A 285,126-nucleotide genomic window follows, 5' to 3' on the forward strand; every position below is an offset into this window, starting at 1 on the left:
TCACTTTGTTAAGCTTTGGAAGAAAATAGAAGTGGCACTTCCATATATGATCTCAATCTCCCTGCCAGCTCCTGGGGAGGAATGATCATCCTACTTTACAGATAAAGAAACTGAACCCCGGAGAGGTCCCTTGACCCGCCCAAGGTCACTATGCCAGATGTGGGACGTGCCCTCCTCCTTCTTTCACTCGGACAGCCTCTGGCTGTGACTCAGTGGTCGACCGATCCAGCGGCACAGAGAGAGCTGCTTTCCCGCCCGGAGCACTTGGAGAAGAGACACGGAACAGAAGAAGCAGGCAGGAGAAGGCCTTTGGCAGCCTGGCCAGGGCTATGTACGGGCTGGTTCCCGCCCGGAGTTTGGGCTGACGGTTAAAGCCCGGGCTTCCTGGGCACAGCAACCTGATTCGAGTGCGGATCCTGCCCTGGGCTAACCTGTGACGTTGTCCCGCCTCGGGGGTCACGCTGGGCACCCAGCCCACACCGGACACCTGTTACCGTCCCCTTGGACGGTCTTCGGGACTCCAGGACAGTGGCTTTGGAACCCTCAGGTTCCTGGAACCCGCAGACAGCCGGGCCCCATCCCTGGAGTTTCTGATTCGGTAGGTCTGGGGCGGGACTTGGAGCGGCTGCCTTTCCAGCAGTTTCCAGGGGCTGCTGCTGCTGCTCGGACCGGGGAACCCCACTCTGAGAAACGTAATCCTATTCTGCCCTAACCCCCAAGGCCCGCAGCTTCCTGCACAATCCTGCCAGGGGGTGCCCCTGGCCCCGGGAGGTGAATGGCAGTGTCCAGCTGTTCGGAGGGAAGGCCCTGCCCGGACTTGGCAGGCAATGAGGAAACTCGGGATTGTGTTCCAGTTCTGCCTCCACAATGTGGGGACAGCAATGGGTCGGCCTCCGTGTCGGCCCATGCCTCACCTCTCCCTGTCCCCATCCCGGCCTTGGTGACACAGCAGAGACATGGGTCTGCTTTTCTTCTCTCTCGGCCCCGCTGGCCAAGGGCTTCTGGAGGGAGAGCCTGGGTTCCATTCAAGCGCAGGGCCTGGAAGATACTGGATACCTGGCAATGTTTGAACGAATGAATGAATGAATGAACTGAGGCTTTTCCCAAAAGTCAGCTCAAAGTGCCTTTCTACCTGTAAGTTCTTTGGTTTCAATCCCCCTGCTGGTGTCTCGGAAGGACAACGCTAACCACAAGCCCCACTCGAAATGGTGACCTCCGGGCCAGCCCGGGGAGGCAGGTGAGTTGGAGGTTACTGTCCCCGTTCTGCAAATGAAGACACGGGCGCTGGAGGGCGGGGGGTGAAGCCACCCGCTCAGGTGCTGGCAGGAACCAGCACCCCTCTGGGCGCCTGGTCTTCCAGCCTGGACGGAGCCATCGTCAGAGGTGACTGATGTCAGCGATGCTGAAATCCAATCAGCTACAGGGGGGCAGTGACCCTCTCTGCTCTGGAGCTGAGTCGGGAAGCACGAAAGGCCTCTCGTCCACAGGTCGGTGTGGCGAGGGCGTCCCTGGCCGGGGGCACAGCCCGTACAAAGGGGCAGTGGCAGGAGCAGCTGCTCCGGGAAGGACGGTGAGTTCAGTTTTGTCGTGTTGCATCTGAGGTGTGACTTCTCTGGGGACAGCCCAGGGGCACCTGTGAACCTGGATGTCAGGGGAGCCGGCTGGGCTGGTGGGGCGGGGATTTGGTGGCTCTGATTGTCCTGGGAGTGGTGAGAACGACGAGAAGAAGTAAGAGGGCTGGAAGGAGCCCCGCGACAGTCTGGGACTGGCCAGCGTGGAGGGAGAACGCCCTCGGGTGACGAAGCGGGGCCAGGGGAGAGGCCTTGGGGAGGGACGGTGTCGAGGCCTCAGACCCTGCAGGGGTCCACGAAGACAAGGGCTGACATCCCTGCAATGTGGGACTCTGGGAGGAGAGGCCAGAGGGACCAGGGGGGACAGCAAACATATATACCATTCTCTCAGGAAGTTTGAATGCAGAAAGGAGACAAGGGATGGTCAGGAACCAGAGGGCGAGGAACAAGGTTTCGGGTTTTTTTAGTGATTTAGTGATTCAACAACTCTACACATTACTCAGTGCTCCTAATGACAAGTGTCCTGTTCACCCCCCTCCCCCGTTTTCCCCCCCCCCCCCCCCACCTCCCCTCTGGTAACCATCAGTGTGTTCTCCGTAGCTAAGAGTCTGTATCTGGGTTTGTCTCTCTCCTTTTTTCCTTTGCTCGTTTGTTCTGTTTATTAAATTCCACATATGAGTGAGATCACGTGATGTTTGTCCTTCTCTGACTGCCTCATTTCACTTAGCACAATACTCTCTAGCTCTATCCATGTCGTTGCAAATGGCAAGATTTCATTCTTTTTTATGGCTGAGTAATATTCCACTCAGTAATATGGCTGAGTAATATTCCACATATATATATATATATATATATATATCTTTTTTTTTCCAAAAATTTTTTAACATTTATTTATTTTTGAGAGACAGCGAGAGGCAGAGCAGGAGTGGGGGAGGGGCAGAGAGAGAGAGGGAGACACAGAACCCGAAGCAGGCGCCAGGCTCTGAGCTGTCAGCACAGAGCCCGACGCGGGGCTCGAATTCATGGACCATGAGATCATGACCTGGGCCGAAGTCGGACACTCAACCGACTGAGCCACCCAGGCGCCCCTGTACCACATCTTCTTTATCCATTCATCAGTTGATGGACACTTGGGTTGCTTACATATTTTGGTTATTATAAATAATGTGACTATAAACATCAGGTGCATGTATGCCTTTGAATTTTTTGTATCCTTTGGGTAAATTCCCAGTAGTGCAATTACTGGATCGTAAAGTGGCCCTATTTTTAATTTTTTGCAGAACCCCCATATCGTTTTCCACAGTGGCTGCACCAGTTTGCATCCCCACCAACAGTGCACGAGGGTTCCTTTTCCTCCACATCCTCGCCAACACCTGTTGTTTCTGGTGTTGTTGATTTTAGCCATTCTGACAGGTGTGAGGTGATATCTATCTCATTGTGGCTTTGATTTGCATTTCCCTGATGATGAGTGATGGGGAGCGTCTTTTCATGTGTCTGTTGGCCATCTGGATGTCTTCTGTGGAGAAATGTCTGTTCGTGTCTTCTGCCCATTTTTTTAATTGGATCATTTGGGTTTGCGGTGTTGAATTGTATATGTTCTTTGTATATTATGGATACTAACCCTTTATCAGAGACGTCATTTGCAAATATCTTCTCCCATCCAGGAGGTTGCCTTTTAGTTTTGTTAATTGTTTCCTTTGCTGCGCCCAGGTTTTCACGTTGATATATTCCTAGCAAGGTTTTTTATTTGCTTCTTTTGTTTTAGGGTAGGGAGGCCTTGAGTCAGCAACCCAACTCACTCATTTAGGCACAAAGGGGATTCAGGGGCCAGGAGCATCTGTGAAGGACTCCAAACTGTTGGGGAAGGAAAACTTCCTGCTCCCCTCAGATTCCGTGGTTGGCCTAAGAATTAGCTGACTTGAGGCAGGTTAGCAGGAGAGAAACGTACAAGTTTATATAATGTTTCTGTCTGTACACAGGAGTCTTTGGAAGAAACAGAAGGATCTAAGAGGCCCTTAGGCCCCAGAGCTTGGGGCAGTAGCTTGTGGGACAGTCACTAGGAAAAATATGGGGAGACACAGAGCCTTGTTTTAGTAGCTTTGTACACATCCGACTCCGCACCGACCCCCAGCCTCTGTGATAAGAACGTTCTCTTCCTGCTGCAGGGAGGGCACCTTTCTCTCTGGGGAAATGTTAGGACTGGCTTTTGGGTAGAAAGGGGAGGGCAGAGGGCCTTGTTCTGTCTGCTTCTTCTCAAGCACCTTTGAAAGAGAGCTCCGGGGGCGCCTGGTGGCTCAGTCAGTTGAGCCTCTGACTCTTGATTTTGGCTCAGGTCACGATCCTGAGGTCTTGGGATCGAGCCCTGCATCGGGCTCGGCACTGACAGTGCAGAGCCTGCTTGGGAGTCTCTCTCACCCTCTTTCTCTGCCCTTCCCCCTGCCCTATGCCGTGCTATCTAAAAAAAATTTTTTTTAATTTCAAAGGAAAAGGGGGAGTTGCCTGAGGGGCTCAGTCAGTTGAGCGTCTGGCTTCCGCTCAGGTCGTGATCTCTCGGTTCGTGAGTTCAAGCCCGCGTCGGGCTCTGCGCTGACGGCTCGGAGCCTGGAGCCCGCTTCGGATTCTGTGTCTCCTCTCTCTCTGCCCCTCCCCCACTCACACTCTGTCTCTCAAAAATTGAACAAACGTTAAAAAAATTTTCTTAAAAATCTCCAAAAAACCCCAAAAAAACAAAAAACAAAAGAAGGCTTCACCTACCTCCATTTTCACCTCAAACTTTCCAGTTGATTGAGTTCTTCTTTCCAGTGTATCTCTTAACTTGGGCAAAAGGCTGGCGGGTAAAGCATCTGCGACAAAAACGAAAGTCCCCCCTCAAGCAGTAGGGACTGCCTGAGCTAGCATGTGATTGACCCCGTGGCAGTGACCGACCTGACCTGTCCAGCCCACCTGCACGCACCCACCGACCTTTATCCCACACTCTCCCTCTACAAACCTGGAAGTAGGTTCAGCTCCTTAGAGCCAGTCTTTGGGACATTAGTCCTCTGTCTTCCCCGGTGTCAGCCTCACTGAAAAACACTCCTTTCTTGTTTTCCCACGGTTTGTTTCTCGGCCTTTGGATTTCGTCAGCAGCAGTGGCCGAACCTGGCCTGTTGGGGACCCCAGAGCCAGGCGCTCTCACGCCCCTGGCCCCGGCTACACCTTCAGCTCAGAAGTAAGCCATATGCGAAGCGGTGTATTTTGGGATGGTATGTTCTGAACTCCTTCAAAACCAAATCTTGGGGCACGTGGAAACCCCCCCGAGCGTGGGGCCTTGACTGCCCCCCCCCCCCCCCCAGTCAGGATAAAACAGAGCTCCTGTGTCTTTTCTCTCCCTGGGTGACATTATCTCACGTGGGGTCCGGCTTCTTCTACGTGGTCAAAAAAACACTCCCAGAGGCTTCCAGCTTCCATCAGTGACATTCTCCGCCACCGGGAAAAATTAAAATCTCGTCCCCAGCTCCGTGTGCGCAGCCCTGGGTCTGGGCTCTGATCGGCCTGCAGCTGGGATGCGGTTCCCGTGGGACCAAGGTGCCTCGCGGGGCCCTGAGGCCGGTTCCCCGTCTGCGCCTCTGGGCCAGCGCACCCGTGATCTGGACACTCTGGGGCCTCTCCGAACAGCCTCCTCTCCCGCTGGGAAGGCCCTGCGGGCCCAGGCGTGGTGACTTGGTGTGGCAGGACGCCCAGGCGTCTGTGAGGGTCTGGGGCGGGGACGCTCAGACTGAGGGGTGGGGGGCAGAGTGTCCTGTGTCCTGGGCTGCCCTGCTGACTCTCAGATCACCCTCCAGGGGCTTTCACCCCTGCCCCCTGACCCTATTCTTCTCCCCCTGGACATCTGTTCCCCAGGGAACAGAGAGGGCATCTGGGGCCCCATTGAAGTACGTCCTCCCTGGGGCTCGGGGCAGGAAGCCCCTGATGGTGGGAGGGGACCCGGCGTTTGGAGCCAGGTTCAGGCTCAGGCTCAGCCCTGGGGACGCCCTGGCAGGGGGCCTGCTTGGCCTCCCCCTCTTGGGACCTCTGTTCTTTCCATTGTTTGGCCTCTGTTTGCCCCCGGTTTCCTAGGAAATTTGCTTTAGGGGAGATTCCAGCTGGTCTCAGCTGAACCGAGAGATCCATACTCCCATCTGTGCATCTCTCGGGCCTGGGGGGGTGGGGCGGGGGGGGGGTGTGCTGGGAGCATCCCTGGAGGCTGGGTGGGGCCCTGGCTGGGTCCGGAGAGCACAGGGGAGCCACGAGGGGGAGAGGGGGCCGGGCAGTGTGAGAGATGGGACGAGTGGGAGAGAGACGGGAGGCGGGAAGAAATGCCTCTAAAGAGACACAGAGGCCCAGAGATGGGGGGAGAGCGAGGGTGCACAGGGAAAGGGTCAGATGCCAGGCCCACAGGGAGGGGGCCCCAGAGACGGACTCGGCCCCCCAGTGTACCCCAGGTAAGAGCAGGCTGAGGACTTTCGCTGACCCTGAAGATCCGTGGGTGCCTCTCCTGGTCCCCAGAGCCCAGAAGGAAGGGAGGTTGAGAGTGGTAACTCGGGTTCAGGCCTCCTGGGATAGACACGTGTGGGAGCCACGCTCCCAGGGCGTTGCCACCTGATGGGAACACACGAGTTCCTGGACAGAGCCAGGCTGCACATCACATGGGCCATGACCACAGCACTCCCAGGCATTGGCTACCGGCTCCGCGGCTCCCTCAGGGTGACAGGGCACTCAGGAGCTGCCGAAGGGAGGCTTGGGGCCACAGGACGAGGCATTCGGTGGGTGGCAGCACAAGGTACGATCATTAGCAGACTCACTCATTCCTTCAGCAAATCCTCTGAGCAGGCCCTGTACTGCCTCTTGGGGACCAGGCACACCAGAGTGAGGGGGACAGGCCAATCAACAGACAGGGGCGGCGGGGTGTGTCCAGGGGACACAGAAGACCAGAGGAGATGGCTGATGCAGCGAGGCATGTTGGGGAAGGCTTTCTGGTGAGAAAGAAGAGGCTGGAACATGCGATCCGGGCAAAGGCCCAGAGGCGGGAAACAGCAAAGTACGTGCGGGACACAATTGCCGGTCGGGATTCTCAAGTTAGGAGAGGAGCCAAGGCCGGAGCCAGGCACGGAACAGGATACAGTGGAGAGTGAGTGCGGAGGGACGGGAGAACACCTGGGAGAAACCTTGGGCCTTGAGCCACAGGGTGTGAAAGAAGCAAGGCGGCCCCATCCCCCACAGGAAGCGCAGATCTTCCAAGGGCTCTAGACTCCCAAGTGAGTAAGGACCCAGGCTCCCGGCCCCTGGCAGAAACAAGAGCAAACTTTCTCTGCGGGAAAGCAAGCCTGGTTTGGGCCCCTGTGGATTCCCAGATTAAGTTCAACAACATAGTTTACAAAACACGCACACGCACGCGCACAGAAGGCATTACAAATGTCAGTGGAAGTAAAACAGACTGGGAATTTAGACATAACTCTCCGCCCCCACCAAGGACTACAGATAGGCGACATCAGGTACAGAATATAAAACAACCAAGTTCCAGATACTTAGAAGTAGAAAAGATGAAATAAAATAGTGATCAGGGAACAAGGGACCGGGGTGGTTTAAAATTAAGCCAAATAGGGGCGCCTGGGTGGCTCAGTCGGTTGAGCGTCCGACTTCGGCTCGGGTCATGATCTCACGGTACGTAAGTTCGAGCCCCGCGTGGGGCTCTGTGCTGACAGCTCAGAGCCTGGAGCCTGCTTCGGATTCTGTGTCTCCCTCTGTCTCTGCCCCTCCCTCGCTTGCACTGTCTCTCTCTCGCTGTCAAAAATAAATAAAGATTAAAAAACTTTAAGTTAAATTAAACCAAATAGAACTGGTAGGTATTAAAAATATAATTTTTAAAATGAAATTCTCAGCGGAGAGGGTCTCCACGGCCACCAGAACGCGATGAAGAATGGGCTGGAAGGCAGAGATGAACAAACACGGGGAGAAGGAGATCGAATGAGTAAAGGAGGCTGAGACACCGAGAAGAGTAAGGTGAAGCAGAGGCCAGCCCGAGTCCCAGAAGGCAGGGTTGGAAGAGGGGTGGCAAATGAGGAGATAATGGCTGAGAATTTTCTAGAAATGGTGCAAGTCATGAATCTACAAATAAAGGATTCACGACATATATTGAGCAGAGTAACTAAGAATTGTCTAAACCTGCATATGTTTTCACAAAGCCGGGAGGGTCAGAGCTCTGCTCCGGGCTCCGGTGGCCCTGTGCACCCACATGTAGCTCCCCGTGGCTTCAGAGCCTGGCGGCATGCAGGGATAGGGACCCGCGGGGACCACTCTGCTGCCCCCCCCACCCCATCCTCTCCTGAGACCTGCCTGTGTGACCTCCCCAGCCCTGTGGGCCCGGTGGCTGGCTCTTACCGCCAGCATCCCCTTGCATCACTGTCGGGCCCCATGGCCTGCTGGGCCTACTCTGTCCTCAACCCCAGGGGGCTTGGGTCCAAGTCCTGCTCCTGATCCTGTGTGGTCCTGGCCAAGCCCACTGCCTTCTCTGGACCTTAGCTTTCTCCTCTTGAGGATACAGTTTGGCTCCCCAGCTTCCTGCCTGCTAGAAAGGCCAGGGGAGGATGAACCTGGGACGGTCGTGGGGTTCCGCCCAGCCCGGAGGGAGGTTGGGATTCTTTGATGGAGAAGGAGGGAGGAGCTTGGAGCGCTGACCTTGAGCCCTCCCTTAGAGTTTAAAATGAGTCCTTCCAGCCCCGGGGGTCTCAGGTCAGCTGGGGCGGCACAGGGAGAGGAATGTTCTGCCCGGGCTCTTCCCACGGGGCCGGCCCTCCACTGTGGGACCTCGGCCATCCCTTCACCTCTGCAAGCAGAAATAAGTTCAGCGGCTGCCATCCAGCACGTTCTGCGTGTGCGGGCGGCTCCTGGCCTGGGGTAGGAGCTCAGTACGCGAAGCTGGCGCCCGGCTTCCTCACGGTAGGGTCTCCGAGGCCTCCTAGTGCCGCTCTTCAGATCAAATGGGAGCTCCTCGCAAAGTTCAGGTGCGGTGGCGTTGGGCCGTGGGGGCTGCAGGAGCGTCCGCACGGTCACGGTCTCGGGGCCCCGGGACGGAGGTGGCGTGGGCTCGAGAGCACTGAGTGTCCTGGGCACCGACGCTCCTGCCCGCGCACCATCCAGCCCCCTCCTCTCTCTTTGGAATGACGGTGTCTCCCCCAGCGTGTCCGTCACGCTGGGTGGTCTCTCCAGGTGCCTGGCTGCCTCTGTCCAAGGCCGGGCACAGACCCAGCCAGGCCTCTTGCGGGTGAAAGCACGCAGCCGGCCAATGACCTACGGCCTCCGCCTGGCGCCCGGAGAGCTGGTCCATCATCACTATAAACTATAATGTCATGAGTCCTGCTCTCCCGTCGGCCAGAGCTCTGGCTCCCGCCGTTCATTTATGGCTCTCGGCCAGGGAGCATCTGCTGGGGGGCTGGCTTGGCTCCAGTGTCTTCTGGGCATCTGTTCATCAAAAGGATGACTCTCCGGGAGGGGAAACCACGAGCACACACGGGAGGGAGCATGACAGCCAGGTCGCTTTGCCCCTCGCCACAGGCTTGCAAGGTGGGAGGGGACAACTGTCCCTTTCGCAGATGAGGGACAGAGACCCAGGTTGCAGCCAACGAGGGACCAGGCGCCAGGACCCCAGGGCTCAGTGAGAAAGCCAAGGGCCAGGCTTTTTTTCTCAACGCTGGGTTTGCGCAGGTGCGCCCGGACCCAGCAGGAAGCAGCAGGAGCCCCCCCCACGCCCCTCCCATGGCCAACATTTTACATTAGGCTATCCCTCCCAGGAAGTAGAGGCCTCCTCCACCCCAAAACAAGGGGGAAGGCCAGGGTGAGTGGAGAGTGGGGGGCCTGCCGGCCTCGCCCACCAACCCCCATCAGTCCCCCTCAGCAGGGCTGTGGCCATCTCCCACCAATTGGCAGAGTGAAGCCGGCCCCCTGGGTGGTATGTGACTTTCTCCCGGAAGGCCCTAGTCCAAGCTGCTTTGACCTTGTATGTGAAACAAAACAATCAGGAGATAGGAATGTCCCCTAATCAACTTAAGAATTGTTCCCCAGGAAAGGAGGACAAAGGACAACCCTGCCCAGGGTGCATCAGTCATTTGGGAACCAAATTGTTTCCTGAGTCACGGACACACGTGGGAGGAGGTGACAGGCACCTCCCATATGCCGTCAGGCAGCACTGAGAGACCGGACTCCCGGCACTTGACTCTGTCCCTGGGTCTCCTCCTGGGGGACAGCGAGAGACAGGAGGGGCAGAAACGCCAGGGCCGCTCAGTCCCTCTAGGCTGGAGGAGGAAGTAGGGGGGAAGGCGCTGGAGGCCAGACTCCCCCCACCCCCCCACCCCATGGTCTTCCCCGCCTTGGGTATGCCTGGCTGCTCATCCTCCAGGAGACAACGGCCATTCCCAGCCTCAGTTTCCTCATCCGAGAACCAGGAAGGATGCCCATCCTTCCTTCGCAGGCTCAGCGTGCAGCGCTGGTTACCTGGGGGGCCTGTCCAGGGGGCACCATGGCGGCGGACAGGGAGGCCCCGTCAGCCACGAGGACTTGTGGTTCTGTAGCCGGTGGCCTCCCTCCCTGGGCCCTCCCAGGACACCTGTCAGGCTGTCTGTCCGCACAGCTTCGGCCCTAACCGAATTATCTGGGCCTCTGGCTTCAGACCTGGCAGATTCCCTTGCTGCTCTGCCCCTCTCCAAACGGATGAGACAAGCAGATTAAATACCAATTATGTCCCCGTGACCCATGGCTGGGTTTTCCTGGCCCGAGGTGGGATTTTTCTAAGGAGAGGATGAAATCGAAGAGGCAGACTCCTGCCCTTTCCAAAGTGCCTTCGGTGTTCTGGGCGACCACGTTCCAGGAAGACTCATCCCGCAAGCCCCGTCCACGCCTCCTCCAGGACCCCCCCCCCCCCCCCCCGGCCCGAGATGTCACAGCTTCAATCAGCGGGAGCGTGTGCCCTACTCCGGTGGGTCCACCTCCCGCTTTGGGCCCTGAGCTCCTATCTTCTTGGCCAGGGCCAGCCAGGGCCGGCGCACCAGAGCCACAGGGGACTTTCTGGACTTTCTGGAGTGCTCTGAGAACTGCAACCTCCCCCCACAGGCACAGGCTCATCGTGATCATCCTCCTTCACAGCCGCCCTGGAGCTGCCGAGTACTGGCTGTGCGCCTTGGGCAAGTGGACGGACTTCGGAGGCTCAGTCTTCCTCCCCTGCAGAATGGGGATGGTGACGGACAGCAGGCAGGGTGAGCTGTTAACGGGAAGGTGAGTGCAACGGGCTCAGCAGAGGGCTGGTCTCAGTGGTATCAGCTGCCCTGCTTGTCAATCCAGGGCACTGTGGCCCTTCAGTGGTAAGCCAAAAACAAAACAATTTTTTTTTTTGAGAGAGAGAGAGTACACGCATCCACAGGGGAGAGGGGGTCAGGGGCAGAGGGAGAGAGAGAGAGAGAGAGAGAGAAGGAGGGACAGTCTTAAGCAGGCTCCATGTTCAGCCTGGAGCCCGACACTGGGCTCAATCCCGCGACCCCGGGATCGTGACCTGAGCCGAAATCACCAGCGGCACGCCCAACTGACGGAGCCACCCAGGCGCCCCAGTGTTAAGTAAGTTTTTAAGAAGACTCACAATTGTTGAGATAAAAGAAATAAAGCATAAGGGTTCAAAAACAAACGATAGCAACAGTAACACATAGGTTTAATAAATGGTGTTGAGTCAATGGGATAAGCCGTAGGGACAGAAGTGAGTTTCCACACGCGTCCCCACACCATACGTAAAAATTAATTCCCAGTGGATTGAGAATCAACTCAAATGAGAAAGGCGGGGGCGCCTGGGTGGCTCCGTCGGTTGAGAGTCCGACTTCGGCTCAGATCGTGATCTCGCGGTCCGTGAGTTCGAGCCCCGAGTCGGGCTCTGTGCTGACGGCTCGGAGCCTGGAGCCTGCTTTGGATTCTGTGTCTCCTCTCTCTGCCCCTCCCCTGCTCACGTTCTGTCTCTCTCTCAAAAGTAAATAAAGATGTGTAAAAAATTTCCAAAAAATAAAATAAACTAAAGGCACCACACTCGGGTCATAGTGCCACACAACCACCAGCTGGGTTCAGGAGAAGAACAGCCCCCGTGGACCCTTGTGAGTGTGGGGAGTGACGGCAACACCCACACACTGCTGGTGAGTGCGCACTGGTTACTTCTGGAAGATTCACCAAAGACACACGCCCGCTGCCCTAGCCTATCCCGCTCCCGGGTACGTGCGACAGAAAGCGCACTGGCGTTGCCCCCCAATCTCGGACCTGATAGTTCACAGCAGCTTCATTCCTAACGACCCCGAATCGGAAACACCCAAAATGGGTGCACAAATTGTGGTCCGTTCACACCATGGAACCACGAACAACACTTAGGGGGAGCAAGCCACAGTGACCCAGCAACGGGGCGGACAAACAAAATAGTGAGAAAAGCCAGGCACGCGCAAAGGGCAAAGCAGATAGTGCTGATGGGGGTCTGAGGGGCCCATGGGGGGAGATGGTGACCGAGGGGCCCATGGGGGGGGGGTTCCTGGAGCCGCTCACGGGGCACTTGTGAAAATTCATCCTGTGGCTGTTGTTGTAGTCACGGAATACTTTAATTCAAAAACTTACTTTAAAAGAGGAACGGTGGGGCGCCCGGGCGGCTCAGCCAGTGAAGCGTCCGACTTTGGCTCGGGTGTTCGAGCCCCGCATCGGGCTCTCTGCTGTCAGCACAGAGCCCGCTTCAGATCTTCTGTCCCCTTCTCTCTCTGCCCCTCCCTCGCTTGCACTCTCTGTGTCTCTCAAAATAAATAAATAAACTTAAAAAAATAAAAAATACGATTTTTGGAAAACAACTTCAAATCCTTGTCCCCCGGTGAGGCGAGGTGGGGGGGGGGGCGGGGGGGCGGGCGGAGCTGACGGGGTGGACAGTCTTGTCCGAAATGCATCTGTATCGTCTGTAGGCTGCATGTTAAGTCTTACTTAGATCATATTATTCCCAGAATCTTGGAAAATCCCCCTAACCTGGAAAATCCCATAGGCCCTTGGGGTTGACTTGTGGCCTGTGATAGTCAGTTTTACGTCAACGTGGCAGGACTATTGTCCCAGTTATTTAATTAAACACTAATGCACCTGTTGCTGGGAAGGTAGTTTGTAGATGTGATTAACGCCAGCAATCAGTTGGCTTTATGTAAAGGAGATTATCCTGGATGAAGTGGGGATTCTTGATTCTATCAACTGAGAGGTCTTTTTTTTTTTTAATTTTTTTTAATGTTTATTCATTTTTGAGAGACAGAGAGAGACAGAGCATGAGCGGGGAAGGGGCAGAGAGAGAGGGAGACACAGAATCCGAAGCCGGCTCCAGGCTCCGAGCTGTCAGCACACAGCCCGACGTGGGGCTCGAACTCACAAACGGTGAGATCATGACCTGAGCGGAAGTCGGATGCTTAACCAACTGAGCCACCCAGGCGCCCCTCAACTGAGAGGTCTTAAGAACCAAAGTAAGGTTCCAGAAGGAAGAAGAAACCAGCGCACGAGGGCTCCTGCTCGCCCTTCCTGGGGGCCTGCCCTATGGGTTCCAGACCTTGACTCACACGGGGCCCTCTGGGGGTTCAGGTCACATCTGGGCTCAGAAGCTGGGGACGGTTCCCCAGGAGACTGCCTGCGGTGTGGCCCCAGATGCTATACTGACCACACGTCACCCGCCTGGCCTGTGGGTGTTTCGGGCCCGCAGACTCCTAAGTCTCTCTGGTGGGTTTCTTCACGCTCTGCCACAGTATTTAGATATAGCTAATAATTTGCATGGTTGATGTAATCCTCGGCCTGGTAAACAAAACAAAGGGTAGCGGTCATGTGGCCAGAAGTAGAGGGCCGGTGCTTCCGGAGTCCCGGCTTCACAGCCGTGTGACTGTGGGCAAGTCACTTGACCTCATCTGGGACTCTGGATAAAACGCCACCCCGAACACTCATTCTAAGCATCCCACGAGTCTGAACATATAAGGCGCTTAAAATAATGCACGACACACAGGAGTTGAGTCCCTGCCAAACGCTAGCGAAAATCATCATGATTTTGGTTGGATTGTAACAGATTATTCGGGAAAGAGCCAGACTGTCAGCGACCGAGCTGTTCGTACCACACTTCTATCTTCGAGACGTCTCCCTCGCTTGTCTTTCCGTGAAAATGGCGACACTTGGCCACAAAACAGACCCGTGCAAAACGACATACTATCAAGACACGCCATGCTCTCAAATCAGTTGGCATCAGGGAAATGGCTTTTTACTGGAATTAACTGTGTCGGGAAGAAAAAAAGGAAAAAGGATCCCACCCCAAGTTCCCAGAGTTCCTGAGTGAGGCTCGCACCTGCCCGTGGAAATCCAGTTCTATAACAGGCGCCGTTTCAGCCTGCTAAAAAGACGCATCATGGCCGGCTACCGTTTGGTTCCTTGTGTTTCGCCACCTCCCTCCCCACCGAAGCAAGGGGAGGAGGGCACCGTTGAGCCCCCAGAGGCCTCTGCGAGACCTGGAAACACGGAAAGACGTTTGTGCACAACCTCTCATTCCACGTGTGTTTGGTGCTTCCTCAAAGCTGGTGTTAATGAGGCTTTTCCTCTTTTGAAGCCGAGGGGGCAGTTCACACACACACACACACACACACACACCCCATCTCTTTTCCTGAGCCTGGGTTCTCAGTGACACACAGAAGCACCAAGCACTTCTCACTCATCTACAAACTGTCGGACAAAGGCCGAAAATGGAGACGTCGGTGGTTTTGCCCAAACGACAAAAATGTCTACTAGACCCCTCGCGTGGTCTTTCTTATCATCCCCCCCAGGATGTAGCTGATATTCTGTGACCTCCAACCATGTGGATCAGGGAATTCGTTCTTGCAGAACGGAATACCTGAGTCTGTCTTGGGCAGTGTACTTGTGTCCTGGGGCCGCCGTCACAGCACCACAGGCTGGGCACTTAAGCACCAGAAATTCATGCTCTTCCGGTTCTGGAGGCCAGAAGCCCGACATCAGGGTAGGTTTCTTCTGATGGCTTTGGCTTGTAGACGGCCATCTTCTCCCTGACCTCTGTGTGTGTCTGTGCCCTGATGTCTTCTAACGTCCCCAGTCATACTGATTAAGGCCCACCCCCCACTGACCTTGTTTTAACGTGATTACCTCTTTGAAGACCCTATCTCCAAATACAATCGCCTTCTGAGGATTCCAACTTGTGAATCTGGGTGGAGGGGTCACAATTTAGCCCCAAGGTTTTCCTACCCTCTCAGATCTGTTTCTGGTGGAATATGCTGGAACGTGCGATGGTGCCTCTATAGTTTGGATATCTCTTCTGCTTTTAGCCATCAAAATTGATCCGTTCTGAAGTGGAAAGAATGATTTTTCTGCTAGTTCCAGAAATAGCACCCGGGGTGTACCTGGAGAAGCCATGGTGCCGTCTTCAAAAAACGAGCTGCCACCCGTCCTGGCAAAGCTTCATCAGCCACTGCGCTGGGAGGCAGGACCGGAAGCATCCAAGAAAATTGGCGTCTACTCCCCATTGTCAGCCCATCAGCCTCTGCCTTTTCCAGATGCTTTGTGGAAGCATCACACCTGCGGATTTGCTGCCCAGAACCTGCAGACGACTGGGTTTGCACGGTTCTGCTCCCGTGTTTACAGTTACCTCATCACTCGGAGTTCTAGAATTTATATGTCTCATTGCACCCCCACGGTTAGGCCCGAGTGAGTCACTTTGAGCCATGGATTCCAGCTCTGAGCTGGAGGGATATAATGCAATACTATAGTAATAAAGAAAATGCAAACTTAACACATGTAAACTCTAACAGGCAAATAATATGCAAATACATCAGGCTGAGGTGAACGGGCCAGGACAGTCCTTGTCGCTCACCTGCAGCCTTTAGGACAATGATTTTTTTTTTTTTTTAACGTTTTATTTTTGAGACAGGGAGAGACAGAGCATGAACAGGGGAGGGGCAGAGAGAGAGGGAGACACAGAATCTGAAACAGGCTCCAGGCTCTGAGCCGTCAGCACAGAGCCCGACGCGGGGCTCGAACTCACAGACCGCGAGATCATGACCTGAGCCAAAGTCGGATGCCCAACCGACTGAGCCACCCAGGCGCCCCGAGGACAATGATTATTAAGAGCACCGGGGAGATTTCTGCAAAATCATCATTATCAGCCTTGCATCACACATTGTTGAAATTTATGTCACCAAATGTGTGCTGTTCTTTTCTCTACCGGCGCAAACTCCTCGGGGTCTCAGACAGACATCTGGGTATCTGCCCAGACTCAACTTGCAGAAACGCCTTGCCCTGGGGATGGGAGAAGCGATCCAGTGTGGTCTCCGCCTCCGAGGCCTTACCATCTCGCAAAAAGGCTTGCGGCTCTGCACAAGAGAGTTTGTAAAGACAAAGGAGAGGCGCCACAGGGCCAGCCAGGCTTTGGCATGCGGGGACCGGGGCTCTGATCCCGGCTCCACCATTTACCGGCTATGCCATCCCATACCCGGTGCAAGCCTTGGTTTCTGCATCTGCGAATTGACGGTGAGAATATTTTATGGGGGTTAAAGTCTCTGCACAAAGTAGACGCTCAGGCAATGTGCCCCCTCCCTCAGGAGGGCACCCCCCAATCTGCTGTCCCGAACCCTCCCCCTTCTTCCCAAGGCACCCCTACCCACCCAACTGTGTGGTTCCCACAGCGCCCCAGTCCTTATAGTACACCACCCTCCGACCACTCCTGATTGGTCGGGGGGCGGGTCCTGGCTGGAGCAAAGCCAATCAGAGCCCTTTCTTGGGAGTCTGCACCAGCCTGGAGCCAGTAGGGCTCCTGGCCGAGGCGGAGGCCGGAAGTCACGTCCAAGAGCTGCTGGCCCTGCTGCTCTTGCCGCTGCGGGCAACGGTCTGCAGTGAGGGAACTAGGCCGGGCGCCCTTGCTGGTGCTCCTGCTTCCCGCCGTCTCTGAGGCCAGGTGCATCTCCGTCCTCCACCAGCATCGGATTCACTCCCCAACCCCTCCATCGGGTCCGCTGGAACCCCCATGGCAGCCTCTGTTCTCATGCACCTCCACCTCCCAGGCCACCCTCGGCACCTGTCAGTCTTCCTCCCCCAAGCTTTGCTGAATAATGGTTTTCCAGGAGATTCACCAGGTGAGGTGCCTCCCGTGCACGGTCTCCTGTTTGATCTTCCCTGTCTTTCCAGACCCTACCCCTGCCCCTGCCCACACACACCCGGGCTCTCCCCCCACCACGTCTAGACCCTCCTCTTTTTAAATTTTAATTTATTTTATTTTAGAGAGAGCGAGTGCGCACCACTGGGGAGAGGGGCAGAGAGAGACAGGGAGAGAGAGAGAGAGAGAGAGAGAGATCCTAAGCAGGCCCCATGTCGTGCAGAGCCCGACATAGGGCTGGATCCCACCACCCTGCGATCGTGACCTGAGCTGAAATTAAGAGTCAGGCACTCTAGGGGCGCCTGGGTGGCGCAGTCGGTTAAGCGTCCGACTTCAGCCAGGTCACGATCTCGCGGTCCGTGAGTTCGAGCCCCGCGTCGGGCTCTGGGCTGATGGCTCGGAGCCTGGAGCCTGTTTCCGATTCTGTGTCTCCCTCTCTCTCTGCCCCTCCCCCGTTCATGCTCTGTCTCTGTCCCAAAAATAAATAAACGTTGAAAAAAAAAAATTAAAAAAAAAAAAAAGAGTCAGGCACTCAACCAGCTGAGCCACCCAGGCACCCCCAGACCCTCCTCTTTGCACGTCTGCAAGCAGGAATCCAGCTGCACAAATACTGAAACCAGGCTGAGTTCCCCCCGACGGTGACCGCCTGTGGCCTTGCAAACAGGAACCTGGCTTCTCTCTTCACCAGATGCCCCACCCTGGAGGAATTTGGGACTCTCCACCCAGAGAGACCGTGCGGTGTGCTTGCGGGCACCAGAAACTTCTCTGATCTGAGGCCCAGCCCGCACCCACCTCCCCCCCACCCCCCCGCCCCCCAATAGCTGGGGCTGTGCTTTCTGCTGAACCTGTCTGGGCAGGTTGGTGGCAGGAAGGGGCCCAGCCTGGCAGCCCAGTCTCTGGGGAACCTCTAGGGACTGTGGCATTTGTTTCTGTTGGGGCCAGTCTCCCCGGAGTCTTTGACCCCCACGCTCTGGACCCTTGGGCCCTCCCTTGGCTCCTGAAAGGCAGGTCGCAGGGTGAGGCCTCGTACGTCATGCCCAGCCTTGCACGATGAATGGACTAAGTCAGCGTGCCCTCCTCCAAGGCCTGGGAAGCCCTCTTTGTCCCTGAATTTGTCTTCCGCCTGCCAGGGCCCCGGAGCACTCGGCTGGTGGTGCCTGGGTGGGCCGTGGCCAAGCCTGCCCACGGGAAGAAGCTCAGGTTGAGAGTTCTGACGGCGGGGGCCAGTCCGCAGGGCCCGCCTCACTGCCACCCGGGGACCGCTCCCACCACACCCCTGAAATGTGGGCTTGTTCTCACACAATAGCCCACTGCGTCTTGCTCCTTTTCCTAAGTTAGCCTCACTGACAAGGGAAGTTAGAAGGTGGGTAGTCTCCGGGTCTCTGAAAAAGTCCCCGGTTTCCTAGGGACATTTCTCTCTAAACTGCTGTCCCCTGGCCACCTCCTCCCAGGGCCGATTCTCCACCCTGGCCCCCCACCCCCATCACACTTTGGGGCTAGCTGCAGCTTTCTCTGGTCTCAGAGAAATTCATGATTCTCAGCAATCGCCCCAACACCGGCCTGTCCCTATTGAGAACTGTTGGGCATTGGGCCCCTGGGACGTGACTTCCTGACTTTGAGCCCCCAGTCCTTCCTGGTGATCTGTCACCAGTGTACCTCTGGGCCCTGTCATGTGGGGACATTTGGGGGGCTTAGTTCTAAAGGTGACCGAGGCCTCCCCTCCTCGCTCTGTTCGGCCTCTGAGACCCGCCTGAGGGCCAGTCAGAGGCTCCGAGGCTCAGCCGGGTGGGGCTGCCTTTCAGGGGCCTCGGTGAGGGCCTGAGTCATCGACCCAAGCATGTCTCCTGTCCACCTATCTACAGTCTGCCAGAGTTTGACTTAAGACGTGTGGTTATTCTGGCTTAAACTCAGCCCACGATTTTACAGGAAAGTTCCTTGAACTTCCTTGACCAAGTGATTTCACACAGCGCTGGGCCAGAGGAGCAATTATGCAAAATCCACGAAACTTGAACCTTGTGACCAAGCCCTCGGAGGTGCCCCGAGAAGGCACGCACAACAATTCTTTTGTAAAATTTGAGGAAGTGACACATTCCTGTTGCAAGTGGTTCCGACCGCCATGTTTTTCCACCCTGACTGACCCCACGCCCTTCCCCATCTCTCCCTGGGTGTGGGCACCGGGCTGGCTTTGGTGTGGGCACAGTGTTTTGATAGTCCAGCTACAGAGAAGTTGAGTCCAGGGTGTATAACGGTTTGGGTCGAGTGGAATACTTTCATGGGGTTTGCACTCGTCACTCTGTCCCCGCCACCCAAATAGTGTCCTCTGGGCAATAGGATGGTGTCCCCCAGGCCGAGCCCAGAGGACATACGGGTAACGGGGGGAAATGTACAACTGTCAGCAACATGCGACGTGCGGTGTTCAGCAAAGGTTGAAATGTACAGAGTCAGAAGCTAGTTGCCGGAACATTCTCCCAAACGCCAGGCAGGTCAAAGTGTATGCAGGGAATTAAGTTGTCACCAATGCCTGGTCAAAACTATCTATAACTTATAAAGTCTTCTATTTATTGTTTAATATTTATCTTTGAAAGAGAGGGAGGGACAGCGTGGGCAAGGGAGGGGCAGAGAGAGAGGGAGACACAGAATCCGAAGCAGGCTCCGGGCTCCGAGCTGTCGGCACAGAGCCCGACGCAGAGCTCAGACTCACGGATCGAGAGATCAAGACCTGAGCCGAAGTCGGACACTTACTTGACTGAGCCACCCAGGGGCCCCAATACCTCATTTTATAGTCACAGCTTTGCATCTTTTTTTCTCATAAAGAGGCATCCGAACAGTCCCCTTCCTGTCCCGCTGCCCCCCTTCCTGCAGGGCACTGCCGGTCTGGAGTAGCTGTCACCGTTGCCCTAGAGATGCAAGGGTGTGTGGGACCCTCCAGGGTCACGGGGGGGGGGGGGTCTCTGCCCATCTTGTTGACGGTCACAGGGCGGGTCTGCTTTTGGCTCACCGCCAAGGGGCTTGATTTAATGCACGATCCAGCCGAGCACTGCCCGGGAGCTCAGGAGCCCCAAGGAGCCCCTGAATGTAACCAGGCTTAACGAGGCCCAGGGTGGGCAACCTCACCCTCCGCCCTCCCCTGGCTTCCCCCCCCCCCCACCCGGCTGCATGACTCACTTCCTGCCAGAGACGCAGGGTGGGGACGTGGCGGGTAAGGCCCCGAATCACACTCCACGACTTGCCAGCGGCCTGGCCCGGGCACCTGCCTCCCCGTGCCTCAGTTTCCCTGTGTATAAAGGCAGGTGGTACTGTGCCTGCCACGCAGACCTCTAGAGGAGGGGCTGAATTAATAGTGTCTGGTGCCCGGCAAGCCCTGTCAAAGCTCGACGGAAAGTCCTGGACGCCTGCCAGCCACTCTTCCCGGCTCCTCCCTGAGAGCACGCGTGCGCCGCGGTGGGACTTCTGGGCAGATGCGGGGACGGGGCCTCCTGTCACACACCACCCTGCCAGGCCCTCCGGGTCTCTCTGCCCACCCCGATCTCCTGTGAAGCCTGTGGCCTGCCTTCCTCTCCCGCCTTCGCTCACGTTCTTCCTCGGTTTCCCTCTGAAGGCCGTTCTTGCCCCCACCCCCACTCTCTGACCGGGGGCTCAGGCCCCCAGGGGCCCTGCCGCTGTCACATACAAGGAATCCAAGTTCCAGTCCTGCATTTCATGCCCCCGCCCCCCACCCCCCAGCCCCATGATCTGACCTAGCCACACAGCTGCTCGGCCGTGAGAGGCCACGGAAAACAGAAGTTTTCCTCGGAAAAACCGGGAGACCCGTGTTCAAGTCTTAAGCCTGGATGAGGCCTTGTTCTGTAGGCTTCCTTTTGGTTTGTGGAACAAGATGGGGTGGGGGCGGGGGAGACACACATTTCTCCTGGGTCCTGACGGGTGGCGGGAGGGCGAACCTGGACAGGGTGGGAGGCTTTGAGGCACCTGCTGTCTTGTTTCAGGCGTGGGTTCGGCCCAGTTATGGGAGGAAGCCCAGGGCACGATGGGTCCCGTCTAGGAGCCAGCGAGGCCGAGCCCGGTGCCCGGCAAGTGACCAGGAGGGGCAGGGAGGCCTCGGGGGCTCTGGCTGGGTCAAGGAGGAGGTCTGGGCACAGCGTGACTGAGCAAGCCCCTTCCTTAATATCTCTGAACCTCGGTCTCCTCCTCTATTAGACGCAAACGTCAACCCTGCCTCTTCTGAAGGACTGAGGTTAAACCCCCTGATTCTGTGCGCAGAGCGTTGACACTGGGGCAGAGTTGTGTTGTTGGGTACCTCGTGTCCCTGTCCATGTCCTTTTTTTCTTGGAAATGCCCTTGAATCGTTTCTGTGATGATTTCCTTCCCTCTGTTCTCTCTGTTCTCTCTTTCTGAACCCGCTTATTCGGAGGTCAGCCCCCGGCATGTTCCCTGATGTCCCGAGCTTCTTTAAAAAAATTTAAAAAAAATTTTTTTTCAATGTTTATTATTTTTGAGAGACAGAGAGCAAGCAGGGAAGGGGCTGAGAGAGAGGGAGACACAGAATCCGAAGCAGGCTCCAGGCTCTGAGCTGTCAGCTCAGAGCTCAGGGCTCGAACTCACGCGTCGCGAGATCACGACCTGAGCCGAAGTCAGTCGCCTAACCAACTGAGCCACCCAGGCACCCCTCACCAGTCTGCTTTTACGGCATCCCAGCCAGAGAGCCTAGGAGGGTAGAAGGAAAAAGAACTTCCTTCCCTCCACTTACTACACCGGAGCCAGAGAGGAGGTCTCTGGGCCATGCTTGGGCCTCTCAGACCTGCCCCTCAAAAGCCTGAGGAACGTGAGGGTGTGAGCAGGACAGAGGTCCGAATGGTGAATGCACTCGGGGGACAGAATCGGGCCCTGGGAGCCTGCTGGACCAACTATTGGTCACATGCTCTGAGGGCTCCTTCCTGGTGGAGGTGACAACCGCGGAAAGGCCCGGAGGAGACCCAGAGCCTGGCTGCCCCGGGACTGTGAGAGGCACGGGGGCCGAGACCCACGGTCCCTGGACAACACCGAGGAGTATAGGACTCAGAGGGGAAAAGAGCGCCGGGTGGTCTTGGGTGGGAAGACGGGAGCCCTGAGTTGTTACAGGGCCAAGAGGGGGGTGGCTGGGGGCCGGCCGGAGGAGGGGCCCTTGGGCTGTGCAGTGCTCCTGGCCAGAGACAGCAGGAGCTCCTGTCAAGTGGTCAAGCGGAGGCCATGGGGCTGGGGACACTCAGGAAGTAGGCTCCACAGACCCACGGGCTGCTGGCACAAAGTGGGAGCAGCGGGCAGGTGCAGGCAGGTGCGGGCAGGTGCTGCCTGTCACGGGTGTCCTTGGAGGACCAGGTGGGGGGGAGGTGAGGGAGGAGGCTGCCTGCATTGTTGGGGCTCGAGGGAGGGGTGCCATAAGTACATCCAGAGCCAAACTGGAATGCCTCAGTATCGGCCTAAACTCAGACTGAGCCCCGGGTTGCCGAGCAAACGCACGCCCTCCCCTCCCTCAGCAGTGCCCCGGGCCGTCTGCACCTGCTGGGGCACAGCCCCGGGGGACACGCCAGCACTCACACCCACTGTGTGTGCTGCAGACAAGGGTGCAGCTAACTGGGCGACGGTAAGGTCAGAGGGTGACAGGGAGGAACTGAGGGCGTAGGCGCCTGAGGTGGTGTCCCGTGGGGAGGAGGTAGAATCAGGGCCTCGGGACACAGCTGGCAAACTCAGCAGGGCTCACCTCCGCCCCAAACCCAGGTTCGGGGCAGGGGGCGGGGGTGGACAGGCGCAGGAGAGGGAGAAGCACAGACAGGGGGAGGGAGATCAGGCGCCGGAAGCCTGTTTGCAAAACCAGCAAGTCCCTGGCGTCTGCTCCCTCGCCGTCCCTGTCTCCGTCCGTCTGTCCATCCATCTGTCCGTGCCAGGCCTACGGCCGGTGTTCCTGCCACGGTGCTCTTGTTTCAGGTGAGACAAATGACCCGGACAAGCAGAATGATAAGAACTACAAACAGGAAAATGGACCGGGAGTGGAAAGAAAGGGAGGAAGCCTGTGTGTGCCTTTGTAAACCGATCACAGGACGCAGAGCAAACACGGGTACCTGAGCCTCGTAGCCACAGAGATGCGCAGTTTGCAGGGGGTGGGGGAGGGGGAGGAAGGCCGGTGACCCCACATCCCAAGGGCCGGAGTAGCTGGTTGGGGGGGGGGGAGGCGGGTCCTCAGTGTCTGACCCTGGAGGTCACAGTCCCCGGGGTCCCAGACCTGATTCCTCATCTGGCCTCAACGCCACTGGCCACCATGCATTCTGGGGGTTTTGTCACCCCTCCGCACCTTAGCAGCTGGGCTCCTGGCGCTCTCTGCGGGCCTTGGGAGCCGGGTGTGGGCAGGGAAAGGGCTGGGAACAAACCAGAATGGGTGACGGCGGAAGAGATGGCCTAACACAGTAGTGCCAGGGGTTAAAGGGCAGCCTGTCACCCCCCCCTGGGGGTGGGGCTGGCAGGACAAAATTCCCCCATTCAAATTGTGCGAGAGACACCGTTCTAGGCACCAGGGAATCAGCGAGCAGGCCCTCAGCAACCTGCCCTCAGGACGCTGATGTTTCTACAGAGCTAGGAAGGCAAATGGGCAGGAAACACACAGCAGAGGAGGGAGTGGCAAGAAGGCAAACCTTCCGGGAAGGAGCAGAAAGCAGGATGGGGGATAAGAAGTGCCCGGGCTTGGGCTGCAGTTTTCAAATGGGAGATCAGGGTCATGGAGAAGGTGACTTTTGAGCACAGACTGCACTTGGGGTAAGAGATCTAGGGGTAAGGTCTTGGGGCGGGAGAAAGGGGCACAGTGGGTTGGCAGGGGGAGCGCAGGGAGGGGCCAGGGGAGAGGACCCGGGCTTGTGCTCTGGGATGGGCGGACGACCAGCGAGCAGACCCGGCCCGCAGCGCGTCAGGCTCTAGGTGCGCCCTGGGGGTGGGGCCGCGGAATTCCGGGCGGGAGGTCACCTCTGACCGCCGGCTTTGCAGGCTGAGCGCCTAGAAGGGCGAGGAGGACACGGCGGGCAGGGCAGGGGTGCCGAGCTCACTCGTGCGGGCGGGGGTTGGTGGAAGCCGAGCGGCCGAGGCCGGGCTCCCGGGCCCAGCAGGTGGAGCTCCGCGCCCGGCGCCTCCTCGCCCTCCCGGGAGCCCGTGGGTCTCCGCCCCGCGGGGGAGGGAAACCAATCGGGGCCCAATCGGGGCCGCACCCACAGCTCGGTTCACATCTAGTTCCCAGCCGCTCTCCAGGGTGATTAAATAATTCTGCATTTCCAAGGAGAATTTGTTCTGGTAAACGCTTTGTAAAAACTAGCCCCGCCCCCTGGCTTTCTCAATTTCTCAGAAATATCATCCGGTCCTTACCGGCTTTGCTCCCAAGAATGAAAGCGCAATAAACCCCTTTTCCAGAGCACCACGGCTTAACCCCCCAGCCCAGGCTGGGCCGGTTTCCACCAGACCCTTGGATTGGCCTATTTCCATTTTCTTTTTTAATCCATAGGTCCAAAACATGTTTTGTTAGAACAGTTATTAACAACATCCTTACTATATACGAAGCACTCACACTGATAATGAAACAAAACAAACACCGAGGCCCAAGGATAAACGGGCCAGGAACACAAACAAAACCCCCCACGTTGCAGCAGGAGGCACACCTGCACACGCACGATTCACACTCACACATGCTGGGGAAGGTGTCAGGCACTGAGATGTTTTCTCTGAATACCTGGACAGGGGGTCCAGAAGGCCCTGAAAGGTACCAAGCCAGGCTGGGGGGGTGGGGCTGCAGAGGCCCTTCCTTGTGAGGAAGTTCAAGGAAAAAGCCACTTTCAGAGCTAGAGCAAGCGAACCACCTTGGGCAGGAATCCAGGAGGATTTCCTGGATGTGGAATGAGCCCAGGCCCCAGCTGGCTGGAGCAGGGCTAACCCAGTGTGGAAATTTCTTACAGACACTGTTAGGGACGGAATTGTGTCTTCCTGAAATTCGTGTGTGTAGGCCCTAACTCCCAATGTGACTCTACGTGGAGATGGGCCTTTAAGGAGATAGTTAAGGTTAAGTGTGAGCATAGAAGGGTGGGGCCCAGATCCCACAGGAATGGTGCCCTTGTAAGGAGAGGAACAGAGCCCAGCCTCTGTATGAGGGCAGAGAAGAGAAGGTGGCCTTCCACATGCCAGGGGGAGAGTTCTCTCCAGAAATCACCCCTGATGGCACCTTGGTCTTGGACTTCTGGTCTCCAGAGCCGTTAAGCCCCCGGACTGTAGTATCTTGTTACAGTAACACATTGGGCTCGGGACATGCCACTGTGCACATCCTCACTTTCAGCAAGGACACCCCACCTGCCACTGCCCTGGGGACAACACCTCAGTTAATGACAGCTGCACATCAGGCCCCAAATGTACATGAAAAACAGATCCATCTCTAATTATATCATAGTTCAAATGCATGTCAATGTTATATCATGAGCCCTGATTTACAAGATTCATTACAAAGGCTTTTGCAAAAAAAAAAAAAAAATAGGCAACACGATCTGCTGCAAGGGTTTATTATATTTAGAAGTCTACAAATTTGATCTTTAAGAAAAATTCACAAATATTCAGTTGAAACCACATTTCTGGTTCATCAGATTTCAAATATATTTTACTGTGCTGAACAATATATTCTAACGCTGTCTAAAACACAGCCAAATTATTTTTCTTTATTCATTTATACACATTCTGTAATTTTTTGAAAACCAAGATTAAGATAAAAAATATTAACAAAACTACCCAGTTACAACTACTGTTCTCCCATGTACTGAGATATTTCCTGTGGGTCTGTCTTCTTACCTTTTTCATTTAAATTCTGTCCACTATGTCGGTTCGTAAACACACTCAGGAGATTCTCAGCTGACATCTCCCATAAATTCAAACAGCAACACCGTGTCAGAAGATTAATTCCCTTGGCAATGCAGAAGCTTAGCCTTGTTAAAAGTGCTCACTGTAAATTATTTTTGAATTTATAGATCATACAAAGGGACAGACGGCTTTAAACATTATTTTGAAATCACTGTAACATGTGGAAATACAAATGAAGCAACCTGCCAAATTAGACATTTTTGGTCTGTTGTTTTTATTCTTTGCTCCCTTTTGAATGAAACGTGTGTTGGTGAATTTGGTTTCCCCGGGCCTCTGGAGCATCACCGCTTGGGGTAGCCCTTAGCCCACAGGTCACACGGCACTGAGACCCCCCCTCCCCCAGTCCCGGAACGAAGGCTCTCAGCCCCCAGAGGTGGGAGAAGCCCTTGTCTCCAGACCCCCAGCTGCTGGAACCAGATTCCACACAAATAAAGCAAGGCTACACATAGCTATGCCCAAAGGAGCGCATGGGCAGGAAGGAACACAAAACAGAAATTACAATAAAGCTTCTACTACATCAAAAATGAGAATTTCTCAAAGGAAATATTAGAAATCAGAAATGCATGTATACCATGTGAAAAAGCAGCAGAAAAATCTGCAAAACTGTCCGGTCTTCACTGCGGTCTGCGACGTGCTCACTGGTTCACGTCAAGAGGCCTTTCTGGAAACGCACGACCCCGCGTGGGTGCTAAGAACCGTAGCGATCCTGGCGAGAGAGAAGCAAGACGCACGTTTGCTCGCGCTCAGCACCGGTTTCTCCCTCTCACGCGCACCGAACGCTCAGCGTTCCCAAACTGACATCGCAGTGAACACAGAACACCGACTGTCTGGCATCTGGAACGTACGCCCCCCCCCCCCCCCCCATCCCCTCAAAGAGCCCAGTAACTGGAAGGGGCGTGGCCACAGCCGGGGCTTCCTGATGCCGAGGTCAGTGTGGGCCGTGGACAGGAGGACATCCTGTCCCCGAGCCCCGCGGCCACCTGCGGCTCCCGCGCTGTGGGAGGGTCTGTGGGGAGGGGCGCAAAGCATCTGGTGGGGGTGGGGAGCCAAGTGGGGAGCCTCTCTCTGGGAGGCAGGTGTAACACAAGTGGAGTCTGGACCCTGAAATTCTGGCTCAGCTGAGCGATCCTGCAGAAGCAACTTAACCTCCGTACCTCCGATTCTGCATCTATAAAATAAAGGGGGATGACCTTCCCTAAAATGTGGATGTCACCTACGTGGAAGGACTGATGTGGGCTCAGCTGACCTCAGGGACATGACCAAAGGTTGTTCTCAACAGCCAAAACAGCAGGAACCTCTGGGCGGAGGGGGTTCTCTTCAGGGGGGGCCGCCCCACCCCCTCCCCAAGCGGGGAAGCCCCTTCAGAGGCACCAGAGGCCGCACTGATTAGGTCCTACCGCCCGTGGCCACGTTTTCGCATTAGTGGCAGCATCCTAGAACAACAGGACGTACGCCAGAAGGTTCACGAAATAAGCCTTAAGAGATGGCCTTCCGCCGTGGTACGCGAGGATGCCCCATCCTTGCCTTATTTCCGAGACCGAAATAGCACGTAAATCCCCAAATTAGGGAAGAGGTAAATAAATGTTCTGCATTTTCGCTCGACAGAAGGTAGCTTCTGAAGAATTACACAGAAATGCTCACAGCAGAGCACCACGAGAATGTCAAATCATCTGTACAACCGGATCCTTTTGAGTTCTAAGAAGATGTGCATAGAAATCAAGAACTAAAATAAAATATGCCGAAAGAGTAACAGAAGCTGTCCTTGGGATCATGGGCAGTTTTTTATTTTCTTCTTCCTATTTCTCCGTTCCAACACAGGAAAGAAGCGCAGCATACGATCAATTCCTGTAACAAATCCCTCTAGAGTCATCAACGAGAACATTAAGCAAAAATAAAAGCCCAGTTTCTGGTTTTCATGACGCCCCGGGTTACACCGTAGCAAACATATAAATCAACGACAGGAAATCGAATTTGCCAGCAGGTGAAGAGCGGTCCAAGTTGCGTTTTCCACGCCGGAGCCGCCACCCCCACTCCGTTCCTGTCACCCCCGGGGCACTGACCTGAATGGAAGTCATGACGCCGTTAGCGAAGACCGAGAGCTTTCCAGCAACGGATCGCACTCCCTGCTTAAACTGGGCCATGTCAGGCGCAGTGGGCAGCACGCTCGTGAGGTTGTAGCTTCCTGCACACAGAACAGATGCCGCTTGTCACCGGACCGTGGCGACAGGCGGCACAACCGGTGCCCAGGGCACTCCGTGACCTTAGAGGGCACGGAATCCCCTCCCCTCCCGCTTCCCGCTTCCCGCGAGCAGCAGCTGGGGGGAAGGGAGAAGAACCTTGCGGTGGGGTCAGGACCCTTTTCAGTGCAGCCCCACCCTGAACTAGCTGTAAGACCCCGTACGAGAGCAGATGTCGTATTGGGTCTTGGGACCACCAGGGTTCAAATACTGGCACTGTCTCTTCTAAGCTGTGTGTCTTTGGAGAGCTTTCTCACCCTCTCTGGGCTCCTGGTTCCTCCTCTGAACACAAGATCTGACAGGTAAATACTCAGTAAATGGCAGATGGGCGGACATCTCTAGGTTTTGAGTGCTCGACATCCCCCCCCCCCCCGCGCTTTTGGTACAAGCCCTCCTCCCTTCTCTTGGGGAGCCCCGTGGACTCCATCCAGAGGGGTGGGCGTGTGACCCAGGCCTGGCCGATCAGAGCCTTCCTGGGACTCCTGTATCTCTCAGGGAGAGGAGCCTTTGCTTGCTCTGGGGCTGCCGGGTGGGATAAGGCACCTCAGCGGCCGCTGTCTCTGTCACCCGCCACTCAGGGCAGGGGAAGCCTGCAGGACAGGAGAACGAGGTTCACTAGGGAGGGGAGCCAAACGCACAGGTGTCTCTCTGAGGCTTTTCTGACTCTGAGCCGGAGCCAAGCTCACCCCCCACCTTGCTTCCTGAGGCCAGAACCAGTGGGATTTCTTTGCTTCGGCTTTGGCGGCCGGCAGAAACATCAGCCTATTTCCACCAGTGCAAGTGAAGCGCATCGGCGGTATCGCACCTGAGCGGCGGCAGCTCCGGAGCAGACAGCCAGGGTTTCGGGCTGAGGCTCCGTCCCAGAGGTGTGACAGAAAGCTGGAGGGGCCCCGTGACGGTGAGCGAGCCCAAACCCTGCAGGCCCTAGGGTGCCAAGCCAGCCACCCCCGCACGACCCAGCCGCACCCACCTGCCCCTTAAGCAACAGAAGCCAGTTCCCTTTCCAAGAAAAAACGGAATGGACGTGTTTATCTTTCCACACGGACGCCGCCCAGAAGGGACAGTGTGGATCCCCAGCACGGCTCCCGTGCCCACCATGCAGGGAGGGGCCGCCGGTGCGGGTTCCTCCCCTCTCTGCCTCCAGCTGACTTGTTATTCATTTTTAATTTTGTTTTTATTTCTTTCAAACATTTTATTTTTGAGAGACAGAGCGTGAGCAGGGGAGGGGCAGAGAAAGAAGGAGACACAGAAGCTGAAGCGGGCTCCAGGCTCCGAGCCGTCAGCACAGAGCCCGACGCGGGGCTCGAACCCATGAGCTGAGACGATGACCTGAGCCGAAGTCGGATGCTCAACCGACTGAGCCACCCAGGCACCCCTCCAGCTGACTTTTTAAAGTTTTGCAGGCCTTGGCCAATAAAAGAGTGGAGGCCCAGCCTGGACGCTGGATCTGGGTTCAAATCCTAGCACAGCCGCTCACCAGTGTTGCTACTGGCCTGCAGATGGGTCTTCAGAGCAAACAGGAAGCTAGTATGAGATCCTGAGTGTGCAGAGGCAGGGTCACGGCTGCGCCACTACCTGGAGAGGTCCACAGTGGCTGGGTAGGTCTGGACCAGAGGTCACAGGAGGGACCTTAGCAGAAGCACCTCCACTTACAAGTTTCCAACTTGGGAAATTTTTTAAATTTTTTTTAATGTTTATTTAGTTTTGAGAAGCAGAGAGAGACAGCATGAGCAGGGGAGGGGCAGAGAAAGAGAGAGACACAGAATCTGACACAGGAGTCAGGCTGTGAGCTGTCAGCACAGAGCCCGACACGGGGCTCGAACCCACGAACCGCAAGATCGTGACCTGAGCCGGAGCTGGACGCTGAACCGACAAAGCCACCCTGGCGCCCCTCCAACTTGAGAAGCACTTAAAGAAGAGAGCACAGCTGAGGCGGGACAGCTCTGGGACCATGATCTCTCACCGACTAGGTACAGTCCCCAGGTGCCCTGAGATGGCGGCCCATCCCCTAGAGTCCTTCCTCTCCTCTCCTCCCCTTCTCTGTACAGAGCTCCCAAATTCTAACCCTTGCAACAAGGTGTGTTCAGGTGACAGGGTTCTGGCCAATGGGATGTAAGCCGAAGTGCCATCCAGGGCTGAGGCCTGCCCTTTTCCCTGCCTCTTCCCACTAGCCGGGATGCAGACGGGATGGCTAGGGCTGGAGCAACCATATTGGGCATGAGGTGAAGTATGGAGAGGAGATCATGAGCAACAGAGGAGAAGGGCCTAGGTCCTTGGCATCTGGGAACATAGCACATGTCCTGAACTGCCTCCCCAGAGTCCCATGTAAGAGGGAAACGAACTCAGATCTGATTTAGCCTCTGTTATCGTGCACCTTTACTCCTTACTTAATCCTCACTATCCATCTAAGTCCTGGGAGTGTAAGCAGCCTGCCAACTCCGGAACAGGTGTCAGGTCTCTGGCAGGGAGGTGGCTTCCCGCCCTCTGGCCTATAGGTCTGCTGCCTGCAAACCTGTGAAAGCTGATTGAAGGTCTCCCGGGTCTGTGAGGTCTCCCTCCTCCTCTCGTATCTGGGTGCCGTGTCTCCTTTGAGGGCCACCCAGGGCAGCAGAGCCCCAGTGCGCTCACACTACACAATGGGCTCCAGGAAATGACGGCTCAAGCTGCTTCCTCAGGAAGAGGCTCCCTGACCTATGGTCTAGGTCAGGTGCCCGGTCTCCCTGCTATCTATCTGTCCCCATTACACCCCCGGCGGGCTTGGTGCTGAGGACATCATCACAAACCTGCTTTTCCAGAGCTTACTGCCTACTGGGGAAGGCAGACAATCAACCGATAACAGCACCGGGAGAGCTCGGCCAGCAGTTAGAGGCCACCGAGGCCGTCCAGGCACGAGTGGCTGCGGCCGAGCCGAAGCCGGTGGCAGTGGGGTGGGTGAGTCTGAGTGTCTCGAGGAGGCTTAGGGACCAACTGGCAGCGGGGGGCTGGGAAAGAGAGAAATTAAGGCTGATTCCCAGGTTTCTGGCTCAAGCAACCAAAAAGGTGGCAAGACAGAGACAGAGGCCCCGGAGTGTCCAGGCCGGGGGACGGGGCCAGCCGAGCCACGCCGCGTTACGTGGTTGGTGTGGAGGCCCTGTATCAGTCAGGAAGGCCAAGTGACACCGTGCTAGCACCTCACTGTGCCCGCCACGGGCCGGCAGGGGGTCCGCTTTGCACAGTCACCCGAGATGGGGACCCATGGGGCCGTCTCTCGGTGGAGCCTCGGAGGCCACCTCCGCACAGAGGAACCACGGCAATGTGCACACGGCGCCCGGCACTGGCCACGTGACATCACAGCCGGGGCAGGGGACGTTCCTGTTTGTGCTGGAAGGGGCACGAGCACAGTGAGGACCGTGGCTCCTGCGCTCAGCTGGCTGAGGGACCCGCTGACCGGCACCCCTGCTTCCAGGGCTCCGTCATTACCTGTCCATTCGTTCACTCAAAAGACGCATCCTGAGGGCTTTCCCCGTGCCAGGCATGCCAGCTGCCAGGGGACGGAGATGAAAACGGACAGGTCCTGTCCCCGAAGGGCTTAGGGTCCAGTCCGGGGGGGGGGGGGGTCATCAGATGGCCTCTACCCTGGTGACAGCAGAGGATGCCCGGAGCGTGCACCCAGGGCTGGAGCAGGAAAACGCTGGGAACTGAGCCTGGAAAGGCCCATAGGAGCTGAGAGCCAAGCGCAGGGAGCAAGGGCAGGATGTGAAACCTGGGCCGACCAGAGACTTCTGGGTAGAATCAGCCCGGAGAAGGGAGAAGGGGTAGCTGCAGGAGGTGGGAGGGTCGCTCTGCGGAAGCCCGAGGAGCCCAGGACGGTGCCCCGGCTCCTCAAACAATCGATTTTCAGTAGACGATCATGTACCCGTTTCCCTGAAATGGGGACGAAGGGAGAGAAGAAAGGGTTTCCAACATGACAGGAGTGACGAGTTTAATAACGAACAGATCACGGCAGTGACCTCTCTGCCACCCCGCACAGCAGCCCTGTGCCCAAGTGACGAGACTCCGGCCGGCGGCCGACTCCGGGTCGGCGACGCCACGGCGCGGCTGTGACAAACACATTCACTGCCTGACCAAACGAAATCACGTGGCTGCGGACTGAGGCCAGTGCTTGGAGATCTGCAGGCCCCGAAGAGGTCGCATGCTGGACCGCGGGCCTGAGTAAGGAGGAAAGAAGAGAGCAGCCAAGGTGCCCTAAGGGGACAAAGCAAACAGGTGCAACGAGCAAACGAGCGAGTGGGGCCTAGGAGAGAAGGGTCTCAGCGTCTCTGGCCCTCCCGGTGGACGCGCTCAGATTCAAATAACCAGAGGTCATTTTCTCAAAAGAAAAACCCCGAGGGGACAGACTGGGCTTGGAGCTTCTGCTCTCCCAAAGCTGCCTCTGTTCTGTCATTCAGTACCCTGAGTGGCTGCCTCCTGACACAGGACCCAGGTGATGGCAGTCCCACCTCCCCCAGCTGACCCTGCTCTGGGAGGGTGGCCACAGGGACCGGCGCTATGCCAGGCTGGCGGCGGGTGCCTATGTGTGTTTTTCATCTGGTCCTTCCGGTATCCTGAAAGGGAAGGGCCCTTGACAAATGTCCAGGCTGCTGGATTAAACACATCCCCAGGAAGCATTTTGTTTCACCAGGAGGCATTTCGAATCTGGAGTCATTCCCCAGTCCCCCCACCACAATGAAATTATAAAGTATACCATGATCTCCTCAATGACTGAGATTTCACAGATGGGAAAGCTTCTAAGATAAGAAACCCAGAAGAGTCTCTTAACCAGCTTTTGCTGTTTGCCGAAATGCACTCTTGACAAAAAGTAAATATTTAATAAGAGTTGTTCAATGCACTTACACTTATGGTCGTTACCGAAGGCAACTTTTATGACGCGCTTGATGGAAGATGCCGAACGCGGGTGACCACGGTCTGAGCCGTGGGCTTGGATGGAGGAGGGAGCATGAAGGCCGGCGGGGGGGGGGGGGGGGCACCCTTTCTGTGACCCTGAGTTGGGACCCACACAGGGCCCAAACAATTAAAGAACCTTGTTCTCTGAAAGGGGACAGGAAAGCATACATGGGCCGGCCACAATTTTCCTTCAACAATTGGAAAGAGTTTTCATTTGATCTCCAAATGTTTTTTTTTCCTTTTTTAAACAAACAGGGGTTCAGAGTGAAAACTTCCAACAACCTGAATTACAAAATCACACACAGCTGGTTGCGGGGGGGACGACTTTCAACACCTGAGGTTCTGAGGGGCTGACCTGATACCCTTTTGGGTGGGGGAGGCGGGGCTGTGGGAATGCTCCCCTGCTCCCCTCCGAAGGGCGCAGGGCCAGCACCCCTCCACCTGGGAAGGCGGCCACAAGAGGAAGTCCCGACAAGAGATAAGAATACAAGTCCAGGAGCCACCCTGCCCCACCCGGACTCGGTGCAGAAGGCAGCCCAGAGAGCGGCCCGAGAGCCGCAGCCCCACCGAGCACCCCTGCCTGGTGGGCTCTCTGCAGCAGCTGAGGCCCTGGCCCCCACCTGCCCCTGGGGGCCCTGCATCCCCTGGGTGGAGAGCTCCTTCCCACGGCAGCAAGCAGCCTGGTGTGCTTACTGAACCTGAGGGCCACAGTGGATCTTCCAGCATCCCCCACACCCCAGCACTGAAGGTTCCAGGCACTCGGGTCTGTCCCACGACCTTCTCTCTTGAGGCTGTTCCTCGCTGTACTCAGAAAACAGTTGTTCTCTGCAGCTGCCCATGCTGGTCACCTGTGCCCAGGCCTGGCTCCTCCAGGTTTGGGGACGAGGGGGAGCAGGTGGTCCTGGGCCTGGAGCATTTGGCTCTGGAGGTCCCCTCCCCTGGGCTCTCCCCGCCGAGTGGGTTCCTGAAGTGACTTCAGAGGACACCGCTCCTTTAATGCGAGCTGTGACGAAGGAAGAACACACAGCCTTCCCGTCACCTTTGGCCAGGCTGAGGCCTGGGTAGGACTCAGTCATGGCTCAGGGACCCAGAGGCACAAGCAGAGACCGGCTCGGCTCTAGACGTCCAGGATGGGCCCATGCTCTGAGGTGCACTCCCTGGGGCTCCCCGACATCTCTCGTCCCTGGGTCTGCACCCTAAGAGGGCTGGGGAGACAGGAGATTCCTCTGCACCTGCCTGTTTCCACAGCCACATTCTGCCTTCCCTCGAAGACTGAGCCTGGTGAAGTCCCCTGTTCTACCTGCCTCTGTCTCCCCTGGGTGCCAGGCACCCAGGTGGCACTTCACACATAGCACCTCAAGCCTCAGTGCCACCTTGCGCGGGATGTAGTATCTACCCGCTTCACAGAGCAGGAGTGTGGGAAGACTGGAAAATGACATGAAACACTCAAGGTCTCAGGCAGGGAGCGGTCAGTGACAGCTAGGAGCCCAGGGCCGTCGACCCGCGGGGCTGTGATACCACACAAATCGGACACGGCCTTTGCACTGGACCAGGAAACACGTTCCAGGAAGATGACTTCTCTGGCAACCCGGGGACGTCGCTTAAATGTCCTGACCCGGTCTCCTCACACGCCAGGCCTGAACGGTAACTTCTGCTCTGTTCACAGAGGGGGTAAGAGCATCACGTGACGGTTGCGGATGATCTTGGAAAAGTAAAAAGTTCTATGCAGAGAAAACGTACTCACGCCGTAGACACGACGGGCACCAACTTTGTTGGCAGCCCCGCCCCCCATACCTGCCGTCTGCTTCCTCTGCTCATCAAACAGATCCGCTGAGCTTATGGAGGAACTCGCCGAAAGCCTCTCCAGCCGAGCCCTGGTTTCACACTAGAGAAGACAAGGAATAGGAAACATCAGCTCCAAAGGCTGTGAGCAATTCTGCAAAAAGGAATCAGCGAGGAGCTGTCACTTCACAGCTGCTCAGGGCAGGGGAACCAGAGAGCAGCAGGGCACCTCTGTCGCGGCGCTGTGCCCGCCAGCGGCCAGCAGAGGCCACTGCAACGGCTGCCCACATCGGCTCTGCTCCGTGACTTTCAAAGTAGACTTAAATGTTGCCAGCTTTAAAATAAGGCAGCTTTTAGGGGGTGGGAAGAGACAAGTGGTAACTCTAAGCTCCCGAAGTGCCGGGCAAAGCTCTGTTGCTACGAAACAGACTCAGTGCCTTTAGGAAGCAGCTCCCTGTGTCGCCCAAGAAACCTGGCAGTGACGCGCGCCTCCGAGAGCTTTGGCAAAAGCACACCAGCACCCCGACATCAGAAAAAACCTTAGGCCTCTCCATTGCCGTATGATCCTTCTGTGTAGCAGACTCCTCTAAGGCGAGAGGCAACAACCTGAAAATAAATATATATACCCTCCCCAAACATATCTATATACGCCATTTAACTTCATTAATATAATTAAAAAGTTAAGTAAATTACAGCTGTATCAAAAATCGCCTGAAATTTTTTCCAAACATATTAAATAGATGTGTGTTCACACACTGAGAAAGGAATCAGAGAAACATGAGACACGATCCTACCTTCTAGCCTCTTCTCCAACTGGGGCAATGAGGGGGAGGAGTCAGGAGGACCTGGGTTTCAGTCCCGACTCCACCACCTTGGCCCAGGGGCCTCTCACGGTCTGAGTCCCTCCCACTCTGCGCCTGTCACCTCCTCCCCTGGCTCCCAGGTCCCTGCTCGCTTCCTGCTCAATAGGGCTCACACACAAACTCTCTGGACACTTACATCAGCTTGGGCTTGTCTTCCAAGTACATATCTGATGAAATGGCTTTGACATTGCCAAACTTCTTCTGGGCTTCATCTGTGTTCTCAACTGGCTCATAGTCTGGCTTACGGCGGGCAGTAGGTCTATCATTAAAAACAGGCAGGACAGGAGTGACGTCAGCAAGGCGGTGAAGTAGGGAGTTTTCTACCATCGTCCCCCTATAGAACACTGATTTTGACGATTGTCCACAGACAGGACGCAGGGGGTGCAGCAGAGAGATTCCAACACACTGTTGGGAGTAAAATGATCCAAGACTGGGCACAAGAAAGAGGGTGAGAGGCACAGTTTCGCCTTCCCTGAGTCACCCCTCTCCGCGGGCGGCACAGCTCAGTACCAAGAGAGAGCCCCCTGGCCTGCAGTATCTCCCATGGGGGAAAGTGAGAGGCTGGTGAGTGGGAGCCCGACTTCCCCTGCCGGGTGGGACGCTGCAGAAAATGCCCCTTCTTTCCCACCCCATCCGGAGCACTGAGGTGATCTGCATGGCTTAGGGGCTGGGAGAGGCTGGGAGCACAGCAGCCAGGGCTCAGAACTCAAAGGCACGTAGGTCCCACCGACCATTTTGTGGACGCCACGAGGAAGCCTGCTCACAAGCAGCTGGGTACGCTTTGCCCGTGGAGCCCCCCGCTGGCCCATGGATGCCTTCCGATGCTCTGTGCACCTCACCCACACATCTCCCACCTTCACAGTCGGCTCCCTGCACAAGCCCCCACAGACGGTGAGGACAAGCCTTTGAGCGTGTGCAGAAAGCCAGGCCGCTCTGGGACTGGGAGGAAGTACACAAAAGAGCATTTCCGGGCACCAAGGGAGAGTACCCAGGAGGCTCGAGCACCTGGCCTGGCCTTGTGGGATTGAGAGACGGCATTCATCTTAAGAATCCAGCCCCCAAAGGGAACGAGTAGTATAGAGTGGTATTTCCATAGAAAAGGTCTGAGAAAGCTTCAGGATCCCTAGCAGGGCTGCTGGTGAAGGCATTTCTCACCCCAAGCCAGTCGGTAGAGACAGGAGGAGGTGACTCTTCTTCCAATGCGAAGACAGTAACACAAGACGCCAAGCAGCACGAAAAATCAAGGAAACGCGACACCACAAAGGGAACGCAGTAATTTTCCAATGTGGAACGCAGTAATTTTCCAATAACCGATCCCAAAGAATCGGCTGACAAAGATTTCAAAATAACTGTTCTAAAGAAGCTCAGCAACCTACGAGAACACGCACAACTCAACGAAGTCGGGAAAATAACACGCAAACAGAAGAAGAAGTTCAACACAGAGACGGAAATGACAAAAAAGAACCAAACAGAGACTGTGGAGCCGAAGAATACAACAGAGGACATCAACGGCAGACTGAGTCAAGCAGAAGGATTTGTGAACTCGAAGACAGGTCATTTCAAATCATCCTGTCAGAGGAAAAAAAAAGAAAAAAGAATAAAACAGAGCGAAGAAAGCCTACATGAATTATGGGACACCGTAAGTAACTAATTTACGCATTACAGGAGGCCCATCAAGAGAAGAGAGGGCAAAGGGGGCAAAAAGCTTATTGCAAGAAATAACAGCTAAAAACTTCCCAGATCTGGAGAGAGATATGGACATTCGGGTACACGAAGCTCAAAAGTCCTCAAAGAGATTCAACCCAAAGAGATCTTTACCAAGACACATTATAATAAAACTGTTAAAAATCAAAGACAAAAAGAGAGAAAGATAAATACCATACGATTCAACTCATAAAAGAAATCTTAAAAAAAAAACCATGAATAAACAAACAAAAAAGAGCAGATCAGAAGTATAATATAGACACAGACAAATGATGGTTGTCACACAAAAGGGGGGTGGGAGAATGAGCCAAATGGGTGAAGGGGAGAGGGAGATACAGGCCCCCAGTTATGAAATGAGTAAGTCATGGGAATAAAGGTAAAGCATAAGGGGGAAAAAAAAAGAATTTTTAAGTTTTTTTGTTTTTTGTTTTTGTTTTCTGAGGCAGGGGGTGGGGGGGCAGAGAGAGGGAGAGAGAGAGAATCCCAAGCAGGCTCCACACTGTCACATGGGGCTCGAACCCACAAACTGTGAGATCATGACCCAAGCCAAAATGAAGAGTCAGATGCTTAACTGACTAAGCCACTCAGGTGCCCCCCGAAAAAGAATTTTTAAAACAACAAGAGAAGAGAAACTCATCATGTACAGTGGAATCCCTGGGAGACCATCAGCAGATTTCTCAGCAGAAACCTAGCAGGGCCAGGAGACAGGGGAAGGATATATTCGAAGTGAAAAACAAACAAACAAGCAAACCCTGCCAACCAAGAGACTTGTGTCACCAAAATCCTAAAAGGAGTCTTGGAAGCTGAACTGATGAATGCTAATTAGTAACATAAAAACATGAAAGTATAAAACTCACTGATGGAGGTAAGTGTACAGTCAAATTCACAATACTTGAATGCTGCAATGGTGGTGTATAAATCACTTACCTCTGTATAAAAGTTAAAAAACAAAAATGGTAAAAATAACTACAGCTACATTAATTTATTACTTGATATACAATATAAGAAGGAGTAAATTACGACATCAAAAACATAAAATGTAAAGGGGGTAGAGTAAAAGGGTAGAATTCTTGTATGTAATCTAGGTTAAGTTGTTATCCACTTAAAATAGACTGTTATAGGGGCGCCTGGGTGGCTCAGTTAGTTGAGCATCCGACTTGAGCTCAGGTCACGATCTCGCAGTTCGTGAGTTTGAGCCCTGCGTCGGGCTCTGTGCTGACAGCTATAGGCTGTTTATAGACTGCTATAATCATAAGATGTTTTATGTAAGCCTCATGGTAATCATAAAGCAAAAATCTATAGTATACACACAAAAGAGAAGAGAAGAAATAATAACATACCACTATGAAAGTCATCAATTCACAAAGGAAGACAGCAAGAGAGGAAGAAAGGAACAAGGGAACCACCAAACAGCCAATGAACAATTACTAAGATGGCATTAGTAATCCTTACCTAGCGATTGTTGCTTTAAACTAAATGGACTAAATTCACCAACCAAAAGACACTGAGTGGCCAGATGGATTAAAAAACAAGGTCCAACGGCATGTTGCCTACAAGAGACTCTCTTCAGCTTGAAGAACACACATAGGCAGAAAGTAAAGGGACTGAAAAAGATACTCCACGCAAATGTAAACCAAGAGAGAACAGGGATAGCCACACTTATATCAGATGAAGTGCACTTTAAGCCAAAAACTGTAACAAGGAACAAAGGTCATTATATAACTATATAAATGTGTGTGTGTGTGTGTGTGTGTGTATGTGTGTGTGTGTGTGTGTGTATATATATATATATATATACGCACACATATATGATCAATTATAAATATATATGCACCCAACATTGGAGCACCTAAATATATGATATAAATATTAACAGATCAGAAGGGAGAAATAGTACTGTAATCACATAGGAGACTTCAGTATCCCACTTTCAATAATGGACAGATCATCCTGAAAGAAAATCAAGAAAAACTGGACTTCAACAGCATTTTAGACCAAATGGACAAACAGACACATTCAAGACACTCCATCCAATAGCAGTAGAACACACATTCTCAAGCACACATAGAACATTCTCCAGGACAAATAAATTTAAATCATACGTTATGTTTAAGAAGGTTGAAATCATATAAAGTGTCCTTTCCAACCATAATGGTTGCAAGTAGAAATCAGTGATTGGAGAGGACAACTGGAAAATTCACAAATATATGGAAATTAAACAACACATTCCTGAACAACCAGTGGGTCAATGAAGAGATCAAAAGGGAAATAAAAAAATATCTTGAAACAAATGAAAATGGAAACACAACACACCCAAACTCATGAAACACAGCAAAAGCAGTTCTAAAAAGGAAGTTTATGGCCACCAGGTATCTGAAAAGATGCTCAACATCACTCATCATCAGGGAAATGCAAGTCAAAACCACAATGAGATGTCACCTCACACCTGTTTGGATGGCAAGTACCAAAAGAGATAAGTATGGAGGAGAACTGGGGAAAAGGGAACCCCTGTATGCTGTTGGTGAGAACGCAAATTAGCAGAGCCATACAGAGAACAGTATGGAGGTCGGTCCCTCAAAAAATTAAGAATAGAGGGGTGCCTGGGTGGCTCAGTCGGTTAAGCGTCCGACTTCGGCTCAGGTCATGATCTCACGGTTCGTGGGTTCGAGCCCCACGTCGGGCTCTGTGCTGACAGCTCAGAGCCTGGAGCCTGCTTCGGATTCTGTGTCTCCCTCTCTGTCTGCCCTTCCCCCGCTCTGTCTCTCTCTCTCTCTCTCTCTCTCTCTCTCTCTCAAAAATAAACATTAAAAAAATAAAAAAAAAATAAAAATAAAAAATAGAACTACTATTTGATCAGCAGTCCCACTTCTGGATTTGTATCTGACACAAACAAATCAGTATCTCCAAGAAATCTCTGCCATGTTCACAGCAGCATTCTTCGCAATAGCCAAGATACATGTCTGTTGATGGATGAACGGATAAAGAAAATATATATACAGTGGAACATTATTCGGCCATTAAAAAAAGGAAATCCTGCCATTTGTGACAACACGGATGAACTTGGAGGACATCATGCCAAGTGAAGTAAACCAGACCAAGAAGAAAAATACCGCACGATTTGTTCCTATAGGTGGAATCTAAAATTAAAAAAAAAAAAAAGAAAAGTCAAACTCATAGCGTGGAATGGTGTTTCTTTGCCACAGCCTTCAAGGTAGGGGAAATGGGCAGATGTTCAGAGGGTACAAACTTCTATTTACAAGATGAGTAAGTTCTGGGATGTAAAGTAGGCAGAGTGACCAGAGAAAGTAATACCGTGTTATATACGTGAAATTCGCTAGGAGTACAGATCTTAAGTGTTGCCAGCACACAAAATGAAAACAAACAAACAAAAAAAAACCCCAGCCCAAATAGGTTAAACTAATTTGAGGTGAGGCAAATGCACTTCTCATTTATAATGTATACTAATGCCATTTTACTTTTTAAAAAGCTGACGGTAGTAATTTTGTAAAAGGATTTCAGGCCATTTTAAAAAGCCTGAAAATTCTAAAAAAACATGAGTAAATATCCAAAGCACCCGACAGTTGAAGGAATTTTCCTATTTAAACAGACCCAGCATTTGATCTTCAGCTCCCTGTGGAGGTAAGTTGGTGAATACTGAGGGCACTGTTTGCAATGCACGGAAGACACCGTTCCGTATCACGCAGGATACAAAATGAGTAGGCTGGCCACAGACTGCAGTCACCCAGCATAATCCCAGGCTGTGCCTGTTGTCCCAACGTATTACTAGGTCTCCCTGCACTTTTGTCTGGTTTGGACAGGAGATTGTAAAGTCTTTCATTCATAATCAACAACTGGAGGTAGTTGTTCGACAGGTGAACGGACAAACAACTCAACAACGAAGAGGAAGGAACATCATGACAAGCGTCTCACATGCACTACGAAAAGTCAAAGAAGCCGGTCTAAAAAGGCCAGTTGCCGTATGATTCCATTTATAGGACGTTCTGGGAAAGGCAAGATTGTAAGGTCAGGAAACAGACCAGGATGCAAAGAATATTCTTGAAACAGTAGAATAAAATCATTCGCTAGTCTTAGAGAATTTCCCTGGAGACCCATGGCCTCAGTATTTACAATCCCACTGTTCTCTGTTCATACCTGTCTGAATAGCCCGTGGGTTTCAGGACAGTATCCGTATCTTTGATGGTCCTCTTTTTTTCCAATAGGAATCTGAACTGTCATCCCAGCTAGAAAAAGAACTGCTCCTTAACTCCATCGGCTCGTCAAAGTACCTGTATGAAAAAGAGGGACATGGTGACTTGGGAGACCTTACTGATGTCCGCTCACATGGGGTGCACGGCGGCTACACTTCCTGGGCCTTGCAGTTGGAGTGGCCATGTGACGAAGCTGCCGAATGAAACAGAAGCAGGCGTGAGGAGAGTCATTTCCAAGGCCTTTAAAGTGCCTGTGCTCAAGTCTCCCAGTCCCTTTCTCCCTGTGCCACATGAAAGATAAGGTGGTTTTGGGGCGCCTGGGTGGCGCAGTCGGTTAAGCGTCCGACTTCAGCCAGGTCACGATCTCGCGGTCCGCGGGTTCGAGCCCCGCGTCGGGCTCTGGGCTGATGGCTCGGAGCCTGGAGCCTGTTTCCGATTCTGTGTCTCCCTCTCTCTCTGGCCCCTCCCCCCCCCGTTCATGCTCTGTCTCTCTCTGTCCCGAAAATAAATAAACGTTGAAAAAAAAAATAAAACTTTAAAAAAAAAAAAAAAAAAGAAAGATAAGGTGGTTTTCCAGGCGCTCCAGCCTCAGGCAGGAGAAGCTTCCATCCATCTGGAAGATCAAGGTGTTACCCAAAGGACAGGTAATCTGGACAATCACCTGTACCCTCAGCTGAACAAGAAACAAACCGTTGTTGTGTTAAGCTTTTAAGACGGGGTTGGGGGCCGGGGCGGGGGGGGGGGGGGGGGGGGTGGATACTTGTCAGTGCAGTATAACCTAGCCCATCCGGATAGCACACGATGCCTTTGAGCGTCTTTACTCACCACAGGTTACGTATTTTGCTTTCTCTGGGTCTAGTTCTGCCTAATCAGGTAGTCGCAACAAAAACCCCACTCGAGGAGCTCCCTGTTGGCGGTCCCTGCCAGGTAAGCCTGGCGACAGCCCTGACCACTTAATGTAAATGGTGCTAATTAGCCTCTTGGCGGAGTCAGATACAAAGCTATGGATGGCTGATGGCCGGACCTTTGTGCGGATGCTTTTCCAGCCTGGGGCTTGACGTGAACTTGATCTGTAGGCCTGTAGGTGGTTTACCTCTTTCACCAGCCGAGTACCCTGAGCCGGGCCCTGCTCAGAGAGCAAAGCTCCACGGCAGCTTCCTGTCCTGCACGGTGACAGAAAAATCTCTGACCACGAGCAGCAGGGTTCGCCTGGAACAGGACAGAGACTCAGAGGCGGGGTGGATGTGCCAGACCCTTAAGAAGCGACCACAACAGCTTAGGGTGGAAAAGAGCCCTGCCAGATACACACTCCTTTTATTTATTCATATTTGTAATGTTTATTTATTTATTTTGGAAGAGAGAGAGTGGGGGAGAGAGAGAATCCCAAGCAGGCTCTGTGCTGGCAGCACAGAGGGCCCACATAGGGCCCGATGTAACAAATGGTGAGATCATGAGCTGAGCCAAAATCAAGAATCAGATGCTTAACAGATTGAGCCACCCAGGCGCCCCCCACTCCTTCAATGTGGAGTTAAAGAAGTTCAGCAGAGGCAGATTCCAAGGCTTAGGTCTCGAGAAAGGAAGGATGATGGAAGATAATGTAGAGGCTTCCTTTCAAAAATGTCACCTGGCTTTCTGCAGAGTAAGAAGAGACGCGCATGGGATACATGGTGAACACCGAGCTCGGATGTCACAAGAAGTCGCACAAAGACGGAGAGCCTGGGCAGTCAGAGGGGCCTGTAACCAAAGATGAATAGAAGAGGGCAGCAAGAACCTGTAGGAAAAAATACGCCAAGGGCCCCTATGAGCTAAGAGTTGGGGGGTTGGAAATGCTAAGAACAAACATACTTTTTCTGGGTTAAAAAAAAAAAAAAAAGGCGAAAGGGATAAACCTGCTATTTGAAGGAGATGGTGTGGCTTTACGTGGATAATAGAGAGAAAGCAGAATTTCCAGAAGGGGCTCTGCCTTCTCTGGCGAGGAGGCCCTGAAGAACAAATCTCCTTCCGCTAGCCTTCTCTTCCGTGTAAGGAAGACACAGGTTCAGAGTAGATCCGTGTTTCAGCGAGAAACAGGCCAGGCTCTCTTGGTGGCTGATGGGCAGGTGGGCCCGAGCCCTGGCTCTGCCTGGAGGAGCAGGGACAAGCGGTCCCTGTGGAGGAGAGACCTGGACAAGCAGACTTTTAAGTGGCTCAGAGAAAGGGGGCTTGCCAGATGTGGGAGGCACACTGGCCTGAAAGTTATCTTCAATTATTCAAGAGATTTATTTGTAAAGGTCCAAGCGAGAGAGTTAAGACCAAGTCAATGAGGAATTTAGAAACGACTTAACAAGCATCTACGAGGAGGAGCCGGTGCTCTGCTAGATGGGGACACAGGGCAAGGAGACACATCCAGCCCCTGCTCTCACGGGCCTGGCTGATCTGAGCTCAGAAACCCAGCAAGGTACATAAGTAAAGGCATCATTCCTCACAGAGCTGCCCCAGGACAGAATGGCTGCCTGGAGGAGGAGGAGGAGGAGGAGTGGGGTGGGGAGAGGGGCAGCATGGTCCCCTGGAGGCTGCTCACCAAGAGGATGCTGGGGGCATGAGGGTGGGAAGGACCGGGCAGGGGGCGGTTGGAACTTCCAGGCTCTTCGCAACTCTGAGCTGCTGGGACTTAGGATTTTGCAGATTTAGTGTCACTCTAAGGAAATATTCTTCATTCTTATAAGTCCAAGTGCTCATCTTGGAATATAAGCGTGTCGGATTTTTTCAATGACTGGATTATTCAAAATCAGGAGGGAGATGGGCGCCTGGGTGACTCAGTCGGTTGGGCATCCGACTTTGGCTCAGGTCATGATCTCGCGGTCTGTGAGTTCGAGCCCCGCGTCGGGCTCCGTGCTGACAGCTCAGAGCCTGGAGCCTGCTTCAGATTCTGTGTCTCCCTCTCTCTCTGTTCCTCCCCTGCTCATGCTCTGTCTCTCTCTGTCTCAAAAATAAATTAAAAAAAAAAAACATTAAAAAACAAAAAAACAAAAATCAGGAGAGAGAAAGCCATTCTGCTCGGATCCTACTGGTCAGCAGGAGCACTGGGCAGCATTCTAAGTGTGGGGCAGGTGGGCTCTCTGTGCTCTGACAGATGTGGGAGGTGAGCAGCAGCCCTGGGGGTGCAGACAGCTGTCCCATCGGTTGGAAGGATGGGCTAACCGATGCCTGATGGCTGTGGGGCACTTGCCTGACCTTAGAAACACAGCAGGTCTTGATTCCACATTTTTCCTGACTTTTTTTTTTTAATGGTTATTTTTGAGAGACAGAGAGAGAGCGCAAGTTGGGGAGGGGCAGGGCAAGGGAGACACAGAATCCGAAGCAGGCTCCAGGCTCCGAGCTGTCATCACAGAGCCTGACACGGGGCTCGAACTCATAACCGTGAGATCGTGACCTGAGCTGAAGTCGGGAGGCTTAACCAACTGAGCCACCCAGGTGTCCCTTTACTGACTTTCTAATGTTCTGGTTTCTAGATCCTGGTTCTCAATGCTCTTCACTTGTATTTTTGCTCTCACTCTGTCTTCATCCAACCCTGAGGACATTCCTTGCAATCCCCTGGTACCCCAACAGTGCATATCTGATTTACAGCTGTAGACAACCGTCTGCCCAGTGAAGGCCACGCTGACTGCTTATACAAGGCTGAGCAAATCACTCTGGTCTCATTATTTTGTACTCCGTGTATAATTACACTGTTTATATCCTGAACATAATGGAATTCAATTTGAAAAATCCCAGATATGGTGGATTTTATTTTTCATAGAAACAGCACTGTTTCATAATTTATAACGTTCCAGTTCTAAAGGGCTGATGAATAATTCGGAAGCAGTGCGGGCTGCTCACGGAGCTAATAGGCTGGCTCTCCTGGAGGCTGAGTTTACGATCCGTCAGTCGCCAGAGTACTGACAGCTCCCTTGTTCTCTACCAGCAGTGGTCACAACCAAGGAGGCTAGGAAAGGCACTCATGGGGCACCTGGGTGGCTCAGTTAGTGTCCAATTTCAGCTCAGGTCACGATCTCGCAGTTTGTGAGTTCGAGCCCCGCGTCGGGCTCTGGGCTGATGGCTCGGAGCCTGGAGCCTGTTTCCGATTCTGTGCCTCCCTCTCTCTGCCCTCCCTTCCTTGCTCACGCTCTGTCTCTCACTCTCTTCTCTCTCAAAAATAAATAAACATTAAAAAATTAATGAAGAAATAAAGAGCAAATCAGAAATGATCTCACATGCATGCAGCTTTTAAATCAAGTTAGAAATTTAATTTTATCCTGTAGAAAATATATGTAAATTAAAAAAATTTTTTTTTTAACATTTATTTACTTTTGAGACAGAGCATGAACGGGGGAGGGGCAGAGAGTGAGGGAGACACAGAATCTGAAACAGGCTCCAGGCTCTGAGCTGTCAGCACAGAGCCTGACACGGGGCTCGAACTCACGGACCGCAAGACCATGAGCTGAGCCGAAGTCGGACGCTTAACCGACTGAGCCACCCAGGCGCCCCTATGTAGATATTTTTATGTGGTTTTTTTTGTTTAGTTTATTAATTTATTTTGAGAGAGAAGAGAGAAAGCACAAGTGGAGGAGGGTCAGAGAGAGGAGAGAGCGAGAATCCCAAGCAGGCTCTGTGCCGACAGCGCGGAGCCCGATGCGGGGCTTGAACCCACAAACCGCGAGATCCCAACCTGAGCCAAAGTCGAACATTCACCCGACTGAGCCACCCGGGCACCCCTAAATACTTTTGAAAGGCATGATTGGGGGGTTGCCTCTGTGTAAACCACACCTGGTGTGTTATACAAGTGACTCACAACAGGTGCAAAACCATCCCTGTAACTGACAGGGAACACCACTAACCTAGTAACTTTTTTTGGTAAAATATCCAGACTTGACGACAGAATGGGAAGCAGTGCGAGGAGAATTTTTTAGGCAGAGTACTAAGCTATGAGCTTTGGGAGGATGTGTGTCACAATCAGCTTCCAGTTAATAGTTAACATGTATGTGCATCTCGTATGTATATGAAACATATATCCCATGTAGATACGAAACCGCTTCAAGCCTGCGTAAGTAACCGTCAGACGACAGTAATGGCCTTCCAGACGTGAGCCACGGAGCCTCCTTCAACGCACCGCCCATGACTGATGGACACATTCGATTTTCCCGAGCTCCAAACTTGAAGGTGGCGCTCGGCGTAGTTAAGAATCTAACCACAGTAATTACACATTTAGACTGAGTCACGTCTCTTGAACTGAACTCCTATGTCATAAACGCAGCTAAACATCACACAAATAGTCAAGCGCTATTCTAAGTGCTCCATTTGCATCAACTCGTTTACCATCGCACAACACAGTGAGCAGACCCCAGCATCTCTAACTTACAGAGGCGGAAGCTGCAGCACAGAGAGGTTGAGCGACTTGGCCAAGGTCACACAGTCACTAAGTGGCCCAGCCAGGATTCAAATCCAGACCGTCTGAACCGGGGTCTACACTCTCACCCCTGTGTTCTCAGCTGGTGCTCACCTCCAGTTCACAGCCCAGGTTTACATGGTGCCTTTTTAGCAGGACTCTCCTGTACGGGTCAGGTTCTTGGAAGAACCTCACACGGTGAGTCAGTTCAAGTCTCAACTTGTTCTCCCTGCCCTTCGGGCCCCTGAACCTGAACCGTGGTACTTGCCACGGTTGCCTTCACACCGAAGTTAGGCAACTGGTCCCAATCTGATGGTGGAGGCTGAAGGACCGGCACCTAGCTGACCCTGAGAGCCTTCAGAGTGTACTAGTGTTTTCCATGAATTGATAACACACACACAAATAGTGTTTGCTATTTGTTCTGAAACAAAAGGATATGGACCTTTGGGCTCTTGCCTTGTTCTCCAATTTCACACTTAGATAAACACAATTCCTACTTCTTATTTTTTTTTAAGTTTATTTATTTTTGAGAGAGAGAGAGAAAGAGAGAGCACACGCAAGCAGGGGAAGGGCAAATGGGAGAAGGAGACAGACAATCCCGGGCGGGCTCTGTGCTAACCGACACAGGGCTTGAATTCAGGTTGTGACCTGAGCCAAAGTCAAGAACCAGATGCTCAACCAACTAAGCCACCCAGGCGCCCCGCAAGTTCCTACTCTATTTTCAACTCTTGGTCACTGATTTTATTATAAACATCTCGCAGGCATTGTCCACTTATGAATCTTTCCCCAATAATTTTCCAAAGGACACCCTTGACTCCAGCCAAAGCTTGTAAACGCAACGAAGTAAACTGATTTGTATTTGCTCTTAATGCAAATAAGCGAGTAGGTCCACATTAATGACCACTTTCTAAAACAACGCTTTAAGGCTGATTTGGGGCAGGTTACCTTGAGCTGGAAGTAAAATAAGGGTCACCGCTGTCATCGCTGTACTTCTTTCTTGATTTTGCTATGATCGGCGTCTCCTGCTCAATGGTCTGCATATCTGAAGTCACGGAATGTGAAATACCACTGGAGAAAACAGAGAATAAAATGGAGAGGAATTATATCAGTTCAGGAAGACACTTGTGCTCACCAAAGAATAAACGTTTTATACTTTCAACAAAAACGTTAGTGGGGTTAAAAACATGAGCAATAAAAACGGCATATATAGTTTTTGGCATAAGCATCGAAAAATACTGGGCCTTTGTGAGGACTGGAACTAATTACACAAGATGCAGTCACACATATTAGTTCTGTCTGCAGCATCCGCTTAACAATGAGTCAGGCCTATTTCCTTTTTGCTTTGACTCACTTTGGAACTTTTCATGCTAGGTTGAATACTAGAGAGGAGTAAAACAATTGAAGAAAGGAAGGAATCATGAGAAAATACTTTCCCAGTTGACACCAATAAGGAAATTCCATGCGCCATTAGCAACGTTTAAATTCTGGAAGCCACGTACCTCCTGCAGTTTCCGAACCCCATGCCGAGTCTCTCTGACTCTATCTTTTTTTTGCCACTCGTGTTCATCTTCTCGTCCTTCTTCATTTGAATCTCAAGATCCTTATAGGCTAATCGCAGTGATGAAACGCTGCCAGAAAACCAAAGGCTCCTTAATTTAGCTTTAATTCTGTGTTCTCAAGTTAAAACACTAAGTGAAATTAAACACGTCACTGATAATTTGAGCTTCGTGCTTCTTTCCATAATTAACAACTATGAAGGCAAATTGGCTTTTTTCTTCCCCTAAAGGTCTTTTTTGAGTAGATGTTCAAGAAAATTTGAATGAGTTTACACCTGCTTTTTGGTTGCTGCTGACCCTACCTTACTGTTCTAGTTCATATCACCTATCATCATATATTAATCATCACATCATCATATACTACCTGCCGCATAATAACGTAATATATGCTAAGATTAAGTCTACGTAGGACAGTAAAAAGCAAAATTTCTTACTTGAGCTAATATTTATACTTTTTGCATTACATAGCAAAAGTATGAGGTTAGGTGCATTGGTTTGCACATATATTTGACTTTACAAGTAGTTAAATTAAGGGGCACCTGGGTGGCTCAGTCGGTTTAAGTGTCTGATTTCAGCTCAGGTCATGATCTCACGGTCCGTGGGTTTGAGCCCCGCATCGGGCTCTGTGCTGACAGCTCGGAGGCTGGAGCCTGCTTCGGATTCTGTCTCCCTCTTTCTCTGTCCCTCCCCTGCTTGAGCTCTCTTTCTCTCTCTCTCTCTCAAATATAAATAAGCATTTTAAAAAACCAAATATATAAATTAAGACGGAGTTACTTAATTGCAAAAGATTCTTCAGAGGACCGCTATAGAATCAGGCTTCCAAGAGCACTCATTTCTTAGCCAACCTTCCTTCTGTGCTACTAGTCAGACACTAATCATCTGTTTATCAAATACCTGTTACGAATGATGTACCAAAGGGGTAAAAAGAGGTATCCAACACTGTCCCTTGCTCTCAGATTCCTAAAAACGTTACAAATACTTAATTTTTCATAAAGAAAACTATGCAATAACAAGAGTATTTTATATTAGTAAGACAGCAACAAAACTTGGGGCCCTGAAAGGTGATATACCCATGTTATCAGGAATTCTAAGCTATTATCTGTTTCATAAAATTGTGCAAAATCTCATGAATTTCTCATAAGAAAGGCACCGTGTAAATTCCATAATAATATAAATACATTTTCCTGTAGTAACAGGGAATGACAACTAAATTTCTTACTAGAAAAAAAAAAGAGTAAACAGAAAACAGAAAAAAAAAATAACACTGCTGCTGTTTCCTCCCTTAGTCAGGATTTGTTTTGTTTTAATCTGGTAGTTTTGTTTTCTTTACCATTATTCCTACAGAGCAGGGTCTGACCACATCCCCAGTTTTATCACTCAGAAAATAAGTGATACTCTTGCGTCAACTTTTTGGAGGAAGACCACAGATCTGCCGAAAACCACGAACAGATAAAACTGGAGCGGCAGATTCTTCTGGAGAAGATGAACGGCCGGGAAGAAAACGTTCCACTGGGAAGATGTGAGACGGGAGAACTTTCCTCCTCAGCATCTGGCTGGGACTGAGGCTACCGCCACCAACAGCACCTGCTCTCCGACCTGGGCTTCCCGTAACGCGGGGATGGCAACGCCCACAGGACCAAGGAATCAGGGCTCCGTGTTTCCCAGGCCCTGCTCAGGGGAGGCTCCCAAGCCACTCAGGCCAAGCAAGGGAAGGGGCTCCGGGGCGGCTCTCCTCTCCCTCATCTTCCCACCCACTGTGCACAGGCTCCTCTGAGGGTGGGCCCAGGAACCGCCAGCAGGTGAGGACTAGGACAGACAGCTAGGGTTTCACAGGCTGAAGACAGAGAAAAATGCCGTTCCTTGACAGTTTACTCAACTGAAAATAACTCTATTTACAGCCGTTAAAAAATTAACTTGCAGAAAAATAACGCTGTTGCGTCTTTAGGATAAGACACGTGTGCTTTCCCGGAGCTGGCGCAGCCCTGGCTTGGCGGGATGGGGCTGCGACGGGTCTGAGAGGGAGGACTGTGTCTTGGGCACAGTGGTGTGGCTGTCCTGAACACGGCCAGGAAGGCTGTCAAAGCAGGTCCCAAATCAAATTCATAAACACCCATGGCCCGCATCTTTGCGTATACGCTGTACTGAACCGTCCTAGTGAAAGATTCGAGTTAAGGCTGGTGTTGCCTCTAACAATACGCTAATCTCCATCCACCCCCCCTGCAGGGAGGGAGCAGGTGCTTCGTGTTCCGTGTCTTCTGTTCTGATCAGGCTCTAGATTGTACACGCTCCAGGAAAACCACGCATGAACAATCTGCACAGGGCCCACTCCCAAACACCAAGAGAAGCAGTCTAAACCTCAGGTTGGACCTTCCCCCCATTTTCAGGGTCAAGATCCCAGCTTAGAGAAATTACAGTGAAGTCTGTGACCACAGCTCAAAGCAAATTTTACATACAGCATTTCAAACCACATTTAGTCTAACTACAGTTTAGTGCTGCCCCCTATGTTCTAGGAGTTAAATGACAATGAGAAACAGCAACTTCCAATTCTCTGGGTTTACCAACTAGAACATCCCTTAGCAAGCTGCTAGCATGAATAACAAGAAATCACAGCGGGTTGAGCACTTACTCTGTACCAGGCACTTTAATAAACGTTAACTAAGTTAACCCTCAAAGCATTAAGCCTCATAAAATAAGCATTATTATTTTCTTCATTATGCCGTCCATAGTAACGCAAGCCATAATAATAATAATAAATAAATAAAATAAGTACACATAAGAACTAGGAACCCAAGCTGCCTTTCCTTTAGGTGTTGTGCTCACTCTGCTTTCTTCTCTCCTTATGATTTTTTTTATACCCAGCACATGCACTTTCCAGGCGGCCATACTGCTCCTCTGTTTCCAACACAAACAAAAACCTCTCAAGAGCCTGAAATGTCTACTTACAATTCTCTTGACTGGCTTCCTGGTTTCCAGATTCTGCCCTAGTCTGTCTGTCCTAATCTCATCACCAAACTCACTTTCCAAAATACACCCCCTTCATCAAAACGATTGGCCTGACTTCAAGGTACCCCACATTATCATTCCAATTTCACCAATCCAGGCAACTCCCCCCTCCCCAGCACCGAAAAAAATTAAATGGCATTTTGAAAGCAAATCTCAAGAGTTGTTTGATTAATAGCCTTATTCACTAAACACACGCTACTATAACTAAATCAAACTTACATTGATTCTTCCTTAGGTGCCGCGCTGGCCAGAAGGTCTTCCTGTTCCTTCATTTTATCTACAGCTTGGGCTTGTTTTTCAATTTCATTAAAGCATGTGTTCGCCAGTTTCTGGGCTCCCAAACTTCCTTTTTTGGCCCCAAGCTAGAAGATATAGAAGATTAGATTCGACCCACGCTGTTTGAAAGCTTCAGCTAACGGCTAACACTTCCTGAGGACTATTACCCACCAGGCACTGCAACCCACACTTCATATTTGTTCTCTCGCTTAGTCCTCACAACCCTGTGAAGTTGGCACTACTGTTATCCCCAGGTTAGATGAGGAACTCAAGTCTGGTGCAGGTTAACTGACTTGAACAAGATCACACAGCCAGTAAGATGACGGACATCAGGAATCACACCCTGGTGACAGCATCCCTTATTAGAAACGCAAACACGACAGAAACCCCCACAGGGCCTCTCCTGGTTTTTTAGAATTCTGTCATTAGCAAAAGAAATGCTGTCAAACACTCATTCTAGAAAATCCTCACTACGTATAACATTCACCTCATGGAACAAAACCTAGGTTTTTATCAAAGCCACATTTATGGGGCACCGGGGTGGCTCTTTCGGTTAAGGGTCTGACTCTTGACTTCGGATCGGGTCATGATCTCATAGTCCTGAGATCGAGCCTCTCGTTGGGCTCTGCACTGGGCATGGAGCCTGCTTGGGATTCTCTCTCTTCCTCTCCCTCTGCCCCTCCCCAGCTCGTGTGCATGCACTCTCTCTCTCTTTTTCCAAAAAAAAGTCACATTTATTATTACAATATGGCTCAAAATAAATTTTAAAAAAGTGACAGGGGCACCTGGGTGGCTCAGTCCGTTACAGTTCAGGTCGTGATCTCATGGTTCATGGGTTCAAGCCCCGTGTTGGGCTCTGTGATGACAGCTCAGAGCCTGGAGCGTGCTTTGAGCTCTGTGTCTCCCTCTCTCTCTGCCCCTCCCCCACTGATGCTCTGTCTCTCTTTCTCAAAAATAAATAAACATTTAAAAAACTTTTTTAACGACAAAGGTGGCTTTCTTGAGAACATAGGCTATTTTAAAGCCAAACTACCAGATATTTATATGCAATACTTACTCCTCTTTTAGCTTGATTTGGTTTCTTTTTTATGATAGAGGACACCTCTGTCAAAAAATAAAAAGTAGAAAGTCAGACCAATAGAAATATGCAATTTTTCTAATTCTAGCGTATTTTTTTTTTAATTCTAACATATTGTACATATTATGTAAGAGACTGTAACATTTTCCACCTTAGTTGGTCACCCAGAACATTCAAGCACATGAGTGTATTGCAGATTAAGAGAGCTTTGTTAAAATGGAGTTTCTCGGCACTTCTAAGTAGGATCCAAGCTCACAGAAAACATTTTGTGCACACCACACTAGAGAGAAATGAAGAGCCTGGCCTTGCCCACCCCACCCCACCCCACCCCACTCATTGCTTTCTTCAGAGCATTTCTTAAATACATTAGAACCAACTCTCCTCTTAAGCTCTGCTCTTCAAAAACTTTTAGAATTATTTTAAGATATAAAGTTAGCCAGGCATTATGCACACAACGGAAGCAGTGGTATGGTTTTTCACCCTGACTTGCATACAGATTTATCACATCAATCAATGAGAATTACAAAGCATTCCATTATTTGAGTAGCAAGGCTTTCTAAATTGCACAAAAACAGATGAGGCTTTAAGATAAAGTTTCTTAAAAATCGTTTTCTGGGTAAACTTTAATCATAGATTACACATTCTGTTTCTACAATTATGTTTAAGAGACCCAGTAAGAATAAAATTTTAACTTTTTTCTTACAAAGATGAGAATGTGCTTTAATAATAGAAAAGACAGCATAGGGGCGCCTGGGTGGCTCAGTCGGTTGAGCAACCAACTTTGGCTCAGGTCATGATCTCGCGGTCTGTGAGTTCAAGCCCCGCGTCGGGCTCTGTGCTGACAGCTCAGAGCCTGGAGCCTGCTTCGGATTCTGTGTCTCCCTCTCTCTCTGCCCCTCCCCCACTCATGCTCTGTCTCTGTCTCAGAAATAAACGTTAAAACATTTTTTTTTTTTAAATAAGAAAAGACAGCATAAAACCACACACAACTAAAGATTCAAATTTAGCCCTAACGAGAGAATAACATCATTACGTGCCAAGTATGAAAAAGATATCTATGGAAGTTTTTCTTTCCATCACTTTCTTTTGGATCCATGTTAAAGCACTCACATAATCTGCTCCCAACCTCCTACGAGGCTATTAACTCGGGATGAAAATATCTGGAACATTTCTAATAGTTCAGCTATTTTTTCACCAAAGTACTTGCTTTCCAATTAATGCCATGCAATGCGTGCTCATTTCAGAGTATAATTCCCTGATGATGAAAAATTAAAGATCCTGGTAAAATCAGAAAGAGAAGAACACTCTAGGAGACGTCGCTCTGCCCTCTGCTCATGCTGGGAACATAACCCAGTTCAACACAGATGAGCAAATCAATAGTTTCAGCAGCTCAGCCAGGGACCCCACACTGGTTGCTGCCACTCACGGGCCTCAGGCTGGTCCTAAAGGGGAACGGCATTTTTGCTCGATAAAAATCTTATTAATAGATTAGTAATCATGATGCCGGATTACTCTACACATTCTAGGCAGAATGGAAAGCCAGGATTCATCTTTCTCTCTTAACGAATCTCACTGTCTGAATCAGAATATGGAGTCGTAGGCACATTACCTAAAGCAGCCTTTGTTGGTGCGTTAAGACCTTCCACACTTGGTCCTTGCTCTGGTCCACCTGAAAGTTAAACATATTGATATCAATGCAGAAAATACACTCATTAAATGTGCTTTTGAATATACGACACATTCAACTTGCTCGGTACCACGTGTTACCCAAGTTTGTCGATTATTGGTTTTCTTTTTAGCTCCCTATTCTATTTTACAAGAATTTTTTTTTAATTTTTTTACATTTATTTATTTATGTTTGAGAGACAGAGAGAGACAGAGCACAAGCGGGGGATGGGCAGAGAGAGAAGGAGACACAGAATCCGAAGCAGGCTCCAGGCTCCGAGCTGTCAGCACAGAGCCCGACGCGGGGCTCGAACCCACGGACCGTGAGATCATGACCTGAGCCACAGTCGTGATGCTCAACCGACTGAGCCACCCAGGCGCCCCTATAAAATTTTTTTTAATGTTTATTTATGTACAGAGAGTAAGAGCATGCACCTGAGAGAGTCAGGGAGGGGCAGAGAGAGGGGGGTGGAGAGAGAAAGAATCCCAAGCAGGCTCCACGCTGTCAGCACAGAGCCTGACGCAGGGCTTGAACTCACAAACCTTGAGATCATGACCTGAGAGGAAATCAAGAGTCGATGCTTAACTGACTGAGCCACCCAGGCGCCCCCAAGGGGAGGTGGAATTCTAAACAACAAAACCTTTCGGAGAAACTCTGCGGCTAAGAAGCAGGGTTTAAAATATTTACAAGAACAGAATCTTGTTCTGCATGTAGTTATCTCAGTTTCCTGTTAGCAAATCAAATGGAGACACCTGGACTCCAGAGGTCACAGAGACACCTCCAGGGCCCCGTATGCTTCAACCTCCAAAGGCCTCTTATGCTAACTAGTTGTAACAGTAACAATATTCAAATCGCCATCGGTACTTTCAGAAGGTACAACGCTTGCCTTGTCTCTGTGTTAGTCAGGACAGTGTCGGGATTATTTTTTCTCCTCTGTCCTTCTGGACAATGACAAACCCGTCGATGGTTCAGGTAGATTCCTTCTCTTAAAAAACAATCCCCGGGGCGCCTGGGTGGCGCAGTCGGTTAAGCGTCCGACTTCAGCCAGGTCACGATCTCGCAGTCCGTGAGTTCGAGCCCCGCGTCGGGCTCTGGGCTGATGGCTCAGAGCCTGGAGCCTGTTTCCGGTTCTGTGTCTCCCTCTCTCTCTGCCCCTCCCCCATTCATGCTCTGTCTCTCTCTGTCCAAAAATAAATAAACGTTGAAAAAAAAATGCATTTAAAAAAAAAAAACAATCCCCCTCTGGAGGGGCTCACAGCCCAGGGAAGGGACACACACGGACGTGGTAATTCCCAGAACCAGGCCGAGCTGCGCTAAGAGGGAGACCACACATAAATGTGGTCGTGACTGGGAGTGTCCGTGGGGTGGACACAGCCTCTCTGAGGACAGGCGTTCGCGCAGAGACTCCAGGAAGGAGGCGGCAACATGACAACCGAGGACAGACTCCCACTGCAAGCAACAGGGCCGAAGGGCCAGTGCGGCTACAGGGCAGGGTGGGTCTAAGGAGTTGAATTGCTACGCGCCACTTAGAAAGGTGTCTGTCTTCTGGGAATGCAAGCTAATGCAGCCACTCTGGAAAACAGTATGGAGGTTCCTCAAAAAGCTAAAAACAGAACTACCCTACGACCCAGCAATGGCACTACTAGGCATTTATCCACGGGATACAGGGGTGCTGTTTCGAAGGGGCACATGCACCCCAATGTTTATAGCAACACTATCAACAACATCCAAAGGATGGAAAGAGCCCAAATGGCCATCGATGGATGAATGGAGAAAGAAGATGTGGTGTATACACACACACACACACACACACACACACACACACACACACACACACACAATGGAGTATTACTCGACTATCAAAAAGAATGAGATCTTGCCATTTGCAACTATGTGGATGGAACTGGAGGGTATTATGCTAAGCGAAATTAGTCAGAGAAAGACAAAAATCATATGACTTCACTCCTATGAGGACTTTAAGAGACAAAACAGATGAACGTAAGGGAAGGGAAACAAAAATAATATAAGAACAGGGAGGGGGACAAAACAGAAGAGACTCATAAATATGGAGAACAAACTGAGGGTTACGGGAGGTGTTGTGGGAGGGGGTAGGGGCTCAATGGGGAAGGGCACTAAGGAACCTACTCCTGAAATCATTGTTGCACTAGATGCTAACTAATTTGGATGTCAATTTTAAAAAATAAAAAATTAAATTAAAAAAAAAGAAAGGTGTCTGTCTTCTTACCAGACACTTAGGGTCACAGGCACAAAGAATGAAATGTGCCAAAACATCACAGACTGCAAATCATACAAAACCCAGCCATGCCAGCGTCCTTTGCATATGAAGGGAACAAGCTTTTTGTCTATATATGAATTGCAAAACGCTTATCACCTGTCTTTAAAGCATCTCTTCAGAACAGAAATGTTGCATTTGTGATAGATTCGTTAATCTCTTCCTTTCACGAGGCTTGAACATGCACAGAAGGCTTCCCCGGTTCCGAGAGGACAGAAAACCTCCACCTGTTTTCTTGCAGCACCTTTATACTTCCATGATTTATATTTAAATCCTTGACCCGCCTGCATTTTGTTTGATATAAAGAGTAAAGAAGGAATTCTACTTTACTGTAATATTTTATCCAAAATGCTAGACGCTTGTCCCAACTCATCCACTGTTCCCCAGAATGCAAAGGGTTCCCGTCCTGGTTCACTGACAGGTCTACTCCTAAGACAAGTAAAATGAAAAACCGGCATCCTAAAATCTGCAGTTTGCTGCAATCTCACACACTCCCATCCTTACACCTGCACTTCAGTGCAAACGAAGTGACTTTTCCTCACAGCAAGCTCCCTACCCCACTCACAGAGACCTGAGTGGCCACTCTCCCAGGACTCTCTTCTTGGTAAGTATCAGTCACTCTCTCCAACCCTCCAGCAAAACCCTCGCCAGGAAGTTTCTCGAGTAAGCATCTCAGTCATAAAGTTGGTGGAATGTTTGGTCTTTGCTACTTCACGAAGTTCTCTCAAGTTCCCCAAAGCAGCTCCGGGCTCGGCGTATGCGAGCCAGCCCTTCTGGCCACGCTCCAGGGTGCCCACGTAGCTGTCAAATGTCACCTTGTTGTTAATTTGCTCAAGCCTTCCCGCTAACAAAAGATGCTCAGTCTTAAACCAGAAAAGTTGACATCTTGATCCTTGTTATTCCTATCACATAAGTGATGTTTCTAAATGCGAGCAACGGACATAAGTACAGGTACAATAAATACAATCCTATAATAAAGTCACCAAAGGTAAATCATTAGATACCAACTATTCATAGAATTGGTTTTAAAATGGAAATCTTGTTTTCTGACCGTAGAAGTAACAGAGACACATTACAAAAGTTCAGTCACATCAAAACTATATCAAGTTGAAAGTAAAAGTAATTCATTCAGTAATTTTATTCTCTGGTTAACAATTTGGTATGTACCTTCCAGAATGTTTTCTGTGTGTATATGTTTTTGCTTCAGTGTTTTACAAAAATGAGATCATATTTCCTGTTTGGTAATATCGTCTCCCCCCACTATATAATGTACCATGGGCATCTTTCCTTCATGAAATACAAGGATCTTATTTTCTCTTTCCTTTTTTTTTTTAAAAAAGATTTTATTTTTAGGGGCACCTGGGTGGTTCAGTCAGTAGAGCGACCGACTTCGGCTCGGGTCATGATCTCGCGGCTCACGGGTTTGAGCCCCGCGTCAGGCTCCGTGCCAACAGCTCGGAGCCTGGAGCCCGCTTCGGATTCTGTGTCTCCCCCTCTCTCTGCCCCTAACCCGCTCACATTCTGTGTCTCTCTCAAAAATAAACATTTAAAAAAAATTTTTTTTAAAGATAAAAAATGATTTTATTTTTAACTAACGTCTACACCCAACGTGGGGCTCAAACTCACAACCCTGAGATCAAAAGTCACGTGCTCCACCAACTAAGCCAGCCGGGTGCCCCACAGGACCTTATTTTCTAATAGTTTCACAGCCATTGAACCAAAGGATAACATCACACGACAATTCTGAAGACTACCTTCATTATTAGCTGGAGTGGTCTCCACATTCCTTGGTGACGAAGAAGATGCTTCTGGCTGTGCTGATGTCCAGCCTGTCCCACTCACCTGAAGGTGAGAAAATTCACCAGTCAGCAAAGCAAGAAAAAAAAAAAAAAAGCAAAGCTAATAATGGAATGGTCACCTTCCAGGTACCTGGGTTAGCGGCAAGGAAAGATAATATTAAGACGTGTCTATTCTTTTTTCTTTTTTTTAATTGAAGTATAATTAACGTACAGTATCACATTAGTTTCAGGTATACAATATAAAGATTCAACAACTCCATACATTACTCAGGGTTCATCAAGATAAGTGTGCTCTTTGTCCCTCTTTACCTATTTCAACCCTTCCCCCACCCCCCCACACATGCTTCCTTCTGGCAACCACCAGTCTGTTCTCTGTATTTAAGAGTCTGTTGTTTTATGTGTCTCTTTGGTTGGTTTCTTAAATTCCACATGTGAGTGAAATTACATCGGATTTGTCTTTCTCTGTCTGATTTATTTCACTTAGCATTATAGCCTTTAGGTCCATCCATGTTGTTGCAAATGGCAAGAGCTCCTTCTTTTTCGTGGCTGAGTAATATTCCTGTGTGTGTGTGTGTGTGTGTGTGTGTGTGTGTGTGTGTGTGTGTGAGAGAGAGAGAGAGAGAGAGAGAGAGAGAGAGAGAGATCTTCTTTATCTATTCGTCTATGGTGGACATTTGGGCTGCTTCCAGAGTTTGGCTACTGTAAATAATACTGCAATAAACAGGGATATAGATCTTTTTGAATTAGTGTTTCCATTTTCTTGGGTAAATAGCCAGCAGTGGCATTACTGGATCATGTGGTAATTCTATTTTAAATTTTTTCAGGAACTTCCATTCTGTTTTCCACAGTGGCTGCACCAATTTGCATTCCTACCCATGGTACGTGAGGGTTCTTTTCTCCTCACATCCTGTCCAACACTTATTATTTCTTGTGATTTTGATTTTAGCCATTCTGACAGGTGTAAGGTGATCGCTCACTGTGGTTTTGATTTGTGTTTCCCTGATGATGAGTCATGTGGAGCATCTTTTCCTGTGTGTTTGCCATCTGGATGTCTTCTTTGGGAAAATGCTTATTCAGGCCCTCTACCCATTTAAAAAAAAAAAAAATTTTAATGTTTTTGAGAGAGAGAGAGAGAGAGAGAGAGAGAGAGAGAGAGCATGAGCAGGGAAGGGGCAGAGAGGGAGGGAGACACAGAATCCGAAGCAGGCTCCAGGCTCCAAGCTGTCAGCACAGAGCCCAACTTGGGGCTCGAACTCACGAACGGCAAGATCATGACCTGAGCCGAAGTCGGACGTTCAACCGACTGAGCCACCCAGGCGCCCCTGAAAGCAGCATCTTAATGGTCCCTTCTTGTTATTTGTGGTAGTTACGTTTTTGTTTTTTTTTTAATTTTTTTTTTTCAACATTTATTTATTTTTGGGACAGAGAGAGACAGAGCATGAACGGGGGAGGGGCAGAGAGAGAGGGAGACACAGAATCGGAAACAGGCTCCAGGCTCCGAGCCATCAGCCCAGAGCCCGACGCGGGGCTCGAACTCACGGACCGCGAGATCATGACCTGGCTGAAGTCGGACGCTTAACCGACTGCGCCACCCAGGCGCCCCATTTTTTTTTTTTTAATATTTATTTGTTTTTGAGACAGAGAGAGACAGAGCATGAGTGGGGGAGGGACAGAGAGAGGGAGACACAGAATCTGAAGCAGGTTCCAGGCTCTGAGCTGTCAGCCCAGAGCTCAATGCAGAGCTCAAACTCACAGACCGCAAGATCATGACCTGAGCCGAAGCCGGACACTCAACCGACTGAGCCACCCAGGCGCCCCTCCTGTGCCCATTTTTTAATCAGATTATTTACTGTTTTCAGTGTTGAGTTGTACAAGTTCTTTACGTATTTTGGACATTAACCCGTTATCAGACATATCATCTGCAAATATGTTCTCCCATTCGGTAGGTTGCCTTGTCCTTTTCTTGATGGTTTCCTTCGCAACGCAAAAGCTTTTTATTTTGGTGTTGTCCCAAGAGTTTGACTTTGCTTCTGTTCCCCTTGCCTGAGGAGGCATAGCTAGAAAAAGGTTTCCGTGGCTGATGTCACAGAAATTACTGCCTATGTTTTCTTTTAGGAATTTAATGGTTTCAGGTCTTGCATTTAGGTCTTTAATCTATTTTGAGTTGTTTCTTTCTGTGTAGGGTGTAAGAAGGTGGTCCAGTTTCACTCTTTTGCATGTCGCTGTCCAGTCTTCCCATCACCGTTTGTTGAAGAGACTTTTTCCTCATTGTAGAGTCTTACCTCTTTTGTTGTAGATTAACTGACCACGTAAGTGTGGGGTTATTTCTGGCTTCTCTATTCTTTCCATCGAACTGTGTGTCTATTTTTGCACCGATACCATACTGTTTTGATTACTACAGCTTTCTGGTATATCTCGAAATCTGAGATTGTGATGCCTCCAGCTCTGGTTTTCTTTGTCAAGATTACTTTGGCTATTCAAGGTCTTTTGTGGTTCCACACAGATTTTGGGACTTTTTTGTTTCAGTTCCTTGAAAAATGGTGTCGAAAACACGTATATTCTTAAGTCTCTGTTTTAAGGCTCCAATTCCTTATTTTTCCTCCACCAGATTTTTATTTTGTGATAACTTCAGACTTGCAAAAATGCTGCAAAGATAGTAGAGTTTCCATATACGCTTCACCCACCTTCCTCTGATGGTAAAGTACCCACGGCACGTCTGCCAAAACTAAGAATTATCACGGAGGGATCAATGATTTAGCTATCGTTATTAGCTAAACTCCAGACTTTATTCAGATTTCACCACTTTCCCACCCTCGTCTCTTTTCTGTTCCAGGATCCGTTCCAGGCTCCCATGCTGCATCGGTCGTGTCTCCCGAGTCTCCTCCGGTTTGTCACAGCTGCTCAGTCTTTCCTGGTTTTCCACGACCTTCGAGCTTCTGAAGGGTAGTGATCGGCTAGTTTGTAGAATATCCCTCAGTTCGGGTGTGTCCGATGTTTTCTCGTGCTTAGCCTCAGTTTGGGGGAAGAATGGCACAGGGCTGAGGTACCCTTCTCACTGCCACACGTCAGCTTCCCTGAATGTGGGCGATGCGGACCCTGATCCCTTGGTTAAGGTGGTGACTGCCAGGCTTTTCTCTGATAAAGTCACTGTTTTCCCCTTCCCATTCCCCAGTTTTGGGAACAAGTCACCAAGTCTGGCCTGCACTCAAGGGGAGAGGGGGTGGAGCTGCATCTGTGGAGGGGCAGACTATCTACAGATATGACTGAATTTTTCTCTAAGAAAAATCATCCCTTCTCTCCACTTATTTATCCAATCATCTCATCATTATTAGTGGGGACTCGTGGATGTTCGTTTCATTCTTTGGATTATAATCCGAACTGTCGTTATTTATTTTGTTGCTTGAATGATTCCAGTTTTGACCACTGGGACCTCTTTCCAGTTGGTTCCTGAGTCCTTTAGACATGCCCTCCCCTATCTGCCACCCGCTCTGCCCAGCACCTGCTTACTTTCCGACACTCCAGGGCACTCCAGGCTCCCCAGTGGCCCGGGCCCTAGAATCGGCCATTTCTCTGAAGGTAGCCCCGGGTCCTCCTGGCAATTAGAAACCAAGATGTGGGTGCTGGGTGTGCTTGTGTACCGGAGCGTCCCTGTCGCTGGGCCTCTTGGTGGACAGAGGCGGGTAATACACGTGTCTGTCTCTGCTGACCCATGTGTATCCACTACCTGTCATCGTGCTCCACAGAGTGTGTGCGTGCGTGAGTGTGCGTACAGAGACACGCTGAAACAAACGTGAGTTCACGTTAATGCTAATTCCACACGAATTCCCACACTAGGCACCAAACTGTTGTCTCCTCCTTCCAGCCTGTCACTTCTATTCCTAACACTTCTCGGCTACTAGTCCTGGACGTTCTAGATCTCGTTCTATATTAAACAAGAGGCACCGATCATGACAGAACACCTTATCTTTTCTTTTGTTTTCTGTTCTCTTCTTTTTTGAGAATTGTTTCTGGTAACTGTTAACTATGTCAATGAACGTGTATGTGCACATCATAATAACAACAACAACAAAATCAAGGCTTAGCAGTTTATACACCTTTCCACATTTTTACTTGGAAGTTGGTTACAGAACGGGTTAAGCAAACAATGCTCCCTCCCCAGTGGGGCTGGGAAGAGGCAGGGCAGTGAACAGACATCTGAGGCTCTGAGCCAGGGGTCCACCTACGTTTCCTCACAGGACAGCTCCGTAAATATTTTAGGCTTTGGAGGCCTCACGTTCCCTGACCTGAGAGATCTGGGGATTGTTCTTGGCTCCTGTCGGACCATAACGACAAAGATCATTATTCTGATAGCATTTACTGACGGTTCACCCTGTGCCAGCTCCTAACTCCTTGCATCTGTACTGACTTCATTCTTACAATAGCCTTGAGATACGGTATGCTCTATGGGCACGACTAAACAGGGACAATGAGGTTCAAACCCCTATTAAAATTTGGTTAAAAAATTGGGGCGCCTGGGTGGCGCAGTCGGTTAAGCGTCCGACTTCAGCCAGGTCACGATCTCGCGGTCCGGGAGTTCGAGCCCCGCGTCGGGCTCTGGGCTGATGGCTCGGAGCCTGGAGCCTGTTTCCGATTCTGTGTCTCCCTCTCTCTCTCTGCCCCTCCCCCGTTCATGCTCTGTCTCTCTCTGTCCCCAAAATAAATAAATGTTAAAAAAAAAAAAAATTTGGTTAAAAAAAAAAAAACCTGTCTTCGTTCTTGGTCAGTTCCATAGCTGTGACCTGAATCATGGCAGACCACCAGTAATAACAGCTCGGCCCCCTGGAGCCTGGGCATGGGCCTGTAACTAAATTCTGGCCACTGGGATATGAATGGAAGTGATGTGCACTGCCTCCAGATTATTTTAGTAAAAGGAGGGGGCACACGCTTCCCTAGAAGCTTCCCTTCCCATTGCTGTGAAAGGTCATGAGCTGGGGCAGACACTTTGGACTGTGAGATAGAAGTCAGTACGTGGAGAAGAGCAAAATAAATCCCTCGGTCAGTCCTGGACAGGCGACTTCCGAACTGCTGATGGAGATTCATTTCTATCTTGTGTAAAGTGATTTATTTCGGGGTTGTTTATCACAGCGGCTTAGCTTGGATCCTAAGTGAAACATTTCAATATATGCCCTTTATAACTGTAGGAGTAAGCATACTTTAAAATTATATAAAGCAGACTACATACCTCAGGAGAAGCATGAGAGGCAAAGAAGTCTTCCTCTTTTGGTGGAGAGGACAAAGGCGGAACCACACAGCTATCAAGCCACAGCTAGAGCAAAAACATAAAGTGTGTGCTGAGTCCTTCACCTGGCTTTAAAAGTTTTTCTTTAATACTCTCACTCCCTTTCTAGAGACCTGTTTGCTAATGATTGGTACTTTCCGCTATTATACAATCAGTTAACAGGCCTACACGGGGCCCCTGAGCACATTTTGGTTATGTATCAACCCAGTAACTTTTGCTTCCAAGCCTTGAGGATGTCAAGGACCAGATTCACAAGCCGTTTCTGAAAAGGAAAGACGGAGGGCTCAATATCCAAGTGCATATTGTATCTAGAGTATCATCAATCCTCATTTTTGGTGGATTCCATATTTGCAAATTCACCTACCTGCCACAATTTATCTGTAACCCCCAAGTCAGGACTTAAGACACTTCTGTGGTCCTTCATAGACATGTGTGGATCAGTAAAGAATGTAGGTCACCCCGAGGTGCACGTTCCCAGCTGAGGCTGAACAAGGTGATGCTCTGTCTCCTTGTTTCAGCTCAAACTGTAAGTAAGTGTCCTTTTTTGTGGTCGATTTAGCGACACATCTTTCACATTGCTGTGCTTTGCTGGTGATTTCATTGGTTAAAATGGCCCCCAAGCCCAGTGCCGAAGTCCCACCTTGTGTTCCTAAGCACAGGAAGGCTGTGATGTGCCTTATAGAGAAAACACAGAATGAGGTAAGCCCCACCCCCCACCCCCGGGCATGAGTTACAGTGCTGTGGACAGTGAGTTCAGTGTTAATGAGTCAATAACTATATATTAATGATATATTAAATATTATATACATATATAGATATAGATATATAGATATATATATCAATATACTATTAATTATTATATATTTAATTGCATATTAATAATATATTCAGCCTGGCTGGCTCGGCCTGCTTAAGCATCCTACTCTTGATTTCGGCTCGGGTCATGATCTCAAGGTTCGTGGGTTCGAGCCCTGCATCGAGCTCTGTGCTGACAGTGCGGAGCCTGCTTGGGATTTTCTCTCTCTCTCTCTCTCTCTCTCTCTCTCTCTCTCTCTCTGCCCCTCCTACTCCCTCTCTCTCTCAGAATAAATAAACTTAATTTTTTTTAATTTAAAAATTTAATAATATATTCAATAAGGTGTCCTTAAATAGTATCACATGTAAAATAAGGTTATGTACTGATCAGCTGATGGGAATGTTGTGACCAGACACTCACAGGAACCTAGCCCTCTCTCTCTCCTAGGAGTGATGTTTCGGCATTTACTCATTCAGTGCATCACTCCCATGAACCTCAAGAATCGACTACACATGGTTTCCTTGCAAGAGAATCCAGCTAGAAGGTTTTACTGTTTGGGATAGGTAACACCACTTTAAAAAAAAATTTTTTTTTTTTTTTTACTGCTTTTATTTATTTATGAGAGAGACAGAGTACGAGTGGGGGAGGGGCACAGAGAGAGAGAGAGAGAGAGAGAGAGAGAGAGAGAGACAGAATCTGAAGCAGACTCCAGGCCCTGAGATGTCAACTCAGAGCCCAATATGGGGCTTGAACCCATGAACCGCGAGATCATGACCAGAGCTGAAGTCGGACACTTAACCAACTGAGCCACCCAGGTGCCCCTAAATTCTCTTTTTTACATTTTTATTCACTTTTGAGAGACAGAGACAGAGTGCAAGCGGGGGAGGGGCAGAGAGAGGAAGACTCAGAATCCAAAGCAAGCTCCAGGCTCCGAGCCATCAGCACAGAGCCCGACGCGAGACCCGAACCCACGAACTGTCAGATCATGACCTGAGCCGAAGTCAGATGCTCAAATGACCGAGCCACACAGGAGCCCCCAAAACCACTTTTTGTACCGAAACGAATGTTTATCTGCTGGAGGCGATCCAACCCACCCGTGACTTACATCAGTGCCATGCTTCCGCGTTGCCTGGGAGGCCAGCGACTTGATTCTCTCCCGATAGAGCTGAGCAGCGCGACTGTTGTACTTGGCATTGGTGTCATTGGTGGCACAGCCGTGTTGATGGAAAAAGGAAGACTACAGAGGAAAATGCATGAATTAATAGCAATGCGGCATTAAATCTCACCTATGACTGAAAACATTACTTCATGTTATGAACGAGTTTTTGGGAAATACTAGTGAAAACAAAAGTAATCAAACCACATAATTTACAAAAAGAATTCGTACTACCTAATTTAAAGTCAACTCCTCCTTGTAAAAGGGAACGCTTTCCACACATTGAACATTGGTATTTTTTTGTAACCGGGCATGAGACTCACGGTACAAAATGACAAAGCTGTGGCCCTTCATTTCTCCATCAACCCACTTTGGTCATTCTGAATTATTCTGTTATTTGGGGGGACGCTTTCCACTCTGGACTACTTTTAGCTCATGAGAAATTCATTTCAGTTTGAATTCCTCTAACTTGGAATTTCTGACAAATTGGTTAACAGGGGCCACGCCAACCATCACCTTGTCTAGTGCTGTTTCTTCGTGAACAGAAACCACAGCATAAGCACGAGATAAGATAAATGTTTCAACAGTTAGAGGAAACTGTTTCCAACCACCTCATAAGGGTCGGAATCCATATCTCAATGAAAACGGGCATTCTAGAAACCTGTATGAGCAATCCTTGTATTGACCCAACTGGATTCATCAGATATACGGGGTTTGTAAATGAAGTTTAACATATTTGAGGCTCTTTATTTAGGTTTGTAAGGGAGGGTAAAGAGACCTGCTCTTTTAAAACTATAAGTTAATTGGACACTTGAGAAGTTATGTTTTACACAGAAGTTACTAAGAAAGGGGATCTCCTTTGTCTTGTTCGGCACTGTATCTCAGCACCCAGCCCAGAGCTTTGTGCTTACGAGGTATTTAAAAGATTTGGGGATAAACAAGTTACCAGGGCCATCCACTCCCAGGCCCGTCTGTCTTGTCTTAGCTACTCAATAGGGCCTCCCAAACTCATACATGCAAATACCCAACTTCCCTCCGGCTTATAGCGAGAAGGGAAACAGCAGGTCTGCGATGAACTTACTGCGTGAGCATTTCCTCCAACTTGCATGCATCGCAGCTGAAACCAAGACCAGTTCGAGTCCAGCTCAGTAGATCTAAATGGGGAGAATGTTCTCAAATGTTAACACGTTCTTCCCCAGAACAAAGCCACCAAAGTTTTGGAAGCAAGAGTTCCCTTGATTTTCAGCATCCTGAAGACTTCTAGGTCTGTGTTAACAGTGACAGGAGATGTGCTGGGCCTGCAGAGCCTGTAATAGTGATGCAGACAGCTCCCGGCCCCTCTCATCCTTCCTGGCAGCCATGTTTCCGATGGCCCAGCCACACGCTCCCTTCCACGCGTGACCACAGGTGGGCCGCCCCAGGCCAGGAGCACTTCCGCTGCTCCAGACAGCGCCTCATCTGGGGCTCAGGGACAAGACGAGCTTCCTGGGCCGTTGGAACAACTGTGACTCCTCGCCTCCCATTCTCAGTGGCTTATGATCTAAAAATCGGTAACGTCTCTCTGCTCAAAACAGATGTGCTCTTCTGATTTTTCAGATCAGCTACGCATTTGTCCAGTCCGACCTCTAACGGGAGCCTCGGGGACGCTCACAGTCTCATCAGCAAGCAGAAGGGACCTAACCAACACCACCGCCATCAGGGAGGGGAGAAAACTCAGGATTTAGTGCTCCTGACGTGAAAGCTGGAAGGGCCTTCTCCCCTACCACACCTCGTGCTCTACTTCTCTGCAACCTGAGACCAAATCCAGGCAAGGTAAAGGCAATAACCGTATTTCCCAACAATAACAATTCGCCGAGCGATCACTGTAAAGCAAGGTGTGATATTCCAACAATGTTAGAAGCCTTTACATTAAATCCGTAGGTAAGAGCAAAAGCAAGGCTGTCCCATATGCAACAGCTTGTCCCCCACTAACTGTAAAGGAACGTGGACATTTCTGAATGGGTGTAGGTAGAGTACCTGTACAAAATAGGAAGGTAAAAAGAAAAGACGCCTCTTTTCCTTTTATACTGCCCTCCCATTTGCCAATTTCTATGCCTATCTGTATTGCTTATTAGCCTTTGTAAACGTTAGAATGCTATTTTGAAGCCAATAGCTACCCTAAAATAATAACACTAATACATATCATTACTTGCACCTGTAACAAATCCACTCCGTGTCAATACATAAAAAGTAAAATTTAATCTACCCTTTATAAGCAGCAGGTTTCCCAAAGACAAAAATAAAATCTTTTAGAATTTGATGACCAGGCAATGTGACTAAATGATATACCTTGTTCTGAAATCCTTTTTCTGATGGATCCTAGCCACATGTTCACGACTCTGCATCAGACGGAGTCAGGTACCACCCCTATCCCACGCTGTCAGAGCATGGCAGGTAACAGCACAGCCTCTGGAGACAGACTGAGACAGAACAAAGCTCAACTCTGCCATGGCTAGCTGGATGACCTCGGAGAAGTTACTTAGCTTCTCTGTGCCCGCTTTCCTCATGTGCAAAGCAGTGATAATTATAGTATTATCTATCTCACTCTTGCAGAAATCAAACAAGCTAATATCTGGAAAGTGCCTGGCTCGCGGTAAATCCCATATGGCTAAAATTCTCACCATCGCCATCACCATGATCATGTTAACCCTGTCACGCTGTGTCAGGTCAGAAGCAGCGAGCTCCAGAGGACAGGAATGTCCCACGTTTTTCTGCCACACTCCTACAACAGGCACATAACAGGTACCTGAATTTGGGCTGACTTAATTAGGTCCTAAAACTGAGGCTGCAAGTACTTGGATTTGCTAATCAGCCTCAACTTTTGATCTTAAACTATCTTAAAAAACAAAAAAAACAAAAAATAGGGGCGGTTCCACCATCTAAGGGTCCAACTTCAGCTCAGGTCGTGATCTCACGGTTCGGTTCATGAGTTTGAGTCCCACACTGGGCTCTGTGCTGACAGCGTAGAGCCTGCTTCAGATCCTCTGTCTCCCTCTTTCTCGGCCCCTCTCCGGCTCGTGCTCGCTCGCTCTCTCTCTCTCTCTCCAAATATTACTCTATATATTCCTTAGAAAAAAAGATTAAAACGAATTGTTCCTGAACTGGGTTGTGGAGCCTGAAACTAGTCAACCTTTAGAGGAAACTTAATTGCTCACGAGTGCCCATTCCTACACGAGGAGCTGACTTCACTGTAGGTGATTTCTTCCCTTCAATGTAGACTGAGAGACACGAAAGGTAATTGACAGTCTGTGACAGCGCTAAGAAAAAAGTAAAGCAGAGGCAGTAAGAAAAGTGGAAGAATCAGTGACACTTTAACAAAGTGGCTCCTGTTAACAGCCAAGTCAATGAGAAAAGACGTTTCCCACAACCTCTATAACCCTTACATGAGTCCAGTATAACCTCCCCAAAACTGCATGAATTAGCTTCCCTAGTGGCTGCCAGAGTCAGTAAGCAGCACATTTAAATAGATTTTAGAAATCAGAAGGAATCTCACCAAATAAACATGACAAAGCTATCACGTAATCAAAAATTTTAAATGGAATTTCATCCATCCAGCACCGTTAATCTAGACTTTGGCTCACAGACAAGCCCGGGAACAGCTTCAGGAGCCGCCCGTTTCTAACTGGCTTGGCTGCTTGATTGAAGGCCACCACACAAGGCGTTGCCTTCCTACACGAACATCACAAACGTTTCTCCTCCGGCATCCGCTGGGCGGGCACACACATGACTCAGACCTGATCGCTGGCGGCATCTGCTGGGGACTCACCATGTGCCAGGCTTTATGTGGGTTCATCCGCTTTCTTCTCCCAAAGCCTCTACGGTGACTCCCCGGCTTCTCATCCCCACGTTCAAGGGAAGGAAACAGAGACACCGAGAGGGAAGCAGCACACCCAGAAACAGTCGGGGTGGTGCTGGGCTTCAGCCCCCAGCAGCCAGGCACAGTGCCCTCTCTCCTCACGCCTGCCCAGCACCGCCTGGCCAATGTCTGTGGGCACCTTCTGTGCCCGGGGCCCAGGTCGGCCTTCCTGCGTTCGCCCCTCAAGGTCTCAGCAGTTAAGTACAGGCTCTTGGCCTGGCAGTCAAGACCCTCCACAATGTCCCCCAAATCTTCCCCTTGAAATCCTATGTCTCTTCATTTTCCTCTGCCTAGACAAATTAGCTACTAGGGGCCCCCCGGGTGGCTCAGTCAGTTAAACACGCGACTCTTGGTTTCAGCTCAGGTCATGATCTCCAGGTTCGTGAGTTCAAGCCCTGCATCGGGCTCTGTGCTGACAACAAGGAACCTGCTTGGGATTCTCTCTCTCCCTCTCTCTAGTCCTCCTGCGCTCTCTCTCTCTCTCACAATAAATAAATTTTTTAAAAAAGTGGTTACTTGGGGCGCCTGGTGGCTCAGTCGGTTGGGCGTCCGACTTCCGCTCAGGTCATGATCTCACGGTCTGTGAGTTCGAGCCCCGCGTCAGGCTCTGTGCTGATGGCTCAGAGCCTGGAGCCTGTTTCCGATTCTGTGTCTCCCTCTCTCTCTGCCCCTCCCCCGTTCATGCTCTGTCTCTCTCTGTCCCAAAAATAAATAAACGTTGAAAAAAAAAAAAAACAACTGAGTAAATGTTTAAAAAAAAAAAAAAAAGTAGTTACTAAACAGTTCACTTTTTCCAGCCTCTATACTTTTTTAAATTATTTATTTATTTATTTATTTATTTATTTAGAGGGAGAGAGAGCATGCGCGCATGCGTAAGCCAGGGAGGGGCGGGGGGGGGGGGCCGGGGGCGGGGAAAGAATCCAAGCAGGGATGCTGGGTTCGATCTCACAGCCCTGAGATCATGACCTGAGCCAATATCAAGAGTCAGTAGCTCAACCGACTGAGCCACCCAGGCGCCCCATACCTTTTCTCAAAGCCTGACTGCTGACCTCCTTTCCCCTGCCTTGTTTCCATGATCAAAATCTCACCAAAACTTCTAAATTCATTGCAAATGTTACCACCTCGTGGTCAACTTGGACTGACTTTCCAACCGGAAGTAGAGGCAGTGCTGTTTTCATGTCCTATGGGGCACTTTACAGTCTATCTTTTTGTTTCTTTTTTTTTTTTATTTTACTTTTTTAGTGTTTATTTACTTTTGAAGGAGAGAGAAACAGAGTGTGAGCAGCGGACGGGCAGAGAGAGAGGGAGACACAGACTCCGTGGGGCTCGAACCCACAACCCGTGAGATTGTAACCTGAGTCGAAGTAGGATGCTTAACCAACTGAGCCACCCAGGCCCCTACAGTCTATCTTCTTATTCATGCTGTACTGAAGCCTGTCCCTACCCTCCTACTGGATTCCATTCACCTTTCATAAGCTCATGAAATACTTAACAGTGAACCTGAGAGGAAACAGAGCTGGAGGGAGAGGAGCACGGGGAGGCGCAGATGCCCCAGGAGGTGAGGCCCGGAGTTCAAGCCCCGGGAGGTGGTGGGCAGGGGCCAATACAGTTACATCCTCTGCAGTCAGCTCCAAGGCAGCTGGCCATTTCCGTGGATGCCTAACCCGCCTTCCCCTTTTTGGTTGGCAAAAGTTCATAGGTTTTTTCCTTTGTAAAATTGTTGACTTGAAATTCTACTTAAAAAAAAAAAAAACAAAAAAACCCCTCCATTTAAATAAACATTCCACCCATGCCAAATTGTTCATCTGTTCGTGACTGGGAGGTGGGACTGTTGGGGGGGTGGGGCGGTGCGTGCGTCTGGCAGGGGAAGAGGGTGTAGAGGGGCAAAGGATTCTAGAGGAAGGACTTTTCACTTACTTTATGAACTTTGGAACTGCTTGGATTTTTTTTTTCCCAATGACCTAGTGTTTGTAATTTCTTCCCACCAAGAAAAAATTTTAATGAGCAAACCTCCGCCTCTTAAAAACAAAAACCCTGCTGAGTACTCTCACCTTCCTTGACTTCCTCTTGCCCAAATCCTAGACTGCTGCCCTCCGGTTGTATAGGACTTTTTGACAATTGTTTCTGAATCATTTATAAACATTGCGATTCATAGTTCTATTTATCTGACTTTTAAAAGGCTAGTCATTAAACCTACAGCAGCCCAGACAGACCCTGGTGTCTAGCCTCATTATGATCTGGGTCAGTCCTCCCCTCACCAGGGAACACGTCAGAAGACCACCTGATTGCCTGGAATGGTTTATACTGGAGGTGTGCTTTGCTGGAGAGGCAAAGGGAGGGCCAGATTACAAGGGCGGGACTTGGCACAGAGGAAGAGGGACAGAACACAGTGAAGACAGAAAGGAAGACCAATGGAGTCCAGACTTCATGAGCTCTGGGCAGAGCAGCTCACCTTATGGTAACCAGTAACAACCAATCCGGGGGGTGGGGGGGTGGGGGGGGGAGGTGGAGAGGAGGGAAGTACCCTAAAAAGAAACCTGCCCGGGCAAGTAAATCCCTCAACATTTAAAGAAAAGGACAAGAACAGGACAGTGTATTCAAAATATTCTGGGAGCAGTATCTAAGACAAAAAGACCAGAAATGGATAGATACTCTGAAACCAGGAAGAACACAAAAGAATTCCCTTTTCTAAGTAATTGCCTACGGAGTTATGTGGCTATAAATATTTAGCCCATCAGCCTCTACAAACTGATTTCCGGAAAAAAGAACTCACGAAAGTACATCAGAATGTGTTTTTTTTTTTTTTTAAGTGAATATATTTTTAAAAGAAAATTATATTATTTTTACACAGTTTTTGTGCCATCATAGAAAATGTCTCATTACAAATAATAATCGATTTATCTTATAGGAACCAATGTTCTTCATAGTAATAGTATTATATCGATGTTCCTTAAGTCATAAGGAATGGAGGGGGGGTTGCTGACGAGCAAGCCTCGCTCAATTCCAAGTGCTGAGCCTGCCTGGGGATCCTTTTATTATTTCAGATTATTTTATTTCACACAAGGGCACTTCAGCCTCCCACCGGACTGTGGGGCTGTGTCCAAGGGGGCTACACGCAAAAGCCCCATCTAGGCTGCAACCAGACTGTCCAGAGTAGAAGATATGTACTCCCCAGAGGGAGCCAATGGCAGCCCACGTCTGCAGATTAAAGAAAAAAAGACTTTCTTTTTACAAGCACTTGAAATTGCCACTCAAACTCCCAACACAATTATTCACTCAGGCTTCGCGAGGTCAGTGGCCCTGGGAGCCAGAGCTGTAGGCCTGTGCTATAACGAGCCTTCTTGCCTTTTTCAATCTTTATATAATTTTTGAGAGAGAGAGAGAGACAGAGCATGAGTGGGGAGGGGCAGAGAGGGAGACACAGAACCGGAAGCAGGCTCCAGGCTCCGAGCTGTCAGCACAGAGCCCGACGCGGGGCTCGAACTCACAACCAGGAGATCATGACCTGAGCCGAAGTCAGAGGCTCAACCGACTGAGCCACCCAGGCACCCTGCTTCTCGCCCTTTGTATCAGCTCTCCTCCAGGCCCGCAGCACCCCAACCCCCTGCTGTCACTGATCTGCTGGTTATTAGAAGGTGATAAAAGGAAGGGAAGAGGGTCTCAGATCCTCCCTCCTGACTCTGTCTGCAGCACCACAGCCTCAAATCTCTGACACAGAGCTCTACGGAACAGTCACCGAACGGAAAATAAGTCATCTTCCAGGTTACCTAACTATAAAGATTTCGATCCCCGCGACTCCTCGCCGGCCTCTCATTCTACCTGACGGCAAAGCAAACGTAAAGCAGAAAAGGGGAAAAGAACCGCTCCCGCCCGTGACGAAAACAGACTCACTCACCTGATAAAGCTCAAGTGGACCCCGAGTGACCTGTGTGACCCTGAGCAGTCGATGCAAAGGAACACCCCGTAGGTTATACTCGCCCAGCTGGGGTTCTTGGCCCCACAGTCAAAACACACCTGGAAGACAATTTCAAAACTCAGTTATTAATTCATCCCTATCAGCTAAATGAGCCATCTTACAGGCTGCGATACATGATCGAGCTTGAAAGCTGCTTAACGTTCACAATTTGAAACGGGTTAGTACAAAATATCTCACCTGGTTTTTTTTAAAAAAAAAAAAAAACCTCAACATTTGGGGCGCCTGGGAGGCTCAGTTGGTGAAGCGTCCAACTCTTGGTTTTGACTCAGGTCGCGATCTCACAGTTTCGGGAGTTCGAGCCTCGCGTCAGGCTCTGTGGGGAACCTGCTTAGGATTCTCTCTCTCCCCCTCTCTCTGCCACTCCCTGACTCACCCTATCACTGTCTCTCTCAAAATAAATAAGTCAACTAAAAAAAATTTTTTTTAAAACCCTGAACTTTCAATTTCTTTATTATTATGTTACAGATAATTATGTATTAATTAGGCATCAGCAGGGCTCCCTACCAGTCACGCGAATGAACACTAACCAGGGACGGCCCCCTGGTGGGAACACTCAAGGCCTTGTGGCCTCGTGGCCTTCCAGCCAGTGGCTCTCCACTGGCCCCCAGCCAGCTGAGGTGGAGGGGACGGGAGCCACCCTCACTTGCGCGGGGTGACCTGTGACCAGTAAGAAGGCAGAAGTTTCCAAGATTAGATAATAAAAGACGCCGTGGCTTCCTTTCTGTCTCCTGCCACCTCTCTCCCCTGGAGCACTGGCTCTGGGGGAGGCTAGCTGGCAGGTCTGGGGGACACTCGAGCGGCCCAGGGGAGAGGCTCAAAGTGGTGAGGGACGGACGCCCCGAGTGCAACGAGCCGGTGAGGAGCAGGGGCCGGCGGAGCACCTCAGGACCGAGCTTGAGAGTGGGGAACCCCAGCCTGGAGAGACGGCAGCGCCAGCAGACGGCCTGACGGCACCCTTATGAGAGAGCCAGGGCCCTCCTCCCTCAACACTGACTGAGGTCAAACAGTCTTCATCTGAGAGCGTCTGGCAACAGGAGCATACAAACGACTTTAAAACATCCAGAGTTTGGGGCGCCTGGGTGGCGCAGTCGGTTAAGCTTCCGACTTCAGCCAGGTCACGATCTCGCGGTCCGTGAGTTCGAGCCCCGCGTCGGGCTCTGGGCTGATGGCTCAGAGCCTGGAGCCTGTTTCCGATTCTGTGTCTCCCTCTCTCTCTGCCCCTCCCCCGTTCATGCTGTGTCTCTCTCTGTCCCAAAAAAAATAAAAATAAACGTTGAAAAAAAAAATTAAAAAAAAAATATCCAGAGTTTGTCACGGAATTTAATATTTATAATTAATTAAAGTCAGAACAACAGAAGGGCACGGGGCGCCTGGGTGGTTCAGTCGGTTGAGCGTCCGACTTCGGCTCAGGTCGTGATCTCAACAGCTCATAAGTTCGAGCCCCGCGTCCGGCCCTGTGCTGACAGCTCAGAGCCTGGAGCCTGCTTCGGATTCTGTGTCTCCCTCTCTCTCTGCCCCTCCCCTGCTCATGCTGTCTCTCTCTGTCTCAAAAATAAAAATAAAAACATTTTTAAAAAATTAAAAAAAGAACAACAGAATGGCAAAAACTCCACTAATAAGAGAACATTTTTTTTTCTTCCAGAATAAGAGTCCCGGATTTTAAATACACTTGATAGACAGAGACGCCTATGGGAAGTTTGTCCCAACTACAGTCATCAAGAAAGATCTGGCTTCTGGCCTTCTGAGGGCAACGCAAGAGTGAAAACATGAGCGGATTTTCCAAAGGCCCTCAGCATGACAGGCTCACACGAAGTATGGGGTGACAGTGACAACTGACGTGGAAGGTGCCGGTCTGCTCCAGTGTTTACTGACTACCTGCTGTATGCCAGATACCATGGTAGGCACTAAGGTATTTGGGAACGGATTCCACAAACACCTGCTGGGTCCCTGTCCCCTGCCAGGCCACCTGTTGGCCTTTCTGGAGCTCACTGTGCAGGGGGAGGGTAGGACACAGAAATTAAGATGCCCCGTGGTAACAGCCAGTCAAGTAAGGAATCCCCTTCCGTGGGACCCCAAACAGTGTGACCAATTCTGCCAACGGCACTGTCCCTCTGCAAGAGGCCGCCCGTAGTCCCCCACTGACTCAACCGATAGTTGTGCACTTACTACCAAGTAAGGACCGGAAACACGGGAAGCAGACATCCGAAGGGGGTTCAGGAAGAGTCTGCTCGCGTGGAGCCCGCACATGCACCCACAGTCAGCAGGCAAGACAGTTAGTTATAGGCGGAATCTTAGTAAGCAAGGACAGGAGAGAAAAAGTTTCCTAGACAGCGCCCAAGAGGCAACTGGACTCTCAAGAACAGAATCTTAAGGCACAATAAGCGGCAACAGCCTGCGGAGGAGACGCCCCGCGAGGGAGGTGACAAGGGAGATGGTGCACGGCCCAGAACGGGCAAGACTGAGAATCTTCCCGATGTGGGCTTGTCGCGTGGCTGGGGAGAGCGCAGACTGGTTTCTAACAGGCTGGTCTCAGCACCCTCGTGACCAGCAGCTAAGATGAGAAATTGCCAGAACATAGCTCCGTGAGGGCAGGCGTCCTATCTTGTGCACCTGAGCTGAGCACGGAGCCTGGCACCAAGTGGGCACCTACTGAATGCAAACACAGGTTGTTGGACAGTGTGTAGGGGCGGTTGAGATCAGGTACTGCGGGGTGTGAGACCAGCAGGCAGTTAGCGATGCAAGTCTGGCTCTCACACATGCTGGAGCGGGAGGCGGCTTTGAGAGCGGGATTGCTCTTGGTTGTGATATGCAGTCCCACAGCAAAACTGAGATATGGTTTTCTTTTTCTTTTCCTTTCTTTTTTTTTTTTCTTTTTTTTTTTTTTAGTTTACTTATTTATTTCGGGAGAGAGAGAGAAAGAAAGAACGAGTGGGGGAAGGGCAGAGAGAGAGGGAGAGAGAATCTCAAGCAGGTCCCTCGCTGTCAGCACAGAGCCCAACTCGGGGCTCGATCTCACGAACCCCAACTGTGACATCATGAGCTGAGTGGAAATCAAGAGTTGGACGCTCAACCGACTGAGCCACCCAGGCGCCCTGAGATCCGGTTTTCTTTTTTAAATTTTTTTTTTTCAACGTTTATTTATTTTTGGGACAGAGAGAGACAGAGCATGAACGGGGGAGGGGCAGAGAGAGAGGGAGACACAGAATCGGAAACAGGCTCCAGGCTCTGAGCCATCAGCCCAGAGCCCGACGTGGGGCTCGAACTCCCGCACTGCGAGATCGTGACCTGGCTGAAGTCGGACGCTTAACCGACTGCGCCACCCAGGCGCCCCGAGATCCGGTTTTCTAAGCAGAATATCACTTCTCATGGTGATGGAAAGCAACTACCTCTAACAGTTGGCTTTGCCTACTGACGGGAGTAACTACTAGAGAAGTAACAGCTAACGCTGTGTTTATTCCACGTCAGGCATCGCTATTGGCCAACTGGACCATCATAACAACCCTACAAGAAGGCATTATTATTATCCCCATCGAGGCCAGCTTCTGGGCACACGTGTGACCTATACGGCTGCCCAGGGCCCCACGGCTGCTTAATGCTCTGCTGTCCCATCTTGAAATTCTCAACACTTTTAATTTTTTAATTTTTATTTTAGAGAGAGAGCGCGCGCGCACGAGCAGGCAAGAGGGCGGAGGAAGAAAGAAAGGGAGAATCTTAAGCAGGCTCCACGCTCAGCATAGACCCTGACACAGGGGCTCGATCCCACAACCCTGGGATCATGACCTGAGCCAAAATCGAGCCGGACGCTCAACCGACTGAGCCACCCAGGGGCCCTGAAATTTCCAACGCTTTTTAAACAAGGGCCCTGCATTTTCATTTTGCACATTTCGTATTCTCCGCAAAGCACTTGGTGTGGGTTTTCACCCCCATTTTAGAGAAAACTAAGGAATTACGAAGTGAAGTATCACAGCTGAGAAGCGGGATCTTGGGGACTCTACACCCCCAGCGGTCTGCCCCAGGGCTCACTCTTCACCCCTCACCACACTGCCCTCTCACAGGCCAGGCTGTCCTTTATCTGTCTTCCACCTGCCAGACTGGAAGCTTCCTGAGGGCAGGAGCCTGTCTCTGGATCCCTCAGTGTGCCCCACCGCTCTGTGGACCGCAGCTACCCAGCGGATACTTGTTGGCGGAACAACTCAAGCAATCGAGCAGTAAAACTCGAGCAGTAAAACACAGAGAGACCGGGAAGGACTTCTCAAACTAGAAAACAGACCCTTCTGAGTTAAAACCTTGATCCACGGTAAATATTCGTCACACACGAGCAGGAGACATCGGATAACGTATTCTTAAAGTAAACCACGTGGTTTCTTTTGAAGTACCTCTTCCGTCTGTATATCTTACAGCTCTCTCCGTTACAGCCCCTTCTTAAAAATGCTTACGGTTAGGGCGCCTGGATGGCTCAGTCGGTGAAGCGTCTGACTTCGGCTCAGGTCACGATCTCGCGATTCGTGAGTTCGAGCCCTGCATCGGGCTCTGTGCTGACAGCTCGGAGCCTGGAGCCTGTTTCAGATTCTGTGTCTCCCTCTCTCTCTGCCCCTCCCCTGCTCATGCTCTGTCTCTCTCTGTCTCAAAAATAAATAAAAACATTTAAAAAATTTTAAAGTGAAAGAAGCAGGTTTATAGGGGCACCTGGGCGACTTAGTAGGTTAAGCTCATAGCTGAGTAGGTTAAGTAAGTAGGCTCAGCTCATGAGTTCACGGTCCTTGAGTTCGAGCCCCGCATCGGGCTCTGCGCTGACAGCTCAGAGCCCGGAGCCTGTTTCAGATTCTGTGTCTCCCTCTCTCTCTGCCCCTCCCCCGCTCACGCTCTGTGTCTCTCTCTCTCTCAAAAATAAACATTAAAAAAAACTTTTTTAAATGCTTACTGTTCCCCAACTCTTCCACATCACTAAAACGAGTTTTCATCTTTGCTTACCTAACGGTTTCTTCCTAAGGATCAAGTGAAAAATTCTTCATCAAGAAAGGTAGCACAATGCTGCGGAACATTACCAGAAAATATTTTTGCTCCCCGCTTTTATTAATCCTGTTACAGGACATAACATTTTCCACGGGTGTGTGGGTTTGTGACAATAAACTAGCTGACACTAGTGGGGACCGGCACATGGAGGTACTGTTCCAACTGCTTTTCTTGGGTTTTCTCATTCAATCCTTTGCAATAACCCTCTGGGTTAGAGCCTGCTCGTGTCTCCATTTTCCGCTGAGGAAAATGATGTACAACGTGGCCAAGGAACCTGCCCAAGGTGACATAGTTATCAATAAGCCCACACATATCCCTCAAAGGGTCCTAAAGACGATGAGCTCTTCCTTAAAAGAAGGCACCTTCAGGGGCGCCTGGGTGGCGCCGTCGGTTAAGCGTCCGACTTCAGCCAGGTCACGATCTCGCGGTCCGTGAGTTCGAGCCCCGCATCAGGCTCTGGGCTGATGGCTCAGAGCCTGGAGCCTGTTTCCGATTCTGTGTCTCCCTCTCTCTCTGCCCCTCCCCCGTTCATGCTCTGTCTCTCTCTGTCCCAAAAATAAATAAAAACGTTGAAAAGAAAAAAAAAAAATTTTAAAAAAAAGAAGGCACCTTCGGGGCGCCTGGGTGGCTCAGTCGGTTAAGTGTCCGACTTGGGCTCAGGTCATGTTCTCACCGTCCGTGAGTTCGAGCCCCGCGTCGGGCTCTGTGCTGACAGCCCAGAGCCCAGAGCCTGGAGCCTGTTTCAAATTCTGTGTCTCCCTCTCTCTTGGACCCTCCTCTGTTCATACTCTGTCTCTCTCAAAAATAAATAAATGTTAAAAAAAAAAAATTAAAAAAAAAAAAAGAAGGCACCTTCCCTTCGATGAATTCAAAGAGAAGACACACTGTTTCGGAGATAGAGCAGACAAAAAGTGTTACTTCTACACTGCCAGGCACAGACCCTAACCTTGTCTAGCTCTAGGTCAACCACTCTTTGTAATAACAGATGAATCTAAATTTGAAAATCAAGAAAACGGCCAAGAAATGGGCATTCGAGAATTCCCAGAGCCTTTCTCCTCCTCCGACTTCCCTACATTCATCAGACAATCCCTCCAATAAGCCGTTTCCCTTCTCATCTTTAGTCTGTAAAAATACAGGCTCCCTTCCAAGGCTTAGGACAAAGACGTCTTAATTTTGCGAAACTCGGGATCTTTCCATGCTGGGACGCCCCAGGTCACGACCATGATCGTTAACAGCTGTTCACTTTGGAGGTGACAGTGGGGAGCCCGACAAACTGCTGCCACGGAAGGGGAGGGGAGAGTCCACGCTGACGCCCCGACAGCCCTTTGCACTCTCCAGGTTCCACGCTGACCTGTGATCCTCAGGGGAGGGTGTCATGTGAGCGCGATGTGTCATCACAACATCTCCAGCCGGTTGCGAAAAGTTGTAAAAGTCAGAGGAGAAAACCACCTCTGAGACCAAAAAAAAAAAAAAAAAGGAAAACCCCAATCTCCAAACTCTCCGAAGATTTTGGAGAGGCCCAAAGGGAAGAAAGAGAAGGGGGTGTATGGTGGGCCTTCTCAGCAAGAGAAAAGAGGCCATTGAACACACACCACTTGGCCGCTTTAGCAGAGAGGGAAACTGAGGCTGCCATCAAAACCCACGGGCAACCAAGCAGGCTCCAACAGGCACCCCAGGAACTTCAGCGGTCAGCTCCAGTGTGCGGGGCTGGGGTGGGGGGTGCGGGGTGGGGAGTGGGGTCGCACGAGCTTCCCCACGCGCCCAGCGCTGCCAGCTGGAGTTTCCGAGCCGGTGCATGAGTCCCAGCTGGGTCACAGGTGGCCTGCGGTGTCCGCCCCGCTCACAGGAGCCCCTGTGTATGCCCCCCAGCCCTCTCTCGGGGCCCCGAGCTCGCCCGCAGCTCTCTCCAGAACTCACGGGGTCCACTCCGCCACCCTGCCCCCCCGTGTGTGCTCCCCCGCTCCGTGTCAGGAACCACAAGGTCTGTGCCCCCCTCCCGGCCCCCGGGACCCCCAAGTGCCCGCCCCGCCCGGGGCCCCGGTGTGCGCCCCCTCCCCCCCTCCCTTGCTGAGGCTGGGGGCGGCGCGCGGCCCGGACTCAAGCGAGGCCCAGGCGCCGCCGCAAGTGCGACGTGTCACAGGCCGGGCCGGCCCCTCCTCCCGCGGCCGCGGCCACTGCCGCAGCAGGGGCCGCCCGCGGGGTTCGGCGCCGATGGCCAGCAAGCCTCAACACGCCCGGCAGCCGTTACCTTATTGGTGGGCACCGAGCGGAGGCGCTTGAAGATGGTCAGGATGTCTTGCTTGCTGGGGTCCCCCATGGTCACCACAGAAGCGAGGCGCCGCCGGCCCGGCCAACCGGGAAGGACCAAGCAGGAGCGGTTGCCGCCTCCGGGAGATAGACGGTGGCCGAGGGGGGCGGGGCTGAGCGTGACGGCTAGGCCCCGCCCCCAGGCCCCGCCCCCTGTCCCGCCCACAACCGGAGCTCACGCGCCGCTCTCTTCTCGCGGCCTCGCTCGGCAGCTCCGCTGGCTCCGCCCGCTCGGGCCCCGCCCCGGCGCTGCCCGCGCGTGCGCAGGAGTCTCGGGCGCCTTCTTCCGGCCGCCGTCTTCTCGGGGCCGTGCGAGGCGAAGCTGGGTGCGGATGAGTTTGGTTCCCGCGCGCTGGCTCTTGGGACCCGCCGCCACTCGGGCTGGTGGATCGCCACGTCGACCGACGGCCGACTGCGTGCTTGGCCGAGGTCTTCTCACCTCGTCCTCGTGAGGGCGCAGGACCAGTCCCTCCAGGTGGCAGAGGAGGAGACGTGAGGGCAAAGGGCCGACCCGCCACCTCCCGACGCCGATTGTCGCTTGTCACCTTCCTTCCTTTACAAAAAAATCTTTTTTTTATTAAGGTGAAGCCGACCCCTGGGGTGGGGAAGCTTTCATCGCCCGAAAATTGGTTTTCTTAGAGGATCTGTTTGGGTATCGGGTCAGCGAGAGAGGGCCGTTCTCTTGAGGCTCAGCCCCAACTGGTGAATAGACCAGAAAAGCAGCGCGACTCTCCCCAGCGCCCCGGGCTGCAGCCCACCCTTTGGCTGACGTTACAGAGGGTTTGAACTCGAGGAGGGGCGCCTGGGTGGCTCGGTCAGTTAAGCATCTGGGTTCGGCTCAGGTCACGATGTCACGGTTCATGGGATCGAGCCCGGGATCCGGCTCTGCACTAATGGCGAGGAGCCTGCTTGGGATGCTTTCCACCCCCCCCCCCAACTCCTCCCCCACTCTCTCAATAAATTAGTAAATTTTTAAAAATATAAATAAACTCGTGGAGAAAGGTGCCTCTTTCACCGTCTGGGTGTCGAGCCTCCGGGAAATTGTCACCTGAGGCTGGGGTGCACCTGGGTGGTGCATGCACGTGCAAGGAAAACGGGGCAACCTTAGCTCCAAGCCTGATTCAGCCCGCTACTTCCTCTTCTGTGGCCTTGGTCAGGTCGCCTTGACTCCTGGCTTGCTCATCTGTACAATGGGGCTGGAGATGAAGAATCAGGGCACCCCCGGAAGCAGCTTCCCCCCGGGATCCCTGGAAAAGCCTCTAGCAGTTCCTTTCTGCTTTTAGAAGCCAGGAGTGCTCACTCAACCTGTGTGGTTAGATGCCCTCAGGGGAAGTTGGCAGCTTGCTGGGATGTGGACTCAGATAAACCCAGGGTTGGAACTTTTCCTCAAGGAAGGAAAACATGACCTTCCAGAAGAGTGAGTTACTTTTGCAGATAGCTGTGACTGAAAGTTCTTCCTTCTATTGAGTCTAAGTAGATATCCCTGTACTCTGGGTCCCTTGGTGTTGATGCAGGCTGGCCCTTCAGAGGACCTGGAGGGAGTCCTGCAGGACCAGCCAAGAGGGCCCTTGGCTTTGCACAGGACAGAAATCCGACCTAGTGGGAGAGGAAGTGAGAGCAAAGGTTATTACATAGCGTAAGTGATACAACATAGCAGATGGAACGTCTGGGAGACTCAGAAAGGAGAGAAGAGAGTCTCTCCTTTGCTTGGGGTCTGGGTTGTTGTTGTTTTAATGTGGTGTTTTGTTTTTTTGTTTGTTTTTTTTTTTGTTTTTGTTTTTTTTTTTTGAGAGAGAGAGAAAGAGAGAGAGAATCCCAAGCAGGAGCCATGCTGTCAACACAGAGCCCAACAGACTCAATCCCACCAACCGTGAGATCATGACCTGAGCCCAAATCAAGAGCCAGACACTTAACCGCTTAACTGACCGAGCCACCTGGGCACCCGGAGGGTCTGGGGTTTTAATGGAGGGTCGTGGTCTGGTGTACATGACTTAGGCATCTCAGGACTGGTCAAAACAAGGACAGGGGCTCAGGCGTCCCCCAGAAGCCCTGGAGCCCGGGGTCTTGGCATCGAGGTATCTGGAGTCTGTGGTCTTGGAAAATGTACCTGATGATCCTGCTTGGTCACTCCTTGGATGTTTCTATCATGCTGGAAGGCTCTCAAGAAATCATTAAATCCTTGACCTTTACAAGGAGGATATACATGAAGGCATGCGCAAGACAGGGGTGCAGGTTCCCGTAGGAAAAGGAGCAGAGAAGCGTTTTTGTGCTTTGTGTTTTTCGTTTTAACGAGGTCCCTTCAGTTTCCCTGTCTCAATACCTGTTTGGCCCTACACACAACACCCGGCACGTTTATGAGGAACAGTCCTATCTTTTCTGATGGGACTGTTTACTCTGTGGAACTGAAATCTTACTTACCAAGTTACATATCAGACGCGGAGTATTATCTGCTCTACGGCACAGAGATCCCCGAGGAGAAGAAAAAGCCATTCAGTGAAGTGCGGTGTCTACGCTGGTAGGCAGGGGTATAAAGGGAGGAGAACCACCATTTGTACACGCATCATTCTCTTAGTCCTCATCTGCTTAAGTGTCCTTCATAGAACTTACTAGCACCTAACGCTACGGTCTGTAATACTACAGGTTGCCTCTCTTCGACTGCATATAAGTTTATGAAGATCAGATCTGTTTTGTCTCTGCCTCTGTCCCCCGCACCAAGGACGTGCCTGGCACATTGTGTACATTCACGAAAGATGTGCAGAACAGACTTCGAAGGTAGGAAGCTAAAAAGAGCGCCACTCCCAACACGATCATGAGAAAAGACTGGATAATCAACAAAAGCATACCTTTTCTCAAGCCAGTCAGATGGCTGAGGTTGCAAAGCCACCAAGTAAACTGAATTCCAAAGAGAAACGAGCTCCCCAAAGAGCAAAGGAACACAAGAACTCCTTCACCTTTGGCAAAGCGTAGGAGAAAGGTAGCCGCCATGCAAGTGGGCAAGGGGAACTCGGTTACAATTGTAATGAATTCTTAAAGGCCAAGTGTGGGCGGGCATGTCAGTTTGAAACACCCAGAGGCCTCAGATGCAAGGGGTTTGCGTTCACTCACAAGCTCTTGTCCATAAACCTCCATCAGAAACCTTTCTTCATAAGAAAGATGGAGGCAAAGAGACGTGAGAGCCACCCCTGGGTGAGTCAGGTTTCCAACTGTCCGGAGATGGGCGCAAAACCCCACCCGCATCCCTTCTGGAAAACAAAAGTGGCAGACAAGCACTCTCCCTCAGGGTTCAGGCGAAGACCCGCCGCTGCCAGGAGAGGAATAGAACCAAAGCCCAGTAATGCCAAATCCAAAAGAGGGTAAGAGAGCTTCTCGCTCTCAAGAGGGCAGGTAAAAATTCACTGCTCCAGATTTAAGAATAACAGAAAACAGAAGGAACCAGCCGACAGGCAGGTCCACGTGGCCTGCCGGGGACCGTCCTTGCTATTTACCGCTTACGAAGACATTCTGGTGTGGCTGTGGCCAAGTGAAATAATAGTTAGTTTATTCAGTTCATTCAGTTAGATAGGAGCTTGCTAAAAGCCAAGTGCCCCTCAACGGACAAAGTAGACTTGCCTAGACAGTCATCCGATGAATCACAAAGTGAGAACAGGCACAGACCTTGTCCCTTGCCCCTGGAGGACACCAGTGAACTTTGGTTAGCGCCGAAGAGGAAAAAAACATAGGAATGCTATCTCTTATGCCATTTCTGTGCCGGTCAGATACATCTGAAAATGAACTCAGGAAATCACGAGCAGCATTATCTGATTCCCACGAACGCCTATGATGCTCAGATAGTGCACACTTGTCAATTCACAAATGCCCCGCTTTAAAAGGTAATATATATAAATAACGATGTTTGTCATTGCCTTGATGTTACTGATTTTTACTTTTTATTTGTATTTTTTTTTAATGTTTATTTTTGAGAGAGAGAGAGAGAGAGAGAGACAGAGTGCGAGTGGGGGAGGGGCAGAGGGAGAGGGAGACACAGAATCCGAAGCAGGCTCTGGGCTCCGAGCTGTCAGCACAGAGCCCGGGCGTGGGACTCGAACTCACAGACGGCGAGATCACGACCTGAGCCGAAGGAGGATGCTTAATGGACTGAGATACCCAGGCACCCTGCTGATTGATTTTTAAAAAGAAATTTAAGCTGATGCCCTTAGCTCCTGTAATGGGATTAACAATTTGGGATATCCTCATTGCTATGATATTTGCACCATTAGCAAAAATAATTGGAAAGCGAAATGAAAACTATGTTTATACAAAACCTGCACCTGAATGTTTATAACAGATTTATTTACAATCATCAAAAACTGGAAACAAAAACAAAAATTGGGGGGGGGGGCGCCCAGGTGGCTCAGTCGGTTGAGCATCTTACTCTTGATTTCAGCTCAGGTCATGATCCCAGGGTTGTGGGATCGAATCCCACATTGGGCTCCATGCTGAGCTTAGAGCGTGCTTAAGATTCTTTCAAGGGGCGCCTGGGTGGCTCAGTCGGTTGGGCAACCCACTTCAGCTCAGGTCATGATCTCGCAGTCCTTGGGTTTGAGCCCCACATTAGGCTCTGTGCTGACAGCTCAGAGCCTGGAGCCTGCTTCGGATTCTGTCTCTCTCTCTCTCTCTCTCTCTCTCTCTCTCTCTCTCTCTCTCTGCCCCTCCCCTCCCCTCTCTCTCTCTCTCAAAAATAAATAGACATTAAAAAAAAAGTTCTCAGGGGCGCCTGGGTGGCGCAGTCGGTTAAGCGTCCGACTTCAGCCAGATCACGATCTCGCGGTCCGTGAGTTCGAGCCCCGCGTCGGGCTCTGGGCTGATGGCTCAGAGCCTGGAGCCTGTTTCCGATTCTGTGTCTCCCTCTCTCTCTGCCCCTCCCCCGTTCATGCTCTGTCTCTCTCTCTCCCAAAAAAAAAAAAAAAAAAAAAAAAAAGAAGTTGAAAAAAAAAAAAATTCTCTCTCTCTCCCGCTCTCCCCTGTTCATGCTCTCTTTCTCTCTTTAAAAACAAAAACAAAACTGGGAACGACACAAATGGATTAGCAAAACAGTGAATTCATTCATTGGAGAACCATCCACAGTAAGAAGGGACAAGCCACTGATAGTTAGAACCACATGGATGGATCTCTAATCATGTGAAGCAAAAGAAGATAAGACAAAGGCCAAAGGCCACATATCGATGTGGAAACGTTGGGGTTCGGAGCTGTCGGCCTACAAAGAATTCTTGAGACATCTTTGGTCCAAAAAGGTGGTTTTACTAAAGCACGAGGACCAGGCCCCTGGACAGGAAGAGCTTCTAGGACATTCTGGAAAAGGCAAAAGTGTACAAAGGGAAAACAGATGAGGGAGTTCCAAGGGGTGAGGCCATAAGGAAAGGTTGACTACAGAGCAGCCAGGAGAAATTTGGGCGGTGATGAGACACTTCCATTTCTCCATTGTGGTGGCGGTTACAGGACTATATGCATCTGTCAGAAGTTGACTGTACGTGAAATGGGGCGCATGTTACCGTATGTAAATTATACCTAAAACGTGAAAAAAGAAACAGGAAATGAAACAAAAGCTCAGGAATATGGGACTCAGGACCCATGGGATACCATGCAGCCATTAAATGTTCTATTTTGAGCGGAAGCATATTTAGGATCCTGAGAAAAGGCTCGTGGAACGTTAAGAGAATGAAGCAGGGTGGCAAACTACATTTGCGGAATGATCCCAATTTTGTAAGACGCGTGCGCACTGCTGGCAACGACGACACGATACGTGCGCTACACGCGTGCGCGTGTAGAAGAAAGACTAGATAAAAATACACGGGAATATGAGCAGTGCGGCGCATGGACAGCCGGACCACGGGTGACTTTGTCTTCTTTCTGAATACTTTTTGCCCGGTTTCCCAGGGTCCAGCTGAACCTTCGTTCCTTTTTACAACGAAGCGAGAAACATTAACCTTGTTATTTGCAAATATTATAAAGGGGCAGGAGCAGCCTGGCTGTCCTGACCTGGAAGTGGCGCGTTAGCTGCACCCAGTTTGTTTGCAGTCAGTTTTGCGTTGGCGCTTGAATGCCGTTGGGCTCCGGGCTATTTGTCTTGGTACCTCCCGGCCAGCCCGCCCTTCAGGTTTCTGCGGCCCGGCCATCTCTGCCACACTGGACCTGACCTCACAGTGCTACTTAACCTTTCCTCAAAGCGGTCAATGTTATTTACGTAGTTCTTCGTTCATCTGTTCCGATGAAGTTTTGGGGTGACGGTGGAGGGGTCTGGAGCCGACGGCCAAGATAGAATTCTTGAAGACGTCTTTGATGCAAAAAGGTGATTTTATTAAAGCCCGGGGACAGGACCCGTGGGCAGGAAGAGCTGCGCTGGGGTCGTGACGGGTAACTCATTACACGCCCCCCCCCCCCCCAGGTTGGCAGGGGGCAGGGATAGAGTAGATCTCTAAGGTATTTTGGAAGCAAGGTTTCCAGGACCTTGAGGGGCTGGCTCTGGCCAGGGGAACGTCATTTATTACTTAGTAAAACCCCTGCAGAAGGGAGAGGGGGGCCGTAAACTTGGATTAGGATTGCCAGCATATAACTGGGGGCAGTTGAGATAAGGAAGTACATTTACAGGATCCTCGGTGGGGATAATGTTAGGCTAAGATCCTCTTTTGCCCCCAGCAGAGTGTCATCATCGAGGCAGCTGAGCTCCTAGAGGGAGGTCACTCTTGGTTTCAAGGACTTGTCGATGGGCTGTAGGCAGCAAGGGAATTTAATTTTTCATTTGCCTGAGTTTCCCCGCAGCACCAGGGCAAGCACTTAAACCCCTTGCCTTTGTTCTTGGGGGGCCGGGGGTCTCCGAGGAATATTCTACCTGGGGGTGGGGGTGGGGGTGGGGGCGCTGTTAGCCTGTACTTTGTGATTAGGGAGCTTGCCCCACGCTCCCTAATCACGTTCCTCCCTTCCTTCATTTCCTAGTCCTTTCCACAAAGGAGTCAAAGAGGTCGAAAACACGAGAATCTGAATTTCACTGGATGGCCCAGAATGGATGTCATCTCATCTTTTCAGGTTAGCTCCGCGAGCGCCAGAGCGCTAGAGACAAGCTCTGGGGCTGGAAATAGGAAGGCTCAGTCCCCACACCAAGCGGCTTGCTCTTCGCGCCCGCAGTGACAGTGAGGTGGGGTGCTCCAGAGCACAGGGGAGGGCCTTCCGGTCGGGCAGCGATCTTCTGGGGAACTGGGTCCCGACGTGTCCTTTGCTGAGCGCCGCGGGGGGGCGGGCACCTCCTCGCCCTCACGGTCCAACAGCACAGCCTAGCGGGCATGGCTTGTACTGCACCCCCCGCGTCTGAACGCCCGCCTGGCCGGGTGGCTGCTGTGGCCCGTTGGGCAAGTTCCCCCAACCTCTCTGTGCCTCCAGCTCCTTACCTGTAAAACTAGGAATGATCTCATGCACGTAGTTCATGGGGCTGCTGTAGAATTCAGGAAGTTAACAGACGCTGAAGAGGTTAGAACAGGGTCTGGCACAGAGTGAAATACAAATGTGAACCACTATTCCCATTTTATCAATGAGCAAACCAAGGCTTAGAGAGACGAAGTATTTCAATCATGCTCACGTAGCTCATTAAGGTCACAGAGTTGGACCAAGTCTGAGCACAAGGACTGTTACCTCATAGTCCATGCTTTTTTTTTTTTTTTTTTTTTTTTTTACTTTGTAATGTTTATTTATTATTTTCTGAGAGACAGAGAGAGAGCAGGGAAGGGGCAGAGAGAGAAGGAGACGCAGAATCCGAAGCAGGCTCCGGGCTCCGAGCCGTCCGCACAGAGCCCGACGCGGGGCTCGAACTCACGGATGGTGAGATCATGACCTGAGCCGAAGTCGGACGCTCAACTGAGCCACCCAGGCGCCCCTCATAGTCCACGCTTTTAACCACTAGCTTCATTTTTATGCCTTTGTAAGACTGTTGTTAAGTTTCAGGGAAACAAAAATCTTTTCTCAGATTTTGGTGCAGAGAAAACCCAGCCTCCTTGCATACAGTTTCATATATGGATGCACACATGGGGTCTGGAGGAAGGACTGGTCGGGGAGGAATTGGACTCTCCATCTGAGATCTGCTTACCTTGGCAATTACCGGCTTGAGTCGGGATGACATTCGGGGCTAGACTGCCTCCGCAACAGTGTTCCCCAGATTTGTGTGTTTGTCAAGCACGTTCGCACTCTAGCCCCGCGTGATCATGAAAAAGAGAAGGTAGGAACCGGTTCCCCATTTTCCAGGTGAGGGGGAGGGGCTCACCTGAGGACCTGAAGCTCATTGGTTGACACGAGGTGCCCATCTGACCCCGGTGGGAGAGCTCTCCCTCCGCCAGGTGGCTGCCCCTTAACCTTCCCCGCCCCTCGCATGGGAATCATGGGAATAGCCAGGGATGGGATGGCACATTGGTCTGTGTCCCTTGCTCCCTGGGCTCTCTTTGGACATATTTTCCCCACCTCCTTGGGCCAGACCGTGGTCTATCAGTCTCTGGGTCCCCAGAGCCCAGCTTCCAGGCCCCGGAGCTGGGTTAGACGCATCCGCCGGTCATATGAACAAATCAAGGAGTACATGGAATCGCTGGTACTTTTGGCGGCTCTGACTTGCTGGTTGGACCAGCGGTTCTCAAAGTGTGGTCCTGGATCAGCACCGTGGGACTTGCTAGACAGGCAAACTCTGGGCCCCACCCCCAACCTCGTGACTCAGAAACTCCGGCACGTGGTCCAGGAAGCTGGGTTGTAACGAGTCCTCCGGGGGTTGGATAGCACCTGCTTTTTGGAGCTAGGCACTGGAGTTGAAACCCCAGCTCTGCCCCTCACCTGCTGTGTGGCCTCATGCAACTCAGTCAACCTCTCTGGTTCGTTTCCTCGTCTGCAAAATGGCGCTCAGACATAACGAGGAGGTTTGTATGACCCTTTGCCGAGAAAGGTGCTCAGGCCTGGACCCGACGTGTAGCTGATAAATGTTAAGCCCAAGGCTGGATGGAAACAGTGGGCTGAGAAACTGCCTGTCCCCTGCCCGTGCGGGCTCAGCCTGGCTCCTCGAACTCTGTGCTTGGCAGTGGCCCCACCTGGCGCAGGATGACCTTGTACCTCAACCGCAAGCCTGCCAGATTCCGTCTGGCCTGGGTCTGTCCTCCCTGGGGCAGCGGAGCGCCTCTCTCCCAGCCCCAGATCCCTCCACCAGTGGCCCACATCGGTGTACCGGGCGCTGTGGCCCGGGCCCTGCTGCTCACTCCCACCAGAGACCACAGAGGTCCAGCCCGGAAGTCGATGCCTGGCCTTCTAAGGGAAAACAGAGTCCAGAGAGGGGCACACACCTCCTGCAGGTGTCTGGGGAAGGGACGCAGCGGGCAAGGCACCGGTCCAACAAGGTCTCCTGCTTCCGGACACCCCCCAAGATCATTCCCATTTTATGGAGAGCGAGGCTCTGAGGTTTCAGGCACTTGCTCGGGCTTCAGGCCGCACAGGGGTGGGGGTCCTCCCCGGTCAGTCTGCAGTCCATCCCGACATCTTGCCAGGCAAGGGATGCTTCCCACCGGAAGTGGGGGCAACAGCTCAAGGACCCCAAGTACTGTGCCCCCAAGAGCCTTGGAGCTGGGTTGGGGCCCTGTTTGTCTGAATTTCCTGAGACTTACAGGGTGGCCTCCAGAGTCCACTAGGCACCCCCTCCTCCCGGGTGTCAGAATGACTCGGTCCCTCCCTGAGCTTCTGGAGTCCCCTCGAGGCAAACTTGTGTCCTTCCTCGCTTCTGTCCTGGCACCGCTTTAGCCTTGCATACAGTAGGTGCTCAAGAAATGCTCGGTGAGTGAATATCACCCAGGCAGAGGGCCAGCCGACTCCCCGCCAGGAGGGGCTACTCAGGGTCAGGCGCCGCTCAGTGCCCCCAAATCATTCACTCTGCGACCGCGGGAATTTCACTCCTGCCCCTGACGTGGCCCGTTTCCCCGTGAACAAGTGGGGGGGGTGGTCCCGTGGCCCACAGGGACCCTCCCCAACCTCCCCCATCAGTATGCTGACGGGTTGTAGGCAGCCGCCTCCAAGTCTGCCCCCAGTCACAGCCCAAGCCCACAGGTCACCCAGCAAACACCAGACCAGGCACGTAAAGGGTGGTAAAGGGTCCTGCCGCGAAGCCCAGGACACGGGCCCGCTCGGAACTCGGAAAACCTAGTGTTTTAGCTCAAGCTGCTGCAGAGCGGATCTCTGCCTGGGTCACTCAGCCGGGGCTTGCTGGCCCTCGGGGCATTCCTTGGGGCTTGGACGGGAGCTGAAATACCCTTTCCCACCCTCTGCTGAGGGGAAGGGACCGGGCAGGCAGCAGAGGGTCCCAGGGCCCCGTGAAGGTGGTGTGCGTGCAGCAGTGATCCCGGAGATGAGGCAGCTGGGACCCCGGCGGTTGCTATGGAGGGGGAAGGACAGAGGGACGAAGAGGACTCGGTGGCCCAGCACAGAAGGTGTGGGAGGGGCAGTCAAGGATGCCAGAAGGTTCTGGCTGGGGACCGGGGGGAGGGGGGGTGTCACTCATCACCACAGTAACAGCTACCACCTCCTGGGCCCCCGGGGCCTTGCACGCCTGCCTCTAACCCTCCAACAGGAAGGCGGGCACCACTTTGGCCTGGGCAAGCGAGGGGTGGGTTGGGATTCCCTGAGGGCCAGGACGGGAGGGGGCAGGTGGGCAGGGAGGGCCCTTCAGGATCTCTTGCAGGAGCTCTGAGAGGACAGGCTGCGAACAGGGCCTGGCTGAGCAGAGGGGGTTTCATCCTGACTTCTGAGGGTTCCTCCTGTTCACCCCCTGCTCTTTAGCCGCCGGTGGGGGCTGCGAGGAAGGGCCTGCCCTCGAGAACCCTGCAGTTCTGTCACGGGACCTCAGGCAAGTGGCAGAACTTGAGTTTCCAGACCTTCCGTGTCCTCTTCTGCAAAGCAGGGGGACTCCAGCCTCCCCTGAAGCTGTCATGACGCAAGCTCACCACGTGCCCAGGACTGGCAGGCTCGGGCCTCGGGGACGGGAGCCTGCTCCGACCCCTCCCTTCCGCCCTGTCCTACCTCGAGTCTCTGCAGCAGCCGGGGGCAGCTCCGGTGGGCTCCAACTCCTCATGAGCGGAGAGCAGGGGCCCCATCGCCCATCGGGTGACGAGGCTTGGTCTCCGCCTTCCTGAGCTGGGCAGAGCAGGGCTGCGGCGGCAGGCGCCCGCCTCGCTCCTCCGACTCCGAGGCCCAGTGCCCAGAACGGGCGCGTTTCTGGACGAGCCTTACCAGGGTTCGGTGTATGGGGCTGTGGCCGCCCTCGCAGCTCTTTCTCGCCTTGCCCTTTCGACTCAGGCCACCCCAGGGAGGGTGGAGGGCCCCACAGGGATTTTAGTGCCACAGGCCGGCTGGGACTCCTTTGGTAACTATGACTCTAGGAGCCTCCGTGTCCGCTGCAAAATGCAACGGGGAGCCTCATCCCGCTTGCGGGACGTCCGGAGAGGGGCATGTTATCTGCAGGCACCGTATGAGCAGAGCACAGGGCCCAGGAAGTGTGTTCACAGCAGCCCAGGTGATGGACGGTCGCTCATCTGGGTCCAGCCAGCCTGTCTGCACCGGGGAAGCCCAGGCCACAGCATGGCGGGTTTTGGGGAAAACCCTGAGGGGTTCAGGTGTCTCAAATCCCCAACCTCTTTCTTTTGCAGGGGACATAATAACCCTTTGGGCAGCAGTCCGGTGCCTGGGATCTCGCCCAGCTCCAGAGCTGGTAAATGCTGACGGAGACACGGTCGCACCGCTGACGGGAGCGTGAGGCACACACGGCTCTGAGACGGTCACACTCACGAGATCAACTGTTTATTGATTTTTTTCCTAAAATACTATACATTTAAAGAAACTCCTAACTGAAAAGACTTGACAATTTTTGGTAGATCTGTAGCAAAGGAATGAGGATTTCTGCTGGTAAGTTTTCATGACAAAACAGACACACACCCACTTTCCAAGCAAGACCTCAAGCTCACTGGAAACGTTGAGAAAATGCATAGCTTGTGATGGCGGCGGCCATTCCAACAATGTCTGAGTTACACAAAATAAAGGTTTTCCCTCCTTCCCTCCCTCCCCTGCCCTGTCATTACAGTGTGGCTCCTGCCCCAGCACGTCTGCTCCCGACGACCACGGCTGCTCAGAAGAGACCCCCGTGCTCTGGGGTGAGACCCAGCTTTCGTGCACTCACGAGGAATAAAGGAGGACTGTGGACCCTGCGGCTGCCGCAAAGACACGGGAGTTTGTACAGTGTTCTGCTACGGAAAGGACTAAGGCTAGTCAGAAGGTGGACCCACAGCTGGCCGGCGAGGACACGCTTCCCCACAGCTGTCTCCACTGCAGAGGCCCAGGGCCGCGTCCCGAGCCCAGAGGAGGCCTGGCCCACCGGCCAGGCCTGTGCCCGAATGTCACAGTCTTCAAGCAGTTCAGTTAAACCCACTGTCAAAAGCCGTTACGTCTCGTTAAAACAGTAGGCGAACTCTTTAGATTCTCTGAATATCAAATAATATATACAGATATACACCGAGAGAGGACAGTCTGATGTAAAGCATCTTCGGCTACAGATGCGTGTGCTTGAAAAGTTAGTCTTACTTTTTAACCTTCCAAATCACTGACAAAATCGTTAACCGGCAAGAGTAGAATCTTAAACACAAATAGGATGAAAATAGCTTTTAAATATGGCGACGCGGGGAGTACGACGTAAGGTTATCCCCGAAACTCATGGAGGACGCCCCGACGCGGACAGCATTCACGGCCGTGTCCAGCCTGATGCGCTCCTGCCTTCCCCCCGCTCTCTCTTGCCTCCCAGGCCGCCCGCCCCTCTTGATGAGCCGCGGCAGGACCTACCGGGCAGCACGGGAACAGACCCCCCCCCCCCCCCCGCAGGACTGGTGTATATCAATCTGTGCCATCGTTTAAGCATAAATGAGTGGAAGAACAGGCATGTAAAAAAAGCATCACTGTACACAGCCTTTAAACGAAGGACCTCAAAGTCCTCACTCGAGTGAAGCGTCCACTTGAGTTGCGGGTGAGGAGACTCGTCGGAGAAAGTCATCGGCGGAGCGAGGATCAGCGGAAGCCACTGCCGACTCGGAGGAGGAAAGGAGGAAAGACGAGGGCGAGACTACACAGATCTGTGAAAAGCCAGCACAGCACGCACAGCGGGCGGGACGGGGGCCGGGGCGCTTTCCGTCCTACTGTGGCTTCCTGCGCCCAGACCTCTCCGTCGGCACCGTGTGCGGGAAGGGTGCCGAGTCCCGGGTGAAATGACCGGCTCGTCCGCCTTCGAGAGACACCATGAAGCCAAGAGCAACGGAACCGTCAGCTTTTGCAGGGAAAGGAGCGGACGCTCACACGGCCGGCTGGTGCCGGGGGTGTCGCTGCCCGGGCCCGACGGCCAACGGTGCTCCCGGGACCGCTGCCTCCACCCTCCGCCAGCCAGCCGGCTGGCCCGTCACTGGATTGCCTCGACGTAATTCGCGGGGTACAGGCCGACCTGTCCGTTGTCCAAGCGTCCCTTGCACCAGCCCTGCTCATCCTCGTCCTCGATCTTGGTCAGCTCGTCCCCTTCAAGACAAGAAGGGAGCGGTCCTGGTGAGCGGGTGGGTGACAGGCTGACTGCCCGGTTAGAGTCGCCCTCGTGGCTCAGCCCCCACCCTGGGCCCACGGAGGGTCTCGGACCTGGGGGGAAGGGGCAGGCATTCTCTGGGGGACAAAGCGGGGCCTGCGGCCTGGTTATTTCTCTACTAGGTTGCATCTGAAGCCGTCCTTTCAGCCACAGGGGCCTCTGAGAGGTGTCATGGCTGCCATCTCTCAGTGACCCTAAAACAAGCAGCTCCCACAGACACTGCAGAATTAAATGCCACAGGCCCGTGCTTCCTGACTGTCCCAGGCCAGGTCAGAGGAATCCCTTCTGAGGGTCCACACCACCCCCCCTCCACCCTCTCCTGCTGTCCTCCCTCCCGGGTCCTGGCCCACTTGGTCTGGTATCTCCTCCAGCACTTACTGCCCTGCCTCATGCCTTCGTTTCATCTGTGTCCAGAGCAGGCTGTGGGAAGGGCAGGGACCCATCACTCGGTCCCCAGCGCCCAGCTCGGGGCATTTGTCCTCAACCCCCCTCCAAACACTGTGAAATGGAAGCCATTCGCCGCGTGTGTTAGTGTGGCTGATGCACGTCTGGTCTGTTCGGACACGGAGGAACCACGAGTTCAAGCCAGGCCCCAGGCAGTGGAGGAGATACACTCATGAGAGGGGACAGAGGGAGGCCCGGTCCTTCCAGGAGCCAGACCAGGGGGACGAAGACCAAAGGTGGGGTCGGGGCCGTGGTGGAGGAAGGTCCAGGCCTGGCGGCCAGAGGGGGCCAGAGCCAGGGGACGGGCGAGGAGCCACCTTGCGGAGACGCCGTGGGAACCCGCAGCCCAGACCTTCCCGGGAGCGGGGAGCCGGTGGGAGCCGGTCGGCCGGGCTAGGAGACCAGGCAAAGCGCCCTGCGCCTGGGCCCGGTTTCCTCATCTGCAGACCGGGTGCCGGGAGGATTAAGCGTCAGATCGGGGAAGGGCCGGGTGGTGGCCGATATGCACTGAGCAGCTGCCGTCACTCCCACGTGGGGGTGGGTTTTCCTGCAGCCGCTGCGCCCGAGATGGGCACCGGGGCCGCTCTGTTAGCACCGGCCCCCGCGCAACTCTGACTCGGCAACATCAGCAGCGAACACGGGGCAGAGGTGAGCGTCGCGAGCGGTAAACTCCATCTTCTCCTGTCCTTCCCGCCCCCCACTGTGGGCTCCTGGCAGGGCCGACGCTTCCACAACTGGCTTTTCCCTCATTCCGCCTCGTGTGCCGCCAGGCTCGCGGGTGCACGGCGAGACCAGCTCCGTGACACTCGCACGGGGTGGCAAGGGCGCCAGGGAGAGGCTCCGTGGGCACCTGAGCCCCCGAGGAGCAGCGAGCGCCAGCACAAGCTACAGACAGAAGGGAAGCGGTGGCAGCCGGGGGCAGACGTCACGTTACAAATAACACAGAAAACAGACACGGTGAAGAGGGCAGCTTTCAGGCTGTGAAACATGAATCGGTGATTAAAAGCATGGGTTTCAGTCAGTGTGCTTTTATCAATTCACTCGGAGCAGAAGAGGATGTTTGTATCTAAAAGCTGTTGGCAAATCCAATAGGTGGGACTCAGAAAGAATGAGGAATTAAAAATGATTAAATCGAGGGGGTGCCTGGGTAGCTCAGTCAGTTAAGAGTCTGACTTTGATTTTGGCTCAGGTCATGATCCCACTATTTGTAAATTTGAGGCCCACGATGGGCTCTGCACTGACAGCAAGGAGCCTGCTTGGGATATTCTCTCTCTCTCTCTGTACCTCACTCTTTCTCGCTTGCTCTCTCAAAATAAATAAATAAACTTAAAAGGAAAAAAAAAAGAATCAATGAACAGATGAAGTAAGGGGCTAATGACCACTAGATCTCAGAAACTGGGCAGAGATGCGTTATGGTGCTTAAGGACTCTCTACAAGCGGCCAGGGGCACCTGATGACCAACCCCGGGCTCGAGGGTGTGGGGCCAGCTTCCGGCCTGCCGAGCCCACAAGCTGGGCACGGGGGTCCGTCCCAGTGCACACTGCAGCCTGCGCTGGTTGAGCTCATCCACCTAGAGGGGTAGGTGCTGGATCTGGGGTGTCTGTGAGGAGGGAGCAAGGCAGAAGGAAGGAGCTTGGCTCTCTGTGGGCCCACGTCTGTGGGCCTCCTCTGAAAGGCTCTAAGATAGGCTCTTTCAAACTGAGGGTTGCAACCCATTTTGGCAAATTGCAACCAGCATTAAAAAACAAACAAACAGGGGCGCCTGGGTGGCGCAGTCGGTTAAGCGTCCGACTTCAGCCAGGTCACGATCTCGCGGTCCGTGAGTTCGAGCCCCGCGTCAGGCTCTGGGCTGATGGCTCGGAGCCTGGAGCCTGTTTCCGATTCTGTGTCTCCCTCTCTCTCTGCCCCTCCCCCGTTCATGCTCTGTCTCTCTCTGTCCCAAAAATAAATAAACGTTGAAAAAAAAAAATTAAAAAAACAAACAAACAAACAAACAAAAAAACAACAAAAGACAAAGGCTAGAAAATCTGCGGCACAGGGCTCCCGTAAAACAGAAGTTTCCGCTACTGGCAACAAAGGTGTGCTGGTGACAGAACGCATACGATGTGGCCGCAGGAGTAAGTTCAAAAGGCACTACCCTAAAACGGGACTCCAGGTGGCCCAGGGGCACACCGAGTGCTATTCTGGGGTCTGGGCCAGGAGGCTGGCTAAGGGCTCCTCTGCCAGCTGGGGGCGTCTCTGGAGAAAGGCTTCCCCTGGGGACCCCCAGGGCTGCTGGGAAAACTGGCTGGTGCTGGAGACCAGCATGTCCTGCCCAGTGCCCCGCTGTGCCCGGTCCTCGGTCCTGCAAGGGGTGGCGCCTCAGGCTAAGGCACCAGGGCACCTCATGCCTTCTAACGTGTGGCACTGAGCACCTGCTGCTTTTGAAATGTGGCGGGGAGGACCGGCAAACGAAACTTGGAGGAGTTTCCCAGACTTGGAAAAACAAAGACACCCCCTAAACCCTAAGCCCCTAGCAGGTCGGAAGCATCCGCCCCAGATGCCCGCCAGGGAGCCCACCTACCAGCCTTGAAGCTCAGCTCGTCATGCTCCTGCCCTTCATAGTCGTAGAGGGCCCGGACCCGCACTTCTGTCCCCGAGGTGGCGTCCTCGTCAAATGGGTTTGAGTCCCCGTTGGCGTCCGTGGACGAGAACGGGTTGTTGGACTCGTCATCTGACCAGTCAGTGGGGTAGCTCTGGGTCTTCTCGTAGCTGCTCACGCTGCAAGAAAGGAAGGGTTGACCCGGCGCCCCGAGCACGGGGCCGGCGGAGGCGCGAGGCCCTGCCTGGAGCCTCACCCCTGCCAGGGGAGGCCGCGGAGCCCTGGGGCCGGGCAGGGGGCTCCTTCGGCAGGAGAGGAGCCCCTCGGCACACCTCTCTCCCTGTGGTGGTGGCGCGAGGGCCTCGACGAGGGTTAGCAGAGTACAGAAAAGAAGCAAGCACGGATTATTAACGGGTGCCCCCCCGCCCAGCGAAAGAGGAGCCAGAGGCTGTCCACACCGGCAGCCGGGCACCTCCTGCAGGCCTCGTGCATTGCTCTGAGTGCCAAGGGGGCAGGAGCCTGGACAGAGAGAGACGAGAGACAGAGAGCGAGCAAGGTGGAAACTGGAGGGAAATGTCTGTTCACCAACTTTTTGGCCTTAACGTCCTCCTTCTCACTGACGGTGCTCCCCGTGTCGTCCTCGTCCTCGAAAGGGTTGTAGTTGGACAGTGACTGTGCTGACCGTGTGGGGTTGCTCGGGACACTAAGGTCACTACAGGGAGAGAGACAGCTTTCAGGGGACCCCAGCTCGGCACCCCGCCCGGGGCCTGCATGCTCCCAGCTGCAGGATCACAGGGCCAGGGTCTGAAAGGACACATCGGCCACCCCCGCCCCGGACAGGAGGATATGTTGTTTGAGTGGGAACATGGTCTTAGCAAAAACACTTAGTGATATTCTGGTGGCTAAACACACTTACGGCGTCTAAGAGAGAACGACACTGCCATTTCCCCTCCTTGCCTCTGGACACTGGCTATCCTGAACAGGAGCCCTGGGGTCGGGACAGGCTGCCGCTGGAGCACAAGTCATGTCTGGGCTTTCGGCTGCTCCCCACCGCCCCCCAACCTGGCCCCTGTTCCCGATGCTGTGAGCTGGCGGGCCAGCCTGGGAGGCTCAGAGCCCTGCTGCAGAGAGCAGGAGGGAGGCCCCTGGCCCTCGCCAGACCCCACAGCACAGCACTCTCCTCCTTCTGACTACAAAGGGTCCGGTGGCCTCCTCCCCACTTCTGGGGTTAGAGCTTCCAAAATTGGCACCAAAGCCTACTGAAGCCCTTTCCAAGAAGAAAGAAGGAGCCCTTTCGTGCTCCACAGAGAGAACATACATCTGCACAACTGTATCAGCCGCCTACTGGGTGCCAGGCCCAGAGGGGACAGACTGGAGAGAAATCTGACCCAAGCCGGGCCCGGGGGCCAACAGCCAGGACGCAGTGACTGTGGGCACAAGGCGCAGAACAGGATGGCCAAGAAACGAGACAGGCCCCTAAGAGCCCCGGCACCTGACTGTGGAATTAAGCTGCAGGGTGGGGCCTGTGGGGCCAGCACCGCCTCCTGCCGCCAAGTGGGGGACTGTGTGCGGTCGGCACCCACAGCGCTGGATGGATGGCCCAGACAGAGTGGGGGGGGGGGGGCAGGGCACAAATGCCACCAGTGACCCCAGGTGGCCAGCCACTGCCTCAGTGGCCTGGCGAGGGGCACCGGACCCAAGCCTGGGCTGTATGTCTGAGGCCAGCAGGCCCTCCTCCCTCCCTGGCACCTTTCTCTTTCCGTAGGAGGCTGGTGCTGGGCGGCCCCGGCTGCCTAGACCCTCCCACGCTCTCCTCCCGGACCCCTGGGGTGGTGTCTCACCCTCCACACCCCTGCGCCAGTCACACAGGTGCTGGCCTGATCCCTGGGACAGCTCGTACTGCTCTGGCCACTTCACCAAGTTCACCTGTCCAGACGGAGGCACAGCCATCTGAATGGTGACCCATCACGTCTGCCCAGGAAGCCCGGGTAGGAGCTTCAGTGCCCGGGGATGCAGAAAGGGCTCCGGAACCTTCACGGACCCTCCCAGGAGGCACAACCGTGAGGTCTATCATTACCGTTGTGGCAGGGAAGCCTCTGGGTGCGGAGCCTGTGCGGCAGGAGTGGCCTCTGGGAGGGGCAGCTCTGCAGAGGACAGCAACACCTGCCCGCCGGGACGCGGAGGCCCGGGGACAGGCCTCGTCCAGCACACGCTTTCCCAGAGGTTCCAATGACCTCAGCATCACCTCTTCTATCCAAACTAGGTTTCAGCAAACAGTGACGTGGGAAATAAAATAACCAACGCTCTCACCAAAGAGGTGACACGTGGGGGCCTGGGTGGCTCAGTCGGTTAAGCGTCCGACATCGTCTTGGGTCATGCTCGCGCTCCGTGGGTTCAAGCCCCACGTCAGGCTCTGTGCTGACAGCCTGGAGCCTGGAGTCTGCTTCAGGTTATTTGTCTCCCTCTCTCTCTGCCCCTCCCCCACTCACATTCTGTCTCTCTCGCTCTCAAAAAAAAAAAAGGGGGGGGGGTTGGGACACGTGACAATGCTGTCCTGTGCTGCCCCCCACTCCCAAATCAGGTCCCTGCACAGGGTACAGGGAAGCAACCCGGCCAGGATGCCCGGTCCCACCGGAGGGAGCCACGACAGCGACCTCCACCTGCCCGTGTGCCAGTGGAGATCCACAACGACCAGCCCCTGACATCAGCTCCCGCCCTCACTTGGGGCCAGAAGCATGTCTGTGGCAAAGGCTCCCTTCTCCGGGTCCTTCCACAGCTCTGGCACCAGGTGAGCTGATGATCCTTCCCAGGGATGCCCTTGGGCCACTACCCAGCAGAGCTCGGATGCCCTGGAAGCATCTGGAAAGACGTGTGTGTGGGGCTCCCTGCAAGGCTTCACTGGGGAGTGTCCGGCCCACGCAGAGGACCCAGGGGACCTATCCCAGGGGACGGAGGCTGCCCCAGTGCCCACCTGCTGGGCTTGCTCTGCAGAGCCTGATCGCCTGTCTGGTTGATGCCCGTCAGGGTGACCCCGTCAGTAGCCTTCTTCTTCTCTCTCCGGCTGAGAGTTCGATTCAGGTCTGCGGACCACTCCTGGGCAGCGCACCGAGGGAGAGAGACAGGGAAGTTCATTAGTTTGAGGCCACGTCAGTCTAACACACCGGCCAGCCAGCCAGCGGCCCGCCCTGCCTGCTTAGTGACACGTAGCCTCGCTGCCTCGATTTTGCCTTGTTTTCCAGCCGACCTCAGGTTCCTGGCACCTTCCTACTCCCCCCTCCTCACTGCTAAAGGTGGGGACTTGGGCCTGTGGTGGCCTGGTCTCGGGAGGAGAGTCTGGCCAGCCAGCACGCAGGTGTCCAGGGAGCCTCCCCATCCGGCCCCTGCCCACGTGGCACTAAGCCTCCGGCCACCTCAAGCCACCAGGGGTCGCCAGAGGCCTCGCCAGTTTCCTTGAGCCTTCCAAATTAGCTCTTTCAGCAAAGATCCTTCCCATTTATTCCCTAAAGTGTTTCTGGCTCCCAGGGGAACAGGAGGGCTGGCTACAGGACTCTGAGCAAGCCTGCAATGTGGGGACCGCACCACGGGGTGCAAACGCACAGGGCCTGGATGTCACATCACCAAAGGGGCAGATAAGCCGGCTCGACCTCGCAGGTCTCCGGGAGTGGCTCCCTCGCTGGTAGCACGTGCTGCGGGGCTAACCGAGCAAAGAGTCGACTCCCCAAAGGTTCCCTAGTTTCCCAGCACGTAAACAGCTTTTATCAACTGCACTGAGGGACGCTGGAAGCGGGGGAAAAGGAAGAAGGGCCGTCCCTAACACGTGTCCCTAACACAATCCTGCAGAAAGGCAGGTAACCCCACCCGTTACCAAACCACCTCCACTGAACTCACCCTTGGTGTGATCGAGGCCACAGCGTGGCCCACATGTACCTGTAGGGCCTCCAGGTTAGAAGGCATCTTAGAAACACCAAGTCTAACCTGCCAACTTGTCAGACGAGGAAACTGAGGCCCAGACAGAAAACGCGACCTTGGCCACACAGAGTTGGTGGCAGACTTGGGCCTGACTCCAGATCCTGGTCACCTATTTGTTGATAATTATCTTCTCAACCAAAATCAGCTGACTCAGAGAGACCCGTCCCGACCGGGTGGGCTCCCCAGGGCCCACGTAATCGACACCAGGCCGGCTGGGGAAGGAGGGCCGGCCGTTCACGAGGACAATGACCAGCACGGGCAGAACTGCTGCCTCAGCTCCTCTGCCGGCACTAGGCTGTGGAGCCCACACGCAGCCCACGCGGGCTGGACACACACGGCACAAGGTTTGGAATTCAAGACATTAGCCAAAGAACAGAAACTTACTTCATCCTGCGGCATGGAAAATAAAAACAAATAATTTCATTAGACCCTGTAATTTCATGACCCTGGAAGAACCGTTAAGCACGTGCCACATGGGGTGCTGCTTCCCGGCCTGCAGGATCCACAGACAGAAGGGCCACGGTGCGCTCCGGCCGGGACACCCACCCCAGTGGGACGGCCTGTCAAGTCTTCCTTCCCCGACCATTCCGTTCCCTAAGGGACTGGCGGGAGGGGACCTCCTGAGCCAGCTCCCGAGAGCAGCACGCGCCCCCTGCGGGGGGAAATCCCGGCTCTGTCCACAGGACACAGGTCAACTCGGTTCCTCCCCATGCACCGCCACTGGGGGGGGGGGGAGGGAGGGCAGGGAGGCTACGTGCTTTCTCCTGTAGGTCCGCTTCCACCCTGGAGGGCCCTGGGGCTCTGCTTTGTGCGGGTGCCTCAGAGGAAGGGGCCCAGTCTGCTCTCGGCCTCCTGCTGGGAGAGCTCCTGCAGACAGTGCGGGGGGCCCGCCCAGCTTTCTTCAGAAGCTCCAGAAGATGGAGGCACACGTATGAGGCCTGACACAACGGCCAGCACGGACCAGGTCACGACCCCCAGCTGCCCGAGGAGATGGGCGCCCGTGGTCCTCCCCATTTGATCCGTGGGAACAAATGACTCGCTCGGCGTCCCACAGCTGGTAAGTGGTGAGGCCAGACCTGAGCGTAGCCTGTACCCTGGCAGCTCTGGAGGCAGGGGAGGCCCCTCGGCCCTCGCGCGAGGCGTCCTTCCCAGAAAGCAGCACCCGCGGGCCCGCAAAGCCTTTCCCGGCCCCTGTTTCATCATAAGGCGCGGAGAATCCCTTCCCTCAGAGAAGGAGGGTGGCAGGACTCATGTGGGGCCCGATGGGGCCTGGCGACCGAGTCCTGTGTCTGGAAGAGACCCGAGGGCCTCAGGGCCTCCCGTTTTACATGTAAAGATACTGGAAGGCTCGGACCCAGGAAATCAGGAAAAGAGGAAAGTTAACCCTGAACCAAAATTGGCTGAATTTCCCGTCTGAAACAAGGCAAAGTGCCTCGTGTGAGGGGGAAGAAGAGCCCACTCTCCACCCCGTCCTGGACCGGAGGCCTGCCAAGCCCAGCTGCACGGTGGCTGCTCCCTTCTCAGCCGTCTGGCAGGGTGGGGCGGGGAACTGGGGCCCCCGCGTGACCTGTGGGTCCTGGCACTCACCACCAAGAAGAGAATGCCAGTGGTCACCGAGTGACCGTCCGAATTCTTAATGAGAAGGGTCTTTACTGAGATTCAGAAGGCCCTTCAGTAGTGCCCTGGGGACTCTGAACATGAAGCTGGTTTCTAGAATAGCCATGCTTAAAGGCTGCCCCACAAACAGGGCAAAGGCCAGCACAGAGTTGAATGAGAAAGTCAGCACGTGTCTCAACCTCACGGGCCCAGGCCCCTGCCGGACCAGCGGGGTCACGGGCACAGCCTCCTCTTACCTCAAACTGTGGCCAGTTCATGGACATGCCTGGCCCGTGGTTGGCTCTGAACCACCTCAGGTCCTCCACTGCGTCAGCGGCTTTGATGCTCTGTTCCAGGTCGCGGTAAATGTTCTTGTAGCTAAATCAGAAAGAGGAGACAGGACCGTCTTGGAAGGCAGGGAAGGCTACCGTTCATCCCAGCCAAGAGCCGGGCCACAGCAGGCACGTGGTCTCCAGCCACACTAGAATCAGCTTCACAGTATGGACCAGGAGGTGCTGCCTGGGTCGGCGGGATGGTCCCCTGGCCTCCGCGTGCACAGGAGACAAACAACGATCACGGTGCACGAGCCACACCTTTGGCTTCCCACAAATTGGCTTTTCGTCGTTGTTATTTTTTATTTTTTGGCGGGGAGGGGCAGAGAGAGAGAGGGGGGCACAGGGGGTCCGGAGTGGGCTCTGCACTGACAGCACGGAGCCCCACGCGGGGCTCGAACTCACGAAGCGTGGGATCGTGACCTGAGCCGAAGTCAGATGCTCAACCGAGCCACCCGGGGGACCCTTCCCACAAACTGGCTTTTAAACCAAACGGGCCGGGGCCTGGCAGCAGACTCACGGCCCGCTGAGAGCACCCTCTGCCCTAGAGCCTCAGAAGGAGCACGGCCCCGCGACACCTTCCCTTCAGACGTCCCACCTCCCAACCGTGAAAGAGTAAGTTTCTGCTGTCCTAAGCCACGGGTTTTTGGTATTCTGTCATGACAGCCCCCGGGGGCCACTCGCCATCTACTCCCCAGGGAGGCGAGCCCCCCCCCCCCCCCCCCCAACCCCCCAGCCAGCGGTGCAGCTCCTGGCAAGTCACGCTCCACAGCCGGCCTCCGTTTTCTCGCCAGTGAGATGGGAAATAGTGCCTCCCACTGTACCGACTCTCCTAAGGATTAATGAATGCCGGCAAGGTAGCCCCGCGAGGACTGTTTCTATTGTGTCACACAGGAGACAAAGAGAACGTAATTTCCTGCGAACGACGAGCCTTAACTTGCGAGTCCTTTCTGAACGGCTCTGCCAAATGGATGGCTGAAGTCCACGTCCACAGTTAGCCTGGACCTCTGTCCCAAAGGAGGCATCGCGGGACCAAGGACAAGGCGAGTGTGGAAGAAACACCGCGGCGTCCACGTCATGGTTCAGAGCTGAGTCTCTGAGGGCCCGTGCCGTCCAAGGGCCACTGAGAAGTCAAGGGCTGAGCAGGCAGCCAGCTGCTCTGGATGGAAGGGCCTCGCGAAGGGCTTCGAGGCAAGGTGGTCCTGAGGGTGGGGCACCCCAGCCCGGGAAGCACGGGGAAATGCTCCTGGCTTGATTTCAGATACGCCGCTGTGGTCGGTCCAAGCCGCGGCCCTCCCTTCCTACCCGGGCCCAGAGCGCGTTCGTGGAGCTGGCGGTGCGTGGCCCGAGGCCCCCCGGCTCAGGCCAGCCGTGGGCCATCAGCTGCCACAGGCAGGGGGAGGGGAGGGGAGTAGACCACACGGGCCGACCCCGTGGCACAAGACCCTCCCCGGACAGGAGAACTCAGCGGGGAGGAGGTCTTGGGACACACACGGCCACCCCCAGCCCTGGTCTGGAGAGCAGTTACTGAGCTGTACGCAAAAGCCACTTTCCACTGACCACATGGTGACGTGCTCCCTCTCTAAACGGGAACTCACCTGGCCACGTTCGACAAGTCTAGGTGCTTCTGAACTTCCAGCAGGACTTCCCGGAAGAAGCGCAGGCGCTTTTCCTCAAACTGCTGGCACTGCTCGAACACCTGCTCCATGTTCTCCATGTACTGGGGGGTGCCCTGGTCGAGCTCCTTCAGCGACTTCTCATACTTCTCTTTGGTCTACAAGAAAAGCCGGCACCACGGGACGAAGGTTCATCTCCGCTCACCCCGGCTCCCTCTGGCACAGAGAAAGCCAGCCGGGCTCTGCGCCACCCTGTTCCTCACCCGCCTTTGTCCCTTTCCGCCACTTCTGGCGTCATCGGCATCTAGACTCGTCAGGTGACAATATTCGGGCAGACGCTTTGAGGGGACTTCATAGGGAGTGAGCAGGGTGAGGAGCTGGGACCCAGCGTCCAAGGATCGACTTCCTCAACGCCCCTCAGGTCCCAGCCCACGGGACTCCCGCTCCACCCCTGATCCCAAAGGGGACACCCACCCGAGCTGGGCGGGGAAAACACTGGGCAAGACGCCCTTCCCACCCCCACGTGGCCAGGCCCCCAGGCTCATCGCCCAGGCCTCTACAGATTCCAAAGCACAAAGAGCACAAGCTCTGGAGTCTCACAGACTCCACTTTCAAATTCAAGTTCAAGTCCAAGCCCCCCCACTTCTGAACTGCAAACCACACTCTTGGCATCTGCTGGGCCTCTCAGCTAGAACCAGCCCAGACAGGTAGATGCTGGGGAAGGGGTGTTCACTCTGGAGCCCAGGGCGCGTGGTCTCGAGCACCAACCACTGCCACGCTGACTCCCACCCACGTCATCTACCCGTGTCCTCTCTCCCCGGGGAAGGGCTGCCAGGTCACCCACGCGCCTCAGACCTTGCCCACGACAGCGGTGACTCAGAAGTTATGTCAGAGGCAAGATCACGGGGTTGAGTGCCAGACAGACATGGGGGCGGGTCCTGGCACCCCATTTTCTGACAGCCCCACTTTCCTTCGCAGAACATGAGGTACAGGCAAACCTTGTCTTATCGTGTTCCACGGGTATTCCATTTTTTCACAAACTGAAGGTTTGTGGCCACCCTGCGTGGACCAAGTCTATCGGTGCCACTTCCCCAGCAGCATTCGCTCACTTCAGGTCTCTCGTCACATTTGGGTGACTCTCGTAATACTTCAAACTTTTCCGCTATTATTACTATTATTATGACATTTGTCATGGTGATCTGTGACTATCTGTGACTAATGATGACCACGTGAAACCTCAGTTGATGGTTAGAACTTTTTAGCAATAAAATATTTAATTAAGGTATGTACGTCGTTTTTAGACGTAATGCCATTGCACACTTTGTAAATTACACTATAGTATAAACGTATCTTTTATATGCACTGAGAAACCAAGAAAGTCATTTGACTTGCTTTACTGTGACACTCCCTTCGTTGTGGCGGGTCCAGAACCAAAACCCCAGGGCCTGCACTTCTACTTCGACATTCTGGTATTTAAATGAGGTAACACAAGATGGGCACCAAGTTGCACAAAGCAGGAATTCAAAAAAGTTCTGGGCCCCTTGTCCTCCAGCCCACTACACTCCCCTACACAGCTGTTCCTTCAGAGACTGTCCTGAGAAGGGATTTTACCAGAAAGGAAGTATGATAGGACCACGGTAGTATCCTGGGGCAAATGGACGGACAGCAGAGCTGGGGCGGTATTTCCGATAAGCCTTTCCAGCTGGGGCCATATTTACTGTAAACTTTTCCACTATGGAGACCCTGAGACACGAGGGTGATCACGGACAGGTGGGCTGGCCACGCAGGAACTTGGCTTTTCTGGTCCTGATGACAGTGTGGGCTTCCAAGAAAGGGCTGAGCCTCCCTGAGCCGTTACAGGCCGCCTCGCCTTGAGGATCAAGGCCATGCCTTGGAACCCCGGCTGTGGGTCCCCCGCAACCTCGGGGGCAGCTTCTCTGCCCCCGCTCGAGACCCCAAGTCTACTCACTGTCTACACTGCTTCCCTCCCAGACACGCTTCTGTGACTCAGGCCCTGGAAAACTCCCCTTTATGCCCCAGGGATCTCTCTTCTCAAAGACTTCCCCAACAGGCCCCGTCCACTCCCTGGAACAACCCCCTGCCTCCTCCCGTATCTACCGTTCCTTGTCCTGCTTCTGAGCCTCCTGGCTGGGCTTGGGTCCTCTGTGACCCCAGAGAAAGGTCATCCCTTCCAGTTTGGGCATTCCCAGCAGGAACAGAGAGCCACCAACTGCCCTGATTATTCCTCCTCCTCCTCATCGGCTGCCTGCACGTGTGAGGCCCTGTGTGGGATCACTAGCTCGGAGGCCCGAAGACCTGAAGCTCTAGTTTAAACACCCGGCGCCCAGCGGTACCATCAGGGCGACACAGAGCAACCACTTCTCTGGGATACTTCAACACAGCAGCCTCCCTGGGTACCCCGGGGCACCCGGTGGCGACAAGACGCTCCCCGGGCACGTGGCCCGTGTTCACAAACAGTCCTACCCCAGCAAAGGCCAGATAGAGAGCGCGATCACCACCACTGGGGAATCCCCAGCACAGAGCACTTAGAAAGTTCCCCGTAAACATCCATGGAGCAAAACGAGAAGCAGCCTTCGCTCTCCTGTGGACGGTGACCTTTAGCACTGAACGTGAGGAGTTCCTTTCTGATGGATACTGCGAGGTGCAGTCACTGCCTGACCGGTAAGAAATACAGAAGGGCGTGTGCAGCCAGTCAGTGTTGGTTTTTGGCAACCGCTTCAGGAAGGGGAGGTGGGGGTGAGGGTGCCCTCCTCTCTGGGCTGGCTCTCGGCCTACGAGGACCATCGTGCTTCAAGGTCACCGACCAGACCGCAGAGCCAGGAGGGAAATCTCTACAAAGCGGCCCAGTCATCCTGACAGGCGCCTTACATCTGACCTCGGACCCTGGGTCTGTTCTGCCGAAGCATCGATTTAGTGAACTCTGTTCGGAGCGGCTGTAAATAAAACAGGAAAGGTATGTGTCTTCGTACACCCACACCCCGACGTGGAAACGGCGCATCTCTCCTCTGGGCACCGTCCTGGGCACCTGGCAGAAGCGGCCCTCAGCACCCCGCCGGCCTCACGTTCCCGGAGCCCAGGTGCCCTCCCTATTCGGCGCGTAGCCCCAAGGCTCCTGACCCGATCCCGTAGCGGAGGCAGCAGCTGCTCTAAAACCCCACATTCCTGGCCCTGCCCCAGGCCCAGAACCAGGAGCGGGGAGTGGGGGCTTGTCCCCAAGAGGCTCCGGTGCTCGCTCTGAGGGATGGCTCTTCCACAGATGACATTCTGCACGACTCCGCCCCCTCGCTACGCTGACGACAGAGCAGCGAGGAGCGGAGAGAGAGGGTACGGGCCGTCCCCCGCTCACACCACCAGCTGGCACAAGGCTGAGCCTCTCCCAACGCAGTTTCCTCAGTCACACACAGAGATGCCACCACCTAAGTCCCCGGGCTCAGTGGTGCTCACCCAAGCCGGACACGGTGGAGGGTGTCCACGGAGCAGCTCAGGGCTCCTGCTTCCCCTCGGCCTCACGTCCTGTCCGGGCCGCAGGGCCTCTCCACTTCTCTGCGTCTCTCTCCCCAGATGCAGGCTGGCGTCTCCTCGCTCAGCCCTGCCGCAGAGCAGCCCCTGACGGCCCCGGCCCCCTGCACCCTCACCGCACAGCAGAGGCGGTGGCCTGGGGCCTCGCTCACGTCAGCTCTCACCTCCTGGGAACTTTCTTTTTTTTTTTTTTTTTTTTTTAACGTTTATTTATTTTTGGGACAGAGAGAGACAGAGCATGAACGGGGGAGGGGCAGAGAGAGGGAGACACAGAATCCGAAACAGGCTCCAGGCTCCGAGCCGTCAGCACAGAGCCCGACGCGGGGCTCGAACTCACGGACCGCGAGATCGTGACCTGGCTGAAGTTGGACGCTTAACCGACTGCGCCACCCAGGCGCCCCACCTCCTGGGAACTTTCAAACGACGAGAACCTGTCCAGCATTGGCACCGCGTGCCCCGGGCCTTCCGGGCAGATCACTCCGGCCTCCGCGGGCGCCCTCACGGTCACACCGCCCTCCCGTCCGCTCTCTGATCCACGGCACTGCACAGAGGGCACCCGGGATGCCACACTGCCTGTGCGCCTGCACCTCTCCAGGGCCTTCACCGCTGGGCCCTGCTCCCTCGACCCCGCCTATGGCCACAGTGCCCTGGGCCTTCCAGGCACTCCCATCCTGCCATGGGATTCCCGCCCCTCACCACCAGAGCAATCCCTGTAAGCTGTGGTCCTCCTCCACACCTGTGCCCTCCCCAGGTTCTGGAACCTTCTTTCAGTGGCTCCCTGTTAGCAGTGTCAGAAGCTCCTCACCACCTGCCTTGCAAGACCACTGGCAATTTGGACATCATAACCCCCTGTGCCAGCTCAGATGTCAGCTCCCTGCCGCTGACGTTCACGCCTCCACGTCCCGCACAAGCTGTTCCCGCCTGGCTGGCAGCAGCCCCACCGCCCTTCCCCGAGCGGAGGAATGGCCCGTTCCCCTGCCTGTCCAGCACTCGCTTCCGCCCCGGCCCTGAGCGGGGCACGGGGGGCCGCGGGAAGGGGCTCATTGCGGAACTCTCTCGAGGGCAGCACTAGGTTCCGCTGCCGTGGCACCTCCCCCCGCATCCGCTCCAGCGGCGACAAAGGCTGTGGGCCAGACAGGTGGCCAGCTGAGGCACGCGCGTTCAGCGTGGAAAAGCTGCGCCCGGTTTACCTTAAGAACATCTTGCTTGCATTTTTCTACTTTGTCTTGCAACTTCTTAAGCTGCTCGGGGTTGAGGGATGGGTCTGCTTTGCTGTTGGTTTCTCGTGACGTGGCCAACTTCTCCTCTTTGCACGCCGCGTGGTAGGCCTTCTTTGCTGCCTCCACCTGCGGGGGGAGGGAGCTCCTGAGCGCCACGTCGGGAGCACAGAGTCCTGACTAGAGGCTCCACAGACTCTGCTCGCGCCACCCAGACGAGAGGGAGGAGCAGGTGCAGAGCTCTGCGCGCCGCACGATCGCGACAGGGCATCCAGCAGACGCTGGCACGGTGCCTGCCTGGGGCCGGGCGCCCTCCTGGGCACCGGGGGTGCGGCACCCAAGGCACCGGGCTGTCACGGAGCTCTCCGTCCAGCCAGAGAGGCGACTACAAGAGACGGCTGAAGAACAGAGTCAGAGGGTAATGAGTGCCAAGGAGGAGAGAAGAGCGGGGAGGGGACGCCGCGCTGAGCTGCATTCGGAGGCTGGGGAGAGCCGGCCGAGAGACGCCACGGAGCAGGAATGGGAAGGAGGTGTGGCTGTCTGCGGGAAGAACAGGCCAGGCGGCTGGAAGAGCAAATACAAAGTTCCAGGGCTAACGTGAGGGGCTGGTGTTGGGAGGCAGAGTCACAGGACACGTGTTCCACGGCTCTCTCACGTATATACACGCACGCACACAGGCGCATATACGTGCACATGTCTGTATAGTTTTTTTTTAAGTTTTTTTAAAGTTTTCATATTTTTAAAAAGTTTTTAAATGTTTATTTTTGAGAGAGAGACAGAGTGCAACTGGGGAATGGGCAGAGAGAGGGAGACACGGAATCCGAAGCGGGCTCCAGGCTCCGAGCTGTCAGCACAGAGCCCGACGCGGGGCTCGAACTCACGAACTGCGAGATCATGACCTGAGCCGAAGTTGGGCGCTCAACCGACTGAGCCACCTAGGCGCCCCTGGATGTGTGTATCTTTACTTCACAGACGTTTCCCTGCTTAAGCCAAAGTCACAGAGTTCATTCTAGAGAGGAAAGAGTTTTGTAACCGTGGCCTCATGAGGGCGATAATCATTACAAATGAGGCCGCGGACGAGAAGAAAGGAGAGTGGCGAAGGCCGAGACAACAGAGAAAAGGAGAGCCTGTCGTTACAACCCGAAGACAGAGGTCTGTTCTGGGCGGTTCTGGGGAGGAGGAAGGCAGTATGGCTCCTGAGAAAAGCTGGGGGACGGGCAAGGAAGGAAGCAGCACGGCCACCCAAGGAATGGGGCTGGCGAGCTGCGGGTGGTGAGGGTAGGGGTGCGTGTCTGAGAGCCTCCCGAGAGCCAAGGCTGGGCAAGGCTCAGTGGCTTCGGTTGCTACGTTTGGAAAAACCAGCATCAGTATCATCTGCAAATTTCAGAGAGAAACACATACGAAAGAAACATTTCAAATTAATCCTTTCTACTAGCCCAAAGGGACTCCGGTGTCTTGAACTGGAGTAAATCTTAGCCAGCACGGGCCTCCGAGGGGTGGCCCGTCTCTACCGCTGCCCAGAGCAGTCAGAGGGGGAGCAGCACCGGGCCAGGCAGGGAGCTGCCTGCAGGAGGCATGCACCTCTTTTAGCTTCTTGGCCCAGGGCTTCTGCGCCTTCCGAAAGCCGTCCTCCGCCTCTTTGGTCTCCTTGAAGCCTCCCATCATCTGCTTGTGAAAGGCTTCCTTCTGCCAGTTCTTGATCTTCTCGAAGTCCTCGTTCATCAGTGAGGCCTTCACCTCCAGGTGCAGCTCGCTCACTCTCTCCGCCTCGGCCATGACCGCCGTCCAGGCCTTCTCCACCGTCCCGTACTGGGGCCCTGGCACAGGAGAGAAGCTGCTGGTTACTCGTCCGCGGCTCCCAGAGGGGCCCTGCCGTGGGGATTTGCTCTGTTAACCTGTCTCTGCTGTGAGGACCGGATTCTAGGCCCAGCAGCCTGGCTGCTGGGCCGAGAGGTTTCCTTTGGGTTCTTTCAGATCTTTTTCTCTCAGTGGCTGTTCCTTTTTCAGCCTGGGATGAAGAAAGAATAAGGAAGCGAAGCTGGATGGACTCAGCCATTCTTTTGTTAGGGAAATCAGGGGATTACCCACATTTCCTTTTTTTAGAGTCACTAAGCTCTTTAAAAACTCGAATTTCTGCATCTTGGAAGTTTTTCTTTTTCCTAATTAATATTTTTTAAATGTTTATTCATTTATTAGGGTGGGGGGGGTGGGGAGAGGCAAAGAGAAAGAGAGAGAACATCCCAAGCAGGCTCAGCACTGTCAGCATAGAGGCTGACATGGGGCTCGAATTCATGAACCAGGAGATCGTGACCTGAGCTGAAATCAGGAGTCAGACACTTAACCAACTGAGCCACCCAGGCGCCCTAGCATCTAGAAAGTTTTAATATGCTTATGGCTGGCTGGAGAAGGAGGTGCCTCTGAAGTGAGCTGACCTCTCCCCCTTCTTGAGGCCTCTCCCTTCCACGTGGGGGGCTCTCCAGCACCTCTCTCATTCACTCCCAGGAGGAGCCTGGTTCAGAGCAGGAACTTGAGAGCTGCTCGTCAAACAGAGGACTGTCTCCTCAGCAGAATGGAAGCCCTGTCTTGGGGAGAGGAAGGAGAGTTGGAGGCAGGAAGCTGCTCTGGCCAGATGGAAATCTCTAGACAGTGGTCCCGTCGCACGCTGCACTCAGGAAGGAAGCTCGTAATCGGCCTGTCACTCTGGTGAGGGTGTGGGGTGCTGGCCTCAGGTGAGGGAGGAAGAAGCTGTGACGGAATCTGAGGGGGACAATTGCTGTTTGAGCTGTGTACTGACACAGAGAGGCACCGGAGGGGTGGATAGCCGTGGGGGGTGTGAACTCTTCTGAACCTCGACTCCCTGTGTCTACAGAACAAGCTGCTCCCTGTCCCGCCTGGGTCTGCCACGCGGTGGTGGGATCCACGCGGTGAGGGGGGCAACGGTGCTCTGTGAGCCTCAAGTTTTGAATCAACACAAGGGACGGTGCTGGCAGCTGGACCCCAAGAGGTGGAAATAAAGTAACAAGTTACGGCTCCTCGTCACCCGTGCGTGACCACCTCACTCCCTGGCACCTGCTTGTACCAAGGCACTGTGCTAACCACCCCCACCTGACCGACGACCAGTTTCAGCAACAGGGGAGACACGGGCAGCTGGTCTAGACCGGGCCGAAGCTGCCTGGGGCCCCTCCCTCCCCCCGCCGGACCCCGAGGCCAGCGGCCTGACTTCCCCATCCTCTGAGGTGGGCTGCCACGGGAAAGGGCCTGCCCCACGGCACACCCTGAGAAAGCCCCACCGACCGGCTTCTGTCGCAGGAAACCCTGGAAGCCATCAAGCCCCCGTCTACTGCCAGGAGGTGCGTCCTGAGCACAATCCATATCTCCGGCAGCAGTCGGTTACCAAACTCCAGAATCTTCCGAGCGTTTTGCTAGGGAGGGAGCGGGGGTAGAACGCGCACCATACGACACCTCTAGTTATTCCTGTTAAAATTCCAAATTAGAAAGCCTGGCGATGTCACCACCTAGTCTTTCCTGATCTGCTACACAGCCAAGCTTACGAAGAAACAACCCTCCGTGTCGGACCCGCCGTGCAAAGCAGCCGGCTCTCTGCCATGAGAGCGCTGACTCGAGTCTGGGTCCCGAAGGCGCCGTTCCGGGTTAGGCCGGCAAGCGGAGCATGCCCTACGGCTGACCGGGGCTCCGCAGAGGGGGGCTCGGGTGCTGTCTGCAGAGAGGAGCCCCGTGCCGCAAAGAAAGGGGAAGAGAGCTCACCCCGCCCGCGCTGCTGGGTGACGGCGCCCCGCTGCCCCCCGGGGCGGCGGCCTCCCTACCCTTCTCCACGAGCTGCCTCCAGCGCCGCGCCCACTCGGTGAGCTGCTGCGCGTACGCCTTCTCGATGCGCGCCCGTTCGTGCAGGCAGTTCATGAGGTCGCTGCACAGGCGGTGGCCATCGTCGATCCGCTTCACCGTCCGCTTGTAGTTCCCGACCTAGGAGACAGAACCACACGGTGAGGCCGGGGCCCCCTCCTGGGACTGGGGCAGGCCTGACCCCCGCGGCTGCACGCGTGGCCTCCGTGCCAGCCGGGCTCATCCACTCTTCCACTCAAAAGGCACCCTGCGTTGTTAGCTGACAAGCTCCCCATTTTTATTACTGGCAGGAACATTGAAAAAAAAAAAATTCAGAGCTCAAAAACCACGTGGCCAGCGTCCACGCTCTGACACCACGGGCCAGGGAGGGGGACAGACCAGCACAGGCAGGGCTGTGGTGGAGGGAATGGCGAGCTGAAGGTGCCCAGAAGGGCATCTCGTGTAGACCAAGGGGTCAGGGACAGCTCCTGGAGCAAGTGATGTCTGACTAGAGAGATAAAAATAATAATAATAATAATAATAATAATAATAATTTAGTGGCTCGGATCTAAATGATTCTATAATTGATATTACAGAACTGGCTAAAGACCTTTGGAAAATCACTGGTATAAACAGGTTTCAGGCACCTCCCACTTTAACATCATCCCATGCTGGATTATTATCACTTCCCGATTAGAGCCCTCAACACTCTCCCACCTTCTGAGCACCTACTATGTGCCAGGCAACACAGCAGGTGTTTTGCACCTGCAAATACTGCCCTGCCATGGCAAGTAGGAAGAAGATGAGAAAACCAGGGTTTAGGGGATGACCTAGGTCACTAAGATCGGGGGCAGCAGCTGAAGGCAGCATCTCAAACGGCTCCGGGTGGGACCGTCTCCGTGGCAAAGCTCAGGCTCCTCTCTGCTTTGACCAGTGTTAAGGTGAGTTTGGACTACATTCTCTCACATATGAAAAGAGAGACTAGCTCGTTTAAATTATCAAATATAGGGGCGCCTGGATGGCTCAGTCGGTTAAGCATCTGACTTCGGCTCAGGTCATGATCCTGCGGTTCGTGAGTTCGAGCCCGGCATCTGTCTCTGTGCTGACAGCTCAGGGCCTGGAGCCTGCTTCGGATTCTGTCTCTGTCTCTCTCTCTCTCTGCCCCTCCCCTACTCTCTCTCTCTCAAAAATAAACATTAAAAATTTTTAAAATAAACTATCAAATATAACAGAATTAAGAAATATTAGTGGCTGCACTGGAGTGAGGATCAAAGCATTCACCAGACCTCACCTAGAAGGGCAGCGCGGACACTGGGGCGCTGGAGGAAATGTGGCAGAAAAACGATCATGCCATTCCAACCCTTCCTTCCCACTCGCTTCCAAAATCTTCACCAACTTTTACCAACTTTACCATTTCTGAAGGTCTCTCTGCTGGCTGATCCCTCTCCTATTTCACCCCTGTTTAGACTCAGTCTGGAAGCTCCTGCAGAACAGAGGACTAGGTCCCACTCCTACACAAAAGGGGACAGTCCTTGCTCTCCCGGGCAGGCTGCGGAGACCGACAACGGCACAGCCTGTTGAACTCCGGTTTACGAAGAGTTCACACTAGAGTTTCTCCTGCCCTGAGCTGAACTAACCGAGGGGAGGGGGGCGGTGGTGAAGTCCTTGAAGAGGGACAGAACACGGGGGCCCCCGGAAGGGCATGGGCAACAGGGGAGGAGCTCTGGCCCCTCAGGAAGGGCTGTCACTGAGGCCAGAGAGGACCCCGCTCCCATGGGGACCAGCAAGGAGCCCCGGAGGCCAGGCGGCCAGGGCAGCCTTCTCCACCAGACGCTGAAGTGCACGCACAGCTCTGGGAGAGCGCGGCCAGGTGGTTGCTCCTGACCAAGACGGGCAGCTTTCAACTGTATCCTCAGCAGGCCCTGTCATTAGCGAGGCAAAAAGCAAGCTGGAAGTGACACAACCAGCTGGAAGTGACACCGAGTGCTCACTTCCCTTTAAAATAGGGCCCTGCTGTCATTTTGAAATCTACAGCAGGATGGAAAAATAAATAAATAAATAAATAAATAAATAAATAGCCAACAAAACACAACTCTGTGTCGCTGAGCTGGCGGCCACAAGGGCTAAGATCATCGCAGCTCGATTCAGGCTCGACAGGCGACGTGAGACCGTGACGCGGAGCTGGCTTTCACCTGTCACCAACAATATCCAAACTGGTAATCAAGATCACAGCGTGTTGGCTCTCCAGAAACCCACCCACCTCTCTGCTTTTCAAAAGCCTCGTAAAAAAATTTTAGGGAACAGAAGAGGGTATCTGTTAAGAAGGCACACGCTGGTCCAAGCCAGGTCCTGAGCAGTACCTCAGGCGCTGTTCATACTTAAGGACAACTCTTGAAATCTGAAATCGCATTCCCAGCTGCAGCAAGGAATGCAGGCAGGACGTTTCCAGAATCATGTGTTTTGGGTTTAAATGTTGGCCGCTGTGACCACTGCTGAGGCCAAGGGGAGAAGGGAGTGGTCATGACAACAGGCACTGAGATGCTCTAGGAACGTCTGCCCTACTGGGCTTTCCTCCATTAAAAGGCTACATATGGGCTCGAGACGCCTATCCCTTTAGTCTACACCCAGGGACGTTCACCAGGAAGTACTATTAACATCTGCACAAACTGCCCAGTGACAGAGCACATCGATGTGGCCTTCCCGCTCCCCTGAGCAAGGTCCTGGCGGTCAGGGTGCTGACAGCTGTTTCTCTAGACTGAAATATAATCTACGTACAATAAAATTCACCCTTCACAGGGATACAGTTAGACGAGTTCAGATGCATGTAAGCCGTGTATACCAACACCGTATCAAGGTACAGAAACTTCCATCTCCCTGCCTTGTCCCTCGTGCCCTCCTGCAGTCAGCCTCTGCCCCACACAGCCCCGGCAGCCACTGATCTGACTGGCGTCCCTTGTGGGGGCAAAGGTCAGGCCGCCCCAAGCCAGGCCACTGTGGCATGAAGATTATTTTGAGTTAAAAAGCAAACCCCAACAGATTCAGGAAAAGCTCTTTACCTCCCCCACCCCCGACCCCCCACTGACTAAAAAGGATCTGGATTGAGGACCTGCTCCAGGAAGAAAGCTATCGTATGCCACAGATAACGTTATTCTGTGAGCTAGGCGTGGTGGACAGAGCAGGGCCCAGGAAGGCCTGTCTGATCAAAGTTCTCTCTGTCCCATTGTTTCCTGGTGGCTCGGCAAACATTTGTCCACCAAACACTGACTCTTTTTCATTTACCTGTGAATTACATTCCTTCCCTTTGAAGCCCCAGACCCCTACCCCTTCTCCTTCGTTCAGGATGACAGACACACCTCGCTTTGCCTGTCTTCGGAATATGCCACGTCTGTGTGGATTCCCCAAGTGTACAAATTAAATTTTTTCTTCTTCTGTTAATCTGCCTCATGTCAATTTGATTCTTAGTCCAGCCAGAAGGACCTTGAAGGGCACAGGAAATTCTTCCTCCCCAACACCCTTTACCAAGACGTCCGGGATAAATGGAACCACCCAGCATGTGGCCTGGCCTTTGAGCCGGTTCCATGTTATTGTCTCGGTCAGTAGTTTATTCCTTTTTACTGCCAAGAGCTGTTCTATCGTGTGGAGACACTGCCATGTACTTGCTTGCCCTTTCGTCCTGTTGAAGGACTCTGGGGTTGTTTTCAGTTTGGGGCAATTACAAATAAAGAAGCTATAAAGATTCCTGGGCAGGTCGAACACTTAAGAGTGGGAATGTTATACGATAAGCACACATCCAACTTTGTAAGAAATCGCCAAACCGTGACCCCAAGTGGCTGCACATTTCGCCTCCCAGCTGCAGGGTACGAGGGTTGTGACTGCTCTGTGCTCTCCTTGGCACTTGGCGCCGTGTCGGGTTTATTTTTGTAATATTTTACCATTTTGTTTAGTACGTGGCAGTTGTCTCACTGTGATTTTAATTTGCACCTTCCTAACGTCTAGTGACGCTGACAGCCTTTTCTCGCTCCTGTCTGCCGCCCATATGTCTTCTTTGACAGAGTGTGCTCTCTTTGTTTCAATACATTAAAAAAAATTGAGGTATAATGCCGACTGGTTTTTGAAGTGCAAGAAAAGTTAATTTGCAAATACGTGACACAGCGATCGTATGATAAAGTGAGGACATACATGGTTAGCTATTTTTGCTTTACCAGTTTTGTAGTTTAAAAGTTTCTCTCTTGCTTTTTTCTTTTTTTCTTTTTGGTTTTTTTTAATGTTTTTATTCATTTTTGAGAGACAGAGACAGAGCACAAGCAGGGGAGGGGCAGAGAGAGGGAGACACAGAATGTGAAGCAGGCTCCAGGCTCCCAGCTGTCAGCACAGAGCCCGATATGGGGCTCGAACTCATGAACCGTGAGATCGTGACTTGAGCTGAAGTCAGTCGCTTAACCGACTGAGCCACCCAGGTGCCCCTCTCTCTTGCTTTTCAAAACACTGGTTTATGGGGTGCCTGTGTGGCTCAGTCAGTTAAACGGCCCACTTCGGCTCAAGTCATGATCTCGCGGTCCGGTCGTGAGTTCGAGCCCCGCGTCAGGCTCTGTGCTGACAGCTCAGAGCCTGGAGACTGTTTCGGATTCTGTGTCTCCCTCTCTCTGACCCTCCCCCGTTCATGCTCTGTGTCTCTCTCTGTCTCAAAAATAAATGTTAAAAAACAAAACAAAACAAAACAAAACAAAATACTGGTTTGTTCTGAGATAGCCAAATGGCAGATAACTTTATGTAGAAATTTAAAAACTTCACAAGATTTCTTCCAAACCTTATTATCAGTTGATTTATTCACAGAAAGCCCAGTAGGGTCTGAGGCCACCTATATTTCTAAGTTCCTCTAAATTCAGGCTCACCCCCTCAGATACCAAGATACTAAAGGCAGACACTCACCACACATGTCCCTGGGTGCAGGGCTGGGACACCCCCCTTCCTCAGGGGCTGCCCAGACAAGGGGAGGGGCGAGAGGTGGGGAAGGTCTACTGGAGGCAACATCCAAACCAAATTTTCAAGGACCAGTAGGACGCTGGCCAGGTTAAAGGCAAGGAGAGAAGGAGAGGGACACATCTGGAGAGAGAGAACAGTATGGGTGACAAGCTCTGCCAGCAAGGAGACCCGGGGGTGCTGGCCATGAGGCATGGAACGTGGAACACAGAACGCAAGGGAACGACTGGCCATTTCGATGGGGGGTTGGGTGCACTGGGGGTGGGGGAATCAGATGGTGAGAAATCTCGAGGGTCAGGCGTTCATCCTGGAAGGTGCCACGCTCAGGGGCTGGGCGGGGGGCTGGAGGGGGCGGGGGGGGGGGCGGTTTCAGGAGTGCGAAGCTTCCAGAGGAGGGTGCGAGCGTAACCTCCTCAGGCTGGGGCCTCAGCAGTGGGGACAGAGAGCGGAAAGGCAGGACAAGGGACCGCTCTGTCCTCCGGGTGGCAGGTGGGGGCAGGATCCCAGTGGCCAGGCACCTGGCCGGGGGAGGGGGGGGATCGTAATTCATGCAGGTTGGGCTTGGAAAGAGCAGAACCACCACCTTCTAGAGTCCTCCAGAAGCCACTCTCCTGCCCCCACTCCTCCTAGGGGGCCACACTCCTCCCCACCACCAAGCTCGCTGTCTTCCGGGGAATCAGAATCACTCCATCCTCTCTCCACCCACAACTCCCTACCCTGAGGCCTGGAGGAGCCCCTAGCAGTCAGCCCACCTCTCCCTTTCTCTAAGTCTGACTCCAGTCGTTCCTTGGGTTTTCCTCCACCCCAGGGGCTGAGAATCCAGCGTCAGACACACCTTGGGTTTATAGTCAGCTAAGACGAGTCTGGGGCTGGAGGTGCAGTGATCCCTGTGCAGAAACATCTGGGTAATTGGGAATCAGAACAGAGACAGTGGGCTCTGTCCAAACCCCAGCAGGTTTATAATTACAGGGGCGCCGGGAGGGACTGTTTGTAAACAGGTCGCACCAGCTCCTCGTTTATCCTCTGGGTGGAAACAGTCTGGAACTGCCTTTCACGAGGACGCTGCACAATGCCTGCTTCTCTGACTTTAGAGCCAACTTATCCGGACCAATCCCCTTCTGTGGCGCACGGTGGCCAAAGGCAACAGGAAAGCTGGAGGATTTGGAAGCAGCCCAGTGAGACCTCCAGGCTCCCAGGCGGGAGACAGGGCGAGCGAAGGCAAACCAAACCTGCAGCTCCTCGGAGCCCCCCACCTGTCGGCCTCCCAGTGCCAGGGCTGGGCCCCAGTACAGGCTCAGCTACCATCACCTATGCTAACCACAGGCCACTGGGTCAGAGGAACCTACAAGGTACCACGTACTGGTCATCTCAAGCACACCTTCCATTTTATTCTTTGTACCCTCCTCTTTGGCTGTTGACCACCAGACCCGTCACAGACAGATTACCTGTTACAGCCTAAGTCCCAGAGTGAAACCAATGGCCCAAGTGAGAACGGAGCCAGGCAGGGCCGCCCCAAAGCCCACACTCTCCTACCCTGAGCTGCCTCGGCTCCCTCCTGCCCGTGGCTCATCTCAACACTACCAACGTTCCCGATGGACTTGGGGCCCCCCAGGAGCCCCAGTGAGGTTGTGGCTGCCTCACTGCCGACTCGATGCACAACAGAGTGAGGGAGTGGCAGCCTGTGCCCCAAAACACCCTGCCCTCCCCAGCCAGTTCCTGTGTCCATGCCCCCAGACAGCTTTACTTCCTGCCGTCCCAAGCTGTGCAGGCCAGACCTGCAGCGCACAGGACGTCAACCCCCAAATACCGTGCGTCTCACACTGTGCCCTAAGAGGGTGTGGACATCCTCATCCACCACTCTTCCCCCATTGCCTTCCACGGGGTCTGCCACACAGCTGGCACTCAGTAAGAATGTAAGATAGGACCAGAAAGTGACTACAAGAAAATACAGGTGACTTTGGGCTGGGCAAGATCCTTAAAATTTCAAAAGTCAAAGCTGTGCGCTTACATGCATGCGTGTGTATGTATATGAATACATCTTTTTTGCATCAAAAATTAAGGATTTCTGTTCAGAAGCCAACACCACGGACAAAGTTAACAGACCACAAACACTGTTTCCCAATCTGCTATGTCTAAATTGACAACACGCTAAACTGGAATATCCCAGTAAGTCCTATATACCAACATGAAAAAGGCCCCAAGGGAAGTCGGGCAAAAGGTATGAACAGGCAACTTCAGAGAGAAGCAAAGTCCAAGGGGCTGACGGCAGCGAGGCGCTCACACTCGTGTGATTGGGGAAATGCCCACAATCTCAAGGCTCTTCACCTGACAGACTGGCAAACCCCAGAGAGTGGGAACTGACAAGCGTGGGGCAGGGGGGGCATACGGCATACGGGACCCTTACTGTATACACTGGGGGAAGGTAGCCTGAGGCAGGCCTGAGAACAACCAGGCAGTAATTAAGTCATTAAGCAGACACATGCCCTGTGAGGACCTGGCGATTTTGTTCCTGAGTCATCCCCACAGAAATGTTCTCTTGGGCTGTGGGCACACAGGAGTCTTCACCCTGGGGAATGCATGGGTGAATGGGGGGGGGGGGAGCTGTGGCACACCAAGGCGGAGGCAAGCGGCGGGAAAAGTGCAGGACTGGGGTACAGACCTTGTGACCTGCACGGACCTCACGAACAGAAGGAAACAGAACGGCAACGGTGGGCAGCATGACAGCCTCGGTGTGAATTAAAAACAGCCGCACACAAAGCAAGGCTATCAAGTTTACGAGAACCCGGGCTAACACAAGCCACGACACTAGAGAAGGGAAGGGACTAGTGTCAAAGGCAGGGAGAGAGATGGTGAAGGACGTGGGTGTTGGGTCGCATCCCACCTACCAGTCCCAGCTGTCTAATGAGGCGCAGCTTGTCTTCCCCAGGGAGGCTTCCCTGAGACCAGCTGTCCCTGCAGGACCACCAAGGGGGAGCACCTGTAGCACCTGCACTTGCAGACAGGTGGGGCCAATTCCCCACCACAGGCTCCTGCTTGCTGGTCCACGTGGGGGCCACGAGAGCCCTTCCAAACACTGTCCCCATGGCCTGCAGCCACAGCTCGACCCACATGGGTCACGATCGTGCATGTTCGCCGCCTCCCTGCCCCAGCCGGACTGCAAGCCGCTGGCCACGGGCATCACAATGAGTGTTTCTCAGCAGCAGCAGCAGCATCATAAAAGAGCATGTCAATGCTGTGCCAGGCAGTGTAAAACAGCTCTACATGTGTCCCCTCCTGTGACAATCCTCAGCAGTGGATACCATTAGTGTTTCCATTTTATAGGAAAGGAAACTGGGGTCTAAAGAGGCAGAGTCACCCACGATCGTGCAGCCAGAAAAAGGAAGAGCCCGCCTTCCAGAACCTTCCTCGGGCTGAGAAGAGAGAGAGTAAAGCCAAGACTTAACGAGTCAATGTCAAGTGATGTGTGTGTTTCCAACCAGCCTTATGGGTCCCAGGGAAGGCCACAGCAGAGTTCAAGACAGAGAAGTAACATACGGGCCCTGTTCCTGATTCCACTGTGTGCCACTGAGGCTCATCAGGAACCCCAAATCTGTAAACTACTAAGACCGCTTGCCGAAGTTGACCTCGATTTCACGCCCTGAAGGCTTATTATGCCCTTTAACCTGGGACACTGAAGGCCCAGGCACCACAACTGCTCCTTGCACATCCTGGAAAGGCAGGTTCAAGGGCGAACCAGCTGTGCAGAGCTGACCAGACAGAAGGAAAAGCCCTTGGTGTTGTCCCTCCCTCCCGGCAAGTCCATGGAATCAGAGTCAAATGTTTTATCCAAAGCTGATAAAGTACACAGAGAGGCTCCGGGACATTCTGAAAGACAAGGATGAAAAATGACCCTGTTGGGATTCCTTAACTACAGGCCTGCAGACAGTGGGGAGATTGGCTGAATGAGCTTCTGTTACCTGGTTTGAGTCCCCCAGCCCCCAGCCCTCTCTGACGTGGCCGCCTCTCAGGAGGGAGAGGCAAAGATCTGGGCCTGGCCCGAAATAAATGGCCTTGTGTGGGTCTCTCTCCCCACGTTTCTATTCCTTCAGCTGTAAGGCAGAAGTAGAACTGATTTCGTAAGGACTAAACACACTGGGCTAGGGTGGGTTTACGGTACGGGCCGGTTTCTTCCCGGTCGGGTGCACTCTTAGCCAGGCTCAGGCATCGCTGGACAAGACCGGGCCATTTCCGCAGGTTGTCCATGGGGGCACAGGATCAGATGACCTCCAAGGGTCCTTCTCAATTAGAGGGTTTCTAATGGAAGGGTCTGTCAACGCTACCAGCTGGCCGGCTGCCCCTGAAGCCCTCATAACTCAATTTCTGACAGCCTCGTGCCACCCTCTTGCCACACACCGATGTGTCATCAACACCTAACTGCGCCAAGAACTGTGGGAGGGACGAGGGATACAAACTTCTGTGGTCCCTACCTTCCTGGGGTTTGTGGTCAGATAAATAACACAATTACAGACGGTGACAAGTTCTGGAAGGAATGCCCTGGGTCATCAGAGTTGCCTGAAGGAAAGGGTGTCTGTGGCAAGAGCAGAAGAGAACTCTGAGGGGCAAGGCTGCTTTCTGAAGGCTTGAGGCAGAATATCAAGGCCCCACGGAGCATGAGCCACACGAGACGCCACCCCCTCGGGGAAACTGCCCCCCCCCCCCAGCTCACCCTCCCTCGTTACTCCCGTATGGACACATGTAGCTACAAGCCCAAATGCGGTAACACAGTGGGTTCCGAGGGCAAGGACCGTGCCTTTATTCTCCGTCCTCCAGGCCAGGCCCACAGAGGGCACCCCGTAAGATCCTCTCAATGCCCGAATGCCGCTGGAGCGGGAATCCCCGCTCCACGCACACAGGGAGGGATGGCAAAGTTGCTAAGCGCTCAGCTGGACACACGGGCAATGAAGTAACTCGTGATCCTTTATTTACCAAGGTCTTAATCCAGTGAGCCATTCCAGCTCTCCTCACAAAACTAAAAGGAATGGACTGTTGGAGCACCACCAGAGAGTACCTCCAGGGATGACGGATGTCACTGACACTCGTGCCGATCTGGAAAGAGCCGTTTAAGCAGAAAGCAGCAGAGAGCCCCGCGGCTGCTTCACTCATGCTGACGAGGCTTTCCTTCAAACCCAGGATCCGAGTTAGTTCGGCCCCAGGTCTACCCGTGCCCCAGGCAGGCCTGGAGTGCTCCAGCCCTGGGCCTCGGGGTGTCGCCACTTCCCCACCCACGTGCCTGGTGGGGCGCACGTCATTTGCCACATCCCGCACACAGAGGCGGGGGGGGGGGCCCACGGTGCCAGCGCAGAGCCTCCTGTCTCAGCCTAGCCCAGCCCCTACTCTGAACCCCCCTTTCCGAACGGGGTCACCATCGACTTCAGGGTTGTGCAATCTGCTGGGCGCCTGAAAGCACCGGGGAGCGCGGACTCGCTCTGGAAAACCCTCGAGTCTGTGCCTGCTTGCAAGCTGTGCTCTGGCGCCCCTCGTTCTACGGGGCTCCACCTGACTTCTCCCCGCTGCCTTCCAGCTGGGCTCACCCACCATCTGGGCTCCCAACTCACCCTGCACTGGAACCAGAGGATCTAGGAGTTCCCCACCTTGGTGCTCCCCTGAACCGGCCCTCACCTCACCGGGCTCCACCTCCTCAAAACGGGGTCATGTCATTCACCTGGCGGGGCTCCGGGAGCCCGAACTGTGCTCTGGCTGCCTCTGACCCAGCACCAGTCCCGTCTCACTCCGGGGCCTCACTCCGGTCCCGGATCCGGTTTTCAGCTCTCGCTCCCAATGCTGACCGGCCCTGCCGGCCGTGCCTGGAACCGTGCTCACCAAGTAGGAGGGTGAAGAAATGAGGCTCCTTACCCTGCCAAGGCACCCTGTGCCGCTCGACAGTTTCAAAGCACAAATCCCAGCCTTCAGCACCGTGGAAGATCAACTGCTTATCGATCTTTAAATGTCCCAAATGACGAACGAAAAAAAGAAGACCCAGAATCCCAGAAATCCCGGTTCTCAGGTCTAACTCCAAAGGCAGAACACATCTGTCGAGAAGAAGGATGCGTTTAAACAAAGTTACTTCAGAGCTGACCTCCTCCTAGGGTGGCCAGCTAGGTTCACTGTGCTCTGCGCCCTCAGCATGCGATGCTCAGCGTCAGGAAAGGCCCGGCGACACCCATGGACTTGTCCCGAGCACAGCACACGCCCCACCTGCAAGCCATCACCCCCAAGACTCCACCCTGGCGCTCACACACGCTCACCCTTCAGCCGAGTGCCCGGGAAACAGCACGAGGACACGGCTGCCCAGTGACTAGGTCACTACCCTCCCTGAGTCTCCCTCACCCCAGGCAGGCGCTGGGCGAGGGGCACCCCACTGCCGTAAGAGCTGCCGTAACCTGGATGGTGAGCCGGGTCTTGCCAGGTGCGCCAGCCAGGGCTGGCTGGCAGCTGTTGTCGGAAGCTCTAACAGTGAAAGGGGGCAGGGACAGTTAGAGAGCTGACAGCAGGTGAACCCCTGAGGCACAAAGCCAAATTACCTTGGGGGGAAGACTGCCGGACTGGAAAAGTGAGAACAGCACTTCCTCTAGGCGGTGCCCCCTTCCTTCCAGGCCCAGCCCCTCCCCAAATCCCACTTCCACAGTCCCCCCACCCCTCCCTGAGTCCCCTGCCTCAGAATTCCTGGTTCTACCACCCCACACAACACACACACACACACACACACACACACACACACACACGGGCTGCCTCACCCTAACTCCAGGCCTGGGCCCCTCAGCTCCAGCCCCAAACGTCTGCATACAAATGTCTCCATGGAGCTAAGCCAGCACGGCCTAATTGAGCATTCAAGAGCCCACCAGCTCTAAAATTGGGTAATTCTATTTATTTACTGAGTAGAAAGGGAAAATGTTGTATCTTACATGGCTTAAACAAGTTGCTTTCACATCAGTGAGATCAAACAAGAGAATAATTTATCTTTAGAGGACACGCGAAGCACCTTGAGTGTTCGATTCTCTCAAGGAACGGCTCCTTACGTGCAGTTTGGACAGGGGGCACAAGCCCGTTCCCGTGTACGCAACATGCACGTGCAGGGCCAAGAAACGGGTGAGCGAGGAGGCCACACTCCCCGGGGCTCGGGAATCACGGCTGGGCCCTGTGAAGGCTGACTATAATCCCCGCAAGCATCCCGAGGAGGAGAGGTCCACCTAGGAACCCGGGCAGGCTGTCTCTCTATTCTGAGCCCGAGGGTCACACGCTCGCGAACAGTGGCGCCAGGGTCCGCCCAGACAGGACCCAACCATCTTCACGCTGAAGCAGAAGCATTAAGTGTGTGGCGCTCAGAGCAAAGGGACACTTCTCTCCCGTAAGCAGCTCCGGGGAGGCTGAGAGCTGGGGCGAGAGAGCAGTTCCAGAGGCAGGCGCCTGGGCCCAAACCCCGGCTCTGCCACCGACTACTTCTGGGAAGCTGGGCATCCGCCAACCACCCGAGCCTCGCTGTCTCCACCTGCAAAGTGGAGATGACCATCTCAGAAGGCAGTTCTAAGAACCGAGAACACCCACAAAGCCAGAGCAGGGGCCTGGCACAGAGCACGGGTGCATTAAATGCTAGCCGTTATCACCGTTTTTCATTTCTAAACTTCTTGTTGTCGGTTAACGTTCCTTTTAACACGTTCTGCTAAAAGTACATGGACCGTAAGCACATAGCTTATGCGCACACAGCTGGGTGACTTAGCAGCGAGTACACACCCACGCATGGGACACGGGGGCAGGGGGACAAAAGTCCCTGCTCGCCCAGAGCCACCTCTAACACAGCCCTGGCAAGCCCACTCGGGGTGGGGGGAGGGGAGCCTCTTCCGCATCCTCACAGCGTTTGCTCTGGACCGTTTAAAAGGCCCTTGTATCTGTTTTATTCACGCCGTGTCCCCAAGGCCTAGCACGGGGCCTGGCACATGGCAGCGCTCTACAACTATTCACCGAAAGACTGATTTCTGCCCACTATTGTGGTTATTTGCACACATATTTTAATTCCAAATATTTCACGCAAGCTTATGAGCAGAGCAGGTCTTACCACCCAGCATCAAACCTCTTCCTTTCTCTGACTTACTCATGCATCCAGTCGGCGATCATTCAGCGTGTCAGGCACCGTGCTAAGTCCCAGGCACCCAGGCATGAGAATTTGAGGATCGAGAATCGAGTCCTCGCCCTCAGGTTCTCAGAGCCCAGAGGGAGACGCACACGGTGAGACTACACGCTGGATGGGCCTGCGGGAAGGCCGCCTGAGCCCCGCCAGAAGGGGTCAGGGAAGGCTGCCTCGAGAAGGAGCTGGAAGGAAACGGAGATCAGGCTGGAGGAAAGACCACGAGGAAGGCAGGCAGCGCCCTGTGGACAGGAGCCTGGGGGTGCTCCGTTTAGCTGAAGCCCAGGGCAGTGCCGCTCAGGAAGGACCAGGTGGTTCAGCAGCTGCCAGCCCGGGCTTAGGTCTTAGTTATGCTAACGAGTATGGCTCCACCGTGGAGGGTTAGGGTGAATGCAGAAAACAGAAGCTTCCCATCCCCAGGGCAAGGAATCGCACAGGTTTGCTTTTCTGGATGACCCCCCTGGCTTCAGGCTAGAGAACAGACTGAACACAGCACAGGGGAGGCCAGGGCCCTGACCTTCCATCATGACGCAGCAGGTACTAATTTGCCTGAAAGAATGAATGAATTAGAAACTTTAGGGCAATTACGGCCTGCCACCAGCCTGCCGGGAGCTAGGCCTGAGCACGGTGGGATCACGACAAAGCCGATGCACCCACAGACAGGCCGTCACGCGGAGAACTCCGTCCAGGTCTGCGTACGTCAGGGCGGTGGCCAGAGAGCAAGTGGAATAGGTCACTGCCACAGAGCACCAAGGTTGTTGCTTCCATGTGTCTTGCGCCTCCGCTCACCGTCCCCCTGCTGCCCTGTGACTGCCTGACATGGCAAATGTTGGCTTTGGGGTCTCAAGACCGTGGACTCAGCCGAGGGTTGGACCACGGTGGCCGCCATCAGGCTCTGCGGAAGCCACGGACACAGGGCACTGGCATCTTCTGAGTATGTTACCTACGAAACTCGTCTAGAGGAACGGGAGAAGCACACCCCGTTCCACGCGGACAACTTTCCAGGCCAAACGGCGCTGCGTGTGGAGACGCCCGCAAGTGATACCCCGTCTCCACAGTCCGAGAGGAGGCTGCAGGGGGAGGTTTCTGTGAAGGAGGCACCTGCCGACTCTTCGGGGGCCAAGGTTCCCAGAACACGTTACAGCAAGACACTTCTGTCCTCTTCATCCCCCAAATACTCTTCTCCTCCAAGGCTCTTGGCGCCCACAGAGCGCGCGGTACGGGTCAGCCCCAGCCTGGCTTCTCCGGGGAGATGTGAGCTCTAAGCGCACATACGACCGGCGGCTGAGCAGAACCCCTGCCTCGGGGATGAGGCGGATTCAGAGCCCAGTTTCTGAAGTTAGCAGTAGGCCCTCCCAGCCCGGCCACCAAGGGGTCCTCGGAGACCCGGGCAGCAGCAGGCCTGCAGGTGACAAACCCGCCATTTTGTGTGCGGAGCCCCCGAAGACAGAGGAGGCCAGGCTCTCCTAGGAAGCACTGGTGACACTTGAAAAGCCCCACAACTCGCAGCCGAGGCTCTCAGTGCACCGGCCCCAGAGCCAAAGAGAAGACCCGGGAGCAGGGCCTAGAAGCAGCGGACACGGTGGGAGGGCCCTCGGGCTTCTGGAGCGAGCCAGAGCCAGAAGACTTGCCAGAGGTAACCGAGCCCCCCTACCCCCGCCGGGAAGCCTGTGGGGAGGGGACGTGCCAGGCTCCAACTTGCCGAAGAAGCCACCCGCTTGCTGAACAGCCCCCCCTCGGCCCCAACCTACCCAATCCCACATGACTTCCTGCCTCCAAAGAATTCACGGTCTTCAGCCCTCTGCAAGGCCTTGCTCATTCCGGCCTCCAGACTTTACTCCAACCCAGAAGCCTGCCCCATCTCCCTGCTCCCGACTCAAAGTCCAGCCCTACCCACCCCACACACCTTCCCTGGTGATTCCAGCCAGCAGGCTCTCCTCCTCTGAACGCCACGACGCCCAGAGGCAGACTGCGGCTTGGTCCCACGGCCCTCAGACCCCGTGGAGGCCAGCATCCGTTCTCCACCCAGAGCCTTCCCCGCAGGGCCCCTCTTCTCTAAATGGCTCACTCTGTGTTGGGTGGTACACAAAATGTCCCCTCCAAATACCCACAAGCACTTGCATTGATATTAGTTCCTGTGGGGGATCTGTCCTCCCGCAGATCAGGACCTGTTCGCTCATCTAGCAAACATGTGAGTGCGGGGTGAGTACCAATCCCGCTAGGCCTCCAAAGCACCCTTCCTGCCCTTCCCCCAGGGGGAGCCCCACTTTCTGCCGCGCTCTCCAGCCAGCCTTCCGGCAGCCCACACAGTGATCTGTCTAGTGTCGGTCTCTTCCCACGGGAGCTTACCTCCAAAGGTCACAGCCAAAGGCTCCTGGAGGGCGGGGTCATGTCCCTCCTGCGCAGGCACATGGCCAGCATGCAGAAAAGGTTTCTGGAATGACCCACTCCAGTGAGTACCTTTCAGCAGAAAGGAGCAAGACTGAGCATGAGGACTTCTCCACCTCGAGACCACAAGGCTGTGTTGAGATTTGTACAGGTCTGTGGTCACATCAGCGAGAAGACACCTTTCGTGGGCAAGAGCGACCTTGCTGGCAGCTTGGAGAGATGCGCAGCTGGCCGCGTGCACCTACGCCACTCAGAGCCCGACGGGGCGGGTTCACCCTGAGTGATCGCTCCTCCCTTCAGCGAACACCCATCCCGGAGGAGGAGGAGGTGGGCAGCATGGAGTTATACAAGCTGAAAAGTGATTTCAGAGACAGCATCACAAGATGAGCCGACCCTGCCTAGAAAATAAATCGATGAGCCGACCCTGCCTAGAAAATAAATCGTTGGCCTTAGCATTCTTCGGGCAAAAGATGTTCTTGGCCGTGGATGTTATCGCAGCTAAGAATTTAACAGGGAGCCTGAGAGCTTCGATCAGCGACAGGACCTGTTAAAGCCACTCAATTTAATATATGCTGACACTATATACTGGCAACTTCGACCTTTTTTTTTTATTTTATTTTTTTTTTTCAACGTTTATTTATTTTTGGGACAGAGAGAGACAGAGCATGAACGGGGGAGGGGCAGAGAGAGAGGGAGACACAGAATCGGAAACAGGCTCCAGGCTCCGAGCCATCAGCCCAGAGCCCGACGCGGGGCTCGAACTCACGGACCGCGAGATCGTGACCTGGCTGAAGTCGGACGCTTAACCGACTGCGCCACCCAGGCGCCCCTGGACCTTTTTTTTTTTAAAGCAGCAGCTGAAGGCTTCTGCAGTAGCCCTATATGTAGATCCCTGATGTCTCCAGAGCAGTTTCAGCCATCGACTGGGAACTCAAACGATGCCGCCAAACGCATCCTGTGGGAACAGGTGATGTGCTGTGTGCGTGCTGACCCCCAGCGCCCACATCGGAGGGACAGAGCTCCCAGCCAGCACTTGTCCTGAACCCCCTTTCCACTTTACACACGCTCATTCCTGGAACCCTCACGACAATACTGGGATATAGGTACCATTTTTACCCCCATCTTACAGATTGGGCAATTGAGGTAAAGAAAAACTAGTAACTTGCCCCAAGCGCCCCCACCCTCCACCCCTATGTAGTTAGTGACGAGCCAGGAGTCGGGCCTAGGCCGCACCTCTGAACCGGTCCCGGTGCCCCTCCTGGCCTATGGCTCACAAGGCCCAGCCCGCTGTGTGTGCCGACCTCTCTCTGCACCGTCATCCAGCTCAAGGCAGGTGCTGATTAGGACCAGACGGTAATGTCACCACGGTTACAAAACAAAAAGTTTCCCCACAGCTAAAGGATTCTGTCTAGTTCGGGTTCACGGTCGAAACTAACGAGGACCTGCGTCCCCACCAGACGCACCCGGTCTCACCGGAGCTCACGGGAGGGCTCCGCACAGCCATCGCTGGCTGGCCGTGAGCTGGCAAGGCCACAGTCTCCCTCCCGGGGGCGAGGGAGACCCGTCTGCCCGTGAACCTGAACCTGCACGGGGGGCAGTCCTGAATTCCAGCACTGTCCCGGAGGCACCTCCAGACCGTATTCTGTAACTGCCTGTTCCAACACAGCTTCACATAGTCCACCACGGACACCCCACAACCCCCACGCCGTGAGGACATTCCTAACAACACCAGGAAGCCACTGCTGCGGCGGCCGGACTCAACCGTGACTCTGTCGTCACCCTGTCACTCTTAGGGCCTTCTGAGGAATGTTTCCTGAGGCAGGTGTACCTCTCTGGCTACTGAAATTTGAGCTCTGGCCTGGATACCCACCAGGGAGGCTGAGGGGTAAGGACTCGGACTGTCCCATTTCCCACTGGAGTCTCACACGACCTAGCACGTAGTAGCTGCTCATGAAACACAGACTTTTCAGAAGATAAAGTATTCAGCTAAAAGTCAATAATGACCTTTTGGCCAACACATAGGAAAGAAAAGTGTTAACAGAACTTTGAGTTTCTTGCTCACGTTTTTTAACACTGGGCACCTGTGATCACTGTCTCTACTAGACAATAATATCAGATGGTGTTTGTTCTCAGACAAAACGATACACCTACTCAATCTCCGTTTATAAAACTAATTCGTCCAAGTCCCCAGCAAACCCCCAGCGCTTCCTCCTTATATCTCACGCCACTCGCGCCTCTGTTGCCTGGAAAGCACCCACATGGGTGCTGACGTCTGTATTCTCACTTCATCCTGCAGCTTCCCCGAAGGCCAGTATCCTCTCTTTATTTTTTTAAGTTTATTTATATGTTTTGAGAGACAGAGAGAGAGAGAGAGAGTGCGCGCGCACAGGTGACTGCGTGCACGCCGGTGGGGGAGGGGCAGAAAGAGAGGGAGAACGAGAATCCCAAGCAGGCTCCACATCGTCTGACATGGGGCTCGAACCCACACACTGTGAGATCATGACCTGAGCCAAAATCAAGAGGTGGACACTTGACTGACTGAGCCACCCAGGCGCCCCTTACCCCCCCTTTAGAGATGAAGATTCTGAGGCTCTTATCAGTCAAGCCACTTGCCCGAAATCACAGCTAGCGATGGCACAGTCGGGAACAGAACCCGGATCTTTCTAACTGCAAAGCCGGTGCTCTCTCCACTAAGCCCACCGCTGCCTGGAAAGTTCCAGGGGTTTTGCCCCAAGAACAAAAATGGACTTTCCTTTAAGCAGCAGGCAGAAAAAAGTAAATGGGCTCAGGAAGAGTGACTTCCAGAGAAAACAAAACTCCCCCCACCGCCCACCTCCACAAAATTTCTAATCAGGGAAGGAGTTCCTCATGGGCCTAGACTCACGGGAAGATGCTCTGACAGCTCAAGGGCGGTTTGCTCGGCCCCCTGGACAGCCTGCACTGTCCCAGCATGGTGTCACATCACCGCCGTCCACTTTTCCACACACGAGTCAGAAGCCACGCGGCCTCTCGGGCCAAGCCCCGCAACGAGCATACACAGCCAAGTCACAACACGGCTAAGCACGAAAGCGAAGATCCGAGAATGGACACGGCGCTAAGACCCTGACAAACGCTGCTTTATCAGTCCTTCCTGGCAAGGTCAGCTCACCACCTGCACTGACAGCCAAGCCACCCCTGCCGCCACCTGGATCTGACCCCGAAGACAGGGCCTATCTGGGGTACGCTCATCTCCTCCCCCAGTTCCGGCCGGGAGAAGCCAGGCCCGTCAGGCACCATCGGCCTGCTCTCCACACACGTGAGGAAGCAAGCGTGGGCATTACCTCCCAGAAGCTATCGCTGGACACTTCCACTCCAACGGAGTCGTCGTAAGCGACAGACATCTCTTCAGACAGTGAGGGAGCAGCGTCCAATGCTTAGCGCAGAGGTCAACTTCAGATGCTCAAAATCCGTAGACAAACCTGTCAAAGAAAAAGCACGTCATTGTGGTTTTTAAATTTTTAAAAAAAAATTTTTTTTAACATTTATTTTTGAGACAGAGAGAGAGAGAGACAGCATGAACAGGGGAGGGTCAGAGAGAGAGGGAGACACAGACTCTGAAACAGTCTCCAGGCTCTGAGCTGTCAGCACAGAGCCCGACGCGGGGCTCGAACCCACGGACCGTGAGATCGTGACCTGAGCCGAAGTCAGACGCTTAACTGACTGAGCCACCCAGGCGCCCCTTAAATTCTTAAGGTAAGAAGCAAGTCACGGCCATCACACGACTTCCATATCCATTACTGCCTTAGTACAGAGCAGTCTCAAACGTTCCCTTTAGGTGAGAGAAAATCAATAAACACATATATATGCATGTGTTATATGCCCGTGCGCGTGTGTATTTCGTATTAACAAGCGAACCTTCTCAACATCTTACTGAAGAGCTCAAAGAGCTTTCTGGAGAACAGTTCGTGTTCTCAGACCAACAGACTGATAACCTTACTAAACAAGCTTCCTCGTCGCTTGGAGAAAGAGAGCACGTGTGCGGAGAACAGCGAAAGCAGGCAGAATTCCTGCATCTCTGGACTCGCCCTGCCCCAGCCTGTCCCACCCACCGGGCAGGACTAGGCCCTGCGGTCAGACACGAGTGGAAGCCATCCGCTTTGGCCACCTGACTCCACCCCCAGGCTCCCCCATGTTTCACTTGTGTTGGGCAGTGTGTCCCCAGCCACTGTGTTGGGCAATGTCACCTCAGCCACTGAGGCCCCAGATCAGACCAGTTTATTCTGATACCATCAGTGTGAAGGTCAGCTAGAGTAAAGACAAACAGGCGAAAGTGACCACTTCTGGGTCATGAGGCAGCGTTCTAAACCCAGGCAAGGGTGAAGGCGTGACTAACCCCCTGCTAGAGGGAGGTGCCACGATGTTCACGAGCACAGACCACAGCGATGCATGACCCGTCCACGGCCACGTGAGACTCGCTGGCTTCTTGGTGAAAAGTTGACTCCGCCCTCCTCCCCGTCACCCTGTGTCCAGATCACACAGCCAGAGTTCTGGAACTTCCCCTCACGACCAGAGTCAGGAGTCCAAAGCTTCAGCTTTGCTCGGGGAGGGACCAGGCAGGATGGGGTGGATGCAGGGTGACCCACACTGCTACGCCTCCAAGGTACAAGACTTTGTTCTGGACCCTTTTCCATATGCTACCACATTTAATTCTTACAACCCCCAAAGCAACAATCCAGAAGCGTGGTAAGGAACAGGAACACGGGCTCTAGAGTCAGGCTACCTGGGCTCTAATCCCAGACCTGTTACTCACTAGCTGGGCAGTAGTTGGCAAGTTACCCAACCTCTCTGTGCCTCAACAGCCTTATCTGATTATGGGACGTACATCACAGAATTACAGTGAGGGTGAAATGAGGCCAGACACACAGAGGCAAACAGTACATGGTCCACAGTGAGCGCTATGGACACTGTAAATTACAATGTAACATCATTAGATAGTAATAATTACCACTATCATTACTTTTGTCTCCACTTTATAGTTGAGAGAACTGGTGCCCAGGGAGGGGAGGCTAAGTAACTTGTCTACAGTCACCCAAGTCATGAATGGCAGAGACAAACATTTGACAAGTCTGCTACAGTAATGTTCTCTCCATCACACCAAGATGTGTTCCAAGAACAATCTGAAGTTTAAATAAATCTGGTGTCCTATAACCTAAGATCTAGTGGCTATTAAAAAGGCTTCATGAGGGGCGCCTGGGTGGCTCAGTCGGTTAAGCATCCGACTTCGGCTCGGGTCATGATCTCCCGGTCCGTGAGTTCGAGCCCCGCGTCGGGCTCTGTGCTGACAGCTCGGAGCCTGGAGCCTGTTTCAGATTCTGTGTCTCCCTCTCTCTCTCTCTGCCCCTCGCCCGTTCATGCTGTCTCTCCCTGTCTCAAAAATAAACATTAAAAAAATATATATATATGTTAAAAAAAAAAAGGCTTCATGTGATGGATGTCACAGCTTCCGAAGATGAACACAGCACTTGTACAGCCAATAAATTCAAAGAGCGGATGATGGTACTTCAGAGCCAAGTGCTCCAAGTTCACGCACGCTATAACCAGGCGGTTGCCCGGGTGCCACGTGCACACACTTCCTGACAGCATGCCGGCTGGACCTCGCTCCAACATCACAGGGCAGCGTGTGATTTTAACTCCAGGGTATCAGAAAGGCCGACCGTCTTCTCTGGCTGGGCCCTGGTGCCACGTCCCACAGCGCCCCCATCTATGCAATCGTGTGCTCTTGGCCCGGGCCCTCCTGGGAGCACGCCGGCCCATGTTTGCAGTGGCAGAAAGTCTTCTACCCAGGCCAGCCGTCTCTGCTCCAGGCTCCTCAGGAAATATCTGGGCTTTGGGCTCAGGCAAGTCTCAAAGTGGTCCAATCCGGCCGCTGGCTAGGCTGCCTGGCCAGCTCCGGGAACAGCTGCAGGGAGGAGCTGCAGGGATCTGGACGGAGAAGCAACTCGATACCTGAAGAGCTCAGCCGGAGGGACTCAGACTCGGCTGGGGTTCAGACATGGTGTAGACGTAAACGGACGGTCAGTTCTGCCCGAGATTTATTAAGAGCCTATTAAGTGCTGGGAGCCAAGAAGAGGTTGCCACTGGGCTCACAGCACAAAAAGACACACTTGACTTCTAGGGGCCAGAACCTGAATCGCCAAGTAACAAAACCAGGTAACACTGGATGGAGTTGCAAGGGCTTCAGAGAGGAGGCATGCTCTGAGCCGACCAGCAGGAACAAGGCGAGTCCAGCTCTCCTCGCCCGAGCCCCACACTGGCAACGTGATGATGCTCCCTCACTCCAGGGTCCTGAGCCCACCCTGGCACTGCACTAGCCCACTGTGACAGTCCCCAGGTGACAGCGGTCCCGGCACCACGCTGACCCCTGGCCTCAAGGACAGAGCTTTCGACATTTCACGATGAAGTATGATGTCTACTATGCGATATTTTAAAATTTCATTTTTTAGGTTAGAAAGTTCCTTTCTACCGTAATTCTTCTAAGAGCTGTGATCACAAATGGATGTTTACGTTAAGACTGGCTTTATTTTTCCTTAAATGTTTGGCAGAATTTGTCAGTGAAGTCTCGTGGGCCTGAAGTTTTCTTTAAGCACTTTTCATCATAGATTCTAGTTAAAAGGCAGAAGACTATTCATATATTTTCTATTTCTTTGTATGTTGATTTTGTAAAGTTGTGGTTCTATAGGGAATCCAGGCGATTTTTTTTCAAATTTATTGGCATAAAATTGTTCATATTATTCCTCCTATGATCACTTTAAAGACTGAGGGAACTGTAGCAGCGTCCCTCTTTTCATTGTTGACATTAGGTTTTTGTGCCTTTTCTCTTGATCAGTCTCATCAGAGATTTATCAATTTTCATTTTTATTTTTCAAAGAATCAACTTTTAGCTTGCTTTCTTTCAGTGTCTACTGAATATCTGTCTTCATTTTCCTCGATCTGTTCCCTTTATTAATTTCCTTCCTTCTACATCTGTGGCTTCAAGTTGTTCTTTTTCGGACTCTGGATATGGAAGTGCAGCTTATAAATAAGTTTTCTTTCCTCTCTTCTCACATACGCATTTAAAACTATATATTTCTCTCCAAGTACAATTTTAGCTATTCCACAATTTCATTTATTTTTTGTAATAGTCCCATGAGGCAGGTATCTTTATTCCCTTTTCACAGATGAGAAACTGAAGGTCAAGTAAATTGTTTAAGGTGATAAATGGTGAAAAATGGTGAGATTATGACTCAAGGCAAGGTTCTGCGGTTCTAAAATTCCAAGTTCTTCCTTTTACAGTATGTTACATATAATTAGCTGTTTGTGGGTATTATACTATGAAAATACCAAGAAAGTAGGAGTGCTTTCCTCCATGGGGTATAGGAAAAGCTAGAAAGGCACTGGCAGGCGGCTGGGCTCTGCCCCTGGGTGCTAGAGAAGGGCTTCCTATCCATAAGCGGAGAAGGTGGTCAACATGGCTCAAGGGAGACCAGGGAAATCTCATTTCCCCGGAAATCCGTGACTGGTGATTTTACGAAACAGACTTTGCAAAAACAGAATCAGCTCCCAGCCTTCAGGGCTCACATAAGAAATGTTCTCCTGACCAACAGAGAGATTCATTTTTTTACCACCAGAATGTGACCGGCGCCACGACTCAACAAGGCACAACGATCACCCACTCTTCCTGGCCCAAATGACCTCCTGAGTCACACCAGCCATACCCGGGCCCAGAGATGGTCTGGAAGGGACTGGAAGAAAGGCGCCCAGAAAGTAGTACGTGGCCCAGTGACGCCATGGCCATGTGTCAATTTAAAATTGGAAAGAGGGGAAGACCTGCCATTATCACCTATTCTTGGTGAGCCTCATTCATTCATTCATTCGTTCATTCATTCAACAAAGATCTAAGTTTCAAGAACTGAGCTTACTGGGGCGCCTGGGTGGCTCAGTCGGTTGGGCGGCCGACTTCGGCTCAGGTCATGATCTCACACTCCGTGAGTTCGAGCCCCGCGTCGGGCTCTGTGCTGACAGCTCAGAGCCTGGAGCCTGTTTCAGATTCTGTGTCTCCCTCTCGCTGACCCTCCCCTGTTCATGCTCTGTCTCTCTCTGTCTCAAAAATAAATAAAACGTTAAAAAAAAAGAACTGAGCTTATTAGTGCCGGGAATGCAAACGGCCCATGAGCTAGACCTTGGTTTCTTTTAAATGAAACTGAAAACTAAACTGGACTAGAACAATGGGAAAATTAGGGAAGATCCAAATGTTAAACCTGTCAAATGCAAACAGAAGAAATATTCTTTGCCTTTACAGAGCTGTAAATAAAGTGAAATTGGTAATGAATGCTTGATGGCAATCAAAATAAAGTCTCATAACGTCTGTTCTACAAATTTACATGAGACAAGAAAAAGCGATAATACCCGATGTTAAGGGGTCTCAGTGTACCCATCGGCTTGGGTATCCTTTTTTATTTTGATTTTTTTAACTGTATTTGCGGCTTCAGAAAACAAAAAGAACCCACGTTTCCGCAGAGAACTCAGAGAAGAGTCCAGCAGAGAAAGGAAAGGCAAGAAGAAGGATTAGCCACAGCTCCAGCGCTCACAGACAGCACAGGGCCTGCTCTTCCCAGTGTGTTTCCCAGCATCACTTCGTTGTGGGGGTGGACACGTGTGTGAGCGCCTAGAGCTGCAGACAAGCATCTCGAAGGTAAGAGGAGAGGCCCCAGGACACAGCCCGTGCTCTAAGGAAAATGAGATTCCTGAACAAAAACCCCTAATGTCCAGCCCGACACCAGTGCTCCCTTCCAGTGTGGACGCTCACTTGAGCATGCGCCCTCCTGAGTAGGAACCAGTTGCAGACCAGGCCACGCCCAGGGAAACCAAGGCCACCGACGAAGAAACCAGAAGAACTGGCTAATGCTACCACACAGGTGTTCAATAACTATCTAAGGACTGAATGATACCCCCAAAGTAGGCTCTCTCGGCCAAGGTTGGCCACACTTGTGTCAAATCAAAAGGCGAGGACTCAACCCGGCCCCTGTGACTCCATGCGGCCCGACCGCAGCAGGACACCGGTCGTCCAGCCAGAGTCGTCCCCAGCTCTGGAGACCCTGTGTGGACAGGAGGCCGCTCCCTCAGAAAGGGCGCCTGAGTCTCAGGGCTGTCGCGATAGCCTAATCAAGGCTAGTCTAAAACTGACCCCCAAAGCATCCCCAGTGGTCCTCGGCCTGTCAGGGGATATCGCTCAGATTTTCTGTTCACACGCAAACGTCCCTAGCCGTAAAAATGAATCTGGTTTTAGCACGCCCGGGCTGAAGAAACATGTAAGTTGGGGCAACCGAGGCCTCTGAGGACAACGAGAGAACCGCAAGCCTGTTCCTCCAAAAGGAGATGGGTCAGGCGAATTTCCTGGTTCTGCCTCCTTCCTTCTTTCAGGGTCCGGAGCCAACCTAAGCCACGACTAAGCTTGAGGATGTGCTACAGAACACATTGACCTCTGAGGCCAAAGGGTACCGAATACCTCCCGAAGTATGTTTACTGATGCCAAAAGCATATAGTGTGTATTTATTTATTAATTGGGTGCTTCTCAAGGGGAAGGGGAAGGTCCCGGGGAGGCAGCGAGTATCTCAGCTGTGGACTCAAGTCGTCGCCCCCTGTGAGAGCCCCACCTGCCCTCTAAGGCGGGGACACCACTGGCGCCCTGACCTCCCGAGGTATGAGGAGGCTCAGGGGAGGTAACAGATGCAGGAGAACTCTGGAAAAGCGCAAGGTGACAGACAAATGAGTCAGTGCCACTCTTTCTGAGGATGGGACGGAAGCGAGCGTGTCTTCGGTATATGCTACCCTGTCCAGCACCCAGCAGGGGACTGATCACTTCTTCCTGAAGCAACTGAACCGTGATACTCCGCCGTAAGCTCTGAACAAACGCTACATGCACTCCCGGCCAGGTCTACCCCCTGGGGTATGCTATGTGCCGAAGTCACCACAACAGGCTTTCACGGTCCAGCCCAGTGACAGCAAAATGCCAACAGAATGCCAAACAACGGATTCCGAAATGAACCTCTGGGACGAGGTAGTGTATGCTCAGTTATTCTTGACTCCTTCCCATCACAATGGGAAAGACAAAGAGAAGACAATATGTTCCCCGTGTATTTCTTCGAACCGTCTTTCTTTCCCCCAAATCACAACAAAGCAGCTGGTTCAAAAGAGGCACACACACGTCTCCCTCCCTCCCCACAAGGGCCCACGGAGCAGGCACGAAGACACGCGTAACACCCGTAACCCCGCAACGTCACAGCAACAGGCTAGAGGACATGCTAGAAACTAGCAGACAGGTCTGGGCCAGAAGAAAACCAGCCCAAACGCCAGGGTGGGAATGAGCCTTCCCAGGGTAGGAGTGCCAAGCCCAGGGCCGAGAAATGCCAAGGGAGGGGGGGCCCTGAGGGGCAATCACAGGAATTTTTAAAACTGCATTTGTGACCAGCAAGCCTAGACTCCCTTCAGGGAGGCCTGCCTGGGAACCCAGAACAGGTTCCTACACATCCTGTTCTTTTTTCATAAACATGAACTGATAACCAAGGGAAGGACCAATGGCGGAAGAGCCACGAAATAAACAATAATGAAATAAAACCCCAAACCATGAAAAGACCAAGATCAACAGGACAACTTTCATTTGGAGCTGATCTCTGGGGAAAACACAGATACTTCAGGGAACGAGACAGAAACTCTAAGGAACTCTGATAAGACTTCTCCAAGAAAGTCAAGGCTTGCTGTAAACAGGAACAGGCTGCTATGAAAAAGGAGCAATCAAGAAATAAGATTTGTTTTCTTGATTTTTAGGAACCTTATTACCAAAATTAACATTTTGATGGATAGTCTGTATAACAGAATGACGAGACTATGGCTGAAACTAGTGACTTCGTGGATGATAAGACCACAGGCATTTCCTATTACATAAAACAGGAGGAGAGAGAGACGTAAGCAGGAGGCTGGTTAAGGGACAGGAGGTCCTACAGGCTGGGAGGGGCCAGGAGTCCCAGCACGTTGCTCACTTACCCCTCACGTCTAGCACCCCCAGTGTTGCACGTCAAAGGTGCTCAGCAAAGACCTGAGTACGAGAGGAACAGGTTTACAGCCTTCCCCTCCTCTCTTTCCAAGGCCCCTGGGAGGAAGGTGGCTCTGTGGCAGTGACCTGTGGGTCGTCAGTGCAGTCCGAGGCAGGATCCCCTTGGAGACCCTAAGATTCCAGCTGCTCAAGAGGCAGGGACAGTGTGCTTCTGTTTGAGACCTTGTCTGTCCCGCAAAGGTATATCAGCAGCGAGCTCATGACTCAAAAGCAAGGAAGTCCTTGTAAAAGGTTTTACAGTGTAAAAATGTACAAGGGTAAAGTGTTAAGGTGTACAGATCATCACCCCCTCTCCTCCCCACCCTCCTGAAATGCATATCCGTGGCCCTCCTCACGTGTCCTGGGCACACAGCAGGCCCTCGATAGGCCCTCAATAGATATTAGCTGAGTGCACATGCTAAGAAGCACTTGACGAAGACCTGGGAATCCGGAACCCAGGAACGACTGAGGCAGGGGTAATGCTTCCAGATCTCTGGCTTCCAGAGACTTCTGCCACTGACGTATGTAAACTCTGGTGAGTCACAGCCACTCCTAAGACGGTAGGCGGTCTCAGAGGTTAATGGAGGTGGCCGAGGGTGCCCTTGGCCCAGGCTGGGAACTGGCATAACCTTCTTCTCCTCTGGGCCTGATAACAGGTATCAGGTAAACAAAAAGTACAAATTACAGAAGTACATCTAGCTCGCTCGAAATGCTTTAATCTGCTCTAAAAAGGAAAAAGAGAACGGGTCATTAGGCCAAAAAGCTATTACTATAAAGCAAGCACAGTCAGAGTGAAGGCACCATGTTTCATCTCCCCTGAGAGTCGGCCTGGCGGGGACGGGGAAGAAAGCCCCCTGCAGTCCACTGCAGGATCCAGAAGGAAGGTGTCGTCGCCGCTGCCTCCCACCCCACACTGGCCTGCCCCGTGCTGCCCTGCAGGCCTCTCGGCAACAGCACACACCAGACCTAGGTCGGTTTCTTCGTTATCCACGGTGGGAAATTCTTTGCTCACTGCAAAGTGACCACAATTTCTCCTAAGCCATTATCTGGCCCAGAGTGAGGGGAGATTCATTCCCTAAGGGGCAGATTCACTCATTCAGGCCACGAGCTGATGTGTGCATACGTACCGTGTGTCAGGCACAGCGGCTAGGTCCCCAGGATGCAGCAGTGAATGAGACGGACACAGTCCCAGCCCCTGGAGCCGACACCCTAACAGGACATACTGGCACGCAGTGAAGTACAAACGGCCGTACTGTGAGGGCACGTGGGCACGCAACGGACAGGAGAGAGGCTTTTCCAGAAGAGCGAGGGCAGCAGCAAAGGCCCCACGAGTGCTGGGCCTGTTCCAGCACCCAGCACGGGGGGAGCCCACGTGCGTGCCCGAGGCAGCACTGAGGTCGGTGGGGATGGCCTGGCACCACTGGTGAGCTGCATGGAACGCAGATCCCTCTGTCTGAGCGACTGGTTCAGACTTCGAGCCTCAAGTGCCTCTAAGACGCGCTCTCGGAGAGCAAGCGATGTGAATGCCTGGTCATCTCAGATCTGTCCTCGTGTGTTGTCACATGCCTCTCAACGCGTGGTGTATTTCACAAAAGAGGAACATCTGGCCTTTTACCCAACTATCTCTTCTAAAGCTTTATCCTACAGATAAATTCACCCAAGAGGCAAATGCAGGTATTCACTATGGTGTTATTTTTAATAGCAACAGAAAGAAAGAAAAAAAAAAAAACCTGAAAACCCCTGACTGTCCGTCAAGAATCAAAGATGCCAGTACAGGGGCGCCTGGGTGGCTCAGTCGGTTGAGTGTCCCACTTTGGCTCAGGTCATGATCTCGGGGTTCATGAGTTCAAGCCCCACATCAGGCTCACTGATGTCAGCACAGAGCCCCCCTTTGGCCTCTCTGTCCCTCTCTCTCTTTCTCTGCTCCTCCCCGGCTCATATTCTCTCTCTCTCTCTCTCTCCTCTCTCTCTCTCTCTCTCTCTCTCTCTCTCTCACACACACACACACACACACACACACACACACACACACAAATGAGTAAACATTAAAAAAAAAAAAAAAAAAGATGCCAGCAGAACGGAGGAGAAGGAGGGAGGGGACAGAGTGTGCAGACATGAAAGATACCCCACACACCAATCGGAACAGTGGGCGTCGCGTGGCAGACAGAGTCCGAGCCCACTGGTATTACAAACTTTGGTGGGTGCCCACCAAAGTGCACCCACGCACACAGAGTCCCAGTGAGCTCTCTGACTTCTCTAGGGGTGCCTTGGGGCCGGGAAGGGACTTTGCGGTTTTCCCCCCAACCTTCTAAGCGATTTGAAAATTCTGACTATGGGCAGGTAACACTCTTAGAATAGAAAAACTAGTTAATAAAAACACGCCCTTTTGTTTCATTAACAGCCTGTGTCGGAACGAAGGCCAGTCCCCTCTCTGTACCGCGCGGCTGCCCCGCACCTTCGAGAGAAAGGAGGTCCACGTGCACCCCGAGGACTGACCGCCCCTCCTCACCCACTCCAGCCCCGCCCACCGGGTGTCCAAGTCCACCACCACCTCTCCCTGCAACGACGGAGGGCATCTCCTGAAGGGTATCCCGGGGAGCCCTGTTCCTCCAGCCTATTCTCAACACAGTGTCACCCTCTACCAGCTCAAGTCACACCCCGTCACCGCCCTCACGCAGGGTAAAGGCCCAAAGCACCCATGCAGAGTGCAGCCGCCCTGCTCACTGCCCACCGCGTCACCTCCCCGAGCCCTGCACCGCCCCGCACACCCACTCCCTGCGACCAGCTTCCCCCGGAGAGCCCACAGTGGGAGGCTGGCATCCTCGGGCCCCCGGGCAGGTCTTCTCTGACCCGTGTGGTCCCCCCACAGCCTCTCACACTCCCAGACCCCGTCTCCACCTTATCCTTCTCCCCCAGGCGCTCATTTCCTTCCAAGGAGATGTATCATTTACTCGATCCTTCTGTTCGCTGTCTACTCTCCGTCTCCCCCTCTGGAATGTGAGCTGCCGCAGGGCAGGGATTTTTGTTTTGTTCACTGCGGTAAATCCCAGCACCCGAGGTCCCACACACCGCAGTCGCTCCGTAAAGGCTTGCTGGACGAATTCAGGATGAGAAAGGCTGAACTAAACAGTCTCAGTAATTCTGACTTCCACAGATTGAAAATCCACAGGTGGAAAATATTCGGAGCTCGACTGTGAAAATGTTTTAACTCTAGTGGTTAGAATTCTTTTATTACCAATACTGCATACGTTAAACCGGTCCCCCTCCCCACCCAGGCCACACAGGAGGCCCTTCTGCCACTCAGCCCCCTGGGCCGGGCCACCCCTGGGGCCCACAGGTTCCCGGTCCTCTCGGCCTCCGGCCTCGGCTCGGGCCATTCCGTGTGTCCAGGCAGCCCCCTGTGAGAAAGGACAGGCTCGCTAGCCGCCTCCCATGAGGCGGGCGCTCGGGGAGCAAGGCCTGAGCTAATACCCTGCTTTGCACCATTAGCAAAGCAGGAACGCTTTTTTTTTTTTTTTTTTTTTAATAGCTTAAATATCTGGCACAGCCTATTCTGTTTCCGGTGATTTCATCTGGAAAAGTGAACAGTCCTCAAAGGAAGAGATAGAGATCAGCAAATAAAGTGACTTGTATCTCCGGAACACTGTGTAGAGGGTTCACTTCAACAACGGAAGGCCGCCTGTGCGCGGCAGGATGCTTGGTTTTAAAGGCTGCCCCCACGGGGGAAGGACCCGGGGGCCGGTGGCACGGCAAGCCACAGGCCCAGGCAGGGAGGGCAGGGTCCTCCACGAGCACCCGCCAGGTGGGCCGTGTGGGCTGAACACACTGAAAGGGGCTGCGGGATTGAGACCCGGAATCTGTGCGCAGCCAGCTTGGGGGGCCGTGGAAGCCGTCCCAGGAACCAGCAGAGGGTCCGAGCACTTCGGCGAAGGACTAACCGGGGTGCTGGGGACAGGAAGGGGGGGGGGGTCTCCGGAACTCCGTGAGGACACGCAGCTGCCTCACCCCGAGCAGACGTGGCCCAGCCTCCCGAACGCCCCAGTTCGGAAGACAGGAAAAGCAGGGGAAGGGCTCGTCTTGTCCTGTTTTAGTCGACGCCACAGAGCAGCCCTTTTCCTCCCACAGAGAAGGCCGTGTCGGGGAAGCAAGGAGGAAACCAGGGAGGCTCTCCCGCAACGTCAAGTGCGGCCCCCACGGCGGCCAGGGCCCCTCCCCAGCTGCGCTCGGCCAGCGCCGAGTCGGGCCCACTGTCCCCCCGCTTGCCTGGCGCAGGGCCTGGCCCACCCGCCCCGGCTCTCGCTACTCGGGCTCTTCTTCCCTGGCCACCCGCCGTCTGTCTTGCCACAGTTGTGGCCAATGAGCCAGCCGTGGTCTACTTTCCTCAACGCGAGCACGGCAAGCATTTCCCCGGCTGTCCGGCCGTCTTCCTGTCCGTCCTAAGGGCCGTGCAAAGTCACACTGTGGTCCCACGCTACGGCCCAGGCCTCGCGGCCTGACCAGGAGTTGGGTCCTTCCAGTCAGAGCCAAGACCGGGGAGCTCCCCAGGTCTGTCCTGCCGCTTCATCAGGCTCATCGCCCTAACGACACTTGGCGGACCTCTGGGCTACAGTTGAAAAAGCAGGATTTCAATTTGACCTCCTCCAGATCACACCCGCCAAGAAGGGATGGGAACAGACCCTGAGAAGCACAGGAGAAAAGATGAAAGACCCCAAGACACATCCTGGCAGAAAAATGCTGCTGTCTGGCGGTGGGTGGAGGGAGGGGCCTGTTCTACCTGGTGAATCAGAGTATCTTAGAAGGCATTCACACGAATGTCGCACGATGTTGCACACAAGTAAGAAATGGGCAGAAAAGGGAAAACTGAAGAGGGAACTCCCATGGAAAGGAGGCTTCAGCCGTGGGGGACACAGTGAGCCACTGGCTTCTCGTGTCTTGCTTGGTAAATACAGAAATCAGATCGGTGGGGGGCTCTTGTTTCTTTTTAAGAAACCTCAAGGAAATGAACATTTATAAAATTTTACATATGAGATGCCTCTGACGTATAAACATGCAGAAGGTTCAGGACTCCATTCAAACCGACGTGGACACCAGTTACCCACACATGGATATCCCAGTGGGCCAGTGTCCAGCCGGTGGGCCAGTGTGAATCTCTCAATGCAGTTCCCCTCAAGAGGCAAGAATGAAGGCATTGGTGGTGGTGGTCAATCAGTGTGGTTCACGGTTAATCAGTGTGGGTACAGCCCGCCAGGAACGCCAATTTAAAACATACATGCACGCGTGCGCACACACACACGTATTCACATACCCCAAATAAACCAGCCCAACAAAACTACGTTGAACCCATCTTAACTGTGGATGATTTAGAAGCCGTTTTATACTCTGAGGGCTCTCAGGGCCAGTGTTAGGAAGACTCAGCCCAAGTTTGCCACTGAACAGCCAGGACCCAGGGCAACGGCCCTGCATCTCACTACCTTCAGATGAAGGTAGAATGTCTCACAAGAACCTCCTACTGGCAAGAGACTGTGGGAGAACTTGAGTGAATTGAAGCCAAGTCATTGTAAGAATATGTCCTTGCAGGGACCTTCACGGCTGCAAAGTGCCTTCCCACTTGATCAGATCTGAGCCTCACAGCCCCCCTGTGAGGACATTCTCACCCAGACCCCAGAGTCCCGCTTGAACTCATTCGCAGGGGCTCACGGCAAAACTCGTCTCGGTCAGCACAGAGCCCGTGCTTCCTGAGCATGTCCGCATCACAGAAATTACTGAACAGTGTTCCCAGGGACACAGGATGTCACGGTTCTGCACGTATGAATCTGAAGTTTAGAGGGACAGTCGATAGCAATTAACATGTGCCTTTTACAAAACGAGTAAAAAGAGGCACGACCGTCATGTACATCATGACAGGCACTCTGACTCTATGTCCCAGGGCTTCTCGAGAAGACCCCCCACCCCCCATCACTGGCTGCTGGGAGGTCAGGCACAGTGACAATTCTGGGGCGGGGGGGGGGGAGTCAGAAGATTGGGGAGCGTTAGTTGGGAGCAGCGTGCCTGCCAGGGCTTAATCCTGCTTCCAAACTCTGAGCAGAAGAAAGAGCATCCCTGAACCCCACAAGTGATAACTCAAGGTTTTCTTTCTTTTAAAAAAAAAATTTCTTTTTAACATTTATTTATTTTTGAGGGACAGGACATGAGTGCGGGAGGGGCAGGCAGGCAGATACACACACACACACATACACACACACACACAAGGAATCCAAAGGAGGCTGCAGGCTCTGAGCTGTCAGCACAGAGCCCAACGCAGGGCTTGAACCCAAGAACTGGGAGATCGTGACCTGGGCCTAAGTCGGATGCTCAACCGACTGAGCCACCAAAGCGCCCCGGTTTTCTTTCAAGGTTAGTTTGCCCGCCTTTTAGAATGGATCTCACAAAGGCCACGTGGCCGGGAACATCTTGCCAATCTTGTGACCTGCTCTCTAGCGGATGACCTACTCCCGACCGACCGGGACAGCGCAGGGGGGTTACCCACCTTCTGGGCCTCGGAGCCACTCCCACCCAACCCCCCCAAGGCCCAGGAAAGCCCAGCCCTTTTGGGCCCTAAGACCTCCTTCCACATCATTCTTCAAGGTCAAGATCAAATGTCACCTCCCCCACGAAGCCTTCCTTTATTCCCAGTTAATATCAAGCTTTGTTGCCTGGCCTGCCCTGAGTAGCACGTTCCTCTCCTACAGGACTCACTCTATTCACATCTATCATCTATAGATCTGTCTGTCTCCATCAAGAGACAAAGGGTCCTTGAGGGCAGAGACCACATGGTGTCTATTTTTGTATCCCAATCATAGCACAAAGTCAGTTGTACTGAATACAAAAGTCCTACTTATCCCGTCTTGACCATGACATGACTTAGGCCCTGAGCTGTGCTCAATACAACAAGAGACGGGAAGTCGGAGCCTCCGACTCTGTGGTCTGCCCAGCCCCTGGGATCCCACCCCTGAGCATTAGGCGTGAAAGAAATAAACCTCTCTCTTCTGCTCCCAGTTCAATCCTGACCCAAGAAGCACATGGATGCGCACATTCATACACACTAAATAAAGGGACACACTATTTTGCAAGTGACTATCTTTCTTACTTTTAAATTCATTGAGGGGTGCGTGGGTGGCTCAGTTGGTTGAGCGTCCGACTCTTGGTTTTGGCTCAGGTCGTGATCTGAGGTTTGTGGGATCAGGTTTGTGGGATCGAGCTCTGTGTTAGGCTCAGCACTGACAGCACAGAGCCTGCTTGGGATGCTCTCTCCCCCTCTCCCCTGCTCATGCTCTCCCCTCTCTCTCAAAATAAATAAACACTTTTTTTTTTTTTTTTTTTTAAGGGACACCTGGGTAGCTCAGTCTGACTTCAGCTCAGGTCACGATCTCATGGTTTGTGAGTTCGAGCCCCACATGGGGCTGGCTGCTGTCCGCACAGAGCTTCCCTTGGGATCCTCTGTATCCCTCTCTCTCTGCCCTTCCCCCGTTTGCTCTCTCAAAAATAAATATTTAAAGAAAATAAAAATTACAAAATGTAAGTCTCTGACAATTCAAATTCAAAAGTATAAGAATACTTTATTTCTTACTGATAGTCCTAATCTCAGAGACAGATGACAAATGTATTATAATACAATGGCTTCTAATGAGAAGTCAGATTATCTTGAAGACTTTAACTTGAACTAATATTCAAGTTCCTGGTATATTACTCTCTTTGCAAGTTAAATGTATTTACATGTACTTCCTTGATTGAAAGCATGAAAATATTAAATGAAGTTCATAAATTTAGAAACATCACTACTGAGGCCACAGCAGTTGCAGCAAAGACCTCCTAGACGCACTTGGGCAAAAGCAGGTGACGAGGGGTCGTCTCAGTTACTGTTGACGAGAGGGGTACACAACACACGAGCTAATTTCATAACTTACTGGATGTAACAGCAAGTCCGACAAGGGACGCGGTGGGCAGGAGAGAAAAGCTGAGTAGGACAAATCAAGGGAAGCTGTCAAACCTAGGAGAGCCAGGAGAAAAGGCCAGGACAACAGGGCTAGAAGCCGACCATAGTTCCAGCAATCCTGTTCTCACAAGGGTCTCACCGGGCCAGGGCCCCACAGTCCCACAGCCCCCAGATGCACCAGTGTGGGTGGAACTCTTCCCTGAACAGTCTCTCATTTTCCCCTCCCTCACCTGACATTTACTAAGCCCTGATCTGGTCGCAGACACCATGATAAGAGCAATGCGGGGGGGGGGGGGGGCCTCACAGCACCCTCAGAGTTGAGCGGGGCTCAGTTCTTGTTCCCACCAGACATCAGAATTGACAAGAACAGCCATATTTGCTGAGTGCTTCCTAGGTGCGAGGCCCCATTCATTCTCAGAACAGCCCTAGGAGGCGGCTACCACCATCATCCCCATTTTACAGATGAAGAAATGAGGTACATTTAAATAACTTGACTAAGGCCACAACAGCTGGCAGGTGGCGAAGCTGGGACTCAAACCCGGGGCTAGGCACCCCAGAGCCTGCCCCTCAGCTGGCAGGCCACACGGTCTCCGGGATGAGGCACGGCGAAGAAGATTCCTTGCAAGGAGAGGCAGAGGTGAGTGATGTGAGCGAAACTCTGACGAAAAGAAAGCTGGGGGGCCTCCCGGGGACAGCACTCCAGCCGGGACTCCAGTAAGGGGACAACGCACGCGTGCGCTCACTCATTCGGCATTCAATGAGCACCATGGAGGGGTCCTGTCCTAGAAGCACGTCTGCTCAAACAGCTTAGGGCAGTGAGGGACACAGACGCGTACCCTGTGCCTGCCTCGCTCAAAGCTGTACCCCAGAGCTGGGCACGGGGCCCAGCATAAACGGGACAGTCATATGTGAGGCAGAGTGAGTACCCATGCCCCCAGGCCTGCTGCGCACCAACTAGATAACCGTGGGCACATCCCTTAACCTCTCTGAGCCTCAGTTTCCTCGTCCAGAAAGTAAAACGGACACTACTACTCCTTGGCATTGTTGGCGGATGAAACACCCCAGTGACAGGCGAAGTACCTGCTCTCCGCCAGGATGCTGAGGCCCGGAACGGCGGCGCTTTCAGCGCAGCAGCCTCCCAGGGGACAACAAGCTGAATCCGAGGAGCCAGTGGGAATTAGGCAGGTGCACAGGGGTAAAGGCAAGGTGCCCCAGACAGGAGAATCCTTAGGGAAGCGTGGCGGTGGGCTGATGGGGGCAAGAAGGGAGCACGGGCCAGCCAGCGTCAACGAGAGCATTCAGCGTGGCCCGATGCCCACCTTGAAACAGAAACAGTGAGGAAGGAAGGAGGAAATGGGGTCACATTTCTACATAAAAATCCCCATGTGGTTTAAACTTGAGGAGTTTCTCATAACTTGTAATCTTCCAGCCGCTGGCTGGGCTGAGAGCAATGTTATATGTCATTAATAGTTACATTTTTAAATTGGCAGGCCTATGCAGACATCATTTTGTTATTACTACTGTTAACAACCAGGGTGTTATTTACTTACATAATACCTCTCTGCACAAAGAGCCCAGGGGTGCCTGGGTGGCTCAGTCGGTTAAGCGTCAGACTTTGGCTCAGGTCATGATCTCGCGGTTTGTGGATTCGAGCCCTGCATCGGGCTCTGTGCTGACAGCTCAGAGCCCGGAGCCTGGCTTCGGATTCTGCGTCTCCCTCTCTCTCTGCCCCTCCCCTGCTCATGCTCTGTCTCTCCCTCCCTCTCAAAAATAAACATGATAAAAATTTTTTTTAAAAAAAAGAGCACAGAAAACATCACAGAATCCCAAATACAAGGAATGCAGGTGGTATTAATAACTCTAAAACTTCACAAAGTTAAAATGAAAACAAAAGCTGAATGTTTTCTCAGAGAACCCCAGTGTTAGGCAGATCACAAAACCCAATCTCACTTTCAATTTCTAGTCTCCCCAGGGCAATCTTTTAAATTTTTTTTTTTTCAACGTTTATTTATTTTTGGGACAGAGAGAGACAGAGCATGAACGGGGGAGGGGCAGAGAGAGAGGGAGACACAGAATCGGAACCAGGCTCCAGGCTCCGAGCCATCGGCCCAGAGCCCGACGCGGGGCTCGAACTCACGGACAGCGAGATCGTGACCTGGCTGAAGTCGGACGCTTAACCGACTGCGCCACCCAGGCGCCCCAAGGGCAATCTTTTAAAAGACCTAAAGCGTGACACTTCCCTGCTCACACCCATCATACTCGGGAGTTAAACCCTAACTCCATAATTTTGCTGCAAGTCCCATCACGACCTGGCCCCTGTCCGCCCTCTTCCACTCTTCCTCACTGACCGGCCCCATCTGGCTCCAGCCACAGTGATCTTCCTGTGTTTCCCAAGCACACTAAACTCCTCTCTGCCTCAGGACCCCTGCACGTGCTGTTCCCTCTCCCCCAGAATGCTCTTTCCTAAGATAACTGCATGGCCGCCATATGGGCCTTTGCCCAGAGGTCCTCAGGGCTTCTTCCCTGACCATCCTTTCTCATCCAGCCCCACCTCCCACCACCATCACCCTATAAGATCTCTAAGATCATAACAGTAATATTCTGTGGCCATAACTGTAGCTGACATCTCCTGGATTACACAGAAAAGAAAAAAAAAAAGGCTACTCATATGACTAACCACAAAACGTTTCTTGAGCTGACAGCAAAACTTCATATTTCAGTGATTCTTAAAAAGTCACTTCTTCCACAATGGCCAGCCTGTACAGTCATTAAGTGAGAGGACCTTCCCACCTGGAGCTCTCTGGGCAGCCTCCAGAGCACCCAGAACCACAGTTTTATTTTGTCTTTGTTGTTTGCAAAGAGGTCCTTCCTGAACCAAAGGAAACAACTGTGTTAGGAGCTAAAGGCCCAGTCAATTACACCACCCTTGAAATCCTCAAGTATTAGGACTTGCTCTATCATTGTATCGACATTTGTATTTATAGAATTTGCACAGGTTTGGCCAGACGGATCCCCTATAATGAACCCCAGACACACACCCAGAACCTACATTTTGATACTACGTTCACGTGTCAGAGGAAAACCTCGTTATCCCGGAAAAATTGGAAGAGGTCAAAGACTTTAAGAGACTGGAAACAAACTACCTCTACGATTCCGTATTATTCTGGGACTTTGTTTTAAATCCAGAACACTCCTTTAAGAAAATACACGTTTCTCAAAGCCATGAAATTCAGAAAAGTAGCTCCTTGAATAATCCCAAATGCCGGGAAGAGAGGGCAAGGCAAACCTCGCCAGTGACTGCCAGGACCAGCACTGTTTTCCTTTTGACTGCAGATTCTAAAAAGCAAGAGGCCTTCCCAAAGCGGAAGCCTCAATCAAGTCCAAAAATAAATGAATAAATAGAGTGACAAGAGACACACTGATGCTTCAGGAGAACCAAGAACCGACAGTCTGCTGGATGTCTGGACCAAAATGGCCAATGCCAGCACGTCCCAACCAAATATGGCAGCTTGCCCATCCTGTACCCCCAACTGTGGGATCTAAAGGGGAAGTGGCTCCACACAGATGACACTGGTCCCCTGCTTAGACCACCAGCGGGAGCCTCCTAAGAGCCCCCGCCCATCCCCACTTACTGCATTATCCTTCGCAGAACCAAACCTTCTTTCCTCCCAATGCCTCTGATGGGAAAAACAAGTAACTTTCCCACTTTGGAGCAAAATGCTATTGCAGCTGGAGAAACATTCTTGGATATCATAAATAAGATATTCTGATTCTAGGGAATTGGAGATTTGATGCTGGAGTGTGAGAAAGGATGAACAAGCAGATTTGAGGAAATATTATGGAGCCATGGTAACAGAAACCACGGAAGAAACTCCAGTCGCACAAAACTGTTTAAAAATAAACCGGATACTAAAATACCAGTAAAAAGCTACAATGACTCACACTGTTCTCCTCAAATACTTCTGAGAACAGCCAGTTCTTTGACGGTCTCCCAGTCTTTTTCCCTACTGGAGAAACGGGAGACAAAGAAAGTAAAAAGACGCTTTGAAAATTTTCTCTAATTTTACCAGCAACTTGATATGAATAAGACCTTAATATGTTTTACAGTTTTACAGTTTGATGAGAGCACAGAAACATACATTCATGATGAGAGAACTCTCTTGAGGCTTTTAACAAAAGCCAAACTAAATTCAAAAAGCCTGAGGCCCCAGAGTGTGCTATACTGAGTGTGCAAATACTAGTGAACGTGGTCACGAACCGCAACACAACTTCTAGCATTAACGTACAACCTTTTAAGGCATTCTGCGTGTGTGATCACCTTTCCTTTTCTTCCCCACCTCCACTGCAGGTACTCTAACTACACTTACACATCTTTTAATGTGGCAGCCGCACACACAAGACTCCTTGGGGCCCACACATGGAATAAACTCACAGGTCTTAGCCCTGGGGGGCCCTGCGCTGGCCTGCCCTACCTGCTCGGCCCGCCTCGGCCTCCTGCCGGGCGCTGAACAACCACAGGTGCAGCGCTCTGCTGCCTGAGACCATCCTTCCTGGTCACTTCCTTCCTACCCAGCCTGCAAGGCCCAGTTTGAGTGTCACCTCCTCTGAGGAGCCCCCCAACCACACCAATGACCCTCTGCCCACCACCGTCCCTCCATGGTGCCATTATTTGGTTATATCCCTATTCCCCCAACCAAGCTATTGGCTCCCGGGGGGAACCCGGTGCCTGTCACAGTAACTTCGGTTGCTTAGAGAACACTGTTGAAGGAAGAATGGAGCCAGGGAGTAAATTTCTTAGGAAACCCCCATCCTGCAGTTATCTGTGCCATTACCTCATTAGCCCAGGCCCTGCCTCCCAGCCTGTTCCCCCTTCCCCTGCCCTACTTACTGTACCTCTCCTTTTTCCCATGAAAATAATTATGCTCCTCAAACTGCCACTCTCCCACATGCCCAAAGACCCGTTTTGGACCGACTACCACACTCACCTACAGCTGTGTCTGGGGTCCAAGCACCAGAAAAACTTGTTTGCAAAAGCTTTTGCTAGTTGGTGAACAGCTGCAGTGAAGAAATGGTACTTAGGCAATCCTTTAAATTTTACTTTGTTTAGGGCTGATTTTAAAATCTCCTGCAACAGAAATTATTCATCAGGTCCCTTAATCACTGAGATTTCAGTTTCGTTTGTGATCTAAAGCCCAGGAGAATCACTCACACACACCAGCTTTGGGCAGGGGAAAGTGTCGTCCACAGAGACGAAGGTCAATGTGAGAACATGCTCGTGGCAGGAAAGCTGGAATACACTGAGCCAATGGAAACACAGGTGACAGGCCAGAAGCAGCATCAAATGAAAGATCTGGAAAGCGTGCTATCCATGCTCACCACCATGGCTCAGGAGATCCCCTGTGCATCCCGTGAGGGGCTCCAGGGGTGTCCCCAAGAGAACTGGCCAGGAACGGGACTGACCCAGCCATCCAAGTCTTGCTAGCCGTGTGCCCCAGCGTCACATTACTGCTTGTGTCTCTGATATTCCACTCACGAGATGGGGATGACGAGGAGCAGACTTCTTAATGAGGATCAGCTTAGATAACGCAAGGACCTTCCCTTCTCTTATGCAGCCAACGATAAATGTCGGTTCCCTTCCCTGGCTCTGGTGCAAATGTCATGAGATGGGGCACCATGACCTTGGACTTAGCACGAGACTCCCTGGGCCTCCAGTTTCTTTGTTCACAAAGTAGGTGATCTTCAGGCGCTACGTAGATTCGGACGTGCTTAGGGGAGACTGGGAGTGTAGGCCGAGAGAGGATGGGCTGGGGCTGGGGCTGGGGCTGACGCTGGCTAGAAGTTTTCAGTGAAAATGTGTATTATGCAATTTGTGTCAAAACGAGAAATGAAGAAAGATGACTTTTTTATTAAATAAAAGCAGCAATCAAAAGGCGGTTTTGCTTTTCATTCAATTAGCGGACATCCATTGGGAATACAATGGTAGCTACCCACTTAATTTCCATTATTCCTTCCATACCTGCGGTCAGCCCATGTTCTGGGTGCTGGGGAATCCAACAGGGTACAGAGCACACAAAAATCCGTCCCCTCTGGTAGAGTTCCACCCCAGTGCAAGTGACTGACAAGGAAAAGAACCCAGAGTGGCCGCTATGAGGAGAAACAGAGCAAGGGAAAGGGATGAGGCTTTTGAAGGCGGAAAGGAGTCTGCGCTTTTAGGTGGAGCGGCTGGAGGAGGTCTCACTGAGCAGGTGGCACCTGAGACAAAAGCGAAGGGGCAGGCCAGGAGGGCCTCCAGGGGAAAGGCACCTGGCAAAAGGAAGCTCACAGATGAAGGCACAGGAGGCCCGCCCGGCTGGGAAACGGCCAAACAGCCACCACGGTGTCACCCAGTGAGACAGGACGGTGGCCGAGGCCAGGCTGACAGCAGCAGAAACAATGACGCGTGAGTTCTGAGAGAATACTGAGCATAAAAGAAAATGACCTCACTCTTTCAACTTCTATCCCACCAGTGTCCATCCCTGACCCGCCGCAGGGGTTTCCCGGCTCAGTCATTCAACAATCACGTGCCCAGGGGCCATCGTGCCTGTGTTTCCCGAGCTGGGCTCTCCCCGCCCCAGACCCAGACCTGCCCGAGGCCCGCTGTGGGTATAAGCAGGGACGCGGGCCCTGAGCCCTTCCCAGGCAGCTGCGGGGAAGTCCGGTGACCCCAAGTGTCCCAAACTGTCTGGGCCAGCTATACAGACACGAAGCCCAAGCAGCTTCTCCATCCTGCTCGAGCGGTCCTGGACCCCCACCTCCAGAAGCAGACATTTCCCAGCTCACTTCCTCACCACCCCCGGTCCACCCGTGTGCAGAGTAAAGCAAAATCCTCGTGCTAAATGCTGATTCACACTGACGGCACTAAGAACTGATGCCATTTTTTAAAAGAGTTTATGTATTTATTTCGAGAGAAAGAGAGTGCAGGGGGACGGGTACAGGGAGAGAGAGGAAGAGAGACAGAATCCCAAGCAGGCTCCTCACTGCCAGCTCAGAGACCGGGGCTCGATCTCACAAACCGTGAGATCATGACCTGAGCCGAAATCAAGAGTTGGACACTTACCTGACTGAGCCACCAGGAGCCCCGGAACTGATGCCATGTGACCCGAGCAGAAGGTGAATGGTTTTGGGGCACAGCAAGTAGACACTTCAGGTAAGCGCAGGCAGGGTTTTTGAAATACCTCACTCTCAACCTGCGCTAAGGAGTTCACTTCTAAAGTATCTCCTGGGCTCACCAAGGAGAAGAGGCGGACAGCAAATACTCAGCAGTGAACTCCTAAGGCCTAAGAATGAAAACTGAATGGTTCTGAAGATCCAGAGAAAGGAGTGTGTGTTTGTTTTATCCTTAAGATTGGCAGGGAGAGGAAAGGAAAGCCCCAGATGCAGAAAACGCGTAATAAAGCCTCTCCCTTTGTTATACTCGAAGAGGTGTTAAAAGGCTTGACCTCTCCTTTCCGATTATCTTACAGGAAATGAACTCAAATCTCAAAATACGCTGTTCTGACAGAGAGCAGGCTTCTGAAGTGGATGAGGAAGTTCTCCCTCTAGGAAGGCCTCGCCAAGCGGAGGGTGTCCGTCCACCGTCTCCTCCCGCACTCCCTCCACCTGCCATCTGCAAGGCTCACAGAGGTCCTTCTACTCCATGAGGAATTCCGCGGGAATCGGTCTGTATAACCCACAACAAGTGCTGGAGAAATGAGACAGGACCACGGGTGACGGGAAGACAAGGGGAGAGAGGAGGTATTGTCTGAGCTAGAGCTTGCTGGATAGGGGTGACAGATTTTCTGTGCGAGAAATTAGTACCAAAAAATACTAGATTTGGAGTCACGTAGTAACCCTTAAAATGACTTTGCTTTACCCCTGGTGCCTTTTACATCCTAACAGTTCAGAGGAAACAAGTCGACGGCCACCCATCACTGGATGTTTTCGGCCCCTCTGGCTCTTCCAGAGGGGGAAGTCCAGCCCATCTGCTGTTAGTTCACCCACACAATTTAACGAGGACCCACGCCCCCAAAACTCATTTCTCTTATGCAATGGAGACACATTAGCTGACAGGTCTGTGCCTGGGACTGATTTTTTTGCGGTGACACTTGTGAGACCTCCCTCTGCTGGCAGGCGCCCTGGGAACATTGGAGGTAGGGGCTGAAAATCTCCCCAAGCTAAATACTGACTTGATGCTCCACAGGTTTAAAAATAGAAAAAGCTACTTTAAAAAGACCAAAAACGACACATTGGCAAATCTGATATCAATGTGAGAATGCAAACAGCAGTGCAAGAAAATGTACAGGAAGAGTCCCAAGATCTGAAAGGAAAATAATTGGAAGCGGGCCCAGCTGGACTCCAGTGACCCCCCCCCCCCCCCGCCGCTCCCCACAGTCCCCAGGAAGGCAGATCCGCCGTGGGGCTGGCCTGCCCGGCTCTCGGGCGGGGATGAAGGGGCTGTTACTAACCGCTGCCTGAACAGTGTCACAGTGCCATGCAGCCAGTCCCTCGGCTCACTCACTCGCGAAAGAACACATCTTGAGACCCACCATGCTCCGGGTACTCGAGATCACGGCGCATGTGTAAGACAAAGCCCCTGACACATTTTATACCTTGCATTTTAGTGGCATTTGCACGCGCCAGGCCTTTGCTAAAGTGCTGAATGTGGGACTGCCCCGCCAGACCCAATTACTAGGTTTCTAAACCTGGCCCTTGCCCGAGTGCAGCCCGCCCGGGGGAAGCTCCTTGGAAGGGGGCGCGACGCTGGTGATCAGCCTAACACACAAAGCGAACGCTCGATGGAAAGAAAGAGAACTGGCGTAAAAACTCAAATTCTTTCTTAACGACGCGTAACACGGGCAGCATTTTACTCCAAAAACAGATTTTTATCTTCTATGCAACAAAGGAAAAACACGCACCATAAATCATCAGACTGGATGCCGCCCCAGGGCAAGCCCGTGTCTTCAACCTTGAAACTCAGAAGCTGCACCCGGCACAGGGCCCACATGCGTTTCCTGACTAACAGTGGCTCCTGGTGGAAGAATAAAGGGGGTGCGCAGAGGGCCTACGGGCTGCGGGCACTCTTCACACGTGCTCCTCGAGATCCACTCCTCCTTGAACCGATGTGGGAGGGCGGGGAGGAGGGAGAAGCCGAGTCAGCGGGCTCAGCCGGTGAGGTCGGAAGTGGTGAGCCCTGCACTGAGGACAGGGGGTTAGCCCGTTCCCTTCAGGCCGGCACCCCTGCCTCCGCCTCCTCCTCCCCCACCTTGGGGCTCAGTGTTAAATCCTGGAAGTCACCACTTAGGAGGCTCCTAAAATAATTCTCTCGTTTACATAAATGAGAGAGACCCAAACGCATCTCAAGAACATACAAAGGAGTGACATTATGGGCCAGAAGAGGTTGTGTGTGGGAGGGACAACGGTTTAAGCAGTTGAAATTTTGCTATTTTTTTTTAACAGCCAAATGTTGATGTTTTTTACATGGAGATATAATTCGCACACAACTCACCCATTTAAAGCGTAGCCGATGATTTCTAGTGTGTTCAGAGTTGCGCGTCTATCACCACGGACGATTTTAGCACGTCGCGTCACCCCGAAAGAAACTCTGCGTCCTCTGGCAGTCACATCCGTCCCCGCGCCTCCAGGCCCTGGCGACCCGAACCTAATTTCTGTCTCTACGGATTTGCCTATTCTGGACATTTCACACCAACGCGATCCGGCAGCGTGTGATCTTTTGTGACTGGCCTCCCTCGCTCAGCACAACGGTTTCGAGACTCATCCGCGCTGAAGCACATACCGGTACTTCATTTCTTTTGATCGCCACTGTTCCATCCATTCTATGCATCGAGCACAGTTTATTTACCCCTGACCGAGGGGATGGACGCTTCTGGGTCGTTTCCACTTTGGGGCTGCTATAAATGCTGCTCTGGGGATTTACACACAACTCTTTGTGCGGATATACACCTTCACTTCTCGCGGGTAGATTCTGGGGGCGGACATGCGGGTCATATTGCACAGTTAAAGTTGTATTTAACTTTTTGAGGAGCTGTTTTTGAAAGTTAGTTTTTTTTTTTTAATTTTTTTTAATTTAGTTTACTTATTTTGAGAGGGAGAGAGAGAGAGAGTGAGCGAGCATAGGAGAGGTATTGAGAGAGGGAGAGAGAGAATCCCAAGCAGCCTCCGCACCTGATGCGGGGCTCAAACTCACAAACTAGGAGGTCGTGACCTGAGCTGAAATCAAGAGTTGGCGGCTCCTGAGTTGAGGTCCCATCTCTCCACATCCTCACCGGCACTCGCTGTTGTCTGTCTTTTCTGTTACAGCCATCCTAGTGGGTGGGAAGTAACACCCCACAGTGGTTTCAATGGGCATTTGCCTAATGACTAATGACGTTAAACACCTTCTCATGTGCTTTTTGACTATTCGTATACCATCTCTGGAAAACTGTCTGTTCAGATCCTTTGCCCAGTTTTTAATCGGGTTATTTGTCTTTTCATCGCTGGGTTTTAACTGAGTTCTTTACATGACCTAGGTACAAGTCCTTTAGCAAATATGATATAGGATTGAAAATATTTTCTTCCGTTCTGCAGGTTGCCTTTTCACTATCTTCAGAGCACCCTTTGAAACACAAAAGTCTTTAATTTTGATAAAGTCCAATTTATCTATTTGTTTCTCTTGCTGTGTTTTGGCGTCCTATCTAGGAAACCACAGCCTAGTCCAAAGCGAGGATGATTTGTGTTGCTTTCTACTCAGAGTTTTATAGATTTAGCTTTTCCATTGAGGTTTCTGATTCATTTAGAGCTAAATTTTATATTTGGTAGGAGGTAAGAGTCCAAATTCATTCTTTCACATGTAGATATCAAGTTGTCCCAGCACTATTTGTTGAAAGACTGTTCTTTCCCCATTGAACTGGCTTAGTGCCCTCAAGTGACCATAGACATAAAAAGTTACGCTCTGTTCTCTCAACTCTATCCCATTGATCTATATGTCTACTCTACGTGCCAATACCACACTGCCTTAAATGCTGTAGATTTGTAGAAACTTCTGAAATTAGGAAATGTAAGTGCTTCGTTTCTGTTCTACTTTTTCAAAATCATTTTCACTACTCTAGGAACCTTACATTTCCGTATGAATTCTAGAATCAGCTGGTCAATTTCTACCAAAAACAACAACAAAAGGCAGCTGCGCTTTTTGGTAGGGGCTGCACTCAATCTGTAGAGACTGGGAAGTGTTGCCACCTTAACAACATCAAGTCTTCCAATCCACGGATGTGGGAGATCTTCCCATTTATTTAGGTCACCTTTAACTTTTTTCCGACAACGTTTTCTTTAGTTTTCAGTGTATGGGTCTTGTACTTCTTTGGATTATCCGTTGCTAGCATACAGCAATACCATTATTTTTGTACATTGATCTTATATCCTGCAACCTTGTTGAACCCAGATATTAGTTTTAATAGTTTTTTAACGAACTCCTTAGGGTTTTCCATACACAAGGACATGCCATCTGCAAACAGAGATCATTTTATTTTTTTTCTTTCCAATTGATATGCCTTTTATTTTTTTCTTGCTTCACTGCCCCGGGTGGAACCCACGGTGCAATGTGAACAGAAGTAGAAAGAGCAGACATCCTTGTCCTTTCCGTCTTCTATTTCCCAACCCTAGGAGTTTTCATTCATGCCCTTTCTCAAGCCAAAGTCCCCTCCTAGTCCTACTTTGCTGAGTGCTTTTATCACGAAGAGGTGTTGCACAGATTTCCTTAATGTTGCAGAACAAACAGGTATCACCAAGGACCAAAGTTAACGTAGATTAAAACCACCTGACATTATACACTTTGGAGGAAGTGAAGGGTCGCCTAGAGGCAAATAAAAATCTATTTTAAGCAACTCAAAGAAATAGCTTATTCTCTGGCTTTAAGAAAACAATAAACTTGTAGGGGGCGCCTGGCTGACTCGGTGGAATGTGTGACTCTTAATCTCAGGGTCATGAGTTCAAGCCCCATGTTGGGTGTGGAGCTTACTTAGAAAACGGGTGCCTGGGTGGCTCAGTCGGTTAAGCATCTGACTCTTCATTTCAGCTGAGGTCATGATCTCCCAGTTCATGGGATCAAACCCCGAGTCGGGCTCTGCACTGAGCGTGGAGCCTGCTTGGGATTCTCCCTCTCTCTCCTGCCGTCCCCTCCCCACTCACGTGCGCATGCTCGCTCGCTCTCTGTCAAGATAAATAAAACTTAAAAAAAAAAAGTGAAGAAAATGATAAATTTGTAATATTAAACAAGATATAGTGCCCAAAACTTATGCAATTACTTAAACCTCTGTACAACAAAATGTGACGTGAAAAGCAAAGAAAGAAAAATGGATTCGGGGCGCCTGGGTGGCGCAGTCGGTTAAGCGTCCGACTTCAGCCAGGTCACGATCTCGCAGTCCGGGAGTTCGAGCCCCGCGTCAGGCTCTGGGCTGATGGCTCGGAGCCTGGAGCCTGTTTCCAATTCTGTGTCTCCCTCTCTCTCTGCCCCTCCCCCGTTCATGCTCTGTCTCTCTCTGTCCCAAAAATAAATAAACGTTAAAAAAAAAAAAAAAAAAAAAAAAAAAAAGAAAAATGGATTCAACGCAATTGATAAAAATCTTACTGCCTAGCATATATTAAGGACTGACATGAAGAACCAAAGATCCTATTCCACGGCACAAAGAGGTTGTCAGAGATGAGCACACAGGAGAAAAGACAGCCGGGGCACAGACAGGGATGCTCACAGAAGTGCCATCTGCTAAGCCAGGCTACGTTCCTAGGGAGAAGCCTGTTCACAGCGCCCGGCCCCCTCACTTCTACCTGTCACCCACTGAGGGGGATCATACTGCAGCTGCAGGACAGGGAAGCCTCCCGAATCGGCCTGGCTCCCACTGACTGTGTAGAACTGTACCCCCGACACCCCACAAGCACATGCAGAGAAAGTAAGACATTCTTATTACGTTAAGCCTGATATTTGGGGTTCGGCTTATTACTGCAGCATAACCTGGCCAAATCTCACACAACAAATGACCGTGTGGGGGGACAAAACACCACGACTTCCTTAAAAAATGGAAATAACTTGCCAAAATAAGAAAAACTAAAATAACAATGCCAGTTTGGGTAGGGCTATAGGAAAATACAAATGTACTCTAATGTTGTGGATAGGCTTCATGGAAAAATCTGGAAATCCAGAACAAGGGAGTTATCAGCCTCTGGGGAATAGGCCCCCAAGCAAATAAAGTCAAAGAAAAAAATAACTCGAACAAAATGTTCATCCCAGCGATATTTATAACACAAAAACTGGAGACGAGTCAAATGCTCACAAAGTGAGAAAACAACGGTGAATTGACAAAGTGGACACCACACGGCCATTTTAAAGGACAAACAGGTGAATCATCTTAGGTTCACAACCGAGTACAAGTGAAAAGGCGCAGGAAAACCGCGCAGGGACATTTATCACACATAAACTTGAAAGGCAAGAGTTGCGTGTTTTCGCCTTTGTGACCCCGCGGCTTCAGCGTGAAGCAGACGCTCAAATGTTTGCAAAGTGACTGAACGTCTCAACCAACGAAGAGCCCAGTCGGGGCTGACAGGGGCGGGAGGAGACCGTGTGGTGTTGGAGTCGAGTGCTCCTTATTTCTGGGACACAACTTTAACGTGCACGTTTTCAGACGCACGTATTTGTATCGGGGGAGGTGAAATCGTATCCTTCACGTGACGAAGCCGGATTCATGTTTCAAGGGAACGGGTGCATGACCTTACGCAAAGAAAAACTCACTGAACTTCAAGCTCTCGAGTACCAGGAAGGAATCCTCAGTAAGTGCTGTCCCTGGAGAGGCCGGCGGGCCACCTGTCGGCGATGCGCGGAGGGAGAGGTGGGGTCGGGCCCCCGGGGGGCTGCTGGACAGCCTGGCTGGTTTTGCGGGTGCCGACGTGCCCGGCAGAGCAGTGGACACGGAGTGAGGGTGTCTTCGTTCAGACACCTGGACACTCAGTGTTTGCTGTCTAATGGATTCCTGTCCGTAAGCACAGAACCTCCCTCCGCGATTAGAACGATCACGCTTCTTCCTTTGGACCCACGTTCACATCCATGGAAAAACTCAACACAATTCACAGGGCGGTAACAACTGAGTCGCGCCTCGTGAGACACACCCTCCTCGTGTCCACACCTCCTCCCTCTCCTCCGTCCCAGGCTGGCCCTCGGGACAGACACCGCTGGAACCCGCACGGTCAAGCAGGCCGACCCGGGCCTCCCCCGCAGCCCCCAGCGAGCCGCTGGGGGCTGCAGAAAAGCCACACCTCCTGGGGGGGGGTCCTCCTCACCGCCCTGCGACCTCCTCCCGGGCCACCCCCCTCCCTCTCACACAACACGGGCAAGCGGGCAGTCAGGAGCCCCTCTGCTCCTTGTGCCGCCCGGAGGCGTCGGCGCCCACAGGCTGGCCTCGCCACACACACCCCTGTGGAAGGCTGGCCCCCCCCCCCACCCCCGCCCTGTCCCGCCTCCGCCCCCCGGGACGCGGAACCTCACTCCGCCCACCCAGCCCTCACAGCCCGCCTTCCTCCCAGAGCTGCCCGCTCTCCCGTCCTCACCCTGCCCGGTCCAATGTCCACCCGCAGCTTCCTCTCCCGTCTCTGACAGAACTGGTCAGACCAGAAGGCGAGACCATCCCGGTGTCAGAGGCGGATACTCCCCAGGCCCCCTGGCGTCAAGTCCAACCCAGGGCGGCTTCGGGCCTTCTCGCCGCCCCCTCCCCCGCCCCCCACACCGCGTGCTCCCGCCCCCCCAGTCACGCCCCAGCGTCCACCGCGCCGCGCCTCCTGCCTCTCTCCCTCTCTCCCTCTCTTCCGCCCGGCCCCGCATGCTGGCCGGGGCTCCCCAGGGTTCCGACGCCCTGCTCTCTAGCGACACGCTCTACCTGAGCAAGCTCTTCTGTTCCCACCCGTCGAGCCATCCTTTTCCCCTCACGGCCCCCGATCTGCAGCTCCGGCCCAAAAGTCCAGACAGACGCACACGTCCGACCGCCTTCCGGACGCCTCCGCCGGGTCACCACACGGTCCCTGCAAATCACCTCCTGCCTTCCCTGAGACCACTCCGGTCCTCGGGTTTCCCGCATCGGGAAATGGTGCCACCGCGCACACAGCCGCTCAAGCCAGAAAGTCCTTTTCTTCCCACACCCGAGCCCCTCCTGACCCCAGCGCACATACTCGGCGCCCAAGACCTGACAACACCAGGCCCTCGGCATCTCCTGAACCCTCCTCCTTCACCATCCCCCCGACAATGGCCACCTCCGGTAAGGCCACCACCCTCTTCCGCCTAGATCGCTAACGGCAACGGGTCTGGTCCCCCCTCCTCTCATCCTCCGTGAGGCTGCCGCGGTGCCGGACATGTCTTCTGGAAGACGAGGTTACGCTTCCGCCTGGAATCCCTCCAAGACTCGTCAGGTGGCCAGCGGGGTCTCCCGGCCCCAACCGCCGCCCCTCCCCAGCTCACCATTCCCACCGCGTTCCAGTCACGCTGTGCTCATTCAGCCACAGCGGACAACCTGTAGTGTGAACCTAAATGTGTGAACTGAGGGTGAGTGCATACTAGAGCCCATCGAGCGACGTATCTAATATAATCCAGGGTGGGGCCTCCAAAACCACAAGTGCCCCAAGTCCGCGGCAGCCTGAGGGTGAAGAAGGGAGAAAGATAATAAAGCCCCAGGACGTGTCAGGGCGGGGGACGTGTCACAGGTCCCTCCTGGCTCCTGACTTGGTGATGGGAAAAGCACGCTGTGTGCCCCCCCCCCCCACCGGGCCATTCTACACGTGGCCCCTCACACTCACAGAAAGTCTGCAGCAGGCCCCATCCCACACGCAGTCAAACACAGGCTGAGCCACCAAGTCACCGACCTCAAGTGGCATCACCTGACTGGGGAAGGGGCTAGAGTCATTTGTGGACCCGGCCCACTCATGCCCTCCGGACGCCACCTTCTCCCTTCTCCACAGTGTGGGGTGGAGGTGGGCCAGACGGCAAGGGTCTCCACGGGTCCGATTTGCTACCACTCTGAATGTGGAAAGGGGTTATGACCTGTGGTCACCAAAATCTCCACAAAGTCCCTATCACCCACGGTTAAACACATTCAGCAGATGTGGCTTCTGCCTCACGAATGGAAGCTTTCTAGACCGGCCGCCCAGGCAGTCACGTTCAACAAAGACTCACTTCAAGGCACTGAAGAACAAGCACTCATTGATCTGCCACCGTGTGCACCCAGCAAAGAGCCCCAGCTACGCCGCAACACGAGAAACCGCGTGCCGGGGACTGAAGCGGCGTTATTCCAACAGAATCTCGGAATGCCCTCGCACAAGCCGTGTTCTACACGCGCACGCACACGCTCCTGCCAGTCTGCGGCTCCTCGCACGTCCCGCTGGCGGTCAGGGCCGGAGAGCACGTGAGGACACATCAGCTCATCGCCACCGCCGCCTCCCCGTTCTCTTCGGGGCGTCCTCACACCCGAGCCGCGGGACCCAACGAGCGACAGATGGCCAAAGACGCGAGAAGACAGGGCGCGACGAAGTTCCAGGAAACGGGGCTGTCGATTCAGGCCCCTTCATCTCGCCTTCGCCCCCCGAGACCCTGAGAGTGCGGCCCCTCTCCCCCGGGGCCGCCGCAGCCGGCCCTCCAGCTACATCCAACACTTCCCGAAAACTCCGTCTCTCTTCTTCCTTGAGCTGCCAGTTTTCCAACTCAAGAGACACACGTGACCCCCAGAAAGGAAAAGACACGTAGGCCCAGATGAACGCCAGAAAGAGTCTTCTGGCAAAAGCAGAAGGAAAAAACATAGAATGGGTCTTGTCCTTTGTTCAGGCAAGAAAATGGGAGCATTGAACGAGGACGGACAAGATAGAGAGAGCGAGGAAGAGCCACGCAGGCCGCTGAGAGCGGTTACGAGGCCTCCGAGGTCTGTAAAGCAGGTTCCCAAGATCCAACAAAGGGCATTATTAACAACACGCATGAGTCAGAGTGGCCTCAGGTCAAGCACTTCGGCGGCTTTCAACCCTTCCACTTTGAGGCAGCCCCTTCCAGAAGGAGGACTTCCTGTGGCACAAAGGGCCTCTGTGGGCCGCTCCCCGCTGCCTCCTTTCCCGCGCAGAGCGGGGGCGCTCGGTCTTCCCTCCCTCCAAGTCAGCCCGAGTGCAGCACCTGTCCCCTACAGGGGCTGCGGCCCCGGCTGAAGGGCGAAAGTCACCCACCTGGAAACTAAGGACAGCGAGAGAGAAGCACATGGCACCCCTGGAAGCATAAATCTAGAAGGTTCCTGAAACGTGCATCTAGGATTCTTCACAAGACGCGCCGGCGTGACCTCTTCGTGGCCCAGTCACCTCGGGCAAAATACTTAAGAGGTCTGTGATGGATGCTGTTTCTCGTAACACAGAATCCAATCTCCTTCGAGCTTGTGAGGATCAAATGGCCTCTGTCTGAGACCCGGCACAGTGCCAGCAGGGGGTGGGGGGTGGGGGGGTGCTCTTCGATGACAGCCAGCTACCAGAGTGAGGGTGACTACGGGCCAGCCTCGGTCAATTACGCCAGGCGCAATCACGGAGGCCTCCTCCTCCTCACGGGCTTGGGAGATGCCTTGCCTCCACCACAGGGCCAAGCACTTGGACAGAATTCTGCACACGGCGCTGTGGGGACACAGGAGGGTCCACACAGAGTGCGCGGGGCTGACGTTCCAGGGGGAATTCACCGGCTGGAGAAGTAGGGAAGGGCATTCCGGATGGAGGCTCCCGGGTGGCAAAGAGAAGGGGATAAACTTCAGCCCAGGGTCACACAGGCCCTGATGGCCAAGCCCTGGGAAGTGGCTGTGACTTTAGGAAGGGAGAGGGAACTGCCGAAGAGTGGCAGGGTGCCGGGGGGGGGGGGGGCGCACACCATCCAGCCTGGTGGCACGAGTCGCTCCTTACGCTGCAAAAAGACTGACTTGTGTTGCTCTGTGTGGCTCCTCTCCTCGCAACAAAAAGGAGCCCGTCCCGGTAAGAAAGTCGGCGGGAAACCACCGACTAGACAGCACTGTGACAGCCCGTCACAGTCACAGCCGTCAGGAAATAAGCTGCTCGAATACTCCTCAAGCAGTGCTGTGAATATGTGCCTTTGAAGTTAAAAAAAAAAACAAAACAAAAAAAACAAAGTCATGCAAACCACAAAAGGAGTTGGTTTTTAAGTATTATGCACTTGGCTATGGTGTCACTTTCTCAAGACAGTCTTCCATTTCATTCAGATGCACCAGCCAGAGTCAAAGCAGTCTGTTCCTGGGGCGCCTGGGCGGCTCAGTCAGTTGAGTGGCCGACTTCGGCTCAGGTCACGATCTCACAGTTCGTGGGTTCGAGCCCCGCGTCGGGCTCTGTGCTGGCAGCTTGGAGCCTGGAGCCTGCTTTGGATTCTGTGTCTCCCTCTCTCTCTCTCTGCTCCTCCCTGCTCATGCTCTGTCTCTGTCTCTCAATACAAACATTAAAAAAAAAAATTTAAAAAAAAAAGCAGCCTGTTACAGAGAAGGCACAGGGCCAGCTTGGAGCCGCTATGACACGCTGACAACTGAGTTCTAACGTGACAGTGAGTTTATTTTTTAAAAAGTTCACATAATACGAAGGACTCTCCAGTGGTTTGGGAAAATGAAGAGGGAACCTATCCAGCAGCAATCTGAAATTAATGAGCTACAAGCAAACACAAAACAAAGAGCTAAAGTCTCCACCAGACAGGGAGAAAGAGCAGGGCTTGAACTAGCTGTGACAGGTGCAACTTTTAGCTCCTAAACCTCATTCTCTGTACATGTAAAGTGGGGACAAACATGGCCAACCTACTTGATGGGGAAGTTATGAGACACTTAAATGACACTTCACATGTGAGTGCCGCATTTACGAGGCACTCAGTAAGTGTTCACTCTACCTGCCTGTCCCTGGTCCAGCTCCTCCTGGGCTCTCTGGCCCGCATGGCAGATGTCACTCGCGTAAAGCAGGACTCGTGTGCTCGTTCCTTAGTTATGCTACAGAAAACTCCAGGAACACAAAACAAAAAGCTGTAATATTAAGCCTCTTCTATATTTTTTTTCCCGATGCTACCTGCCAAATAAACATTTCCAGTTACCAGATTACAGTGAAGAATTAATGACCTTCCCATTTATGACAAAATACCTAATTACCATATATAATATTATCTGAGAAGCCCTAAAGAAAATGCTTTACTACCTTAACTTCAGTTATACTACCAGGCACACATCTATGCTCATATGTGCACACACACACACTCTCTCTCTCTCTCTCTCTCTCTCTCTCACACACACACACACACACACACACACGCGCGCGCGCAGGCAGGAAGGCAGGCAGGCAGAAAGAGCCTATCCTGAATAAAGAGCATTTGTTGGTTTGGCTGGCTCAAGAAATAGCCAACTTTTTAAACGTTTTCCATAAAATACGTAATTTATTCTGATAAACTCAGTAAGATTATAAATCAAAACAAGGATATTTTTTATAATTTTATGTATGTTCATCCCAATATTCTAAAAACGTGGACTTTCTTTTACTTATTTTTTAATTTTTAATTTTTTTTTTATTGTTCTTAAAGCATGGACTATCTGAGTGCCAAGAAACCTTGCTGGGGGCTGGGAGAAGGGAGCAAAGCGAGTCCGTAATCAGACCAGCCCTGCAGTCCAGGAGCTCATAGTGCAGCCGGAAAGAGAAGACAAGGTCACACCTGATTCGGGGACAGAGAGGAGAGAGTGAGGATGTGGTACTCCAACCGAGGCATGGGCTCCGAGGCTGGACACAGACTGGCGAGGGCACCCAACGCCCACCAGGGCACAGGTGGCTGTGCCGTGGCACCTGCCATCTACATTGCTGATGACTTTAGCTTATTTAAAAATAGGGGTTTAAGGGGCACCTGGGTGGCTCAGTCAGTTGTGCATCCAACTTCGGCTCGGGTCGTGATCTCGCGGTCTGTGAGTTCGAGCCCCACGTTGGGCTTCTGCGCTGGCGTGGTGGAGCCTGCTTCAGATTCTATGTCTCCCTCTCTCTCTGCCCCTCCCCCGTTCACACTGTCTCTCTCAAAGGTAAACAAATGAACACTGAAAATATATGTATATAAACATATGTACATACACACACATGTTTAAGAGTAGGTGATTACCCAGAAAAACAGTCCAGAAGGTTATGTACCAAAACGTGAAATGCTTCATTCAACAAAGAGTACTGAAGGCCGACGAGGCTCCAGGCACGGGGGAGGCAAAGCACATGGGGCACGGGGGTGAAGGGGTGAGACAGTCCCCGCTGACGTTGCAGGGGCCAGAGCGCTTCCAGACAGACCAGGAGGTAACGCAGTGGCAGGCGGTGTTGGGGGGAGGGGACAGAGTGTTGGGATCTACTGTAGACAGCATGGCGGTCAGCGAAGGTTTTCCTGAGAAGGAGACACTTGAGCAAATAGTTGAATGAATGCTAACATTTATTCACACCCCTCCAGACGGTGGAACGTGTGAGTTGGGGAGGTGGGTTTTGTTTTTGTTTGTTTTTTTTTTTTTGTATATCTGTATTTCTTAATTTTTCTGCCCTAAGAATATTGGTTGGGTCTCTTTTGAAAATTCAAAAGGAAAATAAGGCAGCACCGAGGCACCTTCTGTAACTTCCGTAATCATGAAACGCAAGATTTCTGGTAAAGGAGTCCATGTCCCTTATCTTCAAGTCACCGATAATTGGCCCGGTGTCACTCACGCTCGCTCAGCACAAGTGCCCACACTGCCTTTCCTCTTCTGTGACTTGAAGCCCCGGCCCCTCTGATGCTTCCTGCCTTCACTTCCCCAGCACAGACCTCTCCCCTGAGCTCCACTCTAGCACAGCCCCAAGCACTGGCTCAGCATCAACTCCTCGGCACCCCACGGGCCTCTCTGACACACCGCCCAAAACTCAGCCCTGGCTCCTCCCCCCTCGGACAGGCTCTTACCCAGTCTTCCTCCTTCAGTAAAGAGCCCCATCACCTATGCCAGCTGCTTCCTTAAGACAAATGCCTCCATGCCACCCCGATGCCTCTCCTGCCCTCACACCCCACATCTCTCAGCTCTACCCTGAAACAGGGCCACGGTGTGGTCACCTCACACCATCTCTGCTTCGGCTAGCCTGGGTCAAGCCAGCGAACTTACAACTTGCCAAGAGCTGCCGGCCATGTCTTTTAGCGTGCCGGAAAATGCTAATCACCGATCTACACTCCCCTCCCTGACCTACAAGGTCCCCTGCAAACTGGTCCTGGCTTCCAGCTCCGGCGTCAGTTCCTTCCAACCCTGACCCCTGCCTGGCTCCTCCAGCTACAATGACCTTCCTGTGGGCCTCCAAATGCACCAGGCTTAGGCCTACCTTCACACCTGCTTCCTCTCTGCCAGGAACACCCCTCCTCCAGGCTCTACAGGTTTTGCTGCCTCAAATCATCACACATCTGCTCACATATCACCTTCTTTTAAAAAGCCTAACCCATCCCCATTCCTCTGACACATCAGCCCCTAAACTCGGCTTTATTTTTTAAATAACACTCAGGCTCCCAGGCCAAATTATGTATTTATATACTTACTTACTCTCCAGCCACAAGAACGCAAGTTCCTGAAGAACGAGAACTGTGTCTACTTCACTCCTGCATCCTTAGCACTAATGCACAACAGGAGCAAAAATAAACACGTCTGGAATGAACGAGTCAAGGAATGTGCTAGGCTCTGGCACAAACACAGAGTATGACAGGACAGGCTTCTGTTTTCAGCAGCAAGGCAAACCAGATATCTTAATGAGTTTCCCACTGAAAAAACTGAAAAGCTGAATAAAATAGAACTGCATCACTTTATTATACTCCAAAATATAATAAAGGAATCCAAAGACATGAAAAAGGCAAATCTGAAGAAGAAACATAAGGAGGGGGCGCCTTGGTGGCTCAGTCGGTTAAGCGTCTGACTTCGGCTCAGGTCGTGATCTCGCGGTCTGTGAGTTCGAGCCCCACATTGGACTCGGTGCCGACTGCTCAGAGCCTGGAGCCTGCTTTGATTCTGTGTCTGCCTCTCCCCCCACAAAATGAACATTAAAAAAGAAAAGAAAAGGGAAGGGAAGAAGGGAAGAAAAGAGAAGTAGGTAAGTCACCTTTCCTTCTGAGGTAATAAAGAGAGACAAAGAAAGAAAATATAAAACAAAGATTAAAGACTTGGAAAAAACAGTGAAGCCTAACTTAACATCTAAGAAAGTTCCAGAAGGAGACATTTTTTTAAGTTTACTTATTTATTTTTGACAGAGAGAGAGAGAGAGAGAGAGAGAGAGAGAGAGAGCGCGAGCGAGAGAACGCACGCACGCACACACAAGCAGGGGAGGGGCAGAGAGAGAGGGAGACACAGACTCCAAAGCAGGCTCCAGGGTCCGAGCCGTAAGCACAGAGCCCGATGCGGGGCTCAAACTCATGAACCATGAGATCATGACCTGAGCCAAAGTTGGATGCTTAACCAACTGAGCCACCCAGGAGGCCCCAGAGAATTTAATTTCTAAACTGAGAGAGACAATGGAGGTGGAGGGCATGATGGAACTCAATCGAAACAAAAGACCAAAACAAAACAAAACACCTCACCAGAACTGTAGCAAACAGAAAGCACAGGAACAAGAAAAGGCTGCTTCTTATCACCACTTCTAATCGAACTATGCTGGAGGCACTGGCCAGTGCAATAAGGAAACTCAGTAAAATGAGAAAAGAAGAAACAAAGCATCACTATTCGTAGACGCTGTGGTTTTAGCAGGGCTGAAGGGCACCGGAAGGACATCCAGAGCAAGGGCTCTCAGCCGCCACGGACGAGCTAGCTCCGCGCAGGGCCGGGGGCTCGAAGCATGCGCTTTCATCTACCACGAGGGAGGAACCACTTACTTTACCCACGAAGAAATGAGACTCAGGGAAGCTAAAATCTCGTGCCCAAGGCCACCTGGCAAGTAAAGGGTTGGTTTTGCAATTAAGTCTATCTGTCCCCAAAGCGTAACCACGGTGGCTGCCAGAGAGAGAGACAAACCGCAGGATAAGCACCGTGGGTACTCTCTCGTGTGACCGCCAGTTGTCCGGAGCACAAACAGAAGACGAAAGGCAGGGAGGGAGCAAGCGAGCGAGCAGGCGCTAGGTCTGCGGGCTGCAGAGGAACGCTCAGGCGGGGAATGACGTTCTGCAGGGAGAGGGTGCAGACTCGAAGGTAAAACGGTACCTTCAAAGGGGTAGGATCAAAGGGGCGGTGGGGGAGGAGAAGAGGGAAGAGCTCGATACCAGGAGGCAAAACCGGTGCCAGAGGCTGGGCCCCTTGGAGGCCACACTAGGGATCTGGGCTCCTCTGGAAGGCGGCGGGGAGGGACGTGGTCAAGGTCCAGGAAGGAAAAGTTCCCTCCGACGGAGAGTGGAGCCCAGACCACGGAGCCTCTGAGAGCCGAGCCGCCCAAGCCACCAGCCACCAGCCACCGCACACGTGAGCTGCAGCTAGTACACCTGAGGAACTGTCCCCTTCATCACAGCGACTCTTCATTCATTTTCGTATAAACAGCCACGTGTGCTTAGCGCAGTGCAGCTCTACAGGTTAGAGAGGAAGCAAGAGAAACAGTTAGGAGAGCAGGACTGAGGACGGTCTAGAAGAACAGAGGACTTCTCGAACGATTATCCCAGGAAGGGGGGGGGGGGCGGGGCAGGGAGGGTAACGGGGATTAAAAATTCCTAATTTTGGAGGCAAGGTAGAAAGTTATGCCGCAAAGGAAAACAGAAGGTTCAGAAGAAAGAACTGGTTTCGGATGAAAATAACTGGTTTGGGCCTGATAAGTCAGAGGCGCCTGCAGGGCGTCCACACGTGTGCCACAGGCCAGCCGAGTCACACCCAAGTGCGGCAGACGCCTTCTGATGTCCCTGCCTCCGCACACACTGTTTCCTCCAGCTCCCTTGTGTGCCTGACAGGCCCCTCTCTCTGAAACCCACCCACAAACTGTGAGGTTTTCCCCAACCTCCCCCACCCCGCACAGTAGAATAAGGCCCCTCCAGGCCTATAAGGAGATTCATCACCCTGGCATTTGGAAGTCTCTAGCCCAACGGACTGCGAGCTCTTCAGGGGCAAGAACTCAGTCTCTACCATCACGCACCCCAGGGCCCTAGCACAAGACGGGAGGCACACTCGGGACGAGAGGCTCTGCCAAGTGGGTGAACCGAACGTATGAACGCACGCGGGCACAAACGAGCCAATCACCTGGAGCAGCCACCCAGCAGCCCGGTGACCTGTCTCCCCGGGTGGTCCCCTAATGGACAGTTGGAAATAAGCACGGAGCTCGCTCAGGTGGCCGCACGGCCATCACTGAAAGCAGTCAGGTGCCAGGGTGACCACGGTCTACGTGAGCCTCGCCGGGACAGCAGCCACCATCCCGCACTCGCATTCTTCGGCCTCGGCGGTCTACTGGCTGCTCCCGGGAGGAAATGTAAGGCTTGGAGTTCAACACCGACCGTGCAAAGACTTCTCCCCTGCAAGTGGCCCCGCTGCTTCTCTGCACGGCCTCGGGGCCTTGCTGCATATGACACACTCCCTGCACAGTGCAGGCCAGACCTAAGTGAGCCTGCGCGGAACAGGCTCACAGGCGGTGAGTTACCAGAACACTTCCGCTTTCCAGCTCAACAGATACTAGGTCATCGGACCACTGTGCCCTGTGCTATGTTTTCTTTGTGTGTCAGTTCATAGTGAAAAGAACCATCAAGAGGTCACTTTGTCGTCCCCGAGCTGCCCTGTGCCTCATTTATCTTGCTGTACTAGCCCTACCGGTACTGAACACAAAGACAGAATTCCAAGTTGGGAAGGTCAACGTTTTATTAGCCTATTAATTACACCAACAACATCTTGTCAAATAGGCAAAATCATTCTCCCCTGATCCCCCTTAAGGACTCCACTGTGGAACAGTCCTGGTGGGAAACAAGACTGAGTAGGAAATTCATTGCACTGGCTTCATGGGGGGGTAAAAAAAAAAAAAAAGAAAAAAAAAAGAAAATTTTAGTCCCTTACTATTATGACGGCCGTAATATGTGTGCCATTGGCACACATTTCATATTCAGGATACTTTTCGTGAGACTCTTTAAGTTAACCAAAAATAGAACGATATGCTTCACGAGTCCACATACAGAGTCACTTCTTTTGATTCACTGATGACAGAGTCTAATGAGAAAAAAACTGAGGCCAGATTCCCAGGGCTAGAGGAGACATTAAATAAGCACCCAGTCTGTCACCTGGTGCCCAGGCAGAATGCGAGATGCAAATGCACTTAGACCAGCCTGGTGACAGAGGACTATACTGCCTTCAAAGGCAACTTCCGTGGAAAGTGGACCATTGCAACTCGTTTATTCATTCAAATCCACAGTCCGTGTTTTCCATGATTATTTCCCCTCATACTGTCACACACACACACACACACACACACACACACACACACACACACACTCTCTCTCTCTCTCTCTCTCTCTCTCTCTCTCTCTCTCTCTGTCTCTCCTCTTTACCTGGCTCTAAGACCTATGATCTAGCTGGGATACTGGAAAAAGGTTTTCCAAGGTGACCACTCAGAGCTGTCCTGGAGAGAAGCCCCGGACAGAGACGGAAGTGAGGAAGGCCCATGCCGGCAGCACAAAGTCTCAGAGGCTTCTGGGCCAAAAGCGGCCCCAGGGGCTGTCCTCAACCCCTCCTCGGTCTGCAGCAAAGCCAGCACCATACCTGTTTCACATCTTTAAATTCTCACGTATACCAGAGTCCACACTGATGTGAGTGGAAGCCAGGAGCAAGGAGGAATGCCAGTTACCTACTGACTAGGGCAATGGTATGTAAATTATATATTTACAGATACATGTATTTACATACACAGTTACGAATATACACACATATATATTAAGAAGGCCAATTACATATGAAGAAAAGGAAACCAATGTACCGAAAATATGACAGTAAAGGTAAAATGCTAACTGGGGAGCCAAGGGAACTCAATTATGGGAGAAGCGAACCAAGCCACTCCCTGCTCACCCTTTCTTTAACCCCTGGGTGAGGTCACCTGGCTCTGCCACTGAAAGCAGCAGCTTCTCAAGGATAATGACAAAAGCGCCTGCCAGAACAGGAGGGAAACACAGCGCCGAACCTCCGCGTAAAAACACTGCTCACGTGTCCTACTCACTCTTAGGGTTTATAAATTAAAATAGGCATAAAGTTACTGACCACAATTCCAAATACGAGTAAAGTATTTATAAAATGCCTGTTTCTGGGGGCACCTGGGAGGCTCAGGGGGTGAAGCGTCTGACTCTTGATTTCGGCTCAGATCACGATCTCAAGGTTCGTGGGTTCGAGCCCCACGTCAGGCTCCATGCTGCTGGTGTGGAGCCTGCTTGGGATTCTGTCTCCTTGTCTCTCTGCTCCTCCCCTGCTCTCTCTCTCTCTAAAAATACATAAATGTTTTTTAAAAATTTTTTAATAAAAAAGAAAAAAAGAAGAAAATGCCTATTTCCCTACAGCATATTTGTTTCAGAAATTCTTGAAGGCATATACTCTTAAATACTTCAAAAAACACAGGTAGGTACTATTCTGTGAGCCTCTACAAGGGATTGGAGGTGGCTTTGGACAGTGGGAGCATATCAGGGTCTAAGAACAGTTAGTTACCTACTGCTCTCGGTAGGTCTCTATTTGCATCTAATTCGCATACCTGAATTTCAGGATTCAAATTCCATTTTTAGGAGAGACTGTTTTAATTGATTCTGGAAAGTTGTGAGTGAATTCCACTGTTATATATATATTAAATCGTTACCCTTTTTTTTTTTTTAACATGATAACCTTTTGTTTTAAAGTTTGCCACATTCCAAAACCTAGGCTGTCCAGACTTAGCGCCATCGGTAACTCCCTCAGAGGGACCAAGATGTCCCCAGGCTTGAGGTTTGTTTTTTGTCTTTTTTCTCCCACATCCTCAAGAATCCTCTTTCAAAGAACCAAGTACTTTTGTCTGTTTCTTGTATTCTTGTGAACTTATTAAGTTTGGATCTCTGGGGGCACCTGGGTGGCTCAGTCGTTGGAGGCGTCTGACTCTTGGTTTCAGCTCAGGTCATGATCTCACAGTTCCTGAGTTCAAGCCCTGCATCAGGCTCTCGCTGACAGCGGGGAGCCTGCTTGGGATTCTCTCTCCCTCTCCCTGCCCCTCCCTCCCTCCATCCCTCTCTCAAAATAAATAAATAAACTTTTAGAAGTTTGGATTTCTCAGCTAGCAGGTGATCATATAATGAGGTATACTTATAACACTTTTAACAGGCCTGGTTTAGGGGCGAAGCAAGAACTTTATACCATAGAGAACTCTAGTTTTAAGAAGAAATCTCTCTCTGAGACAGAAATGTCAGCTCACTTTGGGCTTCAGGTAATTCACTGTAGACCTGTACCAGGTGGTGCTGGCTTTGGGAAATTGCTGCAAAAAAGCTGAATACTTGAAAATGAGACAAATGAAAACGGCCTCATCAGAAGAGAAAAGCCTTTCTTGACCAAGTCCTATTAATCGTGAGATAATGTGTGGAGAAAGCAGGGAGAAGAGAGGCCAGTAGCCCACAAGCTACCAACAACAAGCTGTGTGACCTTGGCCAAGTCAACAAGGCGTGTCGCATTGCCTCTGGCTTCATTCCTTTGCTTTAAAAAAAAAAAAAAAAAAAAAGAAGGGCCTGACTATACTGCCCGCAAGAGCCACTGCAACCCTAAATATCATGTTCCCATCTCTTTATGCCACCAAATGAATAGCAGAATTATGTGGCGGGACGAAACAGAGGACTAATGATGTATAAAAAGGGGGGGGGGGAGGCTTATTTTTATTACGGGCATCAATCTCAGACCTGCAAGACATGTTTCAGTCTGAAGTTATGACACCTCTCTGTTACTTTCCATAAACACAGCATTTAAAGTTCATCTAGAATTCAGTAAGATATCTTAGTGTGAAGAAGGAAAAGAGTTTGAGGAGCTACCCAGAATTACAACAGCAAGGGCAAAACCTGTGGACCTCATTAAGGTCTGAGGGAAATAGTATATATTTGGGAGATTTCTAAAAACAGGAAAGCACATTGGGGCACCTGGGTGGCTCAGTCGGTTAAGCGTCCGACTTCAGCTCAGGTCATGATCTTGCAATTTGTGGGTTCGAGCCCCACATCGGGTTCTGTGCTGACAGCTCGGAGCCTGGAGCCTGCTTCTGACTCTGTGCCTCCCTCTCTTTCTGCTCCTCCCCCGCTCATGCTCTGTCCCTCTCTCTGTCTCAAAAATAAATAAAAATATTGAAAAAAAAAAAACAAAAAACAGGAAAGCATAACCCGAAAGTGTCTGAAATACGCAAATCGTACAAGGTGACAGCCTAACAAGAAAATATGCTTCTCTGTGTGGCACAGGCTGAGCCAGCAGGGCACTTTCTGGAGAACAGAAAGGACCCGGACGCTGCCTTTCTAATGTTCACGGCGACAGGTAATCCAAAAAGTATATTCACTTTGCGATCGATCACTCAAGTGCCAGGAGCTTAAAAGCCCTTCTAACCAGAAGCACTTTGAGTCCTGCATACACAATAAGGAGGAAGCCACAATTTTTTAATTCCAGAACACGACTTCCAAGATAGGAAACAACGCAATACGCACATGAGGCTGCTCGGTTATGGAAACAATGGAGCTTTTTGCCCTCCGCTATCCACTAAAAATAAAAACACAGGGGCTAGTGATAGCAGTCAGAAGGGGCCGAGCGCACAGGGTCCGGCTGCGGGGAGGAATAAGAAAGAGCTGACGGAGGAGGGCGGGGGGCCCTTGGAGCGAGCCACAGGCTAATTGTGGGAGTCTGGGGCAGGCGGCCGTGAAACAATCAGTGTCTACCGGAGAAGGGAATTTGGTCGCCTCTTCTCACGAGTCCCATTTTCATGTCTGCAGGTTAGATTTGGCTGTGAAGAAAAGAAACGGCAGCATGCAAAGACAGAATGTGCCCGACGGCAGGAGAAGGAACCAACCCCTGTCAGCAGTTAACTCAAGGAACTCATTTAGCTCCCCGGTAAGAAAAAAAATACAGCTGGGAGTGTGTAAGCTGGTCTACGCCAGGCCCAAGTTTCCCATTTATTCCATCTATTTGGGAATGAAGCACGCATGTGTGCTCTAAAACCAGAGTCAAGATGATAAAGCCCGACCTTTCATTTGTCTCGGCCAAAAATCTATTCACCAAGCAAGAAATCAAACATTTACTCCGACATTTTCGCAAAGCATCTTGGAGAGAACACTCCACACTAGTTCGGTTCCTATTGAACCGGGTGAACGTTTCCATCAAGAAGCTCTAAGATGAGGTGTGTTTAAAAGGTGAGATCTCTGTTAAACCCAAGCACCCAGGGGGCAAAAAAAAAAAATCAATGACAACTCTGCTCTTACAAAGGTCTCCCCTCAAGGAAATACACGCCTCAGATGGCACACTCACGTTTTTCTGTCAAACGCCAGCTTCGACTGCCTCCCTCTGCAGCTCAGCCTCCCTCCGTACCTGCCTCCTCCCGGCCCTGCTGGTGTGTCTGACCTCCAGCTCCCCGCCGAATTCTCCCAGCGCATTTCATCATTTCCTGTTGGCTGCTGACTCCTGGCAGCGAGATAAGGTCGGGCCTCCACGCTGCAGACACCCTCCAGGCACCAGGTCCGCAGACCTCCGCTCCGGGCCCGCTGGGACCCTCACGGAAGCGCTTTCTTTTCAGAAAGCGGCCCAACAGAAATCTCAGTACTCGAGAGAAAGTCAGACAGAGGAGATCTGAGGACAAAAGGCATAGGACCCTCCCCAAATCAACCTGTCCATCGACTGGCTGACGCTGCACACGACAGCCTTAGAATCTGTTGCAGTTGGGATCCTTCCAGGTAGGAACAGAGACCTGCTCTGGAGCTAAGGGGCCAGGAGTCACGGGAGATCATGGGACAGGGACTTACTTGCAGGGGATAATCTTACATGGTCCCTACACGTAAAACTCAACTTCTCTTTGGGACTCCATACAACGAGGCGAAAGCGGCTCAACAGCTGGAGACCCCGGCCTCTCAGCAGCACAGGCGGCCTCCGGAGGCCCTCAAATGCGCGAGTGGGAGTCACCAGAATAAAAACTAAACGCAGAGAACACCATTCCTCCTGGAGCGTTACAAAGAATTAAAAGTGAAGGAAAAAGAATAACGTAACTTTAGGGGAAGGGGCAGGGGTCCTGACTCATTTTTAAATATACGTGCCGATGAGAATACATACTGCATAGTTCCCCTGAGTTAAAGTAAAGAGCCAACACAAACACTCTACGCTGCTTGAAGCCAGGGCAGAACGGGAAGGGACTAAGCAGGAAAGGGTTGCCACGAGCACTTCTGAGCAGGGCTCTGTTTCCTGAGCTGTTTGTGTGCTCCGTTTGTGAAAACTCACTGGTATGCAAACGTGTAATATGTGCACTTGTATGTATATATTGTGTCTCAAAGAAAAGTGTTTTTAAAATGTATGCAACGATACTAAAAAATACAAACACTACAAAAAAGAACAGATGTTGAAACTAATGTGTAAAAACACAAGAAACAAATGTTTTAAGATCTCAGTTTCCCCAAAGTACCCTCCCAGAAGATACAATGTGCACCCCTCCCCCAACCCCTATGGCAAGCTAGATGCTACCTTTAAGTGGCGGTGGCCAGAACTGGATCCTTCCCTCCTTGCAACATGGGCCTCTAGTCTGACCTTACAACACGAAAGAGAATAGGTTAAGAATATCTTTCCAGAATCTTGTGTTTAGAAATGCCTTAGTGGAGGGGCGCCTGGGTGGCTCAGTCGGTTAAGCGTCCGACTTCAGCTCAGGTCGTGATCTCTCGGTTTGTGAGTTCTGCCCCACATAGGGCTCTGTGCTGACAGCTCGGAGCCTGGAGCCTGTTTCAGATTCTGTGTCTCCCTCTCTCTGACCCTCCCCTGTTCATGCTCTGTCTCTCCCTGTCTCAAAAATAGATAAAACGTTAAAAAAAAGAGTTTTTATAGAAATGCCTTAGTGGAAAAACACCAATAAAGCAATGACCATGCCGACACAAGGCTCAATTACTTGACATGTGATAATAATTCACACTACTTGGAAAATTATCATGTCACCCTCTGGCCCCCAAAAGAAAATCCCCACAGAAGTCAGCCCAACGCAGACTTCGCTGTACCCCACAGTCCGCTCGGTTCCCCCGCACCCTTACAGAGGGACACACGCTGGAGCTCTAGGCCAGCCGCACCGGGCCTCCGGCGTCCTCTGGCCTGCAGGGAGGTGCCTATTTCATCCCGGGGACTGCTGGGGGGGGGGGGGTTAATGGCCCTCAAGGTCATTTTGTCCAGTGATGGACACTAAGGCTGGAGAAGGCTAAATAATGTTTCTAGAGACTACTTCGGTGTACCTGACCACGACACACAGACAGGCTTTCTACAACTAACGGCCTGGCATTTACCTTCCAAAGCGTTTTAACTAAATTTAAGCAGCACAAAGTATGGTCACAAAAGTCCTTTTCTGGGGGTATTTTCTTCCACTAAGAAAGAATAAACACCTGAGTTCTGGTAGAGCCAGCTGATCATCTACCTTTCCTCTTCATCGGTTGGCATGACAGAAAACCCCACCCCAGAGGCCCACTTAGGGCTCTTGGTTATGGGAGAGGACAATTGTGGCGAGATAGATTTATTCATTTTGTTTTTCTAAGACCCTCATTCTCTTTACTTTTTTTGTAATCCAACAAACACAAGCTGCTAGGTGAACATTTATACAATGCTTACTTTATGGTTAATCATGAAAATAATCCCATCAGGGCACTGTTGCCTCTCCCATTTCCCAGATGAGATAACTGAGGTCCAGAAATATTCTATTACCTGCCCTGTGTCCCAAAGCTGGCACGTGGGGGTAGCTAAGATCTGAATCAGCTTCCTGAATCCAGCTGTTAACCACTCCCCCCACCCCGCTGCCTCGCCACTGTGGCCTCCCTCGATAAACCAGAACTGAATCTTAGATACAGCTGCTGTGTAATAAAAATCTGATCTGAAGTGAATTAAGAATGCAGAGAGCAGGGGTGCCTGGGTGGCTCAGTCGGCTAAGCCTCCGACTCTTCATTTCGGCTCAGGTCACGGTCTCAGGGTTTGTAGGTTTGAGCCCCACGTCAGGCTCTGGGCCGACGACGCAGAGCCTGCTTGGGATCCTCTCTCTCCCTCTCTCTCTGCCCCTCCCCCGCTTGTGCTTTTTCTCTTTCTCTCTCTCTCTCTCAAAATAAATAAACTTAAAAGAAAAATGCAGATGGCAGTGGGACTATGAAGTAACGAGCCCAGCTTTCCTTCCAGCGTGGCTGGGGCATTCTTCCCCGCTCCCCACAACCTCAGCCACACCTCACCAATGCGTTCCCAGTTCCCAGCGAGAGACAAGCTGTCCTGCCCCTCTGGCAGAGGACAAGACTGTCTCAGGCACTCTCCCACCCTAAGGCAGTCCCGGGACAGAAACACTGCTCCAGGGAAACCCACCTGCTAACCTCTGGCACCTGGTGCCTAAACTGGTATTTCCAGTTCCAGTCTGGTTTCTGTCACCGGACTTGAAACCATTGGGCATTCATTCAACAAACATTAGTGGCAGGCACAGCGCTTAAGGCCTCGGGGGCCCCATGGTTGTGAAAGTCAAGGTCCCTGCCCGGGACTGCTCAGTGTCGGGGCAGGACACACGTGTAAATAAATCAACACGGCACGGGCTGATGACTGCGAGAACCAACATGCACCAGGGGCGGAGGGAACACTGCGAGGGCGGCAGCGACCCAGGGTGGGAAGCGGGGTCGCGGAGGGCTCCACGAAGAAAGGGACAGGAAAGGGTTCTCCAAGAGCTTGTCATCAGCCTACTCAAACCACGCAGATAAGGCAGGAAAAGAAATTCAGGGACCCAGGCCAGCAAGTCAGCTAAACGCTACCAGAGCCTCCATGACCTCCGTCCTCAGCCAATGGCTGAGTCCTGGCCCTGCAGTTCACCAGCCCAGCGTAAGCCCCAGACGTCAGGACGACACCAGGCAGGCTGCCTCCTCTGACACCTTTGTTATATGATCGGCGCGGGGCGGAAACGGCTGCCTTTACCGAGCTCTTCTAAAAGACTCCGTAAGATAGGTACCGCTAGCCCCTTTTTACAGAAGGGAAACCACCAGAGAAGTTAGGCAACCTGCCCAGCACCACCCAGCAAATAATGGCAGAGTAGGATTCAGAGTCAGGTCTACCGGATACTTTCAAAGCCCACGGTCTCTCCACCGGGCTCAGGCCTCCCACGGAGCCAGCCTCGTGAGGGACAGGAGGATATGTGTCAACAGGTCATGTCACATGGGGGCGAGAACGGGACTTCCACTATGTGATTTTTTCCCCCATTTTTCTACCAGTCTGCCCTTGCTCTAATGCCACACTTTTTCCAAAACAGCTTTACTGAGATGTAATTCACATACCATATAATTCAGCCATTCACAATTTACAGTATATCTAATTCAATGGTTTTCAGTGAATGTAGAGAGTTGGGCAACCAACGTCCCAATTTCAGGACATTGTTACCACCTCAAAAAGCAACCCCGTGCACTTTAGCTGCCACCTCCTTCTCCCTCCCGTCTTCCCCGCCCCTTCCCCAGCCCTAAGCAACTACTGCCTCTTTGCAAGGTGACCCTTAAAGAGGTTATGGACACACAGTAATCAGGATGTTAACAAAACAGTGCAGACTGCAGTTCTGTGCTTCAGTCTTCCCTCCTGGGCTAAACAGAGCTCCCAGACGAGCCAGGACAGGGCCAGGGAAACGCCGGACAGCTCAGAGGCAGGTGCTGGGGGGAGGGGTGGAGGTACCTGGCGGCCCCATGCTAGCTGGGCTCCGCGGTTCTCGTTCTCGTGTCCGTGAACTTAGCGAGCGCTCAACGCAGAGCCTGGTGGTTTGGCACCTGCTGGGACGGCGGAAGTCATGCAGAAGCTCTAGAAGACCCCTCTGGTCACAAGGCCCCACACCGGCAGCAATGCCCATCTCCCCATCTCTGGAAAGGCAAACCAGGATCGTATCCACTACCACAGGCTGGCGCCAACCAGATCGGAGTCATATTGAGAAGCCAACTCTTCAAGATTCTCAACTGGTGACGGCCGGGGTGAGAAGGTGTCTCCTGTGCTCTTCCTCAGGAAGAGCCTTCCTCAGTGTGAGGGGAGCTGGGACAAGGGGATCCACAGACCAACCAGGCACGCACTTCCGCGGGGCCCTGATTTCTTTCTCTATCACACTTCTCCATACGGGACGCGGAAACTCGGCTGCGTGAGGGGCAGGAAACTCCTCCTCGACACTTAAAAGGAATGAGCTTCCGACAGATGCAAACGGGTGAATCACAGAAACTTGGTGGTGAGCAAAAGAGGGCGGGCGCGAAAGGGTGCCTGCTGTGTGTCTCCACTGACACGAAGCTCTAAACCAGGCCAAACAAACCCACCGGGACGGGATCAGTGTGTGCCTGGGGCTGGGGCTGGGGCCGGGCCGGGCCAGGCCGGGTGGGGGCAGGGCACAAGGGAAGTTCTGAAGCGATGGAAATGTTCTCTGTCTTGCTTGGGGCTGTGGCTACACAGGCGTATCCATTAGTCAAAGCCCTTAAATGGGTCCATTCGGTTGTATGGACATTAATATCTCAATGAGGAGAAAAGGGGAGGGGAGCAGGCAGGGAGGAGGGACTGTGGGGGAGAAGGCAAGAGAGACAGGAAAAGAAGAAAAGCCCTGTGCGGAACCTGAACATCGGAACTGTCCCCACTCTGCAGGGCCAGTGCAGCAAAGCTGCTTTCACCAAGGACCACACGGCAAGGGGCCTCTGAGCTCCAGGCGGTGTCAGCGTGCGTGTATTGCACTGGGTCTCAGTTCTTAGAACAGCTGGTCCCCTAACAGGCACAAACGATCCCGATGAACCCGAGTGCCCTACCCCCTCACCAGGTGAACTCGGCTCTCCCTTAGCACTGCAGTAAAGAGCGCGAGAACGTCTAGTCAGCGGATTAGAAAGGGCAGCTCTCGGTGACAGGTTTCGATGGCCGTTTGACAGTCGGTAAGCAAGTAAAATCTAATGCGATAATTACAATTATTAGCTTTTCTTTCTCCTCAGATGATAAGTAAATCTGAAATTCTAGAATTTAAATGGGTTCTAGAAAGCAGTCCGATGGGTTATTTGGTGTTGGTTGGCGGAGAGAGTAGTGGCCGTGTTCAAATCTTACTTGTTAGCCTTTCATATTTCTATGGAATAAGACATAAATAGAGCCGTCTTTGCCTTTGCTTCTCCCACATATGTATATAAAAAGGAACAATCCAAGCCAAATTTCTAACATTCTCGATCAAAGAAGAAGGTGCCAGAACAAGCTGAACTAAGTACCAGTTCTATCTTTGGGAAAAAAAAAAAAAAAAAAAACCCTTTAAAACCCTTTATATAAGCTTCTTTGCTTCCCTGGCACTTGCCCAAAGCTAAAGAAAAAAATGAGCCAGACTAATTAAAGCAGAAAGCCCAACTGAGAAAAACTTCAAAGCACCAATGTGATCTGAAAAATGTTAATTTCTTTTCTTACACATTTGATAACGTGCCATCGCGAGAAGAAACCCCTGGGCTTCTAACACAACATGTGCGTGGTTAAGATGTCACTCTCGGTTCTGGGGCCCCCTCAGGCCCTCCTGGGTCAACACGCTGAAGATGGAAACTGATCCCTGAAGGAAGGTCTGAACTCAAAAAGGAGTGGTGAGCAAGATTTGTGGTGAGTTTTGGGTATCTGCAGGAATAAAGTCAGAGACAGGCTGTGTTCGAGTGTTACTGGCGGTTTTCCCCCTCTTGTATGTGTGTGCACCCTCTCTGTGCTAGGCTCCAGGAATTACAAGCTAAATCGCTCCCCACACTTGTCCTTACGCAGCTTAGAGTTTAGGAGGGTAGGGAGACAAGCACGCAGGGGACCACCCAGTGTGACGGGTGCTACCTAACAGATGGGAAGCAGGGAGCCCCACCTAGGAGGGTGGGGGAGGTGGGAAAACTCTCCGGAAGCTGGGCCATGGGTGGAGTCAGGTAAGGAAGGGGCTGAGGCTCCCCCCTCCCCCAAGAGGGGAGAGGGCACCAGACGGAAGCTCCCAACTTTACCCACCAGGGTTATTTTGTTCACCAAGGGCACTAAAACAAGAAGAAAAACCAATCACCTCCCATTATTTCATTTCAAAGGCATTTTAATAATAAAAAAGGCATTTGACACTAAAAAGCAGGTCATACAACTTCAGAATAAATCAAGAGCCTCAAGCTAAATATCTCTAGCTTTGTAAAGAATAATTACAATGTTGATACTTTGGCCCCATGGCAGTAAAAATACCATCATGACCTGGTGTTTAGAAATTCTACAAATATTAGGTAAAATTAGGGACTATTTATGACATTTTATACACATTTGCCATGATGTTTACATACAATGACTATACTTCCTGATAACCCTGCAAGGTGGGAGGCCCGACCCCATCTTTTGGAAGAGAAAACTAGAGCTCTAGGGAGGTGGCTTGCCGATGGTCACACAGTGGTGACAGTGCACAGAGCTCTACACTTGGTTCCCTCTGCCAGCGGAGTCCTGGGTCCCACAAGCATGCCGTGACGGTGTGGGAGAGCTCTGGGAGACCTCTGAGGGCCTTATCAGAACTCAACCTGTTCTGGGACACCTGGGTGGCTCAGTCGGTTGAGCGTCCAACTTTGGACACTGAGCCTGCTTGGGTTTCTCTTTCTTTCTCTCTCTCTCTCTGCCCCTCCCCTACCCATTCATTTCCTCAATCTCTCTCTCTGAAAATAAATAAACTTTGAAAAAAGTTAAAGAACTAAACATGTTTTATTGTTGCTTTGGAGATGGCAAAGGAAGAATTCAGTTCTTGCCTTTTCTTTTTTTGATAATCCCAAACAACCAACTCAAACCCTTCATGAAACCGGGAGAGGTATAAATATGTAAATAAGTGAAATCACGATCCCAAGCATCCCAGAATGTTCTCATTACCTTCTCCTGCAATTAGACCAGTGCCAGCGATAAAGAAGATGGGAAAGATGGGAGAAGATCGAGAATCCCAATATGCCAAGAAATAGGGGGCATCCAAACCCTTATTCAAGAATACTGTGCTTCAGCCTGGCCTGTAAATATACATTTAGAGTTTAATGAATGAATCTAAAGTCTGCAGGCACTGTTGAGTGTTGTAGAAATTCAATTTATTTATTTATTTTTTTAGTTTATTTTTATTTATTTTGAAAGAGAGAAAGAGCAAGCAGGGGAGGGACGGGGGGGGGGGGGGAGAATCCCAAGTAGGCTCCTCACTGTCAGCACAGAGCCCAATGTGGGGCTTGAACTCACAGACAGTGAGATCATGACGCAAGCTGGTCAAGAGTTGGTCACTCAACCAACGGAGCCCCCCAGGTGCCCCTAAAAATTCAATTTAAAAGACATGCTCTCTAACCCTAAAAGCTCCCATTCTCAGGTCTGAAATGGGATTATAAATAGAATACCAACGACAAACTTAAAAGTGTGTCTTGTTTTACAAATTTCATGTTTTCCTTCTACTTTTACCACTTAAAATTGAAGCCTACTCTAAACAATCTTAAACACAACATTCCCAGTTGTACTTCGACAAGGCATGAGACCCTGCCAAGTGAGGACATTACAGGCTGGCCTCCGTGGGCAAGGTGGAGCTGAGTGGGGCCAAGCAACAGAGAGGGGCAGTGGTGAGCAGGTGCGGGACCCTGGCAGGCTTCTAAGCTCCTCCACCTGTGACACAAAGACAGCCTCAGTTGCCACACCGGGGCTCGGGAAGATGAAGGGAGGTAATGTACACACAGGGCATTTTTACATGGTGGCCACTGAGGTCAGCCCCATGATGCTGACCACAGCCAAAGTCGCGGAAGGATCAAAGGGGACTCTCCTAGGATAGGGTGGAAACATAGTAGGCAAAGACGCAGGGACTCGGGTGGCGGCAGCACCCCAGGAAATTCAGAGGGCAGGCGACCAATACAGGTCAGAAAATCAACGATGCAATCCGAATGGAGGCAAACCCACGGTGACCACGAGGAACCACGTATGGATATGGACGGGGCTGCTTCAGATAGTCTTGCGAAGGAAAATAAAGTGTGGGGGCTCTGCCCAGAAGCCAACCGGGCTGAGCAGCAGATAGGGCTGAGTCCGGGACAGGTCTCAGGGGCACACGGCGAGCACCCTGGCAGGGGTCGCAGGAGAGAGCAAGCTGTTCAGCCTGGCAGTGGTTGCCCCACATCCGTGCCCGGTGACCCGGCTCAAGACAGAGTATAGACGAGGAGCCCATTTCTCCCGTGAGTGAGACTGAAGTAAAGGACAGGTTACAAGGGCTCAGTTGGTTAAGCGTCCAACTCTTGATCTCAGCCCAGGTCATGATCTCATGGTTCATGAGATCGAGCCCTACATGGGGCTCCGTGCTGACAGTGAGGAACCTGCTTGGGATTCTCTCTCTCCTTCTCTCTCTGCCCCTCCCTCACTTGTCCTCTCTCTCACTCTCGCGCTCTTAAAATAAATAAGTAAACATTAAAAAAAAAAGAGAAAAAAAGGTTACAAACGGCTTAAATCATATGATCCCATTTGTTTCTAAAAATCACATTTGTGTGTGGTAAATGTAATGCTCTGGAGAACTGAACATCAAGGTACCGACAGTGATTTTCTTCTTTTGAATAATTTGTACTTGTATTTTACGAAGTACGTGCATTGATTTTACAATGAAGGAATAAACGGAGTTCCTTACAAGAGTTTAAACCCAAACGGGTGACTCCAAGGCAATGCGAGGCAGGCCTGTGGAGGGCCCACGGCTGCACAGAGGGCACTCGGGACCGCGACGCTCGGAAGCCTCTGGGCACGGCACACCCAGGGGGCGAACCCCTGCCTGCAAGGCTTCCATAAAACCCCCGTTCTGGACAAACCCTGGAGCAAAGATGCCATCAACCAAAGCCTGACAGAACCTCCAGAGGGAGGCACGTCACCCTTGCAGTTGGTCTCACTGGTTGTGCAGTATTTCACGTGGGAAAGCCAAGGGATGGGGTTCCTGGGCATACCCCACAATTCACTCCGTAACTCCGTCTGAGATCTTATGAACCATTTCCGTACACATACTTAAGTCCTAGGAAGGGTCGAGGCTCTCCAGCCGCATCCAAAAGCAGAAGACGCTGGCCCCGGCCTCAGACCAACGATCTCATCCACAGCAGAGCGCTTCTTTAAGACCTCGGCATCACCCAAATTAACTCCACGCAGAGGCGGGTCTGAGGGAGCCATTGTGGAGGGTAAGCACATCTGAGGTCACCAGAAGAACAGAACCAAATGAAGGCCCCGTCCCCAGGGCCATCCACACACAGGCAGGGGAGACTTCTCAGGCTCTCACAGTTTGACGCCTCCCAGTGAGAACCCTGAGAAAGGGGAGTCAGCTGCCAGACAGCCCCTTCCCTAAGAGGGGACAAAGATCCCAGTGCTTCTGGCAACACACATGACCCACGGAGTTGGGTGACCACCGAACCCATACAACGAACATATGCACGCAAAGCTGTATAAAGGTCGTGACAGGGAAGATGGTCCTGTGACAGTACCTACGTACCTGGATTAGGGCTGGGGCAAATTTAATTTTTTTTAATTTTTAATGTTTATTTATCTTTGCGAGAGAGAGAGAGAGAGAGAGAGAGAGAGAGAGCGAGCGAGCAGGGGAGGGGCAGAGAGAGAGGGAGAAACAGAATCTGAAACAGGCTCCAGGCTCCGAGCCGTCAGCACAGAGCCCGACGTGGGGCTCGAACTCATGAGCTGTGAGATCGTGACCTGAACCGAAGTCGGATGCTCAACCGACTGAGCCACCCAGGTGCCCCAGGGCTGGGGGAAATTTTATAAACAGTCCAGAGCATTGACTTCCAAGGCCAAGATCTTCTTAAAATGTGGCACCAAGCATGCTTATGATGCTTCATGACAGTGTTCACTTTTACGACTCCTCACTCTGTAACTGTGTTGGCGGGTGAATGGGGGGGGGTGGGGGGGAGGAGTTGGACACGAAGAGCAAGCTGACCCAGACCCTGGGGCCCTTTGTGCTTATTCCCCCAGTGTGCCCCTTCCAAATCCACTTCCAGTTCCCTACCTGTTAGAAAGTGTCTTGAGGCTCGGCGGCGGGGGCAGGGGGGGGACTGGGACCTTTAACTGGTACCAGTATTTCTCTGCTTCACTTATCGAAACGCCAGATTCACAATGTGTAATGTTCAAAACAGTGCATATATAAGAAATAGGCCACGTCCAAATTCATTAGATTCAGATGCTCTTTCCAACAAATTAATGTGACAATAGTGAAGATTTTCTGTCTGTTCCACAAACGTATTCCAACTCATCTATGACCTCATTTTCTGCAGGATTCATTTCTGACAGTACACCGATTATTGTGCTATGTCTATGACGTTAAGAAATACTTTCATTACATAATTATTAGCAGTACCACTTAACACTGCTTTATACACAAGCTTGTCTTCCCACGGAGGCCTTGGGGAAGAACCAAATACCTTCAAGATGAGTCCTACCAGCCCAAACGACTCTGGCAACAACCAACATCATAACACCTACACCCTCAAAACCATGTGGGATTCATTGTATCTGTAGACCGGAAATGTTTTCCTCTTCATCTTTTATAGAAAACGTCAACCGTAGGGGAGCCTGGGTGGCTCGGTCGGTTAAGTGTCCGACTTCGGCTCAGGTCATGATCTCACGGTTCATGAGTTCGAGCCCCGTGTCAGGCTCTGTGCTGACAGCTCGGAGCCTGGAGCCTGCTTCAGATCTGTGTCTCCCTCTCTCTCTGCCCCTCCTCTACTCACACTCTGTCTCTCAAAAATGAATAAATGTTTAAAAAAAAAAAAATTAAAAAAAAAAAAAAGAAAACGTCAACCATATAAAAAGTAAAAAGACTAGAATCATGACCCCTAGTTTCAACAATTACCAATGGAGGGCTGGCCTCGTTTCACTTGTGATTGAGAAAATTGTTCAATGCTCCCAGAATCGTGGGCCCCAGATGTGTTTTCACAGGACCCGGCAGGCCCACAGCACGGGTGCTTACTCTGGGAAGAGACACACGGCAGAGGAGAGGCCCTCACCTGAAGGGAATGGCAACTTTTTGGGGAGCCAGAGCCGCTCAAGCCATGTGTCACACTGAGGAGTAAAAATACCATCCTACAAGGTGACCCTCACCAGGGATCAATCATGCTGACGTCACTGCGCTCCCTGAAACGGTTTCAGGCAGGCGCTTCACCTCTGCCGTATTCTTCCCCACAACTCATAAGTCCCATCCAATAATGTGAAAGAAAAACATGAGGCAAACCCAAAGTGAGGGACATCCCCCCAAACATCCGACCAGCACTCTTCAAAACTGTCAAGGTCGTGAAAAACAGGGAAAGGCAGAAACCGTCACAGATGAAGGAGACCAGGATAAACGCGATGTGATGTCCTGGACTGGATGCTGGAACAGACAGAATCTCAGTGGAAAAAGCAGTGAAATCCAAGCACAGTCTGTAGTTTAGCTAATAACTCTGCACCAACGTGAAATTCTTGGTTTTGCCAAGTGTGCTGCGGTTACATAAGATGTTAACATTCGGGGAAACTGGGCGAAAAGCCTGTGGGAACTCTCTGTATTGTCTTTGCAAGTTTTCTGCATACCTCAATTTTTTCCAAAATAAAAAGCTTATCGCAGAAAAAGTAATATAAAAAACTCAACTGGCTAATAAGTGCTCATTATACCCTTTATGAGGAATCGGTGGCAATGTGGCCTTCCTTCTAAAATTCATCCAGGGAAGACGAAGCGTGAAGAAATAAAACAGTTTGCTAAAGAGTCTCAAAGAAAGGGAGCCTGCTGACCTGAAGGGAGCTGAAGGCCGTTCAAGGTCGCTGACGCTGTGCACCACTGGACGCGGGAGCATCTGACTGTAGCAATGAACTGGGTTGACAGAGGTGACCACCAAACCACGAGACTGCACTGCCTGGTCTCCCCACTCCAGCCTCAGCAGAGCCCACGAGGAGCAGGCCCGGGCTCCCGCCCTCCCTTCCCGCCCAGCCTCTCCCCTCCAGAGCCTCTCTTGGTTCACTCAGCAAGCTCTGAGGGTCTGCCGGCTCGCAGACTGCAAACAATAAAAGGAGGAGGGATTACATACCACTGTATGAGAATTCATTTTTTTAAAAAGTTTTTGGGGGGCGCCTGGGTGGCTCAGTCGGTTGAGCGCCTGACTCTTGATTTCAGCTCAGGTCATGATCCCAGGGTTGTGAGATCAAGCCCTGAGTCGGGCTCTGCGCTGACGGCACAAAGCTTGCTTGGGATTCTCTCTCCCTCTCTCTCTGTCCCTCCCCAGCTCACTCGTGCACTCTCTCAAAATAAACATTAAAAAAAAAATTTTTTTTTAATGTTTATTTTTGAGATTGAGAGCAACAGAGTACGAGGGAGGGGGCAGAGAGAGAGAGAGAGAGAGAGAGAGAGAGAGAGAGAATCCTTAGCAGGCTCCAGGCTCTGAGCTATCAGCAAAGGGCCCGACACGGGGCTCGAACTTGTGAACTGTGAAATCATGACCTGAGCCAAAGTCAGACGCTCAACCGACTGAACCACCCAGGCACCTCAAAATAAATAAACATGTAAAAAATAAAAACAAAAAATAGTTTTTTATAAATCTCGAGAAAAGATGAGCTGTTATCAGAAATGCACTGGGTGGTGGGGGGGTTACCTGGCTTGCTCAGTTAGTAGAGCATATGACTCATAATCCCAGGGTCATGAGTTCAAAGACCCACATTGGGTGTGGAGCCTACTTAAAAATTTTTTTTTAATTTTTGTTTTTTAACGGGGGCACCTGGGTGACTCAGTCGGTTAAAGACCAGACTTCAGCTCAGGTCATGATCTCATGGCTTGTGAGTTCGAGCACCGTATTGGGCTCGGCGCTGAGAGCTCAGAGCCTAGAGCCTGCTTCAGATTCTGTCTCCTACCGTCTCTGCCCCTTCCTCATGCGCGCGTGAGCTCGCTCTCTCTCTTTCTCTCTCTCAAATGAATATTTTAAAACATTGTTTTTAATTTTTAAGAAAAGAACTGTGCACTAGCAAGTATGAGGCTGAGCTCTGCACAGGGAAAGGGCTGGAAGCAGCAGAAGCAGGATTCTGCCCTTGGTCTTTGTGACCCGGAGACCATGCTTGGAAGGGCTGAGCCTATCGCCTCACAAAGACTGAAAATTCACTGGTGCTTTTCAATAGCTTTGCATGTGCTTCTTCGTAACAGTGCCTTCCCGTATTTGAAACAGGACACAGTTCTAGAAATCAAAGCACACACCTGGGTTTTCAAATTATAAACAGCATATGGGGATTTAATTCATTCAGAACTGGATTTAAGAAGACTTTTGTGGCCGGAGTCAACACAAAGTAAGCACGTTAGCACAGCCAATGTCCTCCTGGGCACTAGAGCAAACGTCCTGCGCTTGAAGGTCAGCCCACGGAAGAATTTATGTGAAATACTCCTGCCCAAGCACTCTGCAGCAAAATTACTGAGAGACAAAGAGAGAGAACCAGTAGCGATTTTTTTTTAAACAATCTTAAAAAAAAAAAAAAAGACAGCTAAAAAAAGGTTGTACTTGTTCTCCAGAACAACAGTTTGAAAACGACAGAGTCTGCCATGTTTCTCATCAATGAGCAACTTCATTATTTCTGCTTATCCAGTAATTGGAGAGTAACTGAAGACTGTCTTGCAAAATTCAGGTCAAAACTCCCCCAGCGCCCTGAGTGATGCAACCAGGAGTCTGTACAATAGGGTCACTGCCCGACGGCCCTCCACTGAGCCTTCGCTTTCCAGCTTCACACTGAGAAAAAGGCCACATAGGCTTTTTTCCATTCATTTTTTAAATGCTGTATTGAGTTAGAAACTGTCCAAACACACCCTGGACTTTACACATTTGACAGACTCTAGAGGACAAGCTCTCGGGCCCCATACCCAGGCTCGCCAGGCCTGGCAAGCCCCACACCGGCACCAGGCACAGCAGCCTTCCCCGGACGCCCAACGGGGCCGGGGTGCTCGGCTGTAAGAAGACCGGCAGGTCTTGTCTCAGCTTGCGGAGGGGATTAGGTGAGATAAAACACCTGGTCTGGCACCTGACAGCCTATCGTGTCCCAAAATCTCCATCTCCTTCCCTCCAAATCCCTCGATCCACTCTCCTTCTGGTTGCCCTCCAAGACCCAGGTACCACGGAACAACAAAAAGCCAATTCCACTGAGGAGCCAGCACAGCTGGCTTTATTGTCCCCGCACAGCTCTTTCCCGTGGGCACCAGATGACAGGTACCACGCCCACCACACTCATCTATCAATTGCCTATGAATTTCATTTGTATTCCGACGACCTCTACACTGATTTCCACGAAGGAGGATTTCCTCAGCGCTCCTGGTCTGTTACCCCATGTCTAACTCCTCCCCGGGGGAACAGCAGCACACTCTTCTTGGTGGGCAGGGGACAGCTACCAAACACAGGCTTCTTGTCTGGGTGGAGATTATCATTAAAAGATCATAAGCAAGAGGAACAAGGCCGGTGGCACCATAATCCCAGATTTCAAGATCTACCACACGAAGCTAAAGTACTCAAAACAATACGGAACTGGCACAAAGACAGATCAATGGCACGGAACAGAAAGGCCGGAAATAAACCCACACTTATATGGTCAATTAATCTTCGACAAAGGAGGCAAGAATATTCGATAGGCAAAAAACAGTCTCTTCACTAGGAAAGACTGTGCTGGGAAAACTGGATAGCCACATGGACCACTTTCTCACACCGTACACAAAAATAAACTCCAAGTGGACTAAAGATCTAAATGTGAGACCTGAAACCATAAAATTCCCAGAAGATACATAGGCAATAACCTCTTGGACAACAGCCTTAACAATGTATTTATGGGTAAGTCTCCTCAGGCAAGGAAAACAAAAGCAAAAATAAACTATTGGGACTATACCCAATAAAAATAAACAGCTTTTGCACGGCAAAAAGAACAAAAAACAAAAACGATCAAAAAAACAAAAAGGCAACGTACTGAATGGAAGAAGAGATTTGCTTGTGATATATCTGGAAAGGGGTTAATACCCAAAATAAAAACTTATACAACTCAACACACACACACACACGAATTGAAAAATGCGCAGAGGACTGAAATAGACATTTCTCCAAACAAGACACACAGATGGCCAACAGACATAGGAAAAGATGTTCAACATCACTGACCATCAGGGAATGCAAATCAAAACCACAATGAGATGTCACCTTACACCTGTCAGAATGGCTAGTCTGAAAAAGACGATTAACAGGTGTTGGTGAGGATGCAGGGAAAAGGGAACACTCGTGCACTGTTGGCAGGAATGTAAACTTGTGTGACTGCTGTGGAAATGGTATGAAGGTTCTTCAAAGCATTAGAAATAGACGTACCATATGATCCAGTAACTCCACTGCTGGGTATTTACCCCAGAAAACAAAAACACTAATCTGACAAGATACATGCACTGCTATGTTTATTGCGGCATTATTTACAATAGCCAGGATACGGAAGCAGTCCAAGTGTCCATGAACAGATAACAAAGATGTGGTACGTGTGTCACACACACTGGAGTATCGCTCAGCCATAAAAAAAGAATGAGCTTTTGCCCTTTGCAAGAATATGGATGTGGACCCAGAGAGTATTGTGCTAAGGGAAATGAGTCAAGGACAAATACCATTTGGTTTCACTTATATGTAAAATCTAAAAAACAAAACAAACAAAAAACAACAGAAACAGACTCATACACACGGAGAACTGGTGGGTGCCAGAAGGGAGGTGGGTGCAGGGATGGGCGAAATAGGTGAAGGAGACTAAGAGGTACAAACTTCCAGTTATAAAATAAGTAAGTCACAGATGAAAAGCACAGCACAGGGGATGCAGGCAATAATGCGGTAATAACGCCGCGTGGCGACAGACAGCAACGGCACTTACCATGGTGGGCACCGCGTAACATGCAAAATTGTCAAAACACCACGTTGTGCACCTGAAGCTAATATAACATTGTACGTCAACTACACTTCAAGAACAAAGCAAAAAAATAAAAATAAAAATAAAAATAAAGAAGAGGTCATCGGCACTGGACTCATTAAGGCCTCTTTTCCTTCCCTCTCCCCTGCAGACCAATGCAAGGCCGCCATCTGGAGCAAAGATATCTGCTCGGGAGACCCAGCGAACCTTCAAGGAGGCCATGCCCGAAGGCGGGTCAGGGAGAGCCAGCAAATCCACACGGCTAGTGCCACCATATCCTCCACGTCTGTTATGAAGGGGGTATCTGGTCACTTCTGACACTCGTGGCATCTCTCACGGGTCCCAACCTGAGTGAGTGTAACCTACTAACTCACTCAAACCCAATTCCAATCGGTACTCAATTATGAGCATTTATGAAACTCTCGTCGTATGCTCACTGTAAAGGTGCTAATTTTAAGGGAGACAGAGATCCACTTAGAGAGTCTCTGCCCTTGAGTTTCACTCATAAGGAAGATAAAACCAAACACTTTAATAAAAGGCAGAATGGAGGAAGGGAGGTTGTCTCTAGTGGTGGTAAGCTGATCAGGCACAGACCAGAAACAGACCCTCAGGGCCAGAGGTAGGGAGGAATGGGGAGCTGTCATTTCATGGGGACAGATTCAGTCTGGGAAGATGAAAAAGCTCTGGACACGGATGGTGGTGGTGGTTGCACAACAATGGGAATGTGCTTCATGCCACACAATCGCACAATTTAAATGTTTATTTATTTTGAGACAGCAAGAGTGAACAAGCAGGAGAGGAGCAGAGAGAGAGAGAGAGAGAGAGAGAGAGAGAGAGAGAGAGAGACTCCCAAGCAAGCTCTGCACTGTTAGAGCAGAGCCTGACGCGGGGCTCGAACTCACCAACTGTGAGATCATGACCTGAGCTGCAATCAAGAGTCAGACACTTAATCGACTGAGCCACCCAGGTGCCCCAGAAGTGAACAATTTCAATGGTTAAAATGGTTAAAATGGTAGGGGTGCCTGGCTTGATCACTCATCGGTGGAGTATGTGACTCTTGATCTCGGGGTTGTGAGTTCAAGCCCCATGTTCTGTGTAGAGATTACTTTAAAAAATAAAATCTATGAGGCGCCCGAGTGGCTCAGTCAGTTAAGCATCCGACTTCAGCTCAGGTCGCGATCTCGCAGTTAGTGGGTCCGGGCCCCACATGGGGCTCTGTGCTGACACCTCAGAGCCTGGAGCCCTCTTCAAATTCTGTGTCTCCCTCTCTCTCTCTGCCCCTCACCCTCATGCGCTCTCTCTCTCTCTCTCAAAAATAAACATTTTTTAAAAAGTTTTTTAATCAAAAGTAAACATTTAAAAATTTTTAATAAAATCTTTAATTAAAAAAATAGAATGGTTTAATTGGTAAATTTTATATTATGCATACTTTACTACAATAAAAAAAGTCAATTTTAATTTTAAAAAAAAAAGCAAAGAAAACAAACAGACCCACACATATTTCTAAACTCCTCTATGGCAGAGGTGGTGTCCCAAAGCACAGAGGAGTCTCTCAATAGTGATGTCACATCAACCAGTCATCCACATGGAAGAAAATAATACTGGATTCCTACTTCACACAAAAAAAAACAATTACAAAAATCAACTTCAGATAGACTAAGGCTTCATGTGGAAAGCAAAACTTTAAAATTCTTAGGAGAGGGGCGCATGGGTGGCTCAGTCGGTTAAGCGTCTGACTTTGGCTCAGGTCATGATCTCATGGCTCGTGAGTTCGAGCCCCATGTCGGGCTCTGTGCTGACAGCTCAGAGCCTGGAGCCTGCCTCAGGTTCTGTGTCTCCCTCTCTTTCTGCCCCACCCCCCACCTGCACTCTGTCTCTATCTCTCAGAAATAAATAAATGTTAAAAAAAAAACTTTTGTTAGAAGAAAATAAATATCTTTATAGACTCAAGGCTAGGAAGGATTTCCTTCAAAAAGTCATTAAAAGTACCAGATCATTAAAGAAAAGATTTAATCTGGTGAACTGCACTGAAATTAAAAATGTTTAACAAAAGATAGCATAATGACAATAAAAACACATGGACAAGGTAGGAGGCAACATCTGTATCTCATTGAACCAGCAAATCGGCTACTATGCAAATGAAGAACCAACACAAATCAGTAAGGAAAATACAGACAATCCAAGAGACGTACAGAAGACTCATCAGGCGTCACCAAAGAGGACCCATGGATTGCTAACACCCACATGAAAAGATGCTCATCTTCATCAGTAACCAGAGAGACGCAAATGAAGGCCAAAACGAGAAGAACACTGACAGCCATTAGATGGGCACAATTAAGGAGTGCGACAATAGGGGCGCCTGGGCGGCTCAAGCGGTTAGGCGTCCGACTCTTGATTTCTGCTCAGGTCATGATCTCACGGTTCGGTTCGTGACTTTGAGCCCTCCATCGGGCTTTGCGCAGATAGCACAGAACCTACTTGGGATTCTCTCTCTCTCCCCCTCTCTGCCCCTCCCCACCCCAAGAATGAATGAATGAATGAATGAATGAATAAACATTTTAAAATTTGTTTAAAAAAAGGAAGTGTGACAATAGCCAGTGTGGAAGAGAATGTCTATGCATGTGATTAATTTTATAGGCCAAGTTGACTGTCACAAAGTGCCCAGGTATTTGATCAAACACTATTCTGGGTTTTTCTGCAAGGGTGTTTTTGAATAAGATTAACATTTTAATCAGTAGATTGCCTTCCAGGATGTGGGAGGATCCTAATCGAATCAGCTGAAGATACGGACAAAATAGCCAACCCTCCCCCAAGCAAGAGAGAATCCTCTTTCAGCCGGCCTTCAGGAGGGCCTGGACTGTAGCATAGTGTCTCCCTGCCCAGACTGTAGATTTGGGCATGTCAGTCTCCATAACCACGTAAGCCAATTCCTCGAAATAAATCTCTTTCTACAGATACACACATCCTATTGGTTCTGTTTCTCTGGAAAACCCTGACTAATACAATGCACACAATGGAACACTATTCAGCAGTAAAAGGGAATTTGCAGATTACTTACGATTCTCTTTTTATAAAGCTCATAAACAAAAAGTGAATACATTGGTTATACATGCATACATAAATATTCTAAGTTAAAAAAATTCAAAAATTTAAAATAAAATAATTAATTTTTTTTTTTTTTTTTAAAAGGCAGGTTAATGAGGGAATGATAAAATATCCTGGAATACCTTTACCCACTGGCAGGAAATACCTACTAGGAGCTTCCCTGTGGTGTAGGACTGTTAAATTCCCAAGCTGGGAGGCTGGCTTCAAGGTCATTATTATGCTTCAAAACTTGCGTAGACCAGTCTAGAAGCTGCCATCTGACCCGAAGCCCAGGGTTCAGAGCACTCAAGCCTTCCCTCCCCCTCATTTCAAGAACACTGGTCCACTTATTTTGCATGTGGAAGAGGAAGGGAGAGGTCAGAGATTATGGCTGGGCTAACCCCTCGCAGAGAGGGTACAGAACCGTGGGCACCTGCCAGGTAACCCGCGCTGCCACTGGCCCTCAGCAATCTGGACGCTGCACTCAGTTCCCGGTACTTGTACTGCTCCTCTGGCCGGTGAGGTGGCTCCTCGCGGTAACAATCGTCTCCGCCACCCAACCCCAGGAATTCATTCCTGGTTCCTGCAGGGTGAGGTCAGGAGCCACACCTGGTGGTGAAAGGCCAGTGGGAAGTCCTCAGGACAAGTGGTCACATGCTCCAGACAGAAGACAAGCACAGGGCCAGCTCACTGGACAGACACTGCCACAGCCACTCCTCTGGCCCCTCTCCCCATGCACCTGTCACGTCCTGTCACGTCCACAGGATCATCTGGGGGCTCACGGTTGTGAAGGAACAGGGCTGCAGGCGGGCCTCCCTGTCGTGCTGGAACTTAACAGAACGACAACTTAATGTGCTTGCTGCCCGCTTCTGGGAAATGCTTCCGTATTTATGTAGATTCCTTCTATGACCATTTTACTTAGAATTTCATCAGGATTAGCTGTTGGATTTTATTATATGCCTTTTAAACATCTGCTAACACAGTCAACGTAGGTTTTAATTTTATGTAGTGCATTGGTCAGCATAACATTGAGTACTTACCAGGCACCAAGCCCTGTTCTCATCACCGTGGACGTATTTATCCCACATCTAGCCATTACGTCAACCCTGTACGACGGTGCTGTTCTTGTGCTACTGATTTTACAGATGACACCAAAGCTCAGGAGATTTAAATAACTCAGCCAAAGTCAGAGAGTTAACGGACGTCAGGACTGGAACACAACATGCTCCTAAGCCCTGAGCCAGAGCCTCCCCGGCTGACACACTTCCTGTTAGGCTACCCTGTACTCCCGTAATAAACCTTACTTGGTCATGGAGAGTAAAGCTTTTTTTTTTTTTTTTTTTTTTAATTCAAGTACAATTAACATACACTGTTATTATCAGTTTAGGATGTACAATAAAATGATTCAACAATTCTGTACATTTCTCAGTGCTCATCACCATAAATGTACTATGCACCCCCTTTATTTCCCCATCCCCCAGCCCACCTCCCCTCTGTAATCTTTTATTACACCACTATATTCAAATTACTGTTCTAGTTAGAAATATATTTAGAAATGTTCCAAATATATATAAACATACATATGCATACACACACAGGAAATTGGTCTATAGTCTTCTCTAGACCATGGATGGAAGAGGAAATCTACACACTGTAAAGAGACAGACACATAGGACTACATAAAAATTTTCAAGCTTTATGGAAAAAGACATCTAAACAAAATGAAAACAAATTATAGGAACAACAGCCAGAGGGACATATTTGCAATTCATACAACAAGGGATTTATAGCCCAACGTACAGAGCTCCTAAAAACTGAAAAGCAAATTCAATAAAAGAAAAAAAATGGACAAGGATTATGGATAAAAAAAGAACTCCTAGGAGAAATACAAACGGCTAATAAATATGTGTGATGTTCCTCAGCCTCACCAGTACTCAGGAAAATATAATACAACAATGGGATGCTATTTTCACCCATCAGATTAGCAAAAGACAAACATCTAGCGCCCGGTGGAAATGCCCAGAAAAGGCACACAAGTCACACGCTGTTGCTGTAATTATGTCCTACAAAAAGGCTGAAGCAATTCAATCCGGCCCAACTACCGAAAACTACTGCCGTGGGGAGATATCCAGAATACAGCATTCACTCACTCACTCATTCAACAACAAACACGTACAACACACAGAGCACTTTGTCAGAGCTCTGTTTCTCAGACAGCTTAAATTCAGGAGTCTGTAAACTAAAAGGAAGTGAAAACAGCCAGTTGCTGAGCGGTGCCTACAGTATGTTCCTGCTTTTATTAAAACCTGCTCTGATGTCTGTGAGAGCCTAGAGGAAGTTGTGGAAGGCTCGGCTATACCAGGTCAGTGCTGGTTTATCTCCACAGTGTTGTGACTGGAAGTTTACCACCGCCTGGACGTGTATACATCTTTCTGTTTCGCTTGGCATGAACATAGAGTAACAAAGGCAGTAACCTGTAACTTCGAAAAATCTAAGAAAGAATATTACGGCTTTGGTTTACACACAACAAAAGAACAGCACAAAGTCCACATCGGCTTGGGGCACAGAGCCCAGAGTCCACCCCCTGTCAGGCCGACAGGTGCAAAGCTGGGCTCTCTGCTCCGGGATGACGTTGTGTCTCCTCACTTGAATTCACCCACCCACACAGGGGGCATCTCAAGAAGACTTCGCCTCTCATGCAGACAGTAAGTTTTGGGAGGCAGGCTGGAAACATGGCTTGAACTCTTGAGTTCCTATGGATGACACGCTACATACTTTCAGCCTCTAGAAGTTCAGGTGAACTCATCGGAGACACATACAAAAGTGTCTCTGCATCCTGGATGCATGCTGGCCCTTGTTAACGTATTATCCCACTTCACAGGGCACCCTGCAAAGCCTTTCCCAACAGGCTGCTCCTTGCCCAGCACCCATTTCTCCCCCTTCTAGCTACGGCATTCCAACTGGGCTTTGGGGGGGGGGTCCCCCCACCCCTTGGAAACAATCGTCCCTTCCCTGACTCCTTTTCGGTCTGTGAGGCACCCCACCCACCCGCTGTCTTCTAAGGAAGCAATTTTAGGACCACAAAACTTAGGACCACAGAACTGTGACTGGTACACCGTTTCGTGACTGAAAGGAACACCATCCTTCTTGACCGATCCACTGGAGCAGAGCACAGACACAGGTATTTTAAAGCTTTGCCACTTAGGAGAAACAGCCTGTGCCTCTACAAAGGACGGAGACACAGAGACTTCAAAAACAGATTTACTTACCACTGCCCAAGACCCAGTGACAGTTACATACGTTTAAATCTCTACTTACAGAAAAATATGCGGCTGAACACAGAAAGAAATGATTGGCCGGTCAAATACCTGCTTCTCCATGCAGTCTGACCCCTTCCTGCTGGGAGCACAGGTTCTCTCTGAAGACATCTGCCACTCTTTGACTTGTGTATCAGTTACTGAAATACAGCAGCGGCCCCCACGAGGCTGGAAGCTTCCGGAGAACAGACTCCCCATCTAATTTACTAAAGGACCCTCTTGGTATATCAACTGCATGTGGCAAACAGACCCCACACGCTGCCCAACGTGCTAAGCAAGTGTTTGTCCCTGGGAATATTAGCACCGGGAAACCTCACTGAAAGGGAGTTGGGGAATTCTGGCAGGGGAGCTCCCAAGCCCCCCCAGCATTGGTCAACTGCAGACCCAAGAGGAAGAGACAGACTTGACCTTGCACGCATACTACTCCACTACTCCAGTAGGGGGAAGAGACGCTTCCCTATCCCCTTGGTCAAGGGCTCGGCCAATGAAGACCCACCATACTTTGAACTCCCAGGTTACTCCAATGGACTTTTAGTTTGTAACAACCTTCTCAGCTTACCCCTTTCTCCTTAAAAAAGCACACCTCTCCGCTGTTCCCTGGACTTGTCTACAGTTTTGCCAAAACGGGTTTGGCCCGGATTGTAATTCTCTTATTCCTGAATAAACTGAATAAACCCTTCTTTTGCTGGTAAAATAACTGGGAATTTTTATTTTTAAAGTCAACATCCCCAAACCTATTTATGCCGTTGTACCAATAAATATACAGGTACAAAAATAAGCATTTACATACAGATATACGTATATGTGTACTTGTACGTATACACACACACACACACACACATACACACACACTTAACTAAAGAAACCCATGAAATAACTACGGTTGTTTCTACGAAAATTACAAGTTGCTAAATTTTTTTTAAGACTTTTATAAACCCTAACTAAATTACAGGTGTGGGTGAGACAGGTAAGACAAGTATAAAGGACTGGGTGAAAATGTGTAAAATGTTTTAGATTTAGCAACTCAGACTGCTTCATGCATCTTCTTGGTTGTCAACCTTCTTCATCCAAAAACTGAATATGGAAGACAATAAATTACGGGTGTGGTTTACGCAGGAAAACGACTCACAGTTCTGATTCGCAGACAGAAAGTAAAAGGTCAATAAGAGACTGGCACATGAGATGCACTGACTTTTTCTTTTATGTTAAAAATAAAATGCCTAAACTCTGTGGTTTTTGTATGATTCTTGCTTTATCCAGCCTCGTCAGTTAGCTGACGGGTGGGTGGCCTGTCTCGGTCTCACGAGACAAATGCTGAGCCACCACTGACCAGGCATCACGTCAAGTGCCAAGGACAGTGCTGCCTCAAGGGAAACACACTGGAAGACGACTGGGCTGGAGGAGGCGCCCACAGCCTACGGGACACAGCACTTAGCAGAGCAGAAGCATTCTTCCCCACCATCAATGAAAACAGAACAGCTGTGTAATGTGTTTACAGACCAAGACAAATTAATAAAAGTACCTAGTTCAGAATTCTCAACTTCCAATCTGAAAGAAAAGCCCCGGGCTTCCCTGATGGTGCTCTGATGTTGATGTCAGCCTGCTAACAAGATTCTGCTCCCCGCCGTGCTTGCCCGTCTCCCCAGACCACATCTGGGGACGAAGCGAGACTTACGTGCCTGACCCCGGCCAGCTGGGTAATATACCCCTGATGCGAAGCTGACTCCAAGGGGAAAAACCACTCCCTTTACTCGGCACCTCAGGGCATCCGGGAATAAGGAGCAAAGTAAACGAGAAGGAAACGGAAATTAAATTGCTCTTACCTCACCTGGGCCAAGAGGTGGCAAAGCTGTGGCCTAATTTGACTGTTACCACCGGGGGAAGGGCTGAACACCTCCGCATTACAGACACACAGGGCTCTGCCCCTTGGCATATCAACAATGCCACCAATTTAATAACGATGAGATTGCAAAGCCAAGCGGTTTACAACTTCAAAAGACTACTCCAAAAGAGACAACTGCTTACCCAAAAAAAGCAAGGTGGGGGAGGCAGTTGGAAAACAGAAGTGAGGCCAATACTTAATCTTCCTTATTCTAAATTAAATCCTAGGGGCGCCTGGGTGACTCAGTCAGTTAAGCGTCTGACTTTGGCTCAGGTCATGATCTTCCGGTTGGTGAGTTGGGGCCCCGCGTCGGGCTCTGTGCTGACAGCTCGGAGCCCGGAGCCTCCCTCGGATTCTGTCTCCCTCTCTCTCTGCCCCTCCCCTATTCTCTCTGCCTCTCTTTCTCTCAGAAGTAAACATGAAAAAAAATTTGTTTAATCCTAAAAATGGATATACATTGGTTTGTTTAAGTAACCAAAAGTCAGGAAAGCCGGCCGCTTCCTATAAAGAATGAAGTCAGGAAGCGTGTGGGACAACATGACCAGAGAGAAGCCCTCTCCTCTTTCAGCGGCTCACCTCCCCGACCGCAGCGCTCACCCCCGGAGCCGCTTCTATGGGCTCCACACGCCACCCACCAGCGCCTGAAGATGGGTGCGCTCGGAGGCTCCGTGGCGGCAACTCGTGGTCCCCTGACCACGTCCAGACCCAGTTCCAGGGCTCAGCAGGGTCACCCCTTACTAACCAGCACCCCCAATCAGCCACACCGCCCACCAGCCCTCAGCCAACCCCTGAGCAGGGCCCGCGTGGTTTTGAAACACTCACAAACATCAAAGAGCACCCCCCACCCCCCCACCTCCACATCTGCCATCCAACCTGTGTCTGCCTCTGCACCACGCCTACTCTGGAGGAAGGAGTCAAGTTTGAAAAAAACCCTTGTCATCTGGCAGGTGCCCCCACCCTACCCCCACCCTGGCCTCACTAAGCAAACCCCAGGTGCCACCCCCGGCTCCACAGCCCTCTCTCCTTTTGAAGCAATTCCACCCACCCCACCCCACCCCCACCGCGCCCCGCCTCGCTGCAGGAATGCAGGACTGACGCGTCCATTATGGGTCCACGGAGAGCCGCTGGCCGCCTGTCTCCACACCCACACACCAGCAGAAAGGGCACATCACGGTCACCTTGACTGAGCGTCGGGGGTCTGGCCCGCTGCAAATGTCCAGAGTCAGGAGGTTGGAGGCGTCATTTCAAAATCGACGATTCCCGTGCTCTGTAAGCTGGGTCAAGCCACCCCGAGTCAATTTCCCTTTTCCCAGAATGAATACAGAAAAAGAAGCAGTGGACAAGAGAGACACACGAAAAGGAAGAGCAACAGCTCCACGGGGAGATTTAAAAGAGGGAAACGATAGCTAGCAGAAGAGAACTCGCCCAACGGAAAAGGAAACGCGATCCAAACTAAGCAAAACGGTGCCGCTGTTGGAAGCCACAAAGCTCAGCCACAGAAGCGGTCGGCAAGTCTGGCAAACATCCCAGCTGTTTAGGAAAGAGTAGTGGCCACCCAGCCGAAACGTCCACAAGTATAAATCAAGGGCGGCATCCATCCGGCTCAAGGAAATTGAAAAGAGTGACCTTGGTGCCCCGTCCCCTTTCCAGCCTGTGCTCCGGGCAGCGCCGCTCGGTCCCACCGCACCTCAGATCCTGCACCTCAACTACCGGTTCCCACCACATGTTCATGGAGGCCTGGCAGGGGCCCCGTACTGTCCTCGGAGGGGAGGACAGGGGGCAGATGGGCCCCCGCTCATGTGACGGGGACAGCCGAACAAAAGGATGGAGGTCACATCCATAGAAACCCAGGTGTGAACACAATGGCTTCAGACGTACTGCTGAGACCGCAGGATGGGGACAACATTAGACGGAGTGGCCAGGGAGGGTCCGCTGAGGAGGTGGCTTTGGTGCTATGACCCGAAGGAGCCAGACAGACAGGACAGTCCGGGGAGTGGACACGACATGTGCAAAGACCCTAAGAAGGGGCCGTCGCCACTGCCTCAAACATCTGCCTCTCGGCTCTATCCTTTTCTCTCCATTCCAGAAAACCTTCCGGAACTCAGATCTGAGCTCACCTTACTCTTCTGCTTAGAGACCCCTGTTAATCCCAGGAGAGAGAGAACAGGAGGATCCCCGAGGCTGCTGTCCTCAGGAATCAATGCCTAATGTACAGCATGGTGACCACACTCGATAATACTGTGTTGTACATCTGAAAGTTGCCAAGAAAGCAGATCTTGAACATTCTCAGTACAAGGAACAAAAAATCTGTAACCGTGCGGTGACGGATGTTACCTAGACCAACGGTGGCGATCACTTCGCAAAGTATACAAACATCGAATTGCTACTGTATACCTGAAACTAACATAATGTTATACTGTCCTTTATATCTTAATTTTTTTTTTAATTTCAAGTGAAAAAAATTAAACTTTGTTGATTCCTACTGCCTATGTAATAGTCCCTGAGAACCAAACGTCTTGTGTGGATTTCACTCCATGTAAATTATACACAGAGGCACAGACATCTCTACTTCCTCCAGGAAGCCGCTCTTTATGACTTACCAGCTGGGCCCCCAGCACTCTCCCCTCACGCCACTCTGACAGCTAGAGAGTCCACCACCCCTCCGATACTTGGTTAATGAGAAAAGGTATTTCCCATGGTTGGGGAGTGTCTGCATCTCTACCCCTCCCCCCGCCCCGCCAACACACAGACCAGGACAGAGCCGTGCACTTCATCGCGTTCAGGTGAACAAAGGACACACGTCACCCGACACCCCAGCGCGGAACTCTGTGTGAGCACAGGCCACGTGCTCACATCTCAGGCTACCCTCACCGCTCTCTGCAGCCTGGCCCAGACCCACTGGACACTGGGAGAAGGGTCTACGCCAAGGAGCTCAAGAGTGTGGCACATCAACCAATCCCACGGCAGAAGTGAAAGCCCAAGACAGACCCGGCTGTGCACTTACTGGCTAGGTGACTGTGAACACATACCTTTACCTTCCTGAGCCTCTCTGTCTCCTCCCCACGTAAAAAGGAGGCAGCGTTAGCCTTGCAGCACCACAGTGAGAGGTGGATGGAACATACGTGAAGTACCTGCCACGTGCTGGACCACGGATACCACCGGCTGGCTCTCCACAGAGAAGGACTCCAACCCTACATACAGCCGGCCCCCCCTCGAGGACCTCACTGGCCACCCACCACAGTCCTTCAAGACCACCCACTCTGAGTTCAGGACCGACAGCTCCACACCTCACTGGTGCCATGTCCAGAAGTCAGGCACGTGCCAAGAGCAAGGGTGGACCACGGCCACATGAAACTTGAACTCATTTTCATAAAGATACAACTCAACCTTCCATTTCCCTTACCTCCCTCCACTGCCCGTTCCCCAGTAGAAAAGTAGACAGGTGAGATTGCTAAATCCTGCCTCCCAGTAACCTAAAAGGGAAAACATGTTCTGCAATGAACTGAAAATTTCATTCAAAGGTTTGTATCTCAACAACCCCTACGAGTCCAGCCGCAGGGCCCACTGGCCGGATGTCTAACTGCTCCCAGCACCACGGCAGCTCAGGAGTAAACCCACGCAGCCACGGCATGCAGACTGCAGTATAATGCAGCAAAGCCTTCCTAAATAGCTCTGTGCTAAACACAGTTAACGTTTCTCGTCAAACTTCCTTCTCTTTCTTACTTTAAAAAACTTTTTTTAATATTTGCTTATTTTTGAGAAAAAGAGAGACAGAGCATGAGTGGGGGAGAGGCAGAGAGAGGGAGACACAGAATCTGAAGCAGGCTCTAGGCTCCGAGCTGTCAGCACAGAGCCTGATGCAGGGCTCGAACCCACGAACCGCGAGATCATGACCTGAGCCGAAGTCAGGTGCTTACCTGACTGAGCCACCCAGGCACCCACACCAAACTACACTTAATCCATGATGGCTCCAACATTCCAAAGAAACATTTTCAAAACTTCAAATTATGTACTGAGCTTGCCATCAAAAAGTATAATGCCATCACACACATTTGGGGAAAAAAATGTTCAGAGAAATCTGTGATCTAAAAGATGGTCAAAGAAATAGTGTATTTCTTAACACAATAGGAAACTTATTCTCAAAGAGAAAAAAAAAAAAAAGACCTATGTAAACCCAGCTCAGGATTTAAAGAAATCACCGAATGATGCTTTTTAAATACACCACATGCTGCAGTCAGTCAACGCTGCTTCCCCTAATGTGGCAAGCCCCGAGAACTGAGGGTCCGCATGTTACTCGCGCCACAGTCATTCATGCCACAAATGTCCACCTGCCTATTATTACTGGCCAGCACAGACCTAACACCTGGGGACTCCGATATTACAGGGAGCCCCTGCCTCCGCCTCACTGTGCTCCCAGCCCAGCAGAGGACCAGCAGGTGGTCAGCAATCACACCACGTGCGAGCAGCACCGCACGGGGCACTTGCACTCTGCGGGGCCGGGACTGGGACAAGGGTGTAAAAGTAGTGCTGAGTTTCAAAGGATGGGGAGGAGTTCGGCGGGCAAATGATGGGAAGAAAGGGCGTTTGCAGCAGAGATAACAGGATCTGTGGAAAGGGAGAAACACTCGAAGTTCAGCGCGGCAAGAGATAAGGCTGAAGGGGTATGCAAGGGCCAGATCACAAGTTTGGACTTTACTGTGATGGCCACAGGGAGCCACTAAAGAATTTTAATCTGGTCAAACAGCCCAACTGCTCCCACTGCTGATAAGGAAAGGAAGACTCAGAAGAGAGAGCCAGGTAAATCACCCTTCCTGTTGTGGTTCAAAAGAGTTAATGAAAAATGTTAAAACCTGATCCCTCCTCCAACATTCAATAATGTCTGATAAGCATGGCCAAAGACTTCTTCCATCCGGTCACCTGCTCTGTGCCTCCTTCCTCATCTGTAAAATGGGCTGTGGCCACCCCAGAGGGCCACTGTAAGGATTGAATAGGCGATGCACACAAAGGACCCAGGGCACAAGAAAAGCTCCACTGCTGTTGGGTGCTGGTGATGGCGATGGGAGCAGCACACGAATTAAGATCAAGTACCCACAGGTGAAAAAGCAGATGAGCCTTTCCGGCCACCTGCGAAGCCGCTGCATATGGATGCAAAGACGGAGGCTGTTCGGACCCCTTTGGGACTGACGGGAAAAGAAAGAGCATCCCACACCTCGCACACATGGTTCTAAAGCTGGGCCAAGAGGGCCTTCAGTCCGAGACAGGTCACACTGTTGCCAGCCCACACAGATGGGGGATGGGTCCGCTTCCCTTCCCATGTGCCTAGCCTGGGCCCCACTCACCTGTCCGGGCACAGTGGGCTTGCTGTCCCCTCACCTCTCCATACCCAGCAGGCCTCCACAGTCACCTCCACAAATGAGACACTGCCCGGAACCTGCCCACCAGGAAGTCCTTAAGAGCTCAGTGAGCAGGGCTCTTAAGACCCAGACTGGAGGGAGACACCCCATGAGAGCCCAGCACACCTCTCCCAGCCCACCTGACCCAGGGAGAGGGCCTCTGCTGCCAACGGCTTAAGTCACCAATGGAATGAAGAAAAAGCCAGGCTGTGTGAAGCTGATGAGAACAGTAACCAGTCATAAAACGAAGGAGATCTGGGTGCCTAGAACCACAATTCCCAGACCTCGGGATTTCTAACTGAAAATTTTCCCCCCAAATTCGAGGGACTTTTCACAAAACAGTGCTGAAATGGATATCCATCCACATGTGAGAATATAAACAGCAATTCATACCTCATCCCATAGGCACAAAAAATGACTCTACGTGGATCACAGACCTGAATATAAACCCTGAAACTATAAAACTTCTACAAGAAAATATAAGAAAACACTTGTGACCCTGGATTACACAAAAATTCTAGCTATGATACCAACCTAAAAAATACAAACTATAGAACAGATCTGATCAAATTGTTTCAACTTCTCTCCAAAGGACACTGGCAAGAGAATGAAAAGACAAGCTACAGGGGCACCTGGGTGGCTCAGCTGGTTAAACACACAACTCTTGATTTCAGCTCAGGTCTTGATCTCACGGTTATTGAGCTCAAGCCCTGTGTTGGGCTCTGCACTGCGTGTGAAGCCTGCTTAAGATTCTCTCCCTCCCTCTGCCCCTCCCCCCCCTTGCACAAGTGCATATACATGCACATGTGCACACGCTCTATCTCGCTTAAAAAAAAACACGTAAAAAATAATTTTAAAAATAAATGAACTTTTGGGGCACCTGGGTGGTTCAGTTGGTTAAGCGGCTGACTTAAGCTCACAGTTTGCAAGTTCGAGCCCCGCGTCAGGCTCTGCGCTGACAGCTCAGAGCCCGGAGCCTGCTTCAGATTCTGTGTTTCCCCTGTCTCTCTGCCCCCTCCCCCGCTCACACTCTCTGTCTTTCAAAACTGAATAAACGTTAAAGAAATTTTTTAAAAAATTAAAAATAAAAAAAAAATAAGTGAACTTTTTAGAATGGACAAATGGTTTGAATAGATACTTCACCAAGAAAGATATACAGATAGCAAAGAAGCACATGAAAAGATGCTCACCATCATTAGTCATTAGAGAAAAGCAAATTAAAACCACAGTGAGCCACCACTACAGACCTACCAGAATGGCAAAAGTTAAAGACCGACCATACTAAATTGTTGGCAAGGACATGCAGGCACTACAACTCTCACACACTATGGGGCAAGCGTAACACGGTGCGGCACCTTAGAAACCGAAAACAGCTTGGCGCCTGGGTGGCTCAATCGGTTAAGGGTCCGACTCTTGGTTTTGGCTCAGGTCATGATCTCACAGTGAGTTCAAGCCCCATACTGTGAGATGTGCTGATGGTGTAGAGCCTGCTTGGGATTCTCTTTCTCTCTCTCTCTCTGCCCCTCCCCAGCTTGCTCTCTCTCTCTCAAAATAAATAAACTTTAAAATGTTTAAAAAAAAAAAAAAGAAAAAAGAAAACAGCTTGGCAGTGTCTTAAAAGGTTGAACAAACATTACCATACCATCCAGCCATTCTGCTCTAGTATTTACCCAAGAGAAATGAAAGCTTCTGGACAAAGACCTGTACACAAATGTTCATGGCAGCTCTGTCTGCAACAGCCTCAAACCACAAACAGCTGAAATGTCCGTCAACAGGCAAATGATTAACAAACCGCGGCATCACCAAACACTCGACAGAAAAGAACGAAAAGTGATAGACGCTACATGTACAAATGTCAAAATAATTCTGCTCAAAGAAACCAGACTTAAAAACTACATACCGTATGATTCCGTTTCTGTAAAATTCTAGAAAATACAAACTAGCGTACAAGGGCAGAAAGCAGACCCGCAGTTGCCGGGGAGTAGGGAGTAGGAAAGGACTAAGGTGGCTCAGGAATACTTCTGGGGGTGAAGGATATACATGTTCATTATCTTGATTATGGTGATGGTTTAATGGGTGTATTCACATGGCAAAATTTATCACAGTGTAACCTTTAAATATGCACATCTTATTGCCTGTTGATTATGCTCAATAAAACTATTTAAAATATGGGTGGAGGAAAGGCACCTGGATGGCCCTGTGGGTAGAACATGTAACTCTTGATCTCAGGGTCATGAGTTCAAGTCCCATGTTGGGCATGGAGCTGACTTAAAATTTAAAACATTAAAATTTGGGAGGGTAATAACATAAAGCTGCTTACCTTTCGTCAAGTAAGAATACCCTAAAAACTACCAGCTTGTGGGGTGCCTGGGTGGCTCAGTTGGTTAAGGGTCTGACTTCAGCTCAGGCAATGATCTCATGGTTCACAAGCTTGAGACCTGCATCAGGCTCTGTGCTGACAGCTCAGAGCCTAGAGTTTGCCTCAGATTCTGTGTCTCCCTCTATCTCTGTCCCTCCCCCATGCATTCTCTCTCTCTATCTCTCTCTCTCCTTCTCTCAAAAGTTAATAAAAAAAAATTAAAAAAAAAAAAACTACCAGTTCTTTTCACAAACATGAAAAGAAAGGACAGGGGCACCTGGCTGGCTCAGTCAGTTGAGCTACTGACTTCGGCTCAGGTCATGATCTCACGGTTTGTGAGTTCGAGCCCTGCATCGGGCTCTGTGCTGACAGCTAGGAGCCTGGAGCCTGCTTCGGATTCTGTGTCTCCCTCTCTTCTGCCCCTCCCCCACTCATGCTCTGTCTCTCTCTGTCTCAGAAATAAACATGAAAAAAAATTTTTTTAATAAAAAAAAGAAAAGAAAGGACAATTTTATTTACTTATTAAGTTTATTTATTTATTTGTGAGAGAGGAAGCCAGGGAGGAGCAGAAAGAAAGTGGGAGAGAGAGAATCCAAAACAGGTTCCACACTGTCAGTACAGAGCCCTACGTGGGGCTTGAACTCACAAACTGTAAGAACAGGACCTGAGCCAAAATCAAGTCAGATGCTTAACCGACTGAGCCACCCAGGCGCCCCTGAAAAGAAAGGGCATTTTAAAGCTAAAATATAGGGGCGCCTGAGTGGCTCAGTCGGTTAAGCGTCCAACTTCAGCTCACGTCATGATCTCGCAGTTCATGGATTCAAGCCCCGCATCGGGCTCTGTGCTGACAGCTTGGAGCCTGGATCCTGCTTCGGATTCTGTGTCTCCCTCTCTCTCTGCCCCTCTCCTGCTCATGCTCTGTCTCTCAATAATAAATGTCAAAAAAAATTAAAAAAAAAAAAAAGCTAAAATATAGAATGGCTACAATTTTATACCAAAAGAAAGCCGCTCCCAAGAAAAGGTCATTGCTAATCTTAATATACAAAAAGAACACAGCCTTTTTTCTCACACTAGTGACAGTACCATTTCAGACCAGCTTTTGTGACCCACTGGGCTGGGGACACCGCTGGAGGCTCCACAATCCTCAGGCAGCTCCCAGGCTCGTCTTCACGTCCAACTTGGCAGTTACTCCTGGAGGGGCAGCCCCCCACCCCACCCCCACCCTGGTCCCAACAGCCCCGTGGAAGGTCGCGTGTACTGTGGGACACTGCGGCTGCGGCAGTGAGCCAAGACACTGTGACCTCCCCTTCCAGGGGACAAGAAGACACAAGAAGTATGTTCCCCAAAAGGTTCCTGGAGTGCTGCTTGGCTGCTGAAGAAGTGAAATGCCTTGTTTCTGGAAGAGCTATTTACCCCAAAGCCAGTGTGTCTCTATTTTGCTGCAAGGAAAAGTCTCACATGTCAACATTAAAACTGTTCACTGGGAATCTTCCAGGCTGAAGTCCACTGAGCTGAAGCGGAAATAAAAGAAGGCCACGATCTAAACCGGAATCTTCTGATACCGTGCCAGAACGCTAACAAGATCCCGAAGATCTCAATTAGCCAAACCCCAGAAGGAGACTTCAGATAAAACGGGGCCCGGCCAGTGATCTCATCGTGTGCGGCTGCTCTAGTGGTCAGAACAGCTGAGAAGAGGCCAGGCCTGCTCTCGGGCCCACCTCCCCGAACCCCAGCTGTCAAGCAGGGAGGGACACCTCCCAGCCCTGCAGGGTGCCACGAGCAGCAAGGACGGCAGGGTCCAGCACACTCAAGTCCCCCGAGCAGGGACTTTGTTATTTCAAGAAACCAAACACACAAGGAATCCGGAGCAGTTCCCCGCACCACACGACCCCCAAGTGCACTCGCGAGAACAGGCCGGCCTGCAAGCCCGAGCCCCGTCCACACAGACGCTACCCGGACGCACCCGCCATCCGGTCGCCTCTCAGCCTGAGGTGCGTGTCCACCGAGGCACGGTCCGCCCTCAGTAGGACGCGGCGGGGGAAGAGGCCCACACGGCTCTTACCAGTGGGCTGGGGAGAATTCCAGGGTCTCTGTCCCCGCGCCTGGTCTGCAAGGAGAGACACGGGTTCCGGGTAGGCACGGCCCCTGGCCTTTCAGATTCCTCACCCTGTGGGGAGAGTCGCGTTGGAAGAGGGACCCAGGCAGGAGTCCCCTGGGCCCAGTCTGATATACACTGAAGTGTGGATGAAAGGTGTGTGGGTGCGCTGCGGCCCCTGAACACGCGCCCCCCCCACCCCCACCCCCCCGGAGCCACAGCCTCCCAGCCAGGGCAAGAAGCCACAGAACTGCCTCCCCGCCTCAGAAACCCTACAGATTCTCTTGTCGCCCCCCACCGCCACCGCTTCCCCGATCCCCAGATCCCCATCTCATTGGACTTCGAATCTGGCCTCCCCCCACTCCGCCTCCCCCCTTGCGACTGGAAACGCTTTAGAACGCCTCCCCGCGCCTCCCCGCTCTCTCTGAGCGCACGAAGCGATGACTTGCCCCTCCCAGCCTTGGGACTGCTTGGGACCCAACGACAGGAAAAGCGCCCGGACGCTGCAACGCTGACTTAGCCCCGAGCAGAACCCGACCCTCCACGGTATGAGTTGGCCGCAGAGAAACTTAACCCTGGCACTCAGTCACGTTTCAAAATAACTCTAAAGGTGCTGCTCTGTGTTTGGCACGAAGTCGTGGCAAGCCTTAGAAGGAAGCAGACTATGAAGTTATTAAATGTAAATATTTAAAGAACCAGCAGCTACGGATGCCAAGAGGACGGCGGCCTGCGACTTCCAGAGTAACGATTCTGTTATGTCAGGGGCCCAGTCGAGATCGCAAATGCTACCTCATCCCACCCTCCAGAGAAGAGAGGAACTTTTTAGAAGCAACTTTTCAGGAAGTCCCTGTGTCCTCTGGGCAGTGCCTCAGAAGTTAAAAAACAAGAAAACGACTCTCTGATGTGGAAAATCTGTTGTGCATATAAATCTCCTCCTCCTTTAAGCCAAGCAGTGAACAACGTGCATTTCAAATGCCATTCACGAGGCAACTGTCTGGGACTGGCGATGAGATCATGCCATTTTGCTAAAGGCATAGACACGTATACACGGCAGCATTAAGTGTCTATAATGCCTACCATACGGGGGCCTGAAACCCACGTTTCCATCCTGGAACAAGACCACTTGACGGGACAGTCAGGCAAAGAAGACATTTCTGACTCAGCGCTGAAGGAAGCAATCAGAGAACGGAGATGTCCCGGGCAAAAGGGCCAGACTTCATTTTCCGGTGGCCTTTCTGATGATGCCCTCGGGCCTAGCTTGCTGAATTCCACAACCCCAAGCCGCTCACCGATCAAACACACACACTGCACGGCCGGCTGAGCTACGAGGCCTGTCACTTAACCTAAGCCCAGCTTCCCACCTGCAAAACAAAGTTGTCATAAGGATAAGTGTAATCACGCATGGCAAAGTAGGGCACCTGCCACAAAGAAGCCTCCATAAATATTAAATTTTTAAGTATCATTATGATAATGATGAAGTTAAAAAAAAAAAAAAAAACAGTTTAGGAAAGTGAAGGCTGGAAGGAGCCAAGCCTTAAGCAGGCGGGATGAGGCCTGGACCCTCCAGCCCCGAGGCTGGCCTTCCCTCCACACTAGGGCATGCGTTGTCTAAGCATCCCTAGTCCCCTGATTAGTCGTCCCCCACCAGAATGTAAGGTCTTGGTCTACTGTGTTCCTGCTGTAACCCCAGTGCTAGGAATCAGGCCTGGCAAGAGACGGACATTCAAATATTGTTGAATAATCAAATGAGGATTTATGAACTCCCCGGAATTGCGCGCAAAAACGCTTGCAACCTCTTGGCGGGGTGGGGGAGTCTATTGTCATGAAATTCCGAAAGAGAGCTCAGAACTAAACCCAAGTCAGGATATACCGCTGAGTTCCACCCACATCTCAGAACACTAATGACCAAGGTTATGTTAGTAAGGCAGCAAAGTTCACAGAGCAAAATCAACCAGAGGGGAACTTACCCAGAAAAGAGAAGGCTTCTCAAGGGCTGGCCACCATGCAGTCTTCGGCTCTGCCGTGGGCAGGCCCCAGCCTTTACATCTGCAGTTCGGATTCTGGAATGTACTTCGCAACAAGAAAGTCGAAAGCCAGCGAAAACCCTGTGTACAAACTACGCCTGGTGGGCACAGCTCTGAGTGCGCAATCCCTCTGGGGCCACACCCTCACCTCCTGGGGAGCCAGCGTCCCTGTGGGGACCACCAATGAGCTAGAGGGCTTTAAGGCAGATCTGTGAGCCTGTCCCTTCAACTGCATACATCTGAAGCGGAGGAAACAGCGCTGGCCCGCGACCAGAACTCAGCAGTCTCGTCCCCGTCCCACTGCTCAGAGAGGGGCCCTCCTACAGGGGAAGGCAACCCGGGTCCCCGGTGAGGAGGGTGAGGAGACGGCGGCAGGACTTGAGAGCAGGGCTCTGCAGACTCTGAACAGGGGCAACGTGCCACCTCCACCCCGGGAGGGAAAGCCGCCTCCCCCCACCCAGCACCCAGGGCTGACAGAGTTCATCTCTCAGGAGTGGGCCTCCACCTCTTCCAATCATGCTGCTAACATTAAGTTTTTGTAAGGCAGGAATTTATTTTTTTTTAATTTTTTTTTTTAACGTTTATTTTTGAGACAGAGAGAGAGCATGAACAGGGGAGGGGCAGAGAGAGAGGGAGACACAGAATCGGAAACAGGCTCCAGGCTCTGAGCCATCAGCCCAGAGCCCGACGCGGGGCTCGAACTCACGGACCGCGAGATCGTGACCTGAGCTGAAGTCGGACGCTTAACCGACTGCGCCACCCAGGCGCCCCAAGGCAGGAATTTAAAGGGGTCCCCTCACCCTGCCTATAAGTTAGAGGGCACATGATTCTCAACTATTTCTTTTTTTTTTTTTTTTTTTTTTTTTTTTAATTTTTACTTATTTTTGAGCGAGAGAGCACGAGCAGGGGAGAGGCAGAGAGACAGGGAGACAGAGGATCCAAAGCTGGCTCTGTACTATCAGCACAGAGCCCAATGCGGGGCTCGAACTCACGAATGGCGAGATCATGACCTGAGCCAGAGACAAACGCTGAACTGACTGAGCCACCCAGGAGCCCCTGGTCTCAACCATTTCTGAACTTCGTAAACTACACGTTCCTGCTGGAGGTTAGAGACCAAAAAGCACAGGTCTAAAACAACAATTCTGGAGACGAACACACACACACACACACACACACACACACACACACAAAACCTTCAAGGAGGGTCACATGACTGGTCTTGAGCTTTAAAGGGAGGTGATAAAACAGCCTTTCCCCCCAAATCAGGCAACTTCACACCCACCTGTAAGAGCAAGAAGAGAGAAATCCAAAAGGAAATAAAAGCAGCATTAAAGAGAAAATAACAGAAACAAGTCTGGAATTTATTATACCAACCACCTCATTCACTTTTCATAAAAAGAGACGTTAACTTTTTCCCCATGACTCACTCGTGGCCAGGTCTACCCCTCTCGCCCCACCGCGAGGCCCTGTTTCCGTGGGACTCTCAGGTAAGGCCCAGCCCCAGGTCTAAGAAGCAGAAGAAACTTGGTGGGCCACCACTGTGCACCCTGCTGAACCCAGAAAAAAGCGTGGCTCAAAGGCTGCTAAGGAATCATGCCTCAAGGTCAGGTATCAGAGGGCCTGTCCTGAGACTCAGTAGCCCTCACGCCACGCCACCCAGCCAGGTCACGGCAGCTGAGCAGACATTTCTCGGGAAATAAAACAGGAAGCGTGGAAAAGACAAGGGGAAGCTAAGAGCGTGAGCCTCTGGGGCTTGGTAGTTACCATCCAGCTAGGCTGAGAAGCTGCAAGGATGCCTGAGCCTTCCGGCCCCTGCCAAAGCCTCTGCCACACACACAACCAAAGGCTTGGCAAGTTGCCTCGGCAACAGCTAACCTAGGCCCGTTTAGGCATCTGTGGAAAGCAGGGCAAAGTACAGTTTCCATACTTGTGATACAAACACAGACTGCTAAGCACAGAGCAAAGCATGACTCTAAAACTGGGGTTGATTGGGGCGTCTGGGTGGCTCAGTCGGTTAAGCGTCCAGCTTCGGCTCAGCTCGTGATCTCATAGTTCCTGAGTTCGAGCCCCGCGTCGGGCTCTGTGCTGACAACTCGGAGCCTGGAGCCTGCTTCGCATTCTGTGTCTCCCCTCTCTCTGCCCCTCCCCTGTTCGTGCTCCATCTCTCAAACACAAATAAACATTAAAGATAAAATAAAATAAAATTTTAAAAAATTAAATTAAATTAAAATTAAATGAAAACAAAATTGACAGAATACACATGAGTGGGGAGGGGAAGCAGGAATGGAGGTGGCACCCAGCTGAGCGGACCCAGAGAAGCCAGCCCTGCAGTATTGGCAGTGAGGACCCACTGGTGCCTGGGAGACAACACTCTCCTTACGCTTCTGTAGTGTTTGCGATGATTTCCTCTTACTTCCACCTTAGCTCATACTAATGTCTCTCATTCTGTTCTGTTGTGGACGTCAGCCTTTCTTAGCCAGGATAAGAAGAACTAAGAAAAGAGTTTTTGTCCTGGGGAGGACAGAGGACTCAAGGGGAAGCAGGCCCTGCCCACCCCAGAGATGGGAGGCCATGAAGGAGGCACAGCAGGAATCCAAGGGAGGGGCTCCAGGAGGGGGAGAGCGAGGCCCTGAGGCCCAGCACCGCTCCCCACCAGAGCCCCTCCTAGTCCCTGATAAGCAGGTCTTTTGCAGACCCTGGAAAACGAGCCACCAGGAAAACAGGACTCCACTCAGTCTGAGGGAGGATACCTAAGGGACTGTGGAAGATGAAAAAGCCAGCCATCCCTCGGGGAAGGGACACGGTGAGGGACAGTGAAGGACACAACAACTTCCAAACAGAAAAAAAAAAAAAAAAAAAAAAACAAGGAGAGCAAGCACGACACTATAAACCTCCCAGTATGTTCTCTGAGATGTTGTATTCTAACCATTCACAGGGCCAGGAACATCTCTGAGAGCTGCCTCTAGAAGGTACACAAGGCAAAATCTGCAGGATCACTTGATTCCCAGGCTGTCCTGACATCCCAGTGACACTGGCGGGGACGACCTGGCACAGCAGGGCCCTTCCCGATATGCACACTGTCAGAGAACGAAGAGATGTGGTGGCCCAGAGCGGCAGGACCACAGTACTGACGGAGGAATGCAGCCACAAACATTTACAACCTTGGGGATGTAGAACATTAGCTCGGGTGATTGATAAAGTAGCAAAGCCTTTTTCAAAGACTGTTTCCTGCTAATTCGAGTAAAATGATAGCCAGAAACCTAGAAAGGAAACGTGACTCATTTGAGAAAACCTCTCGAAAGTTTCTTAATCTCACAGATCCTTGCAAGTTCCAGAGGCCAAGGCATCTTAAAGAGAGAGAATCCCTCGACACTTTCACCCATAAGTATCAGGAAAACAAACCCACAAGCAACAGAGAAGGCTTTCAAAACCTCTAAGACGTTCATACCCTTTAATCTGGGACTTCTATTTCTGAGAATTTATTCCCAGGAACTGAACACACAAATGGAGAAAGAAAAATGAAACTGTAAATTACAAATTCATCTACAATAGCCAAAAAAGTTGGAAATTACCTAAAACGGCCAGCATTGAGGAAATGGTTTAATCTCATTACATTCACAAGATTACAAAATCATTAAAGGTCTTGTTAAAGACAATGGTAAAACCCTGGAAAATATCAGATAAAATATTTCAGTGGATCTGAATAATGCATTCCTACCAGCGAAGATTAATGAAAAAGGCACATGCGGTTGGTGCCTGGCATTTACAACCCTGTTTACAACCTGAATGACCTTGGACTAGGCACACGGTCTCACTCCTGCAGTGTCCTTGCATTCAGACTGGTGACGTCAGAGGTCGGACAGAGGCAATGCACCTCCCTGGCCTCCCCTGAAGCCTGAAACAAAGCAGGCAGCTAGCAGGTGGCAACTACTCTTAAGATAAACTGAAAACCCTTATGCATGCGGAAGGTAAAACACAGAAAGAGTTCTTTATTCAGAAAACTCTATTTTCTGGGACGCCTGGGTGGTTCAGACAGTTAAGCGTCTGACACTTGCTTTCGGCTCAGGTCATGATCTCGCAGTTCAAGAGTTCGAGCCCCACGTCAGGCTCTGTGCCACCAGCACAAGATTCTTTCTCTCCCTCCCTCTCTGCCCTTTCCCTGCTAGTGCACGCTCTCTCTCTCAAAATAAATAAATGAACATTAAAAAAAAAAAAAAAAGAAAAACCTCTGCACCTTCAATATTTAAAAGAAAAAGACAAGAATGGGGTTGGTATAAGCCTTTTAACGATTATCACCAGCATACAAACAAACACCTGCTCTAATTTACCTTGACAACGGATCTTCATTTGATATCACAATGGCAACAAAATGTGAATATCTTTCACAATTTTACATAGTGCAAAATGAGTGCTTTACAGAAATGTAATTTCTCCTCAACTCGCTGTTTTTAAACAACATATGACACTTTTCAAAACACAGCCAGTGGGAGGTGAGGCAAGGGTACGCCTAAGCCGGGAGCTCTGGAATCCCCAGGCATGCTGTCCCCCCCCCCCCCACACACACACACACCAGTCAGGAGCTGGACAGTGGCAGCGGACAGGTGGATGATGGACAGGCCATGACCACACACCTAGCAGCTGAGCTACTGAAAAGCCTCTCCCTTTCCTGCCCTTATCTCCCTGCTATATAAATTACAAACTTCCAGATTATCTTACCCAAGTTAGTGGCAGGCATAGATCCTATCTTAAAACAAAAGACCAGGGGCGCCTGGGTGGCGCAGTCGGTTAAGCGTCCGACTTCAGCCAGGTCACGATCTCGCGGTCCGGGAGTTCGAGCCCCGCGTCAGGCTCTGGGCTGATGGCTCAGAGCCTGGAGCCTGTTTCCGATTCTGTGTCTCCCTCTCTCTCTGCCCCTCCCCCGTTCATGCTCTGTCTCTCTCTGTCCCAAAAATAAAATAAAAAAAGTTGAAAAAAAAAAAATTTTAAAAACAAAAGACCACATGACTCACCTCTTTTCTGTTTCTGAGAGGTGGGGAAAGAGGACTAGCATGTAATGCTTATTTTCATAGGAGAGTGACTGACCCAGAATCTAGGTCAATTCAAGGCAGCAGATGAGTGAGAAGAGTGCGGCTTCAGAGTCAAGCTGAGGGTCAGCTCTGACGGTGACCCTGTGAAGGTCACTTCATCTCTCAGAACTCTGATTTACTTACGTGGAAGTGGAGTTAACGCTCTCTCGTGGCAAGAATCAAGGGAGCAGGCACGCAAAGCTTCTTGTACGGTCCCTCAGGAACCCCAGAACCCAGAGGCCTGTCCCAGGTGGTGGCCTCCACCCTCGACCGACCCCCACTGTCGCGGGCCTCCTCGCTGGTACCTGCCCAGACTCCTGAGCTGAGGATGCGTTTACTGGCACTGGACGTCTGTCCCAACTGCTCCCTGGATTGAAACACCGTCACATCCAAGCTAAACGGCACCCAGGCAGGCCAGCTCCAGCCTCCAACAACCAGTCAGCTATAAAAACCCACTAATAGCGGGCCTGGAGGTCCGTGCGGGGGGCACGGCCAGCTCTGTGGTTCCTCTTGAAGACCACAACTCACAGACTTGGCACGCTCGGTTGGCGACAACATAATTGGGCACAACGGAACACAAATTGTAGTTTCAAATACGAGAATGTTCACAAAGCATGGTTTAGGCACCGCTTTATAATAAAATTTCATTCGGTTGAATAGGAAACGTCACAACACTGGACGCAGTCCGTTCTGTGAAGGCCGCCTGCAGGCCCCAGCACAGGCCCCACACCGAGGCTCCCAGGGAAGCCCGGCTCAGGGTGGAGGCCCGGTCGGGGTCCTGGCCGGCTGGCCTCAGCCAAACCACCAGCCCCCCCAGGCCTCCCTCTTTTCCTCCTCCAAACAATGAAGAGTGAGGCCAACCAATAAGGCTGCTCTGGAAACAAAACGAGAGCTCTAGGAAAGTTCTGGTAAACTGCAGATGCCTGCACAACCAGGCTGTTTTTTATATATTGTCATTATAAAATCAAGCTCCTGCACAAATACTAATTCTTTTTTTTTTTTTTTTTTTTTTTTTTTTTTTTTTTAATTTTTTTTTTTTTTTCCTTCAACGTTTATTTATTTTTGGGACAGAGAGAGACAGAGCGTGAACGGGGGAGGGGCAGAGAGAGAGGGAGACACAGAATCGGAAACAGGCTCCAGGCTCTGAGCCATCAGCCCAGAGCCTGACGCGGGGCTCGAACTCATGGACCGCGAGATCGTGACCTGGCTGAAGTCGGACGCTCAACCGACTGCGCCACCCAGGCGCCCCCACAAATACTAATTCTAAAAGGAGAAGGGTAATGGTGCAGTTTGGGACACAAGGAGAAACCGCCCATAATTCTACAGCCCTAACTACCATCGCTGCACGTAGTCTAATACTTTCCCCATGGGACAAGTGTCCGTGTAACTTCACAACTGGCTTTCTCAAGTCGCGGTATTTTTCGTCACCTCGGTGACAGCCATCATCACCCTCACACATGCGCCTTCGAATCTGAGAGTCACTAAATCACAGCATCGGCCCGTCATCTCAGACTCAGGCTCTCCACCACCTAGAACATTCAACTCAGGCACAGAATCGCCCTCCCAGAAGGAGCAAGGCTTCGGGAGAGGTTGGACCGCCCTCCGGCCTGCGCCCCAACAGGAAGGGCAGATTCAGACAGAAGCAGAGAGGCGGCAAGGAGACAGGAGCCAGGCCCTGCAAGTGCCAGCACGGGCGGCACTCCATGCATGGCCAGAGGCCCTGCCCCCATCGACAACCCAACATGACCCTATGACCCGGGTCACCAAGGAAGGTCCAATATACCAAATAGACTTTCACTGGGGAAAGGAAAACATTGTAGGAGGATCTGCAATACAATTGGATAACATAACATCAAATTAGGCATTTTATAGGCACACTTGCTTACTCAGCGAATTCACTTAAGTAGACCTTGGACTCTGAGCTCGACCAAAGTTACTGAGCCCGCACCATGGAGCTGGCACAGGTGCTGAGCTCTCGGGGCCACACTGCCCTCCCTAGGTCATGTGAGGAGGGGGCCGTCAGCGGCCCAGTTCTGAAGATGTTGAAGCATGTGGCCAAGGAAGGCCACACGGTTACCTAGGGGTAGAGCTGAACTCAAACCGGGACTGTGCGACTCTGAAACCGTGTTACCTCCTATAGCTTAGTGCAATATGACCTTCCTGCAGGAACCAGAGGTGAAAGTTACCTCCTGACTGCATGGATTGGTGAGCAAAAACCACAGGGAAAAGGCAGAACCCAGGCAGCCACTGCATTACCAACCAAAACTGCAAGCAACACGATAAGCAAAGAGACTGAGGCAAGACGGTTGCCAATCCCACTCTGGAAGCCCCTGTCGTTAGAGAGTGCAGCCACCGCTTCCTAGAAACCTGGATGGTAATCCCTGAGCCTCCAGGGGACAGCGGTGACCTTGGTGAAAATGAGCTACCTAACCACCCGTCCCCATCTGCATCCCAGACTTCTCAACTGACGTTTCCTTTCTGTGCAGAGCTTCAACCTGCTGTGTCTGCTGCCCGGAAACAATTCCCCACTGAACTCCCGTCCTCCAGGAAGAGGTCCAAAACCCGAGCCAGCGTGCCGGGCAGGTTACACAACCTGAAGCCTGCCCACCCAGCCTTCCCTCCCTCCACCTGAAGAGGCTCCTCTCACCCCAAGCCACTCACACTCCCACATTCTCGACAGCACCGTGCCTCCCCGACTGGGATTCTCCTTCCAGGCATCATCCCCTGGAAAGCACCTGTGGATCTGGAAAACCCCTCCAAAGTCACTTCCCTGAAGGTCAGCTCTCTGCAGTGTTCTGAGGGCAGTCAGACCCTCCCACCTCTGTCCCCTCTACTTTGTACATGCTCCTATCTGCTACTGTCCTGGTGAAACGTGATTGCTTCCAGGTCAGCCTCCTTGACTGAGCTGCTTCTGCAGAGTGTGACAGTCACCTTCATCTTGGGATCCCAGAGCTGTGGGCGGAGCCAGGCACACTGGACACTCAGGAGCCAGGATGCCCCCAGCTTCGACCCCCCCCCTTGTCCACTTCCCCACACCCACAAACATCTCTCCAAACGCTCTCGGCCCCAGGGAGTGAAATTAAAATAAAAAGCAGGCACTTGGACATGGCAGTCTAATGGAGCTGACAACCACTCTTAACGATATTTAAATCACAGAGAGCAGGCCACTGGAAGAGAAGCGCCAGCCTACAGATGCAAGCTTCCTGGTCAGAGGAAGGGCTTGTAAATACCAGCAGAGCTAATGAAGGAGCCATTATGACAGGTCACGTTTAACTAGACACCATCCCTGCAAGGGGGCGGGCAGCCTGGGGCCTCGTCATGGGCCTTGCCCTCCGACAGCCTCATTTCCTGACCAGGCTGCTACTTCTGGGGACTTCCAACTGCTTAATGCTCAGAATTCACTGCTGCCTGTAGCCTCCACCAATTCCTCTCTCTGGGGAGCGATTCATTTAAGGAAGCCGACACATGGCATGAGGCTTTCTGTTCAGTGTCAGGGAGAAGGTGCATATCTGCCTCGCCCTTGTAGGTTTCCCAAAGAAGTGCATGGTGAAATGAACAAATAACGAACAAATACCTTCTTCCACCTCTGGATGATGAATAATAGTCTCAGATGCAACCTAACAAGAAGACAGGACCACACGCATATACTCACACCACATTTGAGGGGATACCTACTGTATGCCATCCTACACCTCCATCTGAGTATTCAAAACATCTTCACTGCGATGATTCTCTCCATCAGTAATAAACCACCTAACATCCGTGAGTCTTTAAAATTCAGTGTTCTTTTGCATACATGAGCTGAGACTCTGTGCTCTGTTAATAAACTGAAAAAAATCAGTCCCTAAAATATTCAGACTCTGGCCAGAAGGCCACAAGAAGCCACTGTTGGAAAGTCATGGTCATTGGCACAATCCACACCCAACCCTCAAACCCACCCAGGAGCTCTGGGCCCAGGGAGGGGCCTCACAGGCTGCAGGGGACATCTCATCTGAAGTACATATTTGGATGGACAAGTCAAACATTTGGAGTTCTGACTTAACATTGACTTCACACGTTTTTCAAGTGCTAAGCAACTGAGAGGTAATCATTTCAATGTACCCTTTAATCAATAAACATTAAACGAGTCTGCTCAAAACACCTAAGTCCTACAAACGTGTCCCTATGAAAAATATGACAAGAAAAACATAACAAAAACAAAATAATCCTTTTGACAGTCAGGCAGAAAGGTGTTCAGTGATCCAAATTCCGACAAAAAAAAAACAAAAAACAAAAAAACAGCCCTTTCAGCAGATGAGCAAATAGTTTCCTCTGTAAGTGACACATCCTGGGATATTTACACTGCCAAACATAACTGGTAATGACAACCACCAAGGAAGCAAAACCTAATGGAAAAACCCCAAGCTGGCAACCAGGTGCCCCAGTTCTGGTCCCAGGACAAGCCTCTGGCTGTGTGATCCTACCAAAGGAATAGCCAGCCCCCCGTACTCTTCTCTTCATCATGAAAAGGACTATCCATCACCGCCCAAACCAGTCAGAAACATTTTAAGGCCCCCCCCCCCCAAAAAAAAAAAAAAGAGAGAGGTGAAAATGCTTTGGAATGTGTCCTCTATAAATACAAGTCATTGTTATTATTAGCTCAAAGATGACCGAGAAAATAGGATTACAGAGTATCAGCAGTGAAGGGGGTTAGAGATGGGGTGATCCCAGAGACCTCAATCTGGCCCAGCCCTCTGAAGCTGTGTGCTTTCTGGGAAGGAGTGCCCAGTTTTTATTAAATTCTCAAAAGGTGAAGAACCTCTCAGGCCTTCACCTTACAAATATAAAACCTGAGGGGCGCCTGGGTGGCTCAGTCGCCTAAGTGTCCAACTACAGCTCAAGTCATGATCTCAGAGTCCGTGAGTTTGAGCCCCACATCAGACTCTGTGCTGACAGCTTAGAGCCTGGAGCCTGCTTCAGATTCTGTGTCTCCCCCTCTCTCTGCCCCTCCCGTGCTCATGCTCTGTCTCTGTCTCTCCATAATAAACATTAAAAAAAAATTTTTTAGAGAAACACATAAACATATGTCCAATATATCTCAACTAAAAACTAAAGATTTGGGGGCAACTGGCTGGCTCAGTCGGTGGAGCGTGTGATTCTTGCCCTCAGGGTTGTGAGTTTGAGTCCCACGCTGGGTGTAGAGATTACTTAAAAAAAAAAAAAAAAAAATCTTTAAAAAAACAGAACAAAACAGGGGCTCCTAGGTGGCTCAGTCAGTTGAGACTCTGACTCTTGCTATCAGCTCAGGTCATGAACCCAGGGTCATGGGATCCAGCCCCATTTTGGGCTCCACAATAAGTGTGGAGCTTTCTTAAGATTCTCTCTCTCTCTCTTTCTCTGCCCCTCTCCGCCCCTCTCCCCTGCTCATGCTCTCTCTAAAATAAAAATAATATAAAATAAATAAAATTTTATATTTTAAATATAAAATTAAATAAAAATAAATAAAAATTAAAAATAAAAATATTTTATTCTAGGAATTTAAAAAATACATGGTGTTCTATTAAGCAAACAGATTAACGTGCAGAATGAATAAATTGTTATTCTGGGAATAAACGGAAGCCAACACATAACTAAAGAAAGGACATCTCTGTTGTTGTTTTATGTGTGTTTTTAATCAAACTACCAACGTGTGTGCTCCCAGATGGCCGCTGTTCTTTAAAGAGTTACCTTTGGAACTACACACACATCAAGAACACTGCATGGCACAGAATACCTCTGAGTATACTTGGAGAATTCTTTTAAGACTGTCTGCAGTCAGCAGACAGAACATAATCATCGCAATACCAAACGTCTGAAGGAATTCCTACACAGCCGCCCCAGGGACCACCACTGGGACCCATCAGGAGTCAGGTTTCAGGCACCAAGATACTTTCAGGTTTGTGAAGGATCACCGCCAGGGCCGTAAAGGTCGGTCTCTACCTGCGGAATGCACACTGACTTCATAACTGAGGCCCTGCCACCCTGCCTTCAGGTACGCCAACTGCAGTTCCAAACAATCTAATTGGAAAAAAACTGAGCCAGCACCACGGCTCACATGAATGTGGTCATTACCCCCATAATCTACGGGGAGGCCTCCGTACAGCGACCATGACAATCTGATGGCAGATAAGGCAGGCACGAGTCAGCGCGGAGGTTCCACTGAGTGTGGCCTAAGAGCACTGGGTAACAGGTGCCCCATCTCTAAACGCAAGGCACCATTACTATTAATTAAGGCGTCTGTGGAATCTTTTTGATATTTCTTAACATCCCAGAATCAACTGATGACCCGGTCATTAGCAGGAAGCCTGAGCATCGTGTCCTTAAGTCGGTCAACGCAATTTTCAAGTGAATATAGAGAAGAAAACGAAAAGGACAAATGCCCCTCAGCTCCCACCCCAGAAATGGCCTGGCTATCAGAGATCTGGATCGGGCATCAAGGACAAGGGAAAGACAACCTTATCTCCCAGCAGCAGGCGGTGCCGGGAACCCACACACTTTTTCACAGATGCATACTTTTAGGTAATTTAAATATTACAACCTCTCATACACCTGTGACTGAAAGTAATAAAGTTCCAACTCCCAAACACCATGAGCTGAACGTGCCACTTCCGTTCAAAGGAGTTTTTAATTCCTCTCCGAAACCTGAATAAAGAGTACAGACCGAATCACCCTTCTGCTCTTCCCTGTTATGTTACTTTCCCGAGTAATCAATATCACCGGCCCAACAGCCAGCTTCTTTAAAGCCTGAAGACAACTGTCAAAAGAAAATCACACACCACAGAAAAGTTTCTGATGTGGTGGCCTCATATCTCAAGTAGCATAACCTCACCAAGGAGAATGTCGAGCTCCAGAAGAAAGTTTAGATGCACGCAGATGAGTTTCCCACATGAATCAAGAGAAACCCCAGTTGCCCTGGCTCCTATTCAAAGCCTGTACGTGGAGGCTTCAAGCAGGCTTGTGAATCAAGCGCGATAAGAACATTTGGGGGCAAGAACAGGAGGGCTGGCATTCACCAGCGCCCACCTGGTTGGTTTCCCTGCCCTGGGCTCCAACCTGGCAATCCCAGGAGGGTTAAAACAGAACTTCAGCCTAAAACTGCAGAGGAGGGAAGGAAGCTATGAGCTCACCGTCAGCAACTCAGGTTTGAATTCTTTTAGCTGTTCTCTTGATTTTCATCAGCACAGCCAGGGAGTGTTTGGTAAACAGTGTAATGAGTAGCCGTGGAGATTCTGGGCAGCCTACCCTCCTCAACCACAAAAACACAGGACAGTTGCAGTAGAGGAGGGAAGACCCGGGAACGGTTACACACACCCCACCTCCAAGGACACCTTCCCCTGGGCACCCAACTGGAGGGCAGCATCCTCAAAGACAGCAGCTGCGTGGGTCCCAAGGAGGCGGCACAGTTTGCCCTCCCGACCAGCTCCATCCGAAAAGCAAAGTCCCCCGCCCCCTCCCCACTCCCCCGCCTCCAGTGGAGCCAAAACCCAATGAACCACTGAAATTAAGGGGCAGAAATTGCTACCTCTCCAATCCGGGACCCCTTTTCAATTCCGATGCCCGGGCAGGCTCGGAAACCCCAGAAGAGAGAACGTGTTCACGTTTCTAAGAACCACTGACAGTCTGGGAAAACTCCGAGGGTGGAACGGGGGCCAAGAGCTCCGGCCTCTCCTGCCTGTCCCCGCTGCCCCAGGACCTGCTCGCCAGGAAGGCCTCGCCGCCCTCACCCCCGTGGAGCCAGGAGAGACACAGGGAGGGTGGGAAGGAAGGAAATAGAGGGCAGTCCTCAAAGGGCCCCCAAATAAGCTCATCCGCGTTGGTGTCCCGCCTGCCCTCCAACTGGCGCCTACCAGCCACCCCGCTCCTCCCCTCGCAGCCGCCCTCGCCCCCCACGGGTCCCCCACTGAACCTCCGCGCCCCTCGGCCGGGCGGCTTCCCCGGAGCGCGCCCGCCGCTCCTCCCCGAATGTCTGCGGAGCGCCCACCTGCCCCCTCGGCAGCAGCCTCCAACCCCGCCGGCCCCGCCGCGGCGCTGCCCTCCCCAGCGACCCCCACCCGAGAACCTTCCAGCTCGCGCTCCGGCGCCCGCCGCCCCCGAACACGCCCCCTCCCACGGAGACAGAAGTCCGCGCGCCGGCCGCGCGGGCCGCACAGGCTTCCCCCCGGGCGAGCAGCGCGGGCCCCGGCCGCCACCGGCGCCCCCGTGGCCGCCCGCGGCGCCCCAACCGTCGCGGCGCGCCCCTCACCTCGGCCGCCGCTCTTCTCCCGACTCGCCGCTCACCCCGCTCCCGCCGCGACGGCGTCTCCGGCTCCGGCTCCCGCCCTGGCTCCGGCCGCGCTCCTCAGCCCAGCCCTTGCCCTGCCCCGCCGCGGCCGCCGCCTGCCGCCGTATGCCGCCGCCAGTGAGCGCACAGCCCCCCGACGCGCCCGCCGTGCTCGCCCCATTGGCTGCTGAGCGCCCTTGCCCCGCCACCACGGCCACCTTCCACACCTCGGATTGGACCAGGAGCCGGGAGGCGGCACGCCCCCTGGCGCCCAAAAGGACCTCCCCTCGGCACCATTGGCGGCGTCTCCTGTCAATCAAGGGGGAGTGCCTACTTAACCAACCGATAGGGTGCCGGGGGTCACTGTCCCGGGGTCGCTCCCAGGCTGTGCTTCGCCGCGTTCACGTCCTGGGGCCAGAGTCCTGAGGCTTTGCTGGCACCCAGGCGTGGGGAGCGCCGTAGGGCAGCGCCTCACCCTACTGGGAATTCAGGGAAGTAGTCGTTCTGAAAGTTTCCTCTCCTAGGGCGCTCGGCGAAGCCAAAGTCAACAGGGCTTCCTCAGATTCCCGCCACAAGAGTACATTCCTCTTGAGCCGCTTAATTTAAGCCCTGGGAGGAGTGGTGGCGGTGGAGGGGTGTGTGTGTGGACAGAGCCGCCAGGGAGGGCATATGGATGGCCAGGCACCACACAATGGAGCGCTTTATTTCTGGTTCTTACCTGACCTTGCTTGATGGGAGTATTAGCCCCATTCTGCAGACAGAAATAACAATGAGTACAAAATTACCAACATTCGCTGACCACTTTCCAACCATTGCTTCCGAGGATCCTGGTAGAGAGGATGATCCGAGTATGCCCAAGGGAGGGTTTGGAGACAGGCCAGGCAATTTGGGGAGCTAGACGGCGGGGGGGGGGGGGGGGGGGCGGCTGGACTAAAGAGGGTAAACGGCGGAGCCAGGATTAGAAACCCAAGTCCGCCCCAACCCAGATCTGTGCTGGTTCCACGGGAGAATAACCCTGAGGACCGTGCAGCGATGCTGGAACATGCTTAAACTAGAATGGTAAAAGGGGAAGCAGGACACAAAATGGTGGAGACTGTATAATTCCACTACCAACAGGGGCGCCTATAGGTCAGTTGAGTATCAGCCGGTTGATTTCAGCTCAGGACATGATCTCAGTTCGTGGGTTCAAGCCTGGCCTCAGGCTCTGCACTGACAGCGCAGAGCCTGCTCAGAATTCTCTCTCTCTGCCCCTTCCCTGCACTCTCTCTCTCTCTCTCTCTCTCAAACAAACAAACAAATTCTACAAATTCTGGGAGAGTCCGCAAAGAGAGTGTTTTTTCACTTTCCAAATTGTTCGTTCTTTTGCATTGTTTTTGCTAATTGTGACTAGAGGTTTGCCCCGAAACCTCCGGTGGGTCACCTCTGTCTCCCGCCTCCTGCTCTTCCCCACATACTCCTCGGTCCTTGCCCTCATCCCCTTCTCCATGCACACACATGCTCACACATATCCCCCTTCACGCTGCACACTTGTGAGGCTAGAAGGGGGTCCCTGCGGACAGGACACCACGGGGAGGCACTGAGCCTGGCACTGGCTGGCAGTAAGGCACCTCCCGAGCCTTTCTGGCCTCCAAGCCCCAGAAGCCACTTCCTGGCTACCTGACCCAAGCAGCGCTCCAGCCTCCACACATTGGCTCCTTTCTTGTCTCTTCCTTTCCGTCTTAGGACAAACCCAAAATTCCCCCCATTTTCTCGCACTAGCAATTTGAGCTAGTGTTGCCGAGCCCTTTGAGTCTTGCGCTCCGTCCCAGCAGTTTAGCATGGTATTTTTCCAAAGAGCGCTCCCCTTTGCCGGGGATGTGAATATCCCAACTTCGATCCCCACAAACATTTCGCAAAATTGTATCCAGCCTCCTTCTTCAATCAGATTCAAACTGGCCTGGAGCTAGATCCTGTCTCTGACCCTTCCCCACTGAGGGGCCTTGGGCAAGTCACTGCAGCTCCCTGCACCTCCTTGTCCCGATCTGTGTGACACGGGGGTGATAACAGAGCCCATCGTACGTTGTGGTAAGGAGTGAGTGGGACAAAAAAGAGTGTGGACAGCATGCATGTAGGAGTGAGTACTCAGTATCTGAGCAGTTAACGTCAGCCATGCTTTGTCAACTGACATTGTGGTCCCTCCTCCCCACAAAACGTGCCCATTACCCGGGTCGGGAACCAAGAGCGACCCAGTTAGTCCTTTATTAGCCATTCCCCACTCAGCAGCCTGGATAAACTTTACATAGCCCAGGTTAAAACATTTTCACTGAGATCCAAACACTCTGCAAAAAAATAAAAACACCCAGATATAGTTGTATAGCTGGTAAATTGTCTTATACAGAGATATATGTTCCTTGTTCGAGAAAAAAAAAAAATCAAAAGCTGTTACAGACATCCGTTCTATAAATAATTCCAACGTCAGGGTGCCTGGGTGGCTCAGTCTGTTAAGCATCCGACTCTTGGTTTCAGCTCAGGTCATGATCTCATGGCTCGTGGGTTCGAGCCCCATAGTGGGCTCTGTGCTGACAACACGGAGCCTGCTTGTGATTCTCTCTCCCCCTCTCTCTCTGCCCCTCCTCTGCTCTCTCACTCTCAAAATAAATAAATAAACTTTAAAAACAATAAGTCCAATGTTTAGGATGTGGGGGGTGGGGGGAGTTGGCAGTCTGGGGAGGGACGGACCCGAGAAGACCCAGCAAAGACATCGAGTCTGGAAGAGACCTCCCCATCAAGGGATAGCAGCGATCCCAGAGAACCAGAACCCGTCCAGTGGGAGGGCCACAATATTGAAGGCAGTGATATTTAACTGAGCCAAGGTGAACGGAAACGATGAGAGCAAAAGCCCAGAGGCAAGAAATCCTGCTCTCCAGGAAGAGAGGAGGGTTCTGCTTGGCCAGAGCATTGCAGGCATGAGGAGAAATAAGGAGAATTAAGGTGGGGAAGGCAGCCGTGCAGGGAATAGCTGTGGGTGCTGGTAAGTCACTTCGCTCCCCCCCCCGGCCCCCCTGCCAGGTCTCAGTTTTCTCAAATGTAAAAAGGGGGTGCGGTGGGAGTGGGGCACCTGGGTGGCTCAGTGGGTTAAGTGCCCCACTCTCGATCTTGGCCCGCAGTTCTGCAGTTCAGGAGCTCATTGACAGCAGGGAGCCTGCTTCGGATTCTCTTTTCCTCTCTCTGCCCCTCCCCCACTCATGTTCTGTCTCTCTCTCTCTCTCTCTCTCTCTCTCTCCCCCTCAAAATAAATAAACTTTTAAAAAATGCAGAATGAGGGAAATCATAGGATCCAATGCTTAGGGAAACTTCAGGGACCCATGAGAGATCATACCTGCTCTTAGGACGGATCCTGGCAGTCAGCACTGGTTGAGTGAGTGCCTCGGGGTATATTTAATGTTTTAAATTTTTTAACTGTGACCCAATACACCAGATGCAGGAACGTGTACTCTGCATCAACTATGAGACACCAAAGCGTTAAGTGGAGGCTAGAGGAGCACGTTTCTGGATACACCTCAGAATGAAGCTCTTCCCTGCCAAGTTGTATCAAGAGCTGGATTCCCTGCAAATGTGTCATTGATTAGGAGGCAATTATCCCGGCCTTTCTGGCTTTGCTCCGTTTTGTTCCGTTCTGGCCTGCGCACGTCGGCTCACGTAAAACTGTGCCATCAAGGACGTAGCTGCACTCACTGAGCGTGCCACGTTCAAGCCGACTCTGCAGGGTGGGAGCTTGCTCCCGCCCAAAGTCAGCAGGATATGGTCGCATCAGCTGGACGGTGTTTCCCAAAGTGGGCACCTCCAGGACACCCTGCATCGGGATCGCCCCATCTTCCACAAGCTCCTCATATTCCCAGAGGGTTCTTCTGACTCTTACTCCGTGCAAAAGCCAGTGGGGCGTGTTCAAGGTTACAACGTTGCCATTTGTACTTCAGTACGGAACAAGTGGCGACAAGGAAATCAATACATAAAGTGAATGTTTTGAAACTGGAGGAAGACCTAACAATGCCCAGGCTTAATGTGATACATCGTACCCTGCCACGAACACAGCCGCGCATCCCCAGCTCTCTCAGTGCATCCCGAGCTCCCTCTTTAAGATCCTGCAGTTCAGCAGGATGAGAGGTCCTGGGTGCCGGGAGGGATGCCATGCTGAATCCAAAGCGTCATCTTTCCCTTGGCAGGCTCCTGGATCAGCCAAATGGAAGGGTGTCTCCTGGTTGTAAAACAAATTCTTGTTTTACAAAGTTACCATATGCAACTATTTCTGCGATTCCAGATTTCCTTGATGCCAAATGAAATTAGATACCAAAGCTAATTAAAAAAAAAAAAAAAAAAGCTGCAGCGGTCACAGAATGTGCATTCATCAAAAAACTGACATTGCTCTTTTTATGTTAATGTTTATTTTTGAGAGAGAGAGAGAGAGAGAGAGCACAGAGGAGGGGGCGGAGAGAGAGGGAGACAGAATCCGAAGCAGGCTCCAGGCTCTGAGCTGTCAGCACAGAGCCCGACGCAGGGCTTGAACCCACGAACCGAACCGGGAGATCATGACCTGAGCTGAAGTGGGGTGCTTTGACGGAGCCACCCAGGCACCCCAAAAGTGACACTGCTTTTACTGAATCGCTTTATAACAGATGAATGCTAGAAACTCACACTTACAAAAGAAGTTGTATACCATGCTTATGTTACAAAATAAATGCTCACCCATAGAGCGCCGCTTTTCACCAGACGTAAAATTTCACGGAAAGAGTGCCACAGATAAAAACACAAAGAACTAGAAGACGGTGGGGAGCCATCAAGGGCTGCTCTTGGTCCCCAGACCAGCTGTTACCAAAGGTCCCGCTGAACGGGCAGGACCCGCATCCGTGTGTCTGTGGCTGACGTGTTCAATCACCATCTGTGACATACTGGGGTGGGCGGGGCACTTCCTGGTGAAATGGTCTTGGGCCCAGGATTTTAAGCAGCATAATGTCACCACCGTGGCAGCAGTACAAGAGACAGCAGTGAAGGTCAGGCTTCCAGGGACACCCCACTCAGGATAATATGTAACTGGGTCCCAGTCACCTCATCGTGTCAGAAGAAAGGAGGAGGAGAGGCCTGAGTGACACAGGCCATTTAATCTTTTGCTAAGAAGAATTTTTCCCCCCAGCAATTAGGAGAGCCTGGGACTCAGTCACAGGCTCAAAAGTTCCTCATTCCTTGTATTGTGCTTTGCTCTGTTTTTGTTTTAAGAGACTTCTTTTTTTTAGCATACTTTTAGGGATACAGCTTTGGGCAACTCACCTCACTTCTCAGCCTCAACGTCCTCATGTGGACAGGGGGACGATGGCTCACCCCTACCTAACGGGATGGCCGTTGAGGAATTAAATGCGGGGATAGAAGCAAAACCCTTCACACGGCGCCCAGAATGCCACGGGCACCTGCTTGACTGATGCCGGTATTGGCCCATACCATGATGCACCTGCTGGCCAGATCCGCTGCTGGTCTGTGAAAGGGAGAGGGAGCAGGCGGGGTGCCTGGCCGGGCCCGAATGGACGTGCTGGCTCCTTCTCCCACTCCTGCATTTCCTGTCGGGTAGATGTTGTTCCCAGAGAGGTGGCCTTGCTGTCGGGTTGTTACCTGCGGAGGAATGAGGAATGCGGCACCGGCTCTCACAGACTGCCCCACCCTACTGCCTGCATTCTCACCCCCACGGCCCTCTGCTCCTGCCCCCCTTCCCCTCCTTCCCCCCCCCCCCGCCCCTCCTCCCTCTGTGGGAGCCTCCAACCAAGTCTGAGAACAACCCATCAGAACCCACCTTCCGATCCAAACGGCCCCAGGGGAGGTGGGAGGTGGGGAAGGGCCAAGACCCTCCATATGAGGTTCAAGCAACCCCCCCCCCCCCCCGCCCTGGCGGGTGGACCGCGCATGCCTGCAACTTTCTCTTCTCTCTGGGTTTGGGCAGCAGATGATACATCCAAGCCAGAGGCTGCCAGGGTAAGGTCAAATGGTTTCGAACGTGAACGCCTTGTGGCAGAGGCTCAGAATATTCCTTTTCTTCTCCAGGTGCGTGAATGACAGACACTAGATCAGGATAAGCGATCAGCAGGTTAACAGGCATAGGGGGCGATGGTTTCACATTAGCACTACTGGGCTGGCAGTGGGGCAGGTGGGAGAGATTGGCAGGGGGTGGTGGGGGGGGGGAGACTGGGGACAGCATCTGGGACCATAGAACATCAAAGCCCCAAGACCCCACAGGGCAGCCAGGTGAGTCCTACACTCCTTGTAAGGTGAGGAAGCAGAGGCCCAGGGAAGGCCCAGGGCCACGGATCCTTCCCAAACTTGGGGCTCCTGGCTCCTTCTCCAACGTTCTTTACCCACACTGACGCCACCTCTCCCTCTAACACAGCAGACACATAATACCGGGGACCAAGGAAGGCATGAATGAAGAACACACGTTATCTACATCTGAGCGCCTCCTGCCGGGTGGGGGGCTGTGGACAAGGCTCCCAAGGGGCCCAAGCAAGCCCTGGGGGCCCTGGAGGCTCCTGCGAAGGGCAGAATTTGAGCAGATCCTCCAAGATGATAAGCAGGCCTCGGGAGGACATGTTGCAGGGGCAGGTCGTGAGGACAGCGGGAGTGGAGCTGTTGGCCTGAGGTGCAGGGCACGCGGATTCCTCAAGCGCGAACAGTCCTCACAATTGAAGGCCGAGGTCAGGGATGGCTGGCCAGGGCTGAATCCAGCACCCTGCCAAGGACACGCTCCCGGTAGCCGTGTTCTAGGCACCTGCGGCCTCGCAGCTCTTGGGTGGCCTGGGGTGTGGGAGAACAGGGCCCAGGCCCCCTCCACTGTCCCTCTGGCAGCCTCCAAACACGCCCTTCCTGTTGTGACAACTCGGTTCTCTGTGCAACTGGTTCCAGCCTGTGGCTGGGTTTCAGATTGCGGCATGTGTGCTCACGGAGGCTGACGGAGTATCACGTGGGCACCAGGGAGAGCCTGGCCGCCCGCCCAGCCGGGCCTTGGTTAATTACGGGTCACGGCCTTCCTGCTATGGGTCCACAGGGTACCCAGAGACAGGCCCTCCCCGGGGCCGGGCCTGGGGACAGAGCCACCGCTCCCCCATTCGTGCGGTCGTGGGTCCGTCAGCCTTCACCGGGCACCTGCGGGGATGCATCTCAGGCTGGGCAACCCGGGGAGGGCCCAAGGGGTTCAACCGGCCCTGGCTTCTCCCAGCCCCCAATAATAATCATGGCTGCCACCCAAATGACCCCCTTCCGTGGTGACAGGCCCCGTGGCGGTGCTGTATATGTTGCAACTCACAACCACCCCCACTTTGCGTTTGGGGAAATTGAGGTTCGAGGGGTAAAGTGACTTGTCCAAGGTCATGCAGCTCTTGTCTGGCTCCCAAACCACGCCCTTCACATCCCCAGACTCTGCTGGGTCTCCCAGCACAGACGGCTCAGGAAGAGCAGGGGTCGTGTCACTGGCCAGTGTTCCTGGTCTGGGGGCCTCCCTGAGCACTGGCCTCGGAGCCTGTCAGATGTCGGAGGCTGCTTCTGGACACTCGCTCTGTGGTACTCTCTCCCACTTCCTTGTTTTGGCTCTTGCTGGCTATTCCTCACCGGCTGACGGCTAACGTCCCTTCCCAGACAAGCACACGCTTCCTCGGAGGCCCTCCTCTGGACACTTCCAGAAGACCTCTCACATGGCCCTGTCCCCCTTTGGAAACCACTGAGAACACAGAAGTCGTCTCCAGCAACTCTCCTGCTATCTTCATTTGTCACACTGCGGGTGTGACATTTTTTTTTTAAAGTCCGTGGGCCTTCCCTTCCCAACCAGATAGAAGGGCCCTGAGGGGCAGGGGTCACGCCCATGCCTAATGGGAGGGAGCAGCCCAGACATGCACGGATCTAACCCTCCCAACTGTGGGGCAGGAATTGTGCTCCCCATTTACAGATGAGAAGAGCGAGGTTCAGAGAAGTGACAAACCTAGCTGAAGGAAGGGAGGGGGTGATGCTGGGACCTGGACCCGCCATTTCTGCCCAGCCTTTGGGAGTGTGAGAGCCCTGCCCACATTAGGCCCAACCCAGGCCTCTCAGTGCCCCGCAGCCCGCAGCCCCCTAACCTGGGCTCAGGAACTGTTTGCTGCCCAAACCCTCTCAGTGCAGATGTGGAAACCTCTCACTGCACCCACTGGGCATGGTAGGAAATTCAGCCAACGGCCCTGGAGCGAGAGAGAGACAGAGACAGAGACAGAGACAGGGCATGAATGGGGGAGGGGCAGAGAGCGAGGGAGACATAGAATCGGAAGCAGGCTCCAGGCTCCGAGCTGTCAGCACAGAGCCCAACGTGGGACTCGAAAGCTTGAACTGTGAGATCATGACCTCAGCCGGAGTCGACACTTAACTGACTGAGCCACCCAGCTGCCCCTCTTTTTTTCTTAATGAATAGCCTTTTTTTTAAAGTTTATTTATTTTAAGAGAGAGCGGGGGAGGGGCAGAGAGAATCCCCAGCAGGTTCCCCACTATCAGCGCAAAGCCTAACACCCAGCGTGGGGCTTGAACCCATGAGCCGGGAGATGCTGACCTGAGCCAAAATCAGGAGTCCTATGCTCAACCGACTGAGCCACCCAGGCGCCCCTGAATAGACTTTTTTTTAAGTTGATTTGTTTACTTTTGAGAGAGAGACAGAGAGAGAGCAGGGGAAAGGCAGAGAGAGAGAGAGAGAGAGAAAGAAAGAAAGAGAAAGAGAGGAAGGAAGGAAGGAAAGAGGGAAGGAAGGAAGGAAGGAAGGAAGAGAGGAAGAAAGAAAGAAATAGAGGAAGAAAGGAAGGAAGGGAAGAAGAAAGAAAGACAGGAAGGAAGGAAGGAAGGAAGGAAGGAAGGAAGGAAGGAAGGAAGAGAGAGAATCCCAAGCAGGCTCTGAGCTGTCAGTGCAGAGCCAGATGTGGGGCTTGCTCTCATGATCTCATGAACCGTGAAATCATGACCTGAGCGGAAATCAAGAGTCAGACACGCTCAACAGACTGAGCCACCCAAGCGCCTCGATGAATAGATTTTTTTATGCGCTTACGTTGCCTCTACGCCTTTTTTGTGACCCGGCAGCTCGCGTCTTGTTATTTCTGATAAAATTCCGTTCCGTGCAACAACAGTGTATCCATTCGGCCCCCGAAGGACACCTTGGTAGCTTCCAAGTTTGGGCGATGGGGAGTAAAGGTCCTATGGGCGTCCAGGTGCAGGATTTTGCGTGGACCCGAGTTGTCAGCTCGTCTGGCTCAATACCAAGGGGCGCTAATGTATTTTTTCAGTGGGCAGTCATTTTGGACCCTGGAGACGGAGGGGCAGAAAAAGCACCTACGAGACGAGACATGTGGGTAAGTACGTGTAGAGTTACATGAAAATGGGCGAGGCCACCGGAGCACATTCGAGCTGGGGAGAAAGAGAAGATGAGCCAGTGTGGGAGAGGTTGAGCCTGTGATGAGGGAAGTGTGCAACCCCAGCTGACCACCAGGCCGTGGTCACCGAGGCCTGAAATGTCACCTGCAGGCAGAGGAGGGGGGCAGATGCTGCATCAGAAGATGGTTTGAAGCCTCAAGGGCATGTTGTCTCTTTTTAAATTAGCTTGTTCTTTTATTTTATTTTTTTTTAATTTTTAGTGTTTTATTTATTTTGGAGAGAGAGACAGACAGAGACAGAGCATGAGCAGGGGAAGAGCGGAGAGAGAGGGAGACACAGAAATCCGAAGCAGGCTCCAGGCTCCGAGCTGTCAGCACAGAGCCCGACGCGGGGCTCGGACCCAGAACTATGAGATGAGATCGACCTGAGCCGAAAGCAAGAGTAGGATGCCCTAAGGACATGGTGTTTTAATTGGGCGTCAGGAAGGGGCAGGATTTCAGCGGGTCGAGGTGGGAGCGAAAGAAGACGCCAGGTTGTGGGCACAGTGGGCACAGCGTTTGCTGCGGCCCTGGGACTAAACACTGCGGAGCAAGGATGGCTGGGGGGTGGGGGGATGCCTGGAGGCTCACCTGTATTTACAAATGGGGAAGCCACTCTAGGCCAAGTGACAGGGGGCCCCGTGCCGGTGGGGAACTGATGCTCCAAAGACAACTGATGCTCCAAAGACAACCCCAGGCCAAGGGGATTCCTGGGTGGCGGTCGGTTGAAATTTTCCATTCACAGTCCTGTTTCCTTTCTTTCTCAAAGCCTTTCTGTTTGGGCTTCCTTGCCTTGGGGCGTGAGACACAGCATCCTCCTGGCCGGAACTGGGATATCGTATCCCCATGACACGCCCCTCAGTTTTTGTGGCCGTGACTCAGCCTTCACCTTCGCCCACATTCTGGCTCCACTAGCCAGGGTGACCTTCTCCAAGAGTCGGTGGGCGGGACCTGGAAACTTTTTAAAGTTTCCCTTGCCCAGGGGACGGTGGGAATGGGGGAGGCGGGGCCCGGCAACAAAGACCTACTAAGAATAACAGAAGAGCAACCCCCTGGCCGGCAGGGATGACTGTCACCCTCCTGTCACCACCCACACTGAGGAAACAAGGAAAACAGACTCAGAGGTCAAGGAACCGAGAGCAATGTGGGCGGGGATTCTCCCAGGGAGGTGGCTTCCAGAACTGGGCTTTGAACTCAGGTCTATTGAGCACCAACCAGACGCTGGACACTGTCCTGGGCACCGGGGATGCCATGGTGAATGACACAAGCCCCTGCCCTCGTGGGGCAGACCTGCTACAGGGGAGAGGGATGCCCCACAAATCAGCGAGCGAGCAGCAAAGTCACTCTCAGGGCCTTGGAGGGAAGCCCTTCCTCTCCCTGCTGGCCGGTTCTGGGGATGCCACGTGCACGCTGCTCTCCTTCTCCCCCCCCCCCTCCAAAGTGGCTCTTTCCCCTTTTTCAGAAGCACCAGATCAAAATTCTAGGCCACCTCAGGACGCTGGCACGGTGCGGCACGCACCCTTCGGCTTAGGGGATTCCTAGAGGCTCAGAGGCAGAAAGGTCCAGCGAGCCACCTGTCCCAACCTTCTTCTCCATGGTGTATCCCCTCCACCACACCCAGGGGCGACTCTCCCTGGGACAGGGGGCTCGCTGCCTCAGAAGATGAGCCACTCCAGAGCTGGACAGTGCTAACAGAAAGGTCCCCCTTATGCCAAACCAGCACCTACCCCCTCATTTCTTCCGCCCGCGGCTCCCCGTTCTGCCCTCTGCCCATTACATAGGACTCTTCTTCACCTTACGGCCCTTCGAATCCTTCACGTTGCCCTTAAATCTTTTCTTGGGAGGACCTTTCCTCAACTTTTAAACCATTCCTTGGACCCCGTCTGGTCTTGCTCTGGTTTGTCGGTGCCCCCAGCACCTGCTGCTCTAACACGGTCCCAAAACGCTTCACCAAGTGACCGTCGAGGACACAGAGGATGGAATGTCACCCTGATCTCGAGCTGTGCCTCGTCTCCGCCTGGGGATGGATGGCAAAGGCCCGGGCAGTGGGAGCCACACGGCTGGAGGGTGAGGACAGTCACAAAGGAGCAGACACCTGCGTCCCCTTCGGTCAGTCATCCAGCTGACCCGTATCCCATGCCTGCTGCCGCCGGGCCGGGGCCGGGCGGGATGCCGGAGTGGCCCTCGCAAAGGCTTTGCAAGGGGGAGAAAAGAAAAAAGCAAGCGAACACCTGACTAAGGACTGATCGTCCTAGCCGGTGATCAGTGCTTTGAGGCAAACAGAAGGTGAAAAGAGACCGTGGAGCCAGTCCTGCAAAGAGTGAGGGGAAGAGAACTCCAGGTAGAGAGGCCCGCCAGTGCCAAGGCCCTGGGGCAGGGAAGAGTGTGGCACACTCAGAGGCTGCTGCGAAACGAGCAGGGGCAGAAATGGGAGGGCGGTGGGAGATGAGGCCAGAGGGGTGAGGAGCGTGAGTTTATTCTAAGATCCAGGGGAAGTTCCTTTGGAGGGCATGAGGCCTCAGATACGATCTGACTTATGCTTTAAATTCTAAGAGAAAGGGGAGACCAGTGTAGACAAGAGCTATCAGTAAAGCCTTCATGGAAGAGTCAGTGAAACCTTCCACCGCGGAATTAGAGACAAGTCACCATCTCCTACCAGAACTGAAAAATGCAGCTCTTTACTGCAGGTTCTCTCAAGAAGACATACAAAGGTTCCATAAGCACATGAAAAGGAGGTCAACATCCTTAGCCATCAGGGAAACGCAAATCAAAGGCACAGAGACCCATCACTTCCCAGCCACAAAGATGGCCAGATGTAAAAGGACTGTCAAGGGGCGCCTGGGTGGCTCAGTCTGTTAAGCGTCCGACTTCGGCTCAGGTCACGATCTCGCGGTTTGTGAGTTCGAGCCCCGCATCGGGATCTGTGCTGATGGCTCAGAGCCTGGAGCCTGCTTCGGATTCTGTGTCTCCCTCTCTCTCTGCCCCTCCCCCGCTCACGCTCTACCTCTCTCTGTCTCAAAAATCAATAAACATTACAAAAGGTTTGTAAAAGACAGTCGGTATTGGCGCGGCCGTGGAGAAAAATAAATCCACAGGCACCGCTGGCGGGGACGTTAAATGGCGCGCTATGCTTTGGAAAACAGTTTGGCAGCTTCCGAAAAAGTTTATTTATCTGTGATTCAGCCACTCTACTCCTAGATATCTACCCAGGGGAAACGAAAACCTTTGTCCACATAAAGACGGTGCACAGATATGCAGAGCCGGTGAGTGGTGTTACTCACAATGGCTACGAACCGTTACAGTGGTTACGAAGTAAAAACAACTCCAGGGCCATCAGCTACCCACCCCTACCCACCCCTACCCCAGCAGTCAAAAGGGGGGAAATGCTGGGGTATCCTGTCACCTCAAACACATCATGCTAAGGACAGGAAGCTAAACATACAACATCACATGCTGTAGGATTCCATTTACACGAAATGCCCGAGAAAGACCAATCTATAGAAACAGAAAGCAGGGTAGCGGTTGTCAGGGGCTGGGAGTAGGAATGGGGACTTCCTGTAAACAGGCATGGGGGGTCTTGCGGGGGACGGAGACGTTCTAAAATTGGATTGTGGTGGTTGCCCAACTCCGTACGTTTGCTAAAAATCATTGAATTGAGTGTTTATGGTACAAATTGCAACCTCAACAAAACTCAAGCACCCGCTGGATTTTATGGTCCGTGATGGCAGGGACTGGCCCATCTTTTTCTGCGAAGTGTCCCCAGCACCTAGAACAGCTGGGCACACAGTGAGCACCCAGTAAATATTGGCAGAGTGAACGAATGCGTGCATGAATGAACAAAGCCATAAAAAGTAATAACCTTTAGTTGGGCGAACGACTCCGCGGAAGTTCCCGCCCTCTCTTCTCTCCCGCATCTCCCTACTTGAAAGACTTGTCTACGTGGCTGGCCCACTCATGGGTCTCCCTGCCGAGCTGTGACCTTGCACTCCCAAGTTGTGAAGTCCCAGTGTCCCCCCTCCCCCTCCTCCAGGTCTCAGCACCATGACCTTGTGCAGTGCTCATCCCTGGCTTTCCTGAAATGCCGTGCCCTGCCTGTTCCTGTGGGCTGACCTAGGACAGCTGCCCTCTGTCCACAGGCCACCTGCTGGGGCACCCCTCCCATCTCCACGCTGGTGGCCCTCAGTTCTGTGTCACTGCCCAGCCTAATCCTCAACTGCCAGCATGACAGTTCAACGTCTCTAAAACCGAAGGTCCTCATTCTGCTGAGCCCTGCTCCCCCGCAGAGCCCCTGCCTTGAAAGAACCTTCCAGAAACCTGGGCATCCTCCTTGATGCCTCTCTCCCCCTTCCTCACTCATCCCCTCGCCAAGTCCTGTCTGCGCTATTTCTAAGCATCTCCTCTCTCTCTCCAGACCACCCCCTTCCATCATCCAGGTGACACTTCTCTCTGTGCCCCTTACTGAAACCACAGTGACCTTTTTATAGGTGAGGATGCTGTGCGCTGCGGGCATCAGAGGGCATGTCTAGACAGCTCAGGCTAACGGTAGCACAGAGAGGAAGGACAGTGGAATGGAAGGAAGAACTGAACGGTCGGGACCAGGGAAATCGAGAAAGTGGGCAGCCCCCACACCCTGGCCTTGCAAGCTCATGGTCCTTCTTGCAAGGGGACTCCGCCTCAGTAACTCAGCCTCACAGTCTCTCCGCTCTGGTCTCAACTGGGCCAACGTGGGGGAGGGGCCCACGTAGCGCGAGCATCAGCTCTTTCCAGACCCCCGAGGAAATCACCTGTGTCCCGCAGCCAGCCCTCCAAAGCCCCAAGCAGCTCACGGGCCCCCCTGATCCTGAGCATGGGTCCAGACACAACCCTGAGGGCTGGCCTCTCTGGCCCACTGGCCCCGCCCACCCCTGCCCAGCCGCACTCAGCTCTGGCCCTCATGGCACCTCCTTCATGACCTTCAGTGCCTGCCCTCCGGCCCGTCACTGCATTTCTCCCCGTCCTTGGCGTTGTTCCTTTCTCTCCCCTTTAGGATGACCTCTGCTGGGGCGCCTGGGTGGCTCAGTCGGTTTAGCATCCAACTTCAGCTCATGATCTTGTGGTCCGTGAGTTCGAGCCCCGCGTCGGGCTCTGTGCTGACAGCTCAGAGCCTGGAGCCTGTTTCAGATTCTGTGTCTCCATCTCTCTGACCCTCCTCTGCTCATGCTCTGTCTCTGTCTCAAAAATAAATAAACGTTAGGGGCGCCTGGGTGGCGCAGTCGGTTAAGCGTCCGACTTCAGCCAGGTCACGATCTCGCGGTCCGTGAGTTCGAGCCCCGCGTCGGGCTCTGGGCTGATGGCTCAGAGCCTGGAGCCTGTTTCCAATTCTGTGTCTCCCTCTCTCTCTGCCCCTCCCCCGTTCATGCTCTGTCTCTCTCTGTCCCAAAAATAAATAAACGTTAAAAAAAATTTTTTTTAAATAAATAAATAAATAAATAAATAGTTAGAATGACCTCTGCTAAGCGAGGACTTGCCCGTCTTGTTCACGGTTGGGCCCCAGGGCCTGCTGATCAAACTGCCAACGCCCCTCCAACACAGGGGGACTCCGTGGAAAGGCAGGGACGTCGGCTCCCTGGAGAGAGGTTTCTGTCGGGGACACCTTCGTACCAACAAGAGTTTGCCTAGAAGTCAGTTTTCCGACACATTTCTTTTCCTTCTCAGTCGGAAAGCTCTGATTTCCTTTTCCACGAGTCCCCGATTCAGGAGCCGGTGACCTTCTCACTGTTCGCGACCCAGCGCCGTGACCCGGAAGCGGCGTTATTTCACAGTCACGAGGAGCGGGGCCTCGCTGAACGGCTCCTGGAAAGCGCGGCTGACACTGAACGGTGAGGGGTCGGGCGTGCGGACAACCGCCCTCCCGCCACGCAGTCGAAACTTCGCCTGTAACTTCTGGCTCTCCCAAAGCGTAACTCCTGCTGATCAGAAGTCTGACTGGTAGTGCAAACAAGCTGATCAACACACATTCGATACGTATTGGTTATATACCGTGTTCTCACAGCAAAGTGAGCTAGAGAGAAGAAACTGTATCACAGGCAAGAGAAAATAATGTTTACGGTACTGTACTGATGGAGAAAAAGCCACCGATGAATACGTAGACCCGTGCAGGTCAAACCTGCGTGGTTCAAGGATCGGACGCACTTGAGTTAACTCCATTTTGCCCCGTTTACTTGACTCTGCTTTCAAGGCTCAAACCCCTTTCGCACAAACGCCCCCTGCTGGGCAACTGAGAATCGCTCCTGCCTCCCGAGCCCCTCCCGCCCAGGTGTGCCGAAGCCACGCCCGCCACCCCCCACCCTCCCCCCTGCACACCCTGAGTTCACCGCCTCAGCTCTCCACTGCTGTGCTTCCCTCCCGCTCCTTCCCATCTCCATCATCCTCCAAACCAGCCCCCAGACTCACATCTCTAAGGACACCAATCTTGTCCCTCCTCAAAAACATTCAATGGCTCCCTAGTGCCTGTGGAATAGGTCCAAGTTCTTTAGCCTGGCATCCAGTATCCTTCGTGATATGGCCCCGAGCCATCTTTCTGCAATTAGCCCTCACCATTCCCCTGCCTTCCATGCAGTTTCCGCTCATTCTTTAAGGCACAGCTCAAACTCCTCCTCCTCCAGGAAGCCGCCCCAGGTTGCCATGCTGCTTCTCTAGCACTGAGCCTCTGCTGTCTCTTTCATTGCTGCATAGGCCTGGTCTTTACAAGAAACAGTTTGTGAACTCCTTGAGGGGCAGGCGCGGATACTTCAAAGTGGTAGCAAAAATGTGTAGCAAAACAGTTGTAGCAAAAAGCTGATAGTGATTTAGCACTTTTACAGCCATTATCTTCCTTTTCTCTCCATGACTCTCTGAGGTGGGCGGGCACAGGCTATTATCCCCGCCTTGCAGAAGAGGAAACAAAGCTCAGAGAAGCTAAGTAACTTCCACACAGGCGCACAGCAAGAAAGCAGGGGGGCCGGGAGAGAGCTGGTTCTTCTGCCCCGATTCTGTCCTTGTTCCGTTACCCCCTGCAGGCTCCCTCGTGTGCCTCCCACACCTCATCCACGGAGAGTGACAGCCAGGATCTCTGGATTATCATCTTCAGCGTCAGTTCCTGGACTGTCCCGTGGCGACAGTGACCTGCTGTTTCCACGTGAAAAGGGCTTCCCTAGCAGACAGCGCCCCGTGCTGGAAAGAGCCCGTGGGAAGTTACATTTGCCAGGTCCGTGCCCTTCAACGGCGGTGTGACCTTGGGAAGCTCCACCCACAATGAAGGACCAGCCGCGTCCCCCGGTTCCCAGATGAGGTGCTGGCATTTGATGATGATGCTGATTCTTAGCAGGCCCCTCAGGCTTGGTGAGAGAAGCAGTTTGCAAGCGGCGTAATGTACCCGTAGGGGAGGGAGGCGTGGGGCTCGTGTGCAGAGAAGCCCCGGCCAGGTATCCCCTGGCTCATTCTCTGCTCGCCACTCACAGCACCTGCTGAAGAGAAGAATGTGCGTCCCTGTCCTCCAAGATTAAACGGGGCCCCTGCCGACCTCGGGGAAGAAGTCCATCTTTCTTAACACTTGGCCGTGTCAAAAGTAACGAAGTCCGCCACAGGAACCTGTTACACGTTCTCTGCGTTCTTGCGTTCTCCCCACCAAGGCTGGAGGGGCGATCGCCTGGGGCCTAGAGGACCCCAGCACCTGGTTCTGCCCAGTGACCAGGCACCCAAAGGGCCTGCGGGGTGTGGGGGGCCTGAGGAGGCGGGGGTCTGCTCCGGACCGGCCGCTGGCAGGAAGGGGGGTTCTGGGTGACCCTCACCCACAGGGGAGGGAGCCTGGTCCTGTCCGGAGCCGGGGCTGGTGAAGCAGCCGGCGCTCCTGCAGCCGGGCCGGGGAGGTTTGGTCCTTCTGTGGCCTGAACGACGTTCATGCGGTCGTCCGTGTTCAGTGATGACCCAGGGGTCTTGTCTTCGTCTTGATGATCCGTTAGCGGCCTGTCTGACGCTGATATTCCCTGTGTTTATATTCCACGGGAGGCCCCCGAGCTGTAAGGACCAGGCCTACTCCTCCTGGCCGTCAGGGCTACTTTCTGTTCCGCGGGGACAACGTCAGAGGACAGAAGTCCTCTGGTCTCTCCAGCTGGAAGAGCTCTCGGCGCCCCCATTTTAAGATGTCTTTTCCGAACCACCGCAGGCCAGCAGGGCCTAAGGCCTGGGACGGAAGGCGGTGCCAGTCCACCTCGCCGTTCTGTTCCAGCCAGAATGGGAATCAGGCCACCGTGTGAGTGGTGAGACCCCCAGCAGGTTCCAGCACCTGACCCCTTAGGGGTGCTCTAGGTAAAGCAGCTCGGGGTAGGGGGGTGGGGGGAGAGGCTGGGGGCAGTGGGGGATGGGGGAATGGTCACGAGGGACGAGGCCAGCGAGGCCCCACTGGCCCCTGCCACCGCAGTTCTGTGGAGCATGCCTGGTCCCACCCCCACCCAGGAAGCTGCCACCAGCGGTGGTCAGTGGGGCGTGCTACACTTGGGCCAGGGCCTACACGGCCACCTGGGCCGTCTGCCCGTCCACCTTCAAAGTCCCGTCCAAGCTATAGCTTCCTCGCCTGAGCCCTGGAAGGAGGCTGTGCTCAGGAACTCAGTCTCTGAAGATCCACCCAAGGACCTGGAAAGAGAACGTTGGGGTCCAGCTGGAGCTTCCAGGCAGCGTTTTTATGGAAGGAAAATCAAGGGGGTTAAACTTGAAAATGAAAAAAAAATTTTTTTTGGACAAGTGGCAGTCAGGCGAAGCCTGTGGCTCCCTACAGGGGACACCGCAGTCCCCCAGGCTCTGCTTCTATATGGGGCACCAGCCAAGGCGGGAGTGAGCATGAGACAGACCGCTCTGAACACTTCCAGGCGCCAACGTATGGAAATTCTATTTGCAACTTAAAAGCACAGGAGATACAATATAGTTCAGGCTGGGATAAAACAGAAGATATGTGAGAAGAATGTAAAAATACATTGTCTAGGGCGCCTGGGTGGCTCATTCGGCTAAGCGTCCAACTTCCGCTCAGGTCCCGGTCTCGTGGTTCATGGGTTCAGCCCCCGCGTCGGGCTCTGTGCTGACAGGTCAGAGCCTGGAGCCTGTTTCAGATTCTGCGTCTCCCTCTCTCTCTCTGCCCCTGCCCTGCTCACGCTCTCTCTCTCTCTCGCTTTCAAAAAAAAATAAACATTAAAAACATATTAAAAAAACACATCACCCTCCCAAATGAGAAACAGGCAATAAAATTGGACGATGGCCCTGTTGCCTCACGAAGGGTCCTGAAATGCCCTGAGGGCAGCACCTGTTCAATGACACAGTGGACACCTTGTGGGTGCCTGGTCACTGAGCAGAACCAGGTGCTGGGCCTGAAGACAAGTTGGCCAGGGTGCCTGCAGCAGACCCTCCTCTGCCTCCCTGGCCTGCGGGAGGGTGACAGCCTGATGCTGGGGAGACCGAGGGCCAGGTGGCCTGGAGGAAGGCCCCCTGGGCTGGCCAGGAGAGGAGGCAGAGCTGGAAACAGGACGCAGAGGGAGGACAGATGGCCCAGGCAGAGAAGAGTCATGTGGGTTTGGGGCTGGTGGACAGAGCGTGCACGGAGGGCTTCCTGAATCCCCCCAAGGACAAGAGGCTTGCAGAACCACCACACGCTGGGGAGAAATGGCCGTAATTCCGGAAAAATCCTGCTGGCTGGAAGGTGGAGCCTGACTGGCTAGGAGGGGGCTGCAGGCTGAGACCAGTGGGGGCTCTGGCAGGGGTCCAGGTGGGAGGCGGGGGGGGGGGGAGGGGATGGGGGGGAGTTGGGGGGGTGGGGAGGCTAAGTGAGGAGGCTGTCACCAGGCTTAGGGGCTTGGGGGGGGAGGGGAGACTTTCAGGAAGACATCTTCGTTCCCAGCTTCAGCACCCAGTTTGCCAAGTAGGCAAATGATGAATGTAGCCTGGGAAAAACCAAACAAATCAAACCAAGAATCATTGCGGGGGCGCTTGGGTGGCTCAGTCAGTTAAGCGTCTGAATTTTGATTTCTGCTCGGGCCATGATGTCACAGTTGGTGGCTCCAAGCAGACAGTGCGGGGCCTGCTTGGGATTCTCTCTCTCTCCCCCCCCCCCTCTTTCTGCCCTTCCCCCCCGTCCCGCCCCTCCCCCCCCCCCTCTCTCTCGGGTGCACACATACTCTCTCTCTCTCTCTCAAAATAAACTTTAAACAAAAAAGAATCATGGTGAAAATGACCCTCAGACTTTGGGAACCTGCCCCCCCCCCCTCCCGCAGTGCCCATCCAAAGGGAAATAATGGAAGCTGACAAGAAAGCGCCAAGTGCCATCGGGACGAATCCACGCGAGGACCACTGCTGGAGCCCTGGGCCCGGCCATGAGCCGCATTTACAGCCGCTGTTCTCCCGGCCTGCTTCGGCCATCGCGCACTTCCCACCCTCTTGTGTTCCAGAAGCTCAGAGGAAACATCTGATGTCACTAATGGAACAGTCAACATGTGACAAATCTATTTAGCAGACACTCGCTCTCACCTAGCAACCCGGTCGTCGGCAAACTAAGCACCTCACTCCTGATGTGACGGGGCTGCCCTCCGTGCTCAGGCTGAGGTCACCGCTCCCCGCCAGGGACCGACTCCGCCCTTGTCCCGGATACACTGAGAGCAGAACCACAAGTAAGTGATTAGCCGGGTTGTAGGAACTCGTGGGGGGAAAGGCTGCGTGCAGGAGCCTGGAGCCAGGCCCGGAGGCCGCCCCCACCCCAGGGTGAGCGGCCACAGTCAGAGCCAGGACCCGGGGACCAGGGCCCTGCTTATTCCTGAAGCAAATATGCTTAATCCCCTTTCTGCACGCTAGGAAGCGAAGGTCCCAAGATCCACCGACTGACTGCCTTGGGACAAACTAATAAATGGCAGAGCCAGGCCTCAAGCCCAGGTCTGACTCAAACTCAAACTCAAAGCCGCACCCACCGTCAACACTGGACGTGAAATCGAGGGCTGCACAGGACGCACATGCAAGTCCCGTCATTAAGGGGGAAGCTTCTCGGGCTTAGTGACCTGTCTCGGGGGTGACCGCAGACAACCCCCCCCGCCCAGTGCAATTTATCCGGATGCTGGTTTGATATTCACACTGCACCTCTCTCCCTTTCCGTCCTACCGCGTAAAAGGCCCTTTTCCCTAACACATGGGAGCGCACATACACATGCGACACGACATCCAAGCCTGACGTGCGTTCACACCTGGGGACGGGAAAGATCCCGATCTCTTCTGTCCTCGGGACAATAGCATGAGAACAGATCCTGTGACTAACACCGGAACCAAAAGGCAGGGGGGGAGTTCTAAAGATAGATTCAAGACGGTGACCGAAGCATCAGCAAACAGGTGTCCGGCAGGAAGGTCAAGTGAAAGGCTCTTACTAAAAGTAACCCACAGGGACGCCTGGGTGGCTCAGTCGGTTAACGTCCGACTTCGGCTCAGGTCATGATCTCACGGTTCATGAGTTCGAGCCCCGCGTCGGGCTCTGTGCTGACAGCTCAGAGCCTGGAGCCGGTTTCGGATTCTGTGTCTCCCTCTGTCTCTGCCCCTCCCCTGCTCTCAAAAAGAAATAAACTTAAAACAAATTAAGAAAAAAGTAACCCGCATCTCAAAGTTAGAACATGCATCAGTCACTCTGCCCAACTGACTCAGGTGTTCCCGTGTCTTCCTCTGGGTCACTTAGCGTCCAGGGTGGCATCGTGTCCACACACCACACCTAGAGCTTGTCCTGGCTGATGGCCGCGGACAGTGCTTACCCCCCCACCCCCCAGGCCTGCGGCAAACCCAGATGCTGACGTCACGTAAGCCAAGAGGCGGGAACCGTCTGGGCCCATCTGACAGACTCACCTACAAAACCCAAGTGACAGAAACGGGTCTCTTCCGACAGCACCGACAGACAAAGGCCTTCGTAAAGATAAATTACGGACAAGTATTTCCAGGGGCAGGTTTCCCTCAGAGTCAAGTGCAAGGGAAGGAAGCCAAGACGGCTGTCAGGTTCAGTGCCTCGCTTTGGCACAGCGGCAGGGGAGAGAGTCAGGTTTTGTTTTTAAGTTAGTGCGGTATTTTCAAAACGTGAACACCTCGTAAACAACCAAATCACACGCCGAGGCTGGTACGCTCTGCGGAAGGAGCTGGTCTCCTCCACTTGTGAATCCATTCTTCCAGCTCTAATGAAATAGAATGGGGCGCTGGGATTTATAAGCAACATATATTTGGTTGTCACACGGTTCCTAAAAAAAACCCTTGTTAATTTGCTTTCCAGGAGCTACAGGGACATCATTTTGTTATCACGTTTCGTGTTGTTCCCAGTTCCTGAAATAGCTCCAGATAGCAAAGGTTGAAATGGGCGTTTTTCGGATTCGAACGAACCAGTTTGTGCTAAAGGCTGAGCGGTGGCTGGGGCTCCTGGGTGGCCTGGAGGGGGCTGGTTGCGGGAGGAACCACTCAGCGATCCCAGGGTTGGCACTTTCAGCCCCGCCCACACTCTTCGGGGAGGAGGTGGGGCTAAAGGGTGGAATCAATTCACCCATCAGTGGTCCACAATTTAATCAGTCGGTACCATGTGAGGAAACCTTCATACACCCTGAACTATGGGATACGAACGAACTACAGAATTCGGAGAGCTCCCGGGCTGGTGAACACACTGAGGCGGGGAGGCCGGTGCACCCGGGGAGGGCACGGCCGCCCCCACCCCTTCCCCGCACACCTTGCCTTATGCCTTGCTTTAGGGGGCTGACCTGGTGGCAGCCGCCGTGATGAATCGGTAACGTAGCAGCGAAACTGTTTTCCTGAGTTCCGTGAGCCACTCCGGGAAATTAATCAAGCCCTCGGAGGGGTCTGAGAGGTGGTGGGAACCTCCAACTTACAGCAGGTAGGTCAGAAGTTGTGTGTGACATTCCCCGGGCACTCGCGGCCGCCCTAAAGCTAAAAAAGGAAAGCACAAATGGTTACCTGATAGAGATCGCGGTCCGGCAGGACAGGAGGCTCCGTCAGTCTGCAACTGTTTTAACGATTTACAAGAAGAACAAGGCAAGCTCCAGAAACCTCCGAGCCTCCGAGCCTCCGTTTCCTGGAGCCCTAACGTCACCCTCCCCTCCAGAGTGATGTGGGGAACTAAGGCAAGAAGAAAATGTAGATAAAATTACGTGTCCTTGTAACCTGCAGCGCACTGACAGATACCTGAGGCAAATACAGAGGAGAACATTCCTCCAGGAAGTCCCTAGGGTCTTAAGGTTAATGCTTTGCTTGCTGGAGGGAAAAAAAGAATCTTAGCTTGACAATAGCAAAGGCCCAGGTATCCTAGAAATCCTCCTTAGCAATGAGAGTCCTTTTGTTTTTTAAAAGTTTTAAATGTTTATTCATTTTTGAGAGGGGGGGGGCAGGGGAGGGGCAGGGAGAGAGGGCGACCCAGAATCGGAAGCAGGTTCCAGGCTCTGAGCTGTCAGCACAGAGCCCGACACAGGGCTCGGGCTCAAGAACCGTGAGATCATGACCTGAGCCGAGGTTGGACGCTTCACCGAATGAGCCACCCAGGCGCCCCTGAAAGTCCTTTTGGAGGCCTCCCTTTGGCCTTCCCTCACCTCCCCTAACTCTGTGGTATAGAACCAGTCACGCCTCACGACCCCAGTGCAGCTTTCTGCCCAGGGTCCTGTCCACGTGCTTTAACAGAATCACCTTTTCGCACCAAAGACGTCTCAAGAATTCTTTCTTGGCCGTGGGCCCCGCACCCCGACCGTCACTTCAAAAGCGCATCAGTGGGGGCGCGGGAGGGGCCGTCTCGCGGGACGTGGGCCCTTCACCCGTGGGATCCGACGCCATCTCCAGGCAGATGGTGTCAGAATTGAGTTAAATCGTGGGACACCCAGCACCAGCCGGAGACGCGCAGAATCGCTTGGGGTGGGAAAAACCCCCCCTGTCTGGGGCCCGCGGTACCGTGCGAGAGTGACGGAGAAGCAGGGCCCCTCTCCCTCGCGAGACACTCCTTAACCTTTCAAAGAAGTGCCTTTATTTATTTACAGGGCTTACGAAAGGAAAAAAAGCTCTAGAAAAAAGGAAATTTCAAAATAGGCCCAGGTGCGGGGAGCATTTGGGAGGGTCGGGCTGCGGTCTTCTGCGCCTCCTGGTGGTCACTTCCAGGTTGTGAGGACGGTTCTCCCCGAGTCTCTCGATCGGCCCCCTCTGGGCCCCAGCGACTGGCCCTGGCGACTTCTCAGCTCCCGGTCGGCCCCGTCGCCCTGCGCCAGCTCTTCATCATAGCTGCAAACAGAGGGACATCTTCAGGGTCCAGCAGCAGCAATGCCACGCACGGCCACTGCTGAGCGGCGGCGTGGCGAATCCCTCAGCAGCCAGGGAAGTGGCCCGGCCCCCACCCTGCGCTCCCCCAGCCCACCAAACCCTGCCCGAGGCCACAGAGCGCAGGCGTGCTGCCTTGTTAAACTGTTTTCGGGAACAGCTGACATCTTATAAAAGGCTACCAGATGGAACGGCGCAATGACCCCAAGGGACACATGAGTGAGACACCAGGGTGGTGAGGGAGAAAGCTGACGTCCGGAAATATTTTTACGCACAGCATCTGGGGGCAGGTTATGACTGACCCCGGTTGAGATCGGGAACGGGGTGTGAATGACCCACCCGGGGAGGAGGGGGCCAGGACAGGGAGAGGTTCACAAGAAAGCAGGGCCCTCCCAAGAAAGGCTAGATCCTGCCTCCACCAGCCTCTACTTACCTGCCCCTCCCCATTAACATTCGCGCACCAGGCCTGTGTAGGAAAGCGCATGATCTGTGTAGGAAACAGAGCCTGGGCTTTCGCCTTGGAAAGAACTGAGCTGGGACCCTGGACCCTCCCGCCCGATGATGACATCTATCGGGGCAGTCCCTGGCCCCTCTCGCCACGAAGAGCCCCTCTTACGGGGTCCGTGAGGGTGGAGAAACCCCACTGCACCGCTTGCCGGCCCTGGCAGGTGCAGGCTCTGGCGAACGAGGTCTCCTATCCCCACCGTGACTTCACATCACCCTCCTGACTCAGAACAGCGGGCCTTATGATCCCCACTTTCTGTATGCTGTGAAACCTCATTCACGGGGGTCATTTGGTGGCCACGCCCTGACTGAGGACCCTCTGTGATAAGCAGACATTCATGCCAAATTCGACAGGGACTAAGATGCTGAGTTATGTCGCGTTGGCTGAATTTTGCTCACTTTGGGAAAAGGGTATATTTCTGTTAAATGTTTATTCCCAGAATCGGAATCTGCACGTCGAGTGTGGTGTGGGACAGAAGCTTCTCAAGCTGCAGAACACAGTCTCTGCATCGTGCTTCTGGTGGCAAACTGGGGGCTGAGAAGGAAGGGCAAGGAGGGGGAAGGCCAGTTTGTTGGGCTTCTCTCTGTCGGGATGGGGATCAGGGCAACAACGGGGGACCCCCGTCTCCCCCGTCTCCCTAAGGAGAGATGATGCCGAAGGGAGGACTCCCCAGGGACGGTGGAGGGTCCGCCTGTGGGCGGTCCTCCCAGGAAGCCTCCTGGGCCCCTCTCCACCCCAGGGACTGCTAGAGCCCCTGGCTGCCCCGTTCGCATGTCAGCACCCACCCGTTGGCACCTGCTGCCGGTTCTGTGCCTGTGCTGCTGACCTAAAGGCCAGAGTGACCCCATCCATCTGGCTCGCAGTTGCCCCAGCACCTCTCTCTGGGGCGGGTGTGCAATGAGAATGTACTGAATGATGGGGGGGGGGGAGACCCACACAGGGATTACCAGTGTCACTGTGCATTTGTGCTGGTGTGTGCAGCTTGCAAACATGACAGAAACAAGCATTTGGCAAGCAGCTGGCATCTGGGACGAGCTGTTCCCAGGGGCGGGATGGCCCCCGATGGAGCTAATGTGGAGTAGAATCAGGCAGGAGGGTTTTCAAGGGCCCCCTCCCATTCTAGCAGGCTTTCCTCCTGGCTTTTTTTTTTTTTTTAGTTGACTTATTTTGAGAGAGGGAGAGAGACAGAGAGCTCGCACAGCAGGGGAGGGACAGCAGGAGAAGGAAAGAGAAAATCCCAAGCGGGCTCTGTGCCGTCAGCTTGGAGCCCAATGCAGGGCTCCATCCCACGAACTGCAAAATCGTGACCTGATATGAAATCCAGAGTTGGTTGCCCAACCGACTGAGCCACCCAGGCGCCCCTCCCCCTGGCTTTTTGACAAGTGGATGGCAGTCATCGGCAGGGTTCAGGCAGTGTTTTAAAGCCTGTACGAGTATACCCAGCACCTTCAGACCTGGGCCTGGAGGCCGCAGGTACAGAGGGCGGGGCCTCATGGCTTGAAGGCCAGGACGGCAATCAGGGCGACGAGCGCGCCTATTTCTGGGGGCCGGCGGCAGCAGCAGCCCTGTGACCTTGGGCAGTTAACTGGCACCCCGGCTTCCTCCTCCTCCTGCCGGCACCCCCCGGAGGACGGCTGGGAACAACACTCCAGGAAGGCAGAGCACCTAGCTGGGCAGGAAGCCGGGGCCCACCCTCCTGCTGCGGGAGGGAGGCCGAGGCTGTGAGCCACAAACAGGATTCCTGCCTATGAGGTCATCTGAAGCACAGGGAGCAGTCCTGAATAGAAGCGTCTGGAACTATCAGCTCTGTGCTGGAGCCTTCCTTACGTATGGGGTGGGGTGAGGGCAGCTGAGTGGGTTGGTGGGGGGAGGGGGGGTCACCTCTCTGTCTCTTCACCTAATCGCAGGGAGGCTCTGACCTGCGCATCTTCAACGGGGAGCAGAGTGCCGCCCTCCCCGCGGGCTCCCGGCAGCCCCGCCACCCACCACCCTGGGCTGGGAGCTCGCGGATCTGGATCCGGATCCGGGTCCCTCACGCTGCCGCTGCCGGCGAGAGGCAAGACTCCTCCCCACGCTCTGCCCCCACCTGTCTCAGAGGCTGTCGGGGCTCAGCCCCCGTCTCCTCCATGTCACCCTGCACGTCCCTCGCTGCCACCCCCAGAGGCCCCGCACACGCTCCAGTCTGACCCCCCCCCCCCCCACAAACTCTTCCTTCGCGCCCTCAGATCTCCGTCGCCAGCAAACCCGAGTCCTCGGCCTCATCCTGGAAACGTCCCCTGCACCTTCCCGTGCTAAAACCTGGCTCTCCCTGAAGACGTTGCTCCCCTGCAGCCCCGCCCGTAGGGGTGCTCTCTCTCCCACCCACCATTCCCCTGGGCCTGCAGCGAGCCCACCCTCCTTGCGCGGTTACCCAGAACCCTCCACGGCGCTGCCCCTAACTGCTTAAGGCTCGGGCTCCTGGCTCACAACCCCGGCGACCGCAATGACCAAACAGAGGAGACCCCAGTTCCCTGACCCTGTGCCCCCTCCCCCCACGACCTTGTCCTCCCCCAGCTCAGACCATTCCCACGGCACCTGACCTTGTCCCGTTCAGCAACCGCCATTCCTGCAAAACCCGGACCGCAGACGCTCACCCTGACCTCTCCTCTCCCGCTCGCTTCCCGGGCGTCCCCACCCCAGCAACTCCAACCACCGGGATCTCGGATCACCTCCCACCCCTCCCACTGTCCTCCTCTCTCGCCATCCTCCTTGCCTGACAAGCCCCCAGAGCGGCTCACTTCCCACCCTCTGCTCACCCTGCACTCGGACCAGGCAGCTGACCGGGGCTGGAGAAAACGGTCAAGGGCACCGAGCGCTCGCGCTTGAAGCTCCCCTCCGCCGCCCTTGGAGGCTCCACGCTCTTCTCTGCGGAGCTGACCTTCCACCCTCCCCTGTACCGCTCGCCCATCATCAACACCACGCAGGGCGGAGGCTCTGCGGTCCAAGCCCCCGCGCCCGCAGCGCCTCCAACTGGGGGCCTGGGACCTTGTGCTGCGAGAAGTTCACTACAAATTTCTTCCCTTGTTTTCTTGAAACATTAAACACCCGTTTTTACTTTCACAGAAATACATAACGTGAACCTGACACACGGGCCCCTTCCAGTTCGGGACACTATCTCCCTTTTCTCTCCGGCTCCCTTCCACACCTCACGGCCCGTGGCGGCAACATCCGTGTGGACAAGCTGATGCACGGCCCTCCACGTTTCCGGGCTCGCCCACGCTCACGGAGGCAGCTCGACACACAGACGTATGTCCACGCTGGGGGGGGGGGGGGGGCTGAGGCCACTGCCCGTTTAACAAGGATTCTGGGATGCGCTTTCCTCCCTCAGCGTCCCCGGCCCCACGGCAGAGCTCCTGGGCCACGTTTCAGTGGCCACCCACCACCCCGTGGTACGAACGAGTGGTACTTCACGTATCCACTGCCCTCCTGACGCTGCTCCCACTTTTTGTCACTGCCGATGGGCCACACCACCTCTCTAAACCTTTGTTTCCGCATGCCTAAGGTGCAGCTAATGACGACACTGACCTCGGGAGGGTGCTGGGGGAACGAAGCACGGGAACACGTGAGTAAAGCCCTTGGCAGTTTCTGGCATGTGGTCAGCCCTCAACTGCCTGCTACTATTGTTACCACTTCTCGTCCTTCCCTCTGTACAACAGCCCCACTCAAAAGGCGCACAAACTGAGGCTCAAAGAGTCGCAGAGTTCCTCAATGTCATCCAGCTCCAAGTGGCGGGGCCTGGGTGCGAGCTGGGCCCGGGGGGGGGGGGGGCGGGGGGTGGAGGTAAGCCACAGAGATCTCCTGTTCCCACCTTACAAGGTGCCCAGCGTGTGGCAAACGCTTCATGAATAATTATCAAACAAAAGGCCTAGGCAAACACCTAGTTTAATACCCGTTTTTTCGCTACCACGTGATCTATCCCGGAACACCGTTAGTAAAAGAAATGCTCGGCCCAAACAAGGCAAGTCCACACACAACCAGAAAATCCAGGCTGGGCCTTGCCACCCCTCCGTCTGACACACACGAGGACGGCTGCCCGGTCTGCACGCCAACTTACAGAATTTCGTAATTGCCAAGAACTTCCTTCGGGGGTGATTTGTTCCATTTACAGTCTGGAATCTCGCCATTAGGGACTGCGATATTGAGGGTGTCATTGATCAGGTTATACTTAAGGATTCGGTCGTTGGCGGTGCTGGAGGTGAGAGACGGGGACGCGTTCACCTACGAAAGGAAAGGAATCACTCTTCACGTGGATCACTGGCCCCTTTGGCATGACAACACACACTGCAGAGGAAAACGCTGGCTACCGCGCCTTTTAGGCAAAATTGTCAAGTCGTCCCGTTAACGTATAGTATCATCTTCAGGCACCTTGTATAGGAAGCGTTTTAGGATCCTACTTTCATCAGCTGTTAGACGAAATATAAAAAGTCAGACACAGGTTGGGATTACGACCTACAAATCGCTCAGCGCACAGATAAAAATCTTAAGTGAACGCAGATCATAAACCTAACCTCCGTGTCTACCTGTGTAGACACTCTACCCCAAGTATTGGAAGCCACTCAGAGCTTTGCTAGAATCAGCAAACCCAATTACCCTAAGTAGCATCGTGGGGTTGGAGTAAAAAGTCATGTGTCCCCGGGGCGCCTGGGTGGCTCAGTTGGTTAAGCGTCCGACTTCGGCTCGGGTCATGATCTCACGGTTCGTGGATTCAAGCCCCACGTCGGGCTCTGTGCTACCAGCTGGGAGCCTGGAGCCTGCCTCTGATTCTGTGTCTCCCTCTCTCTCTGCCCCTCCCCTGCTCATTCTCTCTATCTCTCAAGAATAAATAATAAAGATTAAAAAAAAATTAAAAAAAAAAAAAAAAAAAGGAATGCGTCCCCTCCGCTCCGCCTTTTAAGCAATCTCTACACCCAACGTGGGGCTCGAACTCACAACCCCGAGATCAAGAGTCGCGTGTTCCACCGAATGGGCCAGTCGGGCGTCCCCAGTGGGCCCCTTTTTGGCGAAGAGAGTAATACCTCACCAATAAAGCAATATTCTGACAAATGGAACCCATCTGATAAACGGAAGGTTAGTCCCCTAAGGCCTCTGAGGAGCTAAGCAACGTCAGGAGTCCTCAGGTTAAAATGCACGGACTGTGTGGAGAGTCCCGCAGGCCTTCAGTCACCAGCTATTTACTCCACTTCACACACAGCTGTAATGACCTTGGTTAGCTGCTTCCTCAGGCCACGGCAGAGTGGAGGCGAAAACCTGCAAGTTACTCGGGTTTCTCCCAAACAGTCAGGCTGTGTCTTCGTGCTGCTGGTAGGGTATCCAACGTATACAGTCAAAGGGGCTGCATGAACCTCAGGCGCCCTTGAAATTACCACTGTAGCATATCATCATGCCCTAATTATCATGAATAGGCTACAATTAAGGTCTGTTATGTTAGAAGGAGTATTCGTCATATTCACAATTAAGGTCCTGGCTCATCAAGGAAAGCTTGACTGCCATTCAAGTGAGTCGCTTTAAAATGGAAGAAAAGGGCTCTGTAGCGCAATGGCTAGCGCACTGAACTTCTGAAATGGAAAAACAGAGCACGTAAATATTTTACACACGCGTCTGTCGATCTCTCTACATATCTGTGTATGTCTCTGCACACGCGGGTTGGGCAGCGGAAGAAGTAACCCGGGAAGAGCTATTTTGGAAGTTTGCTCTCTGATAACCTGACTTTTCCGGCAGCTTCCCGCAGGGGCGGCTCCCACTGTCCACCATCAGCAAACTTGTCCGACCTGCCCGTCTGTCCCCGTCACCTTCCAGAGCCTCACGTGCCCTGGCCCTGCCGCCTGGCCTGAGAGACGGGGCAGCGGCAGCCGGGAAGGCGACCGGCCACACGCGCTCCTGCGGGCGGTTACCTCAATCAGCCAGGGCTTCAGCTTGTCGTCGATGATGATGTCATAGCCATAGCACTCGAAGCAGTGTTTGTCGTTGTTCATCACCGGCTGTAAGACAGGAACTAGCGTCTTGTACAGCCAGCCTCGGGAGGGCCCGGCTGGGACCACCGCCCCGGGCACACGGCAGGTCACGGGGCAGGACCTCCTCGCGGTCCCGACGTGACGTGCGGGGTCTCACCACCGAGATCAGCGCTCCCCACCTCCACCCCCAGTGCCGCCTCCCATCCTTCCCCGGCTCCTCCCACAGGGCCCAGACTCGGAAACCTCCCTCGGCCTCTGAGGGCACTTCCTGAAGCGATTACCGGTGTCTCCGGGTCTCACTCATCAGAGGCTTGATCAAAGCAACCATGTGTCTGCTGGCATGGGACTGTCCTCAGAGTGGACAGAAGCCCAGCTCCAGAGTCCAGGCCTGTGCAACTTCGTCACAGGCCCTTCTCCGGTCCTTAGGGATGCGGGGAGCCAGGCTACGAACCTCTGTTCTCTTTGACAAGCCAATCCGTTTACTAAAAATTTGGGGATTTTCTTTTTAATTTTTTTTGTTCCATTTTTATTTTAAAAACTTTTAAATGTTTATTTATTTTTGAGAGAGAGAGAGACAGAGCATGAGCGGGGAGAGGCAGAGAGAGGGAGACACAGGATCCCAAGCAGGCTCCAGGCTCTGAGCCGTCAGCACAGAGCCCGATGAGGGGCTCGAACCCACAAACCGTTGAGATCTTGATCTGAGCTGAAGTCCAACGCTTAACCCACTGAGCCACCCGGGTGCCCCTCTTTTTAACTTTCAATTCCACTTTATAAACCATTCTCCAGGTACATAAAAAACCCTGCCAGCCTCTCGCTTACAATGCAGGTCCCCAGGCCCCACTGAGGCTGCGTGGATGAAAACCTGTGGGAAGGCCTAGCAAGCAGCCATGTCACATGCACCTGGGACCCTGCTGTCCCCCACAGTGAGTAAAGCCCACAGACACAGCAGTGAGGCCTTCTCACACATTAGCGGGCATGTGGACTCTACTTCAAACACTGGATCTAGAACCAAAAACTCCTGAGGGGGAGACAGGCCAGTCCAGCCTCACTCACTGGAGGAAAACTAGGCTGGGGGGACAGAGGCTGTTTTCCCAGGGGAGTCAGTGGGTCCGCATCTCGCTGGGGAGTGGTCCTACCCCGGCCACTGCCCACACCACCGTCCCAGCAGCCTGTGCAGGACAGGAGGTTGCTAGCTCCCCCGGCCCCCACCCCACTGTCTCCCGGTTTCCCAGAGACGGCCTCCGAGGCTCAGAGGGGCTGGAGCACCCTCCACGGGACGTGCCGCCTACTCTCCGGGCCGGGCCGAGCGCCCTCGGGTGTCACACCCACTGGGCCTGTCTGTTGGGAGCCCCCTCGGCAGGCCTGGGCCCCAACGCCTGTCCCCGCGCTTCCCCACTCCGGGGCCGGGCCTCCGCTTTGCTTCTGAGTCACGGGGTGATGAGCATCTGGGAGCCCACATGTGAGCTCGGGGCACAGCCGCCCGCGCACTGGTGGCCTGCTGTTCGTTCCTTCCCGTTCCCTCAAAACCAGCCGCACACCTGCTTCGGGGACTGCGAGCCAGCCAACGAGGAGCACGCTTGGGGCGACAGGGAGGTGGGTTTCTAGCACCCCGACGTCCATGACCCCACAGAGCGGGAGGCCCAAACTCGAGGAGGCCACCGCGAGTCCACCTCTGACCGGCAGCTTACGCCAAAACACGCCCCCTCGATCCGATGGCACGGACGGGCTGCAGGGGACATCGGCAGGACTCGCCTGGGCCGGCGGCTGCCGCGGAAGGCCCGGCAGCCGGTACGCCCTGGGCGGCACCCAGCCAGAAGCCGGCCCCTCTCCCTCCGCCAAGCTGCCCCGGCCTCTGGCAGACGTGTGGCCATGCGAGAGGTGGGCCCGTAAAGGCGAGTCTCCGTAGCCAAAGAACCAGCAGCCCTCCCCGCCCCACTCGGTGGCTCCCAGGCCCGACCCCCGCCCTTCTCTCACCGCCACGGCCTTCAGCGACTGCACGATGACCCAGTGGATCTCGTCGAACAGCTTGCCGGTCACCTCCTTGCCTCGGGTGCTCTCCAGGTACAGCCGCAGGTTGTTCACCGTCCACTTGCCCCCGTGGATGTGGTTGTAGTCCTCCTGGCGACGGGAAAGGACACGGGGCCCCAGGCAATGCACCCTGAGGACCCCAACACTTGCTCTCTCACCCTAGAACGGTGCTGGGTGCTCCTGCCCCGTGAGGACCTGGACCTCCTATGCGGCGCTTGGTTTAAAATACCCACCTGTGGGCGCCTGGGGGGCTCAGTCGGTGAAGTGCCAGACTTTGGCTCAGGCCGTGATCTCACAGTTCATGAGTTCAAGCCCTGCGTCGGGCTCTGTGCTGATGGCTCGGAGCCTGGAGCCTGCTTGGGATTCTGTGTCTCCCTTGCTCTCTGCCCCTCCCCCGCTCATGCTCTGTCTCTCTCAAAAATTAAAAATAAATAAATAAATAAATAAATAAATAAATAAAATACCCATCTCTGGGCGCCTGGGGGGCTCAGCCGGTTAAGTGCCCGACTCTTGGTTTCGGCTCAGGTCACGATCTCAGGATTCACGAGTTCGAGCCCCACATCAAGTTCTGTGCCAACAGTGCAGAACCTATTTGGGATTCCCTCTCCTTTCTCTCTGCCCCATCCCACTCGTGCTCTCTCTCAAAATAAACTTTAAAAAAAAATAAAAAAAAAAAAGAAACACCACCTCTGTAGTTCACTCATAATTAGCAATTCATACCCTGCAATGAGGGTGGAGTATGTCACCCAGACCCCCCTTCAAGATCACGACACTCACTCTTCTGGCGGAGACCCTTGCTGGGAGCTGCCCTTGGCTAAGGGGAGCAGGACAGTCCAAGGTCACTCCCGCCCCAGCGGCCCGTAGTCCGTGACCTTGGGGCGACTGGCTGATGCCAGGGAACCTCGGTCCCTGCTGCAGCTGCGCCCCAGCTCGACCCTCCCTCTGCCCTGTCCTCACCCCCCTTCCCTCCCCATGTTGCCCCAGCAAACTCCCCATGCACTCATCTCTGCCTCTGAGTCTGCTTCCGGAGAGCCCAACCTGAGACAGGCTGGTGCCAGGCACCGTGGTCCAAGAGCACCCCACAACTGGTCACAACATCCCGTCTGCGCGTAAGAGGGCTCGGGCTCGGGGAGGTTACCTGACCTGCCCAGGGTTCCACGCAGGCTGTGAGGGAGCTGGGACCCGAGCCTGGCTTTCCCACCCCCCATCCAGAGCGCTCTCTATTTCTCTGACTCTAAACATGAAATCTCTACCCCACTCCTCTTTTTTTGGAGGCAAAAAGCTAAAAATCCCGAAGTACATCTGGAGGTTGTGAGGCTAGGTTTCACTCTCCTAAATAAAAAGTTGAGAACTTTTGAAAAGAAATGAAAAGAAAACCAGCCTAAGAAAGGACAAACACCACCGACTCAAAACGGACTTGGTTTTCATAGAAAAACAGAATTAACCACATTAAAAAAAAATACCTTTTGAGGTCAGAGACACATTTACACATCAGTTTCACTTAGATACCTTAAAAGACGAGCTACGCAAGCATGTTCACCTCAAATGGTCTCTCTAATAACTCAGTGTCTGTACCCCAAAAACAGGGACTCGGAGAAGTTACAGGGAAGCCAGGCTACCTGCCCACCCACACCTTTCTTTTTCCAGTTACAGATTCTCACTAGCAAGGAAAGTTTACTTAAAAGATAAAGTTCGAGGGGCACCTGGGTGACTTAGTCGGTTAAGTGTCCGACTTCAGCTCAGGTCGTGATCTCGCGGTCCGTGAGTTCGAGTCCCGCGTCGGGCTCTGTGCTGACGGCTCAGAGCCTGGAGCCTGCTTCGAATTCTGTGTCTCCCTCTCTCTTTGCCCCCCCTCCTGCCCCCACTCGCCCTCAAAAAAAAAAAAATAAACAGGGGCGCCTGGGTGGCTGAGTCGGTTAAGCGGCCGACTTCGGCTCAGGTCATGATCTTGTGGTCCGTGAGTTCGAGCTCCGCGTCGGGCTCTGTGCTGACAGCTCAGAGCCTGGAGCCTGTTTCAGATTCTGTGTCTCCCTCTCTCTGACCCTCCCCTGTTCATGCTCTGTCTCTCTCTGTCTCAAAAATAAATAAAAACATTAAAAAAAATTTTTTTAATAAACATTGAAAAAAGATATTAAAAAAAAGATAAAAGTTCTAGACATACAAAGTATACACAGCAAAACACGGTCTTCCACAAGCACAGACCTAAAAAGCGAGGAAATGTGTCCTGCTGTTAGGACTGTAGCAACACTAGTTTATCAGATTTACTCCAGGACACTGTATCAAATCAATCTGCAAACACTGCCCATGTCGGGATGCACCCCTGATCTTTCCATCCCCTTCTCTGCCTGCTGGATTGATCCCGCCTCCCGGTGCCCCCCGCCCCATACTCCTGCACCCCCTCCGCAGCCCTGCAGCCTCCCTTATCATCAGTCTTCTGTGATCTCTCTCCCCTGCTGGTCTCTGAGCCTCCTGAGGGCAGGCTGTCCAAGGGCATCTCTGTCCCAGGTGTCGGGCTATGCTCTGCACCCAAGGACACTCGGGAGATGCAGCCGTAGACTGCTTGACGTGTCCGCGTCCCGTGTAACATCTGTCCTTCATGCGATTCTGAATCGGAGCCACGTGAGGCTACCAGCAAGCAGCCTCCTCAGAGGAAGGGCTTCCTCACGTTAAAAAGCTAAGCATTTACCAACAGAACCGACAGGGATGCACAGAGGCTTCTGGAACACTGCAACGATGCCAAGCTAAGGTCTTGCCTTCTGCTCTCTCCTTCCACAGGTTAAAAAAAAGTGACTTCTGTTTCTTATTGATGCAGCAGTGACTCAGCTGACTGGTGTCCTGAGAAGGCCCATCAAACGGAGCGCTCCCAATGTCAGTGTGGCCCTGCAATCCAAGGGGGGGTTGGGGCAGGCCAACATATTCTGCACTGTCCTCAGAGAAACCAAGAGGACTGGAGGCCTGTCACTGGCCACACCCACACCCACTGGCCACACCCACACCCAGGCCTCACTAACTTGGCTACAAAGGGCCTGATGTCATTGCTCAGCTTTCTCCAAACGGCTGCGTCCCCTGAAAACTCATTTTCCCAATTCATTTTTTTTTCAAGATTTTATTTTTTACATTTTTTTGATGTTTATTTATTTTTTGAGAGAGAGAGAGACTCAGAGTGTGAGCGGGAGAGGGGCAGAGAGAGACGGAGACACAGAATCCCAAGCAGGCTCCAGGCTCCGGCTGTCAGCACAGAGCCCGACACGGGGCTCGAACCCACGAACCGTGAGATCATGACCTGAGCTGAAGTCGGACGCTTCACCGACTGAGCCACCCAGGCACTCCAAGATTTTATTAAGTAATCTCTACACCCAACGTGGGGCTCGGACTTACAACCCGGAGATCAAGAGTCTCACAATCCACTTACTGAGCCGGCCAGGCGTCTCCGTTGTTCCAATTCTTCTGAATAAAGTTCTGGCCAAGCCATCCTTTCTCCTCTAATCTTGACCATGTAACAGTGATGCTCAGAAGTTTGCTCTCAGGGAAACCCGAGGGACAGTGAACCAGGGTTGGCCTCACACAGAAGACCGTCAAGGCCCTCAGTAAATGGTGGCCATTGTCATTTCATTACCAGCAAGGTAATACCAGGGCTCTGTTTGCAGATGAGGAGGCCCAGGGAGGCCGTGTGACTTGTCCAAGTCACACAGAGAGAAGTGATAGACAGGGTACTGAGCCCATGCTGCTCTGAACAAACCCTTCAGTAGGTGACTCAGAAAAGCTTGGTTTGGGGGCGTCTAGCTGGCTCAGTCGGAAGAGCATGCCACCCTTTTTTTAATATATTGTTTTTGATGTTTATTTTTGTAGGAGAGAGACAGAGCCTGAGTGGGGGAGGGCCAGAGACAGAGACGGAGACACAGAATCCAAAGCAGGCTCCAGGTTCCAAGCTGTCAGCACAGAGACTGACCCGGGGCTCAAGCCCACAAACTGCAAGATCGTGACCAAGCCAAAGTTGAATGCTTAACCAACTGAGCCACCCAGGTGCCCCAAGAGCCTACAACTATTAATCTTGGGGTCATGTGAGCCCCACAGTGGGCATAGAGATTACTAAAACAATAAACTTAAAAAAAAAAAAAAGAAAGAAAGAAAGAAAAAGCTTGTTTTCTATCAATGCTTACCCTCTTTCCACTCAAATTATACAAAAAGGACCAGGATACTCAAGGCCTCCAATCAAGCAAGATCCAAACAGAAGAGTCTTTCATAAAATGAGACCTTCAGAACATTTTTGTTAGGACCAGATTAAAGCCCCAAAGCCCACACAGAACCGACAAGGTCCTGGGGCCCGGCCTCGCTGGCCTCACCAGGTACCTCTAACTCCACCACCCTCGGTCTGGGGGCTCCAGCCACCCTGGCCGTCTCTCAGCTCGTGCAACGCTCCTCCTGCCAAGGGATCCCGGCACAGGCTGTACCCTCTGCTAGAACGTTCCCTCCCCACCTCCACCCGGGTAACCCCCGCTTATACTTCAGGTCTCTGCTTCAGCATTTCTGCACACGGAAGCCTTCTCCGGCCACCTGGACCAGGGACTTCATTCCATGCTCTTCCGGATCTGCGTCCCCTAGCTTGAGAGCACGCGGCTCAGTTTGTGATGACACATTCACCAGTGTGATTACTTGACGGCCGTCTTCCCCTACGGGCCAGGCTCCGTGAGTGGGGACCATCAACGTAGCCCTGGCACTCAGCACGAGACCAACCCAGACAGGTGCTCAGGGAGACTTTGCTGAACGAATGGCCACGCAGGAGCCCTCTCGTGAATCCTTCCGCCACCCCCATGAGGGGGTAACAGGATCTCCTTTCACAAATGGAGAAACCGAGGCTCCGAGAGTTCCAACGGACGTGCCCACGGCCACGGAACCAGAAGGGCTGATGTGCCAGATCCTTAAAGCTCCCACTCCTCACGGGTGCCAGGGCACCTGGAATCCGGCTCCCGGACCCGCTTCGCCCGCGCACGCGAAAAGAAGGAGAGAGAAACCCACAAAAGCAGCCCATTTCCGTAAGCTCCAGGGAAGGGACGCACTCACCCCGTGCTTCTGGATGGCGACGTTGGTGAGATGAACAAACATGTTGTCCAGCTCGCTGGTGCTTGGGGTGTACTTCACCGTGCAGAAGCGGCAGAATCCAAGTTTATACCTGTGTGGGAATTCAGACCACTTCAGCACGCTGAGGAGAAGCACAGATAAGACCGAACACTTTGTTCTCTTACAAGAGCCGCTTTTTGGAGCATCTGGGGGACTCAGCCGGTCAGGCGTCTGACCTCAGCTCAGGCCAAGATCTCACGGTTCGCGGCTTCGAGCCCCACGTCGGGCTCTGTGCTGACCACCCGGAGTCTGGAGCCTGCTTCGGGTTCTGTGTCTCCCTGCTCTCTCTGCCCCTCCCCTGCTCACACTCTCTCTCTCTCTCTCATAAATAAACATTAAAAAAAATAATAAAAACATTAAAAAAAACAAAAAGACCTGCTTTTTGATTCAGGCCGTTAAAAGAGCTGCTTTTTCATTTTTTACGGTTCTTTTCTTCGAACGGTCACGCTAAGGTACAATTCCTAGGCCACAGGACTCCCCCACCTAAAGCGTATGACGCAGTGGTTCTCAGTATACTGAGATTTGTGGGGCCACTACCACGATCGAGAAACCCTGTGACCGCCAGCCGTCACCCCCCACGCCGCTAATCTACTTTGTCTCTGAAGGGCTGCGTCTCGTGAGCTGCCGACCAACAAGACAAAACCCCAGCGACTCTCACATGTAACAGCGCAGTGGGCGGTACGTAGACACCAGCACGTACAAGCGCAGGTCAAACTTCCTCCCGCCGATCAGCAGCGGGTTGTTAATGTACAGGGAGATCACGTAGGCCTCCTTGGTGGACTGGGTCACAAACCTAAGGGCGGCGGAGACGGTCAAAATTAGATGGCAGAGTCCAAAGGCCCCCGTCGCGTCGGGGGAGAAGACGGCGGTGAGCTGGCATCCACGCGGGAGCCCCCAAGCCTGAGACCCCGCCCCAGAAGACAGTGCCAGCAGCCCCCCCCCGCCCTGGGAACCCACCAGGGAAGTGCTCCCTGGGCCTGACCCACCTGGGGGCAACGTGCACTCAAACTTCAATGCTCCGCACAGGGAGGTGACCCTGCCACGCCCGGGAACGGTGAGCCACCAGCCCTCCGGGAGAGAACCACCTCCAGCATCTCTGTACAGTTTAGGACCCGCAGAGGCAGGGTGGGCCCCAGACAAAACTGCCTGGCCTGGTATCTCCGTTCTGGGGAGCCCTCGAACGCTGGGCAGAGACCTGACCTGACGCGGCCTCGCGCTACCCCTGCTACTGATCACAGACACTCCCGTGTTCGCCTGTCCCATTCCCGTCTTGCCCCCGTGATGGTGCTGCTACTGTCCCCAGTTTACCCAGGTGAAGCATGCAAGCGTCCACAAAACAAAAGGTCCTCAGACGGTAAGTGTAGACAGGGATTCAGACCCACACACCCTAGGCCCTCATCTTAAGCAGGTGCACTCACGAAGATGTTTTGCTGTCCCGGGACCACTTTTTGATCTGCGAGAGCTTGTTGATCAAAAAGATGCCCTTTCCCTGGGCTTTGCCACAAGGTTTCATGATCCAGGTGCTGGAGGGGCTTTTCCTGAACTCCTCCACGAACAGGTTGTAGTCCGCGGGCAGCATGTAGGTGACCGGAACAAAGTCTGCAAGGTGAAAAAGAGGACGACGGTGGGTGAGCTAGCCCAACAGCGGCCACGGACGGAAACACACTGCCACGGCCTTTCCGGAGGCTGCTTCATGCCCTCTGCCCCAAGCCAGCGTCTGAAGATCAAGGCCCTGTGCCGTTCACTTCCCGTACAATAACCTCATCGCCCGTGTGCTAAGCGCTTTACAAACCTGTAATGCCCACAGCAACCTGTTGTCATTCCCATTTATCAGATGAGGAAACGCAGGCCCAGAGAGATTGGTTATATAGTTCTTCCCAGGTAGGTAAAAGGATTCTGGAACTATCCGGCAGGCCAGCCCACCAGATGGAACAGGGACACGTCGTTCCGCCTGGGAACCGCCAGGTGCGGTAGTGACCGCGAATTCCAAAATGCAGCTTGCAGCTCACGCCGTTTCCCTCCATCCACGCACCGGGGACACTCTCTCCCTCGCATGCACCACATTCCCTGGGCACCCATGGAAACTCAGATCCCAACGTGAGCGCCAGCCTGCCCATTCCAGGCACACGTGGAATGAGAGAGGCGCCTGTCACTGCTGGCACGAACATGTTTAGCCACCAAAGCCAGCGGCCGCCGTCCCGGTAGCTCGTGGGACTAAGGCACTCTAGGATTCATTTAACACACGAGCCCAGTGAAAAAGGCACAAACCCAGGTAGAGGTATTTCCCGTTTTCATCTTTTTCTGCCAGAGGACTCCCTTCTTTCTCCAGCTCCTTCCTGTATCTTTTAATATTCTTCACCATCAGATCCTTCCGGGTCAGTTCATAGTGGTTCGGAAAATGGTTGACTATTTGATCGTCTGAGAGCCGATAGCCAGTTTCGACACTAAAAACGTTTCGGATGGTTTGCACACTCATCCTAAAAGAGAAGCACAGAAGGGACGTGCAGGGCGAAGGCTCAGAGGAGGTCCCCGTGGTGGCAGTTCTCATGAAAGCTCGCGACCAGAAGGGCTGGCCTGCTCCCCGAGCCCAGCACCCAGACCCGGAGATGCCCGGGCCACAGCGGCACAGCGTTGGGTCTGGTGACCGGCTGTGACCTGAACCTGAACTGAGGCAGGAGCAATTCTGAGTCCGTCTTACAGTGGGTGGTGTCATTGCCCAGCACAGAGGAGATACTCGATAAATGCTTACTGATGGGTCAATGACACCGTTGACTGCTGATTACAAACTAATGAAAAATGGCCTCCTTCAGACTCTGAAATCAGGAAAACCATTTACACAGTATTTGCACCCAAAGTCAAGAAGCACCCGGACCACTTTAAACCAAAATCACAGGGCAGGGGCGCCTAGGTGGTGGCTCATTCGGTTAAGCGTCGGACTCCTGGTTTTGGCTCAGGTCATGATCTCACGGTTCGTGGGTTTGAGCCCTGCTCTGGGCTGACAGTGCAGAGTCAGCTTGGGATTCTCTGTCCCTCTCTCTCTGCCCTTATCCCGGTTGCGTTGTCTCATCTCAAAACAAATAAATAAACTTAAAAAGAAAATCACAGGGTGATTTAAGGGCTCTGGGTCATATTCTTGTAGAAACCGATGACAGGCCAGCACCCGAGTAAATGAGGACGGTTGAAAAAGAAATTGATTCCCTCTGATCCTCTAAGAAACCCAGCCTCCCGGACACACCCCTCCACCCTACCAGCCCCTCAGAGAGGCAGGGAGGGAGGGAGGGGGCAGGAAGGACTGGACTGGCACTCACAAGGGAGCCACAGGCAAGGCAGGCTGGCATGGCTTCTTGCTCTAGGCCCCCACCCCACCCCACCCCACCCCGGGCACCAACCTACAGAGGGCCCCAAGCACCCAAAGGGTCTCTTCTGAGTCTATGATCATTAGAATGATGGGGGAGTTTTCAAACTTTTAATTATGAAAGAGCTCAACCACAAGCAAAAGCAGAGAGGAAAGTGTAAGAGAATCCATTGCTCACTTTAGGGGCTGCAACCAGGCACCCGGTCTTGTCTTGATTGTACCCCACCTGTGCCCCACGGCACTGGCTTATTTGGAAGCAATTCCCAGACACGAGATTCCAACCAAAATGCTCCTGTAAGAATGTCTAACAGTTACGGACTTCTTAATACATGATATCCTACTGGGGCGCCTGGGTGGCTCAGTCGGTTGAGCATCCGACTTCAGCTCAGGTCACGACCTCGTGGTTCATGAGTTCGAGCCCCACGTTGGGCTCTGTGCTGATGGCTCAGAGCTTGGAACCTGCTTCGGATTCCGTGTCTCTTTCTCTCTGCTCCTCCCCCACTTGTGCTCTGTCTCTCAAAAATAAATAAATGTTAAAAAAAAAATTTTAAAGATAGATACGATATCCTACTTCGTACTGCTGTCACAACTAAAAACAAGCAGCAGTGATTTCTGGATATCATCAAATATTAATCAGTGTTCATATTTCCCAAGTCATCTGATAAGTATTTTTAGAGCTTGTACAGATAAGGGTCAGGCCTTCTGATGAGTTGTTCTCTCTCTCCCGACTCGTTTAACCTACAGTCTCCCTGCTTTTTCCCTAGGCCATCTGTTTCTGGAGGACCCTGGGCCACTTGCCTTCTACGTCCTCACACGCTTCTTCCTCAGCCCAGTGCCCTGGCTCCCGTGCCACCTGTCAATCAGGAGCCATTTCTTCATGTGTTAGCAGGAATATTTCTACAAGGAGAAATGTCCCTTCATCAACAATCGGGATACCCCAAAACATAGCTCATAGAGGAAAGGCTAACTAAATGCTTGATTCTTGCCCTTTATTTATCGGTTTTCAAGATAATGAGTTGCTTCCCTACCACTCTCGGGTATGTGATGATATATTCTGGGTACCTCTTACTGCAAAGCAAGGTGCCTGGTGTTAGCAACTTAAGACAACAACCATTGGATCAGATCTTGTGGTTTTGTGGACCAAAACATTTTTTTTTTTTTTATTTTTTAATCTATTTATTGAAAGACAGAGAGAGAGAAAATGCGTAAGCTGGGAAAAGACAAAGAGAAAGGGAACGAGAGAGAGAATCCCAAGCAGGCTCTGAGCTGTCAGCGCAGAGCCTGACGTGGGCCTCGAGCCCACAAACCGCGAGATCATGACATGAGCCGAAGTTGGATGCTCAACCCACTGAACCACCCAGGTGTCCCTGTGGACCAAAATTTTGGGTAGGGCTCAGGCAAGCCTGCCTCTGCCCCATGTGGCACGGACCGAGGCCAGTCGGTGGTATTCAGCCAGCGGATGACCCCATTTGGAGGGTCCAAGAAGGCGTCGTTCGTATGTTTGGCACCTTGGTGGGCACGGCTGGAAGGCCAGGAGTGGCCGTAACTATCACACACAACACAGCTCCTCCAGCCAGAGAGGCCCCACCTGGCAGCTTGGGGCTCCCGCAGACAGTTCCCATAAAGGAAGGGGAAGCTGCTAGTTTCTTAAGGCCTGGGCCCAGACCCGTCTCACCTCGGCTCTGCTTTGGCCAAAAAAGAGGCAGAAGCGATGGCATGTCGCTTCTGAGACTAGCGCCGAGAGGCCTTGAGAGCTTCCTCCCTCCCTCCTGGACCCCAGCCGCCCCAGGAGGGCAAGCCCAAGCCAGCTGGCTGGAGGGCCACGAGAGATCTGTGGTGAGAAGCCACTGTGGTCCTGGCCAACGGCATCCAAGACCAGACAAGCCCCAGCTGGACCCCCCAGGTGACAGCAGGGGAAGCCCAGGCAGGATCAGCTAAGTCCTGCTGGACCAAAGGAACCGACCAGCCAAACCGATAAATGGGCGTGCTGTGCAAATGGTTGTTCCAAGCCTTAAGTTCTGTGGTGTTTGTCACACGCCATCAATCTGGCAATCGGTGATTAATGCATCTCCCTAGCACAGCCCTGACTCTCATGTTTCACGTGCTCCTACTTCCTGCCCTATACTCAAGCTGTGATCAGAACACAGATACAGTTTCATAATATGTTTTTCTTCAGATTTTTTGTTATACGATTTTCCAAATTGCTTTATAATTGTCCTAATTATTTTCATGGCTGCACCGTAATCCACTCGGTTAAGTTGGTTACCTTTTCCTAACCATTTGACATTTAGTTGTTTCCGGTATTTTACCCTAACCAATTTTTTTTTTAACTTTTTTTTTTTTTTAATTTATTTTTGAGACAGGGAGAGACAGAGCATGAACAGGGGAGGGTCAGAGAGAGAGACACACAGAATCCGAAACAGGCTCCAGGCTCTGAGCTGTCAGCACAGAGCCTGACGCGGGGCTCAAACTCACAGACTGCAAGATTACGACCTGAGCAGAAGTCGGCCGCTTAATCGACTGAGCCACTCAGGCGCCCCTACCCTAACCAATTTTTAAGACTCGATGGTACACAGAGTGCTTAGGACAGGAGCTCTTAAGGCACCAAAGAGCCAAAGTTACACAGTTCCGCTCTTTTCTCTCTCTGTCTTGTGAACACTGGCTCCAAGATGCTTCTTCCGTGGTAGGAAGCAGGGAGTCGCCCGACACCCTCCCCAGCGCCGATTAATTACCCAGAGAAGCCAAAAGGGCTCGCTGAGAACTGGCTAAGCCCATGGCACAGAGCCGTGGGACGCAGAGCGTAAGTACCAAACTCTCTTCTTTCAGAGCTCCCATGAAGCAGGGCTCTGGCTACATTATTTCTCTCTACCTTCGAGGACGTGAACCAAAGCCCACACAGGGGCTGCACTTCTCTACCAGCCTCTCCCCGTCTGCATTCCATGCTCCCCCCGGGGAAACTGGATCGTGGTTTAAAGCACAGGTATCCTCAGCTGCCAGGGGAGCAGAGAAAGGGTCATCCCTGCAGTGGCTGCTGGAGATGGAAGCGGGCTGCCGGTCTACACCGCACCTGGGCCAGGGCCGGGCTCTGGGAGGCTGGGACCAGCCAGACAAGGTCCTCACTGTCATCGGGTTCACAGCAGCGCAGAAAGACGGGACAGGCGGGGAAATCCCAAATCCTGGCACGCGGCACTTGCTGCACAGCACTGAGGGGAGCCGTCTGCGAGGCTGGAGGGGCACAGGTGGCTTCTAGGGCAGGAGGCTCGAGGAGTGGTGTGCGAAGGCCAGCAACCGCTGGCCGCTATCACATGCCACACGCTCTGTGCTTTACTGACTCATTCAGGCTTCCGACAGCTGTGTTTGAAGGGAAAGGTCAAGTCCTCTGCTAAGGGCCACACAGGCAGCAGCGGGGGAGCCAGGGTGTAAAGCCAGGCTCGACGTGCCTCCAGCGTCTGGACGTCTAACCGCCGGATGCGTGGCGTCCCCGAAGGATGGGCTGAGGAGGCAGAGAGCACCGCCCGTCTTAGCGGGTCGGCAGGGGAAAGCGTGCCGGCGGCTGCACTGGGGCGTGGGGGGGAAGGAAGTGGCTGGAACAGCAGGGAGTGGGTCTCAGGGAGTGGGGGACGCATAGGGTAAAAAGGCCTCCGGAGACCCACCAGCTCCCCTCCCTCAAAGGTTCGCTCAGGGCTCTGGGCCCGGGAGCTGCGGAGGATGGGGCCCGGCGAGATGACCACGGATCTGTGTTCGGGCGCACGACCCTGCCAGAGGGTGGAGGCCGGCCTGCGGCGGGAAGCACACCAGGCCCGGACAAGGGAGGACACGGGACCTCAGCCCACGAGGAGGGGGAGGCGGGGCGGGGGCAGGAGGCGAGGACAGCTCTCAGCTTTCTGGCTGGAAGGAGCACCACCGGGGAGTCAACACAATTGCTCTCCCGTTCGTGCGTCTCCCTCACTTTTCGGTTGTCGTTACCCAGTGCAGCCAGCGCCCTCTGCCCTGCGAGAGGAAGCAAGGGAGGCACAGGCCCCTCCCCCGCGGTCCCCTTCCCCAGCGCCGGGGAATAAGGCACTGACTGGCACCACCGGGAGGGGCCTCTGGCTTCTCGCCCGACCCCCCACGGGATTCGCCAGGCCGAGTTGTGCAGAACCGTCCTGGGACTTCTGACGCCAGGCTGGTAAACGGGACTGTGAGGGCACCCTGCAACGCATGCTCCCAAAGAGCTTGGGATGAAAGATGTGTCCGGGGGGGGGGGGGGACGCCCCTCTGAGAACACAGCCTGTGCCTGGGCTACCGCCATTCACAAGACTGGTAAGAAGCCTTCAGGGCCGCCTGCGCGGCTGAGTCAGTTGAGCGACTCTTGATTTCCGCTCAGGTCATGATCTCGCGGTTTGTGAGACCGAGCCCTAGGGTCGGGCTCCGTGCTGACAGCGCACAGCCGGCTTGGGATTCTCTCTCTCCCTCTGTCTCTCCCCCGCACGCACCTGTGCACGCTCTCTCTCAAAAATAAATGAAAATAAATGTTAAAAAAGAAAAAAGCAGGCTTCGGAAAAACAACCAAATCCTGCTTTTCGTACTTACCAGTAGAAGTTCCAGTCCTCGTTTTCTGTCACTTGGACCCATCCTCTCTTTTCAAAGTTATTTATCAGCACCGACTTCTCGATATCAGTGACCCATTTCACTTTCCCTGCCATAATCCTGGAAGAAGTCAACTTGTTAGAGTTTTGAAACGGCAGTGGCTACAAGCTTCCCCTTCGCACACCCCAAGTTCGACCTGCTGGGCAGTGGTTCTCAGCCAGGGGCCACTCTGGCCCCCAGGGGACATCTGGCTGCGTCTTTTTTTTTTTTTTTAAGTTTATCTATTGATTTTGAGAGAGAGAGCAGGGGAGGGGCAGAGAGAGAGTGAGAGAGAGAGAATCCCAAGCAGGCTCCACACTGTCAGTGCAGAGCCTGATGCGGGGCTCAAACCCACGAACCTCAAGATCTTGACCTGAACTGACATCAAGAGTTGGATGCTTAACCGAGTGAGCCAGCCAGGCGCCCCTGGCCTCGTCTTTTGTTGTCACAACCGGGGGCAGGGAGGCTTCTGGTATCTAGTGAGTAGAGGCCAGGATGTTGCCCAATACCCTGCAGTGGACAGGACGCCCCTCCCCCCCCCCGCCCCAAAGCAAGTCCCCCAGGCCAAAATGTCAACTGGGCCAAGGCTAAGAGATCCTGGCCTAAGCGGGGGAGAAAGACAGCAATCGGATAATCGCCACCCAGTGTACATCACGAGGCACGAGGCAGGGACAGCACTGGGGCTGTGAGAGCCACGGCAGGAGCTGCCCATCAGGGTGGCTGGGGAGAACCACCCTGAGCAGGAGGCCCTGGAGCTGACTTCCAAAGGGTGGGAGAGAGCGCCTAACCCAGCGTGAGCGCCCCCAGCGCTCCCTGCCCCCTCCCCTGCCCCGCTCCAATTCACTCTCTGTAAGTGCCGGTGACGCTTACGTGTTTATCTGACCCCGTCACTCCCGTCTACCAGTCTCCGTGGCTCCCCAGTGAGCTTAAGATATGCAGACCCCTGCCCCTCACCCGCTTCTCCTTCCCCTGCTGTGTTCTCACCACACTGGACTGCTCCGCCCACACTCCACCCCGGGACCTTGGCACATGCTGGTTGTCTCTGCCTGCAGCACTCTCCCTCCCTCCCTGCCTGGCTAAGCTGCTGCCCACTCACCTGCCAGCATTAGTGAATGTCACCTCCTCCACAAGGCCTCCCTGACGCCAGGTACACAGGCACACAGCCCCTCAGCACTCCCGCAGTTCTGTCCCAGCTAGAGGGCAAGGGGGACGGCCTTCTTCCTCGCTGCTTCGTGCCCAGGGCCTAGCACTGTGCCTGGGATGTGGTGGATGCCCCATTCAGACTGACCGACCATGGCCCCAGGCCTGTCAGTACCACGGTGTGACTTGGACAAAGTTAAAAGGTGGGCACCCAGGTCTGTGCTTGCTTTCGGAGAGGGAAAGAGAAGGCACTCCCGTGGGGCTCTCACACGAAATCAGCCCACTGCCTCCTCACCCGCCGGCAATGGCGGTGTCAGAGGAGGGACTGTGGTAAGAGCGCGGGCTCTAGGGCTTGAGTCTGAGGCCCAGTTCTGACACTCACTTGCTGTGTGACTCTGGACAAGTTACTTAACCTCTCTGAACTTCTGTTTCCGTAGGCGTAAAATAAGAGGAACGGCAGCAACCACCCATCTCACGGGGTTATAGTAAGGATTAACTGAACGAACACGTTAAGGCACTGAGAACAGGGCGCTCAAGAAATATCTGGTGTTATGACTGTCATCGTCCCCCTTATGGGTAAGGAAGCTGCAGCTCAAAGATTAAGAACCTGTATGAGAATCAGACTGAACGCTGGGGCGCCCGGGTGGCTCAGTCGGCTTAGCGTCTGACTCTGGCTCAGGTCATGATCTCACGGTTCGTGGGTTCGAGCCCCACGTCGGGCCCTGTGCTGACAGCTCAGAGCCCGGAGCCTGCTTCGGATTCTGTGTCCCCCTCTCTCTCCGCACCCCGCCCCTGCTTGCACTCTGTCTCTCTCTCTCAAAAATGAATAAACATTAAAAAAAATTGAGGGGCGCCTGAGTGGCTCAGTCGGTTAAGTGTCCGACTTTGGCTCAGGTTGTGATCTCACGGTTCATGGGTTTGAGCCCCGCGTCGGGCTCTGTGCTGACAGCTCAAAGTCTGGAGCCTGCTTCGGATTCTGTGTCTCCCTCTCTCTCCGATCCTCCCATGCTCACACTCTGTCTGTCTTTCTCTCTCTCTCAAAAATAAATAAACATTAAAAAATTAAAAAAAAAAAAAAAAAAGGAATCAGACCGAACGGGGCGCCTGCGTGGCTCAGTCAGTTAAGCATCTGACTCTTCATTTCGGCTCAGGCCATGATCTCATGGTTCGTGAGATCGAGCCAGCACAGAGCCAGCTTGAGGCGCTCTCTCTGCCCCTCCCCCGCTCGTGCCTGTGGGTGCCCATGCTCGCTCTCACATGCTCTTTCAAAATAAATAAATAAACATTAAAAAAAAAAAACCATACTGAAGGGACCCATGGTGCCCTGATTTGAAGTGAGGGTGACCCGACTCTGAAGCACCACCTCTTTTCACACAGTCCTCTGCCTCCCTGGCCTTCATTAGGATGATGCCAGTGGCCATGGGGTCAAGGTAATCGTCCTCTGTGAGCCAGAAGGTGCCATATGACAACGTAAGGCTGTTAACGTGGAGAGTCAGCAGTCACCGCACAGAAACGACGGTAGGGGCAGCACGGGAGCCAGATCCCCACGGCTGTTACCCCGCACCCCTCACCGAGCAAACCCCCCACAGTGTCAAGACCCACAGTGGAGCCCGGGAGCCCGGTTCCCCACTTGAGTGCGGCCTCTAAGAGCCTGTATCCCTGCCCAATCCGGCTCCAGCTCTGCTCTGCCCCCTCCAGTACGACTGCAGTCTCCAGGCCAGAAACGCCCACATCACCACCACCACCAGCAGGGGCGAAGTCCTACATCTCAGCGTGCCCCTGCCCCCTGGCACAGGTGCTGACCCACCCCGGGTGACCCAGCACAGTGCCTGATACCTGCCCTGTGCTTTAACAGTCAGAAAATACTTCCGGGGGGCCGGGGCGGGGGGAAGGGGGGAGTTGTCCTGGGTGGCTTAGTCGGTTAAACATCCGACTCTTGATTTCCGCTCAGATCACGATCTCGCAGTTAGTGAGATCGAGCCCCACGTCGGGCTCGGTGCTGACAGTGAGGAGCCTGCTTGGGATTCTCTCTCCCTGTCTCCCTCTGCCCCTCCCCTGCTCATGCTCTCTCTCTCTCATACTCTCTCAAAAATAGTAAGTAAACATTTAAAGAAAATGCTTCCCAGGCACGATCCCCAAAACCAATAAGGCAGACAGGACAGATATTCTCATCCTCACTTTACTGAGCAAGGACACGGAGCCTTCAAGGGGAGGTTTTCTTGGTGCGCCCCCGCCCCCCGCCCCCGGCTCCCCCTTTCCATCGTGTGGACAATGGGTGCTAAGGAAAACCAATTGCTCAGGCCGGACCCACCATAGGCACTTATGGAGCCAACAGGAACGTCCAATTTCTCTCCTTCAGTGACTCGTGCTGCGGGTTCTTACCTAAAACAAAACGAACACGCAGACGAAATGTACACAGCACAAGACCGAGAGACAGAGAACACCGCAAGCCCGCGCCTCGCCACGGTATCCGGGACACACGTCTTCTGCCGAACAAGGGCACGCCGCCAGATGCTTCGGGGCCTCACTGTGCTAAGTATCTCTGAATCCTATTACTTTCTGGCTCCCGCGGCCTCGTTGAGCTGCCGTGACACTCCTTCATTTCGCGCACCCCTGCTTGGGCGAAACACCACCACCTCCCCACTGCTGCTCCGGATCCAGCTCCGCCAATCACACAAGGCGCGGTTCAAAGGCCGCCTCCCCCAGGGAGCCGCTCTGGTCACCTTTTCCCTCCACCGAACCTCCTGCATCCCTCTCCTGGGACAGTCGGCACACAGAACTTCCTGGCTTGTGTTTTAGTTCTCTGCGTACGTTCCTTCTAGAAGTGTGCGAGGTGAGGGCTCTCTCGGTCACCTGTTTCCTTCTCATCCCACCGATTCTTTCTAGGTTCAGGTGGGAGCATTTGCAACAGAGATCACAGTCCCTTCGGCCGGCCCCATTATCTCCAGATGGCGGGCTCAGTTGGTGAAACACGCGACTCTTAATCTCCAGCTTATGAGTTCAAGCCCCACACTGCATGTAGAGATTACTTAAAAAAAAAAAAAAAAAAAAAAAGGAGGAGGAGGAGGAAGAGGAGGAGGGGCGCCTGGGTGGCCCAGTCAGTCAAGGGTCTGACTCTTGGTTTCAGCTCAGGTCACGATCTCACAGTTTGCGAGTTCGAGCCCCACGTCGGGCCCGGTGCTGACAGTGCAGAGCCTGCTTGGGATTCTCTCTCTCCCCCTCTCTCTGCCACCACCCTGCTCGCTCTCTCGGTCTCTCTCTCTCAAAAACAAATAAACTTAAAAAAAATTAACAGCAACAAAAAAGGAGATCTGGACACAGACACAGGCAGAGAACGCCATGTGACGACACAGGGTCGTACAGACACACGGGGAAGACGGTCACGGGAAGATGAAGGCAGAGATCACAGTGATGGTGCCACAAGCCAAGAAAAGTCTGGGTCCGCCAGAGGCTGGAAGAGGCGAGGAACCCGCCCCAGATTCTTCAGAGAGACCGTGGCTCCACCGACACCTTGATTTCAGACTTCTCGCCTCCCTGAGCCACCCACTTCGTGGCCCTTTGGCAGTACGGCCCTCGGAAACTTACGCAAAATAGAACCGTCCCAGACACGAGGAGACGAAGAAGAAACTTCCACCCATAAAGGGCTTTAAATACGCATGTGGGAGCGAGAGCACAGCACAGTGATGGGCGACAGGGCAGACCAGTTATTGACGGTTAAAAAAGAAGAAAAAGAAACGAACTCAGGCCACCTCTCCTTTAAAGACACACAGGACTTCTTTTCAGAAATGCACCGAACCAGCACGGTCACCACCACGGAGAACCAACGACGAGGCAGCCTGGGAGGGGCCAGAGGACCGGATGGCAGGTTCCTCTGCACCTGAACCCTAGAGACGGTTCGTTTCCGGTGCTCGCACGCCCACGGGTGCTCACTAGTTCTCTTGGGGCCTCGGCACTCCCCCCCAAAACGGGAATGAAAGCCACAGGTCCTTCATGGTATTGTGGGGGTCACGGCACGGTCGGCAGGTGTGGGCCTGGCACACCACAGGGACTCCGGTTCACTGGGTTGGAAACGAGTGCCTCAGCTCTCCCTGATTCGGCCCTGCACACTCCTCCACTCCGCCCCACCTGCAGTGGGCCCACCGGGCCCTTGGCTGGGTACTGGCGACCCTCCCCACCCTCTCGGGGTCGGTAATTGCATTTGTATGCTATCACTAGAAACAACGGCTACCATTCACGGAACACCAGGACCCACGGGGCACAGAGCTGGGCAGTTTGCACCCGCTCTTCTCTACCACGGGTACCGTTCTGGCTCCTGGGCTGCCGGGGGGCAGGTGTTCTCCCCATTTATAAGATGGGGACAGTGGGGCTCCAAGAGTAACGGGCAGAGCACAGATAGCAGCCTGAGGACACCCACACTCGCCTCCCTCCCACAGTGTCGACTGTCAGTTCACCTACAGGGCCGGGGGTGGGCTGATTCGTCTCTGTCCCCCCAGCACCCAGCCGGGGCCAGGCGCAGTGAAGGGGGCTCGAAATGGTCTGCGGAACAGGCGAAGGAGCCAGCTGGCCAATCCGCCCCCCGCACAGAAGCTGGGGCTGCCTCCTTCCCAACCCTAAGAAATACTAAGCCCTGTGCCTTAGAAAAATCAAGAAATACCTGACGTCAGATGGTCTTCCTGTTACTTCCTCCTAGAAGAGGAAAAAAAAAAAAAAAGCTAGGTTAACGGTAGCCTGCAATGAACTTGATAGGTCACCTCTCTAGTGGTTCCCAGGAACTGCGCGTTAAAGCCATTCGGTCTGCTGCTTTTCAAACTGAACATCAGAAAACCTAACCCAGAAAAACAGTCAGTTGTGTGCTGATCTCTACGCTGACCGTGCTCGAAATCATAGCGGACTGCTGTCACCTCCTAAGGTACGTCAGCCAGGCAAAGGCATTCGGAAACCAGGCAGTTGGCAATTTTCAGAACACGACGTGGGACCCACTCCTGGGGCCGGTGGGTGGGACCTTCGTAAGCGTGAGGACAGGCTGGCACAGGGATGGCCCTGGGGTCTGTGCTTCAACAGCCTAGCTTCTTTCTCACCCACCCCCTCAGCACCGACAGCCGCTCTGTGCCGGGTCCGTGACGGGAGCCACAAAGCTGCCTGGGACGAGGTGCCCGTGGACGGTGTTGATCCAGGGAGGCAAGAAACACACCCCATCCGCTGAGGGCCCCAGCGGCAAAGTACGTCGGCGCCCCAACAAAGCTCAACTGTGGTCCTGAGGGGGAAGTGGCTACTAATTCATCCAGCAGCAAATGGTGCCAGCTCTACTCCAGAAGATTCCAGATCTGTCTATGTCTCTCCCCAGCGTCCCCGTAATCCCAGATGACCACGGCAGGCTCCCACTGGCTTCCCTAGTGCCGGCCGCACCCCAACGCACCCATTCTCCGCCCGGCAGCAGACTGACCCCTTTCACACGCACCAAGCAAATCGCGTCACCCTGCCCCTAAGCCTCCAGGGGCTTCCAGAACAAAGCACCCAGAATAAAGCTGTCAGTCTGCCGATGACTTGCAAGGCGGACCCCGTGAAATCTAGGCTTCCCGTCACCTCTCGGGCCTCGTCTCCAGCACCCTCCCCACGCACCAGCTCTCTTCAGCTGCTCACACCCACCAAGCCGCATCCTGTATTGAGGCTTTGCTCTTCCCCCTGCATCTGGCCCCTTCGCAAAGGTCAACCTTTCCGAGTGGCCTTCCCAATTCCCAACCACTCACCACGCTGTCGCTTTGCTTTTCGGTGGCACCCCGGCTGTGCCCAATCGTTCGGTCCAGGGCCAACTCAAAGCATGGCCCGTGAACCCGCAGCAGCCGCACCACCAGGAGCTTGTTAGAAAGACACATTCCTGAGCTTCCCCCAACCCCTACACCGAGGCACACGCTCAGACTCTCTGGGGGTGGGGCCCAGGAATCTGTATCTTAATAACCTCTCAGGTGAGATTCCTACCCCTGCCCAAGTTTGAAAAGAACTGGTCTAGGGGCGCCTGATGGCTCAGTCGGTTGAGTGTCTGACTTCAGCTCAGGTCGTGATCTCATGGTGTGTGGGTTTGAGCCCCGCGTCAGGCTCTCCGCACTGTCAGCACAGAGCCTGCTTCTGAACCTCTGTCCCTCTCTCCCTGCCCCTCCCCTGCTGGTTCTCTCTCTCAAAACTTACCCAGTAAACATTTTACAAGAATCTTCAAAAAGAACTGGTCTAGTTCATGAACTCGGTGACTCCCTATCTTTGACACACACATCTCCCACCAGGAGAGCAGACATGTTGTTCCGCATTATTGCCTACTGAATCCCCCGCGTCCAGAATAGTGTCTAAAAACAGCAGGTGCTCAATCAATATTTGACAAATTAACTAAAATAAGGATGGGAATTCCCTCCGCACACCATCAAACAAGTGCTGTCTGCGCCAAGTAGAGAACGAGGCACGGCCCAGCCCCACAGGGGCCGTCAGTCCTGCAGGGGACAGAAAACCAGTAAAAGCACCCACAGATTCCACAGCTTTTCCAGGGGCCTGAAGCAGACCTGGAGTTGGGCGGATTTCTGCTGAGCGAGAGAACATCTCGGGGAATAGCTGGACCTACAACCCCAGGAGGACAGAACTTTGCCAAAAGGCCTTTCACATCCCGGAGTTATGACTACATCCAGTTACAGCCACGACAGCCATTCAGGAGAAAAAGCAGACAGAGGGAAGAACTTCCATTCATAGAGTCACTGCACTTTTCTGGGTCCAGCCATAAAAAAAAATAACAACAACAACAAAAACCGAAGCCCTCTCTGTCTCCATCCCCACTGCCCCCCCCCCCCCAACACTCTGGTCAGTATCACTTTCAACAAAGTCCCAACGAGCCCAGGATTCTAAGGGCATTTCGATTCCTTTCCGGCCAGTCTTCCTTGAGAAGGAAAAAAAAAAAAAAAAATGCCACCCTTAAAGAAAACAATAGCTCATAGTGAAAAACAAGGACTTTCCGCACCGCTGTATGGCCACCATCCATGTCCACACCCCACCGGGAGGCAGTGCCAGCCTCCACAGCAACTACTCAGCACTATTGGTAATCCCCCGGGGAACAGAGCAAGCCCAACCTTTCAGCGCTGCCACAAGCCAGCACTGAAATGTGCTCATTAAATGTTTTCGTGAACAAAGAACCTCTCTGCAAACCGTAAACTGCTTACAATAGGATACTTTTACTTCTCGAACGAATGCCCTGTAATGCCCCAGCTACTCTACGGGGTGCATGGCTACCTACCCACTCACTCCCACTCCCTTTGAGTGATGAGGGCACGGGGAGGGGCAGTGCCTAGGTCCCATCCCTCAGAGAAGGGCGAGCGGGGGGGGGGGACACGAATCTGTCTCCAGACCACAGCTGCCGCCACAGGTACACCGCGCCCTGCAAAAGATGCCGAGAGAAACAATACAGACTGCAAATGAATGGGAAAAGCCCAGGAACGATGAAATGCGGGGATAACCCATATGAAGAAGAATGCAATTACAACGAGCGGGCAGCACAAGGGAAGTCACAGGAACTCGGAGGAAAAACAGGGGCACAGTGATCGGCGCAGGCTTCCCGGGGGCCGCGGGTCCGGCAAGCAGCATCTAAACCACACGGTCGCGGCCGCGTAGACCCGGGCGCCCACGCTCGCTCGCGCATGCGCACCCGCCCACCAGGAGCGGCCACACCCTCGTCCGGGGAGGCGGCGGCCTCGGCGGCGGGACCTCACCTGCGGGACCTCACCGGGCAGGGCGGCCCCGCGCCGGGCCCCGGCCCCGCCTCCAGCCCCACTCCGGCGCCGGCAGCAGGACGCCGCTCGCCGCCCCGCGGACCGGCCCGCCGCGCGCCGCGCTCTACTTCCGGGGCGGCGCTCTGGCAACCGAAGACGCGGCCGCTGGCGCCGCGACTGCTTCCGGGGTCACATTTTCCCGGCCGCTCCCTAGGCCCCCCGCCCGCCGCGCGCTCGGCGGAGATCCTAGAAGAGCCGGCCCTCCATCCCCGGGAACCTCGCAGCCTTCAGGACCCAGGAATGAGGTTGAGAAGGGTCAGGGCGCGAGGTGGAGCCTGACAGTGGGAGGCAGAGCCGTGGGGTGATTAGGGTCCGGGGTCCGGTCCCCTCGGCTGCTCAGCTAACGTGTGTGTGCGCTTGGCGCTGTCGGTAGTGCCTCCCTTGGCGGGTGCGTTGTCCTTAGGTGACATGTTGTGCTCGGCACGTAATAATCAGTACGGGGCCTACTCAAAGGTCACCTCATTTGTGAAATGTCCCCTGAGCGTGGCGCAGGTCTAGTTTCTCTAACTGTATTTTGTAAACTCTATCAGGAAGAGGCAGCTTGGCCCAGTGAGAAATTTAAAACCAGAGCCAGACCTGGATTGAGCCCTCGCTCCAAAGTCCACTAGCTTATGTGGCTTTCGGCAGGTCACTTCCCTTATCTGACCTTCAGTTTTCCTGTCTATAGCCGGAAAGAAGAGAAGCAGAATTTTACATCCCTGCTCTGATACATTCTAGCTGTTTGGGCACAGGCACCTCCGATCCTCTCCATTACAATTTCTCCCCAGAGAAATCTCCGTCTCTCGGGGGTGGAAGAGATTTTAAATTCCTGGTGCATGGCACCTAGGAAGTCGCATCACTTGGCTTCCCACATCCTCCTGCCTTATGCAGCATACGTGCCATTCCAGATGCATCACCAGCAGCCAAATAGTAGAAGGCTTGGCGACAGCCAATGGAAGGAGACCAACATCACAGGGAAGAGCAAATAGTAAAAAAATAAATAAATAAATAAAAATAAAAAAGTTGTGGCCAATATGAAAAATTAACTGGGAGCTAGGTGATCCCAGAGGGAAAAGACAAACTGAGATCATGTAAACGTAGTTTAAAAAGTTTTCAAGGGCTTGGGGCTCCTGGGTGGCTCAGTCGGTTAAACGTCCAAATCTTGGTTTCACTTCAGGTCATGATCTCACTAGTTCGTGAGTTCAAGCCCCACATTGGGCTCTACGCTGGTAGCACAGAGCCTGCTTGGGATTCTCTCTTCTCTCTCTGCACCTCCCTGGCTCTCTCTACCTCAAAATTAAATAAGCTTTTTAAAAAATGTATTTAGGAGTACGTGGTGGTTCGGTCGGTGAAGCGTCCAACTTTGGCTCAGGTCATGATCGCACATGGTCAGTGGGTTGGAGCCCCACGTAGGGCTTTGTGCTGACAGCTCAGCTATCCGGAGCCTGCTTTGGATTGTGTGTCTCCCTCTCTCTCTGCCCCTCCCCCGCTTGCACTCTGTCTTTCAAAAATAAAACGTTGAGAAATAATAGTAAATAAATAAATATTTAAAATAAAAAAGCCTTCAAGGGCTTTCCATTGCCATCAAGATAACCAGGTTTTCGTTTTTAAAGTAGCTACAATCTGTTAACCCTTTTCCAGTTTAGCATCTCGTTTCCTGTTGTGCTTAGAAAGACCCATCCTCACAAGTTGTAAAAGCATAACTTGTAAGAGGCTAAAAAGAAAATCAACTAAGCTAAATGATACATTGAAAATGCGTGTTAGGGCACCTGGGTGGCTCAGTTGGTTAAGCGTCTGACTCTTGATCTTGGCTCAGGTCGTGATCTCACCAGTTGGCGAGTTTAAGCCCCGCATCAGGCTCCCCACTCTCAGTGCAGAGCCTGCTTGGAATTCTCTCTCTCCCTCTCTCTCTCTGCCCCTTCCCTGCTCATGTGTGTGTGCTTTATCTCAATAAATAAATAAATAAATAAATAAATAAATAAATAAATAAATAAAAGAAAATGTGTTTTTGAGAGAAAGAGAGAGGAGGAGAGGCAGAGAGGGAGGGAGACAGAATCGCAAGCAGGCTCTGTGCAGTCAGCACAGAGCCCAACACGGGGCTCAAAGTCACGAACCATGAGATCATGACCTGAACGGAAATCAAGTCAGATGCTTGTCCAACTGAGCCACCCAGGCAGTCCCAGCCTGTATCTTTTATTGTCTGGATTTTAGTAGCACAAAAATATTATTTTGTAATTTTTTTAAAAGCTACAATAAAATAAAGTTAAACTTTTTTCAATTTTGAAATGGCAGTCTGAACACACGTATTTCCCTTCACACCCCAAATCGCAATGAAAAAGCAGAAGAAATAGACAAATACAGTAGAAGATGAATCATTCAGGATTCTAAATACCAAAGGCATCCAAACCAAAGAATTACTCTATCAGGTTTTGTCTTAAGATCATCTGTTTCTCATGGGAATGCAAGCTGGTGCAGCCACTCTGGAAAACAGTATGGAGGTTCCTCAAAAGGCTAAAAACAAACTACCCTACGACCCAGCAATCGCACGACTAGGCATTTATCCAAGGGACACGGGTGTGCTGTTTCGAAGGGACACATGCACCCCCATGTTTATAGCAGCACTATCGACAATTGCCAAAGTATGGAAAGAGCCCAAATGTCCATTGACGGATGAATGGATAAAGAAGATGTGGTATATATACACGATGGAGTATTACTTGGCGATCAAAAAGAATGAAATCTCACCATTTGCAACTACATGGATGGAACTAGAGGGTGTTATGCCAAGCGAAATTAGAGACAGACCAATATATGACTTCACTCCTATGAGGACTTTAAGAGACAAAACAGATGAACATAAGGGAAGGGAAACAAAAATAATATAAAAACAGGGAGGGGGACAAAACACCAGAGACTCTTAAATATGGAGAACAAACAGGGTTACTGGAGGGGGTTTGGGAGGGGGGGGATGGGCTAAATGGGTAAGGGGCACTAAGGAATCTACTGAAA

General features: G+C 52.5%; 3 protein-coding genes and 1 long non-coding RNA gene across 10 annotated transcripts; all 4 read right to left on the reverse strand.

Moving 5' to 3' along the window:
* Positions 1-25,389: 25,389 nt before the first annotated feature.
* On the reverse strand, positions 25,390-80,967 carry LOC115518797 (ADP-ribosylation factor GTPase-activating protein 3-like). Its single transcript, XM_030322318.1, is given in 17 exon segments — positions 25,390-26,365; positions 27,720-27,841; positions 34,614-34,704; positions 35,601-35,623; positions 35,626-35,723; positions 41,347-41,454; positions 47,726-47,848; positions 48,280-48,408; positions 51,559-51,701; positions 52,673-52,719; positions 54,303-54,362; positions 58,407-58,494; positions 63,673-63,756; positions 65,631-65,762; positions 66,763-66,835; positions 73,472-73,590; positions 80,814-80,967. Coding segments are annotated over 17 exon segments (1,527 nt in total). The 5' UTR covers positions 80,883-80,967; the 3' UTR covers positions 25,390-26,347.
* An 11,721-nt stretch (positions 80,968-92,688) lies between these two features.
* On the reverse strand, positions 92,689-227,948 carry PACSIN2 (protein kinase C and casein kinase substrate in neurons 2). 5 transcript variants are annotated; one of them, XM_030320844.1, is made up of 12 exons: positions 227,829-227,946; positions 132,505-132,642; positions 113,643-113,799; positions 111,400-111,635; positions 109,792-109,947; positions 105,044-105,219; positions 103,371-103,491; positions 101,902-101,907; positions 100,520-100,641; positions 98,138-98,260; positions 97,531-97,727; positions 92,689-94,462 (listed from the first exon to the last, which is right to left on the reverse strand). In XM_030320844.1, exons 2-12 carry the CDS (start codon positions 132,562-132,564, stop codon positions 94,350-94,352), a joined length of 1,467 nt encoding a protein of 488 aa, XP_030176704.1. In that variant the 5' UTR covers positions 132,565-132,642; positions 227,829-227,946; the 3' UTR covers positions 92,689-94,349. The 5 variants fall into 5 exon arrangements, with proteins under 5 accessions (XP_030176704.1, XP_030176705.1, XP_030176707.1 ...); XM_030320845.1 differs by lacking the exon at positions 227,829-227,946 and adding an exon at positions 177,759-177,830; XM_030320847.1 differs by lacking the exon at positions 98,138-98,260 and having other exon boundaries at positions 227,829-227,948.
* Positions 227,949-233,773: 5,825 nt separating this feature from the next.
* On the reverse strand, positions 233,774-249,455 carry LOC115517827. The gene is made up of 4 exons (XR_003970079.2): positions 249,151-249,455; positions 236,917-237,197; positions 235,970-236,068; positions 233,774-233,927 (listed from the first exon to the last, which is right to left on the reverse strand). It is a non-coding gene; the product is annotated as an uncharacterized LOC115517827 (long non-coding RNA).
* Positions 249,456-250,797: 1,342 nt separating this feature from the next.
* On the reverse strand, positions 250,798-282,147 carry TTLL1 (tubulin tyrosine ligase like 1). Of its 3 annotated transcripts, XM_030320849.1 has the most exons (12): positions 282,079-282,147; positions 278,994-279,025; positions 276,651-276,721; positions 273,164-273,280; positions 267,505-267,713; positions 266,655-266,835; positions 265,895-266,029; positions 265,180-265,288; positions 260,065-260,208; positions 258,031-258,117; positions 256,194-256,357; positions 250,798-251,559 (listed from the first exon to the last, which is right to left on the reverse strand). In XM_030320849.1, the coding sequence occupies exons 4-12, from the start codon at positions 273,274-273,276 to the stop codon at positions 251,430-251,432; spliced, it is 1,272 nt and encodes a 423-aa protein (XP_030176709.1). In that variant the 5' UTR covers positions 273,277-273,280; positions 276,651-276,721; positions 278,994-279,025; positions 282,079-282,147; the 3' UTR covers positions 250,798-251,429. The 3 variants fall into 3 exon arrangements, with proteins under 3 accessions (XP_030176709.1, XP_030176712.1, XP_030176711.1); XM_030320852.1 differs by lacking the exon at positions 258,031-258,117; XM_030320851.1 differs by lacking the exon at positions 276,651-276,721 and having other exon boundaries at positions 282,079-282,140.
* Between the last annotated feature and the right edge of the window lie 2,979 nt (positions 282,148-285,126).

This window comes from Lynx canadensis, chromosome B4 (genome assembly GCF_007474595.2).
Source record: "Lynx canadensis isolate LIC74 chromosome B4, mLynCan4.pri.v2, whole genome shotgun sequence".
NCBI lineage: Eukaryota > Metazoa > Chordata > Mammalia > Carnivora > Felidae > Lynx > Lynx canadensis.

Bases quoted from the DNA above. Each gene is read 5' to 3' on its own strand.
- PACSIN2 (XM_030320844.1), bottom strand. From the start codon at position 132,564: ATGTCTGTCGCTTACGACGACTCCGTTGGAGTGGAAGTGTCCAGCGAT. The intron at 105,220-109,791 runs GTAAACCGGGCG...CTTTTCTTGTAG, and splicing joins GCAAGCAAGATGTTCTTAAG to ACCAAAGAGAAGTATGAGAA. The intron at 103,492-105,043 runs GTGAGTTCCCGT...TTTCTGATTTAG, and splicing joins GACTTGTCGAACGTGGCCAG to CTACAAGAACATTTACCGCG.
- TTLL1 (XM_030320849.1), bottom strand. From the start codon at position 273,276: ATGGCAGGGAAAGTGAAATGGGTCACTGATATCGAGAAGTCGGTGCTG. The intron at 266,836-267,504 runs GTTTGTGCCTTT...TTCACCTTGCAG, and splicing joins CGGGAAATACCTCTACCTGG to ACTTTGTTCCGGTCACCTAC. The intron at 266,030-266,654 runs GTGAGTGCACCT...CGCCGCCCTTAG, and splicing joins CGGGACAGCAAAACATCTTC to GTTTGTGACCCAGTCCACCA.